This window comes from Syngnathoides biaculeatus, chromosome 22, assembly GCF_019802595.1.
Source record: "Syngnathoides biaculeatus isolate LvHL_M chromosome 22, ASM1980259v1, whole genome shotgun sequence".
NCBI classification, from domain to species: Eukaryota; Metazoa; Chordata; class Actinopteri; order Syngnathiformes; family Syngnathidae; genus Syngnathoides; species Syngnathoides biaculeatus.
The window spans coordinates 13,742,417-13,987,206 of NC_084661.1; the positions used below are offsets into that span (position 1 = coordinate 13,742,417).

Genomic DNA, 244,790 nt, shown 5'->3' on the forward strand with positions numbered 1-244,790 from the left:
TATCGCTCTCTTTGCAACGCGAGAGGCGCTTTGCCGCCGCTTTTCCCGCGACTGATGGCTGTAGTTCATTTCGGCTGAATTAATTGGTCCCCGAATGAATTGCGTTGACAGGGCAATTCATCATGCGTTTGGCCTGACAGTGAGCGCGGCGGAAGGGGGGAAAGGAGGAGGAAGTCTGGGGTAACACGGGCGAGGAGGGCGGGGGGTGAGTTCTGCTCCCCACCCTCCCTCCTCTCCAGTATCTCTCTCTCTCTGAATATTTCCCAGCTGCCCCCCGCTTGCTGACAGCTGATTAGAAGGCCGCCTCTGTCTGTTTTGGAGGGGGTGTGATGGTCTAAGCGCTCACTGTGCTGAAAAGTCTTCTTGTGATTAACGCACATCAGTGTATATTAATGCGCATATACTTTGTAAACTTCCGGCCAGTCTGAAACATCCCCATCCATGCTTCAACATGTGCCATTCGACAACTTGTCGCCGAGCATTCATGTTCACTATGGACATCTCAGAAAGACGAGCACAGCGAATGTACATATAGTGTGTGTGTGTGTGTGTGTGTGTATATATATATATATATATATATATATATATATATATTTTTTTTTTTTTTTTTTCCCCCAACTTTTCTTTTAATGTTAGGTTATAAAGTATGTTAGCTCCCTCTATGCAAAAGAAGAGGAAATGTGAGACCGGGGGATTCCCAGTAAGCGTCTGGTACGTACCCAGAGTTCCCCTGTTAGTAACCCTGGCGTAGTCATTACAAGGAGACTTTTCAGCACAGGGGAGCGCTCAGACCGTCACAGGGGAACACAGCCTCTCTCGCAAATTACCGGCCAGTCCGTCGTCGGCAGCAGCCATCAGGCAAATTATTCCCCGGCAAAGAAAGCGATGTTGGCGTTCAACCGACTTCTAACCGATCGACCCTTGAACCATCTTTTTTTTTTGTTTACTTCAAGGTGCTGAGATTTAATCCCGGCAAACAAAAGATATGATTTGCCGGCGACAGTTCTGGCCCGATCCGGTCAACGGCCACATGATTGAATTGGTAATTTGTCTCCAAATCTGCGCTCCATCCATGCGGCTTAATTGAGCGGGGAAATCTTGTCGCCCATCCACTGGCACACGTTTTAACTGTCGTCGTAGTTCTTTTTCTCATCGTCTTCTCACGCTAGCTCGTCCCGGCCAATCAATGCTCACTCATTAGGAACCTCCCCTCAAGTTATCCCGCCGACGTCCTCGTGGCAAGTGGAGAATCACCTCATAATTGGTGCTCAGGCGTCATAACAAGCTAGGCTGCCCCGCTGACACGTGCGTACAAACAGGTCTAACACGCCGATTGATGGATTAGCGCAGAATCAGATTACGTATTGCCACATCCAATTAGACACAGCACATAAAGCAGCGCATCTATTCCGCCCTTGCCTACGAACAGTCGCTCGAAGAATATGAAGATGTGAAATGCATTTCCATATTTCCACGCCGTCGTCTGTGTGTCGCAGGACTTGGCGGAGGGGAAAAAAAAAAAAAAAACATCCCAAGGATTTATTGTGCATTTGACACGCCACTAACCAAATTAGCATTCGGCCGTGGCGGCGAACGCAAAAGTACACGCGCCGTGTGCAGTCAGCACTTGGAAAGGTCAACAGCGCTGCCCGACACAAGTCAAGTGCACGCCGCCTAAACTTGGTTCCGCGTCGCTCTTGTCATGTCCGCATTTGAGTTACACTAAACAACAAACGCAAATTTGGCTGGGAGTTACAGCAATGTGGAAATTGCTGAGAAACAATGAAAATTTCAGACCCCTCCATGATTTCTTAGTGGGAGAAGTTGCAATATAACAGGGTGTTCAAATACTTATTTACTTCACTGTATAATGACCAGAATCGTTTGCCACCTTTCAAATAAGCCTTTATATATGACCAATCGCGTCATACCAATGCTGTAGCGTATACAGTACACCAAATCCTGTATATTTACCGCACGTACCGCTGCGCGTTGTCATGCGGCGCTGAGCAGTCGAGTCGCGCATGATTGACAGTCGCATCCTGGGTCACACTTTACTGCCTTCGCAGGAGAGCGACAGCAATTTAGGCGGAGGGGAAGGCGACACGGAAAAGTTTTCAAATAGAATAAATCTGCTTTGGGGAATTGTGAGGCTTTTTCACCTCCAGAATTTCTATTTTCCTAACAAGGGATGCGGCGCTTCACTGAGGAACTATTAGATAAACAACAACGCTGAATAATAATAATGTGGAAAAATAAAAGATGATTCAAAAACATTTTGGGAGGAAATTGAAGCACTGGACTATTCTACCAAATATAGCTGCTAGTGGCACCAAAAATGCAATATTTTCCTTGGCATTGTTTGGATCCTTTACTTTTCAGTCGTTTATAGTTATATAATAATAAAACATGTTTGTAAAAGAATTTCTAATGAAATTCTACAGTATATGTTAGTACTATATCCCATTCAAAACTTAAAATAGCCTGTAAAATATTTTGTATTATTTGGTGGCTTTCTTTTAAATATCCATCCATCTGTCCATTTTCTTTGCTGCTTATCCTCATGAGGGTCACGGGGAGTGCCGGAACCTATCCCAGCTGTCAACGGGCAGGAGGCGGGGTACACCCTGAACTGGTTGCCAGCCAATCGCAGGGGCAATTTAGAGTGTCCAGTTGATGTTGCATGTTTTTTGGGATGTGGGAGGGAACTGGAGTGCCCGGAGAAAACCCACGCAGGCAAGGAGAGAACATGCAAACTCCACACACACAGGCAGGGCCGGGATCGAACGCAGCTAAGCCACTGTGTCACCTCTTTTAAATAGTTATTTCAAAATATGTTTCGAGAAAACTTTACGAGGAAATTGTAAGCATAAATGAAATTGGCATTTTGAGTGTTGAATCTGTCAACAATCAACAGCCTGTAAAATAATGCTATGCTGTTAGCTCGTCAACCGAAATGCTAATTTTGCGCTACCATCGTGAGGTCATGTTTCCGAAACGTGAACAAAAACTAAGATGGAGCAGGGAATTAGCAGTAGGTCACTGAGGTCTGTATGGTAAATGTGTGGTTTTGTGGGCTAGAAAATGGACTCCTACTGTACGCTTATTTTCCAACAGCGCACTAAACGTCCCATTAGCATCCACCGCGCGCCGCCACATGTACACGGCGCTTTTTTAACGCACGGCCAAATCCTCCGCCAATTGCGCACGGCTAATCGAGGCGGTGTCCGCCGGCTGTAAATCAATAAAGACATAACTAAGTCGTACCAGGCGGGGGGGATTACGGCGAGAAGAAAAGGGAGAAAATAAGCTCCCGGTGAGCGAGAGAAAAGAGGGAAGGTGGAGGTTGAGGTGGGATTTCACGCATAAATCTAGCGGCCGCAACTTAAGCGCAAATTGAATTCCGAGGTGACGAGGGGGAGAAAAAAAATTAATTTGACTTTACAAAGCGGCGAGTAACACAAACACAGCGAGAGAGTAAAAGAAAGAGAGGTTAATCGGAGTAAACATTCCATGGCTCCTGCCTCTGAGTCACGTGATCGCGGTTACTCCCATTTATAGACATTTATACAAATCATTTTTTTGACACAACAAAAGCACAGGAAATAAGTCATGTCTGCATTTTTGTCCTCTAATTTAGTGATGAGCAACCTACGGCGCATGGGCCGTATATGAACCCCTCGGTCATTTGATGTGGACTGGGATGATGTTCAAAAACACTTACCCCCTCCGTCACTCTGTAAGCATCTGAGCTCCTTTATTCACATCGGTGGTTACTCGGCGCTGTTGTGAGGTACTTAGTACCGTAATTTCCGGCCCATAAGCCGTGACTTTTTTCACATGCTTTCACTTTATGCGGCTAATTTGTGCATTTTTTTTTTTTCTAACAGCTGGAAGGGGGCACTCGAGCAGAAAAGGTAAGTGAGAATGGCAGAATATATGTGCCGAGGAAGTGACTTTTACCGCTCCGGTCATGTTAGCACTGCGCTAGCGTGTTACTGCCGTGTCTCAGTGATTTTTACCAGTATGTTTTTTTTAACCGGCCCTGTTCGCCCAATGTTAGCATTAGCGCGGCGCTACCGTTAATCTCTCCGTGTACCGCTAGTACTTGCTGGTGGCTATCTTGGGAGCTAACAATGCTGAAATGTGCTGAAATGAATTCCAGCTACCAGAGGATAGAAACATGAACATATAAACATTACATGGTTCAAATATGAAACATTTTCATTTTCCAGAGGTAGTGATCAATGCAAGGCTGACACATTGTTAGTATGTTCAGTAAATAAGTGTTTAAACAACAGCCATTTTTTTGGTAAAAGATTTCAGACACTTTTTTTTTATTATTATTATCATACAAGTGTGACCGGCTTCAATGAAAGAGATAATAGCCATGAACATGAAAGACAGTTCTTACTGTATTTACATGAAGTGTTTTGTCACACACGCACGCGCGCACGCACACACACTCCTACAAATGAACATTAAATAAACTTCACCCACAGTACTTTTAACACCTTCAAATGCATATGATGACCATCTGCACTGCATAGAATTTATACATTTAGACTTCCTCGTGAAGCATGTGGCTTGTCCCTAATAATATAAAAATTAATAATAACCATGAAAACAATAATGATATCGATAACACTGATCTCAATGATAGGCAGCCTGTAAATAATAAAAAGTCTTTGGCAAATGTCAATTACATTCAGTCAAAAACAAAAATACGAAGCCTGAAACTTGATGAAGCTTTTTTTTTTCTTTTTCAAATTTAAAACGTGATAAGGCATCATCTTTTTGACTCCATGTCCATCAGCACTAACTTAAAAAAAAAAAAAAAAAATTCAAATTTCTATGCGTTTTCTTTTTCCGGATTGGTGCCAAGCGACAATGGGGGATGGCTGCATGTCCTGTCCTGCCAAAAACTTCATCAACCGTACTGAAAGCATCCAGCGGTAGTGCATGTTGTCGAGATGACGCTTTAAGTGCCGAAACCTAAAGCACGTATGCATAAAGGAATTCCTCCATCGACTGTACAACAGTGTTGCCAACCTCCAAAATAGTGCAAAATCATGAACAAAAAAAAATAATAAAAACGACAAAAAATGTTGCCTTCCGTATCCCGACACAGCAGTTTAGTCCGTTAAATGATTAAAAAATAAAAACAGAACAGAAATAAGAAATATCATTAGGAATACATCCACTCGCTTCCACGGCGACGCACTGTACTTTTTGTCTTTTTTTTTTTTTTTTTTTTTTTGTCAACATGTTGATTGTGTTTCACAGAGTCCTAATCTTCCCACGGCATCCGCCATGTTGGATGATGAATAAAAACGCAGCCGGCTCGTCTCGCGTCGTTCCATTTTCACTCGAGTCAAGGGAGGGGAAAAAAAATAGGAAAATAAAAGGCCGCTGCTACATTTTTAAGCCCCGAACAGTCCCTGCTGAGAGCTGCCAAACAAAGGAATGTACAGTATTGATCCACAATGGCTGATTTTAGTTGTCTCCCAAAACCGTTGATCAAATTCAAATGGGTGGTGAAGAAATCTGGAACAGCCCAACCCGCCCAAAAAAAAATAAAAATAAAAAGTGGTCTCATCATGCGAGTGTCCTCACTGCGCCCAAATATGGTGGCCGAGGCGACGGTCCTGTAGTTTGATTTGGTTTCCGTGGTAACTAGTGGCGGTCATAGGCAGCGGCAGCAGTGGGCGGGACTGAGCCTCTCGACGCGGCACTATAATAATAAGGGGAACCTGGAAGTTAACAGAAGAACGCATCGTTTGAAACCATCAGTAACAACTGGTTTATTTTGTCTGTTTTTAATTTACATTTTTACCATCAGCATTGGTCATAAATACTTATGAAATGTCAAAGTGAGAAAAGCCCATCAGGAAGTACAGATTATGTCATGTCAGTCACTCTGAAAGCATAGTCACAGTCTGCCACTTGCAAATTCACCCGTTCGCTGATGGTTTTTGGAACCTGTTCCCATTTTTGTTATTTTGCTAATTTGTTTATTTTTTTCAAAAACATTTTTTTTTTGTTTATCATAGCAATTTTGATGCATGTCTTATTTTTTTCAGGGGTTTACGCTATTCATGGTTGGCCCCGGTGCCTTTTTTCACATTATTACTACTATTATTATTCATTTATCTATTTCTTCTTTGTGGATGTAAAAACTGCAAATCTATTTTGAGACTGCTATTCATGGCTAGCAAATGGGAAAAAATGTCTATTGCCATTGTGCATATCCATCTATCATCCATTTTCTTTGCCACTTATCCTCACGAGGGTTGCGGGGAGTGCTGGATCAACGGGTAGGAGGCGGGGTACACCCTGAACTGGTTGCCAGCCATTCGCAGGGCACATTGAGACAGTCACACCTAGGGGCAATTTAGAGTGTTCAATTAATGTTGCATTGTCGTTTTCGAGATGTGTGAGGAAACCAGAGTGCCCGGAGAAAACCCATGCAAGCACGGGGAGAACATGCAAACTGGTGGGGCCGGGATCGAACTCGGGACCTCAGAACTGTGAGGCCAACGCTTTATCAGCTGTGTCACCATGTCGCCACTGTGTTTGTCCTATTTTTCTAATTCACATATTAATTTATTCACTGATTTTATAAGGACGTATGCTAATCAAAAGATCATGAGTAAAGTGAACTTGAGTTGCAGTATTTTTGTCCATTTTTTTTAGCATGAATGTTATTAAAAAGCAGAGTATGTAGGTCATCACGCTAACAGCACAAAATGACTTTGAATTATGTTTTCATGATATAATCGAACTTTTTTCGAGTGTCGGTTGTCAGGCACCTTATGCGGCGCATGCAGTTATACATTTTGTACGACAATTAGGGACATTTTCTGTACACGCCCAATCTCATGCGCAATATATTTGTAAACTGGCTCTGGAATGATGGTGGCATTGTAAATTGTTGCAACTCCAGTCCTGCAGATAGTGCTAAACGCCAGTACAGAGTGTGAAATGTTTTCGTAAAAGTCGTGTTTTGTCGTGTCGTAAAACTGAAATTTTTAATTTTTCAACCCAAAATTAGGTAATGATCTTGAAGCTAGCAAAAGAGAGTGTGTGGTTATCCGGCTAGAAAGGAGACTGAGCTAGCCGTGCGACTCACTTAGTAACGCCGGGTTGCTGAATCGCCAAGCCTCGTTGTAGGTGGTGTACTGCGGATGACTGTAGGGGTTCCCCGAAAACTCACTCCCTGCGCAAACAAGACAACAAATCAATTAGCATTTTAAAGCCTCTGGAAGAAAAAATAATCTTTTTTTCACACCCCGGTCACCATTTCTCAAGGCATTGGGGGGTGGGGGGTGGATTGTCATCAACATGTGACCGTTCAGGCATGTAATTTATTTCTTTTTCCTTTGGCTTAAGTTATGCAACAGTGAACAATACAGGAGGTGAAACTGAGGCCGCCTTTCCGCGTCCCATTTATGGATATCAACCCATTCTTCTCCTCCCAATTTTAATTCCGAGCCGCTCTCCTAATAAATGGCGAGTGTTATTAATAAACTGCTTCATGCGTACGTCTTGGATGCGGCGCCGTAAATCTTCCGTTGAGCTTTTCGCCGAGAGGATTTCACTGGAGAAACGGAAGTGTCGCCGGGCGGCGCAAACAATGTTTTCGACACCTTTCCTACCTTTACGATACAATAAAGGTCGTAATTTATATGAAGCCTGTGAGGAATGGCTTTGCTTTAACAATGTTTGGCGCCCGCCGCTAAATCTCATCCTTGTGTGCAGGGCGAACGGACCGGAACGTGCCATGGGGATCCGGAGCAAGGCTGGAAAGTCGTGGTATGTTTGTCTTAATGGAATTTGTACCCGCGAGATTTTATTTGTCAAATTCGGGGAATTCCCATTCAGGTTTTTCATTTCCTGGCTGATGCATCAAAACGTCCTAAAATTGACCGAAATCTAATGCTGCTAAGCTGTATTTTCTTTGTTGTTCATTTCTCCTTCCAACAAGTGTAATACCGGATGTACAGTATGAAAAAACTGCATCAAAACGGACAAATTGGGAGCATCTTCTTAGCGTACTGATAGTTTCTGTATTATACTGCCCCTTGTGGTCAAGTTGCACACACGAGACGGTGCACAATGTGAGCCTGGAATGGATCATTGGCATTTCCTTTCATTTCAATGAGGAAAGATGATTTGAGATACAAGTTGCAGGCGTACCGTAGTTCCCAGCCTACAGAGCGCACCTGGTTACAAGCCTCACTGAGTACATTTGTAAAGGAAATACCATTTGGTACGTACATACGCTGCAGCTATGTTAAAGCCGCAAGTGCCCACATTGAAACACGAGATATTTAACGAGAGTTTAACGCTAGTGCCGCGCTAGCGAAAACGCTAACAGGACTAGTTAAAATAAAACTTACCCGTAAATATTACTCAGATGCAAGTAACACAGCAGCAACATGCTAGCACAGAGCTAACAGGGCCGGTAAAAGTCACTTCCTCGGCACATATATTCCACCGGTCTCATTCTCACCTTTTCCGCTCAAATGCCCCCTTGCGGGCGTTAGAAAAAAATGCGCAAATTAGCCGCATCACAGCATAAACCACAGGGTTGAAAGCGTGTGTGGGGGGGGGGGGAGCCGGAAATTATGGTAATAAGAATAAAACTTGGATGTCAAGGCAACAGATGTATTAAAAAAAAAAAAGAAAAATCTGTAACATCTTTCTTTACACAAGGCATGTATTCTAGTGTAAAAAATGTCAGCAAATACAGTGGAAAGTAATCGAAAGGATTTTCGCTTACCAGGAACCATTCCAGTGAGTGTGGAGGTTGGGTAGCTGCCCTGGCCAGTGGGGGGGACGTGAGGGGGGTACCCGGGTAAGGTCGTGTTGGCCATGTCCCGACCTGAGCAGACAAAAAGGACACGCGTGGTTCGTCAATACTAAGAAAAACTAAAAACTAGCGTGATAAACTGGGTTCATTCAACTACCCATCCGGTAGTTATGTAATGTAATTTTTTTTAACGTTTCGTGGGCCACGTGTGAGCAGGCCTTTGCCGATTCAGCCCTGCTCCGGGGGGGAATTGAGCCCGCGGGCCCCCTCTGCGGAGCGCCACCAGCGCGTCTGCACATATTCAGCTCTGTAATTGAGGGTGACGGTTCGGGTCGTCCTCGCTGGCCCGCGGAGATGTTTTTGGGAGCGCGGCACGTAACCTCCATTTGCACAGACGCCATTGTGGACCAGTGGCCCCCGCTACATTGTGGCGGCAAGGGCTCAGAAAGGGGGGGAGCAAAAAAAAAAGAAAAGGAAGAAAAAAAAAAAAACCCCAAAAAAAAGTCTCTCGATGGAATGAGGACAAGAAAGTGTATGAAGCGTTGACGTAGATATGTAGAAACATCATAGAGATGCTTGACCGCCAGATATTTATTTGGACAACACTGATACTGGTTGCTATGGAAACAAAAGTTGGGAAAAAAAAAAGAACGATGAAAAGTTCAGACCCCTCAATGATTTCTAAGTGGGAGAACTTGCAATATAGCAGGGTGTTCAAATACTTATTTTCTTCACCGTATGAGAGGAAAGCCATTCTGGGCCTACGAAAAGAATTAGTTTTCCACAAGCCAGTGCGCTCAAGTGGGAGTGCGGAGGGTGAGTGGAATGTTTTGGTCCGCCGGCGGTGCGTGAGCCCCATTGTGCGCGCGTCAGAACCACACCGGTCGCCATTGTCACAAGTGACCCGACCGTGTCTTCGCACGACGGTGGCAGATGTGCACGCGGCAAATACTTTCGTTTAAAAGTCGCACCTTTTTTCCCCAAGTAAAACAGCCGCCGAGTTCGGGAGCGTTTGAGTCAAGACGCCAAGAAGCCGACGCCGGATCAATGCCCAACAGCGGTACCGATCCGGAGTTTGATCGTGACGTCGATACGGTCCACCTCACTTAAACCTTCATTGGGGATATTTAAGCTCTGCGCTAACCTCGACGAGAGGAAGTCAATTTTTCTTCCGTCCTTGATTAACTCCGTCAAAGAGGTTTTGTCAAGTCATTTTCCCAAGATGCAATTGAAGGATGCACCGGCCTGCGTTTCGTCTTACCCAAACCATAACCGCGAAGCCGACGCGTGTAGCCGGTGTGTGATTTTGGACTTATGCTGCGGCAAAGACGAAACAATCCCGCAAAGTTTTGACTGTGATGACAACGAGCGCGGCGGCAAAACTTCATCTTCATTTGGCACCGGCGCGAGGTCATTAGCGGCTGCCTCTTTAGCGCGACGCAGCCTAGCGTGACGGGGACACCTTCATGTTCGCCGCAACAACCGCAAATCTTTGACCTCCATCTTTGAGGCGTACACAAGCCAAAAAAAAAAAGAACGGGGGGGGGGGGATCCCAACATCCTAATTAATTACAAGGGAGTAAAGAATGTTTGGTGAGCCAAATTGCTTTAAATCCCCAAACAAATGGCTGAAAGTCGCTCATTATCAAACGTGCGCTCAAAGGTTAGTTTGCTGTTGTGATGGCGGAGTCGCAATGCATCTTGGGAGGGCGGACGGGCACGTACGCGCGGCTGCTTAGCAAAGTGACTGGCGGGCGCAATTACCCAAAAGCGTACAACTTTTTTTTTTTTTTTTTTTTTTTTTTTTAAAGCCAGTGATAAACCTCGACAAAGTCGTTTCCTAATAAGGCACAGTCAAAACAAAAATTAAATAAAAAAAGATAAGAGATAAGTAAGTCACAATTGTACTTGCATTGTTCCAAAATGTGAATTCAGAAAAATGGATGGTGGGTGTCGCCACGTTCTCATTTGGGCCCGATGCAAGTGGACTGTAAGTGCAAAACATGGCAGTAAAATTCTAAATGCGCAAATTCATCTGTTTAATTTAATTAATTGAATTTTCCTTACGAACTAAACAACACGCAAAACAATGTTCAATGCAGAAAAAGTGGATATTGGATATTACTCTTAAAAGCAGTAACAAAAGCATAAGGTGTGCAAACACACTGCGACAAAAATAATTTTAGCTGCCTAAAATCCAGATAAACTGTGTAGGAAAATTTCCAACACGCCTTTCGAAAAAAAAAAAAAAAAAAAAAAACTTTATTCTTGCATGCTCGATCGACCCCGTCTTATTGAAATGATACAGTAATCTATTTTCAAAATACTAGTATTGTGTTTCATGCAAAAATATGACTGTACTTGTAATATTCTCTTCTAACCCTTAAAAAAATATAGCTTTATTATAAGAAAAGCAAGAAATTTTGTTCCTCTCCCTCTCCAAAAAAAAATCATTAATCTTGTCATTCTTTTTCCCCCAAAAGTTACTTGAGTTTAATAATAGTCCATCTTTATTGTTGCGACACGGTGGATTAGATAGATTTTACTTTTATCACACTACATTTCCTCAAAATGTATAATTTATGTAATGTAATTTATACTTAAATATATTCTAATTACCGTGCCCCTGACAGTTTTTTTCTCTCTCTCTCTCTCTCCTCTCTCTCTCTCTCTCTCTCTCTCTCTCTCTCTCTCTCTCTCTCTCTCTCCTCTCTCTCTCTCTCCTCTCTCTCTCTCTCTCCTCTCTCTCTCTCTCACCCCCCCCCTTTTTGGATTTCATGCACGGTGGAAGCATTGGCCTCACAGTTCTGAGGACCCGGTTCGATCCCGGCCCCGCCTGTGTGGACTTTACATGTTCTCCCCGTGCCTGCGTGTGTTTCCTCCCACATCCCCAAACACAAGCAACACTAATTGGACACTCTAAATTGCCCGTAGGTGTGATTGTGAATATGGCTGTTTGTCTCTATGTGCCTTGTGATTGGCTGGCAACCAGTTCAGGGTGTACCCCGCCTCCTGCGCGTTAACATCTGGGATAGGCTCCAGAACTCCCCGCAACCCTCGTGAGGATAAGTGGCAAAAAAATGGATGGATGGATGGATGGATAATTACTTCCAGTATTTTCTTCAAACCCTTAAAAAATACAGCTTTCTGATACCAAGAAAATTTGAAACCCAAACATTTTTTTTTACTTGAAGCAAATATGTAAATCATTGCTTTTGGAACATTTGTTGTAAGGTGCCGTTTTTATTTTGGAAAATAAATACTTTATTCTTGCACTATTTTGCATTCCCCCCTAAAAAATAAATCTGACTTTATTTTCAAACTCTCACTCCCTTGTTTGAAGATCCCCACTGACCGCAACTTTTCTGGACACACTTTGTTGTGCATTCCTTTTGTTATTGTCGCCCCCCCCCCCCCCCCGACAAGCATTTGTGTAAAAAGCTCGGGGCAAGTGCCATTGACGTGCTTTTTCAGGCCTTTGGAGGCCTCCATTAGCGGGGCCCGGCGGGGAATAACACAACTCAGTTTGTCAGTATGCAGAGTGGCGACGTGCCAAACTCCCGCTGATAGACGAGAAGAAAAACACCTCATCTGAGGAACTCTCGATAGAACGAGTGGACAATCGGCCATATCAAAGCCATCTCGCCATTGACTAGTTGAAAATACACACGCGCGCACACACACACACTCACAAAAAAGTTATTCAAAGATGGAGCTTATTTGAATTTTAAGCAGCCGACGGAAGGGAGCACCTCGGATGGGATTCATCGAGTCAAAATGGCTTCCCCATATCAACAATAGAAATTACCTGACAATATGCAATTATCCTAGTCACATATTCATGGGGAGTTCTGGGCGTAAGAGGGACTATTTAGCAGGTAACTCGCATTAATTTGGAGGGAGAGGAAAGAGAGAGAAGACCTTCCTCTCTCGCCTCTGAATTTCAACGTTTCGCACAATGGCTGCAAATCCCGCCGCTTTTTTCAGCGCCTAATAGGATAAGCAGAGGACACAAAAGATTTCCATCGGCGCCGTCACAATCCCGATCTCCGGCCGTGACTTCATGAATCAAGTTTAATAGATTATGCAAATTCCGGGGGGCATCAAATCAACGTGATCAATGACTTTGCTTGGGAAAACGTTCTAAAGGACGCGTGTATTTCCTGAAGTTTCCTCCTCTTGTTAATGCGCAATTAATTGCAAATTGGATCCCGGCCTGAATATTGTGCATCATTTTGGCACTTTTTTGTTGGCTTGGAATCGCCCTGCAAGGCGTTTAATATCTCTGGTGAGTAACGCAAAGCCACTGGAGACATTTTTAATATTTGGCACGTGAAGCGGGGGCAGCCTCCAAACAAACAGCAGGACCGTCATTGCTTTGACCTCCAAATGTTTACTTCCTGCCAAAGAATCAGGGAAGAACCTACACTCAGATTATACATAAACGTAAATACATACATAAAAACATACAGTCATGATTAAAAACACTGACAATACTGTCATGGCTAAAAATTGCCAATGTTTTTGAGCTCGACTATCAATACATACACTCAGTTTCCATCAAACTTCATATTCATCATCTTGGTGCGATGATAGGATGCTAGAAATGCATATTAGTCAAGATCACAAAATTCATAATGATAAAAGTAACTGCAAGCAGAGAATTGACATGCAAACGGTATATAACGGTAGTGACCCGCATGTGTGGAGTTTGCATGTTCTCCTTGTGCCTGCGTGGGTTTTCTCCGGGGGCACTCCGGTTTCCTCCCACATCCCAAAAACATTGCCCCGAGGTGTGATTGTGAGTGCGACTGTTGTTTGTTTCTATGTGCCCTGCGATAGGCTGGCAACCAGTTCAGGGTGTACCCCGCCCCCTGCCCGATGACAGCTGGGATAGGCTCCAGCACTCCCCGCGACCCTTCTGAGGAAAAGCAGCCAAAGAAAATGGATGGATGGATATTCTTTTTGGCGTACTCGTGTTTTCATACAAATATTTTCTTTAATCATGACATAAGTACTGCGCTAGCATAGCTTAGTGACACACTAGTTTGTTCTTGGTTGAATCCAAATTCATTTTACGCTCCTTGCAAACCGTGGACCCCCATTAAGTAAGAACCCAGTCTCAATCTTCAATGTAACTTGAAAAACTCACACCATTGTAGCCATCTTTGTAACCGCGGATCTTTTCACACCGCTCGTGTCGGATGTCATTGCGGGCAAAAACAATCGTCAACAGCCGCTGACATCGGTAATAGCGACACGCGGCGAGATAACGCTATTTTTCAATTAGCCGGGCAATCATTAACTGTGACAAGGTGAGAGGTTGGCTTGCGAGAGGGGGGGGGGTGGGGTTACGGGGATCGAGTCAGGCGGCGGTGTTCGTGGGGCGACACGGGAGGGTGAAGTAAATGATCACAGTGTGTTAGAGTGAGGCGGCGGAGGTGCCAGAGCGTATTTACCGAAGCGCATTACTCGTGTCCCAAGACACACAAACCGCCGCCGCACCCCCGTTCCACCGGCAACCCGCCCCCACCCCCACCCCCACCCCCAGGTGACAAAGTGAACAAATCACAGAGGCAGCCAACCAGCGGTCGCTCCCCGCACCGATGAATCTGATCTAGTGCCGCCCAAAGGACCTTGTCGCCGTGCCCCAATTTCCGAGCCGCTTGCTCAGCAAAACAACTTCGGACGACAGATGCTAAACCTCCGACAGCGACCACGTTAAAAAAAAGCGTTCACACTTGACTTGTTGGTTTTAGTTTTTAATGTTCACACATTCTCGTAGCGCGCAGTCGCAGGGCGTGCACACGAGGGAGGGGCCGCGGGGGTCTCGATCTTACCTACAGGGTAGCTTTGCGACACGCCGGGGCCCAGCTCCGGGTTGGCGTTGGACGACAAACTGGGCTTGACTTCGTCCAGGCTGGAATTGAGGCCGGGCACAGAGTACTCGTTAGCCTGAGAGAAACGGACAGCGGAGGGGGTTACGCAACCGGACAATACCTTGACGCCGGCGCCGGCCCCAGGAAAAAAAAAAAAAAGCATTAATTGAGTGCGCGGAGGCCGCGATCGAAGCGTATCATGAATGTATTTGGCTATTGTTGGAGAGGAAGTGCAGGATTTGCATGGGAAGCCCAGGCGTCAGCTGGCCTTTTGTGCTGCCGGGTCTTCGTCTTGAGCGGATACGCTTTGTTGCGCGCCCCCGCCGCCGCCGCCGCCAGCCCGACCCCCTTGCGGGACGGGGAGCAGCCTCCTTACGAACAATTTACATGTTTAGTTACATTTTTTTTTTTTTTAATCCGTCAGTCACACTTTGTGGTTTAACTTGAAAGGGCGACGTTTCGCCTCGATTTGAGGCAAAATTGCAAGCAAGTGCGATGAAAGGCTAAGCGCTTTATTAGCTTTCCAGACATAAGAGTGAAAACTATATGGTCAAGCAGTTCAAATCCAATCAACATGATAATTAATATACCATAATCTCCAGCCTATAAACCGCAACTTTTTGCGGTTTATGCGGTGATGCAGCTAATTTGTGCATTTTTTACTCACTGCCGCAAGGGGGCTCTCAAGCGGAAAAGGTAAGAGTGAGACCGGTGGAATATATGTGCCTAGGAAGTGACTTTTACCAGTATGTTTTTTTTTGTTCCTGTTATTGCTGCGCTAGTGTTAGCATTGTGCTAGCGTGTTGCTGCTGTGTTACTGCCATATCTCGAATTTTTACCGGTATTTTTTTTTTTTAACTGGCCTTGTTAACAGCGCGCTAGCATTAGTGCCACCATAGCGTGTTGCAGCTGTGTTACTACCAAGTCTGTGATTTTGATATGTTTTTGTTTTTTTAACCGGCCCTAGTGGTGTGCTACTGTGTTGCTGCCACGGCTATTTTTTTAAAAAATTTGCAAATATCTCGTGCGGCTTTTACGCAGGTGCGGCTTCTGTACTGTATGTACCAAATGGTATTTCCTTTACAAATGTACTGGGTGAGATTTATAATCTGGTGCGGTCTGCAGGCTGCAAATTACGGTACATTTCAAAATTATTCAATTATGCAGTCTCCAGAAACGAACCCATTGAGCAAAAAAAAAGTGAAAGTGATCCAATTTACAGTACAAGCGTCACACATTTATGTAACTACATGAATTTCAATTTAAAAGAGAAATGGCGAAAGATTGGGGAGTTCTGAAACTTATGATTGGTACTGTATATTGTATTACTAATGAATATTTTGAACACTAAAAGTTGCATTGCTCGAAGAATAAAATGTTTAAAAAATTTTGGTGGGGTGGGTAAAATAAAATTTTTTATAGCACATCTAGTTGCTGAAAGTTCCGCTACTTGCCGCCAATTGTTACATTGAATTTGTCTCTAAATGTATTTCCAAATATTCACTCAGTATCGATGGAGATCTTTGACCCAATTGTCCAAAATAATCACTTTGTCTTGTATTTTATTTTAAGTTTTAGTTGCGATGGCAGCTGTTAGCATGTTTTTTTTTCCTCTCCTCTCCTCTTTAATGAGATGAGACTTCCGGTGCGGGACAACGTTTGTTCGATGTCCGGTGTGAGTTCAGGGACGGTGGGTTACGTCTCTGTGGGGGGGGTGTAATCCCATGAGGGGTAGGGCGGGGGCGGATGGATGAGTCCCCCCCCCCCCCCGTTCTACTCCACGACCCCACTCTTGTCTGCTTCTATCGCCGATAAACTCTAATTGTCGGCTACAACTGTCGTCCGGCGCAAGGTCCGATGTTGGGCTCTGTGGGCCAGACGTTTTCTCATGCAGATGGGGGGGGGGGTCGACGCTGTGAAAAGGATGACCACATGGCAGGCAGAAGTGTGGGAGGGCTCCGTCCATTGAGCGCCGCACCGCCAGAACGGCTTTTTAATGCGTCGCTACGGCGCCCCAGACACTTGGCTAATAGGGCCACATTTTGCACAGGAAGGGGCGGTGGCGGGCTTGAGAGGCCCCCGTGAAAGGGGAAAGCGGCCTGATTAATATTGCATTAAATTAAAACTGATTTTTCTCGACGGTTCCTTTTTTTTTTTTTTTTAAGTCAATCCCCTCCCTCTCTGGGCGGCGGGCCTTTTAATACTCTCCCTGACGCTCTTTGTGATTGCAAGTCATTTCCAATTGGTTTTGGTATTGATCTTCCAGTAGAAATCAGTTTTGTAATTAGCTGCAAATTAGGCCCTCTTCTGGAAGTGAGGCCTGTCCCACTGATTTATCACCTGCCTAATTCGGCCCGATTGGAGAGAAATTAAAATGAACTCAATTAGGCCACTGCTTTTTGCTTTTGATGCCGCCAACTTGTCGTCCGCCGGGATAAATTAATAATTTCTTGCTGTTCAATAGTATCACAAATGTAAATAAAGGTTATCCATTGTAATAAAGACAGCCTTTTTAATAAGCCATGTTGGGGGGGCTTGCTGCCAAATCCGTCCTCGTTTAGGAGAGATGGACGGTTTCATTCATCAATTTAGCTTCTTCTTTATCCTCCACGGTGAATACAGATTTCAACAAACTGATGACAAAAGAAACACTTTGTATTGACTAATACTTGGCACTTCTGATTGGTTGTTTTTCCTTGAACATGGTGGTTTCTTGTGTATCAAGTTACAAGTACAAGACGGAGCACATATTTATCATGTACTAATTGCTTTTTAAAAAAAAAAAAAAATTCTGTAAATTGACGGCTGAGGTTATTTTTGGTAACTTGTAGCTTATTGACAGTCGAGGCTGCGATGCCGTCTGACATTTCCATCGGAAATAATTCATGTTGCCGTGCATATTGTTGCAAATTTTCCTCCAAATATTACAACTTAATGGTTATAAAACTGTCATTTTACTGTTTTTTTTTTAACTTTATGCTTATAAAATTGATTTTTTCATATTACAACCTTTTTTTCCTCCCCAAAAAGTTTTTTACATTTAAATTATTTTATAAAATTTCCTTTCACATTGCTGTTTTTTTTAATTCAAATAATTCAGAATTTTCCTCCTATTACAATTTCTTTCTCGTCATACAATGCCATTCAAGCAAGTTCCCTTCGCTTCTTCCCCCCCACCCCTGTGTATCCCAAATACATTTTTTGTACGATGATGGCGCCATCATGTACCAGTATGAAAAAAAAAACGTTCACATCCAAAAAACGCAGCAGCCTCGCAAGCCTTTTCATGGCCAACCTCACTTAATCCCCAACGTGACGCGAAACTGGCAAATTAAGGCGAGCGGTAGGCTGTTGGTTTCACTTCACGTTGCTGTTCTGTTCTTCTCAATTCCGGGCCATACGAGGAATGTGTTTTTCAAGGCAAAAAAAAAAAAAAAAATCAATAACCCGTGGGAGTTTTCCCCGCAATCCCCTCCCGCTGCTTTTCCTTGTGGCGGCCCCCCCTCACCCATCTTTAATTGGCCCCTAGATGTGGCGTGCCGAAAGCGTTTCCGCGTTCAATCGCAAAAGAAAAGAAAACGGAGAAAAAGCGTCCCACTGACCTGTTCCGGTTTGATGTGCTCCGATTGAGGGAAGACGTCCGGGTACGAGGGGCGCTCGAAGACCCGGTCCAGCGCTTCCAGCTGCTGCTGGGTGAAGGCGTCGGCCCTCAGGTGTTTCCGTAAACTCTCCACGCTACCCTGAGAATCACTGTTTGGACCAGAACCATCTGAACCATCTACAAGGAGAGAGAGCGACAGTCGACACGCTGGGCCCGGTAAGGAAACTGGCCCTCCCGAACAAATTCCACCTCATCTTTAACGTCCGCGCAACGCCGTCTACCAACTGCGATCGTTCCACTTGCTATCCCGCAAGGAAAAAAGGAAGGCATTGATTGCCAATTTGTCCGCTGTTTGAGGAAATAAAGTACCGTACTTGAAAGAGCTTCACTTTACACCTCCGATATTCCCGCTCGGTGTCCGCTAAGCAGAAAGCATGGTCCCCTTTGCAAAGGCGTCCTTCTAAATTTGCGCTAGATTATGTTACCCCCCCCCCCGCGGCGAGAGCGCGCTGATGTATGATATGCGAGCGCTCTATTGATTGTCTGATCTGGTGGCAAGAGAGAGCCGAAATGGATTCGAAATGAACATCCTGCCTCAACTCATTGCGCCTATAATACTCGACTTAATCCCACATTTTTGGCCCCCCCAACCCCCCTTTGCAGAATTCAGTCGATCAATCATGTCATCTTGCCGGTACCATTCAGGAGGGTTATTACTACTTCACCAACCAGAGGATAAACCAAAAGTGCTGAGCTCCCAAAAGCAAGCGAATTAGTCAGATTTTACAGTATGAATTGTCTGCGTATTGCGCCATTAAATACAAATTATTGTAGATTATGTACGCATGTAAATCACTAAATAAGAGAGGATTTCTCCGTTTCCCGTCGACTAACCAGGCTAGCTATCACCGCAGATACGCAGGGTACACGCTAACAACCACATTTGGCTAGAAACGTTCAACTCTTTGTGTTGTCGTGTCATATGAAAATCATATTTTTGTTATTGGGAGGAAACTGGAGTGCCTGGAGAAAACCCACGCAGGCACGGGGAGAACATGCAAACTGCAAACAGGCGGGGGCCAGGATCAAACCCTCCAACTGTGAGGCTAATGCTTTACCAGCTGTGCCACAGTGCCACCCTTACTTGTTTATTATTTTGGTTTATTATTAGTCGTTTTGTAGTGTTTCATGATATTGTACCAACAAAATATGCTTTAAAGTTAGCGATCTTAGTTCAACACGTGCTAGCTTGCTTTGCAAATGATAAATGAGCACACATGTGAAATGTGTTTATCCTTGGATTATCACTACATTTAGAAGTACTTGGGGGTATTTATACTTCGTAATTCAAAGCATGCTGTCTTAATTTTGCTTTTATGATGGGGAAACCCTCACTATTCACGGGAGGTAATACCCCAAACTTCGTCAACATTAAAGTGTTTAACACGCTTCTTAGATTACCCCGAACGATATAAATGATTGACAGATTGTTTACATTTGGAAAAATAATAATAATAATTGTACCGGTACGCAGTTGGGAATATCCAAACGCTCAGAGTCATTAGTTCGTTGGTTTGCTTCCCCAATTAAAACCCTCCCTCATAACGAACCTCCCACGCTCTTCAGATCAATGATATGAGATGATTTTTCTTGGTTACCTTTTTTATTTTTAATTCTACGTTGAAGCGACTTTTCATGAATACTTGTTGTCACTTCAAAAAGTTTCCAAGTTATTGATCACGGCGGCAGCGCAGTCTATTCAAGTTGACATCCGTCTGCATTAACGAAGGGGAGCCGCCCCCCACCCCCACCAGATCAGATAACCGCCCCCAGCAAGCAGACGCCTCTCCGCGGGTACGCCACCTGAAGGTCGCGACCCCCGGCAGGAAGTCAGAGCCGAGTGGTACGTCCCGCCAAAATTTAAAAAAAAAAAAAAAAGAAACACAAAGAGAAAGTAGCTACTTTACCGGCATTGTAGTGAAGCATTTTCAGAGTAAAAGTAAAACAATAAAATAAGAGCTGACGCCTTAAGGTCACAACCCCCGCCCTCGGATGAATGGTCTGATCCTCGCAGTCGACTTCCTTGTTTCAATAACATGTCAACGCGCATATCTGTATATATAAATATAATACAAAGTGATCTATAGATAAAGACAATCGGTTACTTCAATGTTTAGCAAAGTGTTTCAATTAAATTCAAAATTGCATTCTAAATTTACAAAAATACACATGTACTGCTGGATCAACAACATTTAGTCTATGTATACTGCACATGAATTTTTGGAAAAGAACATGAATGCAACAAATATGCTGCTCAATACTTGCGATACAGTTCATCCACAATTCATTTTTGGTCCCTGACCCACAGTTTGGGCAACCTTGAGCTAAATGACGTGATGTGATTTGTGATATTTCCATAAAGCACCGGCGAGGCAATAGTTGCCAATAGCAGGCCGCTCCATCGCTCATCCTCCATGAAGCTCCCAGATGACGAATAATGAATATGGCTGCATCCCGGACGACAAATCTCATCCATCCAGTCTCGCCGCCGCTCGCCCGCCAATTTATTGAAATATGGGATAATGGCCTCGTTAAATGTATTGCCCGATTTTGCTCGTAAATCACTAATTTAAGAAGCCAAGGCGAGGCTGACAGGGCAGTTCGTTAGCCGGGAAGTGATGTTGCACGGTTAGGTAGAGGCTACTCGTGGTGGAACCGCTGAAATAAGAACATTTATTTCGTTTTGGAAAAGCTTTCAAAGATTTGTATTTTTTTCAATTTTTTTTTTTTTTGAGGGGGGGGGGTGTACAAGAATGAAGTTGTGATGTAATGATCAAAATGTTAAATATTTCCTGAAAATAAATTCCTCATGTAACGAGAATTTTTTACATGGGATTAAAGTCTTAATCTTAGTCTTAAAAGTATTACAATTTTACGTAAATAAATTTGTAATACCACAAGTATTTCTATTTTTATTTTCCCTGAATAAAGTTCTCATATTACAAGAAAAAGTGGTGATTTTAGGAGACAAGTTGCGATTTTAGAAGAGTAAAGTCAGAATGCTACAGGGAAAATATAGTCAAATATGCATGCATATAAAGTAATGACGTCGCAATGTTAGACATAAAGACCCTTGTTCAAATACATAATTTTTTTAATACCTATAAATTTGTTTATATACAATGCATATAGTACTTTTTAGGTATTAATTGATGAATGCAAGTCAGAGGTCGCTCTGCTTTTTTTTCTTTTTCTCTGTTGGCCGCCGTGCATTTTCCGTGAATGGCTCGGGCTCACCAGCGCCACACGATGGGGATTCCTTTTGAGACGGACAAGAGACTTTTTGGACCTCATACTTTGTTTTTACCGAATTCTCTGCGCTCACTTGTCGTGGGACGTACACAAACGTTAACGTGTTGCGTTAATAGCTTTCCTCCGCAGCGTCACTTGGGTAGAACGCGGTGACCGAAGGAGCCGTCTTCGGGGGCCCACTCCGACAACGGCTGCCAAGTGTTACATGCTGCTTTTAATTTGCCGCAGCGCAACGGCTGCCGATAATGGCTCTTATGACACCCGCGTCCCCGAAGCTCCTCTGGCCCGGGCCCCAGCCTACATAAACGCGTGTCACAGCGCATTATCTCGACATGGCCGCCGTAATTCGGGACCTTTCTTTTTAAGGGCGCTGCTGACGGGGAACTTACTTGGCAGAGCGCCACGGGAACAAACTCAGCCGCCGTTTCTCACTAACCCCGCCCCCTCCTCCTTTGCCGCTCGTCCCCGTGCGTTGTTTTTTCTTTTTTCCCCGAGCCTTGATAATGACTGCTTTCGCCATAATCATCACGCGGCTTACCGAGTTAAATGAGGCCTCGCTGCGAGGAAATGCGACGTTTACTGACTGTGGACTGCAGCCTAGCGAGCGGTGCACAATATGTACAAGCTGCAAAAAAATGGCCGCGCAGAGAAATTAGTTGACAGGGTGGCAATTGGGATTGGGAGCACCAACAGCATCAACAAAAATGACTGCGGTTTAATAAAACATCATGACGTGACCTCAAAAATGCTAAAGTCTACAATCCTTTGATTTAGTAAAAATAAAAAAGTATGCATTGGAAACAGCACCAGAAGTGGCACCACACTAGACTTCAATACCTGCATTAAAAACAACAAAAAACATTTCAAAGTTGTATGGTTCCGTTGAGAACAGGTTGCATGTACATCCAGATTACGATTCTGGATACTATACCAACGAGGTTATGTTTCATTTAACAACAAATTCAACAAGATGGCGGAGAATCCTCAGAAATCGTTATTTTGAGCTACATCTTCCACAGTGAACTGAACCCCCCCACCCCCACCCCCAACGAAGGGCACTGAGTAGTGGGACACTTGAGTATGATGAGGCCAAAGTGAGCCACGTTATAAAAAGCATAGGTGTCAAACGCAAGGCCCAGGGGCCAGACTAGGCCTGATGCATCATTTTATGTAGCCCATGAAAGAAAATCGTGTCAACTTCCATCGTTCTACTAAAATCTGAACCTGAATTTCATCCATCCATTTTCTTACCCGCTTATCCACACAAAGATCACAGGACTGTTGGAGCCTATCCCAGCTGTCAACGGACAGGAGGCATTGTCATATGTAATGAATAATAATGTTGACATCTATCTATTTTTTTAACAATAGTTCAAAAAAAATATCCTTAATTTACCCATCAATTTGTTGCATATACCATATTTTCCCCCCCCTATAAGGCACACCGTATTATAAGGCGCACCTTCAATGAATGGCCTATATTGAAAAAAAAAAATGCATATATAAGGCGCACCGCATTATAAAGTGCATAGAATAGACGCTACAATTGAGGCTGGGGTTACGTTATGCATCCATTAGATGAAGGTGCACTAAAGCCTCAATATTGATCCATATATAGAAGGCGCACCGTCGGCTTTTGAGAAAATTAAAGGCTTGTAGGTGCGCCTTATAATGCGGAAAATACAGTATATATTATAATGAGAAATTACGATTACGACACATTTTGGCCTCTCCGAGGGTAACCGTAACTCTAACGTAGAGTTAGCGACAAAAAATGTATTTGACACAAAAACTCGAGTTATTCCACAAATGGCGTCGCATTATTCGCATCGATTGAGCCTGCAGAAGCACCTGGACGACCCCCCCCCCCCTCGACGGCTCAGCTCTTCCTCCGCGAGCCATCTTCCCTCTTAGTGCCCTTTAATATCGCCCTACCCTTCAGCAGCAATCTGCATGAAAATATGCACCTTCCATCATTCGAGACATTACGCTTAATACGAGGGGGTCCTGCGACGGGCTCCAAATGAACCCCGGAAAACACCAGACGTTCGCATTACGCCCTCGCCGCCGCATCGCTTCCCTTGATTATGTCATTTGCCGTGCCCACGTCATGCTGGCTTTTATATCTCTGCCAGGAAATCTACCTCTGACAGGTCATTAGTCATCCCCGGCTCACCCGCCCCCCCGCCTCCGACTCGCCGCTTCGGCATCAATTCCCCCGCCCCACCTCCCACCTTCGGCGTCCCGCAAACGCCGCAACAAAGACGACGCTGTGTCAACGACTGGCGCGCTCTGATTAGCTCTCGTTGTGGAAATAAGGCACTTCGCATCGTTCCAAAATACACTTCACGACAACGCCGGCGCGCGTCTTCAGCGCTGCTCATCAGCTGCTCGTGCATGTCGCGACATTAAGGAAGCCCATTGCTTACAGAACCAATAATCTATAAAAAGCCTCGGGCCGTCTTCTCGCCAACGAAGGTACTTTTGTGGAAGGAGAGGAAGGATGGGGGGAAAAGAACAGCTTGAGCGGCTTTCTTGACTGACCTGGGTGGTCGGCTACATCATCTTGACATGTAATTATCTAAAGCCCTTTAATCACTTCCATAAAGATTAATTGCAGGAGACAATGGTGGAGGTCGTGCCTTCAAATCAAAACCGCTCCTCGGTGGATTGACACAGCGCTGTAGCCGAGTTCAGGTGGTTTATTGGGGGTCATCGCCTGGAACGCCCGAGTTGCAACTTCAGCACAGCGCGTAAAGAATGAGCCTCACGTTTTTGTGTCTTTTTGGAGGCGTGAACCAATCCTGCGTCGTTAAAAGCAGGACTACAGGACGAGTCCGTTTATGTCCCTGCAATCGACAATAATGCACGCATCGTTATTGGACTCCGATGTGACTGGACAACTTGTAGGACCCAAGCGACAAAAAGTGACGGCTCAAGAGTACAAGTAGAACCTTGAAGGTTGCCTTTTTCCCCCCTGAATTAAATCTGATGTAGGATTCCATAACTCACCTCATACCTTAAGGACGGACTATTTTTAGCTAAGCACACAAAGTTACGAAAGCAAAACCTTTGTGGACACCCCTCGACCTCCAGTGACAAGACATCATATCCTTAAGTATACTGCCGTGAACTTTTTAGGGACTGAGTCCCGGGTTTGGTACTGCTTGAAACGGGGGAACACGAAGGAGTTCTGCAAAACATCTCAAATGTTCCCGCAAGGATTTATTGACCTTTCCAACCTGTCAATCACTCGTACAATAATAGCCAATCAGAAAGCCGCAATGTCTTAACCCCTGTCTTGACACGCCCCTGCCGCCATGTTGTCCCACAAGCAATGCTCGTTGTCAGTAGCGTGCGCTCGGAAAAGTTAATGTTACGAAGAAAATGGTCTTCAGATGCGCTTGGGGAACGTGCAATCCTGATGAAAGATATCCTGCTAGGCGACAAGGGACCCGCCTGATTCATTTTCCAAAGCCTAAAACGCAGTTGACAAAGTGTCTACGATGGATTAAGGCTCACAGAAGAGCGCACGTACAACTAAATGTGGACAATATTAACAAACACAAGGCTGGATGTTTGAAGGTAAGTGAGGGAGAAGAATCTTCTCCGAGTTTGATTGAATTATTATCAGTGCTTTATACATTGCAGGAGAACAACTTTCACTTTGTTAGCATATCACTAACCTGCTGAATGAAGTGTGTAATATTTTATGCCGAAGACTCGGGTTAGTTATACGTAAATACGCGATGTCGTGCAAGAGAAATGTCTATTTGCCCATTTGGACTTCCACTACAAGCCAAGTCAAATGAATCCACCCGCTCGCTTATAAAGACTACAATGAGATTACTCGTGATCTTTCCCAGTAAAAAGTACTCACCCTGCTTTACATGCGCAGTACGATTCCAATATTTCATCCTGTTGGATTTCAATGTGAAGTTTGTGCGGCGTCAAACTTTTTTTGCATCGATCGCCAACATTTCGCTGTCGCGCCGACATTGAGTCCCGCTCTGTCCAAAATCGTAATTCCCTGTACATATCCTTGCGTGAAATAGTTGGGATTTCTCTTGGACAAGTCTGACGCATTTGGCAAAAAACATACGCCAAAATTATTTGGAGTACGCGATACAGAATCGACTTCAAACATTTTCTGTTCAATTGCCATTTTGGAAGCTGGTGGGACATGGCTAAGGGGGCGGAGCTTAAGATCGCCATCGGAAAGGTCCATAGTTGAACCTTTCAGGCTTCTTTTTGTCTGAAATAATGGTTACATTAATAATCAGTTTCTGTCAGTTAAATCTACATCTCCCCCAATGGGATTGAATACTGGACTGGAGGGTTTTTAGGATCAGTGCATCAGGACCAAGCTGGAAAGTCAAGGATACAAAAGCGGAACATTTGAAGATGCCACGCTAGCTGCAAGCCAGTGTACCCCTAAGGGTAAAGCATATCTTTTTGTGTCAAGAAAAAAATAAAAGAAATACCCAATGCCATACAGTCAAACATGTGCTTACAGTAGCACTCCCACAAAAGCGTACCGATGTACCCTGTCGGGATAATCCGCCGGATGCTGAATAAGTCAAGAGCACAAAAGCAAAACCATTGAGGAGACCACCCGAGTGACAGGCCTTCGTATCCCTCAGGGTACAAGTTTGAGAAAAATGCTGGGTACAATGATGTGTAATATTTTGAGAGGAAAAAATAGCTTGCAGTAGAAGGTACTCATGTAGCCTAAAAGGAGGAAATATATCAAGGCATGGGTCAGTATTTGCGCCCCCCCCCCCCCCCCAAGATGGGAAAATGTACAAACAGACACTCCAGTGGCCCCCCCCCCCCCCCCCTCTCTTTTTGAAATAAACATATCCTACCTTCATCTCTTTTCCTCTTTTCACCGTTGGAACGCGGAATACCGAGAATGCCGTTAATGGAGTAGGACCCCGCTGGGTCGTTGGAAGCGCTGGTTACTGGTGGGGACACCGTGTTTGGCACTGAGGTGGAAGGGGAGGGAAGAACAACAACAACAAAAATCATCAAGACCTGCTGGGAGTCCATTCCAAGCTTCCGCTGATGCCACTGATGATGATGATGATGGTCACGGGCGATGCCCATCTGCCTACCTATGGTATGGCCCGGCGTCGACAGCGACGTCCCGTCGGGCGACGGATGAAAGGGCTGCTGCACTTTTGTCCGGATGATCCTGCAAGCGCCGGGCAGATGTTACTCCGGGGCGTCGGAAACGTTAAACCTTCCGGCCCAACGCCGCAAAATAAAACATTGTCGCTGCAATTCAAAATGGGCAATTCAGTCTTCAATGAACATTACATGAAATTTTCAGGAATCTGGATGGAAGCCTGGAGTACAGGAAGGCTTGATTGGAACCCACACTTGGCAAAGTCCTCACTGGCTGCCCCCCCCCCCGCAAGTCCCTCTGCAGGACCACCATCCCCGCCCTTACCTCCCAGCACGCCGAGGCTGATGAGGCCCGCATCGATCGGAAAAGTCCAGGATTAGGCCGCGTGGGGCCGAGAGATGCAAATGGAGAGCTATAAATTATAAGTGACAGGAAAGCAATAGTTCCTTATTGCCCCCCCCCCCCCCCCACGCTAGCACACGTTAAGATTTGTTGGGTCTGAGCGGCGCAGCCGGGGCAGGAGGAGGCCCGTCGCCGTCACTTGGAAACTACTTATCGCTCCTTCTTTTCTCATTTTTGTCCCTCGTGTTGGCGTCCATGTTCCATAACAATTTCAGGGAATCAATTCACATCCCCCCCCCCCCCCCCTCCTGAAGAAACACTAAAATCGTCGTGTGTCTGAATCAATACTACTGGACAACAAGCAAAGAGAGTTTTGTATTTTTTTTTTTTTTTTTTTACTAGCTGGTCTCGGCTATGACATCATCTTGCAGGCCAAAGGTGTTTGAGGACCGAGTCCCATTTTGTCGACTGTTCCGGGGTCAGTCGGGAGCGCTCGAGTGGAAAAAGAGACCCGCTTCAGTCTGAAGCGGAGGGGGGGTGGGGGGAGGCCCGGTTTTGAGCACGAACCCTTTGTTCACGCTTAGTATCGTTAGTCTACTAGCGGAAGTGGCCAAGCCGTTTTACCTTACTGTCATAATAGTAGTTAAAAAATAAAAAGCGCCACTGTGCAATATTTGTAAAGTTTTTTTTTGTGTGTCATTCATGTTTGTGTAAATCTTCTAGGCCAAGGTAATCCGCAAAGGTTAAATTGAGGCAACTGGACTCTTTTTCTTTGTATAATATATTTGAATAATGACTCGGCCAATTATGCTATCAAGCTAACGCTAGATTATAATCCGAGGACATGAAACATTTACCTGGCGACGCTGCGCCTTCAAAATAATTTCCACCATTTGACCCCGATAAGACTACAAAAGTGTCTGATGGAATTATAACGCCTCTCGATTCAATTTCCCCACACAAACAAAGAGAGCTGACTCCAAATCGAAGCGTTTTAATTGGAATTCAAAAAGGAGAGTGGAGGGTCTTTTTTGAAGGGGGGTGGGGCGTATTAATCCGTACATTTTGGATTTATCGCACACGCATGTGTCTCGGTTGCCTTTTTAAGCGAGCACGGAGCATGAAATGAATTTTCTTCAGCCCTTTCTTATTTAAAAGGTGTGTGTGTGTGTGTGGTGTGTGTGTGTGTGTGTGGCCACGCTCTTGCCCGTCAGCTCATTAAAATGTAATGCCTCCATGGAACAGTGGGTCTTAAGCAAAGTTCATCAACTGGGGATGTGTGTGTGTGTGTGTTTGTGTATCAGGAAGAGATCATTTTTGGGAGATGTATGCGGAATAATATTTACATGCACATGGACCATTTTATATTGCACTTCAAACATACTTGCACACATCAAAAGTGAACATGGGCCATTTTTCTTTCCCCGGTGGTGCATTCGAGGCATCTTTTTGTTGCCATCTTATCACAATGTCCAACTGTGGTTGTGGTCAGCAGTGGACTGGGGGCCGTTCCTAATATTTTGGCCCGCTCGTGTTGTTGCCAAATAAGGCCATCAAAATAATAGGAACACCTCAACGGCAACACATATTGATCAATATTTTTGTGGATGTTAATACAGGGTGCATAAAAAGCAGCGTTGAAAAGTTACATTTGAGAAAATAATAATATAGCATACACATAGTTGAATGAACTTAATGCAATAACTTGCTAAAAACAAACATATTTTGCCCTCATACAAAAAGTTGCCTTGAATGCACCACCACAAAAAATGTCTGCATTTTTATTTTTACGACATTCATTCCGAGCTTCCTTTTTCTTTCCCACCTTCTTTTGCAATTCCAGACAGGCCTGCAGTGTTAGCCCCCCCCCCCCCACGCCATTGCGCGCATGCTCACAAAGAGATTGGCGCCAAAAGCGATGTGGAGACCCTCGTATTGATTTTCCACGTGTGCTGATGCTGATTGCTGAGGGACCACCGACACCGCCATCGAGCAGGTGCTTGCAACACTGTGTGGCCACTTCATTAGGGAGCCCCCCCCCTCCCGCTCCAACCCCCCTGAGGACGGGGGGGGGGATATATTGATCAAAATATTAGGAACATCTCCATCAAAAACAAATCTGCCTAATCAATAAAATACTTTGCACTGCATTGTGGTGGAAGCTGTTCCTAATGATTTGACCCTCTTAATTTGATTGTCATGCAACCAAAGAAGTGTTCCTAATAATCAGATTTAAAAAAAAAAATAATAATCAACAGCTCATATTATGACGCATCCTCAATCATTTTCAAAAGCAAAAATATTAAATGTATGTAAATAAAGAGAATTTGCATGATCGTGTCGTGGCATATTTCTTATTCGATCTCATGAGTGACCCTATGCATATTCTAAATCTTTTTTACATGCCCCCCCCCCCAAATGTATTTATGACGGAAGATTTGCGTGACATATTTTGTTTTCTGACCGGTTGATGGACGAGACGCTGGGCACGGTGTCGTTGTCGCAGATGCCCTCGGCCAGCAGCCTGTCGCGGATCTCCCACGCGAACATGGTGGGGTTCTGCCTCTTGTAGTCCGCTATCTTGTCCACCACCTTCGGCGTGGCCACTTTGGGCTTGGAGCCCCCGATCACGCCCGGTTTGATGCTACCGGTCTCATAGTACCTGCATACGAAAAAAATATAAAAACATAAATATTAAAAAAAAAAAAATGACACTTAAATTGTATTTCTCTATTCATAAGAAAAAACAACATTTTTATGGCCGATCAAGCAAAACTGTTCCTTTAAATATGAAAGAGGCAACGTAGCTCAGGTGAAAATAAATATATAAATCCATAAATAATAAATAAACACCCCGGGGCAAGTCAAGCCCACCCGCACGTCACTTTTTAACGCGGAAGAATCAAATTCGATTCTGGTTGAACTGACGTAACTTCCCCTTTTCTTCCAAAGTAATTAAAATAAACGTTACTTTAGCATATGCATATTTATTAAATGCAATCAATGTGTATTTAAAATCTAATGACTTTTCCCATTCATGTGAAAAATTATTACTTCCAACAAGCACATGTTTTGGTTTTAAAAAGGAAAAAACATCCCCACTATTTTCAGGGTGTACTTTGTGCATCCTGATTTTCTGCCCTCCCCACAATAAAATGTCCTTATTGTACTAAAATTGATTTAGAGACGCTAATTTAATAGATTTATCCTTTTTGTAAGCAGCACTTCTGTATTTTCAAAAACGAAGATTTTTATTTTCAATAAAATTTGTGACAATAACAGTTCGGTTTGCATTTTTTAAACGTATAAAATACATTTTTAAAAACTGTCACATTAGTGTATTGTTTAAAAATGTTGTTCAATCCCCTTTAGTGGAAAATGCATCAGTCACGAGCATTAATGCAAAATTAATTCATTAAAATACACTTAAACTAATACAACCATGCAAAATGGTGTTTTATTATTTTGAAAAATCGTTTGAGTAAAATGAATTCAACTGTACACATTTATTGGTTTATGCTAACATTCAAAGTTGTCCGGAAAACATCCACATTTGTTTGCATCCAAAACATTTTTTCCGGATATTTTTATCAATCAGATAAATTGATTACTTTTGTGCATTCTTTATAAGATTACATCCACGGGAAATGCCAGTTCGTCCGTACCTGCCCAGGATTTTGCTGACGCAGCCGTGGCTGACGCGCAGCTGCCGGGAGATGTCGCACGGTCGAACCCCCTGGTGGGCCAGCTCCACGATGCGCTGGCGCACCACGTCCGGGAGGGGCCTTCCGTTAACGAACACCCCGCCGAGCTGGTTCACGCCCCCGTGCCCTACGTGGGAGACAACAGCAGCACACACACAACGGCAGCCTAACATTACATAAAGCCGTAAGGGTCGCGGGGAGAAATAAAAGCAAAATTTGCTTTATGTGCAGGTGCATCATCATCATCATCAGGTGCATTAGCGCAATCTCAGTTAAGATTAGGAGAGTATAAACACATTTTCCAAAAAATAATTTGGTTGTGGTTCGAACAAACTTGCCAATATAAAATATGCTCCATTTTGAGTTCACTTCGTGCTGTTTTAAATCAGCAAATGTGAGCCCAGTCGTGTTTTGGGAAAGCTTTAGTGCACATTATTGATGACAAATGTGATTCATTCACATTATAGGAAAGGACGCCAGTGTCTTCAAATAGTAGCCCCCCCCCCAAAAAAAAATATATATATATATACAATTCTAAATCAAGAAACAACAAATACATCATTAAAATAAAAAAAAAAACAAGCTGCCTCTCTTTTTATACATATCAAAAGACAATTTTCGTACATCAATCAAATTCATTTTTTTTAATTAAAAAAAAAACTTTCCCACAGTCCACAAAAACGTTCCCTTTCACAACTTCATAATAATTGATCCAGCTCCAAAAACTCCTATTACACTACAATTATTTTCCTGAATGGACAGAGACAAAAAATAAATGTTCACTCCCATAAAAAAATAAATAAAATAAATTGCACGTGCAAGTTGAGTCAGAATGTTCATTAAAATGATTGTGCATGAAAGACATAATTTTGCATCCATTACAAGATGGATGTTTTTGCACGTTTAAGCACCTGCTGCAGCAACCTGGTCATTAACGCATCTTTTTTTTTTTTTTAATAAATGCACATTGCGGCATAATAACAATAATAATAGCAACGAAACTGGGTTTGTGCTACTTACGGTGCATGGCCGCGAAGGGGTCCGCCTTGCAGTGAATATCCATCGGATAGGAAAGGAAAGAAAACAAATCAACCCAAGCCGCCGTTTCGCCTGCTTACAATGTCAAAGAATGCAAAAAAAATAATAATAATAATTTAAAAAAAAAAATCGGGATGTTGTCGTCGCCCACCACCGCAGTACGAGGGACAACTTTGCACACCGCCGGTCTTCCTCCTCCTCCTCCACAAGGAAGGAAGGAAGGAAGAAGGAAGGCAAGACCGCAAAAGTTGCCTCGGTAGCGGGGTGCAGTCCGCACGAGGGGCTGGCAGGTGCGTCGCCCCCCCTTTTGGGTTCAGCGCCGCAGACCGAGCGGGAAGCTCATCGCGAGGCGGGGGGAACGACTCCGCTATGCGATAGGTAGGAACCTCGGCTCGGCCCGGTTCGGTTATAGCTCCCCAGGATCCGTGCGCGGCGGCGGCCGGGGGCCCTCTTCCCTCTCCCCAATGCAGCTGGGATGCGCTCGCGTGGAGGTTTCGCACCGGGAATGAAGCCCGTGTCGGTGTGTGCGTGCCGCTAAAAGCGAAAAGACCCCCCACCACCCCACCCCCGCTCATGCACACGCACGCAGGCACGCGCACTACGAGGAGCCCCCCCGCAGCATTCCCCCCATGCTTGACTTGTCAGACAAAGGCAGTACATGCCAACACACACACACACGGAAAAAAAAAAAATTCTAGATGAGGAGCTTTGACTCATTTACAGGAAGTGCATGTCCAAATAAGGAACATCAGCCAGACTTCGTAACATCCAAATGAAATATGTATATCTCAATTAATTGCATTTGGGAAAAACAAAGAAAGAATATTGTTACACTATACTTCCCCCTTTTTTTTTTTTTTTTTTTTTTTGTTATTGAACAGGGGGTTGTCAAACTGAGGTGTGGGGCCCCAAAATCTAATTTTGGGAGGGTCAAACAACTCAAAAAAAATTGCTAATAAAGTAAACATATTGTACATTTTCCTTGTAAAAGATGTCAATATCCATTCCGGAATCATTCCAAGCCTTTATGCATAATGTACGTGAATGTTATGACATGGTATAAATAATACAAATAAATAAAAACACATAAAAGAGCCACTTATAATTAACTGGAAAAAATAGCAAAAAAATGTGCAAAATCCACAATATCCCCCCAAAACTGCATGAAAACAGCATTCCTGAAAGATAAATATTCAAAAAAAAATAGTCTTTCCCAAATTCCAAGCATTAGAAAATACCCAAATATTTCATTGTATAATAATATTCCATGAAAATGACACTAAAATAAAAACTCAAATATTAAGAAATGAATCTTTCAAAAATATTACAAATATAAATAACATATTCCAGAGTATTGAAAACATGACAAAAAAACCTTACATTGTGCATCAGATATGAAAGAAATAAACATTTCCAAAAGTGCAAACGTCAACAATCCCAAAAACACTACATGAATATATACCAAACGCAACACACACATTTTCCAAAAATAATACACAAATATCACAAAAGTGCTTCAATACTCAATCAACATCTCGTAAACATGACACAACGATTCCCCTCAAATGCTCCATAATAAATAATTCCAATCCATTAAAAAAAAAATGTGGTTTTCCATGTGTGACGTGAATCTCGTTGTGTGATGGTCGCACGAGTCCAAGTGGGAGGAAGACGACGACGATGATGATGATGATGATAATGACGATGATGAAGATGAAGAGGATGGCGCCCTACATGCAGCAGTACCCCCCAACCTCTGTAGATGGCGCTGTAGAGTTTCACAAGCCCTCAATCTGCACCCTCTCTTGGGTCCACAAAGTCAAAACTTTCCTTGCCCTCCTCATTTTCTAAATGATATTAACACTCGCACTGAAAAATGTACGGATATTATATTTGCAAAAAAAATTACCGTTTATTTTTTGTTCTTTACTCTTTGCAAAATCTACTCATCAACTTCACATCCGAACATGTCAAATGCACGTCTAGTTTATGTTTTAATGCTGACAAAAATTGAGTATGATTATGTACATGGAAGTATTAAATTGGCGTGACATATTTACAAAAAAAAACATTTCGTAGAAGCACTTAAGGAATTAATACAGTTAATGAGGAGAGAATGTCATTTATTATGCTAATTAGGGGTAATGTGCAAGAAAATCTAACAATGCAAATAAAGTCAAATTAGACATGGAAAAATAACACTGACATTAAATTTTACTATTGATATTTTCTTTTTTTTAGGGGGGAAGAGAGTAATTACCACCTCCTAGTGAGGTTTGGGGACGTTTTATTATTATTATGAATATTATTTCATTGTTTGTGTTTTTGGACAGAGCTTTTGGTATAATATGTTGCACTATAGGCTGTAATTTCACACCCGGTTGCCCATTTCCCTTAAAGCGACCCCCCCTTCCCCCATACTCAGCCTCCATCCTCCCCCATCTCATCTTTTAGACCCTCTTTCTCTTTCAGGACCCCATAAAAAGTTTCATTTGATGCTATTATTATATTATTTCGATTTAAGGGGAAAATCTTTGAGATTGGGGACAGGTGTTATAAATAATATCAAGATCAACAGCCCCCCCACCCGTTCTGACAAAGGACGTGACGTCAATAATCGATCGGAGGAGGGGTCACGTGATTTAGAAGGGCAATAGAATTTTTTTTGTGGGGGGTTATCTTGATACTTCATAATGATATAATATTCAATATGCACATGCTATTTTATATGGAATGGAGTAATTATAAATGATCCCATAGGCATCATCCCCAAAATGCAATTAAATATTCCAAATATAACATGTACACATTTAAAAAAAACAAACGAAAAAAAAAATATATATACACAACCATTCGAAAAAAAGTGACAGTCATTAAAAAAAAAATAAAACACTTAAATCTACAGAAAATACTACACAAACAAGCCAGCAATACTGCATGCATATTTAAAAAAATTATACATTAATGTAAATTGTCATTTTTAAAAATACTGAAATATTTTTAAAACTCCATGAAAAAAAACTCCACTAACATGCACCTCAAAAAATACATATTGACAAAGACATAACGTAAATATTAAATATTTCTATTTACATAAACATTCCAAATGTATTGCGTTCATATTCCCAAAAGAATAGTAAATGAAATTCAAATAATTGTAAAAAACAATAAAAAAACATAAATACAAAAACTGTACATTAATACACCAAAAGTATCACAAATTTGATAAAACAAAAAAATACTGAATCATTTTTTTTAAACATTGCATATTAACACAAAATAAAACCCCAAACATTTCCCAAATACTAATGCTAAATATTAAATCTAAATATGGGTAACAGTTCAGTATCCTACAATCACTATATAAATAATCCCAAAATATATATTATCCGTGTTCTAAAATTGCCTAATGAACAATATAAAAATATTGCAGAAATAAAGGATATACACAAAAATGCACAACATTTCAAAAAACACCAAATGCATTTTCTACAAACAATATTAAAAAAACAACACGACATGAACAATTTGGAAACCTTCCCAGAAAACATCACTAATGTCTGAAAACAGTATGTAAATACCCCCTAAAAATGACATATGTGCACCAAAATTATGATATGACCATTAAAAAACAATTCATATTTACAAAATACGTGAAAGTGGAAAAAAATACCAGTATTCTAAAGTTACAATGTGCATATTAAAAACAATACATAAATATTCCAAATGTAGTACATAAATATTGGGAAAAATAATACATGAAATACATAGAAACAGTAACTGTTCTAAAATTCTACAGTGAGGTTAAAAAACACAAACTTTCCTAAATATGACATGTATCCCAAAATTCCATCATGTAGATTTAAAATATACTGTAAATATGCCCAGAAAATAATATAAATTCCAAAAGTATTGCATAAAAATTCCAGAATATTCCCTAAATCCTCCAGTCAATTTGATGCTTTAAAAAAAAAAAACAAAAAACAAATAGCATTTCATTTTTCCTCGTAATTAACTGAATCAATACAACTCGTTGCTATTGATCATATTAGAATATAAAACTAGACACCACTTGCATTGATTACACACCCAGAGCGTAAAAATAATAAAAAAAAATATGCTATGACAATACAATACATGACAATACAGATTGTGTTTGTGATGCTGCAGGCAGAGCCAATCACAAGCTGAATTTACATCTCATTTCCATTCGGACATGAATAAAGATAAAACGCGGTATGAAACCGGCAATGTGCATCGCTAAATCTATATTTAAGATTTACATGAAATGGAGTGATGAAATCCCACTAAAGCGCCCGAATTAAATGACTTAAAAGCACCTTAAGACTTGAAAAATCCCCTCTGCCTTCATTCATTATGCAGATTTGCACCTAATTATTAAATGTGCCCTGCAGTGCTGGATTTAAAATAGGAGCCTTTCCAGTCTTTCCAGTTGATCATCCTGCAGGGAACGTGAGGTGAGCCCCCTTTCCACACGGGTAGTTTCAACTTTTGCCCCCCTTTTCTAGGATCATTTTTTTTTTTTTTGTCAATGTCACACGCAAAGTCTACATTTTTTTTTTAAGTCCTAAAAATGATATACAGGGAGGCACGGGTGCCTGCAGCGGACCCCCCCCCCCCCCCCCCCCCCTCCACACACACAGCAGGTCCTGCCCGGCTGTACGAGAGCAGCATCCCGCTGCGCATCAGCCCGAGGGGGTGCCCCCAGCCCGCCGGCCGCCTGCGTCCCGAGCAGACGGCCGACAGCTTCCAGTCACATGTCGGCAATATGGGAAACAGAGCTTGTGTCCATGTGGGCGCATAATTGAGACACGGGGGGGCTTTCAACACACTAAATGTTCCTACTCGTCCAAACTGTTCCTGTAATCGTCCTTTGTCTCACTTAACCCCCAAAACGAACCACAATTTTCACAGCAATACAAAAAATTTCAACTCGCTTGACAACAAACCGCAGTTCGGCAGATAATCGAGAAATCTTAAAAAATCAGGATTCAAGCTATTCAGTTGGAGTTGATTCTATCCATCCATCTATTTTCTTTGCCACCTATCCTCACAAGGGTCACGGGGAGTGCCAAAGCCTATCCCAACTGTCAACGGGCAGGAGGGAGGGCACACCCTGAACTGGTTGCCAGCCAATTGCAGGGCACATAGAGACAATCACACCTAGGGGCAATTTAGAGCATCCAATTAATGTTGCATGTTTTTGGGATGTGGGAGGAAACCGGAGTGCCCGGAGAAAACCCACGTAGGCACGGAGAGATCATGCAAACGCCACACAGGCGGGGCCGGGATCAAACCTGGTTCCTCAGAACTGTGAGGCCAACGCTTTACCACTGTGCTGCCTGGAGTTTACTCGTCAAACTAAATAAACAATTACACAATTTAAAACATAACAGAACATTGCCTTTTGCTAGCTTAACGCTAACAAACGTAACACTTCAAGCAACTGATATTTGAACACAAACGGTGCATCAACACATGTAGACAGCAAACATAATACAGACATCTACTTTATCCTCTGTGAAAAACAACTAATGTTAGTACAGTTTACTGTGGTATATACAGCAGTTTTTAATCTTAGTTTTTATTTTGCATGACTGTTGTACTGCAACCTGGTGGCCAGGTCACACCACCAGAGCCAATGAACAGCCAATCTTCAGCGTGGTGGGGCGGGGGACCTATTAATGGAATTCCCATTCATTTCAGTGTGTAAACGTGATTTGAAACACGAGTATTTGCTAACATTTCTCACAGCTTCCGATCCAAACGGTGCATTCGCCTGCGGTATTTTTTTTCCCTTTATGTTGAGGATGACGTTGCGGTATACGACAAAAATGGCGACCTTGACGCATGGCCAAGTGAGGCCGGGCTACCCTCCCGCGCGCTCCCCCGCCGAAGGGGCGCAGGGTTGTTTAGTGCTCGTAAAGAAGCCGCTACATTGGAACGGCGCTCTCCTCGACGCTTATCCTCAGGCAGGCGAGCTGATTTGATTGTCTGGCGGCCCCGTAAGAGCTTTTAGCGCACGGACGCGCTGATGTTATGTGGCGCGCTTATCATGTAAGGTTGAACTTTAAAAAAAAAAAAAGGCATCCGTGCCAACCGTGATGTTATTGCCACTTCCCCGCGTCTGTTATTGCTTTATTGTCATTGCTTACTTCTGCACTCGACTTGGCCGTGGCCATAAAAAAAATAAAAATCATTTCACGAGGTTGAAAAAGAATGACAGTTTGAGCCTCTTCTTAAGAAACATGCACAAATTTGTTGTTTTATGTATGAAACAAACTGATGGGGCGTCAAGCCAGAAAATAGGATACCGAATCCAATCGGATGCTTGCGTGGCAACATGTTGCTAGGCAGAATTCATGGGGCACTTGCATATGTGCCCCAAAAAGCCGATGTTTGAAAAGATTTAGCATATCGCTATTAGCTTTCTCGCAAAGCAAGAACAGGGAATATTGGCAAGAAAAAAAATACAACAAAAAAATTCCGGAAATACAAACAAAAAATTACAAAAATCAAATTAACAGGTGGGGCAGGGATTTGAACCCCAGTCCTCAGAACTGTCAGTCTAACCAGTCGCTGCCCCTTCAATACCGAAAAATAAATCCATAAAATATTACAGACAACTCAATATAAATTAAAAAAAAAAAAAACTACTACAGAAACGTCCCAAAAATACTGCAAAAATATAATTCTCGAAACAAATAATGGAAATTCCAAAATAAAGCAAAGACTCCAAAGGTACTGCGTCAAAACTTAGTGCATAAATATCACATAAATCGCATGAACATTGTAAAATAATATCATCCACTCATCCTAAAATATTATTTAGGAAATACAAGACACATTCCAAAATGAAAATAAACTAAAATATTATACATATACAATACATAACACTTTCCAAAAATACAACATCCCTAAAACAGAGCAAACCATTACATGAACATAAAAACTTGTAAATATTGTGAGACTATCACATTCTTATAAAAAAAAATTACAAAAATACAATTTACATTTTACGAAATTACAACAGATAAATGTTACAAGAGTCCTGCAAAAATAATACATTCGCATTTAAAAAAAATGACCTTATTTACCTTTTTTATACAGGCAAAAGGTTTAGTTGGTTCCTTACCAAGTTAGGGAAAAGAGTTACGCTGCCCCACCTGGCAGCGAAAGGACAGGGACGGGCGGTAGCGCCAATCAGTTGCACACAGGAAGTTCCTAAAAAAAAAAAAAAAAAAAAAAAAAAAAAAAACATACAGCACAAGCTTACAATGAATTTAAATACATTTCTTTTTCGATAGTCACAACTTGTGAAAATGCGACATCACTCATCTGATTCTCATTTTAGTCTACGTGGGGGCGGGGGGGAAATAGATAAAGAATAAATAGAATTTTGCACCACGTTGTTTACGACGCCAGCTCCTCGTCTTCAAACGAGCGATGGTTTAATTACCAAATGATGACGGTGTCATATGGCGCCGTGATGGCGCCGGGGTGGCTAATGGATGCGAGCGTGGCGTTTGAGCAACGGCGAGAGCCAAAAAACAATCTGGAGTGAGAGCGAGAAAGGGAGGGGGGTAAAAAAAAAAAAAAATGGGGGCGAGACAGTAAAACACGTTTAATTTGTGACGTTCCGTGGCCGCTCATGGATTAAGAATTTTCAAAAATTCTGTGCCAGATCGAAAGAAGGCAGGAGAAGGGTGGGTGGGTTTTGGGGGGGGGGGAGGGGGGACAGGCGCATATTTACATCTGTACATTTTCAATCATTTCATTTTTTTTAACCCCCCCCTCCATATTTAAAAAGAAATGTTATGGAAGGGGAGGGACTCCATTTATCTCTGAGAGCGTTTGGCGCTAGCTGCTAAGCACATCGGGGGTAATTTGACCGCGGAAGAGACGAACAGGCCTAACCAGGCATGAGGCCCAATGACGTCGTATTTAGGGGGGGGGGGGGGGCGCATCTCACATCAGCGCTCGTCGTTACAATTTGGGCTTGCCGTTTTACTTTTTATGAGTCTCCCTCGCTCTCCCTTTTATCGGTCACAAGGACTTTCTGCAGCATGGGTGGACATTATTTTACCTGGTAAAAAAAAAAAAAACAGGAAAAAAAAAAAAAACAGGTTGATCTACGTTCCTACCCTCACCTGTGGGCATGAGCTGTGGGCCGTGACCGAAAGAACAAGATCCCGGATACAAGCGGCCAAAATGAGTTTCCGCCGCAGGGTGTGTGCGGGCTCTCCCTTAGAGATATGGTGAGAAGCTCGGTCATCAGGGAGGGGCTCAGTGTCGAGCCGCTACTCCTCTGCATTGAGAGGAGCCAGATGAAGTGGTTGGGGGATCTGATTCGGATGCCTCCCTGGTGAGGTGTTCCGGGAACGTCCCGCCGGAATGAGACGCCGAGGACGACCTAGGACACGCTGGAGAGACTATGTCTCTCGGCTAGCTTGGGAACGCCTCGGGATCCCTCCGGAAGAGCTGGAAGAAGTGGCTGGGGAAAGGGAAGTCTGGGTACTTCCCCCGTGACCCAACCCGGAAAAGCGGTAGATAATGGATGGATGGGTCTGCGTGAAATGTCGATTGTTCACATTTGAAGAACTCTGGAGAAGCAATTGAACGCATTTTGACATACCATCGCTAACTGTGCCATCTGCTTGCCACAAGCTGAGCTGCACTGTGTTGGTTTACTTAGCGAGTGCAAAATGAAAAGATCAGCGGGGAAAATATGTCAAATTTTTGGTGGCTATTTTAATACAGGCGAGAATGTACACTTAACCGCAACGGTCCATTTGCACCGGGGGTCGGCGGAGTGCAACAGTCGATAATCGACGTTGCTGAACAAGGAGACTCAGGTGTTGTTGTGCCAAGTACACAAACACAAGCCCCCCCCCCCCCCCTGACTGCATGGCGCCCGTCCTGTGGCTTCTCTCCCCAGGACGGGGAACATCTGTCACGGCGGTTGCCACCTTCCACGCCGGTCACGGCGTCAGGCGTAGGTGGCGGGCGACGAGCGAGCGCGGCGACACGGCACACATGGGCGCCCCCGACAACAGCGCTCATTAACAGGCAAATGGAGCAGGAGCGTGCCGGCAAATTGAGCCAGATCGGCGGCCAAACGCCACGAAAATGCCAGTCTCTGGGAAAAAAAAAAAAAAAAGAGCATTTCTAATCATGTGCCAGGCTAAACATTATTCTTCATGATTCAGATCAGCCAAGCTTGGGGTGTCTCTCCCGTGCTCGGGGGTCCAGCGCAGCCAGCCTTGGACGCACCGCTCAGCCTTTTGTGACCTCCGATCGGGCGAGCGGCGAATCCGTTCGGAAAGAAACAGCCGTGTGCAAAATAGCACGCAAAGCCGAGTGATACGGTTAGGAAATGGAAAAAAATCGGGAAAACAGACGGCCCGGGTGGAGGGGGAGAAAATATATTTGCATGTTATAGTAGCAAAAAATGAGAATTTTTGCAATTCCAGAAATCTTCATTTAAGTCAACTTCGGCGGTAAATTTACAGTCGGCACTACTCGAATGTAGTTGTTACACACTGTAGACTGTAATAATCTGCTCAAAATCTGACAACTCGCCCCAAAAAGGTCACAAAAGAACAGGAAAGCTTGACATATTAAATTAATTAGCGATTTTGTTTACAAAAGTGCTCCGATGTTAATTACTCCGACCAGCGAGGTACCCCGACGGCAGGTGAAGTGGACGTCTCGTCGGATTTCCGTCAAACAACTCTGAGCTGCGCGCGGGCGAGGGTGTTCGACATGATTGCTGATTAATAACGCCAATTAGAAGCCTCGATGAGGCGTGATCGAGGAGAGACCGACGCCGTCAACGAATTTTTTGCTCGTTATTGGACTCCGATGGTAGAAAAGTGAGAAATTTAACAGTACCGCTGTACTCCCAAAAGTACAACCAACAAGAAACTTTGTCCTTCAAGTGCTTACTCACAGGAGAGTCTGTAACAAGGGTCCCGGGAGGCCTCTCCGCTGGAACAGTGACAAATTGAAGACCCCCCAGAGGTCAGTCGGACTTTAGCCACAGCGTCACCTCCAATCAATAGTGTTGATGCACACGGAAGGTTCTCTCTCAAAAGACACATGAAGGCATTTACACCGGCAGTCATCTGTTCTCTCGTAGCCGGCTTTTATGAATAAATATTGAATAAACGTAGTTTAGCTGTTAATTGTATGAATGTGATTATGATGATGGAAGTGCAGATAGGCACAACAGGGACTTGTCTTTTTTTTTTTTCTTCTTTGCATTAAAATGTATTTCACAGATTTTAAGGGGGTTCATAAAAGGCAGTGGTGTGCAAAGTATGGCCTGCGAGCCCCATATGGCCCAATCTGTTTTTTCCCTTTTGTCCACGTTTGTATCCAGAGTGCCTTTACTCACACGCAAACTTGAAATCCAAATAAAATTCAGACCCGTCATCTGAGCACAACATAAATCAACATCAATTTTTAATTAAAAAAATAAGTCCCCTCCCATTTTTTTTTTTTTTAGCTTACATTGTGATTCCGCGTCCAACGTCGTCCGGGTTCCATCACGCTTCGGTGATCTTGAGACCCGACAAAAGCGATGAATGCGGAGGGTGTCTTTTTTTTTTTTTTTTTTTTTTTTTTGAAGAATGCTCTCAGTCATTTAGCCAACACCTCACATCCTTCAAAAACAAAAAGGTGGCCACCCCCCCGAACCCCCAACGTCGCCATCTCTGCGTGCAAAGTGAAATTGATCACGTTTTGAGAGCACAGAACAGTGAGATCGTGAATATTAAAAAAAATAATAATAAAAAATTTAAAGATAAAGGTGCCTCCCTGCGTGAATATAATCCTTCCCCTCCCCTTTTGGAGTTCGTCATCAATATTCACTCGTTCGTCATTGACGCTGGCAGCAAATTCTTGGATGGATGTTCCCCTTTTGTCACTGCGAGTCAGCGCCTGGAATGGAATTTTAAATGAGAACAATTCCTGCTTACATTTTTTTTTATGGACTCTGGTCACATGTCACTTAAATGATGGAGAACTTTTCAATTTACCCCACGTGGCTCTTCGCCACTACCCAGCCATTAAATAGGTCAGGGATGAATGTGCATGGTTTACTCTCGGCTCCGTGAAACAGATGGGGGGGGGGGGGGGGAATCCGGTGTTGTTGATAAAACCCGCCGACGCATAATCAATAAGAATATTTTAAAAAAAAAATGCTTTGGGTTTAATGCGGCAGACGAAATTTACCAATGAAGACATCTCAGGTAGCGCGAAAAGCCGGTGAACCCGCTAAGTGCGCAGGTCGTAGGCGGGCGGCCACCTTCCGCCTCGTCGCTGACCCGCGACGGACACGGGCGCGGGTCGGCACTGCGGCGGAACCCTGTGACGGGGTGGCCGCCAAACTGTTGTCGGCGCGTGGCGAAAACGTACCTGTTACAGCGCCATTAGGGCGACAAACCGGCCGCAGTGTAATTTGATTAGAACTCGTTTATAACAGAGCTGTCTGCTTTGTTTATTTTTTTTTTATATATATAATTTTGTTGGCCTTCCATGTGACAAAGGTGCAAAAATCTAACGCTGGTTATCTACCAATTAAATTAGAATGTTGAGGCATTCATGTCATTGACATTCGCGTTTTCTGTAAGTGAAAAGGAAAAACTCGCAAGAAATTGCAGATTTTTTTTAAAAGGCCACCCCTTGAAGTAAACAACGAATCACCAAACTTTGTGGCCCCAGCCCCAGATTTCTTGTGCATGGACATGTTTCTTTACACAGTGACAGCACCAACTAGTGGCCTGGCATGCACATTACAGCTTTTTCAGTCCCCCCCCCCCCCCTCTTTTCAACATGAATGAGGTTGGCAAAACAGTGCCACAGCTAGGTAAGGGTTGGCCTCACAGTTCTGAAGTCTCAGGTTTAATCCTGGACCCACCTGTGTAGAATTTGCATGTTCTACCCGTGCCTGCGTGGGTTTCCTCTCACCTTCCAAAAACATACAACATTAATTGGACACTCTAAATTGCCCCTAGGTGTGATTGTGAGTGCGGCTGTTTGTCTCGATGTGCCCTGCGATTGGCTGGCAACCAGTTCAAGGTGTAGCCTGCCGCCTGCCTGTTGACAGCTGGGATAGACTCCAGCACTCCCCGCGACCCTTGTGAGGATATGCGGGGAAGAAAATGGATGGATGGATGAATGAAGTTGTTTTTCTCTTAAACTGCAAAACTGCTGTTCCTGTCTTCACGAGGTTGTGCGTGTTTCAAACCTTCCATTGCAAGTTGGTGACATAAATACCGTCGACAATAATTTTGTCATAAAAATGGTAATCAGCGGGAGGCGGTGACCTCCCTCTGGGCATCAGCTGAGGTGAGGGCGCTTGTCGCCGCTCAATGGCACTGGCGCTGAACACTCGCACAATGTTGTCGCGCCTTTGTCTGCATTCATATCAAAATGAAGTTCTCGGAGGCCCGGGCTGATCAATCACGGCGGGGCTCCAGCTGTTCGCCACTCTTTGGCCCGACTTCAACAGCCGGCCTCACAAATTGTCCCTGAATGATGTCGAACGAGAACCCCCCCCCCCCCCCCCCATCCTTTTGTCGCCCGACGCATGCCTCCTTCCCGCCTTCTGCTCGCAGCTATCAGATGGCCTGCTTTGCATTGTCGCCCGCGCTCACCGGGATGCGCTCTATCTTGGATGCGCGCCGGCTTTTATCGTGCGCTCCGTGATGGCCTGTGTCCAAAAGTGCTCAGCGCACTTCGCTGTCAAATGGGATTATTATGCTAAACCACTAACATCCTAGTTAGGCCTCCCTCCCTACCGAAGCAGGATGGTGATGGTGATGAGGATGAGAATGGCAGGATCGTGGCTGTTGTTTAAAAGTAACGCAATGTTTCTGCTCTGCACTGATGCAGTCGCTCTGAGTAGGTGATAAAAATGTAAATTACTGCAGAAAATGATGCTAACTACAAGCAGAAAAAATGTTTACAATTAGCATCTAGGTCATTTGTGTAAAACTTGCTTTAAAACTATTATTCAGTCTTCATGTTACTATTATTGACCGCACTATTCAACATTTTTTTGATCAAAGCCTTAGCGATGGGATGATTGCAGTATTATTTTTGGCAAACGTCAACATTTAATTGTAACCAAAGTGTCAGACTTTATGGATTGATGTTACAGCATTGCCACAGGATTAAAAATTTCTAATAATCCAATCAGATTGCGGCCGATGCAATCTCTACCCTTCTTAGAACTTTCCATTTCTTCATTTTTTTCTTGAATTGTTCACCTTCAAATGTTGCAACGCAGATTTTAACCCCGGCACATTTCGGGTTGTCATCGTGAAAATTTGTGATATTCAGTTCAGTTGGTCCCGAAAAAAAAAAAAAAAAAAAATGCCTTAAATTGTCTCCAGTATTCATATTAATGCCTGTGTCTAGAAATGAACAAAGGTTTTTTTTTTTTTTTAATTTAATGTAACAAAAAGAAATGGCCACTTTTTTTTTCTTGCTGGTCAGAGTTCACCCTTGCCAAATTCAGTGCCATCCGTGTAGATTTTTATTGCATGTAGATCGCAAAAAAATATATATATATATATATTTTTTTTTTTAACTAAAAATAAAAACACTTATTGAAAGTAAAATGCCAGACTTTTTAGTCACTCACAAGGAAAAGACAAATCTTTGACTTTGTGGTGTTGCTAGGCAAATTTTTATCACAGAAAAATTTGTGACATCACTGCAAGAATTTTGTTGCCTCGAGGTAATTTTTTCTTTTTTTTAATTGACATTGTTACTGCTGCATTTATGCTACTCGGCTAACAAAAAAAAAAATCGGTCTTGCTTGGGATGAGTGTCCTACAAGCAAAAGAAAAAGCTAAATCTGTGACTTTGGGATGAAAATTATATACTTACTGTATGTGGTTTTCATTTGTTTTGGGTTAGAAATTTTTTTTTTGGGACACTGATTGGGGAGCCGAACCACAAGCAAGTGTTCAATGCCTTCGAATCATTTCAAAGCGTAGAGAAATTCATCAAAGAATTGCGGCGAACGCTTGATTGGGGTCAACGGCGCAGCGGTGTACGAAGGCGTCGTGATTTATTACCGGGCGAGCCGCACGTATTATTATGAAATGAGTTTATTAGTTTCAGAGCGAGTGTGACAAGGTCCATCTAACTACATGAACGCTTAATTTGCTTCCGCAGAATACATTCCAAGAGCTGCACTCGTGAATAATTACAACTCTTGCGTGGTCATGATGTTGTAGTATTACAATTTCCACTTTTTGTTGTTGTTGGAGCATTCGTCATAACAGAAGAATGCAAACTAAGCAAGGGTGTCGTTATGTTGCACGTTATTATCTTTCGCTGCGATTAATTAGAACAACCAAAAACCGTCTTTTTCCTTTCTTTTCATTCCTCTTTAAATGATATTCATAGCTAAATGTCTAAGGCTTACAAGTGCGTAATTTCATGTTCGTTGAAAAATGTGAAATCTTCCACGCTGTTGTATAAATGTTAAGCAATTCAACATAAGATACACGAGGAGAGCAAATTTCAAATATAATATATAAATATAAAATGTAGCAACGTTGATTGGTCTTGTAAAAAGACATGTAGCTTTATGAGGAAGCCCGTTTACATGCCACATAGCTAATGTTGCCGTTTTATCTATATTTTGTAGGGAGAGGACAATTTTAACAGAGATCATTGTAAGTAATATTATTAGTTTTTTTTTAATTCAAGATTTTTAGCAACATAAGCCAAATAAGAAAAAGCTACAGTTAAGTTAGCATGTTAGCTAAATAGATCGTGAGAACCACTTTATGGAACTTGAGAACTATTTGGTTCTTTTTTTTTGGGGGGGGGGTTGGCGGTAAAATGCTGACATTCCTGCGCGTACCGTATACTAATCTGCTTTTGGAAGAAAAAAAAAAAAAGAATTTAGTCAAGATTTGTGTTGCATTAGCCGTATGACGAAAATAGCTAGTGCTAGATTAGCATGTAAAGGTTCTGGCTAGCAAATTTTACGGGACATTTTTAGAAAGAAATGAATGTGACTGGCTTACACTCACCAACTATGTCAACTAAACGTTTAGTTTTAGTTTTAGTTTTAAAGGAGAGAATATCAATGATGGAATTGAGATTTTCTGTTAGAACACTATAGTAGCGGATTACACATTCCTACTACCACTTTAGAGGCGAAGTAGACATAATAGCGCAACATCATAGCGTCGAGTTTCACTTCTTTTCTCATTTGGACACAAATTGAAAGTGCCTGTTTGAAATGACAGCAGCATTAGTAGGATAAATATTCCATTTTTACCTGCTAACATGGCCGACATTGAAGATCTTTCTCCTCCTCCTTCCGAGACAAAAGCCCGATCAACATCCAAGGGCTGCTGCTTGTCAGCCACATATATATATAAAGATAAATGATATTATGGCGAGTCCCACTTAATGACGCACTTTTAATTTTCTGAACATGGCCATTTTCTGGCTTGCGAATCAAGTGGAAGGAGCTAATTATGAAGAGGCGGGTGAAAAAAAAAAATGCTCATTTTCTGGGATAATGGAAGAGAAATGTTGTAGATTAATGGCGCTATTTATCTTTTTTAAATTTCTATCTTTCCCCCCGGTGATGCAGGCGGTGCTCCCCAAGGAAAATATTCGTAAAATGGAATTGAAAGTGTAATAGGTTAGCGCCACTTCTTCAATTGAATTTTGTGACATACAATTTTTGTCGTATTCATTTTTTTTTTTGCACCATATCTAAAATAGAGAAGGATCATGCATCTTTGTCATGACATATGCGCTATTCTCATTTCAAATAATTCCAAGTAAAAATCGCTTAAAATCAGCATGTCCCCGCGTCTGCTGACAACACAAGCAGGCGTCAGCCATGTGTTTCCATTAGGGGCCACCGGGGCCGTCCAGGGGTTTGTTCGCTCTATTATTTTCCATTTCACTCTTTTATCTTGATTTAATGTGAGCTTTAGTGAACATTTCCAACCAACCAGCCTCGTCCTCCTCCCTCCTCTTCCCGTTGCCATTCGATTCCCCTTTTCTGAGGTCAGAAATGCTGAGGCGGCGGAGGCGGAGGTGGGGGGCCTCGGGGGACGCCGTGTAGATTGCTTCAAGGAGGAAGAACTGTCTTTAGACGTGCAGCATGGCTGGAAATAACAAAAAGAGGAGATAACCTTTTAAATAGGGTATTAAATTGACAGTAGGGTCTTGTTACATCATCAGGAAAAAAAACTAAATAGTCCAGATGTGGCTAAAGTTTATGATTAGTTATTTATGGACAAGTTAATGTACACCTTTATTTTGTTTAAAAAAAAACATGCTGAAATGACTTTATTTTATAAAACCAGAGATAACATAACTGACATTCAAATATTTCAAAAACAAAACATTTCTTATGAACATTATGAGTACAGCGTTATCTAATTTAGTAAAATTGGTATGTTATAAATTCTGTTAGAAAAATACACAAAATGACAAATATATGTAGGATGAATATAAAGTTGAGTAAAAAATGTACTAAAAGTTAATGTAATGAAAAATATATACACCTCTAAAAATCTATATGCATAACTACAACAATGGTAAAGTGGTTAAAGAAGTTAAAAATTCAGTTAGAAAATAATCAAACTATGAATAAATACTTGTTTTGCTGTAAAATCTATATAAAACATATTCCAACGTAGAGGAGATACAATAAGTGGTACAACCATTTAAGTCATGTTAATGTGTAAATCTGCTTTCATAGCAACACAGTAATGATACAACCAAGGTAAACGTCGTCATTTTAATGGAATATGAATTAGTGACTGACTTTGAGACACTTGCTTGCTTCTGGTGCTTGATATGAATAACAGTAAACTATCAAAAAGGAATTCAATTGTCACCGGACTGTGCATGTTAGCAGCTGCAAGGTGACATCCCGCCTTGAAAGTCACATGTCAAATAAAACAGATAAAACGGTAATAATATTGCACTGTTTGCTCCATATGAACGTAAAGAACCCCGTCAGTCTCTCCAGTCGCGGTTTTATTACTTAAACTCTTGAGAAATTGCGATGTTCCGCTCTCCACGCACTTTCGGAATTGATGCCATTTTCTTCGGACACGGTGCAAATGTATCATTTCTTGGGCGGCATCCCCCGAGGGATTGCCCTATCCCCCCCCCCCCTTTTCCTCCCTCAGATTCCTATTTAGAAATTCTATGAGCTGCAAACCTTAAAGAATATATAACAGACAGGGAACGCCGGGCTCTCCCAATCCTGACCTGTTTATGCCGTCTCGCAGGAGATGATAGGCTGTCAGGCCCCCAGCAAGAAAAGGCCCCCCGAACGAGGCGAGCGATCCTTTAAATTGCCAGGGTGATCGTTGCAGATAATACCGGAAATAAATCAGACGACGGTGGCGGAATATTTCATTTGTTATCCATATTCCTTATGGGCGGAGGGCAAGGCTGGGGAAGGGATGGAACGATAGCAAAATGTAGAAGCGTCAGTCCCCCCTAACCACCCACCCACCCACCTCTGCGGAATTGCAACACTCGAGATGCTGATTTCCACATGTGAAGACAAAGTGCTTGCTAGATGCCAGCCTGCCAAGGAAAAATTCACGAGGCATGCACAATTACTGCTTGTGATTTTTTTGTTTTTGTTTTTTTATTTAGTCTTGTCAGTCCTTTTAAGCGACAGATGCAACGGTTTCCCCGCCACTGCCATCATTTAAGTTCTAACCACAGCGTGAACCTAAAATCATTTAACGAGATCCCTTCAGAATACATGTTTGCATTTTATTAACATTTTATAATGGAATATGTACGGCGAATTGATCTTTTGACCACTTGTAGTTGAACTTGAATCATCTTTTTGGGCTAAACATTAAATCATCCATCCATCCATGTTTTTCGCCGCTTATCCTCACAAAGGTCGCAGGGAGTGCTATCCCGTATCCTATCCCAGCTGTCAACGGGCAGGAGGCGGGGCACACCCTGAACTGGTTCCCAGCCAATCGCAGGGCAGACAGAGACAGCGGCACCCACAATCACACCTATGAGCAATTTAGAGCGTCCAATTAATGTTTGATGTTTTTGGGATGTGGGAGGAAACCCGAGTGCCCGGCGGAAACCCAACCAGGCACGGGGAGAACATGCACACTCCACGCATGCAGGGCCGGGATTGAACCCGGAACCTCAGAACTGTGAGGCCAACGCTTTACCAGCCGCCCACATTAAATGAGACGAGGATTTTTTTGCAGTAGTTTGAGTCACTTGATGTTCGCGCAACTCTTACTATTTTAATAATATTTGTCTTTTCTAACCGTTGTTAAGTGGTCAAATTTGTACTCTATATCATTATGTAAATAATAATTCATCCATTAATAATAACGAGTTAGAGTTCTTACTGGGGTCGCGGTTGAGCTAGAGCCCATTTTACAGTAGCTCATTTGGACAAGAGGCGGGGTTGACCCCAGACAGGTCCCCAGCCAATTTTAGGCTGCATGAAGACACACACAAAAATTTCATATTTTCTAGGTCACTTACCATTGCATTGTTTTTGTGAAAAATCCTCCAAAATTCAGCATCCCTGCTGTCTCTTACCGCACGATCAATGAGCCCCATTAAGCTATTAATAAGTTGTTTTTGCAGCCCTCCGGGGTCCTTTTGTCGCATGGCCGTACATTATGTTAGCGAGATGACACGTCAGACCTCCCACCACCCGTGGCCCCCCCCCCCCCCAGCCACGATGGCACTTTTAATCTTTATTTCGTGGCCTTCATCCTCCCCAGACCTCTCATATGCGCGCTCATTTCTCCTTTTGCCCATTTTCGGATAATTTCGCCGCCATCTGCCCCGAGCATCTGTCGGCCCGAGGCGAAAGAAAAAGGGAGAGGAGTTGGGGGAGGGAGGGGGGTGCAATGGGGGGAGGATAAAATGTAGCTTTCATTCTTCTAACTTTCTTCTTGTTTCACCGCCCCTCTCTAAGCCCTTTTAAGTCTAATTCTACATGTAAACCTCCGACCTGCTTCCTCCTCCCCCTCAGCACACACACGAAAGGGGTTTTGGGGAAGGTGGGGGATGGGAGCGGGGGGGGGTAAAGGTGAGGGGGTGGGGGTCATATCCTTTCCATGTCGGACCCGCTTAGTCAATAAGCACTGTCAACAGGAGTTCACAAAAGATCAGAAAACTGCAATTGTAAATTTTGGACAATGGCGACCAACTCTCATAAGGCCGGGTCACTGGCAGAAAAAAAAAAAAAAAAAAAAAGAGCCCCCCCACCACACCCTTCAAAAAGCGTTTCAAAGGGTGGCAGATTACAGACATTCTTCCACAGGGCCGCAGTTACCGCGGAGAGCTCCTCACGGCCCTCGGAAGGGTGACCCCCCCCCCACCCCCGCCCAATCCCACCCTGCCTTTCCCGAGCTTTGTGTCGGCCGTGTTTGAGACAGCGAGCCCGTCATAATCTCTCCTCCCGCAGGGACCCGCGCCATTTGTTTGGCTCTACAAATACGTTGAATCCCTCTCCTCCCTCGCCTTGTCTGCGCCGCTGTAGCCTTTTGGCCGGCGTCTAATTAATGCTTTTCATCGCCACTTCCTGTTCATTGTTCAAGCCGCTGCCTCCCACCGACTTTAATCCCAGATTTAAAGCAGTAAAGTCAGCTCCCCCCCCCGTTTGAGTGGCCATATAGGGATTAAAATAACAGATGATGACTTTTGTACATATTCATTGCTTTAGAAACTCTTTTAACAGCATGCACTTGGAGAGGTCAGCTGGGATGTTTACGGTGAACAAGCCCCCGCCGTTTCCGAGTCACCATTCACAAACTCTCCTCCAGGCAAATTTTCTCAAGAAACTTACGAGGAAAGTGTACGAAAAATGTTGTCTACCCCGAAAGGGACAAGCCGAAAGAAACTTACTATATTACAGTACTGTACAGGGCAAAATGTACCATTTAGAAGAAGAAGAAGACCATTCATGAATTCACAAACAATTTTTCTGCAGAACCTAAGTGTGCGTGTGAGAAAACGTCATGCTTCAAACTTCAAGAGAATGATTATGATGCTCCCAAACCGTTTCAAGGTTAATGTTATGCTGCGTCCTATATTTAAAATACAGAATTAGCTTTTTGTGCACTGTATTGTCTGTGCTTTCATCCTGGATCAGGCTGTGCCAAGGTTGAATTTTAAAATGACACACCATCTCATCCTGCTCCTTCTACTTTGGCTTCTGACTAGATCTTTCCCGCTCGGAAAAGAGAAAATCTCATCCAGTTTAACCACTTTTTCCTCAACTATTCACATACTCCGGCAGTCATTACAGCTTAAAACAATAGCATTTCTTTTTTAACTTTTTCCATTAAAATCAAAAGTAAACATAACCAGCATGTCTACCTCGTCTTTGCTCTACGTCTCGCCCAGACTGTGTTGCTAACTGAAGCAGCGGTGGTGGACGCAATCATTTTAAAACAGACTGATGGGCTGCATAAGTAACTGTAACATTTGTAATTATAAGTGTACGTATTTAAGAGCGGGGGGGGGGGGGGTGCAAGGTAAACTAGGAAAAAGAGTGTGGCGGTGCAGCAGTTGTTGTTAGAGAAAGTTCCGTGTGCTGCCTAAAAGAAACCAGTGGGTTCTTTTAATTTTTTTACAGTATGCATGTGAATTGTGCCATTGGATGTAACAACCAGTCATTCCTGTCAATTTTAGCTGACGTCTTTTTTTTTTTTTTGGCACACTGTCCCGCCATCGACAAAGACTGCCTCGCGGCATTGAGTACCCCTGCTATAGAGTGAACGCTGTCGATTTGCAATTCACCAGTCAAAAAAAAAAAATGCTTCTGTAGCATCTAACTAATTGCTGAAAAATTTGTCTAATCCCAATTTTTCAAATTTTTCTAAAGATTCTCACAAACAAGGTTGGTTAAAAAAAAAAAAAAAAAAAAAAGTGAACTACCAGCAAGTCGTGATTCACAAGTTTTGACCCCCTCTAACAATTATTTGGTTGACAGTGTAATGGAGCATTATACATGGTGAATGAGAACCAAAAATCATATCATAAAACAAGGGAATAACTTGTATTGTTTTTATTGTGCTAGCTACCTATACAGTGAGCCTGTGCTAACTTGCGATTCATCGCTTGCAAATTTTTCTGTCAAACCTAACAGCTATTTGGTGAAACATTTGGTATTTTAGGTGTTTTGTTCACATGGCACCCAAATGACCTCTTCGTACTACTGCAAGTGCGGAGGTGTAGCTTGGAAGGACAAAAAAAAAATGCTATTAGTTGATTGGAGACGAAACCAGGAAGTCTCACAGCACGACAAGATCAAATTAGCCACTTCCTCGTTCTTGTTTAGAACTTTGTTGGTGTTCTTTCACGCTCTGCGCTTTTTAGCGTGGAGCCTTCATGTAAGGAAAGGCCGTTTGCATTAATGACACGCGGGGAGCACATCTCCATAAGACGTGATCTACAGCCAGCGTGGCCAACTATAGCAGCTATTTATGTCGCCTCCCTCTGCAAAGGCGCTGTAATTGGTTCTCCTGGCATGCTCCCTCCCCCGGTGGGCTCCGCGGGGAGCACGGTGATGATAACTCGCTGCATTATAGGCGCTAACTTTCAACAACGGCTAACGCGCTCTGTCTTTATTGCGCTGCCTCCTAATGGCCATCTCCGAGTGCTGCCTCTGGCAAATAAATACAAGCTGACACAGTAATTTACTCAAATCTTCTCTACTGTTTTTTTTTTTTTTTTTAGCCCCCACTGAGATTTACCCTCTCCGGAATAACAATTATTCCAAAACGTGCAAGCCTTGTGCCTGCAGGGTTGTGGAAGGAACACAGATCTTGGTGAAAATTAAAATATGTAAAGCTTTTGGGAGCACTTGCTTGGCGAAAACCATTAAAGCTCAGCTCGCTTCCTCCACAAATTAACCTTTCGCTAATAGGGGCAATGGCTTTCATTTAGAGCCAGGACGCGCAATTCACTCCAGTCTCGGAATTTTATCATCACACCCAATATGCCCACACACACATGATCTCCAAATATAGTGGAAACCTTTTAAGGCGAACACAATCTGTTCTGAATTGCTGGATCCAGTCTGATTGGAGTTAAGAAACTGTTCTCAATTGCCTTAACTGGTTTTTTAAAAAAATAACATTTTCAGCAGTATAGATACAATGATTAGTGAGTTTTAAGTCATGTCAGATCCCCAAAAGTCGATTCGTTCATAAAAATAATCATGATCAATGTTTCTAGGGATCCATCATACTGCCTGGTACTCAAGCCATAATACTAGTAATACTCAAGATGCTATTGTACATTACTGCTAATAGTCAATGATACTACTAGCCATGTTTGAAAAAGATTTAAAAAGACATTTTGTAAGTTATCATTTGTCTTCATAGCTTGAAAGTAGAAACTGCTAGTCTAAAATACAAACGATCTTACATCACCATTAGATTTGTTCAAACGCTGCCATTATGATCATTCTATATAACTAGAAGGCCAAAAACTAAAACACAAACCTCTGCAAGTTTACAGCACCTGGTCTTCCATCCAACTATTCCCCAGGGCCAAACACGCTTGGCTTCCGAGGTCCTGCATTCTCAGGGTAGCAAGGCCGTAAGACCGCTTCTGACTTGCCCAATACATACATACTCACCCAAGGTCCTACCTACAGTAACTACCAGCCACCAGGCAACCAGCCATGTACCTGCCTACCTACCACATTATTTGCCTATCCACCAACCAACCAGCTAATTCCTTCAGATGCGTTGATACCTACAAGCAGACACCCACCTAACGACAAACAAACCAACTACCGTAATTCTCGACCTACAGAGCGCACCTGGTTATAAGTCTCACCCAGTATATTTGTAAAGGAAATACCATTTGGTACATACGTACGCCGCAGCCGTGCAAAAGCCGCAAGTGCCCACATTGAAACAAGATATTTACAAAGAAAGAGTACACAGATTTTAACGCTAGTGCTGCTGCCCACGCTAACGCCACGGTAACAGGGCTTTAAAAAAAAAAAAAAAAAAAAATCACTGGGGCACAGCTTCAACACGCTAGTGCAGCGCTAACAGGGCCGGACCAGTAAAAGTCACTTCCTCGGCACATATATTCCACCTTTCTCACTGTTACCTTTTCCGCTCGAGTGCCCCCTTGCGGCCGTTAGAAAAAAATGCACAAATTAGCCGCATCACCGCATGAACCGCAGGGTTGAAAGCGTGTGGAAAAAAAAAAGTCACAGCTCATAGGCCGGAAACTACGGTACCAAACTACCAGATACTTGGCCTTCTGCCTACCTATATTTTCCTACATACATGTACCAATCCACCATAACTAGGTAGTTCCTTGCTACACTGTATCCATTAGCGTCAGATAAGTATACAGACTCCTCATCATACACGAGTTTAACAGTTGCATCATATTTTTTCCCCCCATTCATTTCATCCCGGGCCCTTGGAGGACTATTGTCTAAAAACAGGAGTGGATTTGGAGTCGGGCCTTCAAAATGCTCCCAGAAGTGTCCCCGTTAGCCGAATATTGCACTGCTGGCCCACTTCGCTGATGGCCTCGCGTCTGTCTGACATAAATACTTCCCTCGCAGACACATAAATGAGAATTGCCCCCACGGGATCCGACGAGTCTATCATACTTTGGCTAAACATAGACTGGGAATTAGTTGACTGGATAATCAATTTGACGGAGTGCCTCGCAGCAAGGGGCTGAGTGAAAATGTGAACAAAAAAAAAACAAAAAAGCAACTTGTAGTTTCAATCCAAGGTTGCGGACTAATGTAACGTTGTCACCAACAAGACAAAAACTACGTGATAATATTTTTTTGGTGCGTTCTCGCAGCAAAGCAGGTCACCGCTGAGCAACTCTGAAGGAAAATGACTTGGGAATAATTACTTCCTATAAACTCGGGCCTCTCCGGGGAGCAATTTGCTGAGCCCAGATGGCCCCCAAAATGGGATTTAGGTGCCACGCGCCGCTCACAAAGGGATAATCAATTACCCAAATATCAATCACGGTGCGGACGGCAGAGAAGGCTTCCTCGGAGGAGGGCATTTGAAAGCTGATGTTTCGTCGTCATTTTGTCACATTTGAGAGGGTCAGTCACAATTTTATTTGTTAATCTTCATTTCCGTTTGTTTTTATTTATGATATCATCACTTTTAGTTTCCATGCAAAGTGAAGAGAAGAAGAAAAAAAATAAAAACAAAGGCAAGATAAAAGTTCTCTCCTAATGATAACAAATGATAATGTTAATGACTTGTCCAAACATAACAAATGGAAAGAATTACCGCCGCCGAAGGGAGCCCGTGTCATTAACGTGTGATTAAAAAGGAAACAATGTTGGGAAATAATTTGAAAATGCGGGGAGCTTCTGGTCAATATGCATCAAATAATTTTTGTGTAGCCAGGTGTAACATTGTTATTTTTCCATTTCAGCACTTGAACTAGGTCAAACTAGCCGAAGATTATACTGGATGGTGGGGAAAAATATTAGTTTTTCCAGCGGGTGTGCATACTTCAAAATCTACGATAAATCAGGGGCGCCAACGATGAACCGTGATGTAGCAGGAGGAACACGTATTGTACTTTTTGGGAACTCCATCCGTCTCGTCGTGATCTCACTCCCCATGCAACTTTTAATCCATTTTGCTCGGGAATTTGGGGATTATGCGCCCAGGCCGCTTTCTCTCTTCTCCCCCCGTGACGGCGACTTTATCCGTGTAACGCTACTGTTAGCCCTCGGCCCTGAGCCCTCCCTACACACACTCAATCACACAAACGCCCTGCTACAAACACCCCCCCCCCTGTAACCGCACGGCCGCCCGCCGCCACCATCTCAATTTGTATTTCATCTCAGACTTGGCGGAGAAGCGGGAAGGATTTGTCTTGATCGTCCACTCTCCCTCGAGAAGGTAAATCTCGGGACTCCGTGACGGGCTGGCCTTAACCACACGTAACATATGATTCATGTTACTGTACACACACACACACACACACACACAAAAAAAAAAAACAACAACAACAATAATAAAGGTCATACTTGGCAAAACCTCAGGATTGTCCTCTGAGGCTGCCCTATCTCACCGCCATCGGTGTCAGGTTTCTCCCGTATTTCGCCCGATTTGTGGCACTGACGTTTGTTTAGATTGATCAGTTTCCGTAATCTCGGAGGTTGGTAGTAGCGGTGAACGTCCGCGCTCGGCGTGAAGACTACATTTATACTGCTTAGAGGTGCAGCAGACTTGAAAACCAGAGAGCTGTCGGCGGGTGGAAAACAAAAAGTCCGCAGCTCATCATTTACGGTGATAGGTGGGACACGAGGGCAAGTTTAGGAGAAGAGCGTCGGGCATGCTGTTCATACTCACTTGTATTCTGTCGGGGTTTTATGTACACTGGCTATTTACATTTGGATATGCAAAGAAAGTAAAAACAAAACAAAACTAAGAGACCACTGTAAAATGATCAGATTGTCTGATTTCCCTTGATGAGAATAACCTAATTTATGAGTTTTTCATCAGAAGAGCAGAACGCTCCGGCTGACCCCAGCTGTACCCCGTTTTTGCACCATCCCTCACCTCTCGTCTCCACGATGAAATCACAAAGGGCTTAATGACGGCCTTTGTTTTGTTGCAAAGCGAATGACAACAGCGAATCCATCAAACGTAGCAGCGGCGAGCACATCAGCACTTTTTTGTCCGGCTCACCAGAGGCCTCAAATGCACAATTTGCTCCCCCGCCCTCCCCAGCGAGCGGCAGTCCCTCCGAGGCTCCGGCCGACTTGATAAATGGCTCGAGCGGAATTCCGTGAAAGGGGAGTGGCCGACGCTTAGCTACTTCATCCGAGTGGTATCACTTTTTTTTTTTTTTTTTTTTTTTTGCATGGAGTTGTACACTTAGTGGTCTCGCTGTCCACGGGTTATTTGGATAGTTGCGCTTATATCCTGAGCTATATCGCGCATCGTTGTTTGCACATTTTTTTATGGGTTTTTCCAGAGTATACAGTGGTACTTACTGAAGTACTAACTTGGGGCGCTGGTATGGGGTAAAGTGATTAAGCAACAACAAGCAGGTGAGACATATAGAGACATATGCTCCCCAATCAACTATATGCAGAAGGTCATGTGACAAAACCTGGAAAACGGGATGGTTGACTATTTGTGTATGCTACATAACGAGCAAAACCAGTGTTGATGACATGATTGTTTCAAAACAAAACATTATCATTATGGCTAATGTTTTCAGACAAAAGTTAATTACATGTTCAGGGAGTCCTCGGGTTAAGACTGTCTCGACCTAAAACGTTTCGACTTTACAACGTCCGTCCCCCGTCCACCTTTTTGTCTGGCTGACGCTTGTCCGCGTTTGTGCGCCGGGAGTATCCTCGCATTTTTCGCCCTCCTTTTTAGACATTATCGCCCCAAAGAAGAAAGCTGTCCCTTTTACCAAAGCTTCTGCAGCCAAAAAAAAATCCATTACCATGGAAACGAAGCTCAAGATCATAAAAAGGATTGGAGAAAGGAGAGGCACCAACACCACCAAGGCTTCAGTCGGTCGACCGTGGTGACGATTATTAAAGACAAATCTTATATTTTGGCGCAATTGAAGGGTTCCGTTCCTATGCCGGATACAATGATCGCAAAACAAGGCTCTTTGATACTTGTCGAGATGGAGAGGATTGAGGACCAGGTTCCTTCGCAATAGCTAAGCACGGCCTCCCCTTCTCCATTCGCCTCTCAGCAGTAATGCTAAGTACATCATCATGTTTCTTATTTATCGGTATTTTGATGTAAATTCTAATGGTGGAATCTGACTGAAGTCGAAATTCGAGTCCGTAGACAGAGGACTACCTGTATATGTTACCTGTGGGCATGTGGGCTCTCCCTTAGAGATAGGGTAAGAAGCTCTGTCATCCGGGAGAGGCTCGCTGTCGAGCCCCTGCTCCTCTGCATTGAGAGGAGCCAGATGAGGTGGCTGGGGCATCTGATTCGGATGCCTCCCAGACGCCTTCCTTGAGGTGTTCCGGGCATGTCCCACCGGAAAGAGACCCCATGGACGACCCAGGACACGCTGAAGAGACCATGTTTTTCTGCTGGCTTGGGAACGCCTTGGGATCCCTCCGGAAGAGCTGCAAGAAGTGGGTGGGGAAAGGGAAGTCTGGGTATCCTTGCTGAAGCTACTAGCCCCACGACCTGACCTGGAAAAGCGGTAGATAATGGATGGATGGATGGATGGAACGGTTGGCATGGGCCCCTTTGAGATTCATTCGAGGAAGGGCTTTTAGCCAAAGGATTTTCATCTCCTCAAGCTAGTTCTTATTAGCTCATGTGGTTTTGCACATACAGTCCAAGCTAACACAAAGATGAACCAGAGTAAATCACAGAAATAACATTTAAACGGTGTCACGTGCATGCCAAAGGAACAGGTGGCCCCCGTGACGCTGAAACAATGTCTATTGTTGCAAAAATGAGAGACCAAAGAAGCAATACTGTACCCATAAAAATCAAGAATAGGAACTTTAGAGTTATACAGTAACGACAAAAGCCAAAAAGAAAGACTGGATTGGAAACAATTAAAATTGTAAAGGAACGCCTATACAGGGAACCAGAAAAAAATTAGTCATAACTTGAAAAACTGAGTACTTTTACATTGTACTAAAACACGAGTCTGATGATGATGTGAAGAAAAAACGAAAAAAAAAAAAAAAACAAGCTCGTCGAGTAACTTGCTCCCAAAATGACTTCCCTGACATTTTTGCGTCTTCATTTTTCAACACTTATGCAGCAGTGGCGGAGAAGAAGAAGAAAAAAACACTAATGAGACCTGCGGCCCTTTTGAACAAATGAATGTTACTTTTGGCTGCGCGCCGCAGACAGCTGATCAAGAGCAACATGATGTATGCAAGTATGTAATGTATGTAATCATATTTATCACGCAACGCTTATGGCAGAAAGCTATTAATTTACTCCGCCTCCTTCGCCTGCCTGGTGACACTTGAACATAATGCATCACTTGCCTCTCGCAAATGACTATTCCTGCATTGACAGAGCATTATTTTCCTCGTTATTTCCACCAAACTTTCCTCGGCGATGAGTAAATGGGCTCCGGTGGAAATTTCGCCGGGGAAGAATTAAGCCAAAGTGCGCGCTTGCGTGGTTAATGGGAAAAATAATTGCACGTCAGGTGAAACAAAACACGCAGTCCGATGCCATTACGCGCATTTCTTTGCTGTTTATTTCATTTCCGCAGTCTCCAAAAGAACCGTTCACCTTTTACCGTTTTATTGCTATATATATATATATATATATATATATATATATATATATATATATATTTTTTTTTTTTAATAAAGGTGTAAATAATTATTTTGACATTGAGCTCTTCGTTGAGTCTGATGGAAATGACCAGATGGTAACATTACGTGATGATGACCATGCTCCCCACCCCCCTCTTCTTTCCCGCTAGTTTTAATTAAAATGCCTTGTCAAAAGCGACAATTTAGGCTAAATGGATGGTACGCACGACGCTATTAATATCCCGTCACTGACACTGTTGTTAATTAGCCTGAAGAGTTGCTATCACGCGCACACATCTTTATTATTAACGTTCACAAGACGATGGCCGAAACTTTTGCTTTGCAATCTTGACATTTTTTTGCGAACGTCACTAACTTCTTGTTTGCACTTTTTCATATGTTCACCAACTTCCCGATTGTAATTGTTGCTTCTGTTTTACACTTTTTACTTCCATCTCTATTTTCCGGTTTATACTTTTTCGAAATCTGTAACTTTCTGTTTACATATATCCACAAACTTCCTTGCAACAGTTGCCAAATTCCTTTTTGCGCTTCCGGCTACAGTCGCCAATTTCCCCATTTACATCTTCTCGGAAAAGCCGCCATCTTCATTTTTGCACTTTTGTTCCAGTCACAAACTAATTTTACTTTCCTATCATACTTTTTGATCGTCGCTAAACTTTTTTTTTTTTTTAACCTTCTGATATAAACATGAACATTCCATCAAGGTTTTTGTATTAGTCAGCGATTTCCTGTTTGAAGTAACTACTTTCTATTGTTGCCAATCTTCCATTCTCACTTCATTAATTTCAGTTTTACATTTCTTGCCAAGTAAACAATTTCATAGGTAAATTTTTTTCATGTCACCAAATTCTGCTTGACACGTTTTGATTTTCTGTATCCAAAAAGGGACCTTTTTCCTCAGACACCTTACAACTTTTCCGTTTGAACTTTTTGTCTTAAATTATGTGTTAAAGCACTAGAGTTAAAAATAAAAAGACAATGACAAAGACATTCATCAGTGTAGAAAAATTAATACATAGCACGCTAATAGTTGGTTTCTAAAATATATTGTGTAATTTGTGATTGGCATTGTGATTGTCAACAGAAAGTGAATGGTACAGCCCCAAAAATGAAAACATCCGTTTCCCACTTATTCCTAATAAAATGACTTTGGAGTAGAGGAACTTTTTTTTAAACAACATATGTAAAATGCCTGACAAAAATTCATCAAAAATTAATTTGTACAAAATTAACCAAAAAGATTATTCATAATTATATACATGCGTCATAAACTAAATAACTAAACAAATGTCGGACCAGGACCGGGACCAGTAGCACCAGAATCAGGTTTTTATTTTAATTTTAGATGCACCTTCGAGCAAAACTATGACCACAGTACAGTGCTTCATTGTACTCTGAATATTACAAGTCAGGCGGGACGGTGGGTCACCCGGTAAAGCGTTGGGCTCACAGTTCTGAGGACCCGGGTTCGATCCCGGCCCCGCCTGTGTGGACTTTGCATGTTCTCCCCGTGCCTGCGTGGGTTTTCTTCGGGTGCTCCGGTTTCCTCCCACATCCCAAAAACATGCAACATTAATTGGACACTTTAAATTGCCCCCAAGTGTGATTGTGAGTGTGTCTGTTCGTCTCTATGTCCCCTGCAATTGGCTGGCAACCAGTTCAGGGTGTACCCCGCCTCTTGCCCGTTGACAGCTGGGATAGGCTCCAGCATTCCCCATGACCCTCGTGAGGATAAGCGGCAAAGAAAATGGATGGATGGATATTACAAGTCATAGCAGACTTTTTGTGTGCAAACTCAGGAACATGAAAAATAGCGAAAAGAAGAGGAAAAATGACAAAATACATTGGTCATGAGAAATAACACACATTTTGTTGGCTACAAGGCTACGTGAGGCCTGCAGTTTTCCAGTTAATGCGTTTCCCGGTGTGACAGCGTAGCCATCTTCATTGTAGTTGTCCTCACTTTGGGCCAAGCAGTGATAAATAAAGCGACACTCGTCCTCCTCAACAGAGTAATGTCCGACGCTTCAGTCTCGGCTTGATACGATGACTTATATCCCGATTCCAGGGGACTGGACGTTTCAATTTTTGCTGTAATGTAGACATTTTATGACGCGGTCGCGTGTGATTCCACCCCACTGGTCTGTTTAGCCACAGATGTAACTGCTGGTGAAAACAACTCAATTACCTCTTTTGTTGGGATTTTTTGGAACAAACCACGCGGTTTACATCACAAGGCGGAGGGGGGGGGGGCGTTAATTGTCATAGTTTACGACTATTTGGGCGCACTGTTGTCCTTTGTTTTATGGGAGTGAAGCATGCGCAGGCTCAAAGTCAAAGTCAATATGATGAGGTATTAGCCTCAGCAGCCATTGTGCTCATGCGTGTCAAGGTCGGGTCACCGCGGCGGGATCGTCTCTTACGGCTGCTTCTTCCCGGTGTGAGTGGGGGGGTGATGCGTGCGTTATTTGCGCTCACCTCATCGCTGCTGCAGGGTTAGTAGTAACAGCTTCTTTAACCTTCGAAATGACGATCGTGGGAAGAAAATAATGTTTTCACCGCGGCTACGCTAGCACGGGAGCATCGTGTGTATTTGTTGGGGACGCTGCCTTCAGGAAAACAGGGAAGTTGGAAATTTAAGCACTTTTAGCGCTTAGCTAAATTGCAATAACAGGTCACTTTAAATCAGACTACCCAGATTAATAAAATTGCCCCGTTTCTACCCAAAATAATACAAGTCACTTCAGTATGCAGTTTGAGTTTTCATTGTAAGATGTCGCAAAATGATCAAAACAGTTTGTTTTTAATGCTATTTTATCGTGGAATTGCCTTTAGAGATTTACTTAATTGTATAAAATACTGGTTAACAACTACAAGAAGATTCCAAAGCCCCCCAAAAAAACAGTTTGATACGTAAACTTATTTTAAAGTCATCCATGACCTTAGAAGAAGTTTCAGATAAATGTGACGTACTACAAAAAAACATATCGCTAGCCACAGCATCCGATAAGAGGCTGAGCTCCACCGTATTTATTTGCGGAGTCGATGTGGCTCGCACATGAGGCAGTTCCACTTCCTGTTCTTAGAGACTGTGTTCCATTTGGAAACTCCAAATTTTCAGTCCCAAAAAAAATCCAAATCCGAAAACGAATACCAACAGGTTTCCTCTTGGACTGTTGGTGCATTACACTGTAACGTTTCATATTTCTCATTTTGTGTGCTATGATATCACGATATTTTAGTGCATAAACATCCACCCATCTTCGCGGCGATAATGAAAACCAAGACGGGGTCTACCTTATCTGAACAGTATTGCTTCGTGGAGACCAGGCTTACCTCATCTTTAAAGAAATGATTGAGGTCAAAGGAGGTTCAGGACTGTTGACAATACTAGCATACGCACGCCATGTTTTTTTTTTTTTTTGAGTCAGTGTTTGAATTTTAGGTCTGACCTCGCAGTCTCCAAGTGTGGCATTTCCTACTTCCACTAATGAGTCCTCCCACATGCCTAATGTACTTGTACTCAAAGGGCAGCCATATTGTTTACTCCGGGGCAAGCTGAGGAGGGAACGGGACGGGATGCATTTGTCCCAAGGTGAAAAGCGCTCTCCTCGACGTTAAACACTCGCAGACCTCTGGCCAGCGCAACCCCGGCCGCAGCGAAACGCCATCGACGTGTCCAGATGATGGAGGGCTACTGTTATCTATCGGGGGGGGGGGGGGGTCACTGTAGTCTCGCCCACTCTCGCTATATTATACCTTGGCGCAAAATCAAAATCTGCAGACTTTCCAACCCACAACAGCAGTTGATCTGGAGGATGGGCGGAGGAGAAAAATTCGCCAATGAGGGGCAGCGTCAACAACTATCCCGGCTTAGTCTGCACGCTACACTAAGCCGCGATGTGTATTTCTGCGGATGATTCAATCGATAGCATTTTGACAAGACTTGTTGGAACATGCCTCTTTATTTGACGCCGTTGCTTCCCGTCGGTCGGAGCGCATTCATCAAGCTGTCACCCGATGGAGATTGTTCTTTAGTGGTGCGCTTGATAGAGGGCGACCATTATGATGCATGTCGATAGCTTGCAGAGCTATCGACGGAGCGCGCAACAAAGAGCGAGCCCTCGCGGCTGGTTAGCTTCTCCCTTAAAATCCTGGGACTGGAAAGTTTTGCTGTTGTCTTTGCATTCAAGTGAGGGTTTGAAGACCCACAACGTGTTTGAAAGCGGCTGTACCCTACCATCGGCAAAACTAGATAGCTGGTCAAGTCTTTTTTTGCAACAAATGGATTGCAATTTTTATTTTTAGACAAAAAATATCACACCCATGCCACAATTAATTGAAGAAAATGATTATCGGTGGAAAAGAACAGCTCACGATCCAAATCAGACCACAGCGAGCGTCTCCACTTTGGAGGACACAGTTCATAGCCTGGTTTGCGAGTATAATGAGCCGAGGGGATAAATGCTGAAACAAATGATGAGCTCTACCTTTTAAATTTGATCGGGTGATTGCGGCGTCTTGAATGTGCACTCAACTGTGACCAACCACTAAGAACTATAATGTGTCAGTGATTATTCCCCCTCCCCGGAAACTTTCGTCCAACTTGGCTTTTTGGATTCTACCGTCGCCAATTACACCCTCTTGTGCATGCAAGCACGCACGCGCATATAATTTATGACTGCCTCTGGTCTTGATAAGAGATTATTAGAAGTAGAATTAGTTTGGGTTTATCAGTTTTTTTGGTGTTGCTGTTGCTGGGGAATCTCTCCGACGGAAATCGGCGGAAGGGTGTCTCGCGAGGTCTGTCGCTAATCGAACTTGCGAGGAGACTAATGATTTTGAATCTGGCGAGGCGTGAGCCGGGACACGAGAGGTTAACCGAGTCTCCCCGCGGAGACGTTCATTGGATTGTTTGTTTGTTTTTTTTTGTCATAGATATGAGGAAAGGAAACAGACAAGGAAGTTGCTTCAGTTCCACTTTAAAGCTACACATAGATGAGAATCAGGATTGCTGGAAAGGAGACGTCGGCGGCGTTCACCTGATGGCCGTCGGGAGCGTGTACTCCCAGCATGCCTCGGTGGCGGCGTGCACCGGAGGGGAGTCGCAGCGCAGCTGAGAGCCTCAGCTTAATCTTATGCATCATTAAGCACTCAGCGGCAAGCCAGCGCTGTTCATATATATCATCCACGCTTAATAAACATAATGATGACATAAGATGTAATTCTAGATGAATTTTCATTTTATAGGGAAATGGAGAATTCCCAATAAAAGGAGAGAGAGAGAGAGAGAGAGAGAGGAGAGAGAGAGAGAATCATGGGGGGGTGGAGGGGGGAAGCGGGCTTGGGAGCAAATTATCTGGGAAGTACGAAATAAATGTTTGCTCCAGATTTTTTTAAATGGATGAAAATGGCTGAGATGTGCCCCCCCCCCTCCCCCCAGAAAGGCATTCCATTTAATTGGTATATGAGAAGTGACTGACAACCAAGTGGACCTGGAGTGAAGTTTGACCACCAAGTGGGAACACATTTCACACCTCTCTGCTTGGACTTTTGATGGGACATGAATCCATTTTCTAGACTACTTCTCATCATTATGATTTGGGTACAAGTTGCAGCCAATCCCAGTTGAGAGGCAGGGTACACCCGATGCTGGTCACAAGCCAATCGCACGGCAGATATCGTCGCCGTCGGCCAAAATTCTCGCTTTCTCCAAAACTACTACTGTTTGCTGGTACTTGCCTCTTTTTAAATCACAGTGTGAGTTTTATACCTTTGCATGTCAGCAGGTAGTCGACTTCTTTTCACTGTAGCCGTAATCCACCTTTGGTAATAGTCAAAAGAACGTACTTTGAATCAACGTGGGTGAAAAGTGACAAATGGATTGGACCGCAATGTAGACTAATGGAGCCGTGGAGCTAATTAGGCCGAGTCGAGGCGAGCTGTGCTTAAATGTAAATGGATTGAAGCCGAGAGAATGATGAGCTCCTTGGCTGCAATCAATAGCAACGCAAACACAATCTATCGAAAGGGGAGTGGGCTACATTATCTATTACAGTGGTCAGGTAAACTCTCAGCGGATGCTACAGTATATTAGCTGCTCCTGGAATATTCAATGAGATCCAAATCGGGGGGGGGGGGGGGGGGGGGGGGTCAAAGTTAAGAAAAAGTTTTTAAACAAAAACAAGATTCAATAAGAAAATATACAGTATCAAAAAAATCTTTATCGTCACTACATTTTCTCTTCCTGCTGTGTATGTTCTGTCTATTTCTCTTCATGTTGTGTTAAATATATAAAATGAATTTTTAAAACATTCACAAGAATACAAATATGTCTATAAATTAAAAAGAATAAATATAACGTGATAACGTGGAAAAAATATTAGGACCAAATGACATGATAAAATATAATTGCTAATTATTAAATTATATTATTAAATCCAATTATTGAATAACAAGGCAACTTAGCTAGCACATAAGCCTAATGCTACGTACGCACCGGATGCGTACGATGACTTTGCCTTGCTTCTTTTGCTCACATGACATATTTGGACACATTGAAAGTGCACGCACTTCATCAGCGCTGTAAGATCGGCAAGGGGTGGGGCTTCCCTTAGGCCAGGCACCGGAATTACTTCCCGGACAAGTTCAGATCGTCCAGCTTCGAATGTTCGGGCGAAAGAGACAAATTTGCGTGATCGGTGGGTGTGCAGCGTGAATAGTTAAAAGGTCGTGGGTTCAAATGTGGGCTCTGGCAATCCTGTCGGAAGTCTGCAGGTTGTGTTCATGACATCATGGACACCTTCCCTCTACAGTTCAAGTCATTTTTTTTGTAAAGTGAACAACTATATTTAAAAGATCGTATTTAACAAAATATCTCAGTTGGGGATGGTGCTGTGAACATAGCCTTACATGCACTTTTTTTCTATTTGCCATTTAACTACTTGGCTCACACACCAGAGAATGAATTTGTGCATAAGTACAAATAGAACACCCCAATAAAATTTGTCATTGCCTCCTCTGCTTTTTTTTTTTTTCCTGCTGAGGTAAGAAACAATTTAATGCCAAATTACAAGTCATTCCTCCCAACACCACTTGCATACTTAATGAGCTTGCCAAGCAAGGTTAAGATGAACAATGCACGGTGTGCCGACGTGCCCCACTACTCCTCTGCTAGGCAGCCTTTCATGATTGATACCCGTTCTCTGCTCAGTCATTGGTGGCGCGCTGGAAGTACACAGTCATTAGAGGCAGGAAATGAAGCCCTCACTTTGTCCTCCCGCGTCAGGGAGCAGCACGGTGACCGTCGTCGTCGTTTGTCCACTGCGCACGCCGTTAGCTCGGCTTTACGGCCGTTATTTAGATAGCAACACGACGACAAAATATCTCCTCTGTCTGACTGCTTATGCTATCTTCAACCATTTGTACCCGGCAGTGACACAGTGGCCTAAACGCTTCGACATGCAGTGGGTCTCAACAACCTTTGCTTTTATGTGTCATAAAGAAATAAACAGAAGAGGTGGCTAATAAATGGTTAAAGGAGGTAGCATTGTATGTAGACTTGAGCGGAATACACAAATAAGTCATTTCTCCCCATGCGAAAGAATGCGGCAAACCTCAATCTCCACGCGTTACGTCTTGTATTTTGTATTATTCATCATACCTGTAAAGTTCACAATGGCCCCGATGCTTTGCACCTTCGGAAATTGCGACAAACTGCTCAATCCCGACGACGACCAATCCACTCGGGCGCACGCTGCCGAGCATTTTTCTTACTTTGTGTGAGGAAAAATGAAGTGTCAACATTTAATGATATATATTTGCATTGCGATACAAATGGCGTCCTTGGTCCTAAACATAAGATATAGATCAATTTTATAATGAATTCAGATTTTTTTGTGCGCGCGCGCACATTTTGGGAAGTTGCAGTGCCAGTGACCCTGACGCAGTGGACTGGATGATCAAGACATCTGTCATCTATCATTTCCTGACACTATCTAGATGTTGCTTAGGTGCCCCCACCCCCGCCCTCCCGCCGCCTTCGTGCACCCCTCCCCCACCCCCACCTAATGTACGTCTAACTTCTGCAAGTTGTTTTGCCAGAACACACCGAGCGAGCGGGAGAGAGCGCAAAAAAAGACATTAGAGATGATGTGCTAGCCGCATGTGGTCCAGGCCAAGTATTTATAGCCCTGCTGGAATCTCGCTGTGCGCCGCTGATAGCAGAGATAATGGCGGCGAATGGGACGCGGCGAGCTGCTCTAATGACGCCTCCAACGAGACAAGGCGAGCAGCGAGGATAAATAAATGTTAGCGCCGTTTTTTTTTGTTTTTTTTGTCCCCCCCCCCAATTCGCCACCATCGTTTGCACTCTTCTACATCTTGATGAGGTCACTTAGAGACTGGGGGCGAGACAGAAAAAAAAAACAGTGCGAGTAAAATGACTGCTTGTTTTTAAATTCTGAGCTACTTTAAAAAAATGTGGTTGAACGTGTTTACAAACAAGTTTTCACTTCATTACACAAGAATATGCAAAAAAAAAATAGTGCCTACTTATGGAAATCATTGTTAAACACAGCATTATGTGCAGAAATCATCACGTGTTGCTCTTGTGAAGACATTTAGTCTGTCACGCGGTACAAAATGCTCTCAATCTTCAATTTTGTATCATGGCAAGCAGATTAAAGCTTTCTTTCCAAAATGACTTCAGCACACATTGTTATGGCGTGCAAAAGCGCGTGTTGTGCGTTCACATTCAAAGCATGACAGCGGACTAGCTGAGTGGGCCATTACTGAAACCTCAGGGTCCCGTTTCCCCACTTCCGCCGCGAGGGAGCGGGGGTCTGACGACCGGCTAACAGCCCCCCGTCAGCGGCGGGCATGAGCGCTCCGGTTTATGAGCGGCGTTGTGTCCCGCGTTAACGCCGATGTCACCGTTTTAGAGCTCTTCTGTTTTAGCACCAGCCTGCTAATTGAGACGACAACGGCCATAACAATGACATTGTTAGCCAAACGGCCCGTTCTAGACTCACGTCTGGCTCCAGTCAAGGACGTCTGGCAGGGACAACGGGAGCAACCTTGGAGTTTAAGACACAGTTAGGGGTTTGATAACAGGGACTTAACAAATTGAACTCATTGCTTAATACCACCACTATTACACCTCCATTACAGAAACAATGGATACTAAGCCCCCCTCACCCCTCAAAAAATAGAAAACAGAATTTTGTCATAAAACGTGAAAAACAAAATACATCATACTCCCCAGAGACGCTAATCAATAAATGACTGATGTGTTTTGCTAGGTAGGCTTGAACCGTGTTGCTCTTACTAAATAATCAGAGGACAGAAACATGCTAGCGCTGTTGCGGCTGACCTACATAGACACAGGTGGTGTTGTGGGACGAGCTGGTAGCTTTCATACAGATAGTGCGGGTTCAATTACCGGCAAGTGCACCAAAACCCAGCCACAGATGGCCCCTAAGCCCGATTAAAATAAATAAGTAGCATATAAGGCGCACCTAAAAGCCTTTCATTTTCTCAAAAGTCGACGGTGCGCCTTATCGTAACCCCAGCCTCTACTGTAGTGTCTATTCTATGCGCGTTATAATGGGCGCACCTTATATATGATTTTTTTTGAAAAAATGGGCCATTCATTGAAGGTGCACCTTATAGTGCGGAAAATACGGTAATGGGGTTGTTGTGTCAGGAAGGGCATTCGGTGTAAAACGTCTGCCCGACAAATGTGGCGATTCCTGTTCGAACCAGCTAAAAGTCACAACAACATTTTGGGTTAGCAAGCTGTTCCTGTAATTTGAATTTGGAATTTCATTAGGAAAAAAAACACTTAACTTACTACTTCCCAAACCACTTAATCCACATCGCTTTGCTAATATTGGATAAAAATTACAGGGGGCAACAAGGCTGGTCTTTTAGGCCCTTGGGCAGATCAGATTAACATGTGTCAGTTTTGAACCAGTCAGTCAACTTTAGTACTCCGCATCGATGTTTAAAACTTGGTCAACTACTGTTTTTATGTTTCCATGTCGACCCTTCAAAATATGTCTTTGGGTGAAACTGGTTCATGGCACAAAAAAGGTTGGGATCCGCTGAAAAAATATCAATGCCATCAGTCAGTAATTGACTTCCTAATTGACTTTCCTGTTGACTATAGTCGACTACATAATCATTAGTTGTTCGACCTCTACTAGTAGCTTATATAGGCTAAAAGCTGACAAATACTGGAAGCCAAGAGAAATGTGAAGCTATGAAGAAAATTGCCTGTTGGGAATTTATTAATATAACTTCAGGGAACAAATATAATGGAGGCTGTTCATGTATGTGCTTGTGATCGTGTTTAGGCCCACCGAGAAGGTCAACAACTTCCTTTTTAAGGAGCAATGCTGCACTTGCTTTGTCAAACATGAACCAAAAATCTAGTTACATTTAGATTCAGTTTACACAAACAGAGCCGCCATCACACATATATAACATGTTAACAGCATACATAAACAAGAGCAGCTGTTGGAATGGCCGCCGGCGTGCCCGAAACTGCCTTTCGCCATCAATTAAAGCTCCTACGTGGCAAGCGAGCACGTTGTTTTCCGCTCGCAATCCGATAATAGTAATGCATATGGCGAGCGTTTTGATTAACATAATGGCAAAAAAAATAGCCAACGTGATTTATCATCTAAGTCCGAGAGACAAAAGCGAGCGAGGGAGAGCCAGATTGGAGCCCGAGGACTCAATCCACCTCAGCATATGCTGCCATCGGTCGTCGGGCCGCCAAGCATCTCCGAGCCTCGTTCTCGTTGATATTTATTGAAAAAAACATTTGACTTTATGAGCAGTTACTTAATGAGCGCCTATCGACGGCGCGGCACCGGCAGATGACGCCATAATTCTATGCATAAGCATCATCGCACCGCGCACGGCGGCTCGTAATGTTCGCCTCTAATTGGGATTTACTCTCATTTCTCTCCGTCAATCGCGGCGCGCTTGCCCCGCCGCGAACGAAGTTTGATCACGATCGACGTTTATTCCCCCTTAGCTTAACTTTTCAGTGCTTCGCATTAGCCATATTTTTCCACGCAGGGCAATAAAGAATGGGAGGGATCGACATGGCAGCTGGCCAACTTAATAAGTGGGCCGACACACGTCTGAAACGAGCTATTCTGATTTTGCGGACTGAGTGAAAGAAAATATCGTGGTTTTTTTTTTTTTACACAAAACAGCTCATATCAACAAATTGACAGCATGATTGTAGCTCGAGAAAGCTTTAATTTTAAGAGTGCTAATATCAAGCATGACTTGATGTAAATAAATCTTTGACCTTGTGACTGGAGAACTTTAACCTCGGGCACTATTCCTTAATGTACAGCAATAAAATATTTATACGATATTGCCCATTATAGAAAAGCACAATGATCGCCTCGTTTTTTTGCTTCATTTTATTGAACATTATGCTTCTCCTTCTGGACATGTTAACACGGATCCATTCTCACTCCACAACGTTGTGTGCATCGATGTTTATGTACTCGGGAGGTATGCAACAAATTTCCGGGCATTTTTCTGTATTTCTCAAATTTAATTTAATTTAATTTTCTATTATTATTTATCAGCACTGTTAATGAAGACCATTGCACAAATGAGAGCCCCCACCCCCCACCCGGAGTCATGAAAATTGATGAAATGTGCTATTATGCCAATTTGGTAGTTTTGAAAAGCATATTGTTTTAGGAAAACAGTCCTCCAAAAAGACAGAGCAGCATATCGTGCCTTGTTTGTACAGTGGCAAAATAAAACTCCTCCGATTTGACAAGATGAAAGAGGTACAAACATCATTCCCTTGCGTCGCCTTCCTTATCTTCCCGGACAAAACGTTGCAAGTACTGTAAACGTCGTCCTTCTATTTCACCAAAACCTGTTGTGCAGTTGCTACTAAACGCCAGTCGTCAATTGTTTTTGTCCGAGTGATTTCCTCCCACATTGGAGGCGAGTTTGATGCATTCTACTGATTGTCTCCCAGCGAGGAAAAATCCATCTGCGAGCATTCTATGGATGCGGGCACTTTTTATTGACATATCAGATGGGACATTGGAGGAGAAATTGGCCTCATTTGTTTCTCATGTCACCTTAATGGCAGATCTCTTTCAAGGAGGGCAAAGAATTGAAGAGACTTTTGGTCTCGGTGAGCAAACGGTCGAAGCGGATTTATCGGTTTCCTGTTGCTAGAACGTGGTTGGCTTGGTCAAGGCGACGCTGGTAGCTAAAGTCTTGCTACTACGTGTCCTTGATCACAAATAGAACTTTTTTTCACGGCTCAATAGGTTCCTTCCAGCCATCTCATAAGAGGAGTAATTATTTACATTGTAATACTGCCACTGGAATGGAGGCGATGTGATTTGGGCTTGAAATTGAACAGCTGGGGGAAAAAAATACGGAAATATCCAAATTTGAACAATCTCTGTAAATGATGCATAATTGGGAGAAGAATTTAGGCTGATCTTGCAGTTACAACATGAGCGGACCAATCAGGGTCGATTCAGAAGGGAGCGACGATGCATGTACGAAATGGTATTTCCTTTACAAATGTACTCGGTGAGGCTTGTAACCAAGTGCGCTCTGTAGGCCGTGAATTACAGTAGTTTTATTCCCTATGCAGTTACTGATCTGATTGGCTCCAATTGGATGTTTAGCAACTTTTTTTCCCCAATGACCCTTCAAGTTACATTCAAGGTTGTCTCTTTCCAAAGATTTTATGTAGGGACGCCCACATCGACGAGTAATGACTTGTAGCTTCCTCGGCAGTTATCCACCAGAGCTGTCAATTTATTTCCGTACTTTCTGCAAAATTGAGTGGATCTCCTCGCGCCGTCTTGACGCAAGTTTCTGCGGACGTGAACAGGTGTCAAGCTCGCACAGATGGCGGCATAATTAGCATTGATTCTGGCAGGCGCGCACCTCGGGCCCGAGGTCTAGATGGCCGTGACGACCAACTAACCTCCCCACCTCTTGATGGGCTACCGCCGGGACTGATCGAAGCTCATTTGACTCAGGAAAGGACTTCCTCACGAGCGACGAAGAGGGAAGGTGCTGTACGTACAACGGGAGACAGCGGAACAATCAGAATTGAAGATCATTTTAGTCAAAACTCCCTGTTTTATACAACCAATAACCTAAAGAAAATAGTGTTTTCACGATTTTTACATAATTGTCAATGTAGAATCTAAATGATTTGGGGACAATATCATCTGATCACACATCAGTCATAACGTCAATCAACGAAATCATCGAAAAGTCCAATGAATCAAATCATCCGTTATTAAATCCATTCATCCTTCCATCATCCATCAATGAATCTATTAAAAATAAAATCAATCCTTTCATCCGTCAATTAATAAATCCACCAACAACGAACCATCAGTAATGAAATATTTTGTTCATGTTTTAATCCCTTCATCTGACTTCCCATTCTCTACTTCCAAGTCATTCTACCATCCATCCATCATCCAGCAATTGATCAAATTCATCCATCAGTGATTTCGTCAATTCATAACCATCAATGTGCCCACCTACACCCATCTTTCCATCCATAGCTAGTAGAATCTACTACTGCTACTACTACTACTACTAGGGGTGTCAAACTTTTGTTTTGGTTTCCTTCAGAGGCCCGTGATGGCAATTAACGATTTGGTTTCAGTCAAATCATATTTACACATGAAATGAAATAATTTCGAAATCAGAAATAAAGCATAATGGGATTTTCAACTATTGTTGAAGTTTGTCACGCAAAAATGGTACAGATTTTTAACAAGAGTCATGGAAGTTGATACACGTGATTGGCCTTCGTGGGCCACATAAAAACACGTGAGGGACCGGATCTGGCCCCCAGGCGTTGAGTTTGACACCCGTGTAGTACCTCGTCAGCTCACTCTGCTCTCATTGGCTGTCACGTCCCTCAAGGCCAGGTCACGCCGTTTTAATCCGCAACAATTCAAAGTAACAGATACTGAAGTGTGAACATAAGGATATCCCCACATCCTCATATGAATATGTAGTTTTGGTATGATGCATAGAGCTTTAAACTATATAGAAATGATCATAAAAATGTTGCTTTTTTTGCCGATTTTTAGTGGAATGTAACCCCTGCAGAAAAAAAAACGGGGACCTCTGTTATGATGAAATGAGTTGAAGAGTCCCTTGCAGATTAAATATGGAATCACAGGAATATGAATGTCTTGATTCTATTATTCTGCTCTTATTCCAGCAATGGTGAACATGTATCGCTTTGCTGCAACAACGCGACGCTGGTCAGGTGTCAGCGTTCATTATATTTGGCTAGGGGGATTTGCATAATGCAAGAGGCATCAAATTAAATTTGCATAATTTCTTTGATTACACTTGTTATTAAATGTGAGTGACATTGATTTACAAAATGGCCCCATATAAGGTTAATGGCGGATGTCACCTCTTTGCGCCTCTCTCTTTTCTCAATTAGCGTTAAGCTTTATTTGGTCTGTCATATATTTCCCATGTCCTTAACCGTCACCTCTGCTCAGCTGCCTTCTTATATGGCAGCGGGCGGGGGCAAACTGGGAGGGGACTTCGATAATTATGTAAGACAGAGGAGTCATTTCGACGGGATGAATGGCCATAACATTGGTGCGCCCTGGCCCATTTTAGTACATTCAGGTAGGCCGCCATCGACGGGGAGCTAAGTGTCGTTTGTCAAGGGAGGGGCAGGCCGGGGGGGATTGACAAGCCGAGTGCAATGACGCTCAATCAAAGCTGCTTTACAGGTGTAAGTGTGTGTGGTGTTGTTTTGCCGGAAAAATGAGGTATTTCCAAACAGCCGTTGGAAGCATTGGCGGAAGGGCTTCAATCTCTTTTTCATTTCATCCTGATGGTGCCGCCTTTTATTACACGGCGACAGGAACGTTACCCGAGGTAACAAAAAAAAAAAAAAAAAAGGAAGGGTGCACATTGTGGAGATATCGCCGGAGGTTCGCGGCCGTTTTCCTCCGGAGTAATGCGTTATTCCGTTAAAGCAATGATCAGGTAGTGTCGGAATGAATGGGAGCGGTTCAGCACCATTACAGCCCCGGCATTATTACATTATCGCTGCTCTTTAGCGGGAGATTGGCTGTGTGACCGCGTTCTGAATACACTCATCCCGCTCTTGGCGCCGTCAATTGCAGATTGCCTCATTGACTTCAATGATAAAATGTAAAAATTGCCAGTGGGGAAAAGGGGACGACGTTGACTCCTTCGGTTACTCCTGGGATGTTAAGACTTGCATCTTCTGGTAGCACTAGTTTTAGTGAAAGTGTTTTGACTTTTTTTTTTTTTTTTTTTTATAATTTACACACATTGATTAGGGCTATGGCACCACAGTGGACAAGTGATGAGCAGATCTGCCTCTCAGTTCTAACGTTCAGGGTTTGAATCTGGGCTTCGGCCTTCGTATGTGCCGTTTGTTTTTTTTTTTTTGACCTACAAATCGCCATTTTTTATGTTCGTTTGTTTGTTTATTTTGGCTCTCTTTTTACACTTAATGTTTTGGTCGGGAAAGGCGGGGAGAGCAGCTGCAGGGTTATTTTTTGCTTTAATGGTTTTTGGGCAAAAAATAAAAAAATAGATCCGCAAAAAGTCTTCTTATTTATGTATTATTTATTGTGTTTCTTTTAATATTTTTCGGGGTCAGGAAAATAACATCACCCATTAATGACATTTTTTTGTGGGTAGGGATTGTTTTTCTTTTCATATTTTGGCACGGGGGAAAGAAATCTTGTTTTTGGCAGATGTTTGGGTTGTTTTTGGTTTTGTGGAGGCGTTTTATTTTTTGATATCTTGCTGGGTTCGATTGTGTGCTGAATAAATCCAGAAACAAACCCAAATAAACGATATGAACGTTCCCCACTCCCACTACAACAAAGGATTTTTTAAAAAACACCCTCCAAAAAGATAAATCCATGTGGGGTTTTTTTTTTTCTCCATGAAATGATGCAAAAATCAACAAAATTACATAAAGTTAAATTTTTTCTCCCTCACCCAAATGTTAAGAAAAAATAAATCCTAAAAAAAAAATAAAAAAGACTAGTTACCTCACAGTTAATGTCAATAGTTAACACTTATTTTTATTTATGTTTTTAAAGCATGCATATTTTTTTGCAGGTTCCCCAATGCTGGATTCTGAAGCAGTTTGATATTTGCTTGAAGATGCAATTGAATTATATACTGTAATAATAATGAATGAAGGAATAATAATATTGACAATATGTCACACACTGCCCGCTAGTTGTTCTTTAATTGTAAAATGCATCAAACCACCATCAAGTTGGTTCTGCATTACCTGAAGGCCACACTATAGAAGACGACAAAAATTTCTGTTTATTACGTGTAGGCAGGTTATGATGGAAAGGAATATGGTTTTTATTCTGCACGACGCCCCACTACAGGCATTAATCCTGGATAATTACCTCGGAAGGAAACAAATAAAGACAAACTAATACGGGCCTGACCATCAATTCCCCTACATCGGACGCGCATGGCCTACATTTTCATGCAGGAAGCGTCGAGTTTTCTGTGCTTTCCAGCCTGGAATGCCTTTTTAAGTGTATATTATCCTGTCCTTGACTGGGGGAAATCATTAAGGCAAATTAGACTATTAACATCCTAAAGAGCATTCATCTTGTGGATCAATATGCTCTCATCTTCTTTAGAGGACCCTTCGGTGTCCTAAAGCCATTACGAGACGGATTATGGGAACGGTCAATTCATTACATGCAGATAGCAGAATAATTATTGACACTGGTGCGAGGGCTAATGGCCTCAGGTGAAACTTTCCAAGTATTTCAATTTAAAAAAAAAAAAAAAAAAAACAGCACATATAGAGACAGGTTTTCAATAAAAAAATATTTAAATGAGCAACAACAATGTTTTTGTGAGTAAAAATACAAACTGTCTGTAGTTGCAACACAAAAGTTCACAATAATTCCTTACTTTTGCCACAAGGAAGTGGTTCCTAAATCTTATTGTATTACATCCGAACATATTTTTCACCGCAGTGAATTTTGAAAAAAAAAAAAAAAAAACTTGAAAATTACCCTATGAAAAAACATTTTTGCTACATATTTATTTTGTATGTTATTGAACCTATTAAGGTAGGGCCCTCAACCAAGAGGCCACAATCAGAAACCAAAATGCTACATAAAGTAAAATTAAGGTATGAACCCAAACGGGATGCAAAAATCGAGCTTGCAATCGTAAATCAGGCAGTGCAGCTCAGCTGCTGGCTAGCAGACGTCAGTTTATAATAAAAATTGTACTGTAAATGCAACTTTAAACAACTTTTCCTGCTTCAGACAGAAGGTAAAGAGAAATATCAACGTTTGCATAGCAGAATCCTTCTTACTGTTCAAACGGTCACCATCGCACACGTTGAAAACAAGTTTGACACCCTTGCTCGAAATTGTCTGATTGTGTGAATCTCTTTATGTATCTGTTCCTTGAGGTTGACTAGCAAAGCAGTCCAGGGTGTACCCCACCTCTCGCCCAAACTCAGCTGGGACAGCTTCTTTAGTCGAAGCGGAAGACCTTGCCATAATACCAGGCTGCTGTGTGATGATGGTTCCCAAATTTCTCTTTTTCCACATCCCTAAAAATTGTATTTTCCCCACCCCCTCCAAGTTTGAGACTGCATCCCTCCATTGTGCGTCCGGCAAGAATAATGGTAGCATGACATGATGGCCCCGGGAGGCCCGCTGACATAATGTTGATTTGATGAACACGACGTTGCGCCATTATCTCGCCGTGAGCCTTCATCGGCGTGTTGACTTTTGTTCAAAGGCCATAAATCTCCTCCTCCTTACATCGTGCCTGTAAATGACTTTCCCCCTCGCGCGTCACTTGTTATGCAAAGAGCTCTAACCTCAAAGTGACCGCCCGGTGGGAATAATAAGGTGCGCCCCAAAAGAAGCGAGCGGGACATCCTTCTGTTCCCCATATGGCCCCATTGTCTTGGTAATGTCGTACAATGACAGCTCCCCCATCAACCGCGGCCCCCGTCCCTGCTGCTGCTGCTACGCCGCAGAATACACCATTGGTTGCACTCAAGTCTGCAAGATTTAAACCCCAGACCTCAGAACTGTGAGGCCAACGCTCTAACCAATTGTGCCACCCACCGTGCCGCCATGAATTAAAATAAAAACAAATCACAAAAATGATTTTAAATGGACAACTAACTACTTAGAAATGAATAAAAATACTGAAAATAAGAAAAAAGTAGAATAAAATCAAAATCTAGAATGATTGATTTAATTGATGGGTAATTTTCCCTGTAGTTGATGCGCCCACCCACACCCCAAAGTAAAGCATGGAATAAAATTATTTAAGTGCCCATCCCTAATTCTCATCCCTGCATGTTTTTTTCTGCTTTGAATCAACTGCTCAAAAACTAATGACAGCCCCTCTTATTACAGGATTACAATGACAACTTTGTCACTGACAAATAACGTGCTGGCATAAGACAAACTCACTCGTATCATTTTTGTGGAGGACACGAGGACTTTTTCAGCATGGCTGCCCGTACACTCGCCCTACAGCCATCCATAGGCGCGTGTGAGGAAAAAAAAAAGACACTTTGTTTGACCCGAAGGAGCAAAGCAAGCCGGCAGCATTTGTTTCATCTGCTGAGCCATAGATTGAAACAGAGAGAGAGGCGAGGGCGGGTCATCAATTATTTCCTGATATGTCACACACTCTTGTTCCTACTTTACTGACCACCGCTGCTTTGTGCCTGGTTGCCTCGTGTGTCTTTTATTAGGCCTTTACTGGTGGAAGCACGGGGAGGGAGTGGACCTGACAGAAGTCGAGTGATCACCAGACGTCTACTGTTCATTTATTTGTTTAGATATGTTATTTTTCCTTCGTTATCCACTAAATTGCAATTCTTTAATGGTAGTCTATTGAAGAAACACTTCTATATACAATGTTCCCTCTAAGCTGCGCAACTGCAATTTGCGCACTTGTCGCACACAGCACAGATGAAAACAGATCCAGCGCAGTGAACTACAGCATGATTTTTTTTTTTTTTTTTTTTTTTTTAAACACGGCAACACACTGCCTCTCACAACGAGCTGCTGCTCGGCCACACTGGGCCACACACTCCACTTCCTACATTACCTGACCCCGCCCACCTCTGCTCTTAGAGGGGTACACTCATAATTGACCCCTCCGTGGATATTGCACAATCCGCGTCACTGACCCATCAGAGGCCAGAGATCTGCATAAACCAAAGCCCGTTTTTGTCCCGCCATTTTCTCAGACAACATTGCATGGTCCAGTATAGGTTTAGTTAGCGTTTTATCGCGTATTTGGGTTATTTAACAAAAAAGAGGTGTAGTCACGGACTTTGTAATAGTGACGACTGTTATCCTGAAAGGCTAGTTGGTGGAGTTCGATTCGTACCCTTTCCAAAACCGAAGACCCAGTGCGAAAAATGCCTTCGATGGATCAAACTTTGTGGAAGACCGCATCATCAACTAAATCCATCTAATATCAACCGGAACAGTATGTTTGCACAAAGGTATGCCCTATATTTGATTTTCAATACATGTCTCGTATAAATGAATTTGAAGTTCTTCGCTAGCATAACTGGTGTGTGTGAACGATTGACACACTTATTCTTTGTTGAGCGATATTTAGCGATGATTGGACTGCACAAACGTGTCGGTTTCTTGCTGGCTCGCGGCCGAAAGTTAACCAGACTCTGTTTGCACGAAGATATGCCCTAAATTTGATTTTTAATACACGTCTCGTATAAATGAGACATTCTCCGCTAACATAACATTGCTACGTGTGAACGATTGACACACTTATTCTTTGTTGAGCGATATTTAGCGATGATCGGACTGCACAAACGTGTCGATTTCTTGCTGGCTCGCAGCCTAAAGTTAACCAGACTGTGTTTGCACGAAGATATGCCCTAAATTTGATTTTTCATACACGTCTCGTATAAATGAATGAGACGTTCTCCGCTAGCATAACATTGCTACGTGTGAATGATTGAATGAAATCAGAAGCATGGCGTCTCTCTCAGTTAAGAATGTATTGTATTTAGAATCTATAATATATCGTTGATTTGAATGAAATGAGAAGCATGGAGTCTGTCTCAGTTCAGAATGTATTGTATTGTATTTGCCATTTTTACTGTTTGTCTTACGTCAGCGCACGTGGCGTGACGTCACTTCAGGAGGCGTGGTTAAGTGCCCTGTACGGAGGGGTCAATTACAAACACAGCCCACCACCAGTCTGGGCAATGCTGAGCAAAGAGTTAGACATGTTGCTTACGTTTACTCTTGATAATAATGGTAAAAGTAAAAAAAAAAAAAAAAATGCTGTTGCTTTAATGAATGTCGGAGTATGTGAATAATGGAAGAAAAAGCGCTGAAAGTGGTTAGCATTTCTCTTTTTTTTGAGTAAAAAGGTCTGGTCTAAAGCCAAAGTGGAAAGTGCAGGATGAGATGGTGTGTAATGTTAATGATTGAGGATGAAAGCACAGATGATACATTGCACAAAAAGCTAATTCTGTATTTTTAAATATAGGAGGGAACATAACATTAACCCTAAAACTGTTTGGGAGCATCATTCAACTTTCAATATGCATTGTGAAAGATATTCTGCAAGCAATAATTCAGTTTTATACGAAGAAAAACCGTCGCTGTTATCATTCTGGGTTAAAAAAAAAATAATAATTGAAGCAAAGTTGGGAGCGACACCCCTTAGTGCATTTGCTCAGACACGTAAAAAATTTGAGGGAACAGTACACACACATACATATATACACAGACGTTGGGGTAATGTGGAGAGGTACCGACGCAGCATTCTGCTGTCGTTGATTTATGGTGCGGGGCAGCCACAAATTGACTTGCATGCAAGAAACGTAAATGGAAGCGAGGACTTGTGATGGAGAAGCTCATTTCCGCACTTAAATGTCTTAAATTAGTCACACAAACTCACGTGTCCAAGTGTTAATACACACTTTTTTCAACCCTTCAACGTTATTTATATGCATTATCATTATGTGCAGTAATAGTCATTGCAGTGATGCATGAGGAACTAATTTGAAGATATAGCTTGTTTGCTCAAATAGAGGCCATCCCACTTAAACATTGTTTCTTAGTCTTAATTGAGTCGAGATGCATATTTCCCCATTGGAAAAATCATACCCTATAGGAAATCTGAGGCTGTTCAGTTCAACACAAAGCTGTTATTCTGTCATCAAGGGCAACAGGATATAACAATTGACCTTTTGTCATATAGTTGAATCGCATTTACTTGTTCTTGCTGTCACTAAATGTCGTGGCAGAGAGAGATTTGCAAAAATGTATTACTTGCATTTTCAGACACGTCAAAATGAATGGAAATATTAAATTCCATCACAATATAAAAAAATATATGTATGTGAGTATTATTATTGTTTGCTCTGTCTGCATATGTTGCAAAGTAATAAAAAAAAAAAAACCTCAAAACGCTTTATGCTGAACACCGAGTAGGAAAAGTGAGTTTAAATAAGTGATTTTAAAAATTGTTCAATGGTGCTGATGATGCGTGGACAAAGCTAATCTGTAGTTCATCCTGAGCAAACTAAATACACTTTATCCATTTATTTATGCATTTCCAGAGCGTTTATTCAACGCACACCATGTCGTCAGAGTGCAGCACAAATGGCCAACAGGGAGAGTTTGTTTTCTAATAACAAGAGCTGGCAGTCCCCCGTGGGACAATTACAACGTTGTCAGAGCGAAAGCCGCTTTCAAGCTGCTCCCCCCCTCCCCCCCCCTTACGCTATCATGTTTGCCCCCCGAGCTTGCCCCGCGGCGCTCGCCACGTCGCTCGCTTTTCATTCCTCTCTTTTGCTATTGATTGAGGCCCCATTTATAATCACAGCAGGAGGCGCTCGATTATGAGTGTGAGCGTGAGTGGCCAAATAGGGCTAAGTGGTGGTGGTGGGGGGTGGGGGGGGGCGCAATACCTCAGCCACGGGGCTCAACGCCGTTTAACATTCAGCGCCACACTTAAGCCATCAGTGGCAGTATGAATTGTGACAAGTGCTGGGAAAGTCAGGAAAAATTAGGGTTGTATAGTTGTAAACATTTCCCGTTTTACTCCAGAAACTCAAACAGCATCTTTCACAAATCTGTTTTTGTGTAGTTTTACTAGAATTTAAAAAATGTATACTGTAGGACAACGCTCACCTTCCTTTTTATTGTTGTATGTTATACTACCTGTATTTATTCCAAAAGTTACATTTCGAAAACAGACCGTTTTTTTTTCCCTATGCATCTGCATAACCGACATCTTGAGCATTCCTTGAAAATAAGTTTTCACCATATTTTGAAACTAAATTAATCTTAAATATTGAGTCAAACAGTCTAAAATATGCAGTACATTTTTTAAACTTGTTTTTTTTCCCATTTTAAAACTTAAAAAAACTGAAATTAAATCCAGGCCAAAATTGGTCTTCTTACTTATTCTTATTCATTGATCCTAGTTTAATCATCATTGCTGTGTAATGAGAATCACACATCTGCAAATATCCATAATTAAAATAATAATAATAATAATACAGTGTTAAAATGTTTACTTTTTTGTATGTAATTGTTTTTTTGTTAAGATAGACAGCATGCAAAGTCCGCTATTTTATTGGACCTCTTTGGGGTGGTGAAGTTCTTTCAGAAATGTATCATGATGCTCACTCACCCTCTTCCTTTTGCGGGATTCTTAAAATTTGAACTCATGTGGTCTTCCGCTTTGCAACTCAACCTCTTCTTATCTTTCTTTTACCGCCAACCCTTGGATGGACGTTTGGCTTCAAGGCTTGCGAGCGTGCGGTGAGGTCTGGCCACTGTGGGTTGAAGCGGCTCGGCTCACCGGCACCGGCCTTGGGATCCGCGACCCGACAACAAGAGCCCATTGTCGGGCCTTTATTTTGTCGAGTCTTCCTTCCTGCTTTAACCAGTCAGCCGTGGCTTTGCACGATTTGTTGTGGCCTCAAGATCAAAAGGAGGAAGCTGAATAATGTCTTGCTACTCTTTAGAGGGGAGGCCCACGCTTGGTTGATTAGAGAACAGCTTTGACAGACTGCCTGTGAGCAATGGCTTTTGTCTGGTTCGCACACAAGCAAAGGTAAGTTCAGAAAGCGCTTAACAAGGCAGATGTTGACTGTTCCTTCCCACCCTAAGCTCGTGATAATTTTAGAAACATTCCATCTGTAATGGTTTGGGGTCTGCAGTGTGTGCAAGACGCGCATCCAGATCCCAGATGAGAATTAGCATTTGATTTGGCGCAACAAGGGCAATATGTTTCCAGACGGGCCGCCATAATGAAACAAGCCTGTCCTAGAGCTCGGGGGCGCTAGGACGGAGGCGGGGGAGGGGTTCCGTGGTCGCGGGATGATGACTCCAGGGACCCCCGGCAGCCTCCACGGCCTATTTGTTCAGCAGAATGTGTTATTCTTTCACAGCAGGCCTGTCACAAGTGAAATGCTTTAAATGTCCAATTCTGTATTTAAGCCGACTGTGGGCAAGCATTGTGTAAATAAATAAATAAATAATTTGTTTTAAAACGGATTGAGCGATGGGGTTTGGATGCACTGGAGCAGTTGTCCTGTGGGAGCTTATTTACTGACTCCGCTTCACCAAAATGCAACGTTTAAAGACGCGTCCGTTAACAATGCTAGTCCTCAGTGTAAATTTAGCATATTGAACAGTGAGACCAAAAAAAAATAACCCCTTCAAACTATTCACACTATTATAATGTCATAAAAACTAGGTATATGATTGATTTCCAAGATTCCACGAAGATATTGGATTCAAAACAGACAGAACATTACAGTAAGAAAATTCTGAGTAGTACCCTCAACCCACTTCCGTTGGGTTGAAAAACCTTCCTGACAGGACATGCCATGGGTGACAAGCCCGCCTACTTCTGACAGCAGTCCGTCTAAGGACTACGACCCTCAACCCACGATTGATTAGTTTAGGTAAACCTCATAAGGATTCTTCTAACCGGACAAAGGATATCTGACAAACCCTCTTCATTAAAGCCTAACACCCACTGTCCTCATGTCCGCCCTCACAACATCCATCACGCTTTTCTTTGGTCTTCCTCTCGCTCTTTCGCCTGGCAGCTCCATCATCAGCACCCATCAACCAATACAGTCACTCTCTCGCCTCTGAACAGATCCAAACCAACTAAGTCTGCTATCTCTAACCTTGTCTCCAAAACATCCAACTTTGACTGTCCCTCTAATGAGCTCATTTTGAATCCTATCCAACCTGCTCACTCCGAGCGAGAACCTCAGCATCTTCATTTCTGCTACCTGCAGTTCTGCTTCCAGTTGTTTCTTCAGCGCCACCATCTCTAATCCGTCCATCATGGCCGGCCTCACCGCTGTTTTATAAACTTTCCCCTTCATCCTAGCGGAGACTCTTCTGTCACCTTCCGCCAACTGTTTCACCCCGCTTGGACCCGTTTCTTCACTTCCTTACCACACTCACCGTTGCTCTGTATTGTTGACCCCAACTATTTGAAGTCATCCACCCCCTGCAGCAGTATAGTACCCAAAAAGTGTAAACCAGGAGGTAACAGAGTTTCATGAAATCTAATGTTAGGAAAGAAACACCTTTATCACCTAACCCTACATTTATATTACCAATTGGGTCCCCAAAAATTATAATTCCACGAATCCAAAAGGCTAATGCAAACTCTACTCTGTCTTATTTCTCACAGACACAAAAGCACTTTAGAGGATTCTAATTACCGACGTGACACGACCCACCGTGTTGACGCCAGAGCATCATTACAGATTATTCGCTCTGAGTAATGGCACACGGGCGAAAATCCGATAATGAGATTCAACAATATATTTTACTGAATTTGTGACCAGAGAAAGAGAAATGGTCAAATAAAGGGATGTTCAAGGCCCCCTTTAGAAGTCACCGCAGAGGACGACGGACCATTTGTGTTGGTGACTCACATGAAGATTGATGATTTGTTTATTAGATTTCTGATCGGAACGTAATGGTGGGGAAGCGTTGGCAGCTGTAGGGTAGATGAGAAGCTCCCACCCTCTGTTGGTATCTCTTAGCACTTCCTTTGTAAACAAACCACAAAGAGAATTAAAAGTGTCATTGTGTGCCGTTCCCATGAGATGAGCATTAAGCAAACGGCACAATTGCCACATTTCTTTATGTCCCTTGCAGGCATAAAAGACCCCTCCCTCTGTGATTATTATTAGCCGCCATCCCAGGGAATGTCATATTAGCAATGGATGCCTGGTAGTGAGCGAGATTGTCCCGAGTACGAGCCTGGTGGGGAGCTCTCTTTAACTCTAATTCACATTAGAATCCGATCGCCCCGCTAAGACCTCATCAGTTTTATGACCGCTCGACCCAGCCAGTCTGGCCGCGTGCGTCCCATTGAGCCAGGCAGGCCTTCGCCATCATCGCTACCCGTTTTCATCTCCTACTGGTCCAGCTTATGGGGAGCGCTTGGGGGGCTTGAAATAACTTGTCAGGTTCAGGTTACTTTTTTCCTAAAATATGAGAGTTATTATGCTAGTATTTATTTTTTTTTTCTCATTTCTAGTCCATCCATCTATCGTAACTTCCGGCCTATAAGCCGCGACTTTTTCCACACGCTTTCAACCCTACGGTTTATGCGGTGAAACAGCTAACTTGTGCATTTTTTCTAACGGCCGCAAGGGGGCACTCGAGCGGAAAAGGTAAGAGTGAGACCGAATACATGTGCCGAGGAAGTGACTTTTACTAGTCCGGCACCGTTAGCGCTCCGCTAGCCTGTTGCTGCCATTTCCCAGTGATTTTTACCAGAATGTTTTTTTTTTTTTTTTTTTTTTAAAACAGTACATAGAGTTGAACGGTGGCGCTAGCATTAAACTGTGTGCATCGTCTTTCTTTATAAATATCTCGTGTTCAAATATCGGTTTCAATGTGGGCACTTGCGGCGTTATGTATGTACCAAATGGCATTCCCTTTACAAAATGTACTGGGTGAGGCTTATAAACAGGTGCGCTCTGTAGGCCAGGAATTACGGTAGGTCTGACATTCACTTCATTTTCGGTATTGTACAGTGAGAAGGAGGCAAAGAAAATAATCAAGGTAGTGGTAGATTTGGTGCGTCAACCGCTCCTACAGTTGCACAAGACATTAAAAAAAAAAAAAACTTCAGCAACTATGCTATTATCGGCTAATTAACTTTTTTTTGTAATTTTGACATACTTTGTAATAAGCATAACTGAAATTCTGCTATAAATCTTTTCGCAATCTATTTTTTTTTTTGAGGATGTAAACAAAATTTTAAAAACAATTTCTATTGTTTCTAATGGTGTTTTCTGCCAAATAAACATCCAGGACTGTATGACCCGTTTATGCCCAATTTAGATCCTATTTACAATTTATTGTAAGGCGCCATAGATATTACGGTGTAATGGGTTGCCGTGTGCGCAGAGGAAACTGCATCGGGTTGCGTAAGGCTTCACTTTTCAAATGAATTGGACAAGCTACAAGAACATCTTGATGGCAAATTTGATAGAGCAATGGGCCGTAGTCGCAGCGAACACGGGCTTACGTCGATAAAATGTAATGTTATATGCACCCAAAAAGATGTGTATTCAGTCAACACCGTTAAAACGCCAAGAGGAAGCCCATAGCACAAATGAAATTGTTGTACATACTCACTGGGCCTTGACTGACAAAATGGAGTGCAAATGTTAAGTACTGGCAGGATGTAAAGTACAAACGCATTATGGGCAGGTATTAGCTTATAAAACAACGTAAAGGAGAGAGAATGTGAGCAATCTTCACTCTTGTAAGCCCGGATCATTATTAAAAAAAAAAAAAAAAATCATTGCGGGGGACAGGGAATTGGTAGAAAAAAGGTCAAGCATGACATGACCGCCGCGTTTAACTTTCAGTCAAGCCTTACAGGAAAATACTCTCTGATGAAGATCATGTAACGGGACTTTTTTGACAATTTTGACATGCCGTCCTGCATTTTGTACTGTAAAACAACTAGACCTTATAATGCAATTTTTCATAAATTTCTCTGATGGCTGGAGAAGTGTCCACATAACAAAAACAAAAAAAAAAAACCTGAAAAATAACTACTGTATAGTCAATCAATTTATCGCTGCAATATGTTCCGGACTCATTCAAAAGAAAATGTATTTTGCTCTTAACTTCTGAAAAGCTCGGCTTTCCCAGATGCAAAGGCATTACAGTATGAAAGTATACTTTAAAAACACGTAAAATTTAAAAAAAAAAAACAAAAAAAAAAACCAATCTCCCTGAACACGTAATATTTGATCTCCTTTGATCGGATTTGCAAGATTTGGGTTGGAAATGCCCAGGATGCCTTGCATGAAGCAATTCTAGTTGGCATTTTACACCAGGCAGTTGAGATGTTTGGATTTCTCACTAATATTTCATATCTTAGTGAGCTTTTGCTCTGATTGGATCACTGATATTTTTCATTTAAATTATGGAAAAGCATCTGTATGTCAGTACAGTGCAGCCATTGTCGTACAACGTCTGACTAAATTTCACAAACTGCAAGTGCATGGGGTCATTTCAAAACTTCAGCCCACTTTTATTTTGAATTCTCGAGGGGCAAACGCCATCTGATTTGTCAGCGCTCAGCAGTACTTTTCCTTCTTAATGCATTTTTAATATCCTTAATGACAGCAGAAGAATGATGTCATTAAGAGTTGATGTTGGGGACTTGAACTCTTCTTAAGGACATTTTCTCTCATTTTTTTTCTTCTCCCTGGTAATAATTTAATATAGATTAACGCCCCGTGGTAATGAGCAAGGCCGCCACTAAAAGTAAGATCAGAAAATGTTCTTAATAAAGCAAGCGTTCATTTTAAGGCCACAAAAAGACGTGTGGAATAAGACTGTGTCCCCTCCTGGTAATTTACCTACTGGACCTTGTGCGCCGCTGGAGTGTGAATCAATTTGTAAAGGATAGTTAAATTTCTATAACAACCTCCCCATTCTTCACACTTGACGATCCCGCGTCAGCTATTAAAAAATAAAATGTAAAAGTAAAAAAAAAAAAAAAAAAAAAAAGGCGTCCCGTAAAGATGATCAAGAAGAAGGCCGCTCACTTGGGGAGGATAAAACGAGTGGCTGCTCTGAACAGACTGACCTCCCTTTCCTGTGTTCCTGTGCGTGTGTGACAAGCATAGAGATGCATAAACAAGCGGAGCTTTTAAAATGAATAAAACAAGAAGTGGGCTGTGGGGGAGGGGTGGGGGGGGGCGTTAGCGCTAGGACACTGATATCCCGTGGCAAAACTGTTTTATCATATTCAGCAAAGGAAGAGGCTTTATTTTATTGATTTAGAGGGGAGGGCAGAATCCCAGAGGCACTAAAAGGAACAGGCAATGATTAATGTCCCTCTCAGAAGGAGAAATTATATGGAATAAATTAAACTAGTGCGGCAGCAAATTGAAAAATAAGGATGTAAATGAGGTCTGAATGCTTAATATCTTATCAGGAAAAATAGTCAATGAGGCCCGAAAATGATGAGGGATGGGCAAAGAAACACGATATTAAGTCTAATGAGCGAGGCTACTATCAAAAAACACCTGTCAAAAGGGATTCCACTGAAAAATGAGGACTTTCAAGCAGTTGGAGGAGCAAACCCTGCAGGAGGAATTAGCAGAGGTGGCAATAGTACTCTCACTGTGTACTTAACTAGATGTATTGATACTTATGTAACAACATACTAAATGTAGAAATATTGACTCAATAAATATGGAGTCGACTATAACCTGCAGAAAGTTGATTTGAAGATGATTAATTGATCACATGATTGATATTTTCCAGCACAGTACAGCAGACACCAACCTAACTTGCGTCATGTGCCAGATTTACGTAAACAAATAAAAACAAATTAGTCCAGCTTTGCTAGTAGACATTCCGCTGGATCACAGAGTGTGAGAGTCCGTCAATGGTATCGAACAGGTGAGTAAAATTTTTTCAGTGAGGTCCCAAAAATATGGGATTAGCATTTCTGTAACTTCAAGCTTCAAAGTGGACTACTCATCAACTTGTTGACTACCGTAATTTCCATCCTATAAACGCCAACTCCCCCCCCCCACACACACACTTTCAACCCTGCGACATATGCCGTGATGCGGCGAATTTGTGCATTTTTTTTTTTTCTAACGGCCTCAAGGGGACACTCGAGCAGAAAAGGTAACAGTGAGACCCGTGGAATGCATGTGCAGAGGAAATGACTTTTACCGGTATGTCTTTTTTTTTTTCCAACCGGCCCTGTTAGCGCTGCACTAGTATTAGTGCTGTGCTAGCGTGTTGCTGCTGTGTTACTGCCGTGCCCAAGTGATTTCGACCAGTGTTTTTTTTAACCGGCCCTATTAGCGCCGTGCCTCATTGATTTGGGTATGTTTTTTTTGACCGGCCCAGTTAGTCCTGTGCTACAGTGTTGCTACCACGGTTTTTTTTTTTTTTTTTTTTTTTTTTTTTTTTAAACCAGCCTTGCTTGTGCTACTGTGTTGTTGCTATGTTAAGCTAAGCTAAGGTATAAAAACTGAAAATTCTCTCTGTGTACCATCTTTCTTTGTAAATATCTCATGTTTCAATGTGGACACTTGCAGCTTTTACACAGGCGCGGCTTATGTATGCACCAAATAGTATTTCCATTATAAATGTGCTGGGTGAGGCTTATAATCAGGTGCGCTCTATAGGCTGGACCTAATTGATGCAACCCCAACTAGGTAAAAAAAATAGAAAAGTTGTTAGAAATATAAAAAAATGAAAAAAAATAAAAAATCTACTTCAGTATAGTTACAAAGAATTTGTATCCCATGAGTTCCCACCACAGGGAGTACGAAGGTGAATGTCACTCGGCATGCAAAATACCCTTTTTTAAAGTATATTATGGACTCCTCAGCATCATCATCTGTTGCCGTGACAGCCAGCGCGCTCGACTGTAATCACACGCAGTGGCGGGCTCACATCATTCTGACGGTGGGAGGGGCCCTCGTGTTTATCACAGGCGCCAGCTCGTTTGTATATTGATGCAAACGCGCCGCGCTTCATTCGTCCCTTGTGATTTTTCTTAAAAAGGTCAAGCTGCTGTGAGGAGCGTTACTTCAGTATTTTGTCAACAGGACTCCCGTACGTCGCAATTAATTCATGTAGCGCTCGTCGGCACAAATTAATCATTGCGCTGACCTCTTGTTTAGCTCTTAAAGGCTCAATTCTAAGGACTTAGTTCTCAGTATTCTGCTGTAAAATTGTGGTTCTTGGTAAAACCAAGTAAATGCTTTCCAATGGTTTAGTTCTTCGGAGGCTTTGGTTCTAAGATGATTTTTCGAGGAGTTTGCTTGTTCCAACGTATCCATTCAAAGAATTTGTTTGATGAATCTGTTCGAAGGATTTTGCTGTGAGGATTTGGCTTGGAATATGGTTATGGGGGCTTGGTAATAAGGACTCGGATCTAAATTCTCAAGATTTAGTTTTCAAGTTTTTGGCTCCAACAGCTTAGATTGAAGGATATGGTTTGTAGGAGTCTAAGAATTTAGCTCTACAATACCGTATTGACAAAACCCCCTCCCAGCATTTTAGGTTGGGCCTGCCTATACATCCCCTCGCAGTTTATGTCCCCTTATAAGGACAATTAAAATCCGTAATGAGCATAAAATGTTTATTTCCCCTCGTGGGGCAATTCAAGGACTTATGTTCTTTACATTATGGAGCTCTGGCATCCGTTGATACATATCTATTATTTTCATGGAATATTTTATTTAGTGTAACTTTTCTGTCATGCCCTGTCCTTTATCTTTACATAGATGGACATTTAATACCGTTCCCTTTAATTATGACTCCTCGATATCAGCGACAGCAGATGTTCAACGCCTTTGGAATCTTAAACTGCATCTCAAAGAGGGCACAAAACGGAGTGACTAAATAGGTTTGATGTGGTTTTCAGTGTCAAATGTTGTGTGGTCATCATTTTAAAAACTATATTTGTAGTTAAAATGGTTCCCCTGTAATCACAGTGCCATTTCGGTTTTTATAAAACGGCTTTATATGCCTTTTATAAATACTGGATATCAGTGTCACTGATCGACATTAAATCAGGTGAATGTCTACCAACCCAGCCTTATTGGCTTAATTATCTCCACTTATTAAATGTTTTGGTTTATAACAATTAAATTAGGTGTCAATTCGTCGTGGATTTTTGCTATTTGTGGTCCAGCTTGGTGACTAATCCCTGCAATGAGCAGGGGTCCACTGTATACTCCATTTCATGCGATTGGACAATAGCGTCAGTCTTGGCTCATCATTTTAAAGATGTGCCATTTTTTTAAAAACGCGGCTGTTTGCATTGTTCTTAGAACTGCCAGACAGGCCGAACACGGCCCGCAAGCTGGGACCCGACCCCCGCTACAGCGGCAGTAAATCCACTCTGCTTGCTGTTTACATTTGACAGCCTTTCCTCTCGTCTGAAGGGTAAGCCTCATCACCTTGCCTCACTGCACGGCTCATAAAACTAAAGAAGCTGCTTGTCAGCAAAGCGACATCTGGTTAAATGATACACTCGCTGGTCACAATATTAGGCACCCCGGCATTGGACCCCGCCGACATCCGACGCAGGGGCTCGTGAGAAAAAGACAACAAAGCTTGTAAATCAGCAATATGACGGCTTACGGTCGGAGAAACCTTGCTCCACTCCGCTCTGCCAACACACTTAATTGCGCATTCGCCGTTTTAATTGTATTTACACGAGCCGTGTCCAGTTATAGTCGGGATCAAGGTCATAAAACGGGGTCGTTGACTTGGATTTGTCGACATGATGCCGGCGGCGTCCTCATCTGAGCTGGTTTTATTATGAATTAAGCATCTAATTGGTCAACCACACTGATATATATATATATATATATTTTTTTTTTTTTTTAATTTATTTATTTATTTTTAAATATACATGCAGACACATATACACACATGCACACAGAGTCTGCAGAGGTGCAGTCTATAGAGTATATGGCCCAGAGAATATTTGTGTCAATGTCAAGTCAGGTGCCGCACTCTAAAGTGTGATATGCTGACACGGAAGCCATTTGGCTCAATCTATAAGCCTTGCCTGAGTGACTGCACGCGTGTGTGCGCGCGTACAGATAAACGCATCGCCTCTATGCACCGGATTTGAACGAACACGGCTGAGCACGTTTCACTTTTTTTCTTTATTAAATGTTTTATTTAGATCGTTAGTACTTTTACGGATGGTGTTTGCTCGTACTATGAAAACAATGACTTTGAAAAAGTGCCGAGATATAAAGTGTGCCACGTTCTATTCAGTTTCAGGGGGTTTTTTTTTTCCGCTTTTCTATTTTTTTTAAATGAAATAATCAGTTTTTAAAATGTTCAAATTGTTCAATTCGGAGAAAATTAAATTATGGATATGAAGTGTTCATCCAGAGCACATTTTTGGGAGAAAGTTAACACTCAGACAAATAGTCACAATGGTGAAATCTTTTTTGTATTGATAAAATGTATGAATTTTTCAAAAGGATTTTACCTGTCTGACAGGAAGTACCGTACGATGTTTTGACCCAATAAAGCCCCCCTTCCGAAAAAAAAATCTTACATTTAACCGTCCCTGAGATGTTTACTTCTTTGTGATACTAAATAAAATACTATTTACTTGTGTACAACCTTTTTACCCATTTAGCTACCATGAAGAAGCACACGCATGCAAATGCAATAATGCAAAAACATCAATATTCACCTTGACTTTATTTTCTGTGATATTCTTATTCCCGGGCCCCACTATAAAGCTGTGTCAAACGCACCGCGCCAGAACTGAAACGTAAACTTAACCGCAGCGTGCATTAAGCGTATTGTAACATTCATCACTGTCAAGCGAAGAGTTTGTAAAGATTTAAATGCACTCAAGCGTGCCCATCCTTTCCCCACCCCCCCAGCATCACCTCTTTCTCCCCCCCCCCCCCCCCTTGTCTGCGGGTGGGAGGACAACCTCGCCAGTTTGTTAGGTACACGTGGATCTAACCATCTCACTGTTTGGCAAAACACTTTCAATTAAAGTTCCATTCACGGGGTCAGATTTGGCCAGTTGTAATATCAGCAGCTTGTTAAACCGAGTTGAAATGCAATCGCCGGCGTCTGGCACTTTTAACATTAAAACAAATTGCCTAACCTTTCCAACAACCAGTGACAAAATGAAGGGGGGGCAAAAAGATAATGCTGTATTACCCTAAATGTGGAGTAATGAAGTCATCAATAACTCCACACGGGTGGCTCCTTTTCCAGGAAAACCAAGAAGAACATTTAAGGGAGTTACTTGTTTTTGGGTGTTCTGGATCACTTGTGTGGATTTAAACAAAGCAGCGGTACGTAAATAGTGTGAAAGGTCTCCAGCCAGAGACACTGAAAAAAGAAAAAACTGTGCTATGACAAGAAAGATCATTTTTGAAGTTCAGAGGTTATATGAGCCCTTTTCTAGAGGGCTTCGCAGTTCGGGGAACTGGAGTGTTAGCAAATGTGCAATTACAAGATGCCATGCTGAAAAATGTATAGTTTTAATATTTTCAGTTCTTTCTAAAGTAAATAATAAACTAATTACATTTGATCACTTTGAATGAATGCATCAACAGGACCATTGGATGTTTCCTCTAAAAAAAAACATCATTATTCTGAAATTACCCACACAAATAATAAACTCATAATAAAACATGAAGAAAACCAAACACTTGATTTAAAGATTTGTTTTGCATCATATGCATACCACATGTGGACAACCACTATATCAAACCATATTGATCATCAAAACAATGACAATTGTGCCCACTTAAGACGATATTGTGTCACATGACAACTGAGAAAAGTAATGAAAAAAAAAAAAAAAGAGTCCAAAATTACAATGGTGAAACTATAACATTTTTGCAAAATTTCAGACAAACTAATAGGTTTCCCCTACAAGAGGCCCTTTGAGGTCATTTGAAAAAAAATGTAACGTTTGCAACAACAACAGATGACCGCCGGCCAATCACAATCACTTTAGGGGAAGTGATGTGGGGAGGAAAAAAAAATATAATAATTTTTAAAGCTATTTTTCCAAATGGAACTAAAAAGCAACTGTAATTCAATTACACATCCCAATAACGTAATGGATTGCAATTATACAGATTTTTCAATTACATTTCATAAAGGTTAATATAATGAGTTCATACCAACAAGTCTGTAGATGCTGGTAGGTGCTGCCCCCCCCACCCCACCCACACACACACTCCCCCCTCAGGCCCCCCCCCCCCACCCCCACCCCCAGTAGTCAGCGGCGGCCATGTGAGCAGGTGCATGCGAGGCAATCGACAGAACAAATGAGGGCAGCGGTGCCTGTCGCGTCGCACATTTCCCGCGCTCTAAATAAGACGAAAGCCCGTCGCGGGGCAGGTTAGCAGAAAGCTCTTAAGAGGCGGCGAACATCTGGAGAGCGTTGCGCCTCCACTGCACTGTAACCCTTGCCGCCATAAATCAGCCCCAGAAGTGATTATGATGAGGGCAAAGTGATCAAGCAAAGGAAATCTCGGCACTTTTTTCTTTTTTTTTGGGCACGGAAGCCAGTCAGGTGAGGTGGCTTTTATGGCTCCTGCGCCATAACTGCAACGTGTGCAATATGTGCAACGCTGCGGTATGAATATTTAACATACACATATTTAACAGGAAAAAGTAGACTTGAAGTGCATAACATATGCACACACTTTTTTAAAAAGGGTTCTGTTTAGCTTTGTATCAATTTAAAGAGATATTTAGAGACTTTTCACACACAATATTACTCATAATATTCTTGACTTTTTCTTTCTCGCATATTCCAATGTTTTTGTCAACATTACAACAGTATTCATGTAACAATTCACAAACATTTTTCTGGTAAATTTTGACTTTGTTCTTAAACTTTACAACTTTTTTCTCAGTTGTCTCCCCCCCCCCCCCTTCAAAGAAATGTCTTTGTCACATACCATCTTATTTTTACAATGTTATGATTTTTTCCTCCACGATATTCTCACTTGTAATTTTTGTAACGATTTTCTTTTTCCTGTAAATTCCAACTTTGTTCTCCTGTTGTGTCGTCTTTATTGTAACATTTTTCATTTTTTCCCCACTACAACTATTTTTTATTGTAATATTTAAATTTTTCCTCATTACAACTATGGACTCTCTCTCTGGACTTTTTTTTTTTTCCCCCACCCATGCAATATGACTTTTTAGTCACATCACAACTTTAATCTGGTAACATTACAGCTTTTGTTTAACAATGTTACAACTTTTTTTTTTTCCCTCATCAATTCCTCCTATATCCTCATCTTTTTTCTCACAATATTATTTCCATGCCACTCCATTTTACTTTCCTAACTTTATTCTCATAAAGTTCCAAATTTCATCTCACATTCTGACTTTTTGCAACTTTATTCCTGTATCGACTTTTTTTTCTAGTACCATAATATTTTCCATTATTAGCCTTTATTACTGCAATCCCCCCCCCCCACCACACACACACACAGAGCACCACCTTTGTGAAAGAACAAAATGATTAGAGATGTTGGGAAATTATTAGTTTTGCAGTTCAGCCAAACTCAAGCAAGGTGAGTTGATGCCAGAATTCGGGCTTATCAGAAGCGGGCTGACCACGTCTTCATCTTTCTCAATTATTCTGGCGACGCTAAATCGTGACGTTTCCACTCCGGTCAGCCCATTAGACCCCTTCCCTCGTGTCCATGTAGCGATGATCTGAACAAGATAAGTGGATCAATACGCTCAGTCGCGTGGACCACCAGGGAGGGGGGGGGACGCTGAGGGAGTGAATATCACCTGCACACCCTCCATTTTGGGGGGGGGGGAGGAAATGATCACAATAAGAACTCATAATTGACAAATGTGTCAATTTTATGAAGTGTAAATTAGCACTCTTTCATGGTTGGTTAATATAATGAAAAAAATATAGCAAATAAATAGGAAGGAAGCCCTCATCCCTACTGCTGCAGCTCAGTTTAAAAAAAAAAAAAAAAATGTAATCGGGATTATGGACCAGAGGTAAAGCCATTCGGTGAGATGTTAACTTAATAGAAAGGCGCAGCTAATAACGCCGTGCTGATGACAAAGACAAAGTGCTTGCGCTCGGGTGACGTCTGAAACGTCCCCGTAGCCGAGCGTTTGAATTTCACGTCCAGAAAGAGGCCGGCCGTCATGAAAATAAAACTCCTAATTGCTCCGTCAGGTAATCGATCATTTTGTCACACAGATTTAATTTTTTCTCTTTTTTTTTTTTTCTTCTTTTTTTAAAATCCCAAAGTGAATCGCACTTTGTTCTAATTACATTTGCCGGTGGGCGACATGGGGAAAACGTGTAACTTTCATTTAATTTTATAAAAAGGGGAAGGTTTCACCACTGTTTGATGTTTTCTCCATTTGGGGTAATCGCTCTTATTAAGATTATAGGCAAATTTTGAATTCTTATGGCATTTCGGGGTCCACAGGATTTTAATTGGCATTAGGATAAGTGGAGCCTCGGAGAAATTTCTCCACGGACCCAAAAATGTTTTCCGAGTGCCCTGGTTCAAAAGCCGTTGAGTGCTTCCTGCAGCCCCTCTCGGGCCAGCGTTACTATGGCAGCACACAAAAAAAAAAAAAAAAAAAAAAAAAGGAGTTGCCCGCAGACAGCGGTGTTGATTAGCGACCCGCCATCCCAGCATGCCTTGCTGTGACAAATGACTGACTCAGAACAATATCTAAGGCGATCAGGACAAAGTACTGAGCATTTCAAGGCTCAGCAAGATTGTAATTCTCATTAGACTTGGAGAACCAAAAAAAAAAAAAAAAAGCAAAAGTTCCAGTTGGCATTTTGTCCCATCAAGTGTTTCGTTCATCGGCGGAATAAAAGCAATAAGGGAAAATGATTAAAGTGATAACAAAGGCATGGCGTCTAAATCACGGTGGCACCCACGTCTGCGATCTATATGTCAGCAAGCTGCCATTTCCCCCCCTCTCTTTCTTCATTCTCTCTGCATGAGAGGCGAATGAGAAAGAGAGAGAGAGAGAGAGTGGCATTAAAAAGGTAGAAAGCGAGGACGCAAATAGGCCTTCAGCTTTAGCGTTATTAATGACTCCTCAAAAAACGCCCGACTTTTCCAATCTCTGGGAGAAGCGCATGAGGGAGTCTACAGATGAAGCTGACCTTCACAATGTTCTCTGGTCTTTAGTTAAGAAATTCACTTGCCATTATGGCGTCATTAAGGAAACAAGGATAAAATTACTCCATGCTTAATGGCCTATAGGATCCCCCAGCAAAATTTGCTTCAGATCTCATAAAAAAAAGATGAGGAAAAAAGTGAGTTTAGCGCACTTCAATGAATGATGAGCTCTGTAACAGCAGTTCTTAAAATGGGGAAAATAATAGATAGTGAGGAGGGTTCAACTTTTTCCTCGTTCAAAATTTACAGGTAGCTTTTCTGCATGATAAATTCCACCTTGTCTCCATTCAGGTGTCCAAACTTGTGATTGATCATATATATCCATTTTCTTTTGCCGCTTATCCTCACAAGAGTCGTGGGAAGTACTGGAGCCTATCCCAGCTGTCAACGGACAAGAGGCGGGGTACACCCTGAACTGGTTGCCGGCCAATTGCGGGGCACAGAGACAAACAGCCGCTCTCACAATCACACCTAGGGGCAATTTAGAGTGTCCAATTAATAATGGTTTGGGACGTGGGAGGAAATTGGAGTGCCCGGAGAAAACCCACGGAGACACGGGGAGAACATGCAAACTCCACACAGGCGGGGGCGGGATTGAACCCGGCTCTTCAGAACTGTGAGGCCAACGCTTGACCAGCTGATCCACCGTGCCGCCATTATACACAAGAGTTGAAGAACATATTACATGGTAGCTTCGTCGGTACGTGCCCTCCAATTGCGGGCTGGCGACTAGCACAGGGTGTACCAGTCATTGTGATTTGATGGGCACGTACGCGCTCGATTGCACTCGCAAATCTGCACAGTGGAGCACGAAAAAAAAAAAATCACGCTCGTACAATTTCTTTTGAGTAGAGCTACATAGATATTGAAAGAAGTCGCTTATTTTGTTTAGTCTCGACAAATATTCCCTGAAGATGAGCACTCTAGGTGAACCACAGCCTGATGTGATTTTTTTTTTGTTTTTGAAACACGAAAGCACACGATCTTCCTAGTTTACTTGACACCGCCCCACTCCGCTCTTAAAGGGGTACACTCATAATTACAAACAGAACACACACCCGCAACTTTTTTTCTATCTGCAGGCATGACTGGAGGACCACACCTGTGACTTTATATCTGCAGGGACAACTGACCACACCCGTATATTTTTCAAAATGTGAGTGACTGGTGTCGCCCACCCCCCCCCCCCCACCCAAAGATAGCTCGCCCGCAAACCTTAGTGGTACAGATAATGATTGACCGAATTTCAAGTTTTTAAAAGTTAACTGAGTTTCACACCTGTACTTTGAAATTGATTACTTGGGTTCGAAAAAAAAGACCTTCCTTTTTTTATAAGGCATGCGATGATTTGCTTATGTGTGAAACAGCCGCACTGTAGCGCCAACTACTGGCAAGGAGGACTATCTTGATGACAGCAGCGTTTAGGAGCATGCGATATCTTGAAATACAGTATTTCCATTATCATCAATATCAGTATTTGTTCATATTTTGGAGAAACTGATAGACTATTGAACCCGACATTGCTAATACGCTGTAAGTCAAGGCACTCGTGTTCTTTTGCATTGTGTCTACATTCTACGGAAAGACAACGCAGGGTTTGCTCAAGAGCGTGTCACATGCAAGTGGAGGATTCACGCGCGGGTGAAAAATTGACGCCCTGAGCTAGTCAAGCTTTTCACGGCCACGCTTTGCCGAGGCGCGCCGCGGTCTCATTTGCGTCACTTATTACCTGCTGTCCCGACGCCACGCAAAGATCCAGGCTTCTCGTAAAAAAAAAAAAAAGATAGAGGATGGTGCCACAGAGAGGTGGTTTGTGTTTGTGTGTGTGTGCCATGCAGTAATGGCATTTGCTCTCTTTAAACTTTAATCTTTCCTATTAATTCGCTGCAACTGGAGAATGTACGAGAGTTAATGTCCCATGAACGTGTTTCTCACTCCACAATCTCTTCAAGCTAATTACCTTCAGGTGCTAAATGGTGGGAAATTGACATCCATTTGGATGAGAAAAAAATTTTCACCCCCCCCCCCTGCTCCCTAGCGAAACATTTTTTCTTGCCGGGCACATTAAGGAGAAGGAAGTGGAGACAGGGCAGACCTTCACCAAGGTAAACAGTCCTCATAAAAGTAACTCTTTCTGCTCTCTCCGTCCGTCTGTTTGTTTCCTCGCTTTCAGTTTTAGTGGCGGTCGGGCGGGGGTCAGCAGGTGCGCCTCTTGATAAAACGCTGTGCAGAACTATGCATCTATCGTGAGTGTGTGTGTGTTTTGAATAATCTAAATAACACATTAGGAAGATCAGCAACAACCTAATCCAAAACCTACTGCACAGGTGTCAAACTCAAGGCCAGGGTTGCCAGAGCTGGCCCGCCGCATGATTTTATGTGGCCCGCGAAGGCAAATCATGCGTATCAACTTCCGTGATTTTTGCCAAAATCTGGACCAAAATGTCCAATTTTAATATCCTAAATGATAATGTTGAGATATCGCATTGCTTTTCTTTCTGTTGCCAAACATCAACAAGAGTTGAAAAACTCATAGCCTTGATTTCTGATTCCAAAAGAACTGAATAAATTCCACACGTAAACATGATTAGGCGGTGAAAGATTCTTTTTTTTTTTTTTATGATTTCACAGTCATGACGGCCCTCCGAGGGAAACCATAACAACAACGTGGCCCGTGACACAAACAAGTTTGACACCCCCTCCTACTGCATCAGGACAGCGTTTCCCAGCTTTTACTGATCCAAGGCACATATTTTACATATAAAATAAACTTCAAGGCACATCAAAATGAAATATGTCACAAGATGTTTCAAAATGACTTATCCGTTGTGAAATGTGAGACTGTTGTGCACAAAGCAACTTTATCACTGTTGTATGAAGTGCAAGATCATTTAATTTTTTTTCTGCCAGTCACTATACAGTGCTGTCATAGATAGATGAACATACACACATTATTTGTAATAAATAATCCATCCATCTATTTCATATACTGCTAATTTGTACTCAAGGGTGTTGAGCCTGTCGAAGGGATAAATCACTGGTAACAAAATTATTAAAACTTGATCATTTCCTGCAGATAGAATGGGAATCACTTCCTGAGGCAAGCATAAAGATAATTACATTATTTTTCCAGCATTTATAACAACGGTATAACCATTTGACAAAATTAATCTCATTAATGAAAAAGGTATGATTGGCAAAGTACAGATGCACTATTTGTACTCAAATTTTCCCATACATACATGCATATAAATACAGTATAGTTCAGCGAAGCAATATGCCTTCTACATTATGTCAAATTTGTTAAATGGCATCATGCCAAAGTAAATTCCAATTATTAACGGTTGGTTGCTTTTCAGAGCCAAATATGACAGGAAAGAAATGAAATTATTGGAGGCAAAACTGCTATTGAAGTAAGCATGTTTAGCAGAACTGAAGCCATCTTAATTTTAATCTGTGATATTATCCACCCGTGTGAATCTAAACTAAGTTTCTAGTCGCATTTAATTAAGTAATGTTCATTCTTTTGCGTCTACGTGCCGGTCGCGAACGCGTTCCGAGTTCAGTCCCGAAGCGGAGCCCCTCGAGCGTCGGGAAAAGATGCATCATGGGAGGGGAGTAAAAAGGCCAGCTGGGATGGGTGGGCCACGTTGTGATCACTCACCTTCATCCCTGATTTGTAGTCATTATAGCGACCAGCGTTTGAAGATCAAAAACAAGGACAGGCAGAGTGATTGGGGACAACGCACGGGAGAGAGAGAGAGAGAAAATCTTGGGGGGGGGGTGCAGCGGGCCGGTGTCCCAGTCGTAGAAGGCGGTGGCGGGTGGGCGAGTGGGTGGGGTCGGGAGGAGGGTGGATAAGGGTGATAGCGCCCTAAAACCAACCAAGCTGCAAAAGCAATGAATATTAAATCCCAGCCAGCCTAAATAGCTGCAGCGTCTACCACGCCGGGCATTACTGTATTATAATTTCAGATTTTGTCAACAGGGCGCGTCCGAGCGATAAAGTGATAAATCCCGTCGTAAATGTTGAAGAATATATATACACACATATATATGCCACATTTGCAATTGGACGAATGCAAATGAGAGCATCTTTTGTTGTGATAAAACGGTCCAAATCCAGAGTAAATGTTAGGAGGCCTGGCATAAAACGAGCCCAAACCCTCACTGTGCCCAAATCCAACCCCGACTGTTTCCCCCCCCCCCCCCCCCCCTTTTTTTGTGTAGATTTAATTATCTTTTGTTGTTCTTTTTATCTACCTTCAAGGATTGTGCTCAGCGGGGGGTTAAAGGAATGGGAAGTGGAAAAGATGAGAGGGGTGTCTGAGAGCGAATGCGGGGCTACTTTGTCCTCTGTTTTTGATCCGACTCCTCGCGACGACACAGCGGGAACTTCAATTCCGAATGAACAGTTTAAATAAATAGCAAAATGTGTGGTGGGGGGGCGGCGGGGGTACAACAACATTGGCTTGGTTCCAAATGAAGTGAAAGTCTTTAACGGCCCCGCCGAGAGAGAAACGTCTCTTTAGTTCAGCTTAGTTGAGGTCGTTTTTGCTTCATTTAAATGCCCGTGTTTGATGATTTCTAATAAAATCCTAATTTCAAACCAGTTAACGCGCAAATGTATGCAGACTCCGTGCGCCGCCGTTAAAAGCAACACCGCCAAGACTTTTGGAGGGGTGGGGGGGGGGTATGTGATGAGTTTAAAGCAACAAACAGTTAAAACATGGAAGTAATACCGTCAAGACTGGTTATGATGATGAAACGCCAACACGAGATATAAATAATACAGTTGCGCTTTGAGATATATTCCTTTTGTTTTTCACCATGCTTGTCACCAAAAACTATTTTCCCACTGAAATGAATGGAAATGCCATTATTCCATTCCATTACATCCCTGTGAGTGTTGCGGTTTTGCCTGTCTAGGTGGCGCTCGACCACTGCTACGCTATATGCTAGCCCATCCGTGGCATTTTGCATTGTATTTCAGCATTAAGATATACAGTTAAAGGCAAAGCTATGAGATTGTTAGAAATATGGAAAGTTGGTTTTGCTTTTACCTTGTCTGCAAACTCACACTGGAAGTGGCAATGAACAACTTCAATCTATTTTGAAGAATTTGCTTTTTGCTATTTAAGAAATAAAAATAAGGTTGTTTGCCAACTGCTGCTGGATTTTAAGTGAGTTGTGTTGCATTTACTGCAAATCTATAACACAGTTACACGACGAGTGAATATGCAGGATACTACAGGGAGTCCTCGGCTTAAGACTGTCTCGACCGAAGACGTTTCGACTTTACAACTTCCGTTCCCCGTTTTGTCTGGCTAATGCTCGTCCGTGTCTGAGCGGCGGGAGTACCTTCGCATTTTTCACCCTCTTTTTAGATTATCGCCCCAAAGAAGAAAGCTGTGTCTTTTACCAATGCTTCTGCAGCCAAAAGAAAGTCCATTACCATGGAGAAACGAAGCTCAAGATCATAAAAAGATCGGAGAAAGGAGAGACAGCAGCACCACCAAGGCTTCAATTGGTTGACCGTGGTGACAATTATTAAAGACAAAGCCCGTATTTTAGCACATGTGAAGGGTTCCTTTCCTATGTTGGATACAATGATCACAAAACAAGGTTCTTTGATACTTGTCGAGATGGAGAGGATTGAGGACCAGGTTCCTTCGCAATAGCTAAGCACAGCCTCCCCTTCTTGTTCTCGATCCACCTCTCAGCAGTAACGCTAAGTACATCATCTTGTTTATTTCAATGTATTTGTTTTGTATACAAAGTAGTTTGATGTGAATTCTGACTTTAATGGCGGAATCCAACTTAAGTCAAAATTTGAGTTAAGTCGCTACTGTAGGAAGGGATCTCAGTCATAGACCGAGGACTATTGGAAAAAAAGAGAGATATAGACGGTCAGAGAGAGATAAAGATTATTTGTTTTTCAGAGCAATTAAGTGAAATATGATCATTTTCTGCAGCACATCTGATGATCTATCAAGCCACTGCGGTTGGGAATCACTTAACTAGTACTTAACTTGGTAGCTAAGATAACTTGTTGCAAAGTGTGTTAAATTTTCACGTGTCAAATCGACTGAAAACTTTAAATTGTGTGCTTTGGATGCACGTTTTTCGTACGACAGCAGCTCCCATTGCACATTTTCCAGCGTCGACGGGCGAGACCCAAAGTCCGAGTTGAACTTTTGGAAAGAAAAGTGAAGGTGGTGCCGCCACTGAAAACATGGCGCCCGCGCCGCTCCCCTCGCCGCGCTGCCAAACTTGTCACCATTTAGCCGGCGATAACGACGGCGGTAATTACGTTTTCCGGGAGAGCGGGAGCAGATGAAACATGTGGTGGGCAGATACCGCCGGCACGCCGCTCCCTTCTCTTGGAAAATTTCATTTTTTCCACAAGGAAGCCATGAATGCTAAGGCTGAATCCAAATCCTGTCCCCCCCCCCCTCTCTCTCTCACCCCCTCACCCCCCTTTTTGCACTTTATCAGTGTGTGGCCCACCAAGTGGGGAGATGGAGGTAATTCATTCAGCTGAGACTCACCACCCTAATCCAATTTCCAGCCTCCCCCAGCAAGAGATAATTACAAGTATTAAAGCTGTTAGGACCAGAGGGGGGCTTCTCTGCAACTCTGCTGCAGGCCCAGCAAGTATCCACTGAGCTAAAAAAAAAAAAAAACCCCCCCCCCCCAAAAAAAAAACAAAAATAAGAAGTGGGGGTTCAGCAGGGAGACGCCAAGCTAAGGTATTGTTCAAAACTAAGAAAGTGTGTTAACTAATGAGGCAAAGGGGCTCTCGAGGAATAAAAGGACACCCGTAGCCTCATGTCCTAACACGCCGCGGGACTTCTTCTTCTTAAGCCTGCGCGAACAATCGCTCATTTCATGTGGAAAGACGAGCGGGCCTTCTTGCGCGGTCACTATGCAAATAATAGCCTTTGGAATGTCCGCTGCGTGAACCTCGGGAGATTGTGTGCGCCGCGCTTAAAAGGTTGGAATTGTCATTACACCATTAAAGCCAAAACCAAACTTATACACCAAAAAAAAAAAATGTAACTGTCCTTTGAATGAGTACCTCCGAAAAGAAACGAGAAAATGGCGGAACCGTCAATCATCATTGGCAGAAGACTAAAATGGGAAGACAACTGTCGTCACAGAGATGCGCTTTAAAACCAAGAAAACATTCTAACATTCATAGAAAAGAAAATGTCAGCTGGTAAAGCGTTGGCCTCGCAGCTCTGAGGTCCCGGGTTCAATGTCGGACCCCCCCGCCTGTGTGGAGTTTGCATGTTTTCCCCGTCTCTGCGTGGGTTTCCTCCGGGCACTCCGGTTTACTCCCGCATCCCAAAAACATGCAACAGTAATTGGAGATTCTAAATTGGCAACCAGTTCAGGGTGCCCCCCTGCCTCCTGCCCGTCGACAGCTGGGATAGGCTCCAGCACTCTCCGCGACCCTTGTGAGGATAAGCAACTAAGAAAATGGATGGATGGATCTCATAACTGTCCATCATCGTCGTCACAAAAATAAAACGTCCCTCATCATCCTAATTGAAGTGAAATGATAGAACGATGTATTTATCACTCGGTAAGCTAAGCTACAACCCGGTTTGCTCAATTTCCATGGAAACGGGAGTTCAGAACATTCAGAGTTTCTGCTGTGCTGTCAAAAATCAATCCTTTAAAATTATTGACACTGCTCGCCTCTGAAATCTCCAACTCCTGGCCTGGCCGTGCTCATTACAGTTCTGACATCTTTCTGTTTTTCTACCCAACTCTTCAACTTTGACTCCCGCTCTGACTAACGGAACCGGACGTGGCGCTCCCCAGTCGATCTCCGCCGCAATAGGACGTTCCGTGAAGCAGGAACGGGAAAAGGGACCCGGAAGTGGGAACATGAATGGGAACGCATGGAAAATGGGACCGAGTGACGAAGAGTAATTTTTTTTTTTTTTTTTCAATCGCTGTTGACATGTCCCTGCCCAACTACATACATAAAATTTCATTAGGCCGTAGATATGAATATGCCCAAGTCACACTCCATACATATTGATAGCATGTAATTAAAAGAAATGTTGTAATTAATGAGTCTCAAACTGGCCTTTCGCAATTAGCATCTAATTTTTCAGTCGCAGCAATATGTGCCTTTTTGTTTGGTTTAATACTTATAGTTGTTCATATTTATGTTGAGAAATTCAGTTTTGAAACTCTTATCGGCAAGATTGCACCGCGATCTAACTTCCGGCACTGTTTTGGGACAAGTTAGTAAGATTTTGTAGGAAAAAAAAAAAGAAAAAAGTCCCATAATGCGTACAAATCTTACAAATTTTTACTTTGCTTTTCCTTCTGAACTAAATGAATGTTATTGTCAATGCCCCTCATGCGATACAGCTGAAGGAAATTGAAATGCACCACAAAATGTTAGATTATTACCAAAGATGATGATAAAAAGAAAAAGTTGTAGTGAAAAATGTGCATAGTGTACAAAATTGAAAAATACAAATTCTTTCCAATGAATTAAAGAACGCTACCGCACTTGTTTTTATGACAAAATAGAATTTTCACAACTCAGCATGATTTAGAAACGAGTCCAATCGGAACTAACGTAGAAAAAGAAGAAAAATAAAAATGATATGCATTTCCTTCTTTGAGCAAAGAAAACAGTCCAGCAAGAACAGTTTGCGTGCTGAAAGTTTTTGTACGATTTTGGACCAAACGAGTGAAAAGTTGACAGAATTAACAAATCAAGGCCGGTTTGGGACAATTATTGATAACTAAATGTCAGTCTCCACTTTTTGGGGTTTTGTCGTAAGAGAGTCCTCGTGGCAAGTTTGAAGGGGCCCGCCCGTCTTCAGTTCGGCTTGGTTCCTCATCCCTTCTTTTCAGCTCTCTCTCTCTTTTTTTGGAACAAGGGGAAACTGCTTTTTTATCCTGGCGGGTGACCACGCCGACCACATGTCGGGGGAGCAGGCGGTGGGACGCTCCGCTCCCAAAGAGAAGGGAGGGTAAATGCATGCGGAATCTATCTGCCGTTCCACGTTCTTCACGCCGGACTTTTGTCCGGGCGTCCGTCGTGCGCTTGAGGTAGAACGAGGCGGCGCGTCCAATATATCTTTCCGAAAGGGGATTTACAACACGGCTGGCAACATGAGGCCCGCGATGATGTGCGGTCAATATACGGCTGGCGCCGCCCCATAAAGGCCTCGGCCTTCTTTTCGCCGCGTGATTTATCGTGGAGCATCGGCGGACGATCTCGTCGAGCCCCCCCCCCCGTCGGTCCCAATGTGGCCTTTAGCATTTGTGCTGTTTGGGTTCGAGTGTAGTAAGATTTTGGACACACACCAAAAAAAAAAAAAATTGATAGGAGTAGACTTTTTTTTTTGGGTTATTGTTGTCATTTGTACATCAATGCAATTAACATCCAAAATCAAGGGTATTGAGTTAAAATATGAAGACTGAAATGTGATCATAATCCCAAAAATGGAGGTCATGAAAAAAAATTCATGGAAAATATAGTACAATTTCATACAAAAAGCATTGGGTAATGTTTACATTTGTCGTTAAAATGAATACAATTAATTAGGTGAAGTCAAACTGAAGAGGCCTGGAATTTGAAATCATAAAATGGAGGTAATGCAAAAGTATGGATATATTTTTTTAGGATTTTATTCCAGAATAAATGTAGAAAACCAAAAGTTTGGAATGTTTATTTGAAAAATTTGGGGGGGATTCATCATTAAATTTTACGGCAGGAAACGGGCCGCCTGTCACCCTGCCTCATGGATGATCGTTCATTGAAAACTGACTCTTGTGTTTATCTGATTTATTTGAAATTGGAATATGTAATAAGACACTTTAATGGCAAACTGTACCTTTTTATGGGCACCACGTCGATGAACTGTTTTTTTTTGTTTTTTTTCTTTTTACAACTTTTACTCCCGTCTGATGTATGAAACTGACCTTTTCAAAATCAAGATTAAAGTTTGCATGGGAAAGTGGGTCGCAGGGAGGCCCTGGCTGGACAATGATTAAAATGTGCTGACAGCCATGTGGGGACCAATTTTGGGGGGGATTTTTTTCATCATTATTATTTTTTTTTGTGATGACAGATTCTCATCCTCCTCGCTCACCCAAACTTTTGCTCACCTTTTGCTTTGCCCACGGCACAGGTCTCGTCCCGCTGCAGACAAAATATGGCAACAAGGAGTCGCAGGGATGCCGACTTGCTTCCTGACGACTGCCGAGGTGCCCTTGAGCAAGCGAGGGCTCTCTCCCTAAATGCAGCAGAACGTAAGTTAAATTTCCACTTTACAGTCGGTAAAACAAAATAAAAGTGCTAGAAAAAAATTGGATGGATTGATACTGTAGTATTATAATTTAAAATGTAACTTTCTTTATTTGCAAATTAACACAGGAATGCAATTTGGGATTACAGCAAAACAAACTGAAAATTTTTAAAGTCAAATTAAAACAGTAAAACAGTAAAAACATGCTTCAAAAGTCAAAGAATTTTGGGGAAAATATTTTAGTATTTTTACATTTTTAAAAGGAAAAAAAATAATCCTACAGACTAAAGCTCAATAATGTTTTCACAAAGACAAAAAAATAAAGTTTTGCTGTCCACATTTTTTAAAACACTGATTTTTTTTTATATAAAATCAAAATTATTCCTTTGAAAGAAAAAATGAAAAAAATACATGTACAGATTAAAAGAATACATCAGAATCATGAAAAATTGATTCTCAATACATGTTACAAGTACCACTAGTGGTACATTTAAAAAAAAAAGATTTAATGAATTAATTACAAATATGGTCTCATGGTTTAAAACGGTAACAAAAAAAATAATTTTTTAAAATAAAACATGGGGAAAATTTGATTAATACATTTAATAAAAGATACATTTTCAAAATATGCAATTACATAAACAATGTTACTAATAATAATATGAATTCTGTAAAATAAAACATTGTAAAAAATTGAAAAATTACGGTTAAGGGGATTTTATTTATTTATTTATTTTTTTAATGGAAACACTGGGGTTAATCGTTGATTTATTTTTTATTTCTTTTAAAAAGGTATACTGCTTAGTGGTGGTCTTCCATGACTATAAATAACCCCCACCCCCACCCCACCCATTAAAAAGCCTTACAGACGCCCACAGTACACAGCGAGTGTATATTTACACTAGTCGTTTGCTGCCCTCTGGCGATTCAAAATAGGTTGCAGGCCCCAGTGTGTTCCCGTCACACTCACTTTGGTTGTGCTAATGGTCTCTGATGCAGAATTTGCAGCACGATTTCACGTTTCATTTTAGTCCGATTTTGGAGGCAGCATGATGACTTCTCAGAGAAGGGTTGTTTGCATTTCATGGTTGATTTGTCACCATGGCAACAGCCGAACGATACAGAAAATCGAGTCCAAACATTCAAGACGAATGTCGCCAACATCTGTTTCCTTTTTGTTACACAGCCGATTGCTTTATTGCAAGCAATATGTGACACCTCCACACACACACACACACACACACACACACACACACACGCCCTCAAAGAGACACAGTGTCACAGCAGCACTTGTCTACATTTTGTACTTGCTGCAGGAAAATAATTGCCTTATCTGCAACTGTCAAAATGATAAATGCCCCCGAGAGTGGCGAGAATTGACTGATGGAATTGGGGGGAGGTAGTCGTGATGATGATAGAGGGAGGGGAAGGAAAGCGCGGGGGGGGGGGGTTGGTGTCTAATCCCTGATCTGAACACTTTGTATAATACATGAAACCCCCCCCCACCAGTACATTTGGATGGACTTGGAGAGAAATAGATTCAGAGGATCAATAGGCCTCAGCAAGTCAGTTTGTTTTACAAGTGGAGTGAAATGTCAAAAAAATCTGGCCTGTTTTTTTTTTTGTATTTTTTTCATTTAATTGAAAAGTATTTTTAACTTTTCCCAATATATGTAATTTCATAATGTAAAAAGTCAGTCACAATTATTCTAAATAGTGTCCAGACAGTATTTTTAACTTCAATTGTTTAAAAAAATTTAATTAAGTAATAATTTAAATTCAATGTTTTTTTTATATATATTTTACCTGTAATCTACCAAAACATGTCTGTAAATCTTTAAAAGGTTTGTCATAATTAATAATAATGAAAAGGATCCCCAATCAATCATGCATTTTATCAGGTATTATCATTGCAAATCTGTTATCAAACCTTCTAAATTAACAAAAGGGTTTTGGAGAAAAATGTAATCTGTGAAATATGATCAACAGAGACAACTTGCAACAGGTTAATGACCTCGCGCCTTCCACATCATGCCGCGTCATCAGGAAACGTTAAATGCATCTAAATTATGAATTGCGCTCCAAAAGTGATTAAAAATTGAGCATTTTCACTTTAACCTTCTCTGAGCTCACCTTACAAAAAAAAAATAACCTCCATATTTATGAGAATGAGCAGAAATATTGGAACAGGAGAACAAAAACACCTGCAAATGAAATCATGTCAAATCATCACGTGTGCCTATGAATAGCCAACACAAGACACCCATTTTAAATTTGGTCAACAGCTAAATAATAAATCATGGCAATAATTTGAGCATGCTAAATGAGCGCACAGCAGCCGCTTGAAGAATTTTTTTTTTTTTTGGGGGGGGGGGGAGTGCCTTCCCAGAGGCTCAGCAACATCTGCTCAACACGTCTGCATCAATAACAGCCGTGTTATTTATTCTTGCAGAGTAATTGAAGAAATCCTCGCCTACTTACCGCTAATTTACCTGCTTGTATTTGGTACCACAAGAGGAGAGATGACCTGTAAAACTGACAATACTTTTGAAATATTTTTCATATTTTTTTTTTTTTTTTTAACCGAGGGAGCCACATCAGCGCAACGGTTGCCCTCAAAGGGCAAAATGTAAAACATAACTGCAGCCAAATATGATGGATGATAAATGAACAAATATCAAATATATATATTCCATTACATGTTCTTAAATAACTTCCTGCATTTATGTCTTTAAGTTGCCTTTCTATATAGTTGATGGGCAAAGTGTACTGGTACCAATGATAATTTATGAGAGATGTTTTTTGTTTTTTCTCTTTCATTAATTAAGCCAAACCCATTCTTTTTCTGAGTATTGCAACTTAAACCAATTTTATCACAGCAAGCAACTTTTCCTCGGTCAATCTATGTATTTATCTAGATTTATTTAGTTAGATATTCATTTTTACTTTAAAAAAAAAAAAAAAAAGACTTCCTAAATATCCCTTGCAGTTGTGGTCCCACGCAAAGCAGCTCAGTCTTGACGTCTCGCAGAATGACTTTTAACATTAATGTTGGACTTTTTTTGTACTTTTAACTCTCGGATAATTAGATTGTTTTTCCTCGAATGCCAGCGTTAACATACAGGGCTCCGTGTTTGGTGTCAAAATGCCCACTCCGCCCCATAACACATAAAAAGACGTACCTTTTTTTTCCTCCTTGAAGCACAAACATGTATTCGCCTTCTCGTCTTTCATCAAACGAGCTTTCATCTGCATCAAGCTTTCGCTTCTTGGACATTTTTGGGAACATTTGTGGCCCATCACTCAAACAGCGCAATTTCACCTGTCGCATTGATTAAATACTGACGTGAACACTGACATCTGGTGGCGGGAGGCCGTCACTTCACAGGTGACAAAATTGCCTTGCATTGTGGGGAATGTAGTTCTGACCAAAGCACAATTTAAAGCAACATTGACCGATTTTAAGGACACCTTTAAAAAGAACAATTAAGCACTCACATAACACATAACATGACAAAAAAATATTAACCAAATGAATTTGAAAACAAATCATCGGGTCATTACAATGAATCCAAATAATTATGAGTGAATTTCCTCTTTATATGAAATCGAAACAAAATAGTCAAAATAAAATGAAATATAAAATATTTTAAAATAAAATGCAGATACATACAATTATATTAAAATAAGAAATGAAAAGAAAATACAAAAGAAAAGAAAGAAATGACAACAAAATAGAAACATTTATATTTCATGTAAATATGAAATGGAAACAAAATAGTAAAAATAAAATATATATCTTGAAATAATATGCAGATACATAAAATTATAATAAAATAACACATGAAAAGAAAATACAAAAGAAAAGAAAGAAATGACAACAAAATGGACATGTCAAAAAATGCAAAAATAATTCTAATCAATGACTAAATAAAAACTAACGAGGAAAAAATATTAACAAAATAAAAGTAAAACAAAACATCAGGTAAATATTAATCTGAATAAATAAAATAAATACATGTGAAAAGTACGCTTTTATCTTCTTTTCCTTTCGGCTTGTCCAATTAGGGGGGGGGGGGTCACCACAGCGTGTCATCTCAGATCTGCATACAAAAGACGACACGGGGGAGGCTGGATTCGAACGCCGGTCCTCAGAACTGTGAGGCAGGCATACTAACAGTACTGACACCGTTCCATCTATCATTATCATTACTATTATTTTCATCGATTGTGTGCTTTCACCTTGTGAAGCGGCCTGTTTAAATTGTCACAGTAGCCCAGTTTGCAAGTATTCGCGCGCTATTGTAAGAAACACTTGTCGTGTGTGTTTTGTCGGATTTAAGTGACGCTTTCTCCGCCCACTCTGTCGGCACCACGGGACGCATGTAAAGTTCACTTTGGACATTCCTGCTGGGCACAAAAGCGTCTCCGGGTCCTAATTTCCAGTGAAGGGAGAGAAGCAAAGGGGGAGGGCGGGTGGTGAGGGGGACGGTCAAAAACAGTCACGGGTGTGCTCTCCCGCTTCCCGTCCGGACCATCCGCACGCTTCCGCGTGTGTGATTGCTTCCTGCGCGTCCGATCCGAGGAAGTGCGAGGAATGAGGCCTTCAAAGGGTCACGGCGGCGCTAATCCGCACTTAATGGCCACCGGGAGCAACCGAGCCCGACGAGCGCACATCCGGCAGGGGCCCCTCGTTCGGGATCGTCACGCGAACACGCACTCTTCAAGTTTGGACTGAGGGGGCGATTTATATCGTTTATATCTGCACAAATCGACCTATTGCTGTATTGTTCGACAGGCCCCCCACAAATTCTGTTACTTGGTTTGTTGAAATCATATTGTAATAACATAACGAAGAGAATTTCACATCACGTGCAGCCTGAGCGTCACCGCGACACTCTGACGGCAACGGGGCCTCAACAGCCAATTTAAGAAGGTGCTTGAAAAACAAAAAAAAAAAAGGGAGGGGGGAGGGGTAGTTGGGGAGATGCTTGGGGGTCTCTAACTCCTTTAGTACACAATGGAAAATCACTTCTCGCTACCCATTGAATAGCCACATTTTTAAACTGCTTACATTAAAATTATGTCTTTTTTGTTTGCTTTTCTTCAGACACGAGTCTTTTTCTTGATACATTTTTGTGCATTTTGTCACGATAGATATCTGCACATAGTTCACACCGGTGTAACTTTGCTGGTCCTGCGTTTTGTCTATGTAACTTAGACACATTTAAAGTTATTAAAAAACAATTTTTAAGTTTTTTTTGGTTTTTTTTGCTAAAGATGGGAAGTTTTTGTGTAGAAATGTGGCTTTTGTGAAATGAAAAACATGAGAAAGTTGAGTTCAAATGAGCCCATGTTAGTGAGCAACCAGTTTGTTTCCAAATAATCATCCATCCATCCATTTTCTTTTGCCGCTTATCCTCACGGGGGTTGCGCGGAGTGCCGGTGCCTATCCCAGCTGTCAACGAGCAGGAGGCGGGGTGGACCCTGAACTGGTCGCCAGCCGATCGCAGGGCACATCGAGACAAAAAAGCTGCAATCACAATCACAATCACACCGAGGGGCAATTTAGAGTGTCCAATTAATGTTGCAGGTTTTTTTGTGATGTCGGAGGAAACCCAAATAGGCTTCAGCACTCCCCGCGACCCACGTGAGGATAAGCGGCAAAGAAAATGGATGGATGGATGTAAATTCAGTGTTCAGAAAGCCCGTGACACACACTATAATGATGTTCCTTCTTTGTCTGACAGGCGTGCATACCTGAATATGCAGCGGGTGTGGATTAAGTTTCTAAATGTTTTATTATGGGGGGGGGGCTGTAAGCAGTAATTGTGTCACCCCTGAATTGCGAGGAATTCTTCTGTTGTACACGATGTGTTAATTTCAGGCTGAACTGTAAACACAGTGTCATTAAGTCGAGAGGATAATGACATACCAGACTGGGGGAGGAGCGACGTGTTGCCTCCCCTTCCCGATGCCCCGCCCCGTTTTCATCTGGGAAGAAAGGACCCCTGGGATGGGTGAGATGGAGGAGAAGAGCAAGGGAGAGAGAGAGAGAGAGAGAGAGGAGAGAGAGAGAGAGAGAGAGGAAAGGGGAGAAAAGTTTCAAGATCGGAAGGAAAGTGAAAAATAAGGAAAGGGAATGAAATGATGGCAAGACACGGGCAGGGAAGGGAGAACCAGAAGGGAAGGAGGTGAGGAAAGGAGAAAGAAGAGGTGAAGGGGAAGAGGGCAGAAGGAAATGAAAGACAAAGTGAAAAGGAGGATAAGGGGGAGAAGAAAGAAGGAGAAAGGGAATTGCGAAGGAAGTATAGAGAACATGAGGTGGGCACGAAAATGGAGGGATGGGAAAAACAGAAGTAGGAAGAAGAGGCAAAAGGAGAAAGAAGGTAAGAGAGGAGGTATGGAGGAAAGGGAATGAAGGGAGGAGGAGAAAGGAGGAAAAAAAGGAAATGAGAGAAGGACAAGGGAAGGAGAAGAAAGTGGACATGTCTGTCACCTGTACAACATTTGAAAATATTTCCATTTGTCTATTTTGGATAAGTCATATAATTTCAGGGTGGGGGGAAAAAAAATCTTTTTTAAAATGGGTCAGATTTAACCCGTGTTTTATTTTAGCGGCGAGTCTCAGTGGACGCACCACACCTCAAATACAACACTCACTGCTCTATTTTTGCTTTCCCCTGTCTTATAAAAAAAAAAAAAAAAGGGGGGGGGACCATATGTGTCGAATAATGACACCTCGAAACGGCAGCCCGCTGCAGCCTTTCATTAGGGTTGCCGTTCAAATAAACGCAGTCACGCCTCCTTCCTTTTTAAGAAGAAAGAAAAGTGAAGGAAAAGGAACCGCGGTCACCATGGAGAAAAGAGAGGAAATGAAAGACAACAGTTGCAATCCCAGGATGGCGTTCAACACTTTCTGCAAATGTAAACCGCAACCATCACGGTTGAAAGGGAATGGAAGTGTACGCGATGACGACGATCAAAAATGCCATATTGCCACCCAAAAAAAAAAAAAAAAAATGAGGAAAGTGTGTCAAGAAAGGTTCAAGCGCAAGAAGAACCCCTTCAAGACTGGGCCCACATTGGTCAGGAAAGCATACTAGAAGATCAGAACTTTATTTGGGGTAAATTAGAAACACTTTAAATGATGCCAGGTGAGTACTGACTCCTATTTAACACGAGTTTGGATTCTCAACACAGGCGTAACCCCATTTAAAAGTGGGTGTGCACACTTCTGCAACCACGTATTTATCCATCCATTACTTCAATTTTCTTTTGCCGCTTATCCTCACGAGGGTCACAGGGATTGCTGGTGCCTATCCCAGCTGTCGACGGGCAGGAGGCGGGGTACACCCCGAACCGGTTGCCAGCCAATCGCAAAGCCACGTAGAGACAAACGGCCGCATTCACAGATTGTTTTTTATTTGCACAGGAAGTACTCGAAAAACTGGTTCGTTCCCATAGCCACGCAGACCGAAATTGGCCAGGAGGAGAAGCGCTCTTCCATTGTTATTTTTAGAGCCAAAGTGTCGCCAAAGCGGCAGTCCGACAACCCGCTCGGCGCGCGGCCAGCGACGGGACAAATGGAAAGCGGCCATTCAACTGCCTGGAAGTTTTTTCGACTTCTTTTTAGCAACATAGACAAAAGGAGGTACTGAAGACTTTTTTTTTTTTTTGTGCTCCTCCGAGGAAAAATGGCGGCGCATCAATAAATAGCACAAATGTTGAAAATCAATTATTACGAAAAAAAAAAAAAAAAAAAAACGGCGAACCAGCAGTCGGGATTGCCGTAAGTGAGCAAAATGGAATATTTGCTCCAGACATTTATTTTTTCACGCTTTCCACTTGTTGCTAGGGGAGCGTACCAATCAACGTGCTGTTTCCATGGCAACTTTGGGTACCCTGCGTGTGGGGGGGGGGGTCGTTGGGGTAGGGGGGCAGTGGCTCACATGGCAGATAAAGGACAGAAAAAAAAAGTTAAGACAAATTCACTTCCAGTGTATTTCTATTATTTCTACACAGTAATTAACTTGTTGCACACACCCACAATTTTAAATAATAATAATAATCCGTTTGAAAGTGATTTCATTTCAAAACTATTTGTTTGCAGTAAATAAAGTTATCACTTCATCCAGCAGAGGGTATTAAATAATAATTAATATAATTATATAATACAGTAATAATATATATATATATTAGGTACACACACACTTTTGGCCAATAGAAAGTATGAAACTACATTTATTAAATTTTGAGTTAAAAGGGGGATACAAAATGTGTAATTCTAGACTAATTTTTCCCCCAGATCTAGCCAAGATACAGTATTTTTCATTTTTTTGTGGGGGGGGGCAAGGCAGCCATATGATGTACAGTACCGTAATATTCTTACTTGATGATTGGGGTGTTTAATGTCTTACTGCACAGCGTGAGCTTGAAGAAATGAAATAACTTTTCCAATGTTGTTTAAAGATAATAATTATCAGGTCGTTGGTGGTGTAATGGTGGAAACATAACTGACTTGAATAATAAACGGGGGCTTATTTTATTTTCTTGACATTGGGAAAAATATCTTGTGGCCATCATATAAGCATCTGGTTTATTAACACCTACGCAGCGTGACCACTTTTCATTAAACTAGAAAATAAAACAAAAAGCATATTTGTTCCTTAATTCCCAAAAGGCCAATATTTGTTTTAGGGGAGGGGGTGGGGGGGGGGGGTCCAACGCTTGTAGGTTACCCCAAGTGACTCAATACATAAACAATGAGCTCATAATCGCAGCGATAAACGCTAATCAAGAAGCTGATTAAAACCAAAGCAGGCTGAAAACATTTGATTTTTTTTTTTAAAGTCTCTGGTGAAGATCACATGTCACGTGGAATCTTTGTGCACTTAATCAAATATTACATCACAGAGTGAGTGTTCATGTGACAGGGACTGATAACAAACACACAAAATAAAAAAAACATTGGCCTCAACAGTGCTTGCTGAGCTGCACGAACAATCATAGCCGTGTTGGTATCATGTGTGTTACTTTTTGAATGCACCGCCATTATATTATATATTATATTAATAGCCCCCACCCCCCAAAAAAAAAACCCCAAACTTTACATGTCACATGTTTCCAAATCTGCACCTACAGTGGGGTGTGCACACTTATGCAAACACTTTCAGTTGCTTATTTCGACTTCCTCACAACAAAAGATATTTTAGAGATATAGTCTGGATGGAAGCGGCACGGTGGATCAGCTGGTAAAGCGTTGGCCTCACAGTTCTGAGGTCCTGGGTTCAATCCCGGACCCGCCTGTGCGGAGTTTGTATGTTCTCCCCGTGCCTGCGTGGGTTTCCTCCGGGCACTCCGGTTTCCTCCCACATGCCCCAAACATCCATCCATCCATTACCTTAGTTGCTTATCCTCACGAGGGTCGCAGGGAGTGCTGGAGCCTATCGCAGCTGTGAACGGTCAGGAGGCGGGGTACACCCTGAACTGGTCACCAGCCAATCGCAGGGCACATAGACACAAACAGCCGCACTCACAATCACACCTAGAGGCAATTTAGTGTGTCCAATTAATGTTACAGGGGTGCCTCGGTTCTTGAACACAATCCATTCCAGAAAGCCACCTGAAAAGTGAAACGTTTGAAAACCAAAGCGCATTTTCCCATTACAATGAATGGAAAATGAAATAATGCATTCCAAGGCTAAAAGATGTTTTTTTTTTTTTTTTTTAGCTTTTCCTGATAATAAACTGCATAGTAGAAATACATGTATAGTTTAAATACCTTATATAATTAAATCATTTAAGAAATATATTTATTTTTTCTTTAAAATGTATGCTTCAGTAGTAGAGTATGCAAGGCTGGGAGTGCTGAAGCCTATTCCAGGTGTCAAACGGCAGTTCAGGTACACCCTGAACTGGTTGCCGGCCAATCGCAGGGCACATTGAGAGGAAGAGCCGCACTCACAATCACACCTAGGGGCAATTTAGAGTGCCCAATTAATGTTGCATGTTTTTGGGATGTGGGAGGAAACCGGAGTGCCCGGAGGAAACCCACGCAGGAACGCGGAGAACATGCAAACTCCATACAGGTGGGTCCGGGATTGAACCCGGGACCTCAGAACTGTAAGGCCAACGCTTTACCAGCTGAACCACCGTGCCGCCCATCCCCAAAACATGCAAAATTAATTGCATTAAGGTGCCCTGCGAATGGCCGGCAACTAGTTCAGGGTGTACCCCGCCTCCTGGACTGTTGACAGGTATTCCCCGCGACCCTTGTGAGGATAAGCGGCTAAGAAAATGGGCGGATGGATGTTGTATTGACGAGTGAGTTGGCTTTGTCGAAAAAAACAAAAATGCTAACACCTGATTGGTCGACTCAATTGAACGCAACCTGCCCACAATGACTGCGCATGCAGCACAGTCATGCGATGTTTTTTTGATCGGTCGGTCACGGTGGTTTATGTGGGGATGGAGCAGGAGGGCGGGATGACTTAATGTAGGTTATGGGGGAGGTGTGAATGATTTTGTTATATATTTGGAATATCATATACAGCAGGCTGACTCCACCCATCTGCTCGTTCAATACTATATCACTATAGTGTATATGTTATAACAGAGTAGTTCAGTTATCAGGAATAACTAGTCTTGCAAGTTCACTATTTCGAGCAGTGCAGGTGCAAAAGCGGGATTGATTCCAAATGTTATTATTTTTTTTAAGTCACTCCTTCCTCTGTCAGTATATATGTATATTAAAAAAAATAACCCTAAGTAATCAGATGGTAAAGCTTTGCCTTTTAACATAGCAGATGAAAGGCTGAGGAAAGGGAGTGGTAGAAAAAGAGATGGCGTGCATGCGACAGGGCGGTTTCAAAAAAGACTCGGGCCGACCACATGATATGTAACGTCGGGCTAATTGCAACCTTGCGCGACTGAAATAGCCGAGGCCGCGGCGGCAAGCGCAGCGAGCCTCCGGCGCGTCCCTTTCCTTGGCCGCACAAAGCGGCCAGTGTGCAAAAAAAAAAGGGGACCACTTGAATCCCGCTTGGACATTTTTCTGCAGATGGCGTAGCTGTTTTTTTTTTTTTTAAATGTTTACCAACGGAAGGTTCCACCTACGCAGGATGGCACGCGCTCCCAACCACGCAGGAAGTTCTGATCAAACATAAACCTCTTCACATTCCACGTTTAGATGGTGACGATGGCATCAACCAGGAAGCGGCATCGCATTGTCGCTAACAGTACGATGGACAAAGATAAGTTTGACCTTCGCACACCAAATCTAATGCTAGCCATTTTTTTTTTTTTTTTTTGCGCTTGGCATTAGCAAGTACGCTCTATGCGTTCTGTTATACAGTTTGCGCAGTAGTTGACATATTTTCACTTCAAATATTGCACCGAAGAAAATGGTATTACATTTTGGAACAATTACAATTTTTGTATTTAGCGTGAGGATACTTACAAAAGGTTTCAATGGTTCCTCTTTGTTCCTTGACGTTTACTAGCTAGAGCGATAGCATGTTAGCGAGCGTGATCTGTGGAGTCTTGATAATTAATAATAATTTAATGGTGTGCTCGGTGTCATACACAATCAAAAGTTGAGTGGAAAAAACACTAAGAGGAGCGATAACTCCACAGGAGACTTTATTCAGCCACTCGGCTCCAGTGCACGAACGTACAATTACACTTCAGCACCTCGACCACATATCCCTTCCACCAGTACTATCCCTTTAATATAGTCCCCCATACATGAAATACATTACATACAGGCATTGATATAAAAGAAATCCTCTTACAAAAATAGCAATAATAGCTTAGATTTATACAGCAACCTTCAAGGAACTCAATGGCACTAGTAATAACTCGTGATGGTCAATTAAAGGTCAATTAAAAAGACTGGCTGGCTCATTGGCCACCAAAACTGAAGTCGCCATCCGCCATCTTGATACTCCCAAAACAACCGTGCCGACCTGCGCATGCGTTAATCGCCAGTTTCGTGGCTGTGAGAAAACATTCCACAGGTAAGTTCGAAAGATTTACTTTGACACTTTTAAATTTTGTTTGTAAAGGCTTTTATTGTCATTTTCTGATGAGCTTAATTCACTTGAACTAAGTTTTGTTTACGGTTGTCGTTGTTCACTGTTCACACTCTGCTTCAACTTTTCAGGCCGACGGTTTTTCGCGAAAAAAGCGATGTCAATATTATCCCAAACTTCATCAGTGGACAAGCAAGAAAACACATTTTCTGTGAAATTTTTTGATGAATTTCCTAATACAGAAGTCTGCAAATTGAATTTGATTTTCAAATGCGAGGAAACAAGTTGAAATTTTCTGTCTGAAATAGGAAGTCGCAGAGAGAACAAATGAACTTTTAGCGTTTAGCATGTATTTTCCCATCACAAGTCCTTGTTTTCAAAAATATATCACACTGATTGCCATAAAATTTAATACTTTTATGACAAAAAATGCTCAGCTTTTTGCTATGTTATGACGATAGTGCTTCACAGCGTATTTTGGGGAAAGTTAACATGTCACGGAAATCTGGCCCTAGGTAAAATACGCTTTTTCCTTTGCACTTGGCCTTTTTTTGGCTTACCAAGTCGAATTAAAAATCCTTCATGTTACCAGAATTGAAAAAATGTCAAGCTCACACAACCAGTTTTAATTCTACATGCCAAACTTTGAGAAAACCCCCGCCATAATCCAACCTGTAAACCATGTCCTCCACACGTTTTGGGAGTATCAAGATGGCGGCCTACTAGCTTCAACCAATCGACATACCGCTCGATGTGTACGCGCTATCCAGTCTTTTTTTTAGATCAGTGGGTGCGCCAGGTTAGCATAGGAGGCGCTAGCATTGGCTACCAGCTGATCTTGACAATGGATAGCAACATGATGGAAAACTCCGGTAGAGGTCCGACACGCAAGCGAGGCTGCCCGGTGGGTTGACGCCGGAGACAGCAGGACGGTAAACCTCAAAATGACGCAGACCAAGGTCCAGTTCACTAATGGCAGTGTTGTTAAAGAGTCGCTTGTGGAAAAATTGAGAAGATCTAGGAATCACTCAGACAAATGAGCAAGAGGAAAATAGTAGTTGGTATTTTTCTCAGTTGTGAAGTGGCGAGAGACACGCGACCATGCTAGCTACAGCAATTCCATCCATATTCACATTTCGATATTCATTAATTTTTGTTTTTTGTTGTTGTTTTTGTCTTGTGGGAGGAAGATTGGGTTAATACTACAAGGTGCAGAGTACCTACGATTTATTGAGGGGGTAAATCTCAACAGAGAGGAGCTAAAGTTAGTCTTTATTCTTAATTGAAGTTACGGCGCGTCATTGCAGCATATACATGTGTAGCATTTAAATTTAAGAGTAACGTATCATAAAAGCAACCCGCATTTTTCTTTTTTTTAATGACACGGCATTGGTTTGCACTCCTCTTTTTTTTTTTGTTCTCTTCTGCTTCTTGTACCGTGTTTGTGTACTTCCTTTTACAGTGTCATTGCCCAATGATCACCGAAAGAGATAAGCGCTAACTCTTCCAAACAAGGTCATAAACAAGCATAACGACGCGGCGCTAACCCCGGCGCCCCTCGCCAAAATGACAGGCAGGACTCACAAATGGGCGTCAGAGCTGGTTTTATTGCGACCGACGTAAAGAGAAACAACCCGAGCGGCCGGGCGGCGCTGACCGCGATATCGAGGCCTCGCTCTTTCTCAGCGACTCGCTATCAGCGGTCAAGAAAGTCGTGTCAACAGATGAGGGGACTCGCAAACAAACGTGGCACCGATCTGCAAACCAGCTGCAGGGTCCGGAATGTTTGCGTTTGGGCGGCAATCTAAACATCTGATTTCACCAAAATAGTCCTTACGGTTGTCGGAACAACTTCAAACACTTTGTAATATGCGTGAACTTCAACCTGCTAACTGAGGACTCTGGAGTGACTGAATATCGGTGGAATTGGCCTTTTCCTGTTATTTATTTATGTTTTATTTATTTTGTATAAAGCTACCATTTATTTTGGTGTTTCTTTGGTTGCCAACTCAGGAATTGTAAACATTTAAGTGGATGTTCCCAGAGCTGTGAACTCTTTTAGGAAACAAATAAACAAGCCATTTTATGTTGGAATGACAAAAAATAAAACAAACGAGTTTTTCGCATGCTTTGCTTGTTTTTAAACACGATTCTTGCAGTCAATACTTTTTCAATTGATTCTTGCTATTTTAAATAGTAAAACAAAGTAAATCCGTGTTAAATATCAGAATTAAAAAAAATATGTTTTATGACAAAAGAGGCTAATAAATATAACTTTGTGTCCATCGGGGTCTACAAAAAGTCTTCTATCAAGCTGATACTTTCGTCTCTTAGCATCTCCTCACTCGTCACAAACCTGTACCCGAAGAGTTTCAGGGTGGACCCGCAGACCTTCTGAACCAACTGGACTGCCTTGTAGGGCAAGCTGAAGCGCCACTTCTCCACTTGCTCGGTGGAGTTCTTTTGCGTGGAGTAAAGGCCTCTGTTCTCCTTGGAGACCTGCGTGCTCTTCAGGATCCAGTCTTTGACCTGCGGCGTGAACGGGATCCCGGTGAACTTGTACATCTCGGACGCCTTGTTCACGGGCGAGCGGGCGACGTCCTCGTAGCGCACCAGCATGTAGCGGTTGCGCAACCACAGCGGCTGCCTGAGTCCAAGCTCCACCGACATCCTGATGTTGTCGCAGTTGCTCTTCAGCTTCTTCACCTCGTTGTCGTCGATGTCCGCGTCCTTGTTCGTGAGCCAATTGTTCCAGGTTTTGTATTTGCCGGGGAAGGCCACCATGCGGGAGGAGAGCACGGCCCGAGGATCCCGAACCAGCTGGATAAATTTCACATTGAGACGTGGGTCCTCGGCCAGGGGACGAAGAATTTCCAACTGGCGCACTCTGACCACCTTAATGGCTCGGTGTTCCTTCAGCAGGCAGGACTCGGAAGCCATGGTCAGGTTGAGAGGCCCGCAGCGCGTGTTCCTACAGCGGTAGCGCTCGTAGACCCCTTTGACGAAGGGGCTGCAGACCGCCTCCTGGCACAGGGAGCTGCTGGACTCTCTGCGGAACAGCGAGGCAGTGATGTGATCCATGGGGAGGGGTTCGATGAAGCTCTCCAGCAGTGAGAAGTCACACAGGAAGAGGTGGCGGAGCACGTTGCAGTACGCTTTGGCGGTGGCTGTGGCGTTGGTGCCGCCCGTCTCCAACGTCAGCATTTTCTCCACATGCCACAGCGGCTCGTACAGGTAAAACATGTTGTCGCCATGCTGGTTGAAAAACTCGCCCACGAAGGAGGAACCGGTCCTGGTGGTGGCCAGAAGGAGAATGTCTTTCCTACCGTTGATAATCGGTGCCGCCTCCAGCTGACGCTTTCTGTATCTCTCCAGGTGCCGCTTCATCAGCGTGAAGGCTGAGCTCGGCTCGGCCAGGGAGGGGACCGAAACGTTGCGCCTTGCCAGGGCGCTGCCCGATCTGCCGGCGTGGATCGGGGTCTGGGGTGTCTGCTTCAAGGCCAGTTTATCTGATACCCTGAGACAGTGAATGGAATCACAGGAATATACGCTCAGTTAAACGTTTCAGTTTACGTTAACATTTAGGGCAGCAAGAACTGTATGGAGTTTGAACCTCAGCCCCTTTCGGTGTGGAGGGCATGCGTGGTTGGCGGGGTTGCACGTTCTCCCCGTGCTGTATGTGAATGCAAGTGCAAGCGACTTAAGCTTACATTAGCCAAAATCATATTTTATGTTTCAGTCTTACAATATACTTCATTTCATCTTCAATCAAATTACAGTGAAGAAAACAAGTATTTGAACACCCTGCTATATTGCATGTTCTCCTACTTAGAAGTCATGGAGGGGTTTGAAATTTTCATTATAGAGAGATAATCTAAAAAGAAAAATCCAGAAATCACAATGTATGATTTTTTTAATGATTTATTTGTGTGATACAACTGGAAATAAGTATTTGAACACCTGAGAAAACCAATGTGAATATTTGGTACAGTAGCTTTTGTTTGCATTTACAGAGGTCAAACATTTGCTGTAGTTGTTCACCAGGTTTGCACACACTGCAGGAGGGATTTTGGCCCACTCCTCCACGCTGATCTTCTCTCTGTCGCTGAGAAACACGGAGTTTCATCTCTCTCTAAAGATTTTCGATTGGGTTTAGGTCTGGGGACTGCCTTGGCCACGCCAGAACCTTGCTCTGCTTCTTTCGGAGCAACTCCTTGGTTTTCCTGGCTGTGTGCTTGGGGTCATTGTCGTGTTGAAAGACCCAGCCATGACCCATCTTCAATACTCTAACTGGGGGGAAAAGAGGTTGTTCCCCAAAATCTCACAATACATGGCCGCGGTCATCCTCTCCTTAATACAGTGCAGTTGTCCTGTCCCATGTGCAGAAAAAAAAAAACCCAAAGCATGACGCTACCACCCCCATGCTTCACAGTAGGGATGGCGTTCTTGGGATGGAACTCATCATTCGTCTTCCTCCAAACACGGTTAGTGGAATAATGACTCATCTAACCACAAAACCTTCTCCCATGACTCCTCTGTATCATCCAAATGGTCATTGGCAAACTTAAGACATTCCTTGACATGTGCTGGTTTAAGCAGGGGAACCTTCCGTGCCATGCATGATTTCAAACCATGACGTCTTAGTACATTACCAACAGTCACCTTGGAAACGGTGGTCTCAGCTCTTTTCAGGTCATTGACCAAGTCCTGTCGTGTAGTCCTGGGCTGATTCCTCACCGTTCTACGGATCATTGAGACCCCACGAGGTGATATCTTGCATGGGGCTCCACTCCAATTGAGATTGACTGTCATGTTTAGCTTCTTCCATTTTCTAATGATTGCTCCAACAGTGGACCTTTTTTCACCAAGCTGCTTGGCAATTTCTCTGTCGCCCTTTCCAGCTGTGTGGAGTTGTACAATTTTGTCTCTGTTACAAGTTTGAGTCTTACTGATTGTACGGGGTGGGCAGGCGTCTTTATGCAGCTAGCGACCTCACATTGCATCTGATTCAGGATAATACACGAGTGGAGGTGGACTTTAAACGGCAGACTAACAGGTTTTTGAGGCTCAGAATTCTAGCTGATAGACAGGTGTTCAAATACTTATTTGCAGCTGTATCACAAATAAATCGTTAAAAAAGAATCATACATTGTGATTTCTGGATTTTTTTCTCTCTCACAGTGGACATGCACCTACGATGAAAATTTCAGATCCCTCCATGATTTCTAAGTGGGTGAACTTGCAATATAGCAGGGTGTTCAAATACTTATTTGCTTCACTGTATGCTTTGACTCTTGGACCGAGCAAGAATGAAATGTTTTTGTTTCCTTAAACTGATGTGATGCAAAAGTCTACCATTTCCTGACTGCGATGGAGTGATAAGAGGCAGAAAAAGTGTTTTGCGACTTCTTTGTAGTTCTCGATTTGACAACCTCACAACTCAGCGAAGTGTCACTGAAAGGATAATTTCTGCACTCACCTCGAGATAATATTATTCTCCTTCTGGATGATCACGAGCGCCACGAAGAAGACGACGGGCACGGCGTATTTGATTTTCATTGTCTCGGCTGCAGCAGCGGCAGCAGCCGCTGCGTCTCCCTCTTGAAGGGTTCTGCCGATCCGTTCCCTTGAAAGAGCCTAGCAGCTATTTGTGGTCTCCTCTCCTGCAGACTGGTTCTTGTGATGTTTCGACCTGCAGATAAAGCCAACGCGTCAAACATTTTGTGGGTTACTTTTGTGTCAAAAAATTAGGAAGTTGGAATTGAACCTGAGCGTCAATTAAACCACAGTCTCAACTAGATAAAACTAGTTCATATCTTTAATTGTTCTTATAAGGGTACAGAAAATGGATGGATTTTCTTTGTCTTCTTTATTCAAAACTAATTTTTAGAAAACAGCAGTTTTTTTTTTTTGAGACCTGGATCAGATTAATTGCATTTCAGTTTATGTCGCCGCAGAAAAAATTGATTCAGTGTCAAGTTCAATTCAGGTCTGGTGATTCAATAAATTATACTCGTAAATCAAGATTTCCATTGTGCCACATCTCGAGAAGGAAAGTCAAAATAGAAAGAAGACACGAGTCTGATTCCCGGCTTCCGTCAGGAAGCGCTTGTTATCCTAAGTGCAACGGTGCATCCCCAAAGGTGCCCGCCCACCCACCACGCCGGCCCGGTCGGGAACTGTAAATCCGAGTCTGTGGCCACTTGTTAGCTTTATGTGACAAGCCGCAATTAAACGAAACGCTCCTCGTGGGGGTCGTAATCCGACACCCGCCATTTCCTCGCCCAAGGTCACGGTGGTCCCGACATCCAGCTGCCGCTACCGTCATCGCCGCCGCGAGATCTTTTCAACACGTGAGCCACCAACTGATACACAACCAGACGATCGGCTGAGGTGCCGATGACGCCTCACAGTTCCCTCCGAATCTGGGTTTCTTCCTCGACGAGGGGGGGGGCTTATCCGAACGCTGCAGTTGTAGACTTGCCTGTGAAAGCCAAAAGTTGATGGCCTGCCAGTTAGTACACACGCGACAGTGATGACAAGATATCTTGCAAAAATCTCGCGCTTTGGTCCATCGCGAACCTACGCTGACATCCTAACGTCAGAAGATCTCTTCAAGATACTCAAAAAATGCCAACGTGGCTGCCGTTCTGCGCCTACGACCGCCACCGAACATCCTACCAAATTCAGTCGCAGGGAATGTGGGTTAGGAGGATGTCACGTCATTATACAAGCCGTTTATCCTCACAAGGGGTTGCGGGAAAGCTGGAGCCTATCCCAGCTAGCTTCGGGCGAAAGGCGGACTACACCCTGAACTGGTCGCCAGTCAGTCACAGGGCGGATAACGACACCATCACTGAGCGGGAATCGATCCCGCGCTGAGTGGGTAACACACCTCCCTCACAGTTCTGAGGTTCAGGGTTCAGATCTCAGCTGCCGGCTTCCTTGTGTAGCGTTTATGTTTCCCACGTACTGATGTGGGTTTTCGACCGCTGCCTCCCACATTCCCAAAAACATGCACGTTAGACGTAATAAGAGTAAATTGTCCGTAGTGTGGGTGTCAATACGGGCCCGCGTCTCGCGAGGATAAAAACGGATGCACGGAACCAAATCTTGCCTTCATTACTGCACACTCTTCAAATCCCATCCAGACCTCTGCAGCACAGAAGCACATCAGAGAATTTGTGTTGTTGTTTTTATTTCCCCAAATGATTTTAATGGCTGCACGTAGCCTAAACACTCGGCATGCTCGGACAACTGCTTGTGAAATTCTCCGGGAAGTTAGCAGCCATTTGGGTGCGACGGCGTGTGAGGAAAATACCGTGTAGACCCGAATTTCCCAAGATTTTTTTTGGAGCCAAGGCGCGATATCTACATCCAAAGGATCTCACGGCACACCAACAAACTAAATGTAAACAAAAACAAGCAAAAACTCCATTATTTACCATTTCTACTATACATCACGAGCATAGATAGCAGAAACAGAATACCTCATATGTAGCTAATAAATAATTTAAGGGAAATTTGATCATTTGCGACTTGACAGACTTGAGGACTTCACAGGGCGGGGGTTGCGTTTTCGACTGGGTCTTGCACCGCCACGCCGCATGCCGCGACCACAAAAGCCCCCTTCACGCGAGAGTGACCCCCGCAAAGCGTCAAAGCGCGCGGGGTCATTTGCGCATCAAGGCGCGAGCAGCTCCGCAGGCTCGTCTCGGGGTCATTTTGACGCCGGAGGAGGTCAAACCTCTCGGTCCCGCTTTTGCCTTTTACAAACAACCCAGAAAAGCAAACGCCACATCGCTACTTCTTCTTTTTTTTATTAACATCTTTCTTATACTCCTGACTGGTGACTTTTTTTTTTCTTTCTACAGACTTAATTAATGAACTGCAATGCAATAAATTCACTTTAAATTCAAATTAAAAGAAATAATAATAATTTTAATCAAAAAGATTAAATCAGTGATCTATAATAACTTACCTGGTTACTCATTAAATATTTTTTGTACTTGTACTTTGTGCAACTTAATTTAACATCTATACAACTTTGTAAGAATACAATTTCTTCATCTGACTTGACAATTATGTACTTTTTAACTTATTTTATTTCACTACATAAACCATAGAACATTTTAACAGACAGTATTTGGTTGACATTAAATACCTCGTTAAGTGAATAACATACCATTTTTTATTTGATTATTACATACCTTTTTCAGATAAAACAACTTTCATATTTAGTTGCCTTTAAATACTTTTTAAGACAACGCAACTTTCGTATTTGTTAGATTTTATCAAATGTTCAGTAGAATACAACATATCTGATTATAATTTTTGAATACATTTTATCAGACAATTTAGCTTCTTTTTTTTATTTGACTTTATATACCTTTTATAGCAATACAACTGTTTGACTTGGACAAATTTTCAAGATAATACACTGTTTTTATATGTGGATTTGACCTCACATACTTTTTAAAACAAATAATAAATAAAATGAAGGTATTGTGCATGTTATTTTGACTAACTTTGCATAATAGACTTGTTTAGGAAATCGTGAGATATGATTGGTTAATACCAAAAAGCATGCAGACCAGTGAGTAATTGGATTGATATTGTAATCGTGCGATTTTAATAAAGTACAAATACAGTTTTGCAACCGAGCTGAGCTTTCCGCAGCTCACTGCGTGATCCTGACTTAATTGCGCTAAACTTTGCATTCCCACTGCGGCCACTCTATCAGGTGTCCGTTATAGTCGTGTATACCCACCATGCTGATCTGTTTAATCCCTCAAATTGAGCGCGTCCAACTCGGATTAAATCCATGGTTTCCTCCAGGTACACACAAAAAGCAAGCAGGTGTAAATGAGTTCAATAAAAAAAAATGCATCGGCAATGGTCAGCCTATTTCTAGTGTAGTGGCTGCAAGTCAGTCCAACGTGGGACGAATGAAAAAGTTTTAGGACCAACTGCATGTTTGCCTCTGACTGGATGACGTAGGAAGAGACCTCCCTTTGTCACTTGATTTAGATTTTAAAACGGCAAATAAAAAGCACATCTGCACAAGCGCGTGCCACGAAAGTGCATGAAAAACGATCGTTGGCAGAATCTGTTATAACATTGAATGTTTTAAAATTATGTTTTATACTAGTTTGATGCATGTAGTCACACAAGTCTTGTGGCTCCCTCTAGTGGGGGAAACGCACAAGGACAACTGAACATCGGACGATTCATTTGGGACACCTCCACAAATTTTATTTACATCCCTTTTGAAATGTAAACTGTTTGATATAATTGAGCAATATAATTATTAATGTATTGACAATATTACTTCGCCACCTCTCACTCATCAGGTAACCAAACTATTATTAACAGGTGCACACTGCAATCACATCAATAAAGCTATTATTAATTTATAGATGAAATTAACGATAAAAAAACATGAAAGGGTAGCTTTAAATGACAAAATTTATGGGTTTATTTACTTCCTATCCAAGTACAATACAATTTATTTATGTGCTTATCTATTTGACTATTATTCGTGTAACGTTGACATGACTTTGTAAGCACTTTTTGTGTCGTGGTGCATGATATAAATGATTTATGCAAACACAGGCACATTTTAAAAATATTAATTCTGACCTAGTAGTAAGTTCACGAGAAAATAGTTGATTTTAATACCAGTTTACTTAACTTTTTTAAGTCGTTATCAAGCAATATCTAAACTATCTTTGTGACGCGACGACTCGACTTTGAAGAACTACATCTCCCGACAGCATGGTCGCGTTGTGATGACGTCTCACGAACCTTCCGGAAGCTTGTAAAACAGCTTGCGTCAGAAACTCGCGCAACGCCGTAGCGAATTTGTTACTTGCCAGGGAAGGTGAACACAACAGTTACGCGCATCTCCGTAAGTCACCTTAACGATAATTACATAATGTATTAAGACCATGACTTAGCAAGTTGTGACTAAGCTGCTGTTTGAGTCAACATCTTTAATTATATCACGCGAGTGGACGTTGTTGTGTTGTACTATCATGATTAACATCTCGAATTTTTCCTTTATCTATGTCCACCTGCTAGAGTGACACATCTCCGAACCCATGTTTGTGGCAAGGCTAGCATGCCTGAGGAGCCTCCCCCCGGTGGCTCCCGGGCTCCGTCTCGGGCTGGCGCACAACTCCGGCACCCTGAGGTCCTCCGCCCTCAACCTGAAGCCCAGTCCGAGCGTGTTCACGCCGGCGCAGGTACAGACGAAGACTGCACGTCGTTGTCGTGGGAAACCGGAAGTTCACGCTCTTTTGTTAGCATCACATCACCACCAACAGCGAGCATTTCAATTCAATTCGATTAATAACGTATAGACTGAGTGGAGCGACTGTCTATGCTCTTTAGAAAATTAAGGAGACACAAATAAAGTGAGAGAAAGATGCAGTTTTTGGCATGGGCACTTCCTATTAAGAGCCACATTACTGTTATGGGGAGATCCGATCTGAGAGACAAGAACATGCAGTACTACAAGTGTTTAGCATTTCAACTCGGCGTATCGGCGACGGAACATGCAGATCCATACGAAACATGTACAGTCGCTTTTAATCATCCCTGTTTCTGTTTTTGGCAGGGTTTTTCTTCAAAAGCGCGATTTGGTTTCCGCCGAGCAAGGACCGCCAGAGACCAACTCAAGGAGGCGGTTTTCGAGCCGGCCACGGGAACTGCTTTAAAAAGTAAGTCCATCGAGTGACGTCTGCGTTTCAAACACAATTCAAAAGGGGAAATAATACAGTATTGGAAAATGTGGGTTTTTTTTTTTGTTACAGTTGACAGCATGGGGAGAATGATTCTAGCTGGAGGTGCCGCAGTGGGACTTGGGGCTTTATGCTACTATGGCATGGGAATGTCCAATGACATCGGTGCCATTGAGAAAGCAGTGTGAGTAAATGGTCAACCCACTCCTTTCCATCCTCCAAATTATTTTATAAATTGTATAATTTCTTTTGTTTTGCCCAGGATCTGGCCTCAGTACGTGAAAGACCGGATCCACTCCACTTACATGTACTTTGCGGGCAGCGTCGGCCTGACGGCTCTGTCGGCGGTCGCCGTGAGTCGAACCCCGGCGCTCATGGGGCTCATGATGAGAGGCTCTTGGATGGTGAGGATCGCTGCCTTGAAAACCTAAAAGAGGTTCAACTTGAATGTAGTTTTTATTTGTTTTTTTTTTTTTTTTAATACCAGGCGATCGGCGCTACCTTTGCAGCCATGATCGGCGCCGGCATGCTGGTCCGGTCCATCTCTTATGAGCATAGCCCCATGCCCAAGCACCTGGCGTGGATGCTGCATGCAGGCAAGTGCCATGGACACTAGAGGGCAGCCGTGTAGAGTCTCAGGCAGTGTTCCTAAAATAATAATCCTATACTTGTGTGTGTGTATATATATATATATATATATATATATATATATATATATATATATATATATGCAAACTCAAATGTACAGGTGTGATGGGCGCCGTCGTGGCCCCCCTCACGCTCCTGGGCGGACCCCTGATGATGAGGGCCGCCTGGTACACGGCAGGCATTGTGGGCGGGCTGTCCACGGTGGCCATGTGCGCCCCGAGCGAGAAGTTCCTCAACATGGGCGGACCCCTGGCCGTCGGCTTCGGGGTGGTCTTTGCTTCATCTATTGGTGAGCGCGCACAAGCACGTGCTTCAAATGAACGCCTGAACTCTGAAGATGACGCCCAAACTCTTCCGCAGGGTCTATGTTCCTTCCCCCCACCTCGGCGTTCGGGGCCGGGTTGTACTCAGTGGCAGTGTACGGCGGCCTGGTCCTCTTCAGCATGTTCTTGCTCTACGACACGCAGAAAGTCATCAAGAGGGCCGAGACGCAGCCACTGTATGGTGTGCAAAAATACGACCCTATTAACGCGTAAGTCCAGGCCAAATGATTAAAAACTTTATTTCGGGTTTATCGGCTTTAATGCTCATTTGGCTAATGACAGTTGTTAGTTAAATGCAGCAACACTTTAGAGCCATTGCACATTATTTGCATTATAAAAATCTCATGGTGCACCACCAAACAAAAATGTCATAAAAATTCTATTTAAAAAAAAAAGGCTGCCTAGCTTAATGCTAACAAGTGCTGCAAAAATGGTTTGTCATGCTAATGGTTAGCATCGTTGTAGACGCAAGGTATAGTGGAAAACTAACGGTAAAGCAGCACAGGAAGACAATGTAACAATACAGTCAGTCTTTTTCTTGCACAAAAAAAGAATCTCACTGAGTACCTTATAGTAGTAGTAACATGTCTATTCGTGTCTGCATGAGTGTACTGTACTATACTGCCTCCTGGTGATTAAGTGAGGCACACCTAAAGGAGCAGTACAATGTAGTCGATTGCAGCATTAAATACTAATGAAGAAACAGATGATGTATTTATGCTCTTAAAATTTGAAATGCGGGTCTTGTGACTTACGAGTTTGAATTTCAAAACTCAAATTTTACTGTACTGTGTCAACATTGTCACTTGCAGCAACACTCATCATACTGTATGTGTGTGCGTGTTTTGTTTTGTTTTTTTTTGTAGGTGTCTGGGCATTTACATGGACACGCTAAACATCTTCACCAGGCTGGTGATGATCCTGGCAAATGGCGGCGGCAGAAGGAAGTGAACATTTTATTATTATTTTTTTTTTCCTCCCCATTTACGTTCCACTGAGCTGAGTGTTGTCGTAACTTAGCAGCAAACAGTAGTGTTATACTCTTGCAGTCTCTCAACACAAGCGCTTCACATACTTAAAAAAAAGAAATAAATACTTGCCGAGAACAAAAATCTTCACGTGCAGAGGCGTCGCTCTGATGGTGGAAGTGTTTTTAATTTCTGCCTGTTATTTGTCGTTGATCTGCAGTTCATATTCGTCAAAACCATGTAATAGATAAATTACATTACACTTGTCTGAGTCTTTCTATGGGTACATTAATTTAATAAAGTGCTGTACAATACACTTGTTTGCATTTATTTCAATGAGTACAGTGATATTTTAAATATGTCTGTGTAATGAACAACTCAGAATAATCACATTTGTCCTCAATTTGACTTTTAAAGTAAGGTCAATTTAAGTTCCAGGTTTAAACTGTCACCACCACAGAGCATTTATTAGCCATAAGTAACATTTTAACATTTTTAATGTCTTAAAGAAAAAGTAAAACTACTCACCCTATGAAGGCACAGACAGTGGCATTCTCAGAGCAATACTGTCACCTAGTGGTAAATGACAATATCCATGTTAGTCATATTTTTGTAAAAGTTAATATGGGCACAATCGAAATTACAATCTTGAAAAAAAATGCAAATTTATGCAAGTCTGAGTGTTGTCAATTCAAACAAAATATTTTATTTAGTTTTACATATTTTAATTTCTCATTAATTTTAATTGGGACATCTAACCAATTGAATCATTAAAAAAATTAGTTATTTTTTAAATCTGAAAAGCTTTGCTTTCTTTGAAAAAAAATCCGTATTTTAAAAGTTGCTTTTAAAATAACTGAAAAGCTCTTTTTTTCTTTTTTAAAATTAATTTTTGCATTCATAAAGTTAAGTCAAAGGATTGGTCTTAATTACATTAAACGTACACTGCAGGGTCCAGAAAGGTGGCTCCCTTTGCTCCAGGCACACATCGACGCCGCGCGGCGTCACAGCAGCTGACAAAGGCTTAAAAGCGCGCGCTAATCCTCTTGTCCGCCATCTGGTCGCTCCTTTCAAATTAAAACCTCCTGAGCGGACCAAGGCCGCCGCCGCGCTCGCAGCAGATGCTGACAACTGGAGCCGAGCGTACGCCGCCCGTGCCCGCGTGCGTTTGCCGCGTTTTGACATCTGTTTCGCGGTGACGGCGCCATGTCACACGCGGAACTATGGATGACCCTTAACCCCTCATTTAAACCGACTTAAATACAGTGCAATATTGATATATTAGCCATCTACCCCACCCGTGGTTGGTCTGCTCCCCACACAACACCGTAAAAGTGCCATCCAGATAAAACTCGCGGGCCGCACTACCGTTATAATTTCATATCTAGGTGGGGGCCGCAAAACATCACCTTGCGGGCCACACCTTTGAGACCCCTCGATCTACGTGGCTATAAATTGTTTTGCACGTGTCACGCATTTTTTTTCATTTATCTCCAAAAATGTGATGCGTCGTTTCTCACGTAAAGCCGAAGTGGCCGGAGCCGGCCTTCTGATTGGCTGACATCATCCAGCGTCAAAGGCTATTTTTATTCCGCACGTGCAAAACCGTCTGTGCGGCATCACACCTGTTTGACATGTTAACGTCGCGCCAGGGCGCAAGAACTGCACGCGCAACGTCTGTATGCAAATGAGACCCCATTCGATTTAAAAGCATAAAATTTCAGTTTCTGTCCCACATTTTTTATCCGTTTATATCTGGCCGTTATTTTGGGGGGGGGGGGGGCTGCAGTCCCTCCTCGATTTTCTTTTTGTCTGCTTGTGATTTGTGGCTATGAGGGATTAGTTCTCGCTTTTCCCTACGCTCCCGCACTTGGTGCTAAGAAGGCTCAGCTCAAATTGAAAAAGAAAAATCAACAGAAAGCGCAAAGCTTTGCCGCAAAAGTTTTGCATCTTAAGGCGGAGGGGGTGGGTAAAGAAGGCCGGGGGGGGGGGTTAGTAACCGTCGGACGGCAGCGAAAAGTGGGATTCAAGAGCTGCCAAGAGAGCAGCGTGAGGCTTATAGGCCACTGGGTCTGATGACGACTAGTGACTCATATCTTTGTTAAGACCATGTGCAACTGCTGCCCCCCCAGTCGGAAAATCTCATGGCACCCCCCCCCCAACACCCGCCCCCCCCCAAAAAAAGTGTACAGAAATAATGATAATCTCAGGTAGTTCTCAAATTGACAGTCAAATCTGACTGATGGTGCAGTCAAGTGGTACAGTCCGCCTTTCGCCCGAAGTTGACTGGTATGGGCTCCAGCACTTCCGCGACCCTTGTGAGGATAAGCGGCTCGGAAAATGGATGGATGGGTGTTCCGCCTGTCATGAAACAGTACAGGCTCACATAGATGAGCAACCATTCATCCATCCATCCATTTTCTTTTGCCGCTTAATCTCACGAGGGTCACGGGGAGTGCCGTAGTCTATCCCAGCTGTCGACGGGCAGGAGGCGGGGGACACCCTGAACTGGTTGCCAGCCAATCGCAGGGCACATAGAGACAAACAGCCACACTCAGAATCACACCTTGGGGCAATTTAGAGTGTCCAATTAATGTTGGATGTTTTTGGGATGTGGGAGGAAACCGGAGCACCCGAAGAAAACCCACGCAGACATAGGAAGAACGCGCAAACTCCACACAGGCGGGGGCCGGGATTGAACCCGGGTCCTCAGAACTGTGAGGCCAACGCTTTACCAGCTGATCCAGAGTGCCGCCACAACCATTCATCCATTTTTATTATTATTATTTTTTTTTTTTACCTGAGACCACCCTGGTTCCCCCTATTCAAAGAAGTTTGAATGCAATTGGTTATTTCTGAAGATAGCCACATCTGGACCTACTGGAGGGTGTGCACACTTATGCAACCACATTTTCAGTTGCTTATTTTGACTTCCTCGCTACAAAAGATATTTTAGAGATAGTCTAGTTTTAGTTTTCATACATTTGCAGTTAATCTAAAAATTGTTAGTTTTTAACGTAAATTTAAAGCATGTGGGAGGGTTAAAACAAACCAAAAAACTCGGTCTCTGTGTTGTGGGTTTTCAGCTATCGCGGGTGTGTCTGGAACGCATCCCTCGCCATAAACGGGGGGTGGCGGGGGTGGGAGACTGCATCCAAATTTCCGTCAGACTAAGAGAAGTGTCTTTCACTTGGCTTCGTCTCAGTTAAAGGTGCGAACGCTCTCCCCGGAAAAATCCGCGACACGGCGGCGGCGCAGTCGGAAGATGTCTGCGGAGCAAAGGGATGCGTCACTGGATTAGCGCCTTGTGAGTCCCAGCCTCTTCTTCCCTTCCCTTCCTGAGCCGCCAGGAGAAGGTCACGCAGCTCGCCGCCAGACCGTCCGGCGCACCCCCAAACCCGGGAAGGCTTCCACATGAGCCAGCCGGGCCTCGCTGCCCCGCCAGGATGAAGAAAGGGAAGAAAACGGCGGTTTTCACGTTTGTCCTCCTCCTGCACTTCAGCTCGGGTAAGGTTTGTTTTCTTTGTGCGTGTTTGTGTGTGGATAAGACTTCTTAGGCGGTTAATCCCCTCCAACGATGGTCCATCCTTAGTGCGTCATTTTTCTCGCTGTTATTTGTGTTTAAATACTTTTTTTTTTTTTTGCTGCATTCTAATTCAATTTGAAACATCATTTCACAAGAATTAATCGTTGCAATTTTCTTTTTCATGCTTCCTTTCTTCCGTCTTGTTTCCAGCAAGTAAGTGTTGGTTGGTAAACAAAATCAAAGCAAAAATGTTATTGGTCTATCTTGTCGCTAATTTGATGCTCATCTGGTTTCCGGTAAAAGGACAATCCGACTATGCTCCGTATTTCTACGACAATGGACCCAGCAGCACAAATGGGAACATGGCTTTGTTCAGCATCTCCGAGGACACGGCAGTCGGTATGAGCTGAATTCACTGCTCGATTTCGCAATTCCGCGGACCTCGCCTGTATGGAGTTTGCATGTTTTCCCGGTACCTGCGTGGGTTTTTTCTAAGAGTACTCCAGTTTTGTCTCACATCCCCAAAACATGTATCGTAGTTTAACTGACACCGGTCTCAATTTTTAGTAAAATATTTCCACACGCTTAAAGCATAGTACAGCCAGATGCCGTACCGGGACAGTGTCCCGACAGTGATGGAGCTAACGGCGATCAGAATAGCCGAAGATATCAGGGGTAACCACTGCGCAGATGTAGAAAGACTGGACCTCCATGTCGGTCGGTTATTTCGACCCTCTACAGTTCGTTGGAAGTTCAGTGATGACGGCGGACGTATGGATGTAAATGGACTGATTGGAAGATGAGAAGCGGAAAAAAGCGTCATTACCGATTAGTCGACTTCAAGCTTTTGATGAATGGTTGTTTGTGTGATTGACTGTAACCCAGATCTTGCCAGAACTCAAGTGGGACAGGCGCCAAGTCACCCACGACCCAAAAGAGGATAAATGATGATCTTCTTCTTTTCCTTTCGGCTTGTCCCGATAGGGGTAATCTCAGATGAACGCATATTTGTTTGGCACAGTTTCAGGCTGGATGCGCTTCCTGACGCAAACCCTCTGCTTTCATCTGGTATTCCCAAGCGGTCTCCCATCTAAGTACTAACCAGGGCCAAAACCCGCTTAGCTTCCGAGATCTGACGAGATCGGCCGTTCTCAGGGTAGCATGGCCGTAAGCAAGAGGATAAATGATGGCAAATGAAAATGGGTGAATGAATGGATTGTGATTGTTTCTTCAAAGGAAAACAATGGGGTCTTTTCCAGTTGCTATTTAGCCCCCCCCCCCAAAAAAAATGTGGTCTTACTTTCTATGTTTCCCACCCAGGAACGCAGATATACATCCTCAACGGTACCGATCCTGAGGGAGATCCCATTCGATACGGTCTGACATTCCAAATGGGCTCCAAAGAGTATTTTAGAGTCGATCCCAAGTCAGGAAATGTGACCCTCGTTCTGGAACTGGACCGGGAGGTGAGGCCTTATGCGACATGCTCAGCTCTCAGGAAGTGTGAGTCAACTGACAAAATTTGATCCTTTTTGTTCCAGAAACAAGATGAGATTTCTGCACTTGTTAGTATTACAGATGGGCGGAATAAAGTAAGCAAAGGCGGGTTACGAGCTGTTGAAAACCGACAGTTCTTAGTGGAGTCCTGTGTTTTGTCTTCAGGTGGTTGAAAACGTGAGAGTGTTTGTCACTGACGCCAACGACGAACCTCCCGAATTCCAAAACCTGCCTTTTATTGTCAATATCCCTGAGGTACGATATAGAGATGTATTTCTTAATGTACATTCACCACGGTACTTCCAGGTGGCAGAAAAGTGAGACTCTGCCGTTAACCTGAACTGAAGCCTAACATGGTAACATGGTGTTATTCCCAACTGTCACTTTTCATGTTCAAACTAAGGTGGCTATTAACACAGGCAATGTAAAAATAAAAAGCCTCAGATAGTCTTGTTTTGTTTTGTTTTTGTGCAGGATGTCGTGGCAGGGAGCAGCATCTACCGAGTCCAGGCGCGGGATAAAGATATGGGCTCAGGAGGCAGCGTCTCCTATTCCCTCCAGGTGAACCTCCGGCTTTGGGATGACGCGCCGTTGTATTTAAGCCCCCCGACTTGATGATATTAAATTTGAAGTGGGATTTGTTTTTGCATTTGAATGTAAAGAAATCCAAAGCTGCTTCTCTTTTGCAGTGGGAGACGAGAACAGAATAATGAAACATTTTGAAAGGGTTTTGTCTTGCTCTGATTGCTGCAACAGTCTTCCGTTTGAACTTGGATTTAGTTTTATCTTTCTTTGGTGCGGTTTCCACGAGCAGGACAGGGTTAGAGTTGGATTTTCTGGTCTGGGGCAGGGTCAAGCAAGGTTTTCTCCTCACACTTGGACATGTCTGGAACACCTCACCAGGGGAGGTTGATAAAAACCCATCAAAGTCCCCCACGATCCTGTACAGGCTCCTCTTAATAGAGATCGGATGGATGGGTTGTATCAATCCTTCTCAACCCTCTCGGGTCAAGGGACCCTGAGGGGTTTTTGCAAAAACCAGGGTCTCAGGGAATGTTACTGGCTGGCCTTGGGGGACTAGGGAGAGTACGTTGCTTGAGAGGACGCCTCTAGTGGTTCCGCACGGCCTGGTTCTCGATACTGCGGAAAATGCAGGGATCGGTGGTTCTAAAAGTGTGGTACACGGTGGTGTATGACAATTTAATATAATTTTCGAAGATATCCTTGGTTTCAAAGCATGAACAAGCAGTTCCCATCTGTAATTTTTTTTCTAAATGATGAAGCTGATATCACAGGGCTGCCATTTAGAAGTGAATAACCCCCCGCCAAAAAAAGCCATTAAAGTAATGGAATAGCGTGTCGAGAGAAAAGATTAATCTCATACCAAACGGGCGGTCTGGAAATGTGTTACTTGAGTGGATTAAATTTTAATTACATTTTGACCAATGCATTGAAGGCTTAATAAAGGCTTACGATTGCTCGGTTCTATCCGTGTTGTCGCTGATCAAAGTAACCACAATTTGAACCTCCTGTGTGACATCGCCAGCCGATGCCGTTCGCCAAGTTCGCCATCGACGCCCACAGCGGGATCCTGAGGGTGAAACCGGGCGAGAGGCTGGACTACGAGACCACGCCCACACACTTTGTGACAGTGGTCGCCAAGGCGAGAGAACTTTATGCTCAAAGTCTGAAAGAAATTGTCCATAGGTGTCAATGTGAGCCTGTTTGTGTAGCTGTGCCCTGGCAACTGACTGGGAACTAGTCCTAGGCCTCTGGCCCAAAGCCAGTTGGGGCAAACTCTCATCACGCTTGTGTCGGTTTTCCTCAGGATGGCGGAGGGAAATATAAGGGCAAACACCAGGTTTTGACCTCCACGGCCACCGTAACAGTCAATGTCCTCGATGCCCAGGACATGCCTCCATCTTTCGTAGGAACGCCTTACTTTGGCTACATCTACGAAGTCTCCGTTCCTGTAAGTTGTCCGCACCCTCCCATAACAGTGGACGGAGTTTGATCCGACCTTTGTCATTTAGGGCTCAGAGATATTCACCGTGTACGCCAGAGATGGCGACCAAGGGAATCCCAACACTATTTATTATTCCATCATTGATGGTAAGACCAGTTAGCAATAATCATCAGACCGGCGGGGGGGAAAACTATGTTTAGCCATGACTAAACTCTGGTCTCTCTTACAGGAAGTGATGGTGTCTTCGACATCAACAGTACCAGTGGATGCATCACGTTGACAACGCACCCCTCCTTGCTCAAAAAAGAACTCTACGAGATTAAAGTCAAGGTAGCGCCTTTAGTTTTAACACCTTTTTGTTGGTGGTTCGCACGTCTGACGAACAATTCTGAGGTTTGGGGTTCGAAACTGGATTCTGGCCTTTGCGCGTCGTGCCGTATGGTACGGATGGATATTTTGGCTCTTCCAGATGAGCCGACCCGTGTCATGTTCCCATGCAGGCATCTGAGGTGGGAGCGGACCATCTGCTGCAGGATTACGACATCGCCGTGGTGATGGTGCGCGTGGTGGATCTCAACAACCACCCGCCCACCTTTTACGGCGAGAACGGACCACAAATCAAGTTCGAAGTCACCATGTACGAGCACCCTCCCTCTGGGGAGATCTTGCGGGGATTCAAGATCACCGTCAACGATTCTGATCAGGTACGTTCACCCAGCATCAAACTTTAATGGCCTGTTATCACTTTTGATTTTAATAAATGCATGAAAATAAGTTTTAAGGCAGTCCATATTATCCTTCTACCTGTGTTCCTCAGCCTTTTTTATGTTTTTTTTTAAGGCAACTGAATCATTTTTAGCAATTCAAATCATTTTTCCGGTATACTTGCTTACTTCAATTCCTTCAAAACCCAAAATTTCCGATGCACTTTCATCCTTTAACTGAATGCCATGAGAACAATAAAGCACAAACTCAGAACTTACACTGGCGTCGACCACAGCTCACGTCCAGCCACTCGCACACAGAATTGCCGAATCCGCACGCCACCCATTGGGAACACAGACGTGACGATTTTCTGCAAAATAAAATAAAATGGAAAAAAATACTGGCTGAAAAAAAAAAAACATTGAATACCTGTGAGTTTTTTTTAATATAATGCTTTAAATGCCGTTTAATTTGCAGGGAGCAAACGCAAAGTTCAAGCTAAGGCTGGTGGGTCCAAATCGAGTTCTTAGAGTGGTCCCACAGACGGTTCTGAATGAGGCCCAAGTGACCATCATCGTGGAGGACACATCCGGCATCGACTACGAGAAGGGACCAACCCTCTCGTTTAAGGTCAGGAGTCTTTCGTGGTCAGTAAAGTCATACACGCTTATCAATAAATAATAATTTATATCACGGCAGCTGTTGGCAGTGGAGCTCGACACTCCTGAGCGCTTCAGCGCGACGGCGGACATCGTGATCAACCTCCTGGACACTAACGACAACACCCCCAAATTCACGTCGCAGTATTACATCGCCAGGGTGGCCGAGAACTCGCCCGGCGGGACCAGTGTTTCTACTGTGACAGTGGGTCGCCGTCTCTGCTGGTCTAAAGACGATCTGACGCATTAACCTACATTTCTAGATTGCGTTTTAATGTTTTTTTTTTCCCCTGAAATTGTATTAATTTATCCTCAACCGTATGTTATCTTGTTTACGTTTTCATCATTTGAACTTTTTCCTGCACCAGGCCAACGATCCTGATTCAGGACCCTGGGGTGAGGTCAAATACACCATTTATGGATCAGGATCAGATCTGTAAGTAAACACTAGATTAAATGTTTAAACCATGATTCAATACGTGTGCTGAGCTCCCGAATTTGGTCCTCCTGATCCACGATTAGCTTTCCGAGCAAAAAAATAGAGAAGAGAAAACTGGTTTATTCGGCCACAACACTACACAAACAGCATCGTCCTTAAGATGGCGGCTCATCTCCTAATTGGATCGGAGGGTTAAAAATAGTCGGGCGAGGGCCCATCTCGAGTCGGAAGAGCCAATTAACGAGCGGGGCGACAGCTGCAGGAAGGCGCGCGTGGCGAAGGGAAAGTGCAAATTTATGCTCGTGTGCAGGCGGCCACCTGAGCTAATTGTGTGAAAGTTAGCAGTTTGCAAGTAACTTGTGAGTTATCACGGTGAATAAAATTGCAGTAATCCTGGGCACGAAACATATACTGCGCCGCAGATACAACGCTAACGTTGCGTGGAGAGTGAACATATTTGCGATTTGCATTCGCTGCAATTTCACACAAAATGGCTATTCCTAGCCGATTAAAACTTAAATGTGATCTGTTTGATACGATGGAGGTTTTCCATCCACCCGTCGACGGGCCTCATCTCCACGCAGCCGTGGACCACGCTGGACGCGGAGGTGCGCTCCAAGTTCAACTTCTACGTCAAGGCCGAGGACTCAGAGGGGAAATACAGCCTGGCTGAGGTCTTCGTCACCGTGCTGGACGTGAACGACCACTCGCCCGAGTTTGACAACCCGCTGCTGGAGAAGACCATGGTCATCGGAAGCCCGGTCAAAGTGGAGGTGTGAGAAGGTCTTTTACTAGTATTCCGTTCTGGTTTTATAAGAGGTCTATAACCTCGACGCTCGCAGGCGATGGACGACGACGCCGAGTCTCCCAACAACGTGGTGGAGTACTGCATCATGACGGCAGATCCCGAAAATGCGTTCGACATCGACGCCGAGACGGGCGAGATCCAGTTGAAGCCGTACATCAAGTCCATGGAGATCGTGAACAACATCACCGTGCAGAAGGACTGCAAGTGGTCCCTCGTGGTGCAGGCGCGAGACCGAGGGTCTCCGTCTTTCAGCACCACCGCCGTGGTCAACATCGACATCACCGAAGAGGTGAGATCTTCTTACCTTGCGGCCCGAACTGACCTTTGCTGTAGATTGCCGCCGCTTTGCCACATTTTACTTTTTTTTTGTACTCGTTGATACGTCAAGTACATGAAAAATGTGTGAATGACAAATCGATCGGGGTTCACTGTACTAGATTTCATGTTTTCATTCGTTCCGACGCAAGTACGTGTACTCACCTGTGTTTTCCTTGCGTTGGCTCAGCATGTTGATGATTGCTTGTTTCTGGTCTTGTTGTGTGTTGTGCATCGTGCTTTCCAGATCAAGGGACGCGTTGTTTCATACTTCCTGGGCCTCAGCAAGCGTCCGCTGACAGTTTTCGGAATTTGTTTCAGCCTTGTCATCACCCTTGTTTTGCTAACCGTCTGCATATCCACAATCCTGTACTGTAGCGCAGTGAAAAAGTCCAGAATCAACCCAGAGAGTAACTCTATCAAAGTGGTCCGCAGACCCAAGTGAGGGAGGGGGTTCCTCCGTGTCACGTCGTGGTTGTCTCTTGACTAGGTTTGTCAAAGAGTACAAGAGCATGTACAAAAGAGTTAAATGCATTTGTACTCACGTTCAGACGGGGGACAATTAAGAGTCTTCTGTTAGTCTAACGTGAAATGTGGGTCTTCGTGGGGGTTTTCCACGGCAAGACTGCGAGGCCCTCTCAAGGTCCAGTCCGAAGTCCCGGGTCCACACGCTATCAGTCGACTTGGGACTTCTTCCACACTTCCTTCATTTCTCCTCCTGGTGATTCCACCTTGCCCACTCACGGCTGACAACGAGGCGCTCTAAAGGGGCCACACCTAAGGGGAACACGCATTTCGAAGTGGAGTTAGCGAGCCAACTGGAAGCCTAAACGGCCACGATTCAGTACTATATAGTTGTCAGTTTTTGTACGTTTTCACAAGTTGCCTTCAAACGTGTACAGTAGAATTTATTTAGAAACAAATCCCAAAATTTTCTTCATAGGATCCTAAGAAAAAATTGTAGGAGACAATTGCTGAAAGTAAACGAAAGAAATTACCTTTTCCTTTGGGACACATTCGTTTTAAGTTTTTCTTGATCTAAACATGCTCTTGTACGCTGATTGGCTCTCGTGTCGTGTCGTTCCTCATCAACTACACGCCAAAGTCGAATCCACCGAGCTCAACGCACTGCCAGACGCACTCCCAAACACTTGTCGAGACTTGAGTGTGTAGCAAGCAGGGGGTGTCAAACTTGTACTTCAGGGGCAACATACAACCTGACAAAAATGAATCTAAATGAGTTTCCAGTTTTGGTTGAATGCAAAAACAGCACCTGTATTCATGTTCAATGAACTAAACATTTTTCTCACAATTCACCCCACGTTTTTTTTTTGCACTTGGGTCTTATGTTTGACACCCCTGGTGTACAGAATAGAGTCCCTGTAGTGTAGCGGTTGTTTTTTGGGCTTCCTCTGCCAGTGCTTTACTCATCCGCCAATCAATGACGCTCGTATTGACGCTTGGATGATTCCACTTGTATTTGTGCTCTTTTGCAGACTCCTCTCAAGGGGCCCATGGCAGCCTTTTTAATGAAAAGTCGGGACAATCCCATGACAGCTTTAGGGATGCTTACGTTGATTATTAGCTTGTTGGTAGGAGCGACCGTTCTCATCTCCACGGCCATGTACATGCGCAACGCCAAGTCGCAAAACCGGGTGACGCCGGCGCGCCGCGTCATCAGGAGGCGGGCCAGGCGCCGGCAGCCCTGGACCTTCCGCGTGCCCGCGTTCAAATTCGGCAACCCCTCTGAGAAGTTCTTCATGGAAGATCCGGAGGGGAGCCCCAAGCAGGAGGCAGTCATCCTGAGAACAAGGCCGCCGCCGCCCTGCGCCCCGTGCCTACCCCCGCCGGCTGCGGCCACCAACAGACCCCCCGAGTGGTCCCGCATGGTCCCGACTGTATCGGGGGCCTTGGCCTCCAAAGGCTCGAAGAAAGGAAAGTTGGGACGTCGCAAGGAGGGCAACATGAGCTCAGCGCTGGTTTCAGAGTTGAAAATGAGGCTGGAGCAGAAAATTATTGAAAACAATCAAGGTTACTGTTAAACAAATGTGCGAAAAGTATTCGCACTTTGTACTTAAGTAGAAGTACACACACTGTAAATATAGACTCGTACCTGTAGAAGTCGTGATTCAACTCTTATACAAGTAAAGACTGAAATTAACCTCAATACAAAGTAAAAAAAAAAAATATATATATATATATATATATATATATATATATAATACTAAAAATTACTGTATGTACAATATCTGATTTGGTAACTCGGGACAAAAATATATTGACAAAGGAGTACACAGTAGGCACTTTTCAATGTAGGGAGCAAAAACAAAATGTCCTCAGGAAAAGAGAAACCTGAAAAGTTTTAAGATGTGAAGATATTCACCACACTGCCATCTTGAGGGGGATTATATCATTTTAACCACATTTCTTTTGTGAGTGGAAAGAAACAAAGATTACCATATTTCCTCAAATCGAGGCCTCCACTATATTATACGCCTTGCGACGTATATTTGATGTGTGCATCCATTTGTAATAAAATTCCACACCACAAACCTCCTCTTTCACCCCTCAGGGGTGGGGAACCCTTAGAGAACAACATTTAAGTGTTTAAGTATCTCTTTGATTTAAAAAAAAAAAAAACTGATTGCAGAATCAATTGATGAGATCTGTTAATTGGATTTGTGTCATGTACTCAGTGGGTATCAATTTTTTTCAATTACATTTGTGTATTTCAAGTACCCCGTCAAGTTTGTGAAGAGCAGCTAACGTTGCTAGCCATTCAACGACTGGACACTTCTCACGAAAAAAATTTTTTTTTGCAGCATTTTTCTTCTTTTTTTTTTTTTTTACATATTTTTTAAAACACTGAAATTAGTTTACCATAGCATGTTAGAGATGTTCTTTTTTCTTAATTCATGCTTAAAGCTTGCTCTTTTTTTGTACGATGACCATGTGCCACGCTAGCATCCCGCTGTAACAAAAGCTAGCTCGCGAGGTAGTTTTCATGTCGTTGTTTTCCACAAACGTGCTTTTATACGTTTTGATTTTTCAACATATGTACAATATAATCTTATGAGTGTTTGGATATACAGTATCTAGTCTGAAGCATGTAATGAAGTACAAAATCATGCTCATAAATATGATCAATAGATTTGTACTTAAACTGCATGCACCTTTCCTTTTGTAGTTACTCAAAAGAAGTAGAATCAAGGTCAAAATATGTAGAACTCGTGCACATTTGTGTTTCTCATCAATGCCTTCAAATGTAGGCAACTTGAGTCATGTGATCATTGTACATTGTTATACTGCAAACTGTAAAATACGTGGAGATACCATAGTAACAATAAAAAGCACTGCCTGGTCTTTGCATGCGACATATTTGTACTGTCTTTGTATTTACTTGATTTTGAATAAATATTTCAACATAACGGGGCCTGCGCTGCATTATTTTGTGCGCGCGTTTGTCCATTCGTGCGTGCAGAAGCTTCAGTCGATCAGATTATTAGATTAATACAAATCCTTAAACATTGGCAGTGACAAAACACAGAATCATGAAATCGGAATGAGGTGGAGAAATATTGATTTTTCTTTCCATTTATGGACATAAGAAAACATATTTAAAACCTTATACAGTACATGTAAAATAACAGAACAGAGACACTAAAAACTCTTATTTGTAATATTTGTCCTCAACTGCTTTCTCTGCAAAGGTTGAGTTCAAACCGTTAAAATGACAACTGTCAAGCAGATGGGACGCTTACATGCATTTTCCCGATCAATGAGTGGTGATAGCTGTTATTAAATGGAAATATCATGTCCTGCTGACAAGGCTCCGGAGAGAAAAATCACTCTAATCTGTTTAGCAGTGTATGGATAAATGCTCGGGAATATGGCGCTTATGTAACAAATCCTTTGAGTGATTGTGCGAGAAAAAAAAATAAATGTCTCAGCATTTGTCTTTGGCTTTCTCTTTTTTTTTAAATCCAGGAATGACACATGCTGAAGATTATTGAGAAGATAAATATGAATGAAATTAATATACATACATACACGATATATAGAGATACACACACACATTTGTTTGTTTGGTTCTTCTGAAAATAAAGAATAAATGTCTCCGAGTTGCTGATTTGATTAGTTTTCGGTCTCAAAATGCGCCGTCTGATTGGATAGCAACCCATCCAGTCCACCCGAACTCAGCCAGGATCGACTCCGGTTCGGTGACAACCTCAACAGGATAAGCGGTTCTGAAGAGGGATTGATGGGAGTTCTTGATTTAATAAAGATGCACCACAGTTCCTGATTTGGATCGGTCGACAGACTTGTGTTCTTTTTTGGCTTTTTCCTGCACTGGACTTCATCACCAGCCACCTGCAGGTTGTCGAAGGTTTCCTGGTGTCTCAGGGCACCTTTTGGTAGGACATCTAGACAATTGCGTTTCAGGTCTAGAATTTTGAGTTTCGGTGTGTCCTGGAATACAGTCCAAGGCAAGTTGTTGCTCTCCAGTTGCAACTCGGTCAGCCCCATCAGGGTGATGTCATTCAAACTGAGCCACAAGAACTCCAAGGCACCCACTTGGGAGAAGGATTCCCGAGTTTTCCACTCGGACCTTAACGAAAAATTGTGGAATGTCCTCTGGAATTTGATTCATTGGGGTTTCCATGCAAATCTAAGACCAGGAAATTAAATGAGGGGTCTTAAACCATAAGATGGCTACCACACCAGAATCGACTCACCTTCCCAGGGTCTCATTGGCGCAGGAACAACCATTCAGACAAGATGAGGATCCAAAAGTAATGAGATAAAACCCAAATCAGTACTGAGCACAACAGAAAAGGCATCCATGTTCCCAGTGGAGCATGGAAACGACCCTGTTGCAGGCAGAACACGCCGTGGACGGGTTACATTGCCCAAATCCCATTAGTCTAAGCTTCCTTGACGTAACATTTACGGCACCAGGAGACGTGAGATGCACTCAGGTCTATGTATATCTGTCTTGGAAGATGCTCCTGCAACACATTTGAGCTGTTCTATTGTCAGGAATTTTCAGATACGCGAGTAGGTCAAGCTCCCAGCGTAACGAGGCCACGGGCGACAACAGAAGGCAACAGAAGCTGCCCTGGTAGCGGTGCCAAGGGAGCGGGTGACAGATGTCTGGGGAGGACTGTAATCTGACCTCTGATTACGTTCCTCTCGACAGGTTTTTCTATCAGCGATCAGCTGCGGTCTCCTTTGTATTGTTTTGACTGCTATACATCCTTGTACCATAAGGGGGGAACAGTGGATCAGCGCTAGGGCTCAAAGGCTTTTGTACCATTGGATAAACCCTGGAATTAGTACATTAGGGCGGACTGAGCCTCGGCTTGCAAAAAAAAAAAAAAAAATTCCCTCTGTATCGCATGTTCCGACCCACTGTGGACTGAACCATTAGACGTTAGACAGTGAAGAAAGCATTGATAATTCTAATTTTTAAGGAATGTTTTATGCTAACAAACAATCAGAAAAATGCTTACCTGTGATTAATGACCTGCACTCATTGTTTCAACCAAACATGTATTTTGTAAGACATAATAAGCATATATTTATAAAAAACATTTACATGCAATTCTTTCATGTACAGTTGACAACATATTTACACATAAGAAACTGTGCGAGTTGTGTTGAGTTTTGGGTGGAAACACCTGGCACATAACGACATAAAAAACAGACTAACCATAACCATATTCATTTTTCACACAGTGCAGAGGTTATTGCGGATAAAAGATGTTGTTTAGGTTTAAAAGTTGAAATGTCACCTTTTAATGTGAGGTCCCAAAACATTTATACACAACAACAAATATACAGGAAATAAGCATTTCACTGTAAATAATTTCCCCGTTTTGCTGTCCTATATAATATTCACTTTTTTTTTCCCCCAGCAAGGCTGTAAAGTTATTTAATCCAATGGCAAATGTGCTGTCGATGTCCTTTGGAGATCTCTCGAAGAGAAGTCAGTCTTCACTACTCCAGTCTCAAAGTGCATTCGCCAGGAATTGAGGCAAACGTTGGGATCTAGCAGAAGTACTCGTTAGGTGGCCCCTCAGTCCTGGTAATGGCCTCCGAGTCAACGCTGGATCGCGCCGAGAGCAGCCTGTTGGACTCATCGGGGTTTAGTCGTGTCAGATACTCTCCTTCCATCCCTTTAGTTTTGGCACCAGGGCCCAGAGTCTCAAATGTGACGTAGGAGTCTTGAATTTCCTTTGACGGCCTGCCCAGGAGCTTTTGGCAACGCTTCTTAATGGCGCCGCAGCACACAATGAGAGTGAGGGGCACGGCGATCACGCAGGCCACCGTGATGACCACAACGTTGATGAGCTTCTGGGTGCCGCTTGCGCTGGCCGCCTCATCCGTTGAGAAGATTACGCATTGCTCCTTTTTCGGGATGAGGCCTTTTACGCAAACGCAAGCGATATACTTTGTTTTCGGGACCAGGCCATCGATGGTGATACGGTTTTTGCCTGCTCCGACGTTGATCCGCCGCATGTCTCGCTCGCCAAACACGGCATACAGTACACTGAACTCGGTGGTGTTTGTGGCCGTCGGAGCTCGCCAGTTCAAGGAGACTGTGTGGTCGGTATCGCCGATCACCTTTACCGAACGCACAACCCTTTTCTCCGGGGCTTGTTGTAAGGATGAGGCGTTGGCCACCATGTTACCCAAAGTGTCCTGCCCTGTCTTTCGAGGGTTTGAACCCCTGCCTCGTCCTCGAGAGGCGGAGGAAACGCTGTAGCTCTCAACCTCATACTTCCCCGTGTTCCCTTTTCCATTAAGGGGTTCTATAAGAGGCTTCCCTGGCGAGGCAGTCGGGGGTGGGACATATCTGGCTATCAGCTTTTCCTGATACGCAGCCCTCCCAATAGCGCCGGATTTCTTCCCTCTTGGTCTCCTGGCGACTGCACCTCCTACTTCTTCGGACCGAAAGGTGTCTGTGATCACCAAAGAGATGATGGCGTCTGCGGTGCCGACAAAGTTGGTCGCTTTGCAGACGTACTTTCCCGAATCCCTGTAGGAGACTGCGGGCACACTCAGAATGGACCAAATGATGCCCTCCTTTGAGATCTCTTGCTGAACTGAAAATAAAGAAAAGGTTGGCAAGGTTAAGCAGATTGCCACAAAGAGAATAACTTTAATCCTGCTGACACTTATGCGGAAATAGATGCAGTTCTAATCTTAGCACCTCTGGATTTCATTCAGGAGAACTCACTAGTGCCGTTGATTTTCTTGCCATCGGCACGATTCCAAGAAAGCTCAGGGATCGGAACGCCAACGGTACCGCAACGGAGAAGGACGTTGTTGCCGAGCGAGCTTCGAACCCGCGCAACAGCCGTATGCACCCGAGGACCCTGGCACCTTTGCAGTTGTGCTTCGGTGAAAAAAACACCAGATAGACTCTCTGGGTCAGCACACCTCAGCCTGGGATCTATTAGAGCCACTGATGACCTCGGGGATTTCTGGAACTGGACAAGATCATAAAGCCGGCAGTCGCACAACCACGGGTTGTCATGAAGACCTGAAAACCAAGCATCAACATTAAAACCTTGGTGCATGAGAGCTATTATAACCACATGCACAAATTCTAAAATTAGACTAATCCCTCTCTAGCGGTGATGAAAAAAACTAAATAATGTCTGGAATCAAGGAGCCTTTTGAAACTCACCAAGAATAAACTTGGAAGAATCGGCGTCCTGCTGTGGTTTCACACTTAGCCAAAGTGAGAGGACATCTGCGGGGACGGTGGTGAGGATGTTGCTGGATAAATCAAGATAGGTAATATTCTTTATGTACGCCAGGGCCTCGGCGGGCATGCTGGCAATTTTGTTGTTGTGCAGGTCAAGCAGCTTCAGGTTGGGCATGTCGCTCAGAGACTTCCACGGGAACGACGTGAGGGCGTTCCCATCCAGCCTCAGTTCGTCCAGGTTGCTGAGACCCTGGAAACTGTCCACGCTGAGCGAGCTCAGGGAGTTGAAAGACATCCACAGGAACTCCATGCTGCCGAGGTAGCGAAAGTTGCCACTGGAAATCCTCGTGATGGAGGTCTTCTCAATGCGTATCTTGGAGGTGTCCGTGGGGAAATTGGTAGGAATGACGCTGATAGCAGGGTCACTGCACAGGACACTTCTGCAGGGGTTAAATAAATGCAACAGAATCTTCATGAAGACATCAAAATAAATAAGAAATGTGTTTTTATTTTAGCCTCGGCAAGCAGTTTTTTAGTTTGTAGGATAACATTGAAAATAATTTATCCACAATATATATTTTTCTTACAGTGGTCACTTATGTTAACTTGTATAAAATGTAATTTTCAGCGGATTACTCAATTACACACTAATGAATAGAATGTTGTCATGATTTAAAAATTGTAACAAGATGCACATTAAAAGAAGAATTTATTTGAAATAAAACTGCAAAAATAGCGGCCTATTGTCCAGTAACAAGCAAAGCAGATTAAAGAGCAACTCAAAGTTAATCCTCCACTACTGAATTGACAAAACCAGCAGTGGACAGTCAATTTTGCATGCAATATATTAAAAAAAAAAAACAAAAAAAAAGGAACTCAAGAAGAAGCTGGAAATGTCCATTCTTACCTAGCTTTGGAACCGTCGCTCAGTTTGTGGAAGAAGCAGCTACATTGCGCAGGACACGAAGTGCTCATGACGGGGAGAACCACTAAAGCCACATAGAGAGCACAAGAAAAATGTAGACTCATTTTGGTTCCCACGGGGCTCCTAAACGCTACAAGCTAGTTGACTACTAAATAGAGTCCTAAAAAAAAGTTGTTTAAGGGCACGTCAAATGCATGGTGGTCCATCAGCTCCATTCTGCGCCGCCCGCCGTCAATCCTCAGATAAAAAGGATGCGCCGGGATTAGACCGGCAGGAGGAGGAGGAGTTTACTTTGGGGTTATTTTCATTCACACGATGACACCGGCGCTAGCCTGCAACCTGATAGGTTGCGCGCTTGCCACTTTCACTCGCTTTCCACTGGTGACATTTTTATGCAGAAGCACGACTGGAGCTTGCGGCAGAATTCTCAAGTCTCTTGTGTGACCTCACAAAGCTCGATTAATTGAAAGTGGGATCTTTATTGACTCATTTCTGGAACATGTTGAGGAAAAGACAGCATTAAGACAACTTAAGTGAACTGGTCGTGCTGTTATTATTTTAGGACGTTGCAATACTTCCAACAACATTTTTTTGACAAAAAATGTATGATTTTAGCCCCATGATTGATATTATGTGTTACTTTTATATTAAAAAGTCTCATTATTACAGAGTCCATAATTTACACAATCTTCATGTTTCGCTGACCTACTTTGAATATGTCACAATTGTTTTTACAGGTGCAGTTTTGATTTTAAAAGAGGACAAATCCCTTAATCCAGTCATCTGTGTCTTTTTTAATATAACTTTTTTCCCGACTTTGATTTCATTTTTGTGCCTGACAAACAAGAAAAGCAACAAAAACTTGTTCTTTTGCGTCACAGGAATGAACAAGCATGTTTATATTCCACTATTATGCGACCACATTTTTATGGTCATCATCAAAAGCATGCATTCCTTTTTATTTTATTTCTTTTTTCAAAGTTAGAGGAGGTTGTGGCGCTCCTGCACCGCACTACAAAAACATATTTACCAGAACACGTCAGTAATTCATTTGCTGATGAGTTGGTGATAATCTGCAAGCAGATTAATGAAATATGCAATCAGACTCGCTACACAATTTCACAAAAGGCTTCTGTGAGAGCAAAGAAAACGTTTTTTCAAGAACCACGTTGCACAGCGCTTTTCCCCGTTAGGGATACAGTTGAACTGAAGCCTATTTCGGCTAAAATTATCTATGTGATTTATGCTTTATGTTTTGTTATTTTCTAGAATTTGGGAAGAAAACAAAGACAAGCACAGGGAAGAAAACACAAACATCAGTTTGGAAAACCAAAACCTAAGGACTGAAAGAACCGAGGAGGGTTCTGTGCTCCCGACTTTCCAATATGCTTACTTTAATTTTGGGTGGGGCATGCGATATTTGGGCAGACCCGAAATCTTAAAATAATATGATCCCATATTTAGAGAAACAGTAGCAAAAGACCTGTGGTTGACTGACAACCAGTACGGGGTGTGCATTACTCTCCCTCTTACCTTAATCAGTTCAGAAAGGCTTCATCTCACCCGAGATCCTGATGAGGATGAGCGGTTCGGTGCAGAAAATCGATGGATAAACAGTAGCAAAAGACCTGCAATGGAATTGAACTAAAATGTAAAGAAGAAGAAGGTGTACAGCTTGTAATTAAGAACCCCCCCCCCCAACTGTATTCACGGTATATTTTAATTAATAGTGTTGGATAACTTCTGCATGTATTTGATATTTACAAGCATATATGATAAAATCTTGTATTTTCTCCTGTCTTATGACATGTGAAGACGCCCGCATTTGCTAATAAAGCAGAGCAAAGGTTTCTGATTAGGACATTCTTGGGGGGATTGCAGCAGCACTTAGTAACAAATTTTAAACTCATTGTTCTGTCACACCCGCCAGCCCCCCTTCATGTGACTGGAGGCCGACACAAAGTTTCACTTGTGGGGTGGGGCACACATCGGCCGGCCAACTTCATTTGACACTTTTTTGTTAAGGGGGGAGTCAAAGACGTTTTGAGTTGGGAAAAGCGAAAGTTGTTGTGGTCTTCGGTGGACAACATGGCGGCGTACACGTTACCCGAGGGCTTCGTCGATTTTGACATGTTCTTGTTCGGCTCTGCGCTCTTTGTCGGCGGTAAGTGGAAGCGAAGAGCACCGGTGAGAAGGTTTTGTTGTCGTTCTGTTCTTACCTTGAAGTGCCCCGCGTCCGTCCGCAGGCGTCCTCGGGTTCCTCCTGAACGCCGTCACCGTCGCCTCCTTCCTGGGCGTCCGGGAGCTGAGGACCCCCAGCAACTATCTGGTCTTCAACTTGGCCCTGGCAGACATCAGCCTCAACGTGAACGGACTCACTGCCGCCTACGCCAGCTACCTCCGGTAACGCCGAACACCCGCGGAGACCCCTTAAGAACACATTTATTTGTAATTAAAAGATAAAATAGAGGAATTACAAAATGGCGAGGCGCTGTTCCAAGTATTTTTTTTTTGAAGATTCATTCAATATCCCTGATAGCCATCTAAAATGTCCGTGTGCTCGTCCCTTAGACCGTATTTATTTAAAAAAATATATATATACACTTAGTACTACACAAAAAAATAATTAAACCACACAAATTTAATTTTTTAACCTATATTAATTTTAATTAAAAATTAATTAATAATACTAAGCTTTCAAAGTACCATCATCATGACTAACATTCTTGAACATGCTCAGTGTTAAATATGCTAAAATAGATTGTAAAATTTTCCACACTTTGAACATTCAACAACTAAAAAAATTTATTTAAAGTTCCTGGAAAGTGAAAATTAATCCATCAGGTGGTGGGGAGCTGGAATATGTACACCCTGTATTGATCATCAGGCAAATGTACATGAAAATGTCCTGAAAATTTCATGTGCCACAGAAAAGTGTTGGTACCATAGCCAAATATGAGTAATTAAAGAATGTCAACAAGTATATAAAAATTACCCTTCAAAATCTTGGAAACAAGTCATCATCTCCTGCGATTGGCTGGCAACCAGTTCAAGGTTTACCCCGCCTCCTGCTCGTTGACAGCTGGGATAGGCTCCAGCACTCCCCGCGACCCTCGTGAGGATAAGCGGCAAAGAAAATGGATGGATGGAAGTCGTCGTCTCCGCTCTCAAACACCGGTGCCACCAGCTTCCGGGGATCCTGTTGGTCGGCATCTGCAGTCTCAACTCCTCCGTCCAGAACGAGTGCTGGCGTTAATAAATCATGTAATAATACCCTTCTTAAACCAGATGAGGGTCATATTTAATGATATTACAATAAAGGGCATGTAAGAATTGGTGAAAGCCTGCTACCAGAATGACAAACAAAGTAATCCAATCACTTAAGCTGATAAAATGAAGAAGGGTCCCAACACTACTTGGAATCTGCACTCAGGAAAATATGAAAGTCTTTAAGAGGATTATAAGGGGAAAAAATGACTTTTTTTTTTTTTTTCAAGACCATTATGTTTTTAGAAGCACGCATGTATTTGTCACGTGTTTCTTTGTCCGCCCCTCCCTCCCCTCTTGTAGACATTGGCCTTTTGGCCAGAGCGGATGCGAGTATCACGGCTTCCAGGGCATGATCGCCGTCCTGGCGTCCATCAGCTTCATGGCGGCCATCGCTTGGGACCGATACCACCAGTACTGCACCAGTGAGTTCAACGTGGAAGATGAATATAATCGCATGAGCAAAATCCAAAAGATGTGCAGCGATTGTTTTGTACCTTGGCAAAGGCTGACATTTTTGTGCTACGTTATGTCCTCGCAGGACAAAAGCTCTTCTGGAGCACGGCAATGGTTCTGAGCGGCATCATCTGGGTCCTGTCAATCTTCTGGGCCGCCGTCCCGCTCATGGGCTGGGGTGTGTACGATTTTGAACCCATGGGGACCTGCTGCACACTGGACTACACCAGAGGAGACCGGTACGAGAGACACACTGACCAAACACTAAAGGCATAACACAGAACCATAACTTAACAACGGAGTTTAATATTCTTGTTAGGGACTTTGTCACCTTCATGCTGACCCTGGTGTTGCTCTACTTGGCCTTCCCGGCGTTCACCATGCTGTCGTGCTACAGCGGCATCCACAAACACTTCAAGAAAATCCATCAACACCGGGTGAGCGCGCCCGGAAACCCATTTCAAAGAACCGTGCGCCCTTTGAATTGTGCTTATATGACAGTGAATTGAAATATGGTCCGTTTTCAGTTCAACACTAGTTTGCCGTTGAGGGTGATGCTAATGTGCTGGGGCCCTTACGTCCTCATGTGCATCTACGCCTGCTTCCAAAACGTCAAGGTCATATCTCCAAAGCTACGAATGGTGAGGGTCTCCAATCCCAAAACACTACAATTGATCGTTCCAAGCCCTCTAAAAAAAAAAAACCTCACCCTCAAAACTTTTGCGCTTCCTTCCTTCCCAGGTGCTTCCGGTAGTGGCCAAGACCAACCCCATCTTCAACGCGCTGCTCTACTCGTTCGGTAACGAGTTCTACCGCGGAGGCGTGTGGTACTTCCTTACCGGGCAGAAGGTGGCCGAGCCGGATTTGAAGAAGCCCAAGTCCAAATAGATGGAAAAGATGAGCGATTTATTGGAACTGTTTGCACACTTTTAATAATATTTCACTGCGGGTACTTTGTTTTTAAAATATGATGAAAACATGGCTCCAGGCTTCTATCAAGTTTCATGAACAAAAAATATTTGGGCACAAATCCAGGAATTATTCAGATCCTCTCTTGCTTTGCTCGAATTTAAAAGGTACCATTCCGATCATTCTGGTATGTTTTCTCTTTTGCTAAACCAAAAATGCTTGGTTACAAAATAAATATTTACCTGCTTTAAATATCCCCCAAAAGCATCCCAACAAATAAACTTGACGACTTTTCCAACTTTTTCCGATATGCACTCGCAGTTAAAAAATATATATATATATATATAATAACCCAACTCGTTCAACGCTGGTCGGACTAAAATTCAAAATTTTATTTCCAAGAAAAACAAACTTTTCACTTAAGACTGAATGCATTTTGGGAACAGTTGGCCAAAGGTCCTTAACGGTGTATTAAAGTGAGTTTGTTATGTAAGAACCTGCTAGGAAAACAGATGGTGACGCTCGACCCCCCCACCCCTTTTCAGTGTCCCAATACTTTTGTCCTCATAGATGACAGTGAGTAAATCAGTGAATATAACAAATGTGTTCATTTACTGTACAAAGAGGAATGGTAATCCCTAAATAAGTAGATAAGGTGGAGTGATTGACTGTAATAATTAAATCACGACTGCTACAACATGCAACAGTTTGGCATTTTTCTTTTTATAAATGACGCATCCCCGAATGCACTGGCGCTGATCCGTTCAACAAATTCGCCCCATTTAAGCCGCCAGGAAACGCAAGACGGGGCCGTCACGCTGACCTGTGAGGCAGAAAGGGCTGGCGTCGTTGGCGGCACGTCGTGGCGGGGGTAGAGGGGATAATGGTTCTGTGGGGCCCATTTTTGTGGAATATTATTCTCATAAAAAATAGTGTCACATGCACGTTTTCCAAATGTGCGAGTAAACCGGAGTACCTGGAGAAATCCCACACAAGCCGGGGGGAAAACGTGCAAATTCCACACGGGGAAAGCCGGACCCGTGAGGCAGAAGTAGGCCACCGTGTTGCCTTGAAATCCAGACCAAAAAGCCTCTTAAAGACGAAAAAGAGATCATGTTGAAACGCTTCATTTAGCACCGATATAATCCTCAGAGTGGACGCAGTGCACGGCGAGATTAGCATGTGGCATTCTTGGAAAACTTTCACGAGGTGAGCGACTGGACTAGTGATCCAATTCGGTCCCGAGCCCGAGTTAGAAGCCGCACTAATAGGAAGTTGAGGGAGGACATCTTGTCATGGCCGAATATAGCGTGGCTCCAAACATGTACAGAATGCTTTTTAATCCACCTCCTAAACTTTTCCAAAGCTTTTCCGCGTAATTCGCGGCACTAAAAGGTTCCCATTGTGCATTGTTGGTGCGACACCCTTGAGTACTTTAATTAACCTGAATTAGCTTTAATGCATTCTTTAATCACAAGTTATTTATTGCTCGATAGCTCACACCAGTGTGACTTTGCGATCCTCTTTTGTCTATGTAACTTAGACACAATTAAAGTTATTAAAACACATTTTTAAAAGTATTTTTTGCTAAAGATGGGAAGTTCTTGTGTAGAAATACAGCTTTTGTGAAATGAAAGGCATGAGAAAGTTGAGTAAAAATGAGCCCATATTAGTGAGCAACATGTTTGTTTTCCAAACAATCATCCATCCAATTTCTTTGCCGCTTATCCTCACGAGGGTCACAGGGAGATGAGGGGTACACCCTGAACTGGTTGCCAGCCAATCACAGGCCACATCGAGACGAACAGCCGCATTCACAATCACACCTAGGGGCAATTTAGAGTGTCCAATTAAGGTTTTCGGGGATGTGCGAGGAAATCGGAGTGCCCGGAGAAAACCCACGCAGGCACAGGGAGAACACGCAAACTCCACACAGGCGGAACCCAGGTCTTCAGAACTGTGAGGCCTACCACTTTACCATCTGATCCACTGTGCCGCCTCAAACAATCATATTTAGAGTAATTATATCCCGCCTCATTCACTTTGAGAACAAAGGTGATGAGAAAAGAAAAAAAAGGTGTCAAAGTTTACATGACGTCAGCGTCTGCAGGTTGGATCCGGTGACCAAAGAGATTACGCAATGCCGCCGCTGCGGCGACCGCGGGGACTTTTCTTGAAACCGTTTGGAAAATGATTGCGGCGACAACGAGATTAGACGTCGGCGTGCGTCAGCGGTCATCGATGAGAGCGTGTCGTCTGGAATATTCATTAAAACGCTCTCCCCGTACAGTCGCGTCGCGCCGATCCTTTCAGTGGAACCTCGGCACGGCTGATGGAAGACGTGCGGGCCTGCTGTACTTCTATTATATTGTCCCCGTTCCCTTGGACTGTCCTAATCCTCCTGTTTTGATCATGTAAACTCCATCAAACCATCTAATGAATACATACGTACATGAATACTCTCTGTGATGTCACTGGTGGGTACACGGCCCATCAAGAGGGGACTGACCTGACTTTTTAATCCACTTCTTAATACCTCCACTATCACATTAAGATTATAGAAATGTTTCGATACGAGGCAAAAACACAATTTAACGGCACACAACTACACTATATAGAGAAGTTCAGAATCAATATTTTTCTATTGACGCAACTAAAACACAAAAGCGTTAAGTCAAATGCATCACGCTCACCAGGGATGCAAATTATTCAATGTATTAATGTGTGGAGTTTGCGACTAAAGTCTTTTGGAAGTTAAATTTGTTCAGAACATGTTTTGCGCAGATCAGATGAGGGAGAAAAAAAATCTGTCAATCAATTGAAGTTAGTGTTTGCAGTACTGGTCGGTATTTAGTTTTCGTCGTCTTTGCTGCCCTCTACCGGCCAAAAATTATTTGCCAATTCACTACAATACTGTACTGTATGTACATGTACTTATATATATATTTCTAAAACTTGTCAATGCTAAATGGTGAACGTGGAAAAAAAAAGTTCTATTTTTAATAAATGGACTCTTTGGCCATAATAATTTGTCTAACTATATGAGCTGAATCCAAAAATCCTTCCTCCACATTATCATTGTTCAATTTATATGCAATAAATAAATAAATACAATTTAAAAAAAAAGACTTTAACTATATGTTTAAACAGTTTGCAGTGGGGAGGGGCTAATATTCTCAATTTTTCTACAATAAACGGACATCTCACTGTGGTGCATTAGATTTGTAACCAGTACACTTAAATGAATATTGCTTCACAAATAGCTTGCTTATCAGCAAAGCTAATAATAAACATCTCTCTCTAACTTTACATGTTTTTGTTATGATCACGAAAGAGTGATGTTGCAACAGCTACAGTGTGCATTTGCCATTTTATGCCACAAGGTGTTGCCAGCGTCACCTTCACCAAATTTATAATTTGTCAAGATATCTCACGATAGGATTATAACGGTCACCATTTAAATGTGAATATCTTCTCCAACATGATACATAACACTTCCGATTGAGCAATACTTTAGGTTGGGGATCTTCTTCATTAAAAAAAAAAAAAAAGTTTGGGATTCTTGTACCAGTGTGTTTAGTTTTGTTGCAATAAATACATAAATGTCTTGCAAGGGGAGTTAGGGTGGAAAATTTGGCAAAATGGAAAATTTTGATCAACATTTTATGTAGTTTTTTTTAAATGTGATTTAAAATGAGTGTGATTTTGTGTAACAGTCACACTGTTGCAGTTTTTATTTTTTATCTAAAATTGCGGCACGTTTCAATTCTTTGGGTATTATATAATTCTGAGCTTTAATTTAACTTATTTTGCTGCCGCCGCATGATTTTATGTGGCCCGCGGAGGCAAATCATGTGTATCAGCTTCCATGATTTTTTGTTCAAATCTGTACCAACATTTCAAATTGTCATATCATAATTGATAACATTGGGCTATTACAAGCATTTTTGCGTTACCAAACAATAATAGTTGGAAAAACCCCTTACTTTACCAGTTTATAAATTTCATGTGTAAATATGATGAGGTGGTTCATGTTTTTTATGTGTGGCCCGCGACTAAAATGATATAGAACCTTTTTTAAACAGTACTTTTTTTCCCATTTTCAAGCATAGTACATTTTTAATTTAATCTAGAGATAGTAGATAAATATTCATCCCGTGAGCGTGAGTACTTTTGCCACCTCCGAAAATGAAGCAACTTTTAAAAAAAAACAATCTTGGAATGATAATGAAGGAGTGCACGGAGTCTCCCATTGGTTAATCCTGTTAATCCTAATTAGCATAAAGGGGGCAGAGTATTGGAGGCGTCCACTCGGCGCAGGTTGCTGATGCTGATGTCACTCCTCTGCGTGAGGAGGCGGGTGGGGAGGAGACGACAAAAAAAAAAAAAAAAGGAACCAAAATAGTGGGTAATGAGCACCAATGGCCACGGAGGCAGCATTGATGCTGTCAGAGCCGAGCGCAAAAGTGCCACAGGTGAGGATGGAAGACTCAGCGCGTCCTCGGCGGCGCCAGCAAGCTGCAGCCAACTTCGCCGCGTGAAAGGGGGGAAGAAGCCAAGAGAAGCATGGAGGGAGCCCAGGCGTGCGCGTAGATTTGCTCTCCTTTTTATGCACGGGGGCGAGGCGGCAAGACCGGCGCGCCGATGAGAGAATCCTGCACAGTTTGACTCAAACAGGAGAAGAAGATAGCACGCGAAGATGAACGAGGACGTGGGATCGTCTGGGCTGGCCAGGTCGGCGGCGGTCAAGCTGTCTGAGATGAGCGCGCGCACCAAGCAGCTGGGAAGCGCCATGCAGGACCCGCACCGGCAGCGGCGCATCATCCTGGTGATTGTGTGCGTGGCGCTGCTGCTGGACAACATGCTTTACATGGTCATCGTGCCCATCATCCCGGACTACCTGGCCGACCTGGAGAACGAGCAGTCTGAGCACGTCCACCTCATCCTGCACCCAAACGCCAGCGCGTACGGCAACGGCACGGGCGCGGGTCAAGCCAACGGCAACAACCTGGACGTCCAGATCGGAGTTCTGTTCGCGTCCAAAGCCATCCTGCAGCTGCTGGTCAACCCTCTGAGCGGCACCTTCATCGACCGCGTCGGGTACGACGTCCCGCTGCTCATCGGGCTGACTGTCATGTTTCTCTCCACGTGCATTTTCGCCTTCGGGGAGAACTACGCCACGTTGTTCGCCGCCAGGAGCTTGCAGGGTCTGGGCTCGGCGTTCGCGGACACCTCGGGCCTCGCCATGATCGCCGACAAGTACACGGAGGAGGCCGAGCGCAGCCGGGCGCTGGGCATCGCGCTGGCCTTCATCTCCTTCGGGAGCCTGGTGGCGCCTCCCTTCGGCGGGGTTCTCTACGAGTTCGCCGGCAAGCGGGTGCCCTTCCTGGTGCTCGCCTTCGTGTGCCTGGCGGACGGCTTCCTCTTCCTCACCGTCATCCGGCCCTTCTCCAACAGGACTCGAGAGAACATGCCGGTGGGCACCCCCATCTACCGGCTGATGATCGACCCGTACATCGCGGTGGTGGCCGGCGCGCTCACCGTGTGCAACATCCCGCTGGCCTTCCTGGAGCCCACCATCGCCAACTGGATGGAGAGCACCATGCACTCCAAGCAGTGGCAGATGGGCTTGACGTGGCTGCCCGCCTTCTTCCCGCACGTCTTGGGCGTGTACATCACCGTCAAGCTGGCGGCGCGTCACCCCAACTTGCAGTGGTTCTACGGCGCGCTGGGCATGGTCATCATCGGCGCCAGCTCGTGCACGGTGCCGGCGTGCAAGACCTTCGGCGAGCTCATCGCTCCGCTGTGCGGCATCTGCTTCGGCATCGCGCTGGTGGACACGGCGCTGCTGCCCACGCTCGCCTTCCTGGTGGACGTGCGCCACGTGTCCGTCTACGGCAGCGTGTACGCCATCGCGGACATCTCCTACTCGGTGGCGTACGCTATGGGGCCGGTGGTGGCGGGTCAGATCGTGCACAACTTGGGCTTCGTGCAGCTCAACCTGGGCATGGGCTTGGTCAACGTCCTCTACGCACCCGCGCTGCTCCTGCTGCGCAGCGTGTGCCAAATGCGGCCGTCCTACTCGGAGAGGGACACCCTGCTGGAGGAGGCTCCGCAAGGCTTGTACGACACCATCCGCATGGAGGAGAGGCGGGCCAAGAAGAAGAAGAAGAAGGGCTACAGCTCGGCGGGCAACTGCCTGGCCGTGGACGAGAACGGCTTCGACGCCTTCAAAGCGCAGCGGTCGCAGTCCGAGGAGTCGTCCGGCGCGGAGTTCACCTGAGGCGGGCGAGCTTCTCCGAAACACCCCGCCACCCCTCCCCCCCCTGAAATCCTCCGTGTGGATCTCACGTCGTCTCATTCCAAGTCAGGTGCAATATAAAACACCCAACCACCGAAATCACGACTGCGTGAGTGTGTGTGACTTTTTTTTTTCATGGTTGCAATTTCATTGTGTTTATTGTAAAAGGGGGGTAAAAAAAAAAAAAGTGTAGATCAATGTGGGACCAAATATAAACCGCACACATCCGCTAGCACACACACAAACAAGAAAAAAAGCATCTATATTTTTTAGTCTTTTGCTTTTTACTTGAAAAAGTCAGATTTTAGTATCTCGTTGGTGATATTTGGTTTTATATGACAAAAGGGACTGCCGCAATCTCCTTTTTTCTTGTCGTCGGGAATTAAATGTATCAGCACAACCGGATTTGTACAAGTGGATAACACAAGATGCACAATGTTCAAAAAGTACACAAAAAATAAAATAAGCTCAAGTGTGTGTGAGATATGTGTGTGCGTGCGTGAACGCACGTGTGTGTCGCTATGGAGCATTTTGTCAAGACAAGTCAGATCTCCTTCTGACAAAATAAATCCGTGTGTTCAATTATTGACTGTGAGGTTTAATAAATCTCTGTTTGGATCTGTGAGACTTGATGTGGCTTCTTTTCTTCCTGATGCATGCCAGAGAAACAATTAATATGACCAGATTTATAATAATAATATACATGGAATGTAAAATGTATGTGAAAAAAAATACAGAAAATATAAGCATGAGCAAAGAGTAAATGTTTTTAGGCTTTTTATAGCAGTTTCTCTGGGGGTTTATTACTATAACGATTATTTATAACTCCATTATAAGCGTATTATATACGTTTTTCCCGGTCACGCACAAATTTTAAACGAGAGGATGGCGCACAACAAATTACTAAATAAACGCAACTTCCCACATAGTTTGGGTTCCTTTCGTGTGGACCGGGCAAAGTGTGGCGCTAGCTGTCATTGATATCATAATTTGACTGTCGGATGTTGGGGAGGGGGCAAGTTGGGGTGGGGTAGGAGTTGGTTGTGGGGGGGGGGGGGTAGATAATATGCCTCACAAATAGATTTCGATGGGAGGAGTTTCATGTCTCCGGGATGGAGGATGGAGGGAGGGTAGTGGGGCGCTTAGGTAGAGTCCGACTAAACACCTTCTCTGAGCATCTTTTTTCCACGGCGGACTTTCCGCGACGTGGAGTGTCACTCGGACAGTGTGCGTGCATAGTGGAGCATCTTAGATTCACCCCCCCAACCCCCACATTCCCCTTCTTCCAAGATGGGGACTTAACTTAACATGGGATACGGCTAAGTGGACGCAGGGGTCTCGCTGATCTACCTCCCCGGAACAGGTACAGTAACTTTTATTTTATTATTGGAATTTTTTTTATGTGCTTGTAGAATTGCATGACTGGCCGGCTCAAATGCTCTCACAGGATGTGTTTGACCCATGATCCATAGCTTTGCCACCAATTGTTTAAGTGCATGTGAGTGGATGGTTTAAAACGGTAATGCACATGATTATTATAGTATATACTTTCTGGGCAGATTAATCTGTTGCAAGAAAATAGAAGAAAACTTCTGCTAATTTGAGATTTTATAAACCGCTAATAGAAATATAACGGTCAAATCTTGCAAAGCTTGTTATTGTGTGAAGCAAATGATAACATGAAAATTGATTAAATGCACATGTACTCGACTCCTCTTTCTATTTTATCATGATTAAAGTTAGTTTCTTTTGCCTTTGCATGCTCCGTGCAGTCAGCCCGACAGTGAAGATGTCTCGTCCGGTGAGAGAGACTGACGCAGCGGCCCCGGAAGTATGCTTATTTCCCCCCCACCCCACTTCTTATTTTTGTATTTTATTTCTAATCCACTTTTACGTTTTACGTGTAGCGTGTGACTGCAACTTCAGAAGTCGGGACAGCCCCTGCAGTGCATCCGAAAAACAATATTAGGTAGTTTAATGCAGTGATTCCCACCCAGTGTGCCTTAAGAGATCCAATTTCATTCAATTGGAAAGTTATTTATTGACGACCAATAACATATCTTTGTTAAACTATCTGCGCCAGCGACCTGCAGTGACAGCTAGGACAATTAGAAACTAGATTTAGATGCACCCACTTTTTGAGACATTTTTTCGAGTAGTGTATATGTGTATATTTATATTTGCTAAATAGCATTACTAAGCATTATTATCTTTGAAACGTAATAAGTCATGGATATTGGATTTTATTGGAAGCTGCAAGCGTACCTAATGATTTGACCAGTGGCTGTATTGTGCCACCCCGTGCCGGTTGTGTTGTTAAAGAGAAGGAAAAAAAAAAAAGACCAATTTATGAAAATAACTTGGAACATTCCGATGCACGGGTCAGTTTTAACGACCATATCCAAATGGTAATACATCAGAAAGAAAAGATCATTCATTTGCTTTTATCCTTTTTTTTAAGACTATACATGTACTCATACATAAAGTATTCCCAATAATGCGTGGGAATTTATCGCCTAATTGGCCTTGAACCATTAAAAATGAATTATTAACTGTTTACAAATTAATGTGTAAAACTAACCTCTCTTTCATCCATCTCACTAATGAACAATCACTGGAAGATGGTTGTGAAGGGGGGATGATGACATTTAGCAGCTGTTCTCCAGCAATCAAACTGGCGCTGCTTTCCCGTATGATTACATCAGGGCTTGCCCAAGGTCCCCGTGCCCCCGCTCAAGCAGACCCTGGAGACCTACCTGAAATGCGTGCGGCACCTGGTGAAGGATGAGCAGTTCCACAAAACCAAGGCCATCGTGGAGAAATTCGGAGCCCCCGGAGGCACTGGCGAAGTTCTGCAGAAGAAGCTCCTGGAAAGGAGGGACAAGATGGAAAACTGGGTATAAACCAGGGCTGGGACAATAAGGCAGTGTTGCACATCAGTTTCTGTTACGATCCAGGATCAAATGTTGACATTACGCCAACTCAATTTTCAATTATACCGTACAGTGGTGCCTTGAGATGCAAGAGAGGAGTTTTATTAAGTTGGGAAACATCATTGGGACGTTTTTTTACATTGACTTGTGAGGCCAAACTTGAGACGCGGGGAATGCATAGCGCAGTGGTACCCAACCGTTTTTGACACCTCCCCCAGGTGACCCAGAGAAAATTGACTGGAACAGATTAATGGCATTCCCATTCATTTCAATGAGGTAATGTGATTTGAGATGTGAATGATTTGAATTCTGTGCGTCATCACAGAACTAAACTCATATCTCAAGGCATCACTGTATACCATAAAGATATAAAGATCATATAAAGATATATAAAGATCCTAAAATGCCTTTACTTTTCTTGAGAAAGCACAACATCAATTGCAGAAACACATGAATACATTTAATAATCAACATCTCTGGTGACGATGATCTGTTTAACTTTTTGTGGTTTTGTTTGACTCAATAAATACAGATTCTGAACTGCTCCAAAAGATGTGGCACAGTTGCATGTTATCTCACCTTTTTGGATGGTATTGATGGGTTTTATAAGTGACATAATTGGGGTGGTATTAAATCTTGGATTAAGTCTGGTGAGTACCAAATACAATACCTGTCACTAAGAAAGTCAAAGATCAATAGATAGTATTCTTTTTAGAAAGCAAGTGCTCTTTTCATATCTTTGATCCCTACCACCAGTATTTCGACATTTCTTCAAGAGATACATTCAACTTTGCTTCAGTCCTTAGCAGCAGTCATCTGTATTGGATCAATCAATTTTTAGCAAATCAGCCCGGAGCCATCTGGCATCAATTAGTTGAACATCGTCCCTATCTTTTTACCTAAAATGATAAATACACGTAATGATCCTGAAAAAAGGACAAGTAAAATGTGATTTATTCGAGGCTCTATTTGTTGTTGTTGCTTCAATATTTCTAAGAGACTCTGGGTGACAGGTCGCAACTCAGGCGGCTCAGTGATATCCATCACAGCTCCCACTCTGGCTGGGCCTCACCCACGTTCCTTTTGCATCCAGCAGAAATGCACCGTAATGGGGTTTCTAGTCGGTTGCGCTCAATCCCCTACTCTGAACATGATCCCTCGAGTCAAAAATTACATGTTTTTCCAAATCCTCCAGGTGTACGACTACTGGTTAGAGGACATGTACCTGAGCAACAGGTTGGCCCTACCGGTCAACTCCAATCCCGCCATGGTGTTTCCCAAGCAAACATTTAAAGATCATAAGGACGCCCTGAGGTAGGCAACGCAGTTTTGTTTCCGCCATGTAAAGACTTTGTTGGAAAATATCCAAAAACATTATCTAAAGCTCAATATCATTGTAGGATTTTTGGCAATTCAATGAAAGTTTCTGCCCCACACTTATAGTTGTGATTTATTGTAGGGTAGTCTAGTTAATAGCTCAAGATATATTGCCGTGAAGTCGAGTTTATACTTTGATATATTAACTGGACTCAGTCTCAGGTTTGGTACAGGAGACTTGGTGTTTTACCAAAACTCAGGAAAAAAGTCAAAGGATGTTAAATTGGGAATCATATCTGGCCACTAATACGGACAAAGACAACCCATCTGTTTTTCGAGAAGGTCTTGAACAACAAAGCAAAACGTATAGCGTCCTTCACCTTGTATCAGAATCCAAAGCAAATTCACAAGCCTTGATACTTGTAATTCTAAAATGCTAACATTGATACTCAAAACGGGTGGATTCAAACAATAAGAAACGGAGCATCATTTTTATCAAAAAATCTTTTCCAGTTGTAAATATCACCAGATTCGATGCAATCACTGAATATTTCCAGACCACAACTAGCAGGTGCTTTGACCCACTGCCACAGACAATAATTTCATTGGGAGCGACAAGACTAAGCTCCCCACCGAGGCCGCGAGTCAGGCCTCATTTAGGGGTGTGGTGCTCGGCGGATGCCCCCCATTGCATTGATCTGTCTTCCGAACGTAATAACGCCAAAGACGAATGACTAGCAGCATGAAAGATGACAAGCGGCCGTGTTTTCTCTTGTTGCCAATGTCGCCCACTCACATACACACTGATGAGCATATGCGAGTGTTCCCTCTGTAGCCCGGTAATTTCCACTAATGTGATTACCACCGGTACTTAAAAAGGCGGGAGTGCACCTCATCATGATTGCTGGGCAAGAGACATTGTTTTCGGCCCCTTAACTTTCTAATTCGGACTCTTCAGATACGCTGCTCGTCTCATCAGAGGTGTGCTGGAGTACAAGGCCCTCATTGATGCGTGAGTCCCGCAAAACTTGATCATACTGTGATGAAATTATGAGGCAATTCTCAACGTGAATGCTAATCTTTCTTCCTCAGACGAGCACTCCCAGTGGAGTTTGCGCGAGGGCAGCTGGCTGGGACACCTCTGTGCATGGAGCAATACTCCCGCATGTTTACCTCATACCGCTACCCGAGCCTAAAGACAGACACGCTTAAGGTCCGCATGAACGCAGCCTCCGCAGCAACGGAGCACATCATCGTGGCCTGCAAAAACCAGGTCAGGGCACTAAGATTTGTGGCTCCAGTTCGTGTGAGACAAACTTTCTGACCAGTGAATGCATCAATGTGCACGAACACATGAAATCCTTGATGGATCTATGTCGGAGCTCAGTAGAGAGTCAGGAGGCGGCTCTTTTTCACAACAGCTCCCCTGGGGATTTGAATGATTGAGAATGATCTTTCCAAACTAACAGAACATTGGCACGTAATAGCAGGCTATGGAGCTAATTAATTAATTACGTGCGCCTCGTGTTGAATGCGAGCTATTAAGCAGGTTTCGATTCCCATTTGGGAATCGCCAGACAATTTTAGATGCTGTCCTTGCTTCCTTCTTAACAAATTGTACAAAGTCCGCTGGTTTTCACCCACATAAACTAACTAGCGCTGTTGGGGTGCTTTTGCTAACTGTTTGCTTGGGTTAATCCCAAATTTCTGGACAGAATAAAGTGGGCTTTTAAATTAAGCAACTGAGTAACCGCAGTCAGGGTTTTCATCTGGCTATGTTTCTGACAAGCATCAATCTGCAACACACAAGGGCCAATCCCCTTGGAGACATCGTCAGTTAACTGAATTACAACTGATTAAATCTACCACTTTGTCTAAGAGCTTCCTTGAGTCACAACATTACCTGATTATAGCACAGGAGACCGATTTGGGGTTCTTTACACTCTTAGCATTTTCATTCTGAGTCTTTAATGTACGAGGCAAAGATATGTGATTGTTATGAAATGCCTGATCTCTGGTGGCTGTTTTTCTCTATACAGTTTTTCGCATTGGATGTAGTCACTGACAGAAAGCCGCTCAGTGAAACAGAGATCTTATCCCAACTTGAGAAAATCACGTTAATGGCAGGAAACGCTGAAGAGAGATCTCCTCCTTTTGGTATCCTGACATCCGATGGGCGAACTGAGTGGGCACAAGCTCGAGACATTTTGATAAAAGGTGTGCTCCTATCAAATATTTAAAAAAATTCAAAACACACGCTAACAAATATGTCTAACTTCTAGATCAAACCAACATGGACTCTCTGGCTCTGATAGAGACTTGCCTGTGTGTGTTATGCTTGGATGAGGCCACTGGGATGAAGCCCACTGATACCAACCGGGCTCTGCTCATGCTACATGGTGGTGGGTGGGAAAAGAACGGCGCAAATCGCTGGTATGACAAGTCGATGCAGGTAAGGCCGATGACACATCTGCTGTCCGTAAACGTAGTTGGTCCAACAATTAAAGTCTCATCTTCCTCTTAGTTTGTTGTAGGAATGGATGGAATATGTGGAGTGGTGTGCGAGCACTCCGCGTTTGAGGGTGTGGTTTTGGTGCAATGTTCGGAATATTTGACTAAACAAATGTAAGTTGCTGCAGAACAAGACTACATCAAAAGTTGAATGTAAATGCATATTTTGTTGTTGTGAACAGAACCAGGAGCACATTAGAGGCCACCAAGCCAGCCAGCAATCGAAAGCTTCCGGTCCCAAGAAGACTCTTGTGGAAATGTAACGCCCAAGTCCAGGGACTCTTGGGAGCATCCAGAGAGCGACTCCAGAGGTGAACCGTGAAGAAAACATTTTCCCAGAGAAACCAAGTCTTACACAGTAACGCCTTGTGGTTTTCCTCCAGGCTGGTGAATAATCTGGATATGGATGTTTTCACATTCAAAGATTATGGAAAAGAATTTATTAAGAAGCAAAAAATGAGCCCAGATGCATTCGTACAAGTGGCCCTCCAGCTTGCATTTTTTAAGTAAAAAATTCCCTTTCAAATTATTGACCACTGTTAGTGATGTTGCGATGACTTCGCTTATCTTGTGTTCAGGTGCAGTGGAAGGCTGGTTTCCACGTATGAGAGCGCGTCCATCAGACGGTTCCGGGACGGCCGGGTGGATAACATTCGCTCTGCCACTGTTGAAGCCTTAGCTTTTGTCAAGTCAATGACAGATGAGGGGACCGCTTACACCGTGAGCCATTTTTCCTCAGTTTACTTCCCCATGTTTGTTAATCAAGCCCTCTCTTCACAGGTGCAATACAGCCAACACGCCAAACAGATGATCCCTCGAGACATCCTTTAAAACATTGATGATAAAACCTGTGACTGTTTTTTTTCGATTTTCTTACAGCAAACTGAAAAAATGAAACGACTGAGGGATGCAATAAACGCCCAGACAAATTACACAATCGCAGTAAGTGCGACAATGCTTCATTTCACGACTGCTGGTTTAAAAATCATCAGTAAATCACAGACTGTGCTTGGAATCCAGGGATAAGGAAAAGAAACAATGATTCCAAACACAGCCAAAGTCCTGAATGGAGTGCAGTTATCAAAGAAAATCCATTGGTTTCCAGATGGATACTAAAGACCATGCCGCTTATTTCTTATATTTTAATGTTTTGTTAAGGCTATTACAGGAATGGCAATCGACAATCATCTTCTGGGACTACTGAAAAGCGCCAGGGAGCTTAACATGGAGCGTCCCGAGATATTTTGTGATGAAACATACCTGGCTAGTAACCAATTTATCCTGTCCACTAGTCAGGTATTGTTATCTCTTGAGATCCAAGAGATTAGGTGGAAAATTCAAGATCCAGTACACAATGAGTGCTTCAGTTGAACATCCTGTCTCCTCTGGTCTTCAGGTTCCGACCACAGTGGCAATGTTCTGCTGTTATGGTCCTGTGGTGCCCAATGGCTACGGAGCCTGCTACAACCCGCAACCAGACCACATCATCTTCTCCGTGTCCAGTTTCTGGGAGAACACGCAGACGAGCTCAGCCGTTTTTGTCAAAGCGCTGAACGAGGGCCTTCTGGAAATTAGGGACCTGTGCGACACTTGCGGCAACGCCGCAACGACCAAGGTTGTGGAGGGCCGGCAGGGCGTGGCAAGCCTCACAGATCAGGGACATAGCACAGCTACCACTCAACCAAACCTACACAAACTTAGATTTTAGCTGTGTCAAGATTGATCTTTATTGTTTGTGCAATGTAGTTAGTTAATTTTCACCTCAACAGTCGAGGCTTGAACATTATCATGAGATTATCATTGGTAGATTCGATATTAGTTTTGTGATTGCCTGGCTTGGCAGACAAACTGGCCCGCAGCCTTTAGGAAACCAAAGCCATGTTCTCTTCTTTCAGAGTGACTTAAGTGATTCCCTACGTACAGTATTGTACTATATTAGCATAATCGCGGTTCATTAATATCGTAGTGGTAGCTATCGCTGTCTGTTCAGGTACCAAATGCATGGGCGCCACTGATAAACTCTATAAAGTGTATAGTAGAACACGTGCCAAACATTTTCACTGAGCATGTGCCGTTCTGTTCCATTTTTGATCCATCTTATATGCGGAATTCAGTTCGGTGCAAATGTGATGCTGCTGATACTAAAATTGCCAAAGAGGCTATGTGCAGAAGCCACAATATCGATAAAAATCTAAAAATGTAGCTAATACAAAATAAATGACGATCTGTGCTGGAGTCTTGAGAAGTGTATGTAGCTGTGTTCTTGACTATAGCAATAATACTTTCAAGCGAGACAGTGTAAGTGGTAAATGAGGCAAACCACTGTGTTCACGTGTTCAGGAATTTATTCATTTTGTAGACGTACGAGTAATTGTTGTAAACTAGGGTCAATGTGCAATATCATACGTTAGCCCAGTGAAGGTATACTGTATGTGCAATTTATTACAGTTATATTTATTTGGCTAAAGACCAAGGTGCATTTTTTTATAGTTGTAATTATTAGAGGTATATTAACAATTGTGGTGGGTAGTTCTGGTGGAGTTTGTTTAACGCAATGTGAGTCAATTGTTCAAGCATCACAAATCATGCAGCAGTGTGATCATCCTGTTAGTGTCATGCACTTGTACACATACAATTTGCAATGTTTCTGTCGTAGAATCAAGGTTATTTTTTGTATTTCCATTTCAACCAAATAATACAAAACAAAACAGATGCATGTCTATTCCTAGAAAGCACTTGTAGTTTTTATATGTCCAAAGATTATACTGTGAAAATAAGTAAAATATATTAAGAGTATTCAGAAAAAAAGGGATGCCTTAAGAGATGCAAAATCTATTTTACGATATCTTCCAGCTGTACTAAGTAAATGTCTATTGGAGTTTTGTTCAGAATCATGAAAAGTAAAGAATGTACTGTCTGTGTTCTTCAATAATTGATTGTGTAGGGAATAATAATCCAACTGTAATCAATTGTAACACATGAAAACAGAGCACTATATATTGAGCCAGTGATGAATGTGGAGTTATAGGTGAGAAAAAAGAGTATTTTATGGAATATTGTGTAATTAAAATGTGCTATAATATGTAATGTAATAGAAGTAAAATAAAATCATCTGCAAAGTAAGGTTGTTTTTTTTCATCGGAAATTTTTGTCTCTTTGTCTGTAGTAGGCACTAGTCTAAACCTGGAATTTCCCCACTGAGGAACAAATAAAGGCTTATTCTACACTGCACTACACGACTATTCTATTCCACTATACATGTCACTAACCAACGGGGCAGACGCGGACCCAAATGCAGGACTTTGAGCCAGACGCATGATGTCTGCTGTGGTTTTTTTTCGGAAACAGGTCGATACCAAAAAGCAGTCCAACACCAGGCAGAGGTACAGATACGCTAGGCTAGGCAACATGTAACAATTTGACCCCACAAAAACTGAACAACTCAGCCAGCATTCATTGTTGTCCAACTCACTTTGTAGTTGTATACGTCGTTAAGATCCATAATCTCATTTTATTAATCAAACATCTCTGCGTGTTAATTGTTCTTAACATAGCGCACGTTGTGTTTTGTCACTCTGTCGTCGCTCAGCCACTAAAACAACAAATTAAGCTGATTGAAACTGGATTTGCATAAAAGCACACAATTAGTCACCGCACTGCCACCGTTCACCAAACTGATTTACATTTCCATATGGGAGACTTTCAGCAATGTACAGTCCACTGCTTAGAAGATGGATTTGGATGGCAATCCATTTCGCAGAGGACAAAAGACTCAATCATACGTTTGAAAAGCATCCATCCATCTATTTTCCAGTGCCTTCTTTGTAAGGTGCAATAACGGTGTCCTTGGGGAATGCAAAATAAGTCCTTCAGAGGGCGAATGTTATGGTCTGTTCTCGCAGAAAACTTCCAAAAGAAGGCAATGATATTGCTTCTGAACGTCCTGCGTAGTCGATACTTATATGGAGGGACTTGGGAGTCTTGTCCAGTCTGAATCTCAATATTGAAGAGACCTGAGGGATAAACAACTGTTCCTATCACCTCACCATCCAAAAGGCCGGCTGTGCACCTTGGAGTTTTATCGACAGAGCCTCAACCGGGGTCATCTATAGCAAACGCTAAGGGTGACAACAGGGCGATGGCAGTTCACATCCGGATCAATGGCGGATGCCCACCTAGAGACGCCACTGCCAATAAAAAGCAGGTTGAGCCTTACATGCTGACCACTATTGACTCAAAAGGCACCCTCCGGACCGGTTTGCCTGCAGGAGAAAGGACTATGCTGCAACTTGACAAATGACTTACAGGTTAAAAGAAGTATCCTGGCAAGCTCTCTAAACATGAATAACAGTACAGAAAACGGTAATTAGGACAAGAGAAAGCCAGTTAGTCAAAATCCCAAGAATAATAATATCCAAAACGAGCTAATTCAGAGGCCAGTGAGCAATGACACAGCTCCCTTTTCAAAACCTGACATTTTTCCTCCCAAAATGTCCTTTTTGTCTTGTTTCTCCAATATTGACATTTAGGAGAGATTTCAAAGAAAGTGCCGCTGCCATTGTTGCAATTATTCAATTAGGAGAGAGTCGATATAATTAAGATGTCTGATTTCACTCACAAAGGATTTCTGATAATAGCCACCCTGGCATTTATAGGGCGGGGGGTTAGCACTCCCAGGGCAGAAGCTACATTTACAAACCATCTTGAAGCCTAATTGGGCAAGAAGTGAATCCCCATTAAATTTCACATGGCGATGTAGCAAAAAAAAAAAATAAAGCGCTTCATGAGAAAAGCAGATTATACTGACAGACTCCATCGTGGTGTAATGAAAAACACACAATTGAGCATTAAATTCACTGAAATAACGGGTTGTATAATGGATGTTGACATTTTTCGTATCTGCAAAGAAAAATCAAAATGAATCAATCACAATATGTTGTGAACACCTGCAATGGAAGATAACTTCAAACTCTTCAGCTGGCTGTCAGCATTAGCACCTGCTCGGATTTGTCCTAATGAGGTTCCGGATGACAATTTGATACCCATTCATCTCAAAGTAGACTCCCCCCCCCCCCCCCATCTCCGACTCAGTCCTTGAAACTGCGCTACTTTTTCTTCAGAACAACAATCCATCGCTGATGTAAGATGGCTGGTATTACCGCTACTGTAAATGTAGCAACTAGTTGGCACCCCAATGATTCATTTTGCGATTGGAGGATCGATAACCAATTTTAAGATGAGCCGGTGGAACAGAATCCAGATTGCTGGGGCTGCATTTTGCTGCGCAGCGTAAATCTCGGGCAGTGGTTGTGACGTCCTAGCCTGCCACGGCCGCCGCTCTTGGGAATGATTTATGCCCCCATGGTCCTGCGACAAGTCATGTCGTGCCCCGGCTCTCATCAAATAGACCTCAGCTAATTTAAGTGGCCCCCAGGAAAGAGGTTGTTCTGTAAAAAGTCGGAATGGAGGAGCGACTGGGCCAAGGTGTTGAGTCAACGGGGGAAAAAAAAACAACTATCAACGTAATTATTTTTATTGAAGGGCTGCACATCAATTCACTCAGTTGTCAGAAGTCAGACAAGTGAAGACCAGTTGCGAGAGGTCAGATGGAAGTGAAGATCTTAGAAGGTAAACGATTGTGCCAGGCGCTCATCCCTGACATTAGAGTCAATCATCCACAAAAGCACCACGCACAGGCAGTGGCATAAACGTTCTCTTTGCATCAGAGTAACAACCGTTAACGCGATCGCCTGCCTACCGGCGAGCATAGGACGCAGACTCAGACGTGAGTGGATTCAAGGAGACAGTGAGGGGAAAGTTAGATGGAATGAATTCATTAAAAGGCCTCTTCGCAGAGCACATCTCGAGTAACCGCCAGAAATTCATGCGCTGGCCGTGGCTTGTGAAGGGACGTCTCATCGGGGTTGACAAGTGAAAAGCGCCACCAGGCAGCTAATAGTAATGCTTGTCACGGCGGTAAATAAAAAGGCATGGGTCGGCATGCGTGCATGCTAGTTAGCCCGAGCCATTGTGGCAGATGCGAGATGGCGTGAGTGTTGAACGTTCGGGATGGGGGTTGACTGAGGAGAGCTGGAGAGGTGTGCTTCAGCAAACACTCGCTCCCGAGAGGCCATTTGTCCTCATATCCCCGTCCCGATGGAGCAGCGTTTTCCGGACGTAGAGGTGACAAAAGAGAGGGCCCCCTCTGGCCCACAGCTGCCAGTGACTCCATTACTCTTGGACCTTCTGCAGAGCAGTGCCTGCGACGCCGCCGATTAATTTGAGAATTTGCTGGTCCAGCAGATGCAAGAGCAAATGTGTGCTCTGTCGCTTGTTTGGCAGAACAAACCTTTTAGAGTTCCACTGTCAGAATGAGAGGGACACTTTTGACTCATATTTTCTGTCCCAAAAAACTCACTCATTGAGTCATTGTTTGGAGTTGGGACTATCCAAGCCCAAGAACATTCAGAAGTGATGGGCATTACTTCCAGTTAATAGTCAATTTGTCGGGTATTTGTCAGGTAATTTGTCGCAAAGTCAGTGCTGATGCAACAAAGTTTGAAGATCATGTGAAAATTGTAGCTAAAAGCTCTACAGATGAGGTCGAGTAAGCGAAAATTCAATGTAGTCCCAGCTCATCATGTGGAATTCAATAAATTTAACCCAACCACTTAGTGGTATAACGAGATATGATGAGACAGATTAAGAAAGTAATGAACCACACAGCCAAAGTAAAATCTTTCACAGCTTTGGCCCAGGTGCCGTCTGCCCGTTCTTGAGCTCATTTATGTTTATTTACTTCCAGGGGGCTGTGAAGGTAGATGAAGCGGCGGCGGCGAGAAGCGAGCCATGCCCAAAGTAATGGTTCCCATCTTTAATGAGCGGCTGGGGAGCGCAATATCTGGTGACGGAGAGGGTCCCTCGGCTGAGAAGCTTGTCACCGAGGACCGCGGATCCTAAATCTTACCATTATAGCTACAGGCAGCGTGACAATATCTCACTCGGGAGACACAACTTCAGATTTTTATGAGCGCTTGGATGATTGAACATCTGGAGTTTCTAATTCACTTATCCGCAAAAAAAAAAAAAAAAAAGTGTATCCTAATGAAATGAATCCTCTTTAACCCCTCCCGCTTTGGCTTTGTCTCTCTCAGTTTTGTCACCGAGATCCGAGCACGGACCAGCGCCACTTGGCTCGGGAGTGATGGTGCTTTCTAGAGAACATGTGTCCCGCTGTAAAATAAGCCCGATTAGACTCGGGTTCATATGTAACCACAGACAGGTTTTATGGGCCCTCAAAGTCCACATTGCTGAGAAACTGGCTTGCCAGACAGCTCTTGTATCCACACAATGGAAGACAAAACAACTTATCGTAAATAGTCTACTCTGCCACAAAATAGACTTCCATGGACTTTGTTTTGTTGAGGGGACAGATACTTGAGATTTTTTTTTCCTCTAAAAGTCTTATATGACAGTTTAACGAATTCAAGCACATTTTTCACTTTCACTTTTTCAGTGCTTACGCTGTCATGATTCAAAAGTTAAATTAAACCAAGTAACACTTTTGTTAGCTACATATTCTGAATGGGATTCAGAATTTGCTGGATTATGACATCACAATTTATATAATTTACATTCTACAGCCAGTGCACAAACTTTCTCCACGTACGACTTCGCATGAGTTGCAATTTTCAGTGCCTCTACGAGTGACAATATCAAAATGATACTTTCATATCATCTCTCTGCAGGCTTGTTTTTCTCTTCCGTCTCTGAACTGGTTGAGAACACGTAGCCGCTGGACATGTCGCCATGACCTAGTCATCATGGTAACGAAGGTCCCATAAGCCCTGTTATCGTGCTATTTATTTTGTTATATTTAGTGACTATTCTATACATTCTCACGTGGGATCACTGGGTGGGGCTCAAAAATGACCTTATAACGAATTTAGGGAACATGACTGAGGAGAACTCCAGAAAATGTTCAAGACATGCTGCACAAGTGGACCCTATAAAAATAAAAGAGCCGTCTCGTTATTCATTGGTCATATCGAAGCAACGACGGCTCTGTTGTAGTATAGTGAAAAATGAAATGGTCTTAAACTGATAATCCACGAAGGCCCTGCCGCGGTCCTTTTCGACCCAGGATGTCGACCAGCAGCATCACTGCTGATTTTAAGGTCCGTTTCCTTGGTGCAACAACTCAACTCTTCCTCTAGCTGTGAAACCTGTCAAAGGCACAGGGAGGCCTTGAGCAACTCATTTACTTGTGCCCTTTTGCCTTTACGGGCTCCGAATACATCCCGTCTTATACCTTGGGAAGTGGGTGAGGGGCGGGGGGGCTGTTACATTGTGTGCTGTCACCCTAACTGTGACAGCTCCATAACAATCCTGATGCGAGGTGGCGCCTGGAGGTCCACTCTGTCGGAGATTCTCTTTGGTAAAAAAAAAAAAATATTAAATTGCCCTTGAGAGAGCTTTTTTCTATATGGAGACTCACATACTGTCTGGCTTTTTTCTGGTCCTGCTTTTTGGTTTTCTTGTTCAACTGACAAGCAAAGTAAAAGGATGATGAAGACATAGATTGGCTGGCAACTAGTACAGGGTACACGCCGCCTCCTGCCCAAAGATAGCTGGGATAGACTCCGGTAATCCCGCAACCCACGTGAGGATAAGTGGTTACAACAATAAATGGATGGCTGGATGAATCTTTTTGTTTGTCAGCACAGATGTCAAACTCAAGGGGGCCAGATCGACCCCACTACATACATTCTATTAGCTTATGATCTCAAAGGTTGTCGTTCAAGTTCTTTAATTAATATATTTTTGTATACAAAATGTATAAATGTTTCTGATGGAAACCATAACTATGATGTGGCCCGTGATGACAAAAATGAGTTTCTGTATGTTGGTTTAAACTGATTTTTACACAAACCAGGTATAATGGTGCCTCAAATTTCAAACACCGTAATGGTCATAAAATGTGGAAAAATATGTTTTAAACACAAAACAGTGGGATAAAAACCTGTGTGGCAGGCTCTATTACGTGAGACTTCTTGAAAACTCAGATCTCAGCATATCTCAGTATCTCAAGACAGTCAGCATAAAGTTCATTTGCTTTTTTTTTTTTTTAAATACCATAGTAGTGTATACATTACTTCTAGTAAATGAAAGTTTTTTCACCCAGTTAACTGAAATTGGATTATTTCTTGCAGCACACCTATGATATCGCATTACACAACAATGTGATTGGAGATCACTGCTTTAATGGATTATTCTCATAAACACTTTCTTTGTATAATTCGTGCATTGTGATCTAAAAATATGACAGAAGAACATCCTCCCAACTGACACTGGATTTATGTTTTTTTTTTTTTTTTTTTTTTACCTTTGTTAATAAATGCTGCTGCGTTGTGTTGGCGCCAATCCCATCCTGATCAAATCCAACAGGTTTTAAAAGGAGGCCTTTGAAAGGAGTGGAGAAACATCTGTCTTTTGGCTTCTCCCTGACATCTGCTCGGACGCCCTGTCAAACGCAACGTCACTATCAATGTTTGCATTCATCACCACTATCATTACTTATCCTAAAATATTGAAAAGCTGTGTCTCTCAGACACGCTGCTAGATTAAAACTTTGAACTGTCTGCCAAGGAGCAGCATATATTTTTCTCTTTTTTTTTTTAAATCTCCATGCGTCTTCCGTGGACACGGAACAGATGGTGTTATCTTCCGCAACTCCGTGAGTGGAGGGAGCAACACGTGTGCAATTAGACGCCCGAGGAGATGCCTTCAGTTCAAAAACAGGGAAGAGCAAAACCGCCGTGTGCTGCAAACATCAATAGTTAATTTCTGGTGAATTGGGAAAATTTGACATGCTTGATAGAAATAAGTGTGAACGCTCATAAGTTTACGAAAATAGATGTGGTCAGTTCACTGGGGTATTGTTTCTAAATTAGGTGGCTGATTTGAACAAAAATAAAATAGAAAACACTTTCAGTCAAGTTAGTTACGATAGGGATCGTGCTCCACCTGATTGTTGGGCTCGTTCCATCTTTCACTCAAGATGAGTCCGTATCAATCACGTGAAGCTGCAATGATGGATAGGCAATCTAAGAAAAAACCTTCCCTCACTCAATCCTTGACCTTAACGGAGATGGCAGTCGGTTTGGTTAAAAGCTACGGCTATCACATAAAAATTGATTTTCCCTTCCGGATCAATTGCAGTGGAAACACCGAACTAAAATGGCCATAGCTGTCACTGATTAATAATGGCCACTGTGGAGGATTTATACCAAGTACCTACTGCGCTACAAGAAGCTGATACTGAAGAGTGTTTTTGACTGCAGGGCATTCATGCCACACACAAAAAAAAAAAAACAAAGCAAGCAAGTTTTTGTGGCTGGTAAAGGATGCGCCTTTGGCCGAGGAAGCATCTCAGTGTGCATAAAGCTGCAGGAGGAGATGCGATTACCATCAAATGTTCTTCGCACTGCCACTGCTGTGCCTCGCTCACAGGAAGTGGACGAGCGTTTAGGGTTCAGACGCGCTCGCAGCTACGAGCCGTGGCGTGACCAGGGGGGCATTCAATTTCTTAACAGCGCCGTGACAACGCAACACGTGCCGGAAGTTGAACATTCGTGTTTCCCTGAGAATTTCATGAAAGGTTATTTGAAAAGTGATGGCCGTTAAACGGTATCCTGCTTCTCTGCAAGTGATTGCAGAGCAGTATTGTCTTCTACAGTGGGATTCCTGAAATCTAAATTGTACCATTTTTGCAGCGTTTGACTATGAGGGTTTAAATTGAAGGTGGCGGGAAAAAGACTTCATCAATCCATCCATTTTCCACACCGTAACAGCAATAGGATCCATATCAGTGTAAAATGCAAAGCGATTCCCATGAACAAATGTTAATTTGCCCTAAGACTGCAGATTTTTTTTTTGCCCCAATGAAAATAAAGCTGAATAATTTGTTAATGAGTAAACTCATGACTGCGAAAATTATGAAGGCCAAAACACATGTAAACCACACCTTGCAGTGTTTTATCAAACATATCAATATTCATCTAATAATACCTTTAATCTGCACACAAGGGGTTCTTGGCTACATGGGGAATTCACGCTAATGATTTTTAAAAAAGGGCGTGCAAATAAGTAATTAATTCAAAGTAGGCCTTCACTGGAGGTGACCTTCTTGGATAGTAAACCAAAAAGAATGTATTGATGAATACCTCTTGCATGTTATTCTCATCTGGGGTTCATTAATAAGCAAAAAGACACACATTCAATTGAATAAAGAGGATGAAAACTATAAGCCTTATTGCAAAGCTGTTCTACGCTATTTCCTATTAGGTCTAAAAAGCACCTGCATTTGGAACACTGCAGATAGCAGCCAAAGGTCGAAGACACACCAGAGTCACAATAGGCAGATCAATGTGCCAGGATACCACCGACGGCTGGTTTTGAACTCAACAGGCTACAAAGAGACAGACGCGCCACCCCCACCTTGAGCTCATGCCGGCAAACGGCCCATTGAGCTCATTTGCTCCATTTAGGGCTCCCCTACCGTGTCTGTTCGGCACACACTGCCGACATCACAGACAACCTTTGGCAAATATTATTCGATCAATGTTGACATAACAGGAATAATAAGGCATTTAACAAGATACATTGCACAGAGAGAATTACGACCAATTCAACTCATATAACAAGGAACCACTGTAATATTTTTAACTCGTGTTGTGCTCACGTGTACCATCACTAACACACAATTTGAGCTATCAGATGAACGATGGCTTCATCTGCTTACAGTTGGGACAAAAAGTACTTGCCATAAGTTCAGAAACACCAACCTGGATGGTTGACAATTGCAGGGTGGGTCCATGATCCTCGTGTCTGCTTCAACTGGAACTTGTGATTGAACGTTGTGGCCTTGTTTTCATTTGATGTCTCCACAGCTACTCCTCGGCTTACAAAAGCATAACCAATTCACCATTGCCGTTCTGTCACGATGCAGCACTCAACATCTGCACTGACCTCAAAGGATGGTTTCTCTTTTCCGAATGATTCTTTGTGAACGCTCCGGTACCTGTCTGCGTCCACGTCCAAACTTCCTTTCAACCTTTCACAAAGTCGGCAGAATATCTCAAGTAACAAGTCTACTTACCTCCATGAAATTGAGTTACCCTCACCGTCTGGTCCTTACCTTTGACTGGCTAGTCCATGATCTTGACATGACTTAACGAGGTGTCATGTACAGATTATATAAGGGGGTATGACCTTATTAAAAGATAAATGGAGAGGAAGCATAGTTGCCTGCTCACAGCGACAGGACAAGACGAGCTGTCATTTATTATTCAAATTGATGAAATCCCTCAACTTTAAAGACAACCAATACAAGTACTGTTATTATTCAGTTTGCAGTGTCACACAAATTACAAGTCAAATGAGAACTAGATTGATTGGGGTATTGTGTACAGCCTGAATGTGAGCAACATTTTCTCTGCTCTTCAAATCCATATTTTTTTTTCCCCCCCGAGATGACTCCCAAGCTCTCCAGTGCCCGTCCTAGTTAGCCTCTAACTCGATTTCTGACAGTCGATTCAATTAGGCTGGATTTGTGTGGGTGTAAAAAATAAGGCAAAATGACAAAAGACAGATGGCAACCGTTGCTTCAAAAAAAAAATAATAATAATAATCACACTTGTTGTATTGGAAAATTAGCAACAAAATAAACACTGTCCAGACGCTCCACATTAATCATCTCTGGTGGTTTAGTTTTGGACTGGCAAAGGAAGCTAGTGGGGCAAAATAATAATTATTAACTGAATGTGTTCTCAAGGCAAAGTGAGAAGGGTTTCCAGCTGTGTGTGTGTGTGTCTTCTAATTCCAAAGGCGCAGTGACTCACAGGTCTCCTGAAATTAAGAGTCATCCGCGGGGACGGGTTGTCTGGTGGGAGTCACTGGGCAGGCGGGGAGGAGCCGACCTGTCTGTAGATGAAGGAGTAGAGGCTGACGTCAGGGCACTGATTGCTGCAGCTCCTGCACACGTCGCTGTAATACTGAACCATGAGATCGTACACCTCCCCTGCAACCGAGACAAAAGTTACAATTAATCACTCATAGGGGCTTTTATTGGTCACCCTAGAAAAGCATGAGGTGCAGAAAGAGTGGGCTTTGATTGAAGGTTTGGTTAATTGGTTATGACCACTGTGTGCTGGGGGGTTGGCTCATAAGCAGGAATACACTTCCTCCACTACATCGCAGTTTATCAATCGTGTTGTTTTTATAAATCGCTTTTATGGAGTTCAACTGTGTATTTACAAACTGTAATGCCTTCTCAAGTGGGAAGGGAGAGTCACAATCACTGATACACTTCTCAATCGTTTACTAAATACCAGGAGAACAGTGCAAAAATTGAAGACACTCACGCGAGCGCTGCCATCGGCCAGAGCCAACAAACACTCAAAAGCTAATCCCCTATTAAAAGCAAATGTATGCAAACAGACACTACAACAATAGTGCTTTATATATTGTACAAGCAAACATTACAACACCCAGGCCTACTAAATCTTTGTCATGCATGTCCCATAAAACAAAGGTGCCAATTCAGATGAAAGTATGGATGGAGATTATAAACATTACAGCATAATATATCTATACATTGCTGTTCAAGACTGGAATGGAGCCATGTCACCCAGATAGTAATCATTTTTTTCTATCAAAACAATCAGGTGGACATGTTTTGGGCTGTTCAGAATTGGTGGTGTTATGCATGCTACTAATTTAATCATATTTCCATTTTTTTTTTCATGAAGATTGCAATCCTCCAGGTGAAAAAATGCAGAGTTGCGTATAAACAAGGTGCAGGTGGGACACTTAGAAGAGCCCCTTACCAACACTGATGCAGCTCCGTGTGAGGAAGGTATGTATGCCGTGGACATCTGTCACGAGCTGGCTGTCTCCGAAGGTGAAATAAGCCACGTCGCGTCCCGCCTCGGCAGCTGCCAGTATCTGGAGCAGCGCTGGGTCGGGGTAGAAAGAAAGTTGGCGTTAAAGCTCAATCGGGAGTGCTGCGAAAATGTTTCTCCGCATGTAACCGGCGGTTTGCAACAACTTGCATGACTTTTGAAGTAGTATCTGATTCTTAATAGCAAAGGGGCTAAACTGGGGAATAGGTCTAACCCCCACTGATATATGAATATTTAAAGAGACTGGAAATACACCCAGTAGCCAAGTCATTAGCTAATACCTTATTTAAAATCAATAAAGGTGCAAAATACTAGCTCACAATATGATGCAACCACAATAACAAATTCCTATTGTAATTAATACTGCCACTCTCTTCGCTGTGCCATTCAGGGAGCTTTAAATTAAAAATGCATAAAACAATAGATAACCAATTTACAGCCCAGTGTTTATCAGAATCTTAAAAAAAAAAGTCTCACTGCACTGTTTTTAATGCTTTTTCTCCAATTGTCACCCAACTAGATGATGCTAAAGGAAATGAAGGAAGAGCTGGGAGGAGAACCACTATCACTATTACAAAGATCTCTCCGGAAGGCAGTTCATTAAGCAGACAGTAGCTGATTGGGCCCAAGGAGGTCTGCAAGTCACTCCACATAATTACCAAACACGCATGACGGTGTACAAGATCTACAGCAGCTTCCAGAATCCACTCGCTCAGGCAGAAGAGCAAGTTGCAGATTGATGGACTACTGCTGGCAATCAATTTTACTATTAATGAACCGTATTAGCTTTGTCACTTGATCAATAGGAGGAAGGCAACGAATAGGCCATAAGTAAATGAATGTATTCCCGCAAGACAAATGGCATCACTGGAGCCACTCATCCTGACATTTATTGCCTTCTGTGCAAGAAGACGATCGGCGAGGACAGAATTTGAGTAGCGTTGCATCACAACTTGCCTTTGAGACGCGCATCGCCTCCAAAAACGCCGCAGCCCCAATTTCCAGTGGCCACCGCGGAAAGGTTGTCGCTGTGCTCACCGGGGCGGGCAAAACCACAGTAAGCCTGTATTAGAGACAAAGGCTTGACTTTAAATACTGCATCAGTAAAACATCATTTGATACTTGATGCTACTTTGTCATGAACATTTAATAATTTAATGAACTGTCATGAGCTGGCATTTTTTAAACAGGAGAATTTAGTCAGAAAATTGGTTAACTTAATGCTCAGAGAAATTTGGGGGGGGTAATAAATAATGAATGCATGTATGACAAATATCAAATCCTATTACATTCTTTACAGAAAAGTTGCATATGTCTTGAGAGATGAACTAAATTAAGAATAGTGACAACAGTAGCTGTCATATTTAACACATTCTTGTGAGGATTTAATCAGAAAACATCCATGCAGAGGAAAAGGTTAGATTTTTTTGGGAGGGGGGGATTCCAAAATAATTGCATATAAGTACCACTTAAATCACTAAATCTTGCCAAGAAGATGAAAATTATGAAAACATTTTAAAGCAGGTATTTAACAGAGTTCTGGTTTTCATTTTCATTTTGTAGGAAATTCTACTAAATTCAACAGGCTCATCTACAAAACTGTAATATGCCCGATTTGGATACTGTACTAAACCAAGGTCAATCAGGTCCTTTTTAAGGTCCCCTTACAGTCACACAGGTCATCGGGAGGCTTTATAAGAACATTAACACTTCCAAATAATGCAATGTAAATGGACTACAGGACGCAGCAATTCTCCAAAGTCATTCCATTTGCCTGCAGGGCCGTGCTTGACAAGTCATTCAACGCATGAGCACATAAAGGCTGGTCAGCCTAGCGTAACAATCATACATCACCCGCATGTCATTCCACTTCCAGTCCCACGGATGGTAACACCATGAGTGGGTCGTATGGTGTGTTGCTAATCGCAAGATGACCGCATCATATTTATTCTCACACTGGATTTTTAAGCAAATGGAACACTCGGACCACCCCCACCCACTTGCCCTACCATAAATCTGGCGGACGTGGCATTTATGCGGACAGTGGAGTATTCCAAAAGGGATTGATCCTCAGGTTGGAGCATTCCTCACAACCTCGTCAGAGCTGTCAAACACCTCCCCGAGCCGTCTGACGGCACACCAACGTCTTCATTTCTTGTTACAAATAGATGTGTCTACAAGGGAAGACTGCTGTATTCAGACAATCTATGATTTTTAAATGCATAAATTGAAACTAATTATCTTGGGTGTATTAATGTGCAATTATAGATTGTATACACATATTACAGTCCCATTTGTTTGCAACACATGGATGGGCCCCTAAAATATTTACATTGAGAATCATAACCATGAGCCAATGTATTGATGTTTCGAATTATCACCCAAAAGGTTTTGCAGTTGAAACGATATTCCACCAAGTAAAAGTGAATTTAAAAACAAAAATACTGAATTATGAAGAGCAGCACTGGTATAAAATTGATGATAACCTAAAGGCCAAACTTGCAAATAAAATGAAACAAAAAAAGGAACCTTATTGAGTTCCCGGTCTATTCTCTCTGGATGAAACTGTTCCAAGTAATTCCTGAATGGCAGAGCGTCAATCGCCACAATCTCTGTGCATCTTCTTTTCCAGTCGTCTCTGAAACAAAGACGTTTTGTTACATCAGACAAACAAAAGTCCAGCAAATATGGCTAAAATCATTTCACGTCTGCAAAACATTTTTTTTGCTATCAATATACTGTACTGTAAATGAACAAACGTATTTTTTATTTGCATTTGTTGCTTTGATATTTTTTACAATACAGTATTTAGTAGAATACTGTCATTTATTATAATTCAAGAATTTAATGAAAATCAGAAGCTCCCAAGCCATGTGAGGTTTGAAATGATGTCCATTTTTGTGACAAGTTTATAGGCTGAAAATCGGTCAAGATTTACTGTATGTAAAACCAAATCAACCTGCGCAACCGATTGAAATTTTGGGGGATGTGTGTGTACACTACACTTATAAAAAGAGTTTGACTCAAAACTATAAATCTTTCAGATTTGTGGGTTGATGGCAACTCATTCACACACTTGTTGATGCCTTTCAGTCTGCATCAAGGTCAAACACATGAATCTACTGTATATCACAGAAACGTCTCCACATTGCTAGCATGCACACGGTTAGATGAAAGGGTTAAAAATACTGCTTTTAGGGGTCTTTTTATCAGGTGGGGTTTGAATACCTGGGAGTCGTGTCCTGGTGGCTGCCGCCAAATTTGTACGTCTGCGCGTAGCCCGTGTATGTACTGTACTGCTGAGTACCTGCACAGCAAAAACAGACATGCACATGGCATGATATTTATTGCTACACATTGTAAGCTAGCAGACAAATCCCACGTTCAGGATGATGGGAAAAGAAATATTATCTGAAGTGTCCATGGTTAAAACATAAGGGCTGAGTTCTCATTAAAGCTCATTAGGACGATGGCTGTCGAGAGCACTCGCTGAGACGCTCCACACACTGCGGTAGATAAACCAAGTGATTAGCAGTGGGGGCTTCATATGGAGGCACAGTGCATCGGGGTGAGAGAGAGCGCGAGCGATAATTTCTCAAACAAATGGTCTGGGGACAGATTCGGCCCACCAAATTTCTTAGGGTGGCCTGCAAAATGTAATCCATTCGCACTTTGCACAGTTGAAGACACGGTCCATTTAAACAACAAAGGAGCAACATGTCATTTTTTTTGCTAAACATTGGTGATAATTGAGTGGAGGGGATAATTGTGTCATTATAAAATCATGTACGTTTCTTTATGGGCAAATTTATCTCCAGTTTGACTATTTACTTCTACTTTATTAGTAAGAGTCACAAGAGTAAGTCACACATGTCTTGAAGTTTAACTGAATTCCATTCACGTGTAAATACTGAAGAAACTTGAAAGGGATGCATCTCATCATAAGGTAAAAGTCATTTTTTGATAAACACACCTGAAAACCCCAAATTAACTGGAGAGTTTCACACACTGTATGAAACCTGTATCTTTATTTCCTGCGATTGAGAGAATCGTGCAGCTTCTCCTTGGTGGTATTTCTGTTTGACCGCCACGATCTTGGCCAGGAATCTTAATCAATCCAATTAGGCCTGAGGACTTTTGCAGATTTCAGTGTGGCAGCAAGATCCATTACATTCCCCTCCTGTGTGTCCCAAAAAGCATCAGAGGGTAATATGATTTACCAGGTGGCCACAATGCAGCTAAAGCTCGGATGCCGTAACAGGGACGAGAGAGATACGAGGCGGGGTTTAATAAAAATGATGGAATGGGAGAGTCCATTAGCAGAGCAGGTCTCGGGCAGGTCTTCCAGATATATTTAATTCTGGGCCCATGTAATCAAGTTAAGTGGGTGTAAGAAAAAGAGTGAGCAGAAGAAACTGAAGGTGACTTCCTTTGGGAAACGACAATGAGGCCTCTGATGCTTACACTCACGACATGGACGTTAAAATAAAAATTGGCACATATTACATGTTCTGTAATTTGGCTTTATACCTTATTGATTACAGTGAAAATTAGGGCCTCGGAGTTCCTTACTCCCTGTTTTAGTCTTACTAACTTGCAACATTTCATGGCGGAACCTTAAAATCAACAGCGACTGAATCCACTCAGTCGGCACATATCTCGCTCTTGATGTTTATGGGCTTTCAAATTAAGTCTCAGCTTCCTGCACAGTCAGGACTGTACAATCACTGGTTGAATTTTAATTTGTCATTGGACGAAACAGACGTCATTCTTCAAAGCAGCACAATTTTTGTTGCGGTTTTCTTTTTTTGGGGTCGCGGGGGGGGAGTAGATTCCTGGTATTGATTTGTCTTCCATGGACGCAATCAAGCCGCCGCAGAGGTCTGAATGAGTCACTACTAAAAACAGAGGTAACAAAAAGTGGAGTCCCAGCAGGAGGCTGACGATCTCACACTGGGAATCTGAGTCTCAAACTCGTTACGGCTGCTGTGGATTTGTCCCGACCCTTCCTCACGATGTTTCCGCCACTCAATCCTGGAGGACAGTCAGTGGGAATTACTCATCACAACAATCAGGCGTGCCCAATCTCCGTCCCACCAACCGGGTTCTTCGCAAACAATCAGGAGGAGACGTGTGACAAGAGAAATGGCCAAATGGCACAACTATCATTCAAGCCCTTGCTGAGCGAGGACGGGGACAAAAGACAGCCTGAATCCATTTTTTCATTTGATTGGACGGCAATAATATGGTAAATTATTACCATTACATTAAATGTTTTACATAGGAGGATGATATTGTTCGATTGTATTACCCACCTGTGATGATCAGACACTCGTCATGATCCAGAGCTTCAGTAAAGAGGCGGGACACAATGAGCTCAGGGTTGATGAGGAAACGGATCTCCTCTTGAACGAGACCCGAACTGGTGACACCTCCTCCAACAAATTGATTGGCAAAATCCACCTGAAATCCCCCAAAAATATGCATTTGGTTTGATTTAGTCTACTACATTTGACCTGTACCAAGCTGATTGTGAAGGCTGACTCATAAATTTGTTGTCTCTGGGAGTAGTGCTTGAATCGTAAGGGCTAAGAACACCCCCCCCCCCCCCGCTAAACTGGAGCATTTGACGTCTTTTGTAGTATTTCAAGTAGGACCAGCTCTAGAATCTGTTGTTTCTCCTCAGACACGTACAAGTCAGAAAGCAGCCATGCGGAAGATATGATTCTCAATTTGAAGCCTGTCAGTCGTTGCTCATTAGCCTGCAGACAGCTGGGAGCAAACCCCATCACAACTCCCGGAAGGAAGGCGCATAGGGGCTGATGTCCCCAAACCGGTCACTCAACTATGAGGACAGCCAGCCCACCGAAGTCTACTTTGACAGGCTGTCAAGAAGCACCCCCCCCCCCCCCACGCCCCTACCCCCTGGGTGGAGCGGCCATCAATCCGGGCCGCGGCGTTCCCGTGAGCGCTCGTCAGCTGTCAGCTGGTGGCGACTGGAGGCAAACAAAAGGTTAAAGGCAAAGTGGGCCATCTGACAAGAAAACAGGAAGAGTGGCTGAGGTGGAAAGCCGAGCGGGCTCGGAGGTGTTGACCCTGGTCCCGGTGCACCCTCTCGCAGGCCTTTTCAGCAACAGTAAGCATTTTGGTTAAAAAGCTCCCAAATGGAGCCAGTTTAGGCTCTTTTGCACAGATATCGTGCAAACTTGGCAAATTTCTCTATCTATAATGTGCCTGCATACAACACTTTTATAATCACTGGTCTATACTACGCCTGTCTTACCTGAAGCATTCCATAACCATCATCTTCAATGGTTCCTTCGGATGCAATGTACAACTTGGTTAGAAGGGTCTCTGAGCTAAAAATGGGGGGTGTGGGGGAAATTATTACTTATTACTCCAAAAAGTTGCTAATAACATAGTCCAAATCTTTACATTATCTATACCTTTCCCAGTCTGGAAGATTTTCCAAGCTTTTCCGCGTGAATGTCACCAGACCACAAGGCTCTGAGAAGTACAATAATCAGGGAATAAATTTGTCTTCTTGTATCATTGAGTACATTTGGTAGTGAAAATGAAACAAAAACTTACTTTGCTCAGTGACACTTTTGAAGTAGCACATCAGAGTTTTTAACTTCTCAATCTTCCTGGATGAAGATCCCTCAAACAGCCTGGACGCAATAAAATATTTAGATATATTACTGTTGTTTTTTTTTTTAACAAGTGCAGGTACATCCCATGGTAATCTATCTGAAAGTGCCATTCAAAAGTAACGCTCATCTTCGACATCGCTATTATATTGCATGTCATCAGATTGCGCATCAACCCATGGGTTTATGCTCATTTATTAACCAAATACATCTATTTTTTTAAAGCAAGGACATGTTTGTGAGATCACAACCCCCCATACTGATTAGAGCATTAAGTGTCGCAGAGATGGGAGCCGTCCACTGCCTCCACGTGAGTTCAGCCATGCTTTGATAAGAATTAGTTCAGCCCTCACTCAGCCTCCCTTTCAGTCACTCACCGATTATGTAGGATCTCCTCCGCCGAGGCCAACAATGGAGTTGCCTCAGGCTTGCCATCACTTGTGCCACTTTGTAGCACTCGCTTTCTCTCAAACACACACAAAGCCATGGCCGGAGTTCGGGCCTCCTACTTGGGGATGCATTAAGACATCCTGCGTTGCTTTTAAAGCAAGGAAGCGTGAGGTCAGCTCCACTTTCCTGGCAACTAATATACACAACGCTGCTATTGGCGAAGTTTTGAGCGGACATTAAATACGCCATTTCACTCCTGAGCGCGCAATAAGTATTTTCATGTGTGTGGGGGGGAGATGAAATGACAAAAGGGTTGACACTGTAAAAGCCCCTCAGGTGGACGAGAATCTCATTCATCAGTCTTGGGTTTTGTGTTAACAGTGAAGGCCGGAAGCAGCAATCCTGCGTCGGTACAGTCCTGAGGGTGAAGTGTCTTTGACTTGACCTGCTGGTGAGAGCAGGCTTTTAAGTGAGGACGGAAGGCAATATGGTCTTGGGAGAATGTGCAATTCTTTTACAATTATATAATATAGAGCGTAACCACAGATGATGTGCAATTTGGAGTGGAACCAAAATTCCCTAGAAAAAAAATATGCCTCAAAAGTCAAGCAAAATAACTACTGTGCATGACTTCAGCTCAGTGAACATTGTTTTTATGACAAAACGCAAGACGGTACGAGTGTGAGGATAACCGAAGATCTGGAACTGCGCTTACTGTGACCCGGGAAGCATCCGTTTGCTTAGTACAACAACGTCACTAAGTTGTAAAGGCTCCAAAATGAATTTCACCCAGTGCCTCATAACTAACGTAACTTTATAATCATTACACACAAATGAATGATCCTTTGAGATATGAGAGTTTTGAGTTGTGAGGAATCAATGAATGTAACTAACCCTTATACATCACTGTAACTTCAATCTTCAGATTTTATTTAAAATGTTGCCTCTACAGTTCTGAGGTGCCGGGTTCAATCCCAGACCCGCCTGTGTGGACTTTGCATGTTCTCCCCGTGCCTCCGTGGGTTTTCTCCAGGCACTCCGGTTTCCTCCCATATCCCAAAAACATGCAACATTAATTGCCACTAGGTATGATTAGGAGTGTGGCTGTTTGTCTCTATGTGCCCTGTGATTGGCTGGCAACCAGTTCAGGGTGTACCCCGCCTCCTGCCCGTTGACAGCTGGGATAGGCTCCGGCACTTCCTGCGACCCTCGTGAGGATAAGTGGCAAAGAAAATGAATGGATGTATGTTGCCTCTACACTTAAAAGTTCGTTTTATGATCCGCTTGAACCTTAATATAACATCAATTACCACTACTTCCATGTTCCTTACATTTTTAATAACACAAAATCCCATTTGGTAAGAATAAAAAATGTATTGTAAAACGAGCATGTGATTAGGCTCGCATAGGATGAACAGAGAATTAAGACCCCTTCTTTGCTTGGATATCGCAAAAACAAAACCCTGATGTGAATGAACTTGCAATGCCACTGCACACTGTCACAGTCCTCAACCAAACACCCAGTGGCATTCTCCATCTGACTCGATGCTAATCTAATTTTCCCCTCCATTTAGATAATTACACCGGGATGCCATAAAGGTTGGGGGCGGGAGGATGTCTGAGCAGTGATCTACAGGTTGATTTTGCGGGACGTCTTCCAGTCAGCTAGCAGGCTCGAGAGTTACCGAAAGAAGTTGATGTCCGGGTAGTTGCTGTACTCGCTGCGTCGAGAGTTACGCCGCGGGAAGGTGCAGAAGAAGGCGTTGGCGAGCAAGCAGGCCACCTGCTCCTGCGACATGCTAATGGAGTGGCTGGTCCCCCTCTTGAGGAGCGGTATAGGCTGGAAAAGAAGGAGCAGAGGAGCACGACCGCAGAGGAAGGTCAAAATAATCTGTTGAGAGGTTGAAGAATTGCATATAAGGGTGCTAAATTGGCACGACTCTTGCCCGCCTCTTGAATCATCCATACAATTAAGGGCCTTAAATAAGTACAAAGGGTCAAAAATATAAAACAATCAAATGAAAAACTGATAACTGAGAATGTCTTGGTGAAAAAAAGTGTGAAATGGTACCACTGGTTACAACTTGTGTGTCAGTGGAGAATATACAGAGGAGAAACATGGGCGCGGTGTTGCTTTTTTTACTGGCAAGTATGAAAGGGGCTGTTTGATGATAAATTTGAAGTTTAATCACACCATCTTTCAACCCATTTATGTAAATGTAATTAAAGAATTATCATCTTGAAATCCCAGCAGATGGACAAAACTGGACCACAGTGCCCATAAACAACGTTGACGTGGGAAGACGAAAAGCTAGTTTCCTTGGCGTTGCGCTTCTACTGCCGTTTGGGATTAACTGGTCATGCTGTGTACGACCTTCGGGGGTCAAACGGCAGCCGTTGCGTTGCCACGGGCGCAGACTCTTTTGCGGACAAGTGAGCGCGCTGGTTAGCGATGGGTGTTACCTTGGTGCACAGCTCTGACACCCTCAGTGCTAATTGCACCAGGTTTGGCAGCAGGGAGCCAAACAGATGTTCGGCGGCGGCAGGCTCCAGGACCTTGGAGAGAGAGAAAATGTCTGTTTATGTTTGTTGCCTTGCCACGAAACTCACATGTGACACTCTTAACAAGTTTGGAATCAAATGTCTAATTTCACAGAAGCTGCAGCTGCTTTTGCACACCTTCTGAAAAAGGTCTAATTCAAGCACCAGTATTTACTTGTTTATTTAGTGTTTAAGTCTGCAGAAGATTAAAATCATTAGTGTACGACTAGTAAATTATGCAATAAACAAAATTCAGTTTTCTAACATCAATAACAAGAGAGGTTACAGCTAAAACAAATTTGATACATTTTGCATTCCAAATTATGATGCTAATTATATTTTTCTGATTTTCCAGTAAATACTTCATGAAAATGATCATTTTCAAGTCATCAACCCTGCCAGTGTAATGAAAAAATTTTAAACTAAAAACAGTTATTATATTCGACAAGTTCGACAGTAGTGAACATAGCCATCTGTTGAATTTGCAATAGTAGGAGGTCATATTTACTCATATCAAAAACATCTTATTAGATCATGTACATTGGAAATAGGGCTACTTATTTTTTAGCAACATCACAATTCTTCCATCCATTAAACTTTAAAGTTTTTAGAGATTTTCTGCTTGAATTTCTTGGCAAGATGTCACACTAGCCTCCCCGGAGCTGCTGTTTAAATGACAAATTTGAATGAAATTACAAAAAGAAGTCAAGCTCTCACAGCACACCTATAAATTGTTAATTGATCGGCATCTAACGAGCCAAATATTCAAATTTGAAATAAATCCTTTTCATATCATGCTAAAAACACCGGAAAGTAACATCTGATAACCAAATGAGGGGACCTGCCCGATTAAATACGTGACATGTTTATCCCCGCACAAATGTCAAAAAGATCAATCATGGAGCAATCTCATCAGTACTGCTCGGCCGAGCCAAGTCATCAAACGCTCTTTGGGATGGTGGGCGTGGAAATGGAAATGGCCAAGGGTAGTGAAGACTTGCTAGGACAAGGAGCCCGGGAGATTTGTACGACGGCAAAGGAAGCCTGCCTAAACACTCACATTAAGTAATGAGCTTGCTCGCCGGTCGAAATGATGAATGAAGGCACTTGACTTGGGCGCGGCGGCGGACGGCGCTGAGCCAATACGAGGCCGAGCCCTTTTTTAAAATCAGCGCCAGGCGGTGCATCAAATCAGCTGAGATAACTGCACCGCTTGATTCAGGTCGGTACATCACGTCAAACAAAGAGTTGTGTGCACAAATGTGTGCGGGCGCCTTCTGTTTCTATTCCCAACAGGGCCGAGCAGTAAAACAATCTGCTTGGCTGCCTTCACAAATAACACACACACACACACACACATACATACGCAAGCTCGTAAATTTGGTCGAGGAGAACTGTCCGTCAACAGCTTTTGTTATGTGTGAAGTGTGTGCGCACCGAGATGAATATTCAAGGGAGGCTCCAGGCCTGTCACTCTGTGCCACTCATGTCTACCTCGCTCTGACACTCAAATGCATCCCACTTACCTGTCTCCTGCAGTATGAGAAACAAATATTGATAGACAATGCGGCCTGATTATAGTTTAAAAGGAAACTAGAACCTATCTGTGTTACCTATGTATGTTGTTTATACATGTACAGATTGACTTATTACAGTTTTGAGTAAATCTAGATGGAAATTAAAGAGGCAGTGGTCAGTGCAGGCAGGTTCTCAATCAAGTTGTATTCATCTATTTCCAACAATCTGCGTCTCCAACTTTGCCTTTGCTGCACTACTTTCTATACACGTATGTGAACGTCAGATTATTTTATCCAATCAATCGTCAATCGTGTTGATGTGCAGGTACACCAAGTTATTATGCAAATTGTATTTTTCTCTGATTTTCCTAAATATCAACTGGCAGGTGACCTAATTTACAAGTCAATGACCATCAGAATAGAATCGAAATGTTTTTGAATGAACCCCCCAATGTAATATATGAGCATGAGTCCCCACACATCTCTATTTTTCAATCTTCTCACTGGTAGGTCAGGGCTCCACTTTTGTTACACAAACTTTGACTTGGCAAAACACATTTGAAAGTATGATTTTTTTTTTCCAAGAATGATATTAGATAAATACTAATTGCTCCAGATGACATCAACAAAGACACCCAAAACTAAAGTCATTAAACGTTGCTAAAGACCACGTCTAAATATGGCCTTCCCAAGTCTGCACACTATTACATATTTAAAACGTCATCAATCAAGCAGAGGACACGGCATCAAAAATGAATTATCATAACCAAATTTTGCACAGTTCAAAGGCAGTTAACATGCTGGGATTTTACCCCCCATTCCAACGTGATTTATAGCATGCATGTGACGGCCGATTGATTCAACAATAAAAAAGGGGCGGGGTAAAGTGTGTTCTAATGTCAGCCATTTTCCTTCATGACAAGTTACCAAACATGACCTTTCGGGCAAGAGATTAAATTATTCCTCCACACACCCATTTTGCTTGTGAAAGGCGGGTAACATTCTGCTCGTGGAAAATCCATTAAGCTTTTTTTTTGTATTTGTTTTACAGATTGACAGCAACACATTTTTCATCACCACTTCCTTGTGGAGAAAAAAAAAATCCATGTATTTTTATTTTTTTTTTTGCATCAAAATGTGATGTATTCTTAATGCAGTGGTGGCCGGCGTGTGAGTTAAAGGTCTCTCTCCTTGAGAAAAATAACACTTCTTCAGATTTCTCATGTTTACAAGCTCAGGAGAGATTTCTCCCATCACCCGTCTGTCTGGAAAAATGGAATACCCTCACCGCCTCGTGAGGCAGACAGTGGGTGCAGCCCTTTCTGGTTCTCTACACGCAATGGCGCACGCACATGGGAGGTGCAGGCGGGTGCAAGGGGTGCATCGAAACCCTCACATGATGAATGGCCTTTAAACGGGACTCGGGAAAAGACTGACATGTAGGATGTTGTGCTGTGAGTGGGAGTTCGGTAAACTGTAAAAATCATTTTGGACGTATACATACGGGGTCTGATTCATCTGCCTTTATGAAGATAATTATGCTCAGTTTTTAATATTTTTATTTAACTTCTGTTGACTCTAAATGGGCTATTTTTCTCATAATTACATTGTTTCTTCATCTAATGTTTAATAACTTACAACACGTGCGTTAGTCTCGAAATGTTAAATATTGAAGCACTCAAATGCGTTGAGTGAATTATGCTACTGTGGTGACTTAATTTCCCTCATTTGAGCAATATTTACGTATTGATCTTTATTGACCAATCAAATGCAAGGACTACTGTACAAACAGTATAAACTTTTACCTGAGTGCAGTACAAATGTAATGCAGTGAAGTCCCACTTCTTAGCAGTAGAAGCACAGTATTTCAATATTGCATTCTGTAACACATAAAAATATATTTATTGTATCATTTCAAGTAATAACAAAAATTCCACCTCCATATACTATATTCTGATAAGAACCGGATGCATCTCGTTTTGTACAACACTGACGCCACCAAAAGGCGTATTGTGGTAATGACAATAACGACGGAGCGGGTCGGTCGAGAAACTTGCCTTCAACTCAGGAATGCTCGTAATTCTTCTCGTCAAAGTCTGCTTTATCAGCTCCCACCGACTCTTGTTCTGAAGTTCTTGTGTTTCCTGAGGGAGGAATAGCTTGTTTAGAGTTTTATTATCATCATACCATTTACACTGGGACCTCTACTTCCCGACAGGGGTTGCGTCAGGAAGGGCATCCGGCGTAAAAACTGTGCCAAGCAAAATATGATCGTTCATCTGAGTTGTCACGCTGTGGCAACCCCTAACGGGACAAGCCGAAAGAAAACTTACTTACTTAAAAGACCCTTTTAAAAAACCTAATACATATTCATGCAACCATATTACATTTTACAAAGGTTAGAAATATGCAGAAAATTGGAACAGTTGTAGCGCGTTGGCCTCAGAGTTCTGAGGACCGAGGTTCACATCCCGGCCCCACCTGTGTAGAGTTTGCATGTTCTCCCCGAGCCGACGTGGGTTTTCGCCGGGCACTCCAGTTTCCTCCCTCATCCCAAAAACATGCATTAATTGGAAACTCTAAATTGCCCTTAAGTGTGATCGTGAGTGCGACTGTTGTCGGTCTCCATGTGCCCTTCGATTGGCTGCCAATCAGTTCAGGGTATACCGGTGAAAGATGGGATTGGTTCCAGCACTCCCACAATCCTCGTGAGGATAAGCAGCTCAGAAAATGGATGGATGGATCCATCCATTCTCAATAGTGTTTCTTCACATAGGGTCACACATGAGCTGAAGCCTTTGTCAGCTGACTTGGGAAGAAAATGCAGCAAAAAAAAAAAACTTTCCAAATTCAATGCACACATACAAAAAAAAAACAACATTCAGTGTCAAATTGACACAAAAATTTCAGGTCTTCAGTGAAACTAATATGAATGTCTTTGGAAATTGTGGGGAAGCCCACGCAAGCACGGAGCTAGTATCCAAACTCCAAATTTAAAATCCTAATTCAGAAATGTGAGGCAGAGACGTCTGGTGACCGGTTCAGGGTGTACTCATGCACAATCGTAGACAGGCAAAAAATGATGAACAAATTAAGTGTGACATTACCTCATCTTGCACAGGAAATAGATTCCTGCTGGAACAGGGCATTTTGACATGGGCATCATCCCAAGTATCGTCGAATGTGGCAGGATACGGAACACTTGTGTGACCCACAAGGTCAGTCTGTCAATAATGAAGAAAAGAAATGCATGCAATTTAAAAAGAAAAAAAGAATGAACAGGATGTCCGAATCACAAAAAGTTAGGGATTTTCTGATTTGGGGTTAAATTTAAGGTTGAATTTAAAATGCACTATAACATTAATAGATCATAGTAAAAGACTGGCAGAGTCACAGAAAGGCATGGAAGTGGATGTCCTTGGAAAGTATTTTTAAATGAATGATAAAGATGATCATTTATTTTAAGGTTCATCCTGAAATTAACACCTGAAAGATGAATATCCCCAACTTTGTGTGAGTAGTGTGGGTTTTAATGATGTGACGAAGCAGCATCCCGAACCCTTGTCATCACAGTGTGCACGCCAGGAACATCCTTGAGCGGAGGAAGTGGTCTACCACATTGGGGCATCCTCCTCAGTTCGCCAATCGGCCTCCCCAGCCAGGTGGCGTCGGGTTCATTTTCCTCATCCGTGTCCTGTGTTTCACAGCACTTTTTAGCCTTGCCTCGTCTCAAGCATGCGGGCGAAGGGCCTGAAAAGAAATCCGTTATCTTGGCTTTGACAAAGCACCCCGAGGCTGTGGAGCCCGATGCCACTTCCCGTTTCTCCGAACCGCATTCTTGAAGAATGGATTCACTTTCTGAATCCGTTAACGGAGTCCAGACATGGCCGTCGCAGTCCAGCTCTTGTGGCGATAGAGGTTGCGTGTCTTCATCAGAGTCCGACACAGCATTGAGACCACCATGAGAGTGACCTGGGGGGCTTTGAGGGCCGTCTTCATCGGTTATTTCAGAATCGTTTTGATTTGGTGTGGGCTTCAGTAACCATCTTTCCAGGGTGCTTCTGGACCTTTGCTGCTTCGAGCCAACCCTGCGATGGGATTTTTTTGTTTTGACACCTCGCAAACCATCCATGCCAGTCTTTATCCTTGAATTCATCTTGTTGCCGTCTTCTTGTTGACCTCATGTCCCATTACTGTTGTTCTGAATGCATAATGTTGAGCCTACGCAGAAAAACGTGTTTTTTTAAAACTGAAAGTCGTTTAATCTTGGAAAATAAGATTATTTTGGAGAGATGATTTTGATGATGGAGACAGGGTATCAATCCGGGCTCTCTTTACTGACGGTTCAAAGTCTGTCATTCTGCAAAATGAGGGTAGAAAGTAACAAGAACACATTAAAGAGACACATTACAAAGCAAAAGAACATAAAGTGACTCAAGTGTTTGTACTCACAAGGAAACTTCACGACGATCTGTTGCTTCGATTCCACAAAATATACAGTAAAATTATGTGACACGAACTCTAGTCGGAAATAGTTAACCGCATTACTCAGTTACACGGACATTTTGATATTGTCTAGGAAGTGATGCCTTAACATTCCTCGGCCTGTAAGTTTTGGCCATTTTTATTTAGCTAGTGGCGAAGGTGAATAAAATGTCGAGACATTGATGAGCTAATTAGCTCGGTCGCTCTAATGATAACTGCTTTTAAACAAAGTAACACAATAAACTGCTGGTTTGGAATGAAGGCATAATCTCGAAATACTGTGAAGGACTCGACCCTTTTTGAAAGAACGATAAATGTTAAATTGAATCGGAAAGAGCACGAACACTTTCCATCTTTGCTTTTGTGAACTTCAAACTGTAAGACTTCCGCGTTACGTGACGTTAAGTCTCGTAGTTTGTCGCGATAGTTAAACACCGAAATAAAACCTATTTTCCTTGTATTGTAGCGCAATACATTTAAACTAATTTTATATATTTATATATGTATGTCATTTTTATTTTTATTGACCGTCCATGTCATAAATTGATGACAAGTATATCCATCCATTTATTTGTTTTAGTTATTGAGGTTTGTTGTACAATAACTAGTAAACCTTTTTTTGTTTTAAAAAAAAAAGACTGAAAATAGAATAATGTGTAGCTGTGAAGAAGCTATTTTGCAAATACAACTGAAGCAGAAGATTTAAGAATTAAAAAGCTGTTTTTGGCCACTCCCACTATGACGCACCTGTGCAGAAGAAGGTAACTGAGGTTCCACGGTGGGTAATAAGACTGCACTAAAACTACTGGATTATCATCGACGTCTCATCGTAGTTAGCACGTGCTTTTGGGAGAACATGGTCGAAGAATACCTCACCGTCGCTGTATTGTGTTTCTTTTGCATTTCAGGAGTAGACAACAAGGGTGAGTCTTTGTCCGATTAATGAGCGGTCGCTCTTCGCTGCGAAAGCCGAAAACGCGACCAAAAGTTGTTGACGACGTGTGAATATTGCTCTAATCTTAATCTTTTGTATTTCACTTCTAGACATGACTAATGGGTTAAAACTTTCCAATTATTCCATTGTTCAACCTCAACTGCTTCTTACAAAGGCAAGTGACAGTTAATTGTGGCCAGAAGTAGGTAAAAACAACCCCCCCCCCCCCCCCCCCAAAAAAAAAAGCTTTTCATGTATTTTTTTTAACAGCTTCAACAATCTGACGAGGAGTATAAATCATATGAGCTAAAAATAGAAAACAGAGCTCACGTCCTTCATCTCAAGAGGAACAGGTTTATAGCCACTTGACATTTGCAGAATTTTATATCAAGATGATGTCATGTAATGTAATTTCCTCCTTCGCAGAGACTTTTTACATCCAGATTTTGTTCGGGATACGTTTTACGTCTCTGGTAATCCCACAAGAACCCACCCAAAACATGTAAGTCATGTGAATTTAAGGGTTAGGAACCATTTTCCTTTCGGAAACCATTTTTGAATTTTGTTTTAATTGGCTGGCTTGAATGGTTTCTTTTGTTTTCTCCCAGGTGCATTGTTATTACCACGGAGAGGTGGAAGGCTACGAGGATTCGATGGTGGCGCTCAGCACGTGCTACGGATTGAGGTTTGGTTTTATTGACTGACCTTGACTGTCTGATCGTTTCTTTTTGGCAGATTTCCTTGCTCAATATCTATATTATACGTTGGTTCCCCCACAAAATATTGACATGCGCTTTACATATGGTCACTTCCCTAAAGTTTTACCCATCATTCCGCTTCAGGGGTGTGATCCTTTTTGCAAACGAGAGTTATGGACTCGAGCCTGTGCCGCAGTCTGCCAGCAACGATCACCTTCTTTACCGACTGGCCGATATCCAGACGGACTCTGTCGCCTGTGGCGTCATCCACGAGGCCGTGCCTGCCCCGAACCGTGAACCTTTTGAGCCCAGACACGTCATCTCATCTCTGCTGCGGGTCTGGATGCTCACATTTACCGTACATGTGTGCTGTGTATTGCACTTTTAGACAGAGATTCTAAGGTTCCCTTTTTGTTCTACGCGTTTTTTGCTTCAATAGAGGAAACGCAATTTACCTCAGACGAGATACGTGGAGCTGGTTTTGGTTGTGGATGAACTCCGGGTAAGTTTGTAAATGAACGCAAAGAAAATGGCCATCTTCACCAGGGTGTTTGTTCTCTCATTACTCGGGGGGGAAAAAAATGTCAGTAGGTGAATTTGTCAATTCAACAGCAAATAGACTGGAGTTCACTGTCCATCCATCCGTCCATTATCTACCGCTTTTCCGGGTTGGGTCGCGGGGGAAGTAGCTTCAGGGGGATACCCAGATTTCCCTTTCCCCAGCCACTTCTTCCGGCTCTTCCGGAGGGATCCCGAGGTGTTCCCAAGACAGCAAAGAGACATAGTCTCTCCAGCATGTCCTGGGTCGTCCTCAGGGTCTCTGCCCGGAAAAACCTCACCAGGGAGGCGTCCGGAAGGCATCGGAATCAGATGCCCCAGCCACCTCATCGGGCTCCTCTCAACGCGGAGGAGCAGCGGCTCGACACTGAGCCCCTCCCGGATGACCGAGCTTCTCACCCTATCTCTAAGGGAGAGTCCAGACACCCTGCGGGGGAATCTCAATTCGGCCACTTGTATCCGGGATCTCGTTCTTTCGGTCATTCACTGTATTCATTTTGACAGTATCGGTTCAAGCAAGAAAATGAAACTGCGATACAAGAGGAGATGGTGGAAATGGCCAACCTGCTTGATGGGGTAAGACGTCTGAAAAGATCAAGAAGCATTAATTTCGTTCATTTTTTTTTTTTTAATTATCCTGTCCTTTCCATTGTAGTATTACAAGCCGCTGAATATCCGTGTGGTGCTAGTGGGCCTGGAGATTTTTAGCGAGGGCAACCCTTTCGCGGTGGAGGGGTCCGCAGGCGCCGTGCTGCGGAACTTCGTCAAGTGGAGGAAGTCCACCTTGTTGCCGAGGAACCGGCACGACATTGGTCAGCTTGTGGTGTGAGTTCACAGCCGTCGGGTGATCAGAAGACACGCGATCTGCAAGTTGTAACAGTTGTTGTTTTTGTAGCGGTCGGGCAAATTCATTCCCAGGAGGTGTGCTGGGCATGGCCTTTGTTGGCACAGTGTGTTCGGCGACCAGCTCTGGAGGAATCAGCGTGGTTAGTCGTACACCTTAACAAATCACCATAGTTGATTTTTTTACCGTTAACACATCCTTTACACACTTGGTGCCCCTTCCTATACATTACTTGATTTAGAGTCAATTATCGAGAATCCTTCCAGCTACAGCCTCCCTTCGATTATCGCCACGTCGCCCCCTATCAAAGGAGAATAGGGGGGGGAGAGGAGAAGTGGCAGTAAAACAGGCAAAAATCCAAATTTCAGGGCAGGAAAAAAATGGCACACTAAGTAGGGTTTAACCAATTGTTAGAGCACAGAAGTCTTTTATATGAGCTCTGATGGACCCCCGAAAAACCCCTTTCGTTGTTTGTATTATTAACGGATGACTAGCAAATCATTACCCGTTGTACTACCCCAAAGTAATAGTCTGACAAGTACAAAGTCTGATTTAATAGTTTTAAAACAATCTGAATATGAGAGTACACTGTTATGTTTGGGCTTCTGCCCCGCCCTACACAAAAGTTTTTCATTTTAAATGGCTTACTTTAACCTCGCCGGACCAAGGTAGAATCCTGGTTCTTCTGTTTTGCTTCTTCTGCGCTTCAATGTTATCCGTGCAGCTAATTGGTGCTAGCCTAATGGAGACCACCTTCACCGGGGGAGTTCATGTTTATTTTTTTAGTTTATGCAAAGATGTCAGTTGAGGAAATGCACTTATTTCAAACTCATTTCCACCTTTTTGATGTGTTACCTTGGTTGGTTTGACTCGTATATCGCAGTAGTTGATTTCACTAATTGTCACCTCCGACCACTTCACAACGGTTTAACACTTTTTTAGCCACTAATAAATCGGTGATTGGCTTAAAATTATGCTGAGTTGAGCCCTTGGGTAAATAATTTCTGTGACATAACTATTGCTGTCTTAACTCCCATCTTCAGTTGTAAAACATCTCTAATTTGTTAGCTCCACCATAAGCACAGCGAACATCACTTTGACTCGTAAGCATCTCTGTGGGTGGTTCGACATGCCGTCTAAATCCTCAGGTCAACACAGCTAATTTAACTGTTTTATTCCAAGCAGCAACTAGCATCATAAATGCGGCGCACGATCTCTTGTGTGGAAAGTGATACTATTTATTCTATTATTCATGGGGAGGCCTCACAGTCACATACTGTACAGAAAGAGTTCAGAGGAGTCCAACCTGTTTGACCGAGACGTCATTATGACAATGACAACGCGGATTACTTAAATTCTTTCCATTCTTTTGCATTTAGATTCCTTACAATGGGTTAGTTGCATGTCTTTTTGTTGGGAAATGAACACTGGGATATGGGATAGTGTTTTACATATCTTTTTCAAGTTTAAAATTGTGGAAATCTCAAGTTTACGGAGGTTGACGTGTGGCCGCAATCGCTTCCGTGTACGTCTCTCATTTTTCCACGTACCTTCGTTTACCACCACCTTCTACATGTTGTACGGTATCGGACATCTGGGTGTCGTGCTATACGACATTTTCGTTTCATCTCAACGGAATTAACTTGTATCAATGCTTTGTTTGACCGGCAATATGGCGAGTCACGTGATTTTATGACGTAGGTGCACGAGCTCTGTCTCGCTGAGATTTACTGCAAAAATGTTTTGTGTTCTTGCGTTATACTTGTCTTTCCAACCACACCACAAAATTTGAAGAAAACCTGAGGGGAAAAAAAGGGAAAATTCCTGGTTGATTTTACAGATAATGACCTTTGACTGTGAGTTAAAAATTAACACACCTGTGAAATTTGAAATCCAAATACATTTATAGAGGAACTCTTCTTTTTTCTACTCTTGATTTGAAGGAACAGTTTGACATGTAGGAAATATTACCTTGATTTTCTTATCGTTGCTGACTGAGTTGAATGTGATTTACCAGTTTGGCGACGACTCGCTTGTTTTTGCCTCCACCATTGTGGCCCATGAGATGGGTCACAACCTGGGCATGAACCATGATGACAACCGCTGCAACTGTGATGGAGGAAGCTGCATCATGGCAGCCAGCGCAAGGTGATAATTTAAAAAAAAAAAAATGTTTTTGTGTACTTTCCCATCGAATTATTTCCAAAACATCTGCTGATACCGTTTACCATTTAGCGGCGCCACAAGTTTCAGCCGGTGCAGCGGCGAAGATTTTGAGGCGCTCATCCTCAGGGGACGAGGGGTGTGTCTGATAAACCAGCCTTCCCTTTCGGATGTCATTGGCACCTCGCAATGTGGTAATGGCTTGTTGGAAGAAGGCGAGGAGTGTGACTGCGGCACCCCAGAGGTACTTTACTATATGACAGTTCTTCACAAGCTTTTTCATGTGTCATCAGCAAATGTGTAGAAAGAGAGTCCATGACAAGCAATGAGTTCACATTGTGGGAGCATGTAAATTGAGAAAACAAAGGGACAAAGCATGGAGCCTGGAGGAACGCCGTTGTTGATAGATAAATTTTTATGGTTAAAAAAAATGACATTTTAACTCTTATTTCGTAACAGAAAGATCACACATGTAAATGGGTAATTATAATTCCATACTTCCATGACACAAGCTTGTCCACCACGAGGTGTCCAAACCAAAAGTCAACCTTTTTTTTTGATTTCATATGAATTCTTGTAAGTCACTGACGTTGTTGCAGTTGGCTCACATGAACTCTGTGCGACCTGTATGGTTTCAGTTCCCATTCAGTATTGAACATGAATCCATCATTCAGTGTCAGGTCATCGAAAAACGATGAAAAAATGCTGTGGAATGATCATAAAATGTTTATTTTATATATAATGCACATTTTAGGGTTGTGTTTTTTTTTTTTTTTTTTTTTTTTTTTTAAATAATTACCCAGGTTTGTCTTGACCCTGTCTTGACAGGAATGCCAGAATAGATGTTGTGTTGCTGCCACTTGCAAACTCAGCACTGGATCCTCGTGTGCTCAGGGGAGTTGCTGTAATGACTGTCAGGTAGGGACACTTTTTATCCCTTTGCCACTACTTTTTTTACGTTTTATAACTGATAATATTACTTTTTACAGGTGTGCAATGTGGTGCTGAACCCAGTTTGGCAAAATTCTCCACCTTTTTGTTGAAGGCCTTTGTTTTATTTTATTCTTCATAGTTCAGAGTTGCTGGGACACAGTGCAGGGGGTCTGTCGACGCGTGCGATCTTCCCGAGTTCTGTAATGGCACCAGTGCCTTCTGCCCCAACGACTTCTACATCATGGACGGCCTGTCCTGTCAGAACAACGCGGCGTACTGCTACGAGGGCCGATGCCAGACATACGACTCCCAGTGCCGAGGTCTTTTTGCACCAGGTAGTTTTTTTTTTTTTTTTTTTTTCTTCGTCAATAGTTGTAGTCATGCTTGTTGGTCTGGGTTAGCCAGGCCTTCTCCGCTGGCCTAAAAACTACCAGAAGTACCGTATTTTTCGCATTATAAGGCGCACCTCCAATGAATGGCCTACATTAAAACTTTTTTCCATATATAAGGCGCACCGTCTGCTTTTAAGAAAATTAAAGGCTTTTGGATGCGCCTTATAGTGCGGAAAATACGGTACTTTTTCCCCCATGAAATTATATTACTTTGTTCCCAACTGTCTCATAGCTTCACTGCTTCAATTATTTATTTTTTGTTTTGGAGGGGGGCACATAATAATGGTGGATTAAGTTGGGTAAATCCCTTCTAGAGGCTCAGATACGGAATTCATGGTCTGCGTCTTTTCAACATAGTACAGGAAGTGTCTCGTTGATAGTACTTTGGTTCTTTTGTCAATAATATTGAATTTCAAAGAATGTTTTTCCACTCATTTTGTCAGATCCGGCGACAAAGGCGTCAGATGTTTGTTTTCTGCATGCAAACATGCAGGGCAACCTATTTGGGAACTGTGGGATCACCAGCAGTGGAGATTACATCAGATGTGCGGTGGCGTGAGTGTAATTTTTGTCTGCTGATCTAACCCTGAAATAGGAATGGGTGGAAAAAGGTCAAATGAGTGTTAAATTGCAGGGACGCCATGTGCGGAAAAGTGCAGTGCACTAATGTGGACGTCAACCAACCGCCTCCAGGCGCCCACGTCAGTATCCAGGTCATAAACGGGTCCAGGTGTGTCAACGCCGACTTCAACCTCGGGCCAGATGTGCTGGATCCTGCCTATGTTAACCCCGGGAGTCCGTGTGCTGAAGGCAAAGTAAGCAGATGAAAAAGAAATACGACCAGAATCTTTTTAGAAGACCATCCGGGAAACTTTCTCTATTCTAGCTTTTTCTTTAGAATGTCTTTCAATTGTGCTGTTTTTTTTTTTTTGTTTGTTTTTTTTTTTTTTGTGACACACACACAAAAACTTTTTGGGATGTGGGAGGAGACCGCAGTGCCCAGAGAAAACCCATGCAGGCATGGGGAGAACATGCAGGATAAGCGGCTCGGGAAATGCATCAATGGTTTTCCTACACTCAATATTACCTTTCTAGCACGTTCACATTTTTTCATTGTTCTCTTCTTTTTAGACCTGCCTCGATTTTAGGTGCGTGAATGCCTCGGCTCTGCTTCCCAACTTAGCATGCGATGCCCAGACGACTTGCAACGACCACGGGGTTAGGATGATGCTTTTTCGCCACCTCTTCATTGTCGTTTCATCAAGTCTCACTGTGTTAGGCTTTTTGTTTTTTTTGTCTCCAGGTATGCAACGACCAAGGAAACTGCCACTGCGACGATGGTTGGAGCCCGCCAAACTGTAACCGTGCGGGGGGAGGCGGCAGCATCGACAGCGGTCCCACCAAGATAGGTGCCCTCAAGATTTGATTTCCCGATGCCAGTCTGTTCTCAGGCATTTTACATACTATTAAAAAAAGGAGTATTGTCTTAAATATCTAAGACAAAAATAGCAGTTTTCTGGATCTTGCAACAGTTTTTTGTCCAAACTTGACCCTCATCAAATGTACATTGTGTACCTCAAGACTACTCACTCAGAAACGGCCTTTTGATCTTCTTCCTGCTCGTCGTGCCTGTGCTGGTTCTTCTTGTTCTGGTGCTGCTCTTCCTCTTCAGGAGGGATGCATTCAACCCGTGCCTCAAACAGGTTCGCCGTTTCAGGTAAACAGAATCTTACTGTATGATTTTTGAAGATGAAGTAAAAATGTAAGCGTGCTTATTTCAACTTTCCCAGGCCACAACATTCTGGACACGGCAGCGCTAATCAACATTCAAACGGCAATACCGAGACGCACGCTACCACTCGTATCCCAGACGATGTCCCTCCACAGAGGGTAAATATTTTCTTTACTTGTCACCGTTGCAGGGTATTCAATTACGTGTAATATGCAGCGTCTAGACAAACCAGTTTTGGTTTCCGCTAAATGCGCTGAGTAAATACGAACCAGGAGGTTGTCTGTGTGGAAAGGTTTTCGAATATCCTTGTGATATACAGTACCTGAAGTTTCTTATTTTTTCCTCGTTACAGCTTCCATACTCGCCGGCTACTTCAGCTCCGATTTCTGGGTAAGAACGCATTAATCGTATGTATTACTGTACATTTGTCACTTGTCCAATTTCAATTTCTGATTTGGTGCACACTTTCAGTTTCAGGTATGGAGAAGGGGATCATTGGAATGCTGATTTGAACACTAACTCTTCACACCATTTGGCTCCCAGACAGGGGCCCGGAGTCCCGAAAGCGATTCCCTCCCCGCGTCCACCAAACTAAGATTTTTTTTTTGTGTGTGTATGTGTGTGAATTTCAAATGTAAAAAGTTGTTTACAGCTCAGATGAATGCACTCTTAAATCCGCAGAATGTCATGTGTATCACTAATATTTATTGGAACGTATGTAATTCAGTTGTTAGTTACTTATACTGTATATATTGTATAGTTTTGGAACAATTTTAATGTTTTTTTGAATTAAAGGAAATTTCAATTGTAATTTTGTCTTAACTTTTTTCTTAATCCTCCTTTACTTATAGAAAAAATTTTCTGTTCTACGATTAGCTTTTTTTTTTTGTTGTTGTTGTTTTTTGTAAGGCCCAACACTTTGTGTGTTTTCCAGAAAGAAAATTTAACTGATCAGTTTATTTTATTTTTCCTGGGCTTCAACCGGAAGTGGGCGGTTCATCTGCGAACCCGGAAGTCTGGGTAAACTGATATGGCCGCCGTAGCAATGTAAACAAGTTTTGTGGCCGTCTTATGGCAACGTCGGTCAACCCCAAGCGCTTCAGCCGGACTCGGGCTTGTCTGTGCGTCCTCTGCGGTCTACCCGCAGCGGGGAAGTCCTCCCTGTCCCGCAGTGTCTGTCACGCCGCGAGACGTCGCGGGTGGAGAGCCGCTGTCATTCCGTACGACGAGCTAATCCCGGGTCAGGCTTTTAACACCAGAGAGGCAGTCGAAGACGCTACGTTACAGCAGGCGGTAAAGTTTCAAATAATCTTTTTGTGTTTTTGAAATAATGTATTCGTCATTTTTTACGCATATGCATTATTAAAAATACTAATAAAATTACAAGTAATTGATACATAACGTTTGCATGTAGACATTATGCTGCAGTGCCATTCGAATATCTACTGAACACCATTGTATCCATTCATTTGGCTCCATTGTAGAATTTTTGTGTTCAGGGCAAAACCATGAAGGAAAAATCATGCTTTGTCGCCATCTGATGGAATCTTGGTGCCAAGCATCGAGGTTGAACTGAGGGGCAAGAACTTCAACACAAGGCCATAGTTTAGTCTGTCTAGTTTAATATTTTTTTTTAATGGCTTTGGCATTTTTTTTTTTTTTTGCATTTGTAGACAATAAGCCTTCTTGGTTGGGCGTATATGTAGATTTTAGCTTTTGGTGGCAGTGCTCAGTCTCAATCCCCATTGTGGGAGTACACTGTGTATAGATTTTTACATAATGGAGTACATCTTTTATACTGTTAATCTCCTATTTTTATAGATTTACTCATCCCACATGCTTGAAACATGTGCATCAGCAATTGTGGCTCGCCTTTCCCACATGGGAGGCTGTTACAAAAAGAAAGAATAGTGTAATATTCCAACAAATGCTCAAAAAAAGTGAACGGTGACCCACGATATAACTTGAGGAAACCTTCGTGCAATTTTGGGCTACCAATGTGACCATTGATGCATGTCGGTTTATTTTTTTTACCTTTTCCAGCGCACAGAGTGGAAGCTCCACCGCCATGCTGTGTTGCAGTGCATTGAGAAGTTCCTGGATAAACAGGAAATCCCGCTTGAGTTTCCCAGCGGCGTCGGCATCGACTGGGCCGCATGGGAACGCTGCGCCCGTGCCCTGCTGACGTCGCCTTTCAGCCCTGACCGGGATGACGCGGCGCCGCTTTTGTTTCTGCTGGATGACAATTTCTACTATCCAAGCATGAGATATGAAGTCTTCCAGCTGGCTAGAAAGTGTAGGCATATTTTCACAATCTGGGGAAAAAATGTAAGAAAGAGGTGGCAAAAATATTTACACATAAGTCGAAGTACAAAAAAAAATACTGATACAAGTAAAATGGTACAGAATGAAATGCACAAAAGTAAAACTGAATTTTTACTCTCAATTATATATATTACCCAATTTGATAATTTAGCTCAACGGGGATTAAAATTTAAATATGACAAAATACCTGCACAAATAAATGCAAGCACAAAGCACAACAGATACATTAGCTCACCTCTGTGTTATGCTGCCGTTGCAGACTCACTGGGTTTTTGCCAGGTGTACGCACAGTGCCACTTGGACCTGTGCGTTAGCCGGAATGACAACCGTCCTTGTCCCGTCCCCACCGGCGTCATCGAGGAGATGGCGAAGCGTCAAGAGCGTCCCAATCCGATAAAAAACCCGTGGGAGGCAAAGAGCATCGCAGTGGACACTGCAGATAAATTGACAAATTGCGACATGTAAGATGAACATATGAGTTGTATTTTTTTCCCCCCTCTTTCTTTTGCTATTCTTCAATCTGTTTTTTTTCAGACAGAAAGTGATGGAGTTGATCTCTAATGCACTCAGCGACCCACTGAGCCCAGTCGACGACGACAGAGAACAAAAGGTTTGTGTAAGACGGATCAGGAATGATGAATTTACACCATATAGTTTTTCCACAAATAGTTGCGGTTTGGCTTTTAAATTGAAAAAAAAAAAAAAAAGTTTCTCTGCATTTCTTCACCTTAGTTCATTTGTAATTGTCCTTTCAATTCCACTTTCAGTTGATATCAGTTGTGATTTGTTAGGAACATAAAATTTGCTCAAATATAGCACTTAAAGTGTTGGATTTTTACCCTGCAGGAGGCTGACCGGCAAAGATGCGCAGCCAGCGTAATTCACCAGGCTGACCAGGCCTGTCGTCGTCTCATTTCAGAGGCTATGAAAAAAGCCAGAGGTCAGCTGTCCACAATGTTATTATTTTTCATGTTGATTCATTGTATTTCATTTGAACATGCTCAGTTTTGTTTTGTTGTAACAATACTTGAGAACTGAATACATGTTTCTTTCTGGTCAATTTCTAAATGTGGGATTTAGCCAATCAGAACCACCCATTTGTGAAATTTCAGAAACTGGCGCATCGTCTCAACACATGAGGTCCTTGGCCGCTCACCTAAACGAATCCAAAGCGCAATTCCTCCAAAGGTTGCGTGGACAGTTTCTTCAGGACCCGAATTTTAGTCCAGGAGAGGATGTAGATGTGGACCGTGTTGTGAAGACGGCAGTGGCCCGTTTCGACGGCGAGAGACAAGAAATCATGTTAAAAATAATCCAGAATCATTCCGACTTTTAGCCAGTCTGTTGAAAAATGCCTTTATTATATTAAAGCGTGCCTGTGAACGTTCTCATTCATCCAGGTCATTGCATTCTCAGGACATTAAAACAATCGCAACTTATCTTAGAAGACGGTTCACCTCTCATCCGAGCTGGCTTCATCGGTTCAAGCAACGAGGCTTACTTAGGTGTGGAGAAACCAACTATTTATGCTCCAACCACAAATGTTATCATTCATCTATTAAAGACCATATATGTCATCTACTGGGAAATTGTATGTAGACTATAGGGAATACAATTATGGTGAAAGACTTAAATATTTCCAAAACAAAAAAGCTACAAACTCAAAATGATCAAATTTACCGGTAAATTAAAAAAATTCTTTATATATAGTTGTTTTGAAAGAGAGTGTAAAGTCGTGCAATTTACAATATAGACGTGATTAAAAAAATAAAGTACAGGCACAGTTAGTGTGTCGAGCTAATTTAGCTGAATGATAAAAACAAAGTATGTAAAATACTGTTAATTCACGTGTTGTTACATGCGTAGCTGCCTACGGAAAACTACATTCCTGCAAAGAAATACAAAATGGTTTACCAGGGACACTTGACATACTCCTTCATACATCCCTTCATTGCAACAGGGAAAGATAATTTGAAATTGAGTTGTAAGTTATGAGTGTGGCCATGGAACAAAATAAACTTGTATCTTAAGGCACCATCGTGGTGCATTTTATGGATGAAATTTTACCCAAATCTCCAATATCACTACATTTTTGCGAGTAGCGTATTGTGACTCGGGAGTTATTCCAAACAGAGTCACTTCCTGTGCTGCCCTTGTGCAAAATGGCAGGCAAAGTCGTACTTGTCCGTGCATGTGTGGCCGCAGACGTTGCAACGGAAGGGGTGCTCGTAGACGTGGCATCCCATGTGGATGGTGTACAGGACGTTGTCGGGAAACTGAATGTCGCAGTGCGGGCACCGCTGTGGCTCGTCGCATTCCGGCGTGGTGGCGAGCGGAGTGCCGGACCGGCTGCGGCTCGCGCACAACGCCTCGGCCTGGGTGTCCGAGCAGAGTCCGGATGCGGAGCTCCTGTGGTCCGAAGCGGAGTACTCCGTTTTGGGGGTCAAAGTCTGCACGCCGTTGGAACATGACGTGGCTCGCGCGCCCGTGACTTCCTGTATCACAATGGGCTTTTCGTCACCGTTCTGAGTAACGTGAGACGGCTCGGAGTGGAGGTCGCCCGGCTGCAGTGAAGCCAGCTGCTCTAGCGGGTTGCTAAAAATGTTCGCTCCTCTGTTGAAGTCACTCTGCAGCAGCCTGGGGGGGTTCCTGTGCTCAGCCATGTTCAGATGGTGGTGATGCTTGTGAAGCGCGTCGCTGGCGTAGTCCGACTTGGGCGGCGGGGTGAAATTGATGAGCAGGCGTCTGCCGAAGCCCAGCGAGCCGCTCCGCTTCTGCAGGGTGGCCAGGCCTCGCTTGCCGACGAAGGGCGGGCGCGCCACCCGAGCGGGCAGCTGCTTGTGGCGCCGGCGGCGATGGTGCGACAGGTTGCTGCGGTCGCTGCAGCGGAAGGCGCACAGGTCGCACTTGTACGGTTTCTCGCCTGTGTGCGAGCGCATATGGGCCTCCAGGTGCCGTTCATACGCCGAGGCGAACGGGCACAGCTGGCAGCGGTGCGGCTTTTCTCCTGCCAGACACAAGGGAGGGGCAATTTATGACAAATTACTTTTAGTATTACTGCATTTCAATGTGGAAAGACAGATTTGAGTTCTTTCGGCGTTCCCATGAAATGACTCACAAAGTCAATGCACCACTGAATGTATTAAAAAAAAATTTTTTTGTTGTTGTGTTTTTGTTTTTTTTTTAAACACCACCGCTCTTTGGATGCAAGAGCACTGGGTGAGAATGTAGCCTGCCGTGTTAGCTTGTTAGGCTATCCGCCAACTAGTAAACGACTGGTTATGCTAGTTCCGGTGGTCTGACCTGTGTGGATGCGAATGTGTTCTATCAATCGAGCCATGCCCTTGTTGGCGTAGCTGCAGAAGCTGCACTTGTATTTGCCATCGCACGTCCTCTCCAGGCCGTCCATTTGCACATCCGAGCCTTCCTCCACGGGCAGGCTGACCTCCACCGACGGGGGGTCCAGACCATTGTGTTCACTCCTCGGGGCTAGTAGTAGGAAAACAACGTTACTAGGAAGACACTAGCGCTAATACTGCACTGAAATGTATTACAAAGAGGATACTAGTATGTGAACTTTAACATGGATATCAAGGGAAAACGACTAACTGTGCAAAGTGCTTCCTCCACATCCATACCTGGGTCCTTTTCCTCACAAATCGAGCCCGAGATCATGTTGACGTGTTGCGTTTGCTGTGTCAGGTACTCTTGGAATTCCCTCACGAAATCCACGGGTTCCGTCTTTATCTCTTCCATCGTGCTCGTCGTTTAGCGCTGCGACTTGACGAACATGCCCCAAAAAGGACACAATGTGTCGACTATAAAACAGACGTGCTTCAAACAGCACTTTCAACCGGTGAGATGTTAGCAACTTGGCTAACCGTTAGCACGCCATTTCGAACCTTCGCAGCGGTCCTTCCTTCCACTCTAATGTCGTCCATTGAGTCTCTTTCCCTCTACCCTCTCCTATGACATAACGTTTAATTTTAATTATTCTAACAGACACGGTTAGAATAATGTATCTCATTAGCTGGCAGGCGAACGTTTAGCAGCTACCAGTTGTTTCCCAACACGCCTTTGTAGTCCGTTTCGGTAGTGTTGTATTCAAAGACTATAAGAAATTGTAACAACTATATTCATAAAATGTTCACCTGAAGCCCCAGTTCTATTCAGAGCATTATACAAACGGTTTCTTTGTGTTTATATTTTGTAGGAAACAAAATAGCCATATTAATAAAATACCTTTGTCATGTCATCTTTGACAGTAAGTGATCCTCGTATGCCCGATGGTTTTTTTAAATGCAACATCCACCTGATGTGACGTAGGCATGTAAACATTGTGTAACAAGTCATGGCCGCCGTGTTGGTAAGGACTTTGTCAAAGGTAAGTCTGTGAACGGTGACTTCGCGTCATTACATGCCAAGTATGTCTGATTTTGTAAATTTCGTTAAATTCTCACCTGCACTAGATGCCTCTTACGTTAGCAACGTCGCAAAAGCAATTAGCAGAGATGCTAAAAGCTAGCATTGAGAGTCACATGCTGTTGTTGTTTTTTTTAACATATGCAATCTTTCCTTACTCCGTTAGACAAATGGAATGTGATAACGGGCTAACCGTTAGTTTGTTATCACATTATAGGGATTTTTAATAGTGGACTCTGTAATTCACATTCTGTATGGGGTAGTTTCAAGTTTGCTTCTCGGCCATTCGAGGTGTTGCAATTTCCAAACTGCCAAGTCATTTATTCTCTCACAAACTGTAAAGCGTGTCACATATTACATTGGAAAATGTTGGCATTGCTAAATTTTTGCAGGCAAAAGTGTCTGGAATGATTTTCTGTCTGTTGTCTAAGTCTTGCAGAAAGCTCACTCGGTCGTGGGCGGGATTCCAGCCAGGATGGAGGAACACGTCCACCAAGTCTGCCCTGGATGTGGACTCAGTGCAGACGAGCGGCGTGGTGAACTTCCCTCCTCTCCAGTCATTTTCTGAGGAGGAGAGTATGATGAGGGAATCGGGTGAGCATAATGATGTAATTTTCATATATACATGAGATACACGTGTTTGGAACTACCGTTGTGGTCACAGAATTACTTCAACTCATAACTCATAGCACCACTGCAATAATATTAATGCAGAGCCCATTAATTGTTTCTGTGTGTTTTGACAGTGAAAAAGTATGCACAAGAACGTATCGCCCCCTTTGTGGCAAAGATGGATGAGCAATCTAACTTGGACGAAGCAGTGATCACGTCTCTATTTGAGCAGGGTGTAAGACGCCTTCTTTCTCCCATGAATCTTTCTGAAATGAGGAATGGTGTGAGTTGCACAATGCTTTTTATTCCTTCTTTCATTCCGCCGGGCAGCTCATGGGCATCGAGATCGACGTGGAGTACGGCGGCACCGGCTCAACGTTCTTTTCCTCCATCCTGGTCATCGAGGAGCTGGCGAAGGTGGACGCCTCCGTGGCCGTGCTGTGCGACATCCAGAACACTCTGATCAACACGCTCTTCGTGCAACTGGGCACTGCGGCACAGAAGGAGAAGTACCTCAGCCGGTTGTCTACCGACATGGTGAGACATTTTACATTTATTGCAATTGAAAAAACACTGCTGATACGTTCAACTGACACTATTTAGCTTCTTCAGATATGAGAATTTTGTTGACCATTATTAATCATATGAGGATGTCCACTCCTATAGAGCTCGTGCACGTGACGTGACCATTTTCACGGCGCCACATTGCCGTTCAAACAGATCGGCTCGACATTGTGGGAGACGTTGAACCGGAGGAGAATATTTCCAATACCTGTGACCTGTCGTGCTGTCGGTTGTCACAACAGACGAGACAGATATTCAAAGAGATCATTTTATGGAATACCAGCTGAAAAGATCAGAAAATATCGATGGATTTCGGCAATTAAATGTGATGGATGGTGGCCAACCAAAATCCACACACGCCTCTGTAGCGATTGCATCATTTCAGGTAGGAATTATTCTTCTCAATCTCAAATTACCAAGAAGTATTTAGAATGCCAAGTTGGCTCATTTGAGAACAATGCGTGTTAAAAGAATGTCTGTCGCAGAGGTTTACAGAGGTAAAGTGTGACCGCAATCGCTTCCATGTACGTTCCATGGAGATAACTCCGTCCTCTTTTTTTTTTTTTTTCCAATCATCGTTAATGAATGCGAGTTTGTGTAAAACCAGGGGTCATATATTTAAATATTGGTATTTGTATTGAATACTAGCTGAAAAGATCGATGGATTCCGGCAAAAGTTAACGTGTGGCCGAACACACTTCCGCGTTCACAAGCCGTCAAAACCGTCACTATGTGGAATTTATTCCTGATTGAGAACAAATCCAGCAACAAAGTATTCGTATGCGTCCAGACTTTTATACGCTTTCAAAGTTTTCTGCGTACGACTTACTCACCAGATCCGTGTGTTTATCCGGTTGTCCAAGATGAGCGGAAGCGAATAAACAGTCCAATTTCTTATCGGCGAAAACATCGATTTCGGGATTAAATACGGGTCCACTATGCCGAGTGTATCTAATTTTTCCACGTACAATTGTATATTTTCACCTTTTAAATGTCTGACAGTATCGGACAAGACTCTGCGTCGTGCTACAAGACATATTTCCGTGTCGTCTCCAACCGACTTAACATTGAGCAATTTTTAGCTTGACCGGCAATATGGCAAGGAAAACAAAAGTCACGTGATTTTATGACGTAGGTGCACGAGCTCTACACCTTTCTGTGACTCTTCCGGTCTCTCAGTCGGCACGTTCCGAAGTGCATTTTCCCAGATTTTTCTCTCACGCAGATCGGCAGCTTTTGCCTGTCCGAGGCCGAGTCGGGTAGCGACGCTTTTGCGCTGAAGACCCGTGCGGAAAAGCACAAAGACTACTACGTCATCAACGGGTCGAAGATGTGGATCAGCAATGCGGAACATGCCGGCGTGTTCCTGGTGATGGCCAATGTGGACCCCTCAGCTGTGAGTCGCTCCAGCCCTAAATAAACTCATCCCCTTTTCAAGGAACAAAAAGTTGAATTGTCAGAAGTTCCGAGGCTTATGATTTGCGATTGACAGGGTTACAGGGGCATCACTTGCTTCATCGTCGACCGGGAAACGGAAGGCCTGGAAATCGGCAAGAAGGAAAACAAACTCGGCCTGCGCGCGTCCTCCACCTGCCCACTTAATTTTGACAACGTCAAGGTCTGAACTCGAGACCTGCTTTGGCGCCAAATGAATCTCGTGACCGCTGCAAAAATTGCACCCTATGTCGTTCAGGTGCCCGAGAAGAACATCTTGGGCCAGGTCGGTCACGGGTACAAGTACGCTATCGGGATGCTGAATGAGGGGAGGATTGGAATTGCAGCTCAGGTATTAAAAAAGAAAAATTACGTTTAAAAGAAAATCTTATAAAATGAGTAATTTTTTAATGTTAACTGTGTTATAGATGCTCGGTGTTGCACAAGGTTGCTTTGACCAAACGGTTCCTTACACAAGACAGAGGAAGCAGTTCGGAAAACGGATCTTCGACTTTCAGGTAAATTTGATATAAATATTCAAGGAGACATGCTGCATTTTATTTTTATCCACTATGTAATTCTGTTGTCATGCATTTCATGAACACAACAGATGAGTTATTGGAAGGGCGACTGAATTTCCCCCATGGTGTTGATCAAAGTGTCTGTTTTTCTCTCTGCAACCATTCGCCCTTCAGGGTATGCAGCACCAAATCGCCCACGTGGCGACGCAAATCGAAGCCGCCCGCCTGCTGACGTACAACGCCGCCCGTCTGAAGGAGGCCGGCAGACCCTTCATCAAGGAGGCCTGCATGGCTAAATACTTCACGGCGGAGGTGACGCCTCACGCTTCCTTAGCCATTCTTGTAGAATGGACTCGTGCAGTCAAACATTCCGGGTCAAACGGAACATTTTTGTTATTGGCAACAATGGAAAGAGTCTTTTTTTTTTTTAACTGGAGTGGCATAAAGTTGCTGTTTTAAATCACCTGGTTAAGACCAAGAAAATGCAAAGTATAGGTAACACGGGCATTGAATTTAGGCCAAAGTGGTCAACTGGTGTTTTTTTGTTCTTGTCTTCATCAGGTTGCCACCTTGACGACGTCCAAATGCATCGAATGGATGGGAGGGGTGGGCTTCACAAAAGACTACCCAATAGAGAAATACTACAGGGACTGTAAAATTGGTACGTACGTGCACAAAAATGCTGGCAATACAGCAGGAAAATACGAAGTGTTTTCCGGCATTAGTGAACCGCGCTTTGGGATTGGACCAAAATGACAGTTTTGAACGTTTGTCTTCCGATACAGGTACCATCTACGAGGGCACGACAAACATCCAGCTGTCCACTATGGCCAAATTCATCGATAAGGAGTATGACGTTTAGGATTCTGTCCAACTGTAACCCGTCAAATTGCACTACCAAGACTGCCACGTTACACTCCCCACATTCATTATTGCGTGCGTCACGTGACTTTGGAAAGGACGATGGAGTTGTCTCCCCGCATCCCTACAAGACATGGATTTGTTGTTACATTTTGCCATTTCTTATGTCCTTCTTTGTGGTGCACTGATGTCAATTTGTATGGATATTCCAGTTATGATCATTTGATTATGCAGAAATGTACCACCACAGCAATGGATTCTCTTCTTTTTAATGTTTCTGTGCCTTCGCGCTAAACCAACCTCATTAAAGTAAGAAGACTGTTAGTATAATTGTCGTGGTTTATTTACCTAATATTAAAAATACTGGAAACGGCTTTGGGAAAGCTCCACAAGCTAATATTTCTCTGATGTAAAGCAGTTATGATTGTTTGCCTTGCTCGTGCTTGAAAACATGAAAATGTTTAATCTATGATTGCACAAGACAAGTAAATCCCTCCTCCCTTCTCGTGCAATGGATTATTCCATCTTCTTGTTGCGCATGTGTATACTTGTTGATCAAAGTGGGGGAAAAAGGGTTCCCCAGCCACCTGTCCTGTTTCCCCGTTGTCCACTAGAGCGCAGCATTCTCCCACTTCACGACGGACAAACTCGGAGCAGTCAATTACGTTCAATGACTGGCCTGTCACCTCTAATGAGCTTCCCTGCCATATATGCGCTTCACATTAAAAAGAAGAAGAAGAAGAGCCTGTTATGAATAATTGACTCACTTCTTTTATTTTCGGGTGGGACTGATTCAATTTCTGTGTGAACACACTGAAGCACATTGCAATAACTGGCCACTCCTTTAGGTACAACATTTTTTTTAAATTTATATTGATTTATTTGCTTATTTATTTTTAACTGTAACTCAATATTTTGTGTGATTTTTTTACGTCAGCCTGCAGCAGCTTCCACCCGTATGAGATTGCTCTCAAGTCAAAGTCGAACAGCGCGATTTGCTCTTATTAGATATGACTGAACATTGATTTTGTAATGGAGGTGTTTGAAAAGCTCCAATGTTTATTTTAAAAATGTCTTGGCTGGATGAATCGCGACTTCTCGAAGGCCGCACGTGGCCCGCAGGGCGGAGGTTGCCCACCCCTGCTCTTATTGGCTAAGTGGCTGTACTTTTGGGTCCCCCCCCCCAAAAAAAAAAAAAAAAAAAAAACCTTTTGTATTCCTTTTGGTGTCTATTCTGGTCTCAGTGTAGACTCCAAGCCCATTTGCTCGCTGCACTGGCCAATCACGTGGATCCAGTGTGTTTTAAGTGGGCTGTCATTTTTCATGTCATCACTACATCTTCATTGAAGACAGGCACAGCATTTTTATCCCTCTCTTCAGCACCACTGAGAGCACATCTTTTGGATACTTTTTTACTTCTGCAAGGCTGCTGCTGCTGCTGCTGCTGCTGCATCAGTTCTTTCTTTCAACTTTTGAATTGTCACATTCTGATGGTGATTCGGGTGCGGAACTAAAAGGGTGATGGCAGACCCTGACGTGCAACAAGAGACGCGCCAGTCTGCCAAAGACTCCATCAAGTTCTCCATCAAGAACCTGCTCAGCATCGACGATCACCACGGCAACAGCAAGCCCACCAGGCCCAGAGGCTTCTTGGAAGGCAGCTTCTTCTCCCGCCTGGCTGATTTATCGCTACCCCGCCTGGAGCTGCCCTCACAGCGGCTTGGTCTGCCCTCAGCGTCTCCTTGGTGGTATCCTTACATGCTTGGTGCTCATCTCAAGGCTCGAGGTACATCATATTACCTTCAATTCCCCTGAACACTTGTGTACAATAGTGCCATGGAACTTCTAAAGCATCTTTTATTTATTTATTTATTTTCATTGTATGTATTACATGTTTATGCACTACCCCATTCCCAAAGAAATCTTATAATACTGTAATTTGTATGTATATATAATATATAATAATATATAATGTATAATATAATAAATCTGTTATCAGATCTAATCCAGATGAAACATCTTCAAATCTGTATGGGTGTTTTTCACTCCCAAAATATTATTATTTTTTTTTCCAGATTACAGTATAAGGTAAGTAAGTATCTTAAAATATACTATCCCAGATGTTCTAAGTATCAATTAATCTAGTGGTGAGAGGGAAAATGAACGTTGTCAATAAACTTTTTGAATAAAGAGTATTTAAAAATATATTAATTTAAAATACAATTAATCTTAATCATAAAATCAGAACCACCTTTGATGACAAATTAAGTTATGCCTGTCATGAGTCATATTAATGCAGCCCTTTAACAGGTGAATTAATTTTCACTTGAATATTCTTACTAATCGCAATAGAAAAAAATACACTGAATAAATTATAAATATAAATGCGTATAAATACATTTGAACAACATGTAAATACGAGTAAAATATTGATTTGATGTGATGGGCATGACGATTGTCGTGCAAATATTCACGGCATAAGTAAAACGTAAAGATTGAGGTGGGTATTCACTATATCGCTTACAAAAATTCAAAAAAGGGAAACATGCAATACGTGTACAATATACCATGGTATTGTATTATTGAAATATTTTACAATATATTACATTTTATGTCATGACTTACCTCACTTTTGTGTGTGGCATTCATTTTGAGAGTTTGCACATAACTATGAAGCCCTCTTTTTTATTCTTTTTTTTTTTTATTTGTTGTTGTTTTTTTTTCAGGTTCAGATAAGGATGAGCTGTTGTTGCACGACGGACCCTCGCCCGAACCCCCGAAAAGCGAACCGGACGCCAAAGAGGAAAGCGCAGATGACGACGAAAGTGACCCGGAGGAGCCAAAGAAGGACGCCGATCCCGGCGAGGACGACTGGCGAAAGAAGCCCGACGACTGTGACGGGAAGCCGTGCAGGAAGAAGAAGACTCGCACCGTGTTCTCCAGGAGCCAGGTGTTCCAGCTGGAGTCCACCTTCGACATCAAGCGCTACCTGAGCAGCTCGGAGCGCGCCGGCCTGGCCGCCTCGCTGCGCTTGAGCGAGACTCAGGTGAAGATCTGGTTCCAGAACCGCAGGAACAAGTGGAAGAGGCAGCTGGCCGCCGAACTGGAGTCGGCCAACCTGAGCCACGCGGCGGCGCAGAGGATGGTGCGGGTGCCCATCCTCTACCACGACCACGGAGCTCCGGAGGCCAGCGGAAGCGCGCCGGGGAGCTCGCCCGGCGGCCAGGCGCCCATCCTGGCCTTTTCTCACCACATGTACTACCCCCACCCGGTTCCGCTACTGAGGCCTGTTTAACACGCTCAATTTGCCGGCAACTTGAAAAACCTTTGTACATATTTTCAAGTTCTGTGTCTATTTTGTAGATTGACCACACGTGACTTTCTTTTATGTCCAATATATGCATCTCCATTATAGGGACAATCTATATTGTCTCGATTGCTTCAAAGTGTTTGAATATATTTTTCATGTGCAAGATTGTACATAATGTATTTTTAAGACCGTGTTCGTGGCTGTTTTGTGGGATTAAATACTCTGACATTCCCTTACTTGTGCAATAGAATTGTTGTGAGGCTCGTGATTTACTGCAGCAAACAAACATTTTTTTCTCTTTCTTTTAACACAAAGGAGGTAATTGTGGCAAAGTAAACCAAGGAGCCCAATATAATACGTCTCTTTTATTCTGACCGCAATCTTGTATGTTGTCCCAGTAAAGTTGTTGTTGCCAAAAAAAAAAATACAGACTTGTGATGTATTCGGAAGAATTTACAAAGAGCAAAGGATCAGAATCATTTATTATTCATTTGCATTTGTCTTCTTAACGTATACAAGTTGCTGCATGATTAGACCAGACTAAATTAATACGTTGCGGTTCATTTTATTTTGGGGAGTTAAGGGAAACCGGATGACCCTAACACGCATGCGCGAGACATGCCAACGAGAGGTTCCGGCAACACGTGACCTGTGCAGGGACATTGGAAGTACTCCTTCGAATTAAAACTATCCAATCAACGCGCAAGCGGGAATTTGAGCATTTGGTTTCAGCCAATCAGCAGCAGCTTCAAAGCTGTCGCCTTCCGGAGTCGGACAAAAGCAGTTAGCCGAGTGCACACCATTCCGTGGATATTTACGTGGTCTTTGCTCAGAATCTGCGCAAAGAACCTAAATTAATCTAAATGAAAATATCTTTTTCTCTGTGAAGCGTTTTCAATATACTTGCAAAGTGGAAGTTGGTGACGCCACGGTGAGTAGAACGTGCCGGTTTAGCTTTCGGTTAGCTTCCGGCTAAGGCTAATACCTGGTTGTGATGTTTGAGAATGAACAAGATTTTTGCTTGACATATTAATATTACCAACGGCTGCACAAAACCTTTCGCTTAACTTCATTTGAGACACATTCTTCCGCGATATTAAATACAAACGCTTTGTACTTCACGGAAATTTCCGCCATTTTGTTATGGAAGAAGCTAACGACAGTTAAAAATACCTTCTGAGTTTTTTCATTTTACCTATTAATTACAGTTTAGGCAAATGACAATTTAATAAATGCCTTATGGGTTTTTTATTTTCCCCTCCTGAACAGTTTTCCCCACGTTAACCATGGATTAACACCCAAAGACCTAGTATTTATTTATTTACAGCTGCAGTAACAAGACAATAAGTCAAAGCAGGTTTAGTTTAACATTAATAATCTTTAAAGATTTTATCTAAATATTCAACAGTCAATTCTAAAAATAGTCGTCAAGCTGCATGGCTTTTCTGATTCACGTCTGCTGCCGTCTTTCTCTCTGTTCTCATGTGAAGTTGTACAGGTGAAGCAAACAAATCTCGAGCTTGGAGGCAGGTCAAATAGTTCTCAACTTGTAGATAAATCTGTTTTTGCACCACAGAAATGGGCACTGTGTCTTGGGCAATGTTTAGAAACACTGAGTTTGCAATGTGAAATTGGTTGCGCGCTTGTCTTGTTGGAAATTCAACTCACTCATCGAGGGGACTCAGAAGTGAAAATAAAGTGATTTAATTGTTAAGTTGGCAACACTTACAGTCCTTTTGGAAGATAGCTCTTCTCTGTTTGCAAAGATGTTATTGTAAGAAGTGAATGTCAGAAATAAACCGCCCTGTTGACAAAAAAAAACAATGCTTTATTGTGTGTAGTTGAAAGTGATCCCCCCCCCCCCCTTTTTTTTTTTTTCACCCACAGACCATGGTCTCCAGTGAGTACAAACTGAACCAGGTGCCAGAAGATGGCATCACCGCCGTCAAGTTCAGCCCCAGCAACGGAAACTTCCTGCTGGTGTCCTCCTGGGACTGCACGGTCCGATTGTATGACGTGGTGGCCAACAACATGCGCATGAAGTACCAACACACTGCGCCTGTTCTAGATTGTGCTTTTTATGTATGTAGCAGGTGTCACGTTAACTAACTTACGTTAATATTTGAGTTTTAACATGTTGTTGTAAGAGCACAATGTCCTCTCCCACAGGACCCGACGCATGCTTGGAGTGGAGATTTGGATACTAATTTAAAAATGCACGACTTGAACACAGACCAAGGTAACATGTTGACCAAGGTTATTGTATAATAGTTTGTGACTGTGGTCAAAATTATCCAATCACATGCAAACTCATGTTAATTCGGAATCGGCACACACCTGAGTTCACATGTGTTACTTCTGAGCACAGCCTGATATAAAAGGGTGTGCACATATGTGCAACCTTAATATCTGTGGTTTTCTCTCTCTGTTGTACAGCCTAGAGGTCACTGGTGGAATTTTTTAAAAAATGATTTATCTTGGGGTTACCTTTTAATATTACTAATTCCTAGACTTTGAACAGGGGTGTGTAGACTTTTTATATGCACGCTGTAGGTTGTCTAGGGTATATGCTGTGGGTTTCAATAAAATAAAATGTTTTTTCAGACACCATAGTGGGAAAGCACGATGCCCCCATTCGCTGTGTCGAACACTGCCCGGAGGTGAACGTCATGGTGACGGGCAGCTGGGATCGGTCAGTCCGACTCTGGGATCCGAGAGCCCCCTGCAACGCCGGCACCTTCACGCAACCCGAGAGGGTACGACATCATTGGCTCGTCGTGGCGCGCGTAACCAAATGTCCGCGTGTGTCTGAGTATAGATTTTTGCACTTGTCGACCGAAGGTGTACACCATGTCTGTGGCGGGCGACCGGCTGATCGTCGGCACGGCAGGCAGACGCGTGCTGGTGTGGGACTTGAGGAATATGGGCTACGTGCAGCAGAGGAGAGAGTCCAGTCTCAAGTTTCAGACCCGCTGCATCCGAGCCTTCCCAAACAAACAGGTGCCAGGAGAACAACCTGTTGATTCACTTGCTGTCTTTGTCATTGTACCAAAACTGACCGGTGAGAGGGAGTTTGGTACCGTCCAGTCGGCTGGAAAATACAAAGATGACGAGCATTGCAAGATTTGGAAGAAGCTGGGTTGATATCGACATTGTGGTCACAAACCTTTCTCTTCGTGTACAGGGCTACGTCTTGAGCTCCATCGAGGGTCGTGTGGCCGTGGAGTACCTGGACCCTAATCCGGAAGTCCAGAAGAAGAAGTATGCCTTCAAGTGCCACCGACTGAAGGACGGCGTGGAGCAAGTCTACCCCGTCAATGCCATCTCCTTTCACAGCGTGCACAACACCTTTGCGACAGGTACAACGTAGTTTGTATACATTATTAAAAATCGTTTGCGCTGAGTGCGGAACCAAAGTGTCATGTTTTGCCAGAGAACGCGGAACTCTTAACACAATAATTCCCAACCACTGTCCTTCTCTTTTCTCCTTCCAGGCGGTTCTGATGGCTTCGTCAACATTTGGGACCCGTTCAACAAGAAGCGCCTGTGCCAGTTCCACCACTACCCGACCAGCATCGCGTCGCTGGCCTTCAGCAGCGACGGCGGCCTGATCGCCATCGCCGCGTCCTACATGCACGAGATGGGCGACGTGGTCCATCCGGAAGACGCAGTCTTCATCCGCCACGTCACCGACGCCGAGACCAAGCCCAAGTGAGCTACCCTGATCTTTGCCTCTCCACTTTTCAACATCCAATATCAACATTTGGTTGCCTCCATTTCTTTCTTTTTTTTTTTTTTTTTTTTTGAAGCCTTTATCTACTGGCATCCAGTGTAACTTTTATTGAAAGTTGTATTTCTGTCACTGTTGTTGGGCTTCTTCTGCTGTGCGCATCTGTTTTTGTCTGTAATGCCTTCGTTTCTTTAATAAATAAAAAAACATTGCTCATTTTTACTTGGGTTGCTGTTAGGTCTTCTGTCTGGTATGTGTGGTGGACCTTCTTCTTAACCCAGATGCTGGTCTGACACTGATAAGACATCAGCAGACTAAACAGATCCCGCTTTATTGGCAAGGAAGTAATCGCAGCAGTCTGCGTCCGGTAGGCTTGCCGGGTCGGTGGGAGTGGGGGGGGGGGGGGGGGGGGGACAGCTTGCACCAAAAAATAATGATGATGATGATGCGCTGTTGTAGATCATAGAGATACAGAACAAAACGGGTAACAGCGGCCAATTTCTTCCTCCTCCAGTTTGGGTTTTCAATTGTGCCTAATAGAATTTGTGAGGCCCTTCAGCCAAATCGGCAGAGAAGATGGAGATATAAAGTCAATGATTCTATTTAAGTGGCGTAATGGCTCAATGGGCCTCCGCCGCATCCTGGAAATGATTAGCTGGCTTGAGCTCCAGTCATTCCCGTGATAGTGGATGTCTGATTGGATCAGAGCCTAATATGAAATGGCATTTATGCTGCCTTGACAGGGGAAATTGTACACATTTTTACCTTTTACGATGAACTGACTCCAAAATGGCCAAATTGACACAAATATCATATCTAGGTTTATCTATTGACTCAAAGACTCCATGATAACTTAGGTGTCTAATCGTTGTCTGCTGCCAGGTCAAAGTTGCAAATGATAATCTTTTAAATTGCCTGATGTGGCTTGATAAAGGTTTAAATATCGAAAGTTTTAAATATATATATATAAACTGCATTATCTGACCTCCAGCACATAATGTCAGATTATCGGTGAATTGATGACCAATGGCCTCCAGCATTGTATCAAAAGCCGTCCACTAAATGGACCCGAGGCGTCAATGATGTCGACGACAACCAATTAGTGGCACAAAACAACAGCATGCCGCCACATTGATCTGTGTACGTGCATTAGTCCGCTTAATCTGCATCGGCGTAAACGCACTTCCCCCAACCCTCAAATTTATAACCTCTGATAATGACATGATTTATGAAAGCGTTCAGTTTTTGTGTCATTGATTTGCTGGGTGAGCACTCAGATCCTTTTTGCGCAGCCAAAATGTGAAATAAATTCAATACATCAGACAATGTCAAACAAGCTCACTCAGTTTTGATGCTACTTCAAAACACTGGAACGTATGTGTGGATGATTCATATTAAATGTTGGCTGCAGCTTTTGAAAATTGTAAGTACAATTTTATTCTTGCAATGCACTTTATCCTAAAAGTATAATTTCTCTCGTGCTTTTCAGCAACATAATGTTCATTTTTCAACAGTGATGTCTTAAGACTCGTTCGAGTTGCAATTAAACAGCGAAGTAAGGACTGCGTCTTGTCATGGAAGGTTCCCTTATGTGCTGTTACATTGTGTGGTCCATATTCTCAAAACCAGTTTAATATTTCCTAATAATAAAGAGCCATCAGCTCATTAAGCCAAGGAAGCAAAATATAGGAAAAAATGCATAGCTGTCCAAAATGTTGGCTGGTCATGCTATTTTTCTTTTTTTTTGGTCTAACCATCTCATTTACTTCCAGTCGTAAAGGCGCACAAAAGATGGCTCACGTTTGAAGAAGACAGAGAAAAAAAAATCAACCATGAAACAGCTTGTGGTGGACCAACTGGACCTCACACACCCAGAAAAGTTGTGGTGGATTACAGCCATTTTTTATGACTCTACAAAAGTACAAATACATCCAAACACTTGCATGCACCCACTGCACGTATTTTAGACAACTTGAAAGCCTGGAAATCCATAAAAACCTGTTGAGGAAAAAATGAAAAATTTGTTTGGGGTCAACAAAAAAAGTTCTCTCTGAGGTAATTGCACATGAAACAAATGCTACATATGAGCTGTATAATTTTCTCCAAGTGTACAAACTACTAACTGGTTTTGTTTTTACAGATGCCAAGAAGCGTCACCTCATGCCCTTAAGGAAGACGGTGAGTACAATGTCATGTTTTGCAGTTTAATCGCATTCTTAGATGAAAATTTATGATTTAATACAGAAACATGTTATTGGGAGAACGTTAACATTTTTTAGTTTAATGTACTAATGCGGGATGGGAGTAGTTTAAGCGCTACGTTCTTAGCTAAAAGTCAACCATTTGCGTTCCGACTTTTTTTACGATATGCCGAGGGTGATTCTGTGGATGGTGTCGGCTTTCTCGCCGTTGACCCGGAAGACCACCAAAGTGTCGGAGGGAAGGGTTGTAGTGGCGTTGAGTGCTTTGCCCAACCATCCGTTTGAGGCACGCCATTTTGACAAGTCACTTGCACAGGGGGCAAAAACAATTTATTTTGAATTAATTTAATTGGGCTACAGTGCATCTAAGTATTCATAGCTTCACTTTTTTTCAAATTTTTATGTTCGTCTTTGTTATTCTAAAATGAGCTGAACTATTCCATGCTATTCCACAATCGAGTATTTAATGAAGTGAAGATTTTTTATTTTATTTTATCGGGGGGTTGGGGAGCGAGAAGTGCTCCCTGTTTCTTCCACTCGACATTTTATACATCAGTGTAGGCCGCAATATAGCAAAAATGTGTGGATAATTGGCTCAACTTTTTGGTCGGCTATTGAAAATGTCAGTTGTATATAAAACGTTTATTATTGGATGCGAGAATCTCTGATTATGTCATTACGAAACAATTTGTCCCCCCCCCCATTATTGCTTGTTTAAAGTTATTCTGCACTTTTGTTAATAAAAAAAAAAAGGTTTACAAGGCAGATACGGCAATGCACTCCCAATCTTCCCTTTCTCTACTACTAAAGCACACATTTTAAGCAAAAAAAAAAAAAAAAAGAGGTTTGAATTATGTAAGTATTTAGACTATACATGTATTTCTACTATGCAGTTTATTATCAGGAAAAGCTTAAAAAAACTTTTTTTTTTTTTTTTTTAAGAGTGGAACGCATTATTTCACTTTCCATTCATTGTAATGGTAAAACGCGCTTCGGTTTTCAAGCGATTCACTTTTCAACTGGCCTTCTGGAACGGATTGTAGTCGAGAACCGAGGCACCACTGTATCTGATATGAAGTTTACATTTTTGGAATCTACCGCAATCTAATTGATACTGGCTGGACCGCCAGGTAGTTTTTTGTTTTGCCTCATTGACTTCAACACTCAGGTTAATCAGCAATCTATTTCATACACTTAAACAGTTTTTTTGCACACCTGTTAATCATACTAAAACATATTTTGATTTTATTTCATTCAAAAAAGGCTCAAAAGCGACACTAAATTTGAGCTAACCAATGTTAGTGTGTCCTGTAACCTCTTTCGTACTGCTTTTATTTTTCTTTTTTGGTGGCAGTCGCGGCTCTCTGGAGTTTTTGTAGTAGGTTGTAAGGTGTAATTTGCTTCAACACCCCATCCAAGCTGCGGACAATGGCCGACCTAACTAGATTTAGACACGCAGGTAATTGAAGCATATCCATTTCAAAAAGAATGGCTGGCCGCATCGTCTTGTTTGGCCGCATTTACCGGAGATAACGGAATATCACAGTGGCTTATCACGGCTCCATTTTCTTTCACTTTAGCATTAGGCAATTTTTCAATTATTGTTTTTTTTTTCTTTTTTTCTTCTTCTTCATCTCCCCCTCAGTGTTCTTTCATCCGACGGTCTCTTTCATAATGTCCGGGGCCTTTTAGTTAATGGCGGCAACAGTCGGAGCCCGCGACGTCGGCCCTCGTCCATTTCGCGGGTCATTGTGGGAACCCAATAGGCCTTTTATGAGCGCCACATCAAAAGGCAGATAAAGCATTAGAGGTGGGGAAAATACCCGCCGCTACATACGCACTCTCTTCTCTTTGTTCGCTATTGAAAGTGATCATTTTAATAGTCGGGAAAGCTCGGCAAACGTGACCCCCCTAGCGGCCCGGCTCAACACCTGCACGCCTCTCGCTGCTCCTAATTACCCGCCACAAAGGCCGCTACTTTTAAAAAAAAAAAAATTGTACACGCGCACCTTTCCCCGCCATTTACTTACTCATTAGCGAGCATTCAATGAAAAGAGAGGCGAGAGGAAGACAAAAGAGGAGACAATCGCTTCCTGTATTGCGCCGCATTAGCGGCGGCACGCACTCGAGAGGTCGGACAGTGTGTTTTAATTTGTCACGTCTGGGGGGGGGGGGTAGATCTATAAATAATGACAGCTGCTACTAAGGAGGAGCACGGACCCGCACAAAGACATTGTTGCAGCAGAACGCTCCCCCGTGCGAAGAAGTTGACAATTTGCAATTAGTGGCACCAAAGTCGAGTCCTTCCACAATTGCGCCTCAAAAGGTGAGGGCACGGATTTGGGTAAAGTATACATTTATGCGCATTACCATTAAATAATTGCATCTTGAAGCTATTCAGGCAAAACCGAGGGCACTGCTTGATATTGTTGATTCAGTCTCAACAAGACGACAACACAATGTCAGCTGCTATTGAACATTTTTAGACTCGATTATCCCATCGATGAATTGGGTTTTACGTTATTAAACAAAATGTGCTTGTGAGGCCTCCATATCCTCACAATCAACACCATTATCTATGACTTTGAGTGTGTACGGCTTAAAAAGGCTGGCTCTCCCCTGGTGAGTGACACGTCAGCGAAGAAAAGTAGAGTTGGCTGTTGCACGCTGCTGATGTAGCTAAATGTTAGCCAGTCCGGGAGTCCAATTGTGACCATTGTGTATGAACGTTAAATATGTTTTTGTTAGGTGTTTGTTGAATAAAGCATTACAAAATGTTCTAACTAGTAGGTGTTGGCTACGTGAAATTCGCCAACGATGGTTTGTTAACTTGCGATCATAGATCTGCGAAAATGTAAGTCAGTTCTATATTCCCTGCGACCAGACCGGAGTACAAATTGTTGGGAAATAAATTTACCCACAACCTAAACCAGTATGTGGTATAAAAAAAACACTTGGAAACAAGTGTGGAAAAGCATTCAAAAAAAGTTCAATGTTGAAATTTTCACCTTAATTGCAGAAAAAGTGGTCAGGAAGGAAGTCCAAAGTAAGGTGGCTCGTATCTCAAAATGGCACTCTACTTCCTAGATTGGTTGCCAATTCAAACAATTTCTCAGCCTTGTAAGGAAAAAAAAGTGGTCTTCTGTACTCGTCAAAAACTACCCAATGTGCCTAGACTGAATTTTGCAGAAGCTCAACATGCCAAACCCCACGAAAACTCCAGACTAGCTCACCTTGAGGGCCACATGTGTCACAGACCAGGATCGAACTCTCGAGGGTAAAATGGATACTGAGAGGTCTGCGTAACCCCCTACTTTCCCCGAGTCCACCTCTCACTTTTAGCGTCAGCCGGACTCGCATCGCCATCCATCCTCAGCTCGCGAGGAGACCTCATCTTGTTTACCTTCTGCTGGTGCTCATAAATCTTCCACTGACAACTTTGCCCTAGGAAACCTCTGCTTGCATCTGCTTTGGTAAAATTTCTTTGGTTGTGTTCTCAACCACTGGGTTTACGAAGGTTTGTCGCGATCATTACAAAGTACGACGGAGCTCCGACGGCGTTGACAGTTGCCGTGTAAAAAGCCACTACCGTAATTCCCGACCTACAGAGCGCACCTGGTTATAAGCCTCACCCAGTACATTTGTAAAGGAAATACCATTTGATATATACATAAAGCCACAAGTGCCCACATTGAAACCGACATTGAAATACGAGATATTTACAAAGAAAGACAGTGCACAGAGTATAATGCTAGCACCGCCGCGCTAACACCACCGCTCTAACGCTAGCTAACAGCGCCGGTTATAAAAAGATACTGGTAAAAATCACAGAGACATGACAGTAACACGCTAGCGCAGTGCTAACATTCCGGACTGGTAAAAGTCACTTCCTCGGCACATATATTCGGTCTCACTCGATACCTTTTCCGCTCGAGTGTCCCCTTGCGACCGTTAGAAAAAATGTACAAATTAGCTGCGTCACCGCATAAACCGTGTGGAAAAAGTCGCAGCTTATAGGCCGGAAATTACGGTATTTACTGTTTTATAGAAGGAAACACCCGTTCAAACTTGTCATTAAAGCAATATAATTATAAGTTAGCATCAAAGTCACTGTCAAAGTCAAAATGTTGGTTATTCTCCAAGGAGGAAAAGTGATCGTGTTTAGCATGCTTCAGGGTATGCAAGACCTCAGAAGTCAAACTTGCACGACCTACGTTTGAAGTGGCAGTCACAAGAGCGTCCATTTAAAAAAAGAAAAAAAAATTGCTGGAGGTGTGAAGCCTCCGATTATTGATCACCTGACATAAATCAACTCTGGTCTCGGGAGACGTAAAGATGGCCAAAGTTTCACTTGGTAACACGAGCGTCTGCGTCAGCTGTCAACGGCTGCGCCCGCCCGAAGCCGTGACCGCAAGTTGAGGGGCCGGCCAAGTGCGGAATCGTGTCGTAGCGTCTGCTTCCACGGATGACAGGAAGCGCATTAGACTCAATGATTGCGATGACCACTGACATCCAGACTTTTATTTCCATACGTCTGCGAGCGGGGCTCAAATATTACCCCCTAGCGTCTTTCTTCCCCCCCTTCCTCAATGGCTCTGGTTGTCTGGCTGTGTGTAGAGGGCTCGATCTATGGCTGATTTAATTTGCTCTTTGCCAACATCTCTAACAGCATTAACCCCTAGAGCACGCCTCCAACGCCACCCCCCCCTATCTGACTCCATTAACGCTCAAATCGGGTTTCAAGACCGTATTGATGCCGGCCGTTATTCGGGCTGATTATGACAACGGCAGACAATGGGCCAAAGTGTCCGTTAAGTAGTTTAGCGCTAATTTCACGTAACCGTCACAGATGGCAGGCGCACGGCGCTGTCTGCATGCGTGGCAATTATCCTTAACATTAAAAGAACAATAATCTGGTCAAAGGAAATGACCGAGGCACGTAAAACCAACTCTCATTTTTTAAAAAACGTCAAATCACAGGATGACAAATGACAATTTGCTGTATAATAAGGCAGAAGGCCTCTCTTCGAGAACAAACGCGCAAAATTCGGTTTGCGGTCAGCGTTCATCCACTTTGGTCGTCTTTATTCTCCTCAATTATCCAGAATGGCTTCTCCAAAGTGTAATTAAGTGTCTGCTACGCCTGGCCTCTTCATTATTCATGGCCGCCCATTGATCATATCTCGCGGCCGAGCCTGTGGGCAAAGCCCCGTAACGCGCAGCTGTCACTATGACGACACCAAAAAGTTGACCTCCGTAGTTATCGAAATTGTCAGAGGGGGTTCGACACATTAAACCAGAGGTGTCAAACTCATTTTTCTCGTGGGCCACATTCTTGTTCCAGTTTCCCCTCAGAGGGCCAATATGACTGTGAAACAAAAATATTTAGTTATCTCATCATACGTACATCATCAATTTATGAACTAGTTTTGGAATCAGAAATCAAGGGTAATGTTTTTTTTTCAACTGTTTACGTTTGGTAACACAAAAATGCTTGTAATTTCTCAACTTTATCAGTTACGATAAATGACAATTGGAAATTTTGGTACAGAATTTTAGAAGAATCATGGAAACTAACAATAGATTTGGCTTTGCGGGCCATATAAAATCATGTGGGGGGCCAGATCTGGCCCCTTGGCCTTGAGTTTGACACCTGTGCATTAAACCGTCACATTAAACACTTATACTGCTAAATTTAGCAACTTTTAAGACCGTATCTGAGATGGACATCCAACTTCAGTAATGCAAATATGTAATTTAAGTAATCGTGAAATTTAAGTAATCGGCTACATCAGGTGTGTCAAACTCATTTTTGTCATGGGCCACATTGTAGTTACGGTTTCCCTCAGAGGGCTGCTATGACTGTGAAACCATAAAAAAAATTTCAATCGCTGCGTCATCTTTACAAACGCAGTTTATGAATTAGTTTGGGAATCAGAAATTGAGGGTAATGATTTTTTTTTCAGCCATTATTCATGTTTGGCAACACAAAAAGCCTTATAATACTTCAACATTCTCATTTCTATGACAATTTGGAATTTTGTTCCAGATTTTCACAGGAATCATGGAAATTGACAGATGATTTGCCTCCGCGGGCCACACAAATTATGTGGCGGGCCGCATCTGGCCCCCGGGCCTTCAGTTTGACATCAATGGTCTACATAATTAAGTGACGGCGTTACACAACGGCAAAGGTATTTGGAAACTTTTACAAACAAATCAACCTCTGGCAACAGCCTGAAAAAAGTAGTGGCAACATTGTGTTTGTCAGTGGGCAGTTTGCAAAAAAAAAAAAAAAAATCCAATGTTATGATTCCCCACATAATGATTTCAAACATGGGAGTCTTGACACAACCTCACTTCATTCCATAGTCAAAGAAATTACATCCCGATGAATATTAATGTTTTTTTTTTAACCTCAGCGAAGCGAAAATTTGTCAAACGTTGAACTCTCTCTGCCTCGCGTGCACGTAAATTAACAAAAGTGAGTCACAAGGGCTCTCTGGAATCAACCAGGAAGACACGGCGGCCGATACTTCGGGACGGAAGCGGCGTTTGAGTCACCGCCGCGCGCTCGGACGCGTCTCTCGGCGGGACACTCGAGCGGCTCGTTGGCGGCTTCGTCCCGCGTCTTCCCAGCCCATAATTGCGCGGCTCGCCGTCCTCCCGCGGCTTCCTACACGCGCTCGCAAATTATTCCCAATTATTATTTCCAATTCTCCGTCGAGAGCCACGCTGCAATTACGCAAAGCCGAGCGTCGTGGTCACTTTCGGCCACGATTTGCATTTATTTATTTTTGCTAAGCAATGCTGCTCCGCTAATAGAGGCTAATTCCAAGGCGCGTAGATTCAACCATTCAAGTTGCACTGCTTTTATTTGATCACAACAAGCAGATAGCGCAAGTTCTTTATTGAATTCCAAAATATGCATGCGAGGAGCAAGTACTATCAGCTTCTTAGGGTTGCAATCCTCATGTTCTCCATCATATTATCTACAGTATAACCTCCTGTTTCCTCAGAACCAATCCTAATTAATTGACCCTAATAGCCTGTCTCTACATCTGCTCTTGATAAAACCACAGAAGAAGAGCAATCGCACATCTGCTTGACCTGAGGATTTTGAGAGGAGGCGACAGGACGCCAGACGACATGAGGACAAACAACATACTGTAAGTAACCTGCAATCGACTCGTTGCGCGCACGCGCCCGCAACGCAGTAATTACCGCTCAATCCATACAAATTGAATGAAGCCAGAGCCGAAGTCTAAGAATATAGGCCATAATTAATAAATTACAGCCTCTCTACTCAATCATTCTCCACTTTGGGGGAGATGAGATCACAGACATCCCTTTCTCCTCCGCAGGATAATTGAGTGCCCCCCCCCCCACCCCCCGCCTCCGTGAAAACACCTCGAGCCGACACACACGTACGCGCAGCGACGCCCGCGTGAGCTCGTATCGCGCATCTTGTGGCCTGTGTGTTTACAAGTCACGAATCGAAAAAGCGGGAGTTATTTCGGGGCTCTCCAAAACATGCCCGGGGGAGGTATCCGGTTTCCTTTGACACCCAAGCATCCCTCATCCTCCGGCAACTCCTGCCCCCTCCCCCTGGCAGCTGTTGCATGTTAGCAAGGACCCTGGTGGACTACAGCAGTGCTTTGCGATATTAGTTTCATTAGCATTAACACTTTTATCATCTTTCCCCATTGATATGAAATCTTACTACCGTAATTTCCGGCCTACGAGCCGCGACTTTTTTCACACGCGTTCAACCCTGCGGTTTATGCGGTGAGGCGGCTAATTTGTGCATTTTGTTTTTCTGACGGCCACAAGGGGGCACTCGAAGGGAAAAGGTAACTGTGAGACTGGTGGAATATATGTGTCGAGGAAGTGACTTTTACCGGCCCTGTTAGCGCTGCGCTGTGTTAGCGTGTTGCTGCTGTGTTACTGGCGTCTCTCAGTGATATTTACCGGTAAGTTTTATTTTAACCGGCCCTGTTAGTGTTAGTGCTAGCTTTAGTGCGGAGTTAGCGCTAGCATTATCTTTAGAGCTAGCTTTAGCGCAACGTAAGTGCTAGCGCTAGCTTTAGCACGGTGCGAGCGTTAAACTTTCTGTATACAGTCTTTGTAAATATTATTGAATGTGGGTTTCAATGTGGGCACTTGCGGCTTTTACACATAAATGACATAAATGAAATGTAAGAAAAGTACTTTTTTTTTTTTTTTGCCACACAACACCACGTTCACATGTCTGATGCGCAAAGGGTTGTAAACACCTCCGGAGGCAACTTGTTTGTACATTTTATATTGCGCCATCTACAAAAGACCAACCCAATCGGTCCGTTTTAAAAACCAAAATGCAGCCTCTGAGCATAAACGTTTCCTCGGCCCCGATCTAGATGGATATAGAGTGAGAAGGATCAGGACGGCAGCCCTCTTGCATTGACGTTTACGTCTCCGGGGGTCCTACATTTTGACGTCAGTGCACGCGTCCCCTCTGGGTGAGCGTGTGGCCGTCGTCGGCTCATGCATCAACGACAAAGCAGCCGAAGGGGTAGGCGAGGATGAAGGAAGCCTCAAGTTTAGTGTCAACAAGGCTGATCTTTGTCTGGTGAACCTTTTACAAGTTCACTTACACACTGACTGTTTCTCTGGAGCCTGCCTGAACTTGACAATTAAATAAAATATAGCAGTAATCCACGATAATTAACACTTTTTTTTTTAAACCGGACCATCTGTCCCTAACTTTAAGGCTGGATTTACACTGCAGATACAAGTGCGAAATTCTGATTTAGGGTCATGTTTACGCTGCACTCCAACTGGTAGATAACCGATATCTGAAGATATCTGATTCCGTGTTTTTTTTTTTTTTTTCCGCTACTATGATTCATATTTAAGTGCCACTTCATTTAACTGTCTCCCCAAAAAATTGAATTAGTTCAGCAGTATCAAGTCCCAAATGAAGCCGGGCTCAAAGTGCTACTGCCCCCTACTGCCCTTGTTGCTCATTACTTCCAACATGAAGGTTTTCATCGCAGATGGCATAGATAAGGAATCCCCCCCCCCACACACACACACACATTTTCAAGTGGCCTTTTATTGTGCGCATCCAAAGGCAACACCTGTACAAGAATGTTGTTACACTGCGTGAAATAAACGATGGTCACGCCTGATACTGACTAGTTTTCTAAAAAATCTGCAGAGTCTTAGAGTCTTACGGCAGACGGCACCTGGACTCGAACCCTGACGGTGGACCGACTGGAGGGGCGAGTCCCAGCAAGGCCCACTTTGTCTTGAGCAAGGAGAACTCCAGCGTATCGGTCATGCCGCGGTGTTGTGTTTGCAACACCCCCGGTAGTCGCCCTTCAGCCGCACGCCGCTGCAAAGCCACATGAAGTCCCACGTCCGCGAACCCCTCAGGACCTCCTGGACCGATGCCATCTGCCCGTGCGATAGATGAGCCGGAAATGCACGAGGTGAGGGCGTGACTCTCACGGCGTGATATTTAATGTGCGGCTGGGTGAACTTGAATACATCCCCAAAATAAGTAAAAAAGACAAAAAAAATTCTCTACATATATATATATATATATATATATATATATATATATAAAATTTACAAGAAATTGGTTACAATTTTAAAATGACTAAATACGTTATGGATCAATGTTAAGGGAAATAGTCGTTAATTAATGACAAAAATTACAGGAGAATTGAAACTGTAAATCACAGGTGTCAAACTCAAGGCCTGTGGGCCAGATCTGGCCCGCCACATGATTTTATGTGGCCCGCGATGCCAAATCTAGAGTGTCAATTTCCGTGATTCTTGTAAAAATCGGGACCAAAATTTCAAATTGTCATATGTCATAGATGATAAAGTTCAGATATAACAAGCATTTTTGTGTTACCAAACGTAAATAGTTGAAAAACACATTCGGCTTGATTTCTGATTCTGAAAGCAGTTCATAAATTGATGATGTAACTATGATGAGATGATTCTAAATTGCTAACTAATATTATTTGGAGTTTTTAATCATCCATACACAACAACGTTTGTTGACATTAAATATACTCTATGCCTGTTATGAGCTGCTTTTTATCTGTATTTTTGAAAAAAGTGACACCACTTGTTTTTGTCTAACAGTTTCTCGCCATGTATTTTGATTTGATTTAGTTGACATAGTTTCCCCTCTGGGGGATCATTCAGCGATTTTATTTAATCTGGATGACACGTTTTCAAATGAATTCATTTTTCATGAAAACCGTGCAGATAAATGAATTAAAAAAGTAAAATTTCCGAGAGAGTTGTACAATTTGTTGCACGTCCTGAATCCGGATTGTTCCGCTTCATTGGAATTGTGTTATGAACTAGTTTATTATTCTGTTTCTGTATTTGCGACAGTCCAATTTTGGAAGTACCAAAGTTGTCGTCCCCCCCCCCCCCCCCCCCCCCATGTCTTACAACAATCCATAACTGCCACATACGAGCCGTTTTGTGTAAACTAATCAAGTTAAAAGGCCTCATCGAAACAATTTTGGCCAATGTTTTGCGTTACCGACGCGAAGCCATCCAGAGATGGAGCGGGTCACACGAGGAGCCAGCTGTGTTTTTAGGCACCCACCGCCCCCCACCGCCACCCCCCAATGAACATAATTGCAGCCTTTCCAATGAAGAGCGGCCACTCCGGAAGTTTCGGAAGCCCCCAACAAGTGTCGGAAATTTACATATAAATTGCCAGGGTGACTCTCTTAACCTCGGCTGCGGCTCGGATGGAAACCATTTGCCGGACAATTGTCTGGACCTCGGACACAAGTGTGCTCATTTGACACGAGCTATTTAAACAGTTCACGTTTTCATATATATATATATTTTTTTTTTTAAACCGTGATGGCTTCAAGGGGGTCCTCCATCTGTTCGACGCAAGTATTGCCAAAGTTCTGATGTTTTCCCTTCACTCGAACGTCTTTGCCAAATCTCGACCACTTACTCACCGGAGCCATGCGTAGATCCAGTTGTCCGAGACAAGCGGAAGCGAATTAACGGTCCAATTTCTTATCGGCGAAAACATCGACTTCGGCATTAAATACGGGTCCTCTATGCCGAGTTTGTCTAATTTTTCCACGTAGCTTCGTTTATTTTCACCTTCTAAATGAAGTCGTGCTATAAGATGTATTTTCGTGTCGTCTCCGACCGACTTAGCATCGAACAATGCTTTGCTAGACCGGCAATATGGCGACGTAAACAAAAGTCACGTGATGTGATGACGTAGGTGCACAAGCTTTATACTGTACTCTATTTTATATTGATGTATGAGATGTTCTTCCCACACTTGTGTGCGTTTTCTCCAGGTTCTCCAGCTTCTCTCTACATTTCCAAAACATGCGGTTTATGACGCCATTTTGGATACGACCCCTAGCACTGGCCGCACCACATTTTACGTATGGTAAACGTCGTCTTCTCTGTTATTAGCTTGTGTCAAATAATATCAATACAGATTTCCAAGCGCACACATGCTCACTTTTTCTAATGTACTTTGAGGGCGGAGATGAAGATGAAGATTGAATTCCTCCCGCCCGAACTCGATAGTCAACATAAAAGATCAGCGGCATTCTCACGGCGCGCGTGGATGGGGGGGGGCCGCCAAGAGGATATTACAAAAGCGAGGGCGGCATATTTAATTCGCCGGCGGTCCAGAATATCTCCATGTGCTTACAAACAATATCCGCGTGGGCGCCAAATACGTGAAAGAGCTTAATATGAGAGCAGATAGCCAAATCAAGTCCTGCGCGGGGCTCAATGGAAGCCAATAAACAAGAGGGCCACTCCCCCCGTCCCCCCCACCCTGACCCTCACTTCTGGCTTGGAGATCGGGGACGATATGCAGGCGCAACCTCAATAAAAGACAAACAACGGCGGGAGATAAAGAGATATTAAATTAAAGCAGAGGCGATAGCGGCTAGGGGCGCGGGACAAAAGCAGCGTTGCGCTTTAATATTGGTTGCAATCGACACCTTTTCTAATAATTTTCCTTTTGTCAGTTTGATCACCGAATGTTGCACAAACAATGTAAAATATGTATTTTTTTGGGCCTTCCAAGCACACACATGTTAACGCATTTTAAAAAAAGAAAGAAAGAAAGGATTAGTGCATCCAGTATCATTTGGTGCTTTATTGTGGACTGTTTCAATTCAATTAAAAAAAAAAAAAAAAAACTCAAATCATCTTTCCCTATTGAATTCAGCAACTATAGTATTGTACTTTATTTTAAAAAAAATACAGTATTTAAAGAATTCAATAGAATGTAAGTGCTGTAATTGTTTTTTGCCACATGTTGCTTCATTTCCATTCAATGGACATTGTGCTGGTCCTTGTGATGTGTGCGCTTTGGCCACCTGGGGGCACTATAATACAGACACAGTATAGATATACACAACAAATACAGTTGCAAAGCTCTGGACGGCACTGTAATATTCGTTGCTCTTCACAGAGGATAAAGAACATACGTGCTGCTCTAATACATGTATTTCATACTCTATGTGCCCGGAGGTGTGTAATTTGCACAAACACCAAAGGTACATTAGGGACGTTTTAAAAAAAAATGTAATTCGCCTTATTTTATAAATGGCAATATCAAAGAAGTGTCATTTTTACAAAATTTGTTATTGGGGTAATCATGTTTATTTAGCAAATAACAACGTTTAGTTAAGTATTTGTCCCAAATTAAGTCAAGTTTTTGATTCCTGACTGAAATTTGAAATGTGATTTCTCCCAGGATCCAAATGCACAAGCTATAATAGAATACCATATAATTATGTATTCGATTATGCAGACGTATATGATGTTGTGGCCAGTGACGAGTTGTATAAAATGAGCAGCCGTATGGATTTCTGTCTGACACGCAGCCACTCGCTGCGATAAAACCACAAATTCCATTTTCAAACCATCCATTTAAAGCAAGCGAGCTAACAGCGCCATTCATTTGCGCTCGTCTCCTTTAAATTATTAACACGAGAGCTCTCGCTGCCTCAGTCGACTGAAGGAGGCCGGGAATTGGACCACCTCAAGCAAATGGCCTGGAATTGTCACTATTCACCTTGGAAAAATAAGAGGGCTGGATAAAGATTCTGGGCCTTTTTGGGTTCTTTTTTTTTTTTTGCTAGGAGTAGGAAAGGAGCTTTATTGAAGATGTATGAGTGATCAGGGATCAATATTATCAGAAGCGCTATAGATAGAGAGCCCCAAAACCGAACTGGCAGCCATAGGCCAGCTCTGGACTTCTGAACTAGCCTCAGCGCCCCTTCATCTGGTAAAGTTTAAATGCTCAATCGTCACTTCCGCGCGACAGGAGGCCCAGGTGCCATTTACGGCCGGGGCCGGGGAAAATGGCCGCTGCAGCGTCCTCATTGATGCCAATTACAGCAGAGAGCTCTCGGGCGAAGTTAATTGGCACCTGAAAGCGGCGAGTCCGCTCGGCTCGAGAGGACCGAGAGTCCGACAAGGCGGAGAAGTTGTTGTTGCAACCGCAACAAAGAGTGACTTTCCCCCACTGCGCCGCTTGCGTGTCGATTACGGAGCATTGCACGACCTCTCCCTGAGCTTTGTGTGTAAAATTAAACCAGCGTTTGGGCGACAAAATCTTCTTCTGTCCCCTTTATTTTCATGTCGTTTCAAGTGGATTCTCCCAAACAGGCCCCAATTGTGATTTGTCCCCATAACCCAATGTCAGTCTTACACTCTTTTCAACCCATCGTCATCTTCATCTGCACGCCGTTTTTGTGTCATGAAGACCAATATAAACATGATATCACTTTTACTAGCCACCCACAAATGAATGGGAGTCTTCTTTGACCCCCCCCCCCCCCGTTAATTTGATAACTATATTAATGATGAAGGTCAATCAGGCGGCCGGGCCTCCGAGCTCTCCTGGGCTTTTCGGCGGCTTATCGGCACTGCCCACTGGGTAATTTCCTGCGGGTGCTAATTAAATGGATTGCAGACGCGGCGCCTCAATTTCAGGTTGAATGTGGACACGACGGTGGTGAATTAAAAAATAAGGATACAGTTCTGCGGGAGTCAATTTGTGACCACCATCGGGTTAATTAAAGGTACAGGGCCCCAAAAAAAGATCTCCAGTTCTCCCAAACTGAAACGTTTAATAACGGTCTAAAGCCCACGTTAATTTTAACTTCAGAGTATTGTACCGTATCATATCACTTTTTACTGACTGCATATTGCCACCTACAGATCAATGCGCCTCAGATGAATTTATCCAGATTTCTAAAGCAAGAACGTGTTTTTTAATCTCCCACAAGGGAGCGCCAAAGATTTGAATGTGCAGCCTGATGACTCATTTCAACGGTGGCGCTTGTAATGTCGCGGTGTTTCGCTAGAGGGCAGCAGTCATTCAATGACAACGTTTGTGTGTGTGTACAGTTCAATACTGTCTTCCAATGGTCTTACTAAATTTCACCTTTCAATTTTACCACCATTTATGATATGATGTATATTTTCTATCAGTCACTGAATTAAAAAAAACAAAAACAAAAAGGGGTTTTCAAAGTAACCCCCAAATATGTAACTCTGCAGTGAAATGATGCTAAATTAAGCTACAAATCTTCACTTTTGTGGTTAGGGTGTGAACTACAGGACGTGATTTTAGAACATTCAGTACTGAGGGGGTGGGGGGGGGGGACCGGGGGTGGAGTGGGGGGGCATGTTACTAGTATTAGAATCACTGTTTGTTTTGCAGGATAAAGTTGACCTCAAGACCCTCCAGTACTTAAAGTATAGGTAGCCAAAGAGTAATTAAATACATTTATGTAAAATATGTTACCAATAATACAATTTATCATGCATGTTTTGTAGTCAATTTTCACTGAATTACATAAATTATCTTGGCTGGTTTGAGGCTTTTCCTCCACTTTTGTTCCCCGAAAAGTGCCCGACGATCGTATCACACACCTCGGATGGAACGAATACTGCTTCATCTTGATCGCCACCGCAACGCGTATATTCTTCAATCCATAACTTGAAACATAAGCGAGCCTTATTATGAGCGGCGCAACTGAGCGCGTGATCACGTTTTCTGCTATTTGAGGCTAACAAGGGAGCTCAAACAGACTTGTGAGGAGACCCTCATTGCCAGGCAACCGTTTTTATGGATTAACCACTAAGCTGCAACATGCTCATTAAAGGAGTTTTTTTTCTCTTTATTTAAATACTGCCAAGTTTTTTCTCCCCCTAATTTAAATACCGCCATTCTCGATGTCGATATGAATATACTGTATTCGCAAGGTTCCCCACGGGCCACAAGATTAGGAACACCTGCACCATCCAATCAGCGGCCTTTGCAAAGCTAGTACATTAATTGGCACCTCTATTTAAGCGTGACCCGACGTGAGAAGTTTTCAAGCCACGAACCGTCACTTTTGTGAGCAAAAATTGACATTACGAGCGTTAAAACGGTGGCAGAAAACTTCACTTCGATTCTTCCATAAAGAGGCTGCGCGCTTGTTTCAAGTTTGCCATTCATGAATAAAATAAGAGAGTTACACGTTGTTTTGTCACCGTCAGATAGCTTGATGCTAACACACAATGGAAAACACAATAGACGGGCTAACAAAATGAAACCCCTTTTAAAGTGCAGCAACACAGTTAGCATAGCAACATAGCAGTACTCCCAATGTAATATTGCAGCTCGGTTGCAAAGGTCTTCTTCTGTGTTACATCATCAAATCGCAAGCCTGGCGCACCTGTGCTCGCACGGTCCTGGTTATTAATTTAGCGCCTGCGAGTTTGACCCCCCTCGGTGGATTCTGTAAATGTGAAGCGAACACGACGTACGCTTCGACCTGTGCGTTTAATATCATCTGACGAAACGGCGCCGCGACAAGCGCCGGTCCGCTCGCGTTCGTCCCCGTCCGGGCGGTGGCGTTCAATGTTCCGCTGGGCAGGAGTTGGAGTCCGACGCCGCTGCGCACGTTGCCGAAACCGGTCCGTTAAACCTGTCCGTCGCTCCAGTTTATTTAACACGGATTAAAAACGCTGGTCCCGTAAAATTCAAGTTTTCATTCCACATTACTGGAACTTTGAAAAATCGGGCAAAAAGTGCTGTGCTAAATGATGTCAAGGTGAAAAAAACCCACTGGTGCAAAAAAAAAAAAAAAAAAGCTACATTTTGGGAAAAATCAATAGTTTCAAATGTATTTTTTAGACTGCGCGTTGGCCTCACAGTTCTGAGGTCCCAGGTTCAATCCCGGACCCGTTTGTGTGGAGTTTGCATGTTCTCCCCGTGCCTGGGTGGGTTTTCTCCAGGCACTCCGGTTTCCTCCCACATCCCAAAAACATGCAAGATTAATTGGACCCTCTAAATTGCCCCAAGGTGTGATCGTGAGTGCGGCTGTTTGTCTCTGTGTGCCCTGCGATTGGCTGGCAACCAGTTCAGGGTGAGCCCCCCGCCTCCTGCCCGTTGACAGCTGGGATAGGCTCCGGCACTCCCTGCGACCCTCATGAGGATAAGCAGCAAAGAAAAAGGATGGATGGACCTAATTCTTTACTAAAAAACTTAAAATAATATTCCCGTTTTTTTTATTTGCACTTGTGGTTTGTGAGCCCCCTCTAGTGGATGTAAAAGAATGACCAAAATAAACATTTCACCAACTTAAATATTTTTTCCCCCCCGTTTCTAAACCAGTACATTTGATTGTCACACTTTTGTTGTATTTAACTTTTAATCCGCTGACTTTGAAACTTTTAAAACTGTAAATTTTCAAACATTCATTTAGGTAGATTTTATTTCAGTATTTACTTTTATGCGCAGACCATGACTGTGTTAACATTTTCACTCCTCTCAATCGAAAAACTTTCAGAAAAAAAGATAACAACAATAACAAAAAAAATCCTCGCGAAGTGTCTTCTAGGTTTACGTTCCTCGAGAGGAACCTCGAGCTCACGTCGCGACGTGCGCAAAGGCTTCGTACGAAAGGTGAGCGCGGCCGGCGGCTCGCGTTAAGCGAGCGCGCGCAGGGCTGTCAGTCGGCGGCAAATCAAGTGTGGGATGGGAAGCGGCAGCGCGTTCAAACGGACGCTGCCGCCGCCGCGAAAAGGAGGAGCGCTGCGGGCCTTCTCGCACGCTGTCAAGTCCCGCGCTTGTTCACTCTTCTGACAGGAGGAATCAGCCTCAAACATCAGACCTGCACCCATCAAATGCATGAACGGAAAGGGGGAAAAAAAAAAATCACCATGAAGTGTTCTTCACTGTTGACCAAGTTTCCATTTTGGAAACGCTCCTCAGTTATTCGTTGAAAAATTCACCTCATTGTGTTTTTAACGCTATTTGTGAAACGATTCGAGATGGCGGCAAAACCTCGGGAAAGTAGCGTCGTGATTTGGGCCGAGGAAGAATGCCGAAGCGATATATATCGACTCAGAGAGAATGCTCGTATGTCGAGGGGAGCTGGGTTCAGCCTGGGTTGTTCTGGAGAGTTTTGCCAAATGATTACGATTCCGCGCTTCTTTCCTGACCAAATCATTTGTAAACAATTTTCAATATACTTTGGAGTATCAACAATATAGCAGAATTTATGTACTGTACAATGCATCCCAACGATTAGCCTAAACGTGTCTACGTGGTGGATTACTAGTGTTTAAGAATGCTAATGTTAGCATCGTTACACAAAGGATGGGATGCAACCAGGAAGTCTCCCCTCAGGCTCAACCGGACCATTTAACAAGACTAGTGGGGAGTGCTCACCCCCCCGACCCCACCCCACTCCCAACGAGGACACAGCTGCCGATGCAAGAAGTAGCAGCTAAGCTCCACTAAGCCTCAGCGCGTCCTCGCTTCCCCGCGGCCGCCGTCGCGTTCCATCATCGGCGCCAGATCAAGATGGCATTTTGATGAAACTCGCATATCATTCAGTAGGAAGATGTTTGAGTTCTTATTCCACATCCAGATTAAGATCCACGTACCAGTAAAATGTTTCTATTCACTAATATGACAACTTCGGCGTGCTAGTAGGAGAACTGCATGTAAATAGTGAAGCAAGACTGTACTAGTTGACAACTCCAAATGCTACAAGTGCTACTAGTGACATAGTAGTTGACACTGCATCATTCGAAGTACTTTACTATGACTTAGCCAAGGAAGTACCAATATTTAACGGTCTTTCTCCTTGTGTGCTCGATTGTGTTACTAGTGAGGATAAAGCGTATACTAGTACATCGAGTCGATTCTGAATAAATG

General features: G+C 43.1%; 17 protein-coding genes and 1 long non-coding RNA gene across 33 annotated transcripts in view; 12 read left to right on the forward strand and 6 right to left on the reverse strand.

The window, feature by feature from the left end:
* Window positions 1-18,468, forward strand: part of fbxl15 (F-box and leucine-rich repeat protein 15) — a 50,844-nt gene extending 32,376 nt beyond the window's left edge. For 4 of the 5 annotated variants that reach the window (XM_061811152.1, XM_061811151.1, XM_061811150.1 and 1 more), the window contains 2 exons: window positions 7,762-7,815; window positions 18,326-18,445. The gene's annotated coding sequence lies outside the window, so the exon portion shown is untranslated. Of the gene's footprint in view, window positions 1-3,640; window positions 3,794-3,890; window positions 3,918-7,761; window positions 7,816-18,325 lie in introns of all 5 variants that reach the window. The other variant, XM_061811153.1, reaches the window with a different exon arrangement.
* On the reverse strand, window positions 4,028-29,960 carry LOC133496030 (paired box protein Pax-2a-like). Of its 3 annotated transcripts, none has more exons than XM_061811156.1 (9): window positions 29,832-29,960; window positions 29,545-29,742; window positions 26,725-26,804; window positions 26,476-26,595; window positions 18,297-18,472; window positions 14,656-14,770; window positions 8,786-8,887; window positions 7,133-7,219; window positions 4,028-5,753 (listed from the first exon to the last, which is right to left on the reverse strand). In XM_061811156.1, coding segments are annotated over exons 1-9 (957 nt in total). In that variant the 5' UTR covers window positions 29,834-29,960; the 3' UTR covers window positions 4,028-5,676. The 3 variants fall into 3 exon arrangements, with proteins under 3 accessions (XP_061667140.1, XP_061667142.1, XP_061667141.1); XM_061811158.1 differs by having other exon boundaries at window positions 5,617-5,753; window positions 14,660-14,770; XM_061811157.1 differs by lacking the exons at window positions 4,028-5,753; window positions 7,133-7,219 and having other exon boundaries at window positions 8,652-8,887; window positions 14,660-14,770.
* A 9,018-nt stretch (window positions 29,961-38,978) lies between these two features.
* LOC133496039 (uncharacterized) lies at window positions 38,979-111,129 on the reverse strand. Of its 6 annotated transcripts, none has more exons than XM_061811172.1 (6): window positions 110,978-111,129; window positions 107,656-107,783; window positions 47,848-48,003; window positions 47,157-47,235; window positions 41,796-42,787; window positions 40,679-40,982 (listed from the first exon to the last, which is right to left on the reverse strand). In XM_061811172.1, the coding sequence occupies exons 1-5, from the start codon at window positions 111,093-111,095 to the stop codon at window positions 42,771-42,773; spliced, it is 498 nt and encodes a 165-aa protein (XP_061667156.1). In that variant the 5' UTR covers window positions 111,096-111,129; the 3' UTR covers window positions 40,679-40,982; window positions 41,796-42,770. The 6 variants fall into 6 exon arrangements, with proteins under 6 accessions (XP_061667154.1, XP_061667156.1, XP_061667157.1 ...); XM_061811173.1 differs by having other exon boundaries at window positions 40,681-40,982; window positions 47,157-47,232; XM_061811170.1 differs by lacking the exons at window positions 40,679-40,982; window positions 47,157-47,235 and adding an exon at window positions 38,979-39,067.
* An 8,035-nt stretch (window positions 111,130-119,164) lies between these two features.
* LOC133496012 (carbohydrate sulfotransferase 3-like) lies at window positions 119,165-128,655 on the reverse strand. The gene is made up of 3 exons (XM_061811122.1): window positions 128,601-128,655; window positions 125,310-125,522; window positions 119,165-123,347 (listed from the first exon to the last, which is right to left on the reverse strand). Exons 2-3 carry the CDS (start codon window positions 125,387-125,389, stop codon window positions 122,123-122,125), a joined length of 1,305 nt encoding a protein of 434 aa, XP_061667106.1. The 5' UTR covers window positions 125,390-125,522; window positions 128,601-128,655; the 3' UTR covers window positions 119,165-122,122.
* A 926-nt stretch (window positions 128,656-129,581) lies between these two features.
* ghitm (growth hormone inducible transmembrane protein) lies at window positions 129,582-132,830 on the forward strand. The gene is made up of 9 exons (XM_061809597.1): window positions 129,582-129,740; window positions 129,914-130,077; window positions 130,452-130,554; window positions 130,648-130,759; window positions 130,838-130,979; window positions 131,063-131,171; window positions 131,324-131,512; window positions 131,584-131,755; window positions 132,413-132,830. The coding sequence occupies exons 2-9, from the start codon at window positions 129,934-129,936 to the stop codon at window positions 132,495-132,497; spliced, it is 1,056 nt and encodes a 351-aa protein (XP_061665581.1). The 5' UTR covers window positions 129,582-129,740; window positions 129,914-129,933; the 3' UTR covers window positions 132,498-132,830.
* On the reverse strand, window positions 132,509-198,712 carry LOC133495214 (poly(ADP-ribose) glycohydrolase-like). 5 transcript variants are annotated; one of them, XM_061809592.1, is made up of 27 exons: window positions 198,280-198,712; window positions 197,387-198,187; window positions 196,935-197,051; window positions 195,885-195,971; window positions 195,633-195,707; window positions 192,233-192,325; window positions 191,455-191,609; window positions 189,321-189,400; window positions 189,176-189,236; window positions 189,013-189,088; window positions 188,045-188,192; window positions 185,958-186,036; window positions 185,259-185,367; window positions 183,687-183,792; window positions 182,655-182,783; window positions 180,796-181,846; window positions 180,612-180,727; window positions 178,151-178,288; window positions 164,761-164,871; window positions 154,067-154,317; window positions 153,291-153,500; window positions 152,605-152,699; window positions 143,428-143,646; window positions 142,975-143,206; window positions 142,595-142,801; window positions 140,487-140,578; window positions 132,509-133,087 (listed from the first exon to the last, which is right to left on the reverse strand). In XM_061809592.1, exons 2-16 carry the CDS (start codon window positions 197,981-197,983, stop codon window positions 181,719-181,721), a joined length of 2,040 nt encoding a protein of 679 aa, XP_061665576.1. In that variant the 5' UTR covers window positions 197,984-198,187; window positions 198,280-198,712; the 3' UTR covers window positions 132,509-133,087; window positions 140,487-140,578; window positions 142,595-142,801; window positions 142,975-143,206; window positions 143,428-143,646; window positions 152,605-152,699; window positions 153,291-153,500; window positions 154,067-154,317; window positions 164,761-164,871; window positions 178,151-178,288; window positions 180,612-180,727; window positions 180,796-181,718. The 5 variants fall into 5 exon arrangements, with proteins under 5 accessions (XP_061665576.1, XP_061665575.1, XP_061665574.1 ...); XM_061809591.1 differs by having other exon boundaries at window positions 154,067-154,270; window positions 180,612-181,846; XM_061809590.1 differs by having other exon boundaries at window positions 154,067-154,296; window positions 180,612-181,846.
* Window positions 135,676-144,573, forward strand: LOC133495220 (cadherin-related family member 1). The gene is made up of 18 exons (XM_061809599.1): window positions 135,676-136,021; window positions 136,251-136,253; window positions 136,344-136,439; window positions 137,361-137,506; window positions 137,582-137,632; window positions 137,703-137,792; window positions 138,012-138,098; window positions 139,084-139,200; window positions 139,366-139,509; window positions 139,571-139,649; window positions 139,733-139,833; window positions 140,004-140,207; window positions 140,686-140,838; window positions 140,908-141,072; window positions 141,236-141,303; window positions 141,851-142,079; window positions 142,149-142,403; window positions 143,926-144,573. Exons 1-18 carry the CDS (start codon window positions 135,961-135,963, stop codon window positions 144,469-144,471), a joined length of 2,595 nt encoding a protein of 864 aa, XP_061665583.1. The 5' UTR covers window positions 135,676-135,960; the 3' UTR covers window positions 144,472-144,573.
* Window positions 147,931-151,190, reverse strand: lrit1b (leucine-rich repeat, immunoglobulin-like and transmembrane domains 1b). The gene is made up of 4 exons (XM_061809594.1): window positions 151,054-151,190; window positions 150,126-150,586; window positions 149,673-149,978; window positions 147,931-149,538 (listed from the first exon to the last, which is right to left on the reverse strand). Exons 1-4 carry the CDS (start codon window positions 151,173-151,175, stop codon window positions 148,481-148,483), a joined length of 1,947 nt encoding a protein of 648 aa, XP_061665578.1. The 5' UTR covers window positions 151,176-151,190; the 3' UTR covers window positions 147,931-148,480.
* rgrb (retinal G protein coupled receptor b) lies at window positions 152,931-156,830 on the forward strand. Its single transcript, XM_061809598.1, has 7 exons — window positions 152,931-153,235; window positions 153,318-153,474; window positions 154,642-154,763; window positions 154,880-155,033; window positions 155,114-155,231; window positions 155,322-155,435; window positions 155,536-156,830. Exons 1-7 carry the CDS (start codon window positions 153,160-153,162, stop codon window positions 155,680-155,682), a joined length of 888 nt encoding a protein of 295 aa, XP_061665582.1. The 5' UTR covers window positions 152,931-153,159; the 3' UTR covers window positions 155,683-156,830.
* Window positions 158,740-162,034, forward strand: slc18a3b (solute carrier family 18 member 3b). The gene has a single exon (XM_061809595.1). The coding sequence runs from the start codon at window positions 160,403-160,405 to the stop codon at window positions 161,984-161,986; it is 1,584 nt and encodes a 527-aa protein (XP_061665579.1). The 5' UTR covers window positions 158,740-160,402; the 3' UTR covers window positions 161,987-162,034.
* On the forward strand, window positions 163,794-170,430 carry LOC133496006 (choline O-acetyltransferase-like). Its single transcript, XM_061811116.1, is given in 15 exon segments — window positions 163,794-163,805; window positions 164,710-164,901; window positions 166,133-166,251; window positions 167,213-167,266; window positions 167,347-167,527; window positions 168,294-168,471; window positions 168,537-168,706; window positions 168,779-168,879; window positions 168,948-169,076; window positions 169,149-169,271; window positions 169,344-169,485; window positions 169,645-169,707; window positions 169,924-170,061; window positions 170,162-170,399; window positions 170,402-170,430. Coding segments are annotated over 15 exon segments (1,869 nt in total).
* A 328-nt stretch (window positions 198,713-199,040) lies between the features above and the next one.
* zgc:174164 (uncharacterized protein LOC570656 homolog) lies at window positions 199,041-207,378 on the forward strand. Its single transcript, XM_061811002.1, has 22 exons — window positions 199,041-199,235; window positions 199,357-199,421; window positions 199,517-199,599; window positions 199,673-199,748; window positions 199,855-199,931; window positions 200,089-200,281; window positions 200,384-200,446; window positions 201,007-201,078; window positions 201,158-201,327; window positions 201,398-201,488; window positions 203,364-203,494; window positions 203,582-203,753; window positions 204,338-204,427; window positions 204,582-204,777; window positions 205,278-205,389; window positions 205,469-205,649; window positions 205,966-206,052; window positions 206,138-206,243; window positions 206,416-206,551; window positions 206,625-206,724; window positions 206,919-206,956; window positions 207,038-207,378. The coding sequence occupies exons 1-22, from the start codon at window positions 199,169-199,171 to the stop codon at window positions 207,159-207,161; spliced, it is 2,430 nt and encodes an 809-aa protein (XP_061666986.1). The 5' UTR covers window positions 199,041-199,168; the 3' UTR covers window positions 207,162-207,378.
* A 176-nt stretch (window positions 207,379-207,554) lies between these two features.
* Window positions 207,555-210,274, forward strand: LOC133495730 (L-seryl-tRNA(Sec) kinase-like). Its single transcript, XM_061810666.1, has 6 exons — window positions 207,555-207,859; window positions 208,610-208,862; window positions 209,151-209,352; window positions 209,426-209,501; window positions 209,738-209,831; window positions 210,004-210,274. The coding sequence occupies exons 1-6, from the start codon at window positions 207,638-207,640 to the stop codon at window positions 210,225-210,227; spliced, it is 1,071 nt and encodes a 356-aa protein (XP_061666650.1). The 5' UTR covers window positions 207,555-207,637; the 3' UTR covers window positions 210,228-210,274.
* Window positions 210,275-210,657: 383 nt separating this feature from the next.
* Window positions 210,658-212,993, reverse strand: LOC133495729 (zinc finger protein Pegasus-like). The gene is made up of 3 exons (XM_061810665.1): window positions 212,530-212,993; window positions 212,195-212,380; window positions 210,658-211,898 (listed from the first exon to the last, which is right to left on the reverse strand). The coding sequence occupies exons 1-3, from the start codon at window positions 212,645-212,647 to the stop codon at window positions 211,027-211,029; spliced, it is 1,176 nt and encodes a 391-aa protein (XP_061666649.1). The 5' UTR covers window positions 212,648-212,993; the 3' UTR covers window positions 210,658-211,026.
* Window positions 212,994-213,096: 103 nt separating this feature from the next.
* On the forward strand, window positions 213,097-217,920 carry acadsb (acyl-CoA dehydrogenase short/branched chain). Its single transcript, XM_061810664.1, has 11 exons — window positions 213,097-213,275; window positions 213,745-213,907; window positions 214,060-214,160; window positions 214,256-214,462; window positions 215,715-215,885; window positions 215,982-216,107; window positions 216,183-216,275; window positions 216,352-216,441; window positions 216,619-216,756; window positions 217,006-217,105; window positions 217,230-217,920. The coding sequence occupies exons 1-11, from the start codon at window positions 213,243-213,245 to the stop codon at window positions 217,304-217,306; spliced, it is 1,299 nt and encodes a 432-aa protein (XP_061666648.1). The 5' UTR covers window positions 213,097-213,242; the 3' UTR covers window positions 217,307-217,920.
* A 906-nt stretch (window positions 217,921-218,826) lies between these two features.
* LOC133495844 (homeobox protein HMX3-B-like) lies at window positions 218,827-220,600 on the forward strand. The gene is made up of 2 exons (XM_061810861.1): window positions 218,827-219,091; window positions 220,032-220,600. The coding sequence occupies exons 1-2, from the start codon at window positions 218,827-218,829 to the stop codon at window positions 220,598-220,600; spliced, it is 834 nt and encodes a 277-aa protein (XP_061666845.1).
* A 737-nt stretch (window positions 220,601-221,337) lies between these two features.
* bub3 (BUB3 mitotic checkpoint protein) lies at window positions 221,338-224,567 on the forward strand. Its single transcript, XM_061810314.1, has 7 exons — window positions 221,338-221,546; window positions 222,503-222,697; window positions 222,785-222,854; window positions 223,220-223,371; window positions 223,457-223,615; window positions 223,800-223,974; window positions 224,110-224,567. Exons 2-7 carry the CDS (start codon window positions 222,506-222,508, stop codon window positions 224,328-224,330), a joined length of 969 nt encoding a protein of 322 aa, XP_061666298.1. The 5' UTR covers window positions 221,338-221,546; window positions 222,503-222,505; the 3' UTR covers window positions 224,331-224,567.
* A 1,821-nt stretch (window positions 224,568-226,388) lies between these two features.
* Window positions 226,389-238,441, forward strand: LOC133495539 (uncharacterized). The gene is made up of 4 exons (XR_009793601.1): window positions 226,389-226,523; window positions 233,629-233,715; window positions 235,749-236,022; window positions 237,895-238,441. It is a non-coding gene; the product is annotated as an uncharacterized LOC133495539 (long non-coding RNA).
* Window positions 238,442-244,790: the final 6,349 nt, after the last annotated feature.

Coding starts and splice junctions, on each gene's coding strand:
- LOC133496030 (XM_061811156.1), bottom strand. Junction 14,771..18,296: donor AGCACATCAAACCGGAACAG/GTCAGTGGGACG, acceptor CGTTTCTCTCAG/GCTAACGAGTACTCTGTGCC. Junction 5,754..7,132: donor CAGCAACCCGGCGTTACTAA/GTGAGTCGCACG, acceptor GTTAACTTCCAG/GTTCCCCTTATTATTATAGT.
- LOC133496039 (XM_061811170.1), bottom strand. CDS start 111,095: ATGGGCCACAAATGTTCCCAAAAATGTCCAAGAAGCGAAAGCTTGATG. Junction 107,784..110,977: donor CTTCAAGGAGGAAAAAAAAG/GTACGTCTTTTT, acceptor TGCTGCATTTAG/GGAGAGAGCCCTCGCTTGCT. Junction 48,004..107,655: donor TGCCGTGGGCAAAGCAAAAG/GTGAGCAAAAGT, acceptor TGTTATTTCCAG/CCATGCTGCACGTCTAAAGA.
- LOC133496012 (XM_061811122.1), bottom strand. CDS start 125,389: ATGAAAATCAAATACGCCGTGCCCGTCGTCTTCTTCGTGGCGCTCGTG. Junction 123,348..125,309: donor GAGAATAATATTATCTCGAG/GTGAGTGCAGAA, acceptor TCACTGTCTCAG/GGTATCAGATAAACTGGCCT.
- ghitm (XM_061809597.1), top strand. CDS start 129,934: ATGTTTGTGGCAAGGCTAGCATGCCTGAGGAGCCTCCCCCCGGTGGCT. Junction 131,172..131,323: donor GGCGTGGATGCTGCATGCAG/GCAAGTGCCATG, acceptor TCAAATGTACAG/GTGTGATGGGCGCCGTCGTG. Junction 131,513..131,583: donor GGTCTTTGCTTCATCTATTG/GTGAGCGCGCAC, acceptor ACTCTTCCGCAG/GGTCTATGTTCCTTCCCCCC.
- LOC133495220 (XM_061809599.1), top strand. CDS start 135,961: ATGAAGAAAGGGAAGAAAACGGCGGTTTTCACGTTTGTCCTCCTCCTG. Junction 137,633..137,702: donor TTACAGATGGGCGGAATAAA/GTAAGCAAAGGC, acceptor TTTTGTCTTCAG/GTGGTTGAAAACGTGAGAGT. Junction 139,834..140,003: donor TCTACGAGATTAAAGTCAAG/GTAGCGCCTTTA, acceptor GTTCCCATGCAG/GCATCTGAGGTGGGAGCGGA.
- lrit1b (XM_061809594.1), bottom strand. CDS start 151,175: ATGAGTCTACATTTTTCTTGTGCTCTCTATGTGGCTTTAGTGGTTCTC. Junction 150,587..151,053: donor AGCGACGGTTCCAAAGCTAG/GTAAGAATGGAC, acceptor TAACCCCTGCAG/AAGTGTCCTGTGCAGTGACC. Junction 149,979..150,125: donor TTCTTCCAAGTTTATTCTTG/GTGAGTTTCAAA, acceptor CTTGGTTTTCAG/GTCTTCATGACAACCCGTGG.
- rgrb (XM_061809598.1), top strand. CDS start 153,160: ATGGCGGCGTACACGTTACCCGAGGGCTTCGTCGATTTTGACATGTTC. Junction 153,236..153,317: donor CTCTGCGCTCTTTGTCGGCG/GTAAGTGGAAGC, acceptor GTCCGTCCGCAG/GCGTCCTCGGGTTCCTCCTG. Junction 155,034..155,113: donor GACTACACCAGAGGAGACCG/GTACGAGAGACA, acceptor TATTCTTGTTAG/GGACTTTGTCACCTTCATGC.
- slc18a3b (XM_061809595.1), top strand. CDS start 160,403: ATGAACGAGGACGTGGGATCGTCTGGGCTGGCCAGGTCGGCGGCGGTC.
- LOC133495214 (XM_061809592.1), bottom strand. CDS start 197,983: ATGAATTCAAGGATAAAGACTGGCATGGATGGTTTGCGAGGTGTCAAA. Junction 195,708..195,884: donor CGAGCATTCCTGAGTTGAAG/GCAAGTTTCTCG, acceptor TATGTGTTACAG/AATGCAATATTGAAATACTG. Junction 183,793..185,258: donor TAGACCGGGAACTCAATAAG/GTTCCTTTTTTT, acceptor TCTCTAATACAG/GCTTACTGTGGTTTTGCCCG.
- zgc:174164 (XM_061811002.1), top strand. CDS start 199,169: ATGGTCGAAGAATACCTCACCGTCGCTGTATTGTGTTTCTTTTGCATT. Junction 199,236..199,356: donor TTCAGGAGTAGACAACAAGG/GTGAGTCTTTGT, acceptor TTTCACTTCTAG/ACATGACTAATGGGTTAAAA. Junction 205,650..205,965: donor GTCCGTGTGCTGAAGGCAAA/GTAAGCAGATGA, acceptor TCTTCTTTTTAG/ACCTGCCTCGATTTTAGGTG.
- LOC133495730 (XM_061810666.1), top strand. CDS start 207,638: ATGGCAACGTCGGTCAACCCCAAGCGCTTCAGCCGGACTCGGGCTTGT. Junction 207,860..208,609: donor ACGCTACGTTACAGCAGGCG/GTAAAGTTTCAA, acceptor TACCTTTTCCAG/CGCACAGAGTGGAAGCTCCA. Junction 208,863..209,150: donor CTTCCAGCTGGCTAGAAAGT/GTAGGCATATTT, acceptor CTGCCGTTGCAG/ACTCACTGGGTTTTTGCCAG.
- LOC133495729 (XM_061810665.1), bottom strand. CDS start 212,647: ATGGAAGAGATAAAGACGGAACCCGTGGATTTCGTGAGGGAATTCCAA. Junction 212,381..212,529: donor TTGTGAGGAAAAGGACCCAG/GTATGGATGTGG, acceptor TCCTACTACTAG/CCCCGAGGAGTGAACACAAT. Junction 211,899..212,194: donor ACACATTCGCATCCACACAG/GTCAGACCACCG, acceptor TGTGTCTGGCAG/GAGAAAAGCCGCACCGCTGC.
- acadsb (XM_061810664.1), top strand. CDS start 213,243: ATGGCCGCCGTGTTGGTAAGGACTTTGTCAAAG. Junction 215,886..215,981: donor CCAATGTGGACCCCTCAGCT/GTGAGTCGCTCC, acceptor TGCGATTGACAG/GGTTACAGGGGCATCACTTG. Junction 217,106..217,229: donor CTACAGGGACTGTAAAATTG/GTACGTACGTGC, acceptor CTTCCGATACAG/GTACCATCTACGAGGGCACG.
- LOC133495844 (XM_061810861.1), top strand. CDS start 218,827: ATGGCAGACCCTGACGTGCAACAAGAGACGCGCCAGTCTGCCAAAGAC. Junction 219,092..220,031: donor TGCTCATCTCAAGGCTCGAG/GTACATCATATT, acceptor TTTTTTTTTCAG/GTTCAGATAAGGATGAGCTG.
- bub3 (XM_061810314.1), top strand. CDS start 222,506: ATGGTCTCCAGTGAGTACAAACTGAACCAGGTGCCAGAAGATGGCATC. Junction 222,855..223,219: donor CGACTTGAACACAGACCAAG/GTAACATGTTGA, acceptor ATGTTTTTTCAG/ACACCATAGTGGGAAAGCAC. Junction 223,372..223,456: donor CCTTCACGCAACCCGAGAGG/GTACGACATCAT, acceptor TGTCGACCGAAG/GTGTACACCATGTCTGTGGC.